The sequence below is a fragment of the Rattus norvegicus genome, chromosome 1, assembly GCF_021556685.1.
Source record: "Rattus norvegicus strain SHRSP/BbbUtx chromosome 1, alternate assembly SHRSP_T2T, whole genome shotgun sequence".
Lineage (NCBI taxonomy): Eukaryota > Metazoa > Chordata > Mammalia > Rodentia > Muridae > Rattus > Rattus norvegicus.
The window spans coordinates 120718900-121007257 of record NC_141534.1 but is presented as its reverse complement, the minus strand read 5'-3'; the positions used below and the strand labels follow the sequence as shown (position 1 = coordinate 121007257).

The window sequence follows — 288358 nt, the reverse complement described above, 5'->3', positions numbered from 1 at the left end:
TATACCCAGTCACATTGCTGAAGTTTTTTATCAGCTGTAGGAGTCCTCTGGTAGAAGTGTTGGGGTCACTTAGGTATACTGTCATATCATCTGCAAGTACTGATATTTTTACTTCTTCCTTTCCAATTTGTAACCCTTTGATCTCCTTTTGTTGTCAGATTGCTCTGGCTAGGACTTCAAGTACTATATTATATGTAGGGAAGAGTGGGCAACCCTGTCTTGTCCCTGATTTTAGAGGGATTGCTTCAAGTTAATCTCCATTTAGTTTGATGCTGGCTACTGATTTGCTGTTTATTCTTTTTACTATATTTAAGTATAGACCTTGAATTCCTAATATCTCAAGACTTTTACCATAAAAGGGTTTTAAATTTTATCAAATTCTTTCTCAGCATCTAATGAAATGATCATGTGGCTTCTTTCTTTGAGTTTGTTTTTATAGTGGATTATGTTGATGAATTTCTATTTATTGAACCATCTCTGCATCCCTGGGATGAAGCCTACTAGATCATGATGGATGATCATTTTGATTTGTTCTTTGATTCAGTTTTTGAGAATTTTATTGAGTATTTTTGTGTCAATATTCATAAGGGAAATTGGTCTGGAGTTCTCTTTCTTTGTTGGATCTTTGTGTGGCTTAGGTATAAGCGTAATTGTGGCTTCATAGAAGGTATTGGGTAGTGCTCCATCTGTTTCTATTTTGTGGAATAATTTGGACAGTATTGGTATGAGGTCTTCTATGAAGGTCTTATAGAATTCTGGACTAAACCCACCTGGTCCTGGGCTCTTTTTGGTTGGGAGACTTTTAATAACTGCTTCTATTTCTTTAGGAATTATGGGATTGTTTATATAGTTTATCTGATCCTGATTTGACATCAGTACCTGGTGTCTACCAAGAAAATTGTCCATTTCATTCAGATTTTCCAGTTTTGTTGAATGTAGGATTTTGTAGCAGGATTTGATAACTTTTTGAATTTCCTCAGATTCTGTTGTTATATCGCCCTTTTCATTTTTTATTTTCTTAGTTTACATCCACTCTCTTTGCCTTCTGGTTACTTTGGCTAAGGGTTATCTAGTGTGATGATTTTCTCAAAGAACCAGCTCCTGGTTTTGCTGATTCTTTGTATAGTCCTTTTTGTTTCTACTGGGTTCATTTCAGCCCTGAGTTTAATTATTTCCTGCCTTCTACTCCTCTTGGGTGTATTTGCTTCTTTTTGTTCTAGAGCTTTTAGGTGTGCTGTCAAGATTCTAGTGTATGCTCTCTCCAGTTTCTTTTTGGAGGCACTCAGAGCTATGAGTTTTCCTGTTAGTACTGCTTTCATTGTGTCTCGTAAGTTTTGGTATGTTGTACCTTCACTTTTATTAAATTCAAAACTCTTTGATTTTTCTATCTTTTCCTTGACCACATTATCATTGTTCAAGTTCCATTTGTATGTGGGCTTTCTGTCATTTTGGTTGTTATTGAAAAACAGCCATTGTCCATGGTCATTATTTGCATCTTCTTATATCCGTTAAGACCTATTTTGTGACTGATTATATGGTCAGTTTTAGAAAAGGTACCATGAGGTGCTGAGAAGAAGGTATATTCTTTTTTTATGGTGAAATGTTCTATAAATATGTTTTAAATCCACTTGGTTCATAACTTCTGTTAGTTTCTCTATGTCTGTGTTTAATTTCTGTTTCCATGATCTGCCCATTGATGCAAATGGGGTGTTGAAATCTCCCACTATTATTGTGTGAGGTTCAATTTGTACTTTGAACTTAATAAGCTTTCTTTTATGAATGTAGGTGTCCTTGCATTTGGAACATAGATAATCAGAATTGAGAGTTCATCTTGGTGGATTTTTCCTTTGATAAATATGGAGTGTCCTTCTTTTTCATTTTTGCTAACTTTTGGTTAAAGATGATTTTATTAGATATTAGAATTCCAACTCCAGCTTGTTTCTTTGGACCATTTGCTTGGAAAATTGTTTTCCAGTCTTTTACTCTAAGGTAGTGTCTGTCTTTGTCTCTAAGGTGTGTTTCCTGCATGCACCAAAATACTGGTTCTTCTTTACATATCCAGTCTGTTGGTCTCCATCTTTTTACTGTCGAATTGAGTCCACTGATGTTAAGAGATATTAAGGAATAGTGATTGTTGGTTCCTGTAATTTTTGTTGTTAGAGATGGTATTATGTTTGTGTGGCTCTCTTCTTTTAGTTTTGTTGCAAGGAGATTACTTTCTTGCTTTTTTTTAGGTTGTATCTTCCCTCCTTGTGTTGGAGTTTTCCATCTATTATCCTTTGTAGGGCTGGATTTAAGAAAGATATTGTGTACATTTTGTTTTGTCATGAAATATCTTTGTTTCTCCATTCATGTTAATTGAGAGTTTTGCTGGATATAGTAGCCTTGGCTGCATTTGTGTTCTCTTAGAGTCTGTGTGACATCTGCCCAGGATCTTCTGACTTTCATAATCTCTTTTCAGAAGTCTTGTGTAATTCTGATAGTCTGTCTTTATATGTTTGGTTTTTCAGTTCCTGCTTTTAATATTCTTTCTATGTTTTGTGCATTTGGTGTTTTGATCATTATGTGATCAGAAGAATTTCTTTTCTTTTGCCATCTATTTGGAGTTCTGTAGGCTTCTTGTATGTTTATGGGCATCACTTTCTTTAGGTTAGGGAAGTTTTCTTCTACAGTTTTGTTGAAGATATTTACTAGCCCTTTATGTTTGGAATCTTTGCTCTCTTCTATACCTATAATCTCAGGTTTGATCTCATTGCATCCTGGATTTCCTGGATGATGTGACTTAGGAGCTCTATGTGTTTTACATTTTCTTTGTTGCCTTTGTTATTTTCTGCCCTTGAGATTCTCTTATTCTGTTGGTGATGCTTGTACCTATGATTCATGATCTCTTTTCTAGGGTTTCTATCTCCAGACTTGTAGAACAATGTAGAAGTTCCTTTCTACATTGTTTCTATTTACATATGGTTTTATTCAATTCTTTCACCTGTTTGTTTGTGTTTTCCTGTAATTATTTAAGGAATTTTTGTGTTTCCCTCTTTACAGATTCTACTTGTTTACCTATGTTTTCCTGTATTTCTTTAAGGGAGTTATTTTCTGTTGCTTAGGTTCCTGCACTTGCCTCTTGCCATCAGGTTGTCTCTAGTGTTAGGTGGTTTTGTTGTCTCTGACAGTGGCTTCACCCTCCTCTAATACTCTCTGTCATCACTCTTGTTGACCTGTTTTCTTTTAACCAGATCTGGGAACAGAGAACTGCTCCTGGGTTTGTGTGTCCTGAAGCCACGAGGTGGTTTGCTTGGAGCAGAAGAGTTGGTTTTACCTCTAATCTGAGTTGCATCAATGATCCTGATGAGTAGCTTTCAGTTCTGGATGCAGGCAGAAACTGGAAGTGTTCTGCTACTGACTTCTCCTATGTTCCTGTATCCAGGTAGCACTAGGCTGGTTCCTGTTGGACCAAGAATATAAGCAGAAGTGGTGGTCTCCCCTGAGCTCTCAGCATTGTCCTCACTTCTGAGAGTCCAACTATCTCTCCCATGGGATTTGGATACAGAGAGCTATAGGAACAGTTCAGCTTCAGGAACAGGCAGAAACCAGAAGTCAACACATTTGTTAAAATTAGGCAGAATACATGTAATCTTTCAGTGTTGACTTTATATGTCTTGGGCTGATTTGACTAGGGGCTCAATCTTGTGAGCGCTCTCAGGTACTGTTGTGGCCCCACATTAGATGCCAGTATCTAAATAAAATGATTCCTCTTTTTTTTATATCTATTTATTTATTTACTAGATATTTCATGTGTTTACATTTCAAATGTTATCCCCTTTCCCCCCTCTCCCATAGCTCCTTCTCTTTCTCCTTGCTTCTATGAAGATGCTCCCACTCCCACTCACCCAATCCCACTTCAACAACCTAGCATTCCCCTACTCTGGGAAAATGAGCCTTCACAAGACCAAGGGAAAAATCCTCTTCTTATTAAAATATTTCTCTTCATGATGAATCTCTGAACTATCCCAAACCTATAACAACACATCCTTGTCAGCACTTTTCCTCACTCTTGAGAATCTTTCACTCTTTATGTCCCAACTCACTTGTTTCAGAACCTTTCCAACTTTCACACACCATTCATTTCTTTAGCACTGGAATTTTTGATGTTTCCATAAGGTAAGGCCAATGTTCTATAAGGTCATAGCAGCAGACATAGGGACATGATTAATAGCATTTTCTCCAGAAATATCCTTGTTTACTGCGTTTCATTTGATACTTTATCACTGGGAACGCTTAGTAAATCTCTTAGAAATTGTTTTCTAACATGATATTGTGTAACAGTTTCCTCTGAAATTGAAATACTTCACCCTTTAGGGAAATTCCTTAAACCAGAAGGTAATCAACTCAAAATAGCTCAAGAAATGGTCCTGAAATGGACCATATTCAATAAGATCCTCTCTCAATAGCAAGTGAGGACTGTTGAGTATTGCTACAAGCCAAGTTGCAAAGATTCTGAGAGTAGATCAGATGCCTGAAAGAAGCAGAGAGCAACCACACTATCTGGAAGATGTGAGGACTAATTGAGTCGCTTTTCAACCTCTTGAGCTGTCAGCAAATTGTGCAGTGTGCTTCATGTTTCAAGCTTTTGTGAAACATCACCAGAGGCAGGGCAAGCTTTGGTGATACAGCTGTTTTGAGGATCATTTCTGTTCTTGTAAGTAACTCCACACATATTGCTAAAATTAACGCCACAAAACTCATTGGTTCAAGAAGTTAAACTTTGTAGTGTCCATACTTTGATCATTAGTTCCCTCTCTGGGTGAGTAGGTATGTGTATTGCTTCTCAATACGAAAAATCTTGTCACACAACACATGATGAGAATCTCATGAGCTCCTGGGAGTATGAAGCAAAGTTCAAAGCTAGAGTACTCTGTTTATTTGATCAACTCAAGACATCCGTGCTCTCTAGTCTAATGTAAACTTGAAACAATCTACTGTTACCTGAAAGGAGGGAACCTCAATTAAGACAATACTTCCATAAGATCCAGATGTAAAGCAATTTCTTAATTAGTAATTGATGTGAAGGGCCCAAGCCATTGTGGCTAGTGCCATCCCTGGGCTGGTGATTCCAGGTTCTATAAAAAATCAGGCTGAATAAGCATAGGGAGCAAGGCAGTAAGCAACACCTCTCCAGGGTCTCTGCATCAGCTCCTGCCTCCAGGCTCCTGACCTCCTCAAATTCTTCTTCTGTATTCCTTTGATGATCAAGAATACAGAAAGATAAGCCAAATAAACTCTTTTGTCCCCAGTAAGGTTTTCGGTCGTGTTGTTTTGTTACAGCAATAGAAAACTTAAGACAACATCCACTAATGATTTGAACAAATCATGTGAAGTCTTTCAAGACTAAGAGATTTGTGTTTTGTGTATTACATGTTGACACAGTGACCAATTTACCCAATGTATAGTAAATCAGCTTGATGTGGCCAATAGTACTCTTGTCATTACAAACCTGCATTCACAAACTTGATTTGTGACTTGAAGTTGGCACAGTGGGATCACTCTTACCTAGAAAGTGACAAGAGCTACAAATCTGAGATGTTCTCTCAGAATGCTAATAGTTGGATACATGTCAGCTTACAACCAGTTTGCATAGTATATGGGAACTATAATCCATTTATCCATTTTCTTTAGTAATGATGTCTCTAAAGTGGTCAGGAATTTTGAAGAGGGCACATCATTAATGAGGATTACAAAACCACATGCCAAGAGCAGGAGATAAGGTCACTCTCCATGTGAACTCTGCCAACTTTATGATTATTGCTTCAAGATATAACTTACTTTTGACTAAGTAGTGTACCATCCTTTAGATAGATGAAGATTATTCTATTACTGAAGTAGATTTTTCTACAGTAAATGATATTTCAATAAAGATATAGTTGGATATATTACCAAAAGTATATTTCCATGGCAGGAATTATAAAGATTATCAAAAGTCTATATAACTCTTGTCAAATAGATTACCCAGAATGTTATAGACATGTAAACTCCTCTTATAGTCATCTCAAGTCACCAAAAACTCATAAAATACTTGGAATTAGAACAGAGGAAACATTTGCCAACCACCTTCAGCCCCTCTCTGCCTTCCAATTATGCTGGGAGAATTCTGAGAATCTGGCAATCTCTTTTCTCTCTGGCCTCTGTCTACTATCTTGTTTCTGTCATTCACTTACACAGATTTCTCTTCAATCTCTCTTCTGTAAATTGCCATCACTCTAATTTTAGGAGCTACCCCCAAACGTGTGAATTAGTAGATGCTAGTAATGAAAGTTGTTGGCCAAGGGGAACCCCAAAATATGCAGGCCATTTTCTCTTTCTTTTTAATTGATTGATTGATTTTTACACCACAGCTTCCCATCCCTCCTCTCCTCAAGCCCTTTTATTTCAATTCCCCTCCACCATTTCCCTCTCCCTTTCTCCTCAGAGAAGGGGAGGTCTCCCATGGATATCACCCCACCTTGCCCTATCAGTTTGCATTAGGACTAGGTGCATGTTCTCCTACGGAGGCTAGAGAAGGCAGCCCAGATAGGTGAAAAAGTATCCAAAGGTAAGCACCAGAGCTAGAGATAGACCCTGCTCCTGCTGGTATGGGTCCCATATGAAAACCAAGTTGAACATCTGTTACATATGTTTAGAGGACCAAGGTCTACCCCATGCAGGTACTCTGATTAGTGATTAAGATTCTTTGTGCCACTATGGGCCCAGGTTAGTTGATTCCTAGGTTTTATTCTAGTGTTCTTGAATTCTCTGACTCCTTCAATACTTCCCTCTCCTCTTCCAAAAGATTCCATGAGCAATGCCTAATAATATGCTGTGGGTCTCTTCATGTGTCTCTGTTAGCTGTGGAAGCCTCTCAGAAGATAATTTTGCTAGGGTCCTGTCTGCAAATATAACAGAATACCAGTAACAGTGCCAGGGGTAGGCTCTCTTGCATGGCCTGGGTCTCAAGTTGGGCCTGTTATTGGTTGGCCGTTCCCACAATTTTTGCTCCAATTTTATCCCTGCACATCTTATAGACAAGATAAAATGTTAGTCTAAAGTTTTGCAGTTGGCATTTCCCTCCCTCTATTAGAAGTCTTGTCTGGTTATAGGAGGGGGTCTTTTCAGGTTCCATATCCTCTATTGCTAGGAGTCATAGCTCATACATTCCTAGGAGTTTCCATTGTCCTAGGTTTCTAACTTTGCCCACAGATTCCAGTTCTCAGTCCCAGTTCTCCCTTGTGCTGAAGACAAAATTTGTATATCTCTTTGAACATGGAGAAACTGACTTGGTGCATACAAAGAATTTACACCTATCAACTAATGTTCCTCATGCTGGAAGGCACATCACACACCAATAGGGGGCAAAGATAATCACTAACCCAGTTGCTAAACTCTGGATCTACAATGATGACCTGTCTATAGTAATGCTGTGGCAATCGTGGCACAAATGTTGTAAGAGAAACCAATGGCTTTCTGGTTGAATTTAAGACTTACTTCATGAGATGGGATCCATCCTCATACTGCTCTTCTAAAGGCCAAGAACCTGAGGATAAATAGGCCAGGAACTTGGGAGATATGAAATATCATTATTCTGCTAAATGGATATAGCAATAAACTCCCAATGACATTCCACTATACTCACAGATCAGTAATTCACTCAGCAATCATCAAAGAAGGTTCCTCTTGCAGTCCATGGGAACTAACACAGAGACATATAACTACACCATGTGTAGAGAATAAGAGACTTTGGAACACTCAGAACAAAGTAAGATGCCTCAAACAAACCTCTACCTTCTGAGTTCAGGGAACAATGCAGAAAAGAAGGAAAACTTTTAAGAACAGAGCAGATCAATGACACTAAGGACACACTGTCTTTCAGACACAACTGGACTAATGCACTTATAAATTCACAGACTGTGGTTGCATGCACAAGACATTCACAGGTTCAAGTTAGACAGCGTCCTAATACTCAGGGTATGTAGACATGAGCTCCCACCCCCAACCGAGAAGCTCTCTCTGATTGGCAACTAACTTCAAAGAAAAAAAATCAGATCTCCAATGGACTTTAGCTGTGTATGTAAACTACAGTTAAGGATAGACCCTATGCCCAACAGGAGGTGGATTTTTTTTAGTATTGAACCATCCCTGCATCCCTGGGATGAAGCCTACTTGATCATGATGGATCTTCCTTTGGATGTGTTCTTGGATTCGGTTTGCAAGAATTTTATTGAGTATTTTTGTGTCAATATTCATAAGGGAAATTGGTCTGAAGTTCTCTTTCTTTGTTGGGTCTTTGTGTAGTTTAGGTATAAGCATAATTGTGGCTTCATAGAAGGAGTTTGGTAGTGCTCCCTCTGTTTCTATTTTCTGCAATAGTTTGGACAGTATTGGCATGAGTTCTTCTATGAAGGTCTGATAGAATACTGCACTAAACGCAACTGGTCCTGGGCTCTTTATGGTTGGGAGACTTTTAATAACTGCTTCTATTTCTTTAGAAGTTATGGACTTGTTTAGATGGTTTATATGTTCCTGATTTAACTTTGGAATCTTGTATTTGTCTATAAAATTGTCCATTTCCTCCAGATTTTCTAGTTTTGTTGAATATAGGCTTTTGCAGTTGGATCTGATGATTGTTTGAATTTTCTCAGATTCTGTTGTTATGTCTCCCTTTTAATTTCTGATTTTGTTAATTTGGATACACTTTCTGTGCCCCCAGGTTAGTCTGGCTAAGGGTTTATCTAACTTGTTGATTTTCTCAAAGAACCAGCTCCTGGTTTTGTTGATTCTTTCTGTAGTCTTTTTGGTTTATACTTGGTTGATTTCAGCCCTGAGTTTGATTAGTTCCTGCCTTCTATTCCTCTCAGGTATATCTGCTTCCTCTTGTTCTATACCTTTTAGATGTGCTATCAAGCTGCTGATGTATGTTCTCTCCTGTTTCTTTTTGCAGGCACTCAGAGCTATGAGTTTTCCTCTCAGCACTGCTTTCATTGTGTCCCATAAGTTTGGGTATGTTGTACCTTCATTTTCATTAAATTCTAAGAAGTCTTTAATTTCTTTCTTTATTTCTTCCTTGACCAAGTTATCATTGAGTAAAGTGTTATTCAACTTCTATGTATATGTGGGCGTTCTTTCCTTATTTTTGTTATTGTTAGTCGCTGGTGATCTGATAGGATGCTTGGGATTATTTCTATCTTCGTGTATGTTGAGGTCTGTTTTGTGACTAATTATATGGTCAATTTTGGAGAAGGTACCATGAGGTGCTAAGAAGAATGTATATCCTTTTGTTTTAGGATGGAATGTTCTATAAATATCTGTTAAATCCATTTGGTTCATAACTTCTGTTAGTTTCTCCATGTCTTTGTTCAACTTCTGTTTCCATGATCTGTCCATTAGTATTGGATGTTGAAATCTCCTAGTATTATTGTGTGAGGTGCAATGTGTGATTTGAGCTTTAATAAGGTTTCTTTTATGAAACTAGATGCCCTTGCATTTGGAGCATAGATATTTAGGACTGACAGTTCATCTTGGTGGATTTTTCCTTTGGTGAATATGAAGTGTCCCTTCTTATCTTTTTTGATGTTTTTTGTTTGAAAGTCGCTTTTATTCAATATTAGAATTGCTATTTCAGCTTGTTTCCTTGGACCATTTGCTTGCAAATTTGTTTTGCAGCCTTTTACTCTGAGGTAGTTTCTGTCTTTGTCTCTGAGGTGTGTTTTCTATATGTAGCAAAATGCTGGGTCCTCTTTACATATCCAGTCAGTTAGTCTATGTTTTTTTTTAAACTGGGGAATTGAGTCCATTGATGTGAGAGATATTAAGGAATAGTAATTGTTGCTTCCTGTTATTTTCATATTTAGAGGTGGAATTACGTTTGTGTGTCTCTCTTCTCAGAAGTTCTTAGCTGTTTATAATGTGTCATGGTTCTTCTGTATAGATTGTTGAGTTTTTGGTTATCTTGGCAGTTAATCTTGGTGTACTCACCCATGACAGACCAATGTACCTATACCACCAAGTCCTATTCTTCAAACCAACAAGTTTCACTCATATCACTAACAAGATTATGGGTGAGGGATTACTTACTGGAGCAGCAGTGACTCAAAGAGAGTTGTATTACCAAAGCATACCCCAGTAGAGATGTTTGTTCACAAAAGTTGGGATTCTAGAGCACATTGCACAAGCAGAAGGCAGCTTAGTAGATTGGCAAGTATTCTTTTCAATCAACTTACTTGGTCTAAACCTCTTCCAGGAAGTTTAAAGCTGGGCTATGGATCTTGTGACTTTGTTTATCTTCTCAAAGAACCAACTTTTGAATTTATTGATTCTTTATATTTTTGTTAATGTTTTCATTTCATCAATTTATAACCTGATTTTTATTATTTCTTGCTATTAACTGAGTTTATAATTGGATTGCTCCTGTTTTCCCAGATTTTTTAGTTAGATTACTAATTTCTTTTTGACCTTCCTGAGTTTTTGATTTAGGCAAGTAAAACTATAAATGTATCTTACAAAAACATTTTTACTGTGTCCCAGGGATTTTGTAGTGTTGTGTTTTTATTTTAACTTAATTACAAAAAACTTTTATTTCTTTTATGATTTCTTTTATGACCCATTCACCATTCAGAAATGAGACCTTGAATTTCCATGTTTGCTCACTTAATGAAAATTTTGTGCTGTACACTAAGTTTTATTGCACGTTAGTCACATAAAGTGAGTTGTTTGAATTTTTCAGAATTTAATATTTGTATCTTAGTAGGTGTTGTGTTTTACAGATGTTTTTATGTCCTTTTGAGTAGAATGTATACTCTTCGGTGCTTACAAAGAATATTCTGTAGATATGTGTCTTAGATTTTCCTAATGCTGTAAAGAGACACCACGACAAAAGCAACTCTTTTTTTTTTTTTATTTATCTTTATTAACTTGAGTATTTCTTATTTACATTTCGATTGTCATTCCCTTTCCCAGTTTCTGGGCCAACATCCCCCTAACTCCTCCCCCTTCCCTTCTGTATGGGTGTTCCCTTCCCCATCCTCCCCCCCCATTACCACCCACTCAACAATCGCATTCACTGGGGGTTCATCCTTGGCAGGACCAAGGGCTTGCCCTTCCACTGGTGCTCTTACTAGGCTATTCATTGTTACCTATGAGATTGGAGCACAGGGTCAGTCCACATATAGTCTTCAGGTAATGGCTTAGTCCCTGGAAGCTCTGGTTGCTTGGCATTGTTGTACATATGGGGTCTCGAGCCCCTTCAAGCTCTTCCAGTCCTTTCTCTGATTCCTTCAACGGGGGTCCCAATCTCAGTTCAGTGTTTTGCTGCTGGCATTCGCCTATGTATTTGCTGTATTCTGGCTGTGTCTCTCAGGAGAGATCTACATCCGGTTCCTGTCGGCCTGCACTTCTTTGCTTCATCCATCTTATCTAATTGGGTGGCTGTTTATGTATGGGCCACATGTGGGGCAGGCTCTGAATGGGTGTTCCTTCTGCCTCTGTTCTAAACTTTGCCTCCCTATTCCCTGCCAAGGGTATTCTTGTTCCCCTTTTAAAGAAGGAGTGAAGCATTCGCATTTTGGTCATCCCTCTTGAGTTTCATGTGTTCTGTGCATCTAGGGTAATTCAATCATTTGGGCTAACATCCACCTATCAATGAGTGCATACCATGTGTGTTTTTCTGTGATTGGGTTACATAACTCAGGATGATATTTTCTAGTTCCATCCATTTGCCTACAAATTTTATAAAGTCATTGTTTTTGATAGCTGAGTAATACTCCATTGTGTAGATGTACCACATTTTCTGTATCCATTCCTCTGTTGAAGGGCTTCTGGCTATTATAAATAAGGCTGCTATGAACATAGTGGAACATGTGTCTTTGTTATATGTTGGGTCATCTTTTGGGTATTTGTCCAAGAGAGGTATAGCTGGATCCTCAGGTAGTTCAATGTCCAATTTTCTGAGGAACCTCCAGACTGATTTCCAGAATGGTTTTACCAGTCTGCAATCCCACCAACAATGGAGGAGTGTTCCCTCCCTCCTTCCCTCCCTCTCTCTCTCTCGCTCTCTCTCTCTCTCTCTCTGTGTATGTGTGTGTGTGTGTGTGTGTGTCTGTGCATATGTTTGTATGTGTGTATGTGTGTCTGTGGGATATCTGGGTGTGGGTCTCGGTCTCTGCAATTGTTCCCATATGCTTTGGGGAGAAACTTCTCTAATAATGGCTGAATAAGGCACTGATCTATGAGTACAGGAGAATATTAGGAGTCATACTATCACTACTTATATACTTGTTATGCAAACATATAGTATTTGATTTGATTTTATGTCTCTGGGCTATCTAGTCTTGTGGTTTTGGTCACATAAGAAGTGTGAAGTATGACGTTCATCTTGTGAAATGAGCCTTAAATCTCCCACACACACATATATACTACAGCTTCTGAGTATGCAGAATAAATATCTTCCAACACCCCTGCCCTCGCCAATGGTACATGGCCACAAAAACCTTATCCGAGAGACCCTGGCCACCTCCCAAGGGGCATAAACACTTCTCACCACCACACACGATAAACGGAACTAGTCCTCCAAAGCTGTTTCTAGGTGTGTTCTTTGCCTGTGCACACATCATTATCCAAGATCCTGTTCTGCTTCCACCTATGTCCAGCTAAGCTTCCCTCATTCCAGTCCAGACTGGTGTACAACAAGCCTGGTTACTCTGGGATGAAGTAGACACAGAACAGCAGTTTTTCATTTACTTAATGGCTAACATAGCCATATAAGCATATTTCTCATTATGAGTTTGAGTTATCTCAATAGAGATGATTTTGTCCAGTTCCATTTGCTTGCACATTTCCCTGCACTTTATTTTTTAATGTTTTATCTCTTTTTTCCTTTTTTACTTTTTATTCTTCTCTCATATACTACATCTTGACCCACAGTTTCACTTCCCTACCACCATGGCCTCCCTCCTTCCTCTCCTCTTCCACTTTTCCACCTGTCCCTATTTTCCTTTAACAGTTGTGTAATACTCCACTGTATAAGTATACAGCATTTTCTAGTTTCATCCATTTGCCTATGAATTTCAGGAAGTCATATTTTTGACAGCTGAGTAGTACTCCATTGTATAAATGTACCATATTTTCTGTATCCATTGTTCTGTTGAGGGACATCTGGGTTCATTTCAACTTCTTACTATTATAAATAAGACTAAGAGGAACATATTGGAGCATGTGTTCTTGTTATATGTTGGAGCATCTTTTGGATATATGGCCAGGAGTGGTATACCTGGGTCCTCAGGTAGAGCAATGTCCAATTTTCTGAGGAATCTCCAGACTGATTTCCAGAGTGGTTGTACGAGCTTGCCATCTCACCAACAATGGAGGAGTGTTCCTCATTCTCCATTCTCCACATCCTCAGCAACATTTGTTGTTACCTGAGTTTTTCATTTTAGCCATTTTGACTGGTACGAGGTAGAATCTCAGCATTGTTTTGATTTGCATTTCCCTGATGATTAAAGAGGTTGAACATTTCTTTAGGTACTTCTCAGCCATTCAGTATTCCTCAGCTGAGAATTCTTTGTTTAGCTCTGTACCCCATTTTTAATAGGGTTATTTGGCTCTCTGGAGTCTAACTTCTTGAGTTCTTTGTATATTTTAAATATTAATACTCTATTGGATGTAGGATTGCTAAAGATATTTTCCCAATCCGTTGGTTGCAATTTTGTACTAATGACAGTGTTCTTTGTCTTACAAAAGCTACGCAATTTCAAGAAGTCTCATTTGTTAATTCTTGATCTTAGAGCATAACCATTGGTGTTCTGTTCAGGAAATTTTCCCCAGTGCCCATATGTTTCAGGCTCTTCCCGGATTTTTCTTCTGTTAGCTTGAGTGTACCTGATTTTGTGTGGTGGTCCTTGATCCATTTGTACTTGAGCTTTGTACAGGGTGATAAGAATGGATCGATTTGCATTCTTCTACTGTAGACCACCAGTTGAACCAGCACCATTTATTGAAAATGTTATCTTTCTTCCACTGGATGGTTTTAGCTCATTTGTCAAAGATCATGTGATCATAGGTGTGTGGGTTCATTTCTGGGTCTTCAATTTTACTCCCTTGATCTACCTGCCTGTCTCTGTACCAATACCATACAGTTTTTATAACTATTCCTCTTTTATGCAGCTTGACGTCAGGGATGGTGAGGTCCCCCAGACATTCTTTTATTGTTGAGGATTGTTTTTGCTCACCTGGGTTTCTTGTTATTCCAAATGAATTTGCAAATTGCTTTTTCTAACTCTATGAAGAATTGAGTTGGAATGTTGATGGGAATTGCATTAATCTGGAGATTGCTTTTGACAAGATGGCCATTTTACAATATTAATCCTGCCAAGCCAAGAGTATGGGAGGTCTTTTCATCATCTGATATCTTCTGCAATTTCTTTCTTCAGAGACCTGAAGTCCTTGTCATACAGATCTTTCACTTGCTTGGATAGAGTCATACAGAAGTATTTTATATTATTTCTGACTATTGTAAAGGGTGTTATTTCCCTAATTTCTTTCTCAGCCTGTTTATTCTTTGAGTAGAGGAAGTCTACTGATTTGTGTGAGTTAATTTTATATCCAGACACTTTGCAGAAGTTGTTTATCAGGCTTAATAGTTCTCTGCTGGAACTTGTTGGGTCACTTAGGTATACTATCATATCATCTGCAAATAATGCTAGTTTGACTTCTTCCTTTCCAATTTGTATCCCTTTGACCTCCTTTTGTTGTCTGATTGCTCTGGCTAAACTTCAAGTACTGTATTGAATAAGTAGGGAGAGAGTGGGCAGGCTTGACTGAGGTAATCCATTCACAAAACACACATGCACAAACACACACACACTGATATGCACTCACTGATAACTGGATATAAGTCCAAAAGCATAAATTATCTAACATACAATCCACGGACGACGTGAAGCTCAAGAAGTTTGAAGTGCAGATGATTCAGTACTTCTTAGAAGGGGGAACAAAAATATTTTTAGGAGGAAATACAGAAACAAAGTTTAGAGCAGAAACTGAAGGAAAGGCCATTCAGAGACTCCCCCACTTGGGCATCCATAACCAAATCAAACCCAGACAATATTACTGATGCCAAGAAATGCATGTTGAGAGCAGCCTGATATAGGTGTCTACTGAGAGGCTCTGCCAGAGCATGACAAATACCAAGGAAGATGCTTGCAGCCAACCATTGAACAGGGAATGGGGCCCACATTGGAGGAGTTAGTGAAAGGATTGAAGGAGCTGAAGGGGTGTGCAACCCCATAAGAACAACAATACCAACCAACCAGTACTTCAGGGTCTTAACCACGACACAATGTGTGCACATGGACAGACTCATGTGGCAGAAGATGGTCATGTTGGGCACCAAAAGCAGCAAAAGCCCTTGGCTCAACCTCCCACACCCCAGTGTAGAGAAATGTCAGGGCAGGGAGGCAGAAAGTGGTTGGTGGATGGGTGAGGGAACACTGTCATAGAAGAAGGGGTAAGGGATAGGATGGGGGGTTATGGCTGGGAAACTGAGGAAGAGGATAACATCGAAAATGTAAATAAAAATATCCAATAAAATATAAAGAAGTATGCAACATTTTAAAAACACCATTCTTTAGTTGAGGGACATCTAGGTTGTTTCCAACGTCTGGATATTATGAATAGAACAATCATGAATATGTTTGGGTAAATGTGCTTTGAGTTCACGCCCAAGAGCAATATAGCTGGGTTTTAAAATAGGTTGATTTCAATCGTCCTGAGGAACTACTTCACTGATTTCCATCGTGATTGTGCAAGTTCTACACTCCCACCAACAATGGAGGAGAGTTCCTAGTATTTCACATGTTTACTAGCATAGGTTTTTAATCTTCGCCATTCTGACAGGCAGAATATAGAATCTTCCTTTATTTTTTTAATCTTTATTAACTTGAGTATTTTTTATTTACATTTCGATTGTTATTCCCTTTCCCAGTTTCAGGGCCAACATTCCCAAACCCTTCCCCATCCCCTTCTATATTGGTGTCCCCTCCCCATCCTCCCCCCATTACCACACTCCCCCCAACAATCACATTCACTGGGGGTTCAGTCTTGGCAGGACCAAGGGCTTCCCTTTCCACTGGTGCTCTTACTAGGCTATTCATGGCTACCTATGAGGTTGGAGCCTAGGGTCAGTCCATGTAGTCTTTGGGTAGTTCCTTAGTCACTGTCAGCTCTGCTTGGTTGGCATTATTATTCATATGGGGTCTCAAGCCCCTTCATGCTCTTCCAGTCCTTTCTCTGATTCCTTCAACGGGGGTCCCATTCTCACTTCAGTGGTTTGCTGCTGGCATTCGCCTATGTATTTGCTGTATTCTGGCTGTGTCTCTCAGGAGAGATCTACATCCGGTTCCTGTCGGCCTATACTTCTTTGCTTTCTCCATATCATCTAATTGGGTGGCTATACAGGCATGGGCCAGATGTGGGGCAGGCTCTAAATGGGTGTTCCTTCTGCCTCTGTTTTAAATTTTGCCTCATTATTCCCTGCCCAGGGTATTCTTGTTCCCCTTTTAAAGAAGGAGTGAAGCATTCACATTTAGGTCATCCCTCTTGAGTTTCATGTGTTCTGTGCATCTAGGGTAATCAAAGCACCCATCTGGGATTGGGTTACCTCACTCAGGATGATATTTTCCAGTTCCAACCATTTGCCTACGAATTTCATAAAGTCGTTGTTTTTGATAACTGAGTAATATTCCATTTTGTAGATGTACCATTTTCTGTATCCATTCCTCGGGTGAAGGGCATCTGGGTTCTTACCACCTTCTGCCTAATATAAATAAGGATATTATGAACATAGTGGAGCATGTGTCTTTGTTATATGTTGGGGCATCTGTTGGGTATATGCCCAAGAGAGGTATAGCTGGGACCTTAGGTTGTTCAATGTTCAATTTTCTGAAGAAACTCCAGACTGATTTCCAGAATGGTTGTACCAGTCTGCAATCCCACCAACAATGGAAGAGTTTTCCTCTTTGTCCACATCTTTGCCAGCATTTGCTATCACCTGAGTTTTTGATCTTAACCATGCTCACTGATGTGAGGTGAAATCTCAGGGTTGTTTTGATTTCCGGTTCCCTTATGACCAAAAATGTTGAACATTTCTTTAGGTGTTTCTCAGCCATTAGGCATTCCTCAGCTGTGAATTCTTTCTTTAGCTATGAACTCCATTTTTAACAGGGTTAATTGTCTCCCTGGGATCTAACTTCTTGAGTTCTTTGTATATTTTAGATATAAGACCTCTATCTGTTGTAGGATTGGTAAAGATCTTTTCCCAATCTGTTGGTTGTAGTTGTGTCCTAACCACAGTGTCCTTTGCCTTACAGAAGCTTTGCAGTTTTATGAAATCCCATTTGTCGATTCTTTTTTTTTCTTTCCATTTTAATTTTTGTTTTTTTATTAACTTGAGTATTTCTTATATACATTTGAGTGTTATTCCCTTTCCTGGTTTCCGGGCAAACATCCTCCTCCCCCCCTTCCTTATGGGTGTTCCCCTCCCAACCCTCCCCCCATTGCCGTCCTCCCCCCAACAGTCTAGCTCACTGGGGGTTCAGTCTTAGCAGGACCCAGGACTTCCCCTTCCACTGGTGCTCTTACTAGGATATTCATTATTACCTATGAGGTCAGAGTCCAAGGTCAGTCCATATATAATCTTTAGGTAGTGGCTTAGTCCCAGGAAGCTCTGGTTGCTTGGCATTGTTGTACATATGGGGACTCGAGCCCCTTCAAGCTCTTCCAGTCCTTTCTGTGACTCCTTCAACGGGGGTCCTGTTCTCACTTCAGTGGTTTGCTGCTGGCATTCGCCTATGTATTTGCTGTATTCTGGCTGTGTCTCTCAGGAGAGATCTACATCCAGTTCCTGTCAGCCTGCACTTCTTTGCTTCATCCATCTTATCTAGTTTGGTGGCTGTATATGTATGGGCCACATGTGGGGCAGGCTCTGAATGGGTGTTCCTTCAGTCTCTGTTTTAATCTTTGCCTCTCTCTTCCCTGCCAAGGGTATTCTTGTTTCCCTTTTAAAGAAGGAGTGACAGCTATCAAAAACAACGGCTTTATGAAATTCGTAGGCAAATGGTTGGAACTGGAAAATATGATCCTGAGTGAGCTAACCCAATCACAGAAAGACACACATGGTATGCACTCACTGATAAGTGGCTATTAGCCCAAATGCTTGAATTACCCTAGATGCCTAGAACAAATGAAACTCAAGACGGATGATCAAAATGTGAATGCTTCACTCCTTCTCTAAAAGAGGAACAAGAATACCTTTGGCAGTGAAGAGAGAGGCAAAGATTAAAACAGAGACTGAAGGAACAGCCATTCAGAGCCTGCCCCACATGTGGCCCATACATATACAGCCACCCATATAGACAAGATGGATGAAGCAAAGAAGTGCAGACCGACAAGAGCTGGATGTAGATCGCTCCTGAGAGACACAGCCAGAATACTGCAAATACAGTGGCGAATGCCAGCAGCAAACCACTGAACTGAGAATAGGACCCCCGCTGAAGGGATCAGAGAAAGAACTGGAAGAGCTTGAAGGGGCTCGAGACCCCATATGTACAACAATGCCAAGCAACCAGAGATCCAGGGACAAAGCCACTACCTAAAGACTATACATGGACTGACCCTGGACTCTGACCTCATAGGAAGCAAAGAATATCCTAGTAAGAGCACCAGTGGAAGGGGAAGCCCTTGGTCCTGCTAAGACTGAACCCCCATTGAACTAGACTGTTGGGGGAGGGCGGCAATGGGGTGAGGGTTGGGAGGGGAACACCCATAAGGAAGGGGAGGGGGGGAAGTTTGCCCGGAAACCAAAGAATTATTATTGAGTATTAAATAAATTTAAAAAAAAATAAAGAAGGAGTGAAGCATTCACATTTTGATCATCCATCTTGAGTTTCATTTGTTCTAGGCATCTAGGGTAATTCAAGCATTTGGGCTAATAGCCACTTATCAATGAGTGCGCACCATGTATGTCTTCCTGTGATTGGGTTACCTCACTCAGGATATTTTCCAATTCCAACCATTTGCCTACGAATTTCATAAAGTCATTGTTTTTGATAGCTGAGTAATATTCCATTGTGTAGATGTACCACATTTTCTGTATCCATTCCTCTGTTGAAGGGCATCTGGGTTCTTTCCAGCTTCTGGCTATTATAAATAAGGCTGCGATGAACATAGGGGAGCACGTGTCTTTTTTATACGTTGGGGCATCTTTTGGGTATAGGCCCAAGAGAGGTATAGCTGGATCCTCAGGCAGCTCCATGTCCAATTTTCTGAGGAACCTCCAGACTGATTTCCAGAATGGTTGTACCAGTCTGCAACCCCACCAACAATTGGGGAGTGTTCCTCTTTCTCCCCATCCTCGCCAGCATTTGCGGTCACCTGAGTTTTTGAACTTAGCCATTCTCACTGGTGTGAGGAGAAATCTCAGGGTTGTTTTGATTTGCATTTCCCTTATGACTAAAGATGTTAAACATTTCTTTAGGTGTTTCTCAGCCATTCGGCATTCCTCAGCTGTGAATTGTTTGTTTAGCTCTGAACCCCATTTTTTAATAGGGTTATTTGTCTCCCTGCGGTCTAACTTCTTGAGTTCTTTGTATATTTAGGATATAAGGCCTCTATCTGTTGTAGGATTGGTAAAGATCTTTTCCCAATCTGTTGGTTGCCGTTTTGTCCTAACCACAGTGTCCTTTGCCTTACAGAAGCTTTGCAGTTTTATGAGATCCCATTTGTCGATTCTTGATCTTAGAGCATAAGCCATTGGTGTTTTGTTCAGGAAATTTTTTCAGGTGCCCAAGTGTTCCAGATGCTTTCCTAGTTTTTCTTTTATTAGTTTGAGTGTGTCTGGTTTGATGTGGAGGTCCTTGATCCACTTAGACTGAAGCTTTCTACAGGGTGATAAGCATGGATCAATCTGCATTCTTCTACATGTTGACCTCCAGTTGAACCAGCAACATTTGCTGAAAATGCTATCTTTTTTCCATTGGATGGTTTTGGCTCCTTTGTCAAAAATCAAGTGACCATAGGTGTGTGGGTTCATTTCTGCGTCTTCAATTCTATTCCATTGGTCTATCTGTCTGTCTCTGTACCAATACCATGCAGTTTTTATCACTATTGCTCTGTAATACTGCTTGAGTTCAGGGATAGTGATTCCCCCTGAAGTCCTTTCATTGTTGAGGATAGTTTTAGCTATCCTGGGTTTTTTGTTATTCCAGATGAATTTGCAAATTGTTCTGTCTAACTCTTTGAAGAATTGGATTGGTATTTTGATGGGGATTGCCTTGCATCTGTAGATCGCTTTTGGTAAAATGGCCATTTTTACTATATTAATCCTGCCAATCCATGAGCATGGGAGATCTTTCCATCTTCTGAGGTCTTATTCAATTTCTTTCTTCAGTGTCTTGAAGTTCTTATTGTACAAATCTTTTACTTGCTTGGTTAAAGTCACATCGAGGTACTTTATATTATTTGGGTCTATTACGAATGGTGTCGTTTCCCTAATTTCTTTCTCGGCTTGTTTCTCTTTTGTGTAGAGGAAGGCTACTGATTTATTTGAGTTAATTTTATACCCAGCCACTTTGCTGAAGTTATTTATCAGCTTTAGTAGTTCTCTGGTGGAACTTTTGGGATCACTTAAATATACTATCATATCATCTGCAAATAGTGATATTTTGACTTCTTCTTTTCCGATCTGTATCCCCTTGACCTCCTTTTGTTGTCTGATTGCTCTGGCTAGAACTTCAAGAACTATATTGGATAAGTAGGGAGAGAGTGGGCAGCCTTGTCTAGTCCCTGATTTTAGTGGGATTGCTTCAAGTTTCTCTCCATTTAGTTTAATGTTAGCAACTGGTTTGCTGTATATGGCTTTTACTATGTTTAGGTATGGGCCTTGAATTTCTATTCTTTCCAGGACTTTTATCATGAAGGGGTGTTGAATTTTGTCAAATGCTTTCTCAGCATCTAATGAAATGATCATGTGGTTTTGTTCTTTCAGTTTGTTTATATAATGGATCACGTTGATGGTTTTCCGTATATTGAACCATCCCTGCATGCCTGGGATGAAGCCTACTTGATCATGGTGGATGATTGTTTTGATGTGCTCTTGGATTCGGTTTGCCAGAATTTTATTGAGTATTTTTGCGTCGATATTCATAAGGGAAATTGGTCTGAAGTTCTCTTTCTTTGTTGGGTCTTTGTGTGGTTTAGGTATAAGAGTAATTGTGGCTTCATCGAAGGAATTCGGTAGTGATCCATCCGTTTCAATTTTGTGGAATAGTTTGGATAATATTGGTATGAGGTCTTTTATGAAGGTCTGATAGAATTCTGCACTAAACCTGTCTGGACCTGGGCTCTTTTTGGTTGGGAGACCTTTAATGACTGCTTCTATTTCCATAGGAGTTATGGGGTTGCTTAACAGGTTTATCTGTTCCTGATTTAACTTCGGTACCTGGTATCTGTCTAGGAAATTGTCCATTTCCTGTAGATTTTCAAGTTTTGTTGAATATGGGCTTTTATAGTAAGATCTGATGATTTTTTGAATTTCCTCTGAATCTGTAGTTATGTCTCCCTTTTCATTTCTGATTTTGTTAATTTGGACACACTCTCTGTGTCCTTTTGTTAGTCTGGCTAAGGGTTTATCTATCTTGTTGATTTTCTCAAAGAACCAACTTTTGGTTCTGTTGATTCTTTCTATGGTCCTTTTTGTTTCTACTTGGTTGATTTCAGCTCTGAGTTTGATTATTTCCTGCCTTCTACTCCTCCTGGGTGTATTTGCTTCTCTTTGTTCTAGAGCTTTTAGGTGTGCTGTCAAGCTGCTGACATATGCTCTTTCCTGTTTCTTTCTGCAGGCACTCAGCCCTATGAGTTTTCCTCTTAGCACAGCTTTCATTGTGTCCCATAAATTTGGGTATGTTGTACCTTCATTTTCATTAAATTCTAAAAAGTTTTTAATTTCTTTCTTTATTTCTTCCTTGACCAGGTTATCATTGAGTGAGCATTGTTCAATTTCCACGTATATGTGGGCATTCTTCCCTTATTGTTATTGAAGTCCAGTTTTAGGCCGTGGTGGTCCGATAGCACGCATGGAATTATTTCTATCTTTCTGTACCTGTTGAGGCCCGTTTTTTGACCAATTATATGGTCAATTTTGGAGAAAGTTCCATGAGGAGCTGAGAAGAAGGTATATCCTTTTGCTTTAGGATAGAATGTTCTATAAATATCTGTTAAGTCCTTTTGGCTCATGACTTCTCTTAGTCTGTTTACGTCTCTGTTTAATTTCTGTTTCCATGATCTGTCCATTGATAAGATTGGGGTGTTGAAATCTCCTACTATTATTGTGTGAGGTGCAATGTGTGTTTTGAGCTTATTAAGGTTTCTTTTACGTATGTAGGTGCCCTTGTATTTTGGGCATAAATATTTAGGATTGAGAGTTCATCTTGGTGGATTTTTCCTTTGATGAATGTGAAGTGTCCTTCCTTATCTTTTTTGATGACTTTTAGTTGAAAATTGATTTTACTTGATATTAGAATGGCTACTCCAGCTTGCTTCCTCCAACCATTTGCTTGGAAAGTTGTTTTCCAGACTTTCACTCTGAGGTAGTGTCTGTCTTTGTCTCTGAGGTGTGTTTCCTGTAGGCAGCAGAATGCAGGGTCCTCGTTGCGTATCCAGTTTGTTAATCTATGTCTTTTTATTGGGGAGTTGAGGCCATTGATGTTGAGAGATATTAAGGAATAGTGATTATTGCTTCCTGTTATATTCATATTTGGATGTGAGGTTATGTTTGTGTGCTTTTCTTCTCTTTGTTTTGTTGCCAAGACGATTAGTTTCTTGCTTCTTCTAGGGTATAGCTTGCCTCCTTATGTTGGGCTTTACCATTTATTATCCTTTGTAGTGCTGGATTTGTAGAAAGATATTGTGTAAATTTGGATTTGTCATGGAATATCTTGGTTTCTACATCTATGTTAATTGAGTTTTGCAGGATACAGTAACCTGGGCTGGCATTTGTGTTCTCTTAGGGTCTGTATGGCATCAGTCCAGGATCTTCTGGCCTTCATAGTTTCTGGCGAAAAGTCTGGTGTGCTTCTGATAGGTCTGCCTTTATATGTTACTTGACCTTTTCCCCTTACTGCTTTTAATATTCTTTCTTTATTTTGTGCGTTTGGTGTTTTGACTATTATGTGATGGGAGGTGTTTCTTTTCTGGTCCAATCTATTTGGAGTTCTGTAGGCTTCTTGTATGCCTATGGGTATCTCTTTTTTTAGGTTAGGGAAGTTTTCTTCTATGATTTTGTTTAAGATATTTACTGGTCCTTTGAGCTGGGAGTCTTCAATCTCTTCTCTGCCTATTATCCTTAGGTTTGATCTTCTCATTGAGTCCTGGATTTCCTGTATGTTTTAGACCAGTAGCTTTTTCCGCTTTACATTATCTTTGACAGTTGAGTCAATGATTTCTATGGAATCTTCTGCTCCTGAGATTCTCTCTTCCGTCTCTTGTATTCTGTTGGTGAAGCTCGTATCTACAGCTCCTTGTCTCTTCTTTTGGTTTTCTATATCCAGGGTTGTTTCCATGTGTTCTTTCTTGATTGTTTCTATTTCCATTTTTAATTCCTTCAGCTGTTTGATTGTGTTTTCCTGGAATTCTTTCAGGGATTTTTGTGACTCCTCTCTATGGGCTTCTACTTGTTGATTTATGATTTCCTGGAATTCTTTCAGGGATTTTTGTGACTCCTCTCTATGTGCTTCTACTTGTTTATTTATGATTTCCTGGAATTCTTTCAGGGATTTTTGCGATTCCTCTCTGTAGGCTTCTACTTGTTCTCTAAGGGAGTTCTTCACGTCTTTCTTGAAGTCCTCCAGCATCATGATCAAATATGATTTTGAAATTAGATCTTGATTTTCTGGTGTGTTTGGATATTCCATGTTTGTTTTGATGGGAGAATTGGGCTCCGATGGTGCCATGTAGTCTTGGTTCTGTTGCTTGGGTTCCTGTGCTTGCCTCTCGCCATCAGATTATCTCTAGTGTTACTTTGTTCTGCTATTTCTGACAGTGGCTAGACTCTCCTATAAGCCTGTGTGTCAGGAGTGCTGTAGACCTGTTTTCCTGTTTTCTTTCAGCCAGTTATGGGGACAGAGTGTTCTGCTTTCGGGCGTGTAGTTTTTCCTTTCTACAGGTCTTCAGCTGTTCCTGTGGGCCTGTGTCTTGAGTTCACCACACAGGTCACTTGCAGCAGAAAAGTTGGTCTTACCTGTGGTCCTGAGGCTCAAGTTCGCTCGCAGGGTGCTGCCCTCGAACTCTCTGCGGCAGCAGCAACCAGGAAGATCTGCACCGCCGTTTCCGGGAGCTTCAGTGCACCAGGGTTCCAGATGGCGTTTGGTGTTTTCCTCTGGCGTCAGAGATGTGTGCAGCGTGCAGTCTCTTCTAGTTTCCCAGGCGTATCTGCCTCTCTGAAGGTTAACTCTCCCTCCCACGGGATTTGGATGCAGAGAACTGTTTATCCGGTCTGTTCCTTTAGGTTCCGGAGGTGTCTCAGGCGCAGGGATCCTGCCACTCCTGGGCCCTCCCCCACGGGAACCCAGAGGCCTTACACAGTTTCCTCTTGACCAGGGATGTGGGCAGGGGTGGGCAGTGTTGGTGGTCTCTTCTGCTCTGCAGCCTCAGGAGTGCCCACCTGACCAGGCGGTGAGGTCTCTCTCCCACAGGGTCTGGGAGCAGAGAGCTGCTGCGGGCCAGGATGCGCGGGTGTGGGACTACCGGTAAACCCAGGAAGTGCCCGGTCCTAGAGGAATTCTGCCTCTGTGTGTCCCGAGTTCACCAGTCAGGTCTCTTGCAGCAGAAAAGTTGGCCCCTGTGGCCCCAAGGCTCAAGTTTGCTCGCGGGGTGCTGCCCATGAGCTCTCTGTGGCGGCAGCAACCAGGAAGATCTGCGCCGCCCTTTCCGGGAGCTGTCGATTCTTGATCTCAGAGCATAAGCCATTGGTGTTTTGTTCAGGGAATTTTCTCTAGTGCCCATGCGTTCAAGATGCTTCCCCACTTTTTCTTCTATTAGTTTGCGTGTATCTGGTTTAATGTGGAGGTCCTTGATCCACATGAACTTAAGCTTTGTACAGGGTGATAAGCATGGATTGATCTGCATTTTTCTACATGTTGACCTCCAGTTGAACCAGCACCTTTTGCTGAAAATGCTATCTTTTTTCCATTGGATGGTTTTGGCTCCTTTGAATTGGATTGGTATTTTGATGGGGATTGCATTGAATCTGTAGATCGCTTTTGGTAAAACTGCCATTTTTTCTATATTAATCCTGCCAATCCATGAGCATGGGAGATCTTTTCATCTTCTGAGGTCTTCTTCAATTTCTTTCTTCAGAGGCTTGAAGTTCTTATCATACAGATCTTTCATTTGCTTGGTTAACATCACACCAAGGTATTTTATATTATTTGGGACTATTATGAAGGGTGTCATTTCCCTAATTTCTTTCTTGGCTTGTTTCTCTTTTGTGTAGAGGAAGGCTACTGATTCATTTGAGTTAATTTTATACCCAGCCACTTTGCTGAAGGTGTTTATCAGGTTTAGAAGTTCTCTGGTGGGACTTTTGGGATCACTTAAATATACTATCATATCATATCTAGTTTGTTAATCTATGTATTTTTATTGGGGAGTTGAGACAATTGATGTTGAGAGATATTAAGGAATAGTGATTTTTGCTTCCTGTTATATTCGTATTTGAATGTGACATTACGTTTGAGTGCTTTTCTTCTCTTTGTTTTGTTGCCAAGATGATTATTTTCTTGCTTTTTCTAGGGTGTAGCTTGCCTCCTTATGTTGGGCTTTACCATTTATTATCCGTTGTAGTGCTGGATTTGTAGAAAGATATTGTGTAAATTTGGTTTGGTCATGGAATATCTTGGTTTCTCCATCTATGTAAATTGATAGTTTTACAGGGAACAGTAACCTGGGCTGGCATTCGTGTTCTCTTAGGTTCTGTATAACATCTGTCCAGGATCTTCTGGCTTTCATAGTCTCTGGTGAGAAGTCTGGTGTGATTCTGATAGGTCTGCCTTAATGTGTTACTTGACCTTTTTCCCTTACTGCTCTTAATATTCTTTCTTTATTTTGTGCACTTGGTGTTTTGACTATTATGTGACAGGAGGAGTTTCTTTTCTGGTCCAATCTATTTGGAGTTCTGTAGGCTTCTTGTATGTTTATGGGCATCTCTTTCTTTAGTTTAGGGAAGTTTTCTTCTATGATTTTGTTTAAGATATTTACTGGTCCTTTGAGCTGGGAGTCTTCACTCTCTTCTATACCTATTATCCTTAGATTTTAGCATATACACTTTCCTCTTGGGCCAGGGATGTGGGCAGAGGTGGGCTCTGCAGTCTCAGGAGTGCCCACCTGTCTGGGCGGTGAGCTCTCTCAGTACTTGAATTTTTAATATGCTGATCTTTCTCTCTGGAACCACATAGAATTGCTGCGAGAATGGAAAAACAAAACAAAACAAAAACAAACAAACAAACAAACAAACAAAAAACCTCATGAACTTGCTGGGCTCAGCAACTAGCATCCTAATCTATAACTCTTCTAAATTATAAATCCTCTGTTAGTGGGTTGCAGCGGATCTGCCATCTGAACCTGGGGCCTCTCCTAGCTTTCTTATATTTTGGCCTCCATTCTCATCTCAGTCCCAGAATCTTTCTTAATCATATATCAGCTATCCCCTGTAAATGGACCATGGGCGCAACAACAGTGCAACTTTGTAGGAAGGAGTTTGGAAACAGAAATGCATGTCACTGAGCCTTAACTGGATCATGCCCATGTTTTATGACTGAATATAAACCTAAACTCATGGAGCTTTGGCTATCTTGTTGGTAGAATTTTTAAACATTTAATATAAGCAGGTATTTGTGAGTTTTCTATATCCTCTCAACTTCAGTGTAAAGTTCAGAGTAGGAATTGAGTTGAAAGCACCTTAGGGGAGTGTGGTTTGCAATGCATATCTTTAATGATCACTCATGAAAGTGGAGTAACAAATCCTCTCCTGACCCATAGGTGATATGTCTCTGTACACATTGGACAATGGGTGTCACAGGTTCAGCTAGTGAAAGTGTGATTTACTATAGTAATGAATGTAGCTTCCTTAGATCGTACTAAGAAAATATCAGAGAACATTCACATTCTAAAAGAATATATATGGTTTTACTGTTGCCATGCTGCTTGAGGACTAGCAACTGATGAATTCTGATAACATGCACTGCTCGGTGGTGAGGCCTCAGAGACCACCTGAGAACCTGTCTTCAGCTGTCTGGGAACCAATGCTGATTATATGTTAGAGGAACTAGAAATTTAATGTAACTGTTAGGGTAGAGCAGTTACAACAAAGATCTAAAGGTGACCAAGGTTTGTGAAGAAATAATCGAGAGAGAACAAAATAAGACTTGCAAAATTGGAGAGAAGTGAGCCACAAGAGAAGTGGAGAGACCGAGGAAAGTGAAAATTATAGAAAGATGAGAAGCAAATAATTACTGGAAATAGTTTTGTACCATGACACGGAATAATTGACATACATTTTACATAGACTCACACAGAAGAGATGAGCATGCATCAGAGACATTGGCTAGTACAGTTACAAGGCACAATGAATTGTGGTCAAGCTCTAAGCACAATTTCTCTGAGTTCTTTGAAACATGGGAGTTATTAATCACAGGGAGCAGATGCCTGGGATGATGGTATCTCTTCACAAGTTGTGCACTGTGCAATTCCTTTTTTATACACACAGATGGTGCTTGAGGATGCCTCCAAGGACATAGTATTGCAAGATCCCGATAATTCATATTTGGTGTGAACTTTATTGAGAAGCAAAAGCCTTCTTGCAGACAATACCGAGTATAGAAAGAAAAGACAGAATGGCCCCTACAGAACGGGCAGAAATACCATTGTCAGTAGGTCTTAGCCAACTGGACGAGGGCTAAAAGAATATAGCACATGGCCTAGGGTCCATGTTCATATGGAGATCACAGAGTAAAAATACATCATTCAGTAATAGCCCCACAAAAATGACAGTTAGAGAGATTGTGGTATGTATAGAATGAGATGCTACAATCATTCTCTACTCAAGTCCAACTTGACTCAGGCTTACTAAGTCCCTTCTGGGGAATATAAAGTTATACACATGCATTATTATGACCATCCTGGTTTCAATTTTACCAGAAATCTGCATTCTTTTGCCTGTCCTGTCACTCGGGGTATGATGGTGGGTATTTGTGCCTTGTGGTTTGCAGAAATTCTGTGTAACTCCCTGGGATCAGCTGGGTCACTCCTACTGCCTCATGGTTGTAACTAATGCCAGGAAGGGATACTTTGTTTAAACTCATAGTAAGAGTTGCCTTTCTGTTTAGATAAATAAGCATCAGGGTAAAGCATCATAGAACACTGGTAGGTAGGATTAAAGGATTTGAAATGTTCTGATTTGCAATTACTCACTGTGAACTAATTGCCATCTTATTTCTTCCTTCTTTTCTTCCTTAGGCTTCATAGATGAAGCATTATACTGCTGCATCCTCAGGTGAAGCTTATTTCCAAAAGACACATTCTAAAGCAACAAAAATACCACACGGGCCCTGCTGCTCTATAGAATCAAGAACTCATTTCAAGCTCTAAGGAAAAAAGGAATGACAACAGAGAGTTACGGCATATACCAGAAACTCGTAGAATCTGTCCCAGATAGATTGGCTCATGGTTTTGGTGAGGTTCATTCTCATGTGGTCAATCCAATGGCCTATTCCAGAGCTTTCAGAAGAGGACACAAATCTGGAGTTCCCACTCTATTTCAGAATGAATAGCATTCTCTGTCTAGTTATTGTCAGTGTCAAAAATATAAAATTGGAGGGAGTAAGTAGCTAGACATTACCTATCAGTGCTATTGTGAATGGTAATCCTTCTTTGTCTTAGATATTAAAAATCAACAGAGGATAATTATAACAATTATAATGTAATATTAACAAATCACAAAAAAATACCTTGACCAACCTGCTGTACTCTTTCTGACTCATGGGAACAGAATCATTTTGAGTAAATGTTCGATTTCAATATCAAGTTGCTGACACTAATTTGACAGTTAACAATGTAAATTTCCCAATGACATCCCAATAAACATTAAACTTTTTTGTTTGCTTTTGTTGTTGTTTTGATTGGTTTGTGTGTTGTTTTTTGAGGCAAGGTTTATCTGAGCACTGGCTGTCCTGGACCTCATTCTGTAGACCAGGTTGGCCTCAAACTCAGAGATCTGCCTGCTTCTGCCTCCTGAGTACTGGGATTAAAGGTCTATGCCATCATACCTATCTCAATATAAAACATTGTTTTTAAATATTGTCTTAAATTTTTATTTAGCATTATGTGGTGTGTGTGTGTGTGTGTGTGTGTGTGTGTGTGTGTGTGTGTGTGTGTGTGTGTTTTGCTGGTATGTATGTAAATACACCATATGTCTGGTGCCCTCAGAGACCAGAATAGACAACCAGATGCCCTCGAGCTGGAACTACAGACAAATGTGGGTTGACATATAAGTGATGAGGACCAAACTCTACCTCTCTGGAAAAATAGCAATAGCTGAGCAGTCTCTTCTGTATTGTTATGTCTTATTTTTGTTGTTGTTTTCCTTTCATTAAAAACTTAATTAGTCCTCCTCTCTCCTTAACATATCTTTAGGTGCACCAACTTTGGGCTAAATTCCTAGTCAGGCAATGAAATAAACAAAACTAAAGTAACTTTATAAAAATCAATAGTGTATAATGTTTTGCCTAACTTAAAATGCCAGGTTTCTGACTAGAGTTACAAATAAAACTTAAATTATCTTCTTTTAATAAAGAAAGAATGCCTTTACCTTCATGGGTCTCAATAGAGTCCAAATGCCTCTTTGCGTCTTTCCATGTAGTAATTTAAATCCTAAGAGAGGTGACATTAATGGTGCTATGTAAATAAATAAATAAATAAATAAATAAATAAATAAATAAATAAATAAAATGTAATTTCCAGAACTAACTTAAACAAAGGAATCTTTCTGCAGTGGTCTTCAAGACATTGAATTTCTATAACACTAGGGTCACAAAAGGCCTGAGAGAGTCTCACTCAAGTTAGAAGCCATGTGTGTCTGCAAGATTCTGAGGCTGAACTCAGATGTCATGTATGCCTCTGAGATTCTAGCACTGAAATGAGAAACAGTGTGTGCGTCCTAGACTCTAATGCCAAAGTCAGAGACCATGTCAAAGATGTCTATTACCCATGTATTGTATAGCATATACTTTCAGGCAAGTGAGCCTATCATTTGTCATTTATAGTTGAGTAATAGGAAGGTTTAAACAAATGAGGATCAAGATGTCAGACAGACTGATTTTTGTCTAAGCCTCTCTCCATGACTTCCAAATGGCCCATTTTCACCCACATTTTCTCATCTACCTTCTCTCTGTTGGTCTGTGACTCCCATGGTATTCTTTTAATCCATAGTCAGAGGTTCTATATTTGTGTGAGGCACTGCCCCTCACGCGGTGATCTTTTTTATAAGAGAATATTGGATGAGGATACTTCTTACTTCATTGTAACCTCATCTTAACGAATTCTACCACAGTCCAGATGCTGCTGGAAGAGTACAGGTTTATAATAACAGATACCAACTAGACTAAACATTTCAAGAAGGATCTGATCCCCAAAACCAGAGAACAAAAAAGGGGTGCAAGGAATGATAAAAAGAGGGGATGACATATCACAAGTCTAAGAAATGCAGCTAACTGCCAAGGCAGATCGGGGAGACAAAATTTGAATAAATACTTTTGTCCCCCACTTCAACCCTGATTCTTGTAAAGTCTGCTGGCTAAAGATGAGATATGATGACAATCTGTTACGTTCTCAGATCACTGGCTCTCTAAATAAAGAACACCCTTATGAAACATGTCATGCAGGCTTGTCTGGCCTCAGTAGGAGAGGATGAAACTAACATTGCAGAGACTTGACGTGCCTGCGTTGGGGGATACCCATGCTTTCAGAGGAGACGGTGGGGGGGGATCTCTGTGAGGGACTGGGAAGAAGGGCACTGATTGGGATATAATAAATTTTAAAATACATACATACATACATACATACAAACATACATACATGCATACAACAAAATTAAAAATATATGCTCTTTCTCTCTTCATTGACCTTTGTGATAATAATCACCATGAGTATTCTGATTATATTCACAGTAGCCTCTTACACAAAACTTCAAGAGCCTGGAGCCATGGCTATGCCACCAAGCAAACAAACAAAAGATGTACACATGCTTTTCAACACATTCATTTTAGAAACTCTTCATTTACTAATTAATATATATATATATATATATTGTCAAAGAGCAATTTCTACATAGGCAAAAGTCCCACATTTTTATGAATAGTATTTCCCCCCCAAACCAGTCAACCCTCCTACCTACCCACCTTTTCTTTATATTAACTACTTTCTACTTTGAATATGCTTTTTCAGAAACCGAATTGATCAATATTACTATCACAAGTGGAAATTTAATTTCAACAGAAGACATGATATGATAACTAATTTGAGTTTACTTTGGGACTGCCTTCAAAGAGCCTGTAGTTCACAGTTGAGTATCCTGAGTTTAGAAAAAGGAGTTAAGCAAATATCTTACTCATTGTGTAGCCCTCAGTACACAATGAGAAAGATATTTTACACAGTCTTTTATCTGGTTTGAGGCTTTCCAGTCTATGAATTTCCCTTAAGAAATTCTACCAGTCTACTACACAGATACCAATTTTTAAATGGGGATATTGTTGTTATTGTTGTTGTTGTTATTAAATAAGAAAAGATATACAAAAATTTAATATATTTTTCTGTAAGACATCAGAAGGAACCCAGCATTCTGTAGAGGTGAAGGAAGGAAAAGGGAATAGGGGGAAGGAAGGAAAGGAAAGCAGAAATCAGTGATGAAGGCACCATGTTCAAGAACCCAGATCTTTCTGCAAGTAGCATCCATCTGACTCAGTTGTTGGTGGAAGCTAAGTATCAGCTCCCTTATGACCATCAGGCTAATAGCACTGACCAGAGAAGAATGAAAGAAGCAGAGTGTGAAAAGCAATATTCTGAAAAGAGCTCTTACTTTCTTTTTTTTTTTTATCTTGATTAACTTGAGTATTTCTTATTTACATTTCAATTGTTATTCCCCTTCCTGGTTTCAGGGCCAACATCTCCCTAACTCCTCCCCTTCTCTACGGGTGTTCCTCTCCCCATCCTCCCCCCCCCATTACCTCCCTTTCCCCAACAATCACATTCACTGGGGGTTCAGTCTTGGCAGGACCAAGGGCTTCCCCTTCCACTGGTGCTCTTACTAGGCTATTCATTGCTACCTATGCAGTTGGAGCCCAGGGTCAGTCCATGTATAGTCTTTGGGTAGTGGCTTAGTCCCTGGAAGCTCTGGTTGGTTGGCATTGTTTTTCTTATTTCTTATTAGTCAAGCCCCTTCAAGCTCTTTCAGTCCTTTCTAAGATTCCTTCAACAGGGGTCTCCTTCTCAGTTCAGTGGTTTAATGATGGCATTTGTCAATGTATTAGCTGTATTCTGGTTGTGTCTCTCAGGAGAGATCTACATCCAATTCCTGTCGGCCTGCACTTCTTTGCTTTATCCATCTTATCTAGTTTGGTGACTGTATATGTATGGGCCTCATGTGAGGCAGGCTCTGAATGGGTGTTCATTCTGCCTCTGTTCTAAACTTTGCCTCCCTATTCCCTCCCAAGGGTATTCTTGTTCCCCTTTTAAAGAAGGAGTGAAGCATTCGCATTTTGGTCATCCTTCTTGAGTTTCAAGTGTTCTGTGCATCTAGGGTAATTCAAGCATTTGAGCTAATATCCACTTATCAATGAGTGCATACCATGTGTGTTTTTCTGTGATTGGGTTACGTAACTCAGGATGATATTTTCCAGTTCTGTCCATTTCCCTATGAATTTCATAAAGTCATTGTTTTTGATAGCTGAGTAATACTCCATTGTGTAGATGTACCATATTTTCTGTATCCATTCCTCTGTTGAAGGGCATCTGGGTTCTCTCCAGCTTCTGGCTATTATAAATAAGGCTGCTATGAACATAGGGAGGCATGTGTTTTTGTTATATGTTGGGGCATCTTTTGGGTATATGCCCAAGAGAGGTATAGCTGGGTCCTCAGGTAGTTCAATGTCCAATTTTCTGAGGAACTTCCAGACTGATTTCCAGAATGGTTGTACCAGTTTGCAATCCCACCAACAATGGAGAAGTGTCCACATCCTCACCAGCATGTGCTGTCACCAGAGTTTTTGATCTTAGCCATTCTCACTGGTGTGAGGTGAAATCTCAGGGTTGTTTTGATTTGCATTTCCCTTATGACTAAAGATGTTGAACATTTCTTTAGGTGTTTCTCAGCCAGTCAGCATTCCTCAGCTGTGAATTCTTTGTTTAGCTCTGAACCCCATTTTTAATAGGGTTATTTGTCTCCCTGCAGTCTAACTTCTTGAGTTCTTTGTATATTTTGGATATAAGCCCTCTATCAGTTGTAGGATTGGCAACGATCTTTTCTCAATCTGTTGGTTGTCATTTTGTCCTAACAACAGTGTCCTTTGCCTTACAGAAGCTTTGCAGTTTTATGAGATCCCATTTGTCGATTCTTGATCTTAGAGCATAAGCCATTGGTGTTTTGTTCAGGAAATTTTCTCCAGTGCCCATGTGTTCGAGATGCTTCCCCACTTTTTCTTATTAGTTTGAGTGTATCTGGTTTGATGTGGAGACTTGAACTTTCTTGCTGAACCTCACAACCACTGTTAATAATACATCTTGAGGTCAATTGAGACTGAAGACTGTTATCATACTATGTTCAACCTGCTTTAAGAAACAATGTACAATCAACCTTACCTGCTTTGGATTTCTCATAAAATAAATGTTTACAGCCTAAGCTAATGCATAGCTGTAATCTTAAACTTTGCTCTCTCCCATGCTCCTGACCTAGATAATGTATGTCTATCATTTGCTGAAAGCTGCAAATACAGAAGTTGAAAGCAGCTTCCTAAAAATCTACCATAAAGATTGAAAGCATCTGTTTCTGGGTATTTGGTTGGTAAACAATGATCTGTGTTACCTGGGCCAGTTGAGCCAGTGAATAAATCCCTTGTTTGTTAAAGATGTCTGAAAAGTATCCCATTCTTTCCACATGTGATGCTCTCTATGCTGTTCAATAAAGACAACGCGAAGCCCACAGACACGGACAGATAGACGTGCTTACTCATGTGTGCGCGTGCGCACACACACACACACACACACACACACACACACACACACACACAATCTACATAGTATACACACAGGGATAGACATGCATAGACACAGGGATAAATGGATTCATAGTGCAGCCTTCAGGCAGGCACAAATTCAGGTGCACACAATAGAAAGACAGGGGATGGAAGACATAGAGAGTTTAAAGTGGAGAATTTAAATTTTGATTCACTCTTGCTTAAGAGACTCCAAGGGGGAAGATTTTTATGTCTTTACTTAATACTACGCCAATAAATTACTGGTAACTTGAATGTAATCACTAAAATTTTATAATCCAAACACCAGTGAAGGCAGGAGGGAGAATGAAGAGGGGAGAGTCCTGCTCATTAGAGCAGAGAGAGCGCGTGGGTAATAGGAGGCCATCTAACCTTCTTTCCTTGGAACAAAGGACAGCTTAGTGAGATGATGTCATCCTCCCTCTGTCTTCAGTTGCATTAAATTTTACACCACACAGCAAGGATGCATTCAGCTTGCCCATGCCTTTATTTCACAAAGCCCCCTCCTACAAAGGCACAGTATCCAGAACTAAGTAACGGCAGGTGAACATTTCTTATTATTATATAGGCTGGGACGAAAGATGGCTTTATAATAATAGAAGGAGACAAGCAAGCACAGGGGCCCTTATAAATAGATTATAAGGCTATGGTGGATTTATCTTAGCTTTCACAAAATGATTAAGCTTTTCTGGTCGAGAACAGTTGGAATGGAACAAGTTCTGAAACTTTATTGCCAAAACACCTTTCCATGCTTCACTTTTTTTTCATTTTGGTTCAAAATCCCAGAATAAATAAAATGTAAACATTCAGAATTTCCATATTAAGAGCAGAACTCATTTTGGAAAGATTCTAAACTGCAAAGAAAGTCCCTGATCAAAGTGGAAGCTTACTCTGTAAAGGCAGAGGATGGCAGTTTCCTAGCCTGATACAGTGAAAGGATTTGTGAGCTTATGTCTGACAATCAAGTGGAGGCACCAGTTGGTAAGTGGGCAGGGAATGGGCTGAATACAGCCCATTAAACAGCAGACAGGAATTCTTGCTAAGAAGTTCACCTGTGCCTTGTAATATTTTACAGGTTGTTCATTTGGGGTTAGAAAGCATAAATCAGAAGTTTTGCAACATCAGTCTCTCTCCAGCCATGTGTCCATTGGATAAAGACAGGTAGCAAGTGAGGTACTGAATTGGGTCAGGAACTCAAAGGCTCTTCTCTGCTCCCAAATACTGTTATTGATTGTTGTGACTTTGTCACTGGACCTCCATCATGACCTGAGGGAGAGGATCTGTACAGAGTATTGTATAGATAATTTTTTGATTGGTTTGGTTTGGGGTTTTTGTTTGTTTGTTTGTTTGTTTGTTTGTTTACTACCTGAGGTCCCAGCTATACCACTTGAGAGCATACACCCAAAAGATACCCCAACATATAACAAGGTCACATGCTCTACTATGTTCATGACAGCCTTATTTATAATAGCCAGAAGCTGGAAAGAACCCAGATGTTCTTCAACAGAGGAATGAATAGAGAAAATGTGTTATATTTATATAATGGGCTACTACACAGCTATTAAAAACAATTACATGAAATTCGTAGGCAAATGGATAGAACTAGAAAATATCATCCTAGTGAGTGAGGTAACCCAGTCTCAAAAGAACACACATGGAATGCACTTACAGATAAGTGGATATTAGCCCAAGAGCTTCAAGTAACTAAGAAAAAATTCACAGATTGTATGAAGCTCAGGAAAAAGGACGACAAAAATGTGGATGCTTCATTCCTGTTTAGAAGGGAGAACAAAATACTCACGAGGAAATACAGGGACAAAGAGTGGATCAGGGACTGAAGAAAAAGTCATCCAGAGACTGCCCCACCTGGGGATTCATCCCATATTAAGCCACCAAACTCAATCACTATTGTTGACGCCAAGAAGTACTTGCTAACAGGAGCCAGATGTGGGTATAGTCCTTTTTGTTTCTACTTGGTTGATTTCAGCTCTGAGTTTGATTATTTCCTGCCTTCTACTCCTCTTGGGTGTATTCTTTTTTTTTTGTTCTAGAGCTTTTAGGTGTGCTATCAAGCTGCTGATATATGCTCTCTCCTATTTCTTTCTGCAGGCATTCAGAGCTATGAGTTTTCCTCTTAGCACAGCTTTCATTGTATCCCATAAGTTTAGGTATGTTGTGTCTTCATTTTCATTAAATTCTAAAATGTCTTTAATTTCTTTCTTAATTTCTTTCCTGACCAAGTTGTCATTGAGTAGAGTGTTGTTCAGCTTCCATGTGTATGTGGACTTTCTGTTGCTTTTGTTGTTAGTGAAGACCAGCCTTAGTCCATGGTGATCTGACAGGATACATGGGATTATTTCAATCTCTTTGTATCCATTGAGGCCTGTTTCATGTCCAATTATATGGTCGATTTTGGAGAAGGTACCATGAGGTGCTGAGAAGAAGGTACATTCTTTTGTTTTAGGATGAAATGTTCTATAGATGTCTGTTAAATCTATTTGGTTCATAACTTCTGTTAATTTCACTGTGCCTCTATTTAGTTTCTGTTTCCATGATCTGTCCATTGACAAGAGTGGGGTGTTGAAGTCTCCTACTATTACTTGTGCAGTGCAAAGTATGCTTTCAGCATTAGTAAAATTTCTTTTATGAACGTTGGTGCCCTTGCATTTGGAGCATAGATATTTAGGATTGAGAATTCATCTGTTAGATTTTTCCTTTGATGAGTGTAAAGTGTCCTTTCATATAATTTTGATAACTTTGGTTGAAAGTCGATTTTATTGGATATTAGAATGACTGCATCAGCTTGTTTCTTGGGAAAAAATTCCCAGCCTTTTACTCTTAGGTAGTGTCTGTCTTTGTCCCTGAGGTTTGTTTCTTGTATGCAGCAAAATACTCTTTACGTATCCATTCTGTTAGTTTATGTCTTTTTATTGCAGAATTCAGTATGTTGATGTTGAGAGATATTAAGGAATAGTGATTGTAGCTTCCCATTATTTTCATTGTTAGAGGTGGAATTATGTTTGTGCGCTTCTCTTCTTTTGGTTTCATTGCAAGATTACATTCTTGCTTTTATATGGCATAGTTTCTTTCCTTGTGTTGGAGTTTTCCATCTATTATCCTCTTCAGGGCTGAATTTGTAGAAAGATATTGTGTAAATTTGGTTTTGTCATGGAATATCTTGGTTTCTCCATCTATGTTAATTGAGATTTTTGCTGGATATAGTGGCATGGGCTGGCATTTGTGTTCTCTTTGGGTCTGTATAACATCTGTCCAAGATGTCCTAGCTTTCATAGTCTCTGTTGAGAAGTCTCCTGTAATTCTGATAGGTCTGCCTTTATCTGTTACTTGACCATTCTTTCCTTACTGTTTGTAATATTCTTTCTTTGTTGCGTGTATTTGGTGTTTTGACTATTATGTGAGGAATTTCTTTTCTGGTCCAATCTGTTTGGAGTTTGTATGCTTCTTGCATGCTCATGGCCACCTCTTTCTTTAGGGAATTTTTCTTAAATAATTTTGTTGAAGATATTTCCTTGTCCTTTATTGGGAATCTCCATTCCCTTTATTCCTATTATTCTTAGATTTGGTCTTCTCACAGTGTCCTGGATTTCCTGGATATTTTGAGTTAGAAGCTTTTTGCTTTTTGCATTTTCTTTGACTATTGTGTCAATGTTTTCTATGGTATCTTCTTTCCCTGATATTCTATCTTTTATCTCTTGTATTCTGTTGGTGATGCTTCAGTTTATGATCTCTTTCTTAAGTATTCTATCTCCAGGATTTATTTATTCTGTATTTTACTTTTATCGTCATGTGTGAAAAATACCTGCCAAACATTTAAATCAGTGTGGAGGTTCTTCAAAACAGTCAGGACAATGTAGATCTACCCTATGACTTAGCGATACCACTCTTGGACTACATATTTTTCTCTACAGCAGTTGTTTTTCCATGTTCAGCACTGTTATATTCCCAGTATATAGAAATATCCTAGATGTTCATCAACTTATGAGTAGATAATGAAAATGTGGTATCTTTATACAATGAAACATTTTTCAGCTACAACTTCCTGCTAAACATCCCACGCTTTCTCTTATTTATGGATACTAGATTTAAGTCTTCAGATGTGTGTATATCATTTGGAATACCCATAGAGGTTATAAAATCACTAAGAGCTAGAAGGTGGGACTTTCAAAGCAGAAGAGATAAAATATGCTGTTATAAAGGACTAAAAGGATATAATGAAACAGAAACAATTTTTATTGGATATTTTTACTTACATTTCAAATGTTATTCCCTTTCCCAGTTTCCTGGACATAAGCCCCCTATCCCATCCCCCTCCCCTTCTTCTATAAGGGTGTTCCCCTCCCCATCCACCCCCTTCCTGCTCCCCTGATATTCCTCTACACTGGGGGTCCAACCTTGGCAGGACCAAGACCTTCTCCTTTCATTGGTGCCCAAAAAGCCCATCCTCTGCTACGTATGCAGCTGGAGCCATGGGTCAGTCCATGTATAGTGTTTGGGTAGTCCCTGGGAGCTCTGGTTGGTTGGCATTGTTGTTCTTATGGGGTTGCAAACCCTTTCAGCTCTTTTAATCCTTCTTCTAATTCTTCCAACGGGGATCCCATTCTCAGGAGACATCTATATCCAGTTCCCATCAGCATGAATTTCTAGCTTCATCAGTCTTATCTAGTTTTGGTGGAAATATATATATTGTATGCCACATATAGGGAAGGCTCTGAATGACCTTTCTTTCAGTCTGTGCTCCAAACTTTTCCTTCATATCCCCTCCTATGAAAATTTTTGTTTCCCCTTTTAAGAAGGACTGAAGCATCCATACTTTGGTCTTCCTTCTTGAACCTCATGTGGTCTGTGGATTGTGTCTTGGATAATTCGAGCTAATATTCACTTACCAGTGAGTGCATACCATGTTTGTTTTTTTCTGATTGGGTTACCTCACTCAGGAAGATATTTTCCAGTTCCATCCATCTGCCTATGAATTTCATAAAGTCATTGTTTTTGATAGCTGAGTAATATTCCATTGTGTAGATGTACCACATTTTCTGTATCCATTCTTTTGTTGAAGGGCTCTTTCCAGCTTCTTGCTATTATAAATAAGGCTGCTATGAACATAGTGGAGCATGTGTCTTTGTTGTATGTTGGAGCATCTTTTGGGTATATGCACAGGAGAGGTATAGCTGGGTCTTCAGGTAGTTCAATGTCCAATTTTCTGAGGCACCTCCAGACGGATTTTCAGAGTGGTTGTACCAGTTTGCAATCCCACCAACAATGGAGGAGTGTTCCTCTTTTTCCACAGCCTCGCCAGCATCTGCTGTCACCTGAGTTCTTGATCTTAACCATTGTGACTGGTGTGAGGTGAAATCTCAGGGTTGTTTTGATTTACATTTCCCTGATAACTAAGGATGTTGAACACTTCTTTGGGTACTTCTCAGTCATTAGATATTCCTCAGCTGAGAATTCTTTGTTTAATAGGGTTGTTTGTCTTCCTGGAGTCTAACTTCTTGAGTTTTTTGTATATTTTGGATATAAGCCCTCTACCAGACGTAGGATTGGTAAAGATCTTTTCCCAATCTGTTGATTGCCATTTTGTCTTAATGGCAGTATCTTCTGCCTTACAGAAGCTTTGCAGTTTTAAGAGGTCCCACTTGTTGTTTCTTGATCTTAGAGCATAAGCCATTGGTGTTTTGTTCAGGAAATTTTCCCCAGTGCCCATGTGATTGAGACTCTTCCCTGTTTTTTTTTTTTTCTGTTAGTTTGAGTGTATCTCTCCCATTCTCATAACCCCTCACCCAACCCCCAATCCAGCCATAAATTTTATTCCATTTCTTCTTTATAGGGAAATCCATGAATCCCCTGCCTTGAGCCCTCCTTTGAACAATAGGTTTTAAAGTGGGGTGAAAGAGGGGAGGCAGGGTAGAAGAGCAATGGGTAGGATAACTAATACCATAGGACTTTCAAAAAGTTATACAACTAGACAAGCCTCCTCATACACTTATGTATACATATGTGTTTACACATAGGTACACATATGTGTATGTATGTAGATAGAGATAGTTACACAGATGAGAGAGTTAAAATAGAGGTACTATACAACAATGCCCTTATTAATCACTAGAGGCTAACAAATAAAATCCCTAGTGCCAGAAATGAGCTATATTTTTTGAGTTCTTGGTCAGTGAGTTACGATAGTCATTCAACCACTACAGGCTATTGCCATTGATTTGGTTACCCTTCAGAACCGAACAGTAAGACCCTACTGCTGAAGATATCACATAATTGAGTAATGAAACATAGAGATATAAAACTGGTACTGAGTTGGAAGGTTCAACCCTGCTGGCTAGCTTTCTTAGTGATGGAAGGTGCTATATATGCTACCAAAGGAGAAAAGTAACCATCACTCTGACTCGGCTGCAAAAGGCAGGAGCTACAATAAAAAATGCCCTGGAGCAGTATGCCTACTAGTAAATGAGTGTTAAAAAAGTAATGGGAACACCAAACTACTTTCTGCTTGATCTATTCCATAGCATCAAATTTATACTAGGTACATTATCAAGCCAAGAACTTATGGCTAGGTAGGTTCCAGGTTCCAGAAAAGAACCTACTAGTATTGTAGCACAGCATGAATGTTGTATTATACTTATCCCTATTGACTTATCATTATATCCATAAACCAATTCTTCTCTCAATCCTTCCTCCTTGCATAAACGTCTATTTTTCGGTAGATAGTAATTAATAGAGAGCCAAAGCTGATCAATGTTTATATAATAAGCAACTGTGAAAGCTTCATTCTAAATGGAATGAACATATACCTCAATCTAAATGGAACATACCTCACTCCTTCTTCTTTGCTCAGGGGTGACTGTAGAAAAGGGAATAGAACTGATTCCAAGGAAGCATTGTTTTCTGGAACTAGTCTTACATATGAACATACAATAGTTGTGATAGCAAGGAGAAAACCTCTGCAAACTCATGCTTGACCAAATCCCAGCCATAGAGCTGTTGGCGGTTGTTAGCTGCTGGAAGAGGGAAAATTAGCTTTCTCCAAGAGTAAAGTCCAGATATAACCTCAACCAAGCTGCAGTGGAATACTACACAGTCACAAATTTTGGGCAACATAAATTGGTCTTGATAGGTTTCCAAAATGTTGAGGGGAAAGGCAAGGGTGTGTACACAACATCTGTGGGTAGAGAAGAGAGATTGGATTTGAGAAGAGTCAGAGGAGGAGCAACAGGTTGAAGAAAACTCTGAAGAATCAATTCATTTTTGTAAGGTAAGAGTATAACAAAAATCCAATGAACAAACTCAACCAATATTTTAGGAATTATTTATAGGTTTAAAGATATAACAGACAAAAGAGAAGAAATGTGGGATAATGATACATAAAGAGACACATATTCCAGAGAAAATTATCACAAAATAAAGGAGAAAAATTAATATAAGGGAGTGACCAAAAGGAAGGAAAGTGAATTTTCAGATTGAAATTTCAAATATTATTTTCAGAGAATAATTGAGAGGTGGACTGGGATTATTGTTTTGCTGTGAAATTATGACACTTAATAATATTTGAAGCTATACTCATTAAAGTCTAACCAACAGGATTATGCAAATGTGAGATGAACAAATGCAACATCAATGGGATTGACAAACCAGACAGGGAAAAGACTACAAAGTCTTGATTCTAAGCAAAGAAATATAGGGAATGGAGGAAAGCTGAGGTTGGGAGAGGTAGTCATCCCCAGAGAAGAGCACAGCAATTGATTATCCAACGCCAAATGGTCATCCCTTAAAATATACATGAAAGTAACATTATATAGACTGAACATGATATATTTAGGAGTATATATTTATTTCCATATACATATATGCATATAATAGTAATTAATGTAAAAGGAGAGCATGAACTTGAAAAGGACTAAAAGGGTATATGAGAGGGTTTGAAGGGAGGGAAAAGAAGAATATGTAATAAAATTATAACCTTTTTTAAAAAATACATAAAATTAATCATTTATTAATCAGTTTTTTAAAATAGGATCTCACCCAATCCCAACTGGCCTTGCTTACAACCATAGCTGTAATCCTAGTACATGAGAGTCAGGAAATCAAGATATCTCTCACATACTAGGATAACAGTCATATACCATATCATACATTTTAACCATTTTTAAAAAATCTATAGTTCAATAGTGTTAAGCATATTTACTGTCAACAGCACAAGTGTACATCTGATGCTCTCCATTTAACAAGATTAAAAGACCACCTTCCCATTCTTCACACCTCCCCATCTCCTGAGGACCATCATTCTACATGTCTATCTCTATGAATTTGACCCACAGGTACCTCATATGTTATGGTTTGAATATGCAATGTCCCCCATGGACTCATAATTTAAATGAGTGTTCCTTAGTTGGGAATGTTATTCTGACAGGTGCTGAGCATGAGGAAGTGGGTCCTTGGTGGTATAATGTTCTTGACCACTTCTTTTTTGACTCTGTTTTCTGGTGACCCACGGGAACAGCTGTCTTCCATTGCCAACAATTCTGCCCAAATATATGACACCAAGCAGCCATGGACTGAAATTATAAAACTGTAAACCAAATTACTTTTTCCCTGAAATATTTAAATTGTGCATGTGATACCATAAATTAACTAATATATTTTTCCACGTGGACCTCACTGTGCTGTTTTCTGAACCTTACCTCCCCCGGCCAAATGTTGAATGAACATTTCTCCCTAAGGCTAAGGCTGAAAATAACATGACAGTAATAAGCCCCACCAAGCAACTGTAGTTTGATATGACCTTTATTTCGTTCAGCCTCATATCTGCATGTGAACTGTGTTGTAGCATGTGTTGGAATCCCTCCCCTTCCTTCATCACTCCACTTTTTTAATAAGTAAGGCCTTACTCTGTAGTCTATGGTAGTTTCAGACCCAGTCAATCCATCTGCCTCAGGTTACCAGGTTCTAGGATTACAGATGTGGGCTGTTCTGTCTGACTTTAAGATTGCTTCTCAAAAGCAAAGCCATCAATTCTTCAGAGAAAAAAAAATGCCAGGAGATTTCTGTCTTGGTCTAAAGTGGGGAAGACAGGGTGAGTTGATACAGAAATTACCAAAAAACTGGAAGTCAATTCATATAACAGCACGATAAAGCCATTAGAATAAAGCCAAGTACAAATTGGAAGAATATACAGCTCATCACACTTGAAAAATTAATAGCTCTAACTTGTAAAATTTAGTGCACAAAGAACGCTAAGAAAAATCAAGGGACTGCTTAATATATTGAGTTAGTTGATAATTTTATACATTTAGGTTTAAAAATGCACATTCTAAATTTACATTCTATCAGAATGTCCAAATCTAGCATTTAAACACTATCTCTGGCAGTGAGGCCGCGGGTGAGCAAGCACAAGTATATATGGACTGAGCTAGTTCCTGTGCAGAGCAAAGTCCAAGTCAGCACCTCTCAAATCTCCAAGTGTGTGTGGCCTTTCACCTTTCAATACTTAGAAATGTACATAAACATATGTGATGTGATATGTGGACAAGATCTAGAAACAACTCAAATGCTCAAAAATGGTACCACTCAACTAAATACTGGCATAGCCATAGTAAGAATACCAAGCAACCAGTAAAGTGAAAAGGCTATCTGGCAATACACTGCCACTGAAAACTTAGGTGATAAAAAGCAGAGGGTGTGTAGTGATATTGCTTCAAGTAAAATGAAAGTGGATAGAGAAATAAGGTTTTACATTTATATTTGTTGGCATATTTTTTAAAAACGGGGGTATGGATGGAAATACAAAAGGCCGTGGGCAGAAGGCATGTGTGTGCACTATAGGAAGCTGGGAAGACATTGTATTTGTAGTATATATTGTGTTTTTTAATCATGTTAATGTACCACCTATTTGGAAACTTAAATAAAAGAAGCATTTTTTAAGCCTATGACTCAATAAAAATCATAGAATGTTGTTCAAAAAAAAAAAAAGAAAGAAAGAAAGAAAAGATTTTTTTCTCTTGACTGTAATCCACACTGGAAGCAGAGGCAAACAGATTTCTGTGAGATTGAGCTTGGCCTGATTTATGTAGTGAATTTAATGCTAGCCAATGCTACATAGTAAGACCGAGTCACCCCTGACACCAGTCATCATAATAAATAATAAATAAATAGATGAAAGAGATAGATAGATAGATGATAGATTGATAGATAGATAGATAGATAGATAGATAGATAGATAGATAGATAGATAGATAAAACACATTTCCATTTTAAAGGCAGAATAATATTCCCTTGGAAATAAAGACCACAATTTGTTCTTCATTTATCCACCCATAAACACTTGTCTCAGTTGTACTTTTTGAAGTGATTGAAAATGGTTGTTATGGACATGACATATCAATATATATATGAGAACCTATTTTTAATTCTTTTGGATAAATAACCAGAGGAACAATTATGTGCTGGGTCATACAACAATTCTATGGTTGTTGTTGGTGGTGGTGTTTTAGATAAAAAATGTATTTTCCACTTTAGCTTGTTTTGTTTTGTTTTTCATTTTCATTTTATTCTGTGGTGAATTTAATACTTTACATTTCCAGGAACAAAGAGGGTTTAAATTTCCCCACATCCCCATCAACAACAATAGCAACTGCTTTAAAGTAGCCATCTATGTGGTACGTGAATGATAGCTAGAAATTTGTTTTGTTTTATTTTGTTTTTGCATTGTCCTGGATTGAGCCTAGAGACATGCTTGGGGCAATCACTCTACTTCTGAGCTATAATCCTATCCCTGTTTGATTTATTTTGAAACAGGATTTTGCTGAGTTGTCCAAACCGGCCTCAAACTGAAGAATCTCCTCCCTTAGCCTTCATTACAGATGTATACCACCAGGCCTAAAGGTACTTAAAGATAGTAAATCTTGTCCTAATGCTAGCTGCCTTCCAGGGAAAATCTTCTGGGTGGCAACATTCTAAATGAATTAACTCTGAGGTACAAAGAAGACCCTGATTTGGTAAGAGCATGTGTATTTTAAGTATAAATTGTGTGCAGTTTTCATAGGTTCCCAACAAAGGGCATACTATTTCTTTCTTTTTTTTTTTTTTCACAGCTCATTACCTTGCTGACCTTCTACCTCTTAAACCCAAACTCCATGAGTGAACACCCGGAATTCATAGGATAATTTCCCTTGGTTTTGCTTTCCTTAAGTTAAAAACAACCACAACCACAACCACAAACACAACAACAAACTGTTGATCTTGTTTTATTGTTCCTTAAAAATCATTTTAGCACTTGGTGAGATGCCTTCACACTACATAACCTGACCTCTTCCACCTATGCCTCTCCTCCCACCGCCAAGCCTCACCCATTTCTGTCCATTTTTAACCCTTTACTTTCCTTATGAATAGACCAACCTAACAGTAACAACCACTCTTTCGCCAGACTTGTGACCAGATGACTCCAGGTACCCTCAGCAGGAGCTCAGTTGTCAGCAATGAGAGTGCCCTTGATCCTGCAATGGCTGATAGAGCAGGGGCATTGTGAACTGGAGAAATGCACTTAGTGGTGCTTTGTGCCTCTGGAGTGTTGGGCAGGAGCAAATTACCTTACACTCCGATGATAGGGTGTGTCCTGAAGCTACAGAGGACAGTGATAGACTAAGTGCTGGTGTTGAAGCATCTTATAGTACAGTGACTATGTGGGGCTGCTTGATCCTGATAGACAGTATCAACTACAGAACAGGGTTAAGTGTGGTGTCTCATGTAGGGATAAAAGAAAGAGGTCACATCAAATTATAAGTGTCTGATGGGGTTTTCCTGAACTTCCATTGTTTGTCAGCTTTATAGAAAATATTCATTCAACACTTTTGCTTTGTCGGTGAGGTACAGCGAACATACATATGGTGGTTCATTTCTGTTGTCAACTTGTCACAATATGAGTCCCCTCAGAAAACGTCTCCATGAGAAATTATCGAGTTCAAGTTGGCTTGTGGACATGTGTATGGGGGGTTGTCTTTATTTCATTCATTGAGGTTTTAAGCACTACCCACTCTGGTAGCACCATTTCCTGTACAAGAGTAAAGAAATTGAGTACAACAATATATGAATTAATCACACTTCTCTGCTCTTAACAGTGACCATAATGTGACTTCTACGGTTTTGTCTTTCTCATGAAGATGGATTTTTAAGCTAAAGGTAGGAGTCAAGTAAATCCTTTCTCCTTTAAGCTGCCTTTGTCGTGCTATTTGATTATAGCCACAGGAAGGAAAGCTAAAACCCTACTCTGTTCTGATATTTCACAGAACACCTTAGGCTGACATCTTGTCAATTTCCATTTTGCCCCAAAGATTCCACATATGCCTTTGAGAGAGCATGTAAGAGCAAAAGAAAGCAGAACTTGCTCAATATGTCACGCTTCCAGTCTGACAGTGACCTAACTCTGCAGTAGAGTGTACCATGATGCTTCAGACTCTGTTAATACATTCCTTAGCCATCTGCATACAGGGCTTTTTTTCCTATAGATCTGCAGATGACTCGATGTTCTCTGCACTGCCTGGTTGGTAGCTGTTCTGCTTGATAGCAGAGATATTTCTCTACATGTGCTGGAATGTCTCATTCCATCAGCAAGTCTTTGGTTATCCTCCATCAGTTTCAAGCCCTTGAAATGAATCTTGATCAAATAGGAAACTGACTGGTAGCTCATCTTCAGCAAATCCATTGCATTAGAAACTCTGGTTTCAGAAATGAGATCCTTTTACTTTCTGTAGTGCTGGGAGTCAAATCCAGACCCTTGCTCAGCAGGCACTCTGTCACTATATGCCCAGCCCAAATGACATCTTAATTAAAATATAGATCATTTATATGACAAAGGATTTCTGGCTTTACCAAACAATTAACTTGATCTGGCATTGGATAGATGCTGAGTCCCACACTTTTGAAACCATTTTCTAAGAAACCCTTCAGTCACTTCACAAAAGCTCATTTCCCTGGCAGCACTCCATCCAAGAGGGATACACAGAACCTAATTGTGGGGTTGAGATTCTTCCTATGAAAATGGGGGGCTATGTAGCTCTGGCTTGAAGGCTAATACTAACCCTAACTTTTCAACTTTTTCTATACAGTGACTTTCCAGAAAACTAGAGACTGTGTGTGCATGCGTGCTTGAGTGTGGTATGTATGCGTGTGTGTGTGTGTGTGTGTGTGTGTGTGTGTGTGTGTGTGTGAGAGAGAGAGAGAGAGAGAGAGAGAGAGAAAGAGAGAGAGAAAGAAAGAAGAGAGGAGAGAAGGAGAGAGCAGAGAGAGAGAGAAGAGAGAGAAGAGAGAGAGAGAGAGAGAGAGAGAGAGAGAGAGAGAGAGAGAGAGAGAGAGAGAGAAACAAGAGTGTATATGGTCTGAACAGTCACCTTGACCTTGGTGTCATTCTCTTCTTAGCTGCTCTTCTAATTTGGTAGTTAACCTATACCCTGAATCACTGTGGGTGAGTCTGGCTTGCCTTTTGTTTATTCACACATTCACTTCAAGGTTACTTGTGTCCTGGGTGAGCCAAGGAATGCTTTTGGTACAGGGGGTACTGAAATGACGGTACACAGATTCCCACCTTTCTATTACATGATAGAAACAAGAACCAATGAGCCTGTTTATAACTCAATTATAGAGTGTATTGATGGCTTTGATCACTGTAGGATAGGTGGAATGATGGATGAGTGTATAGGAGCTCCCATGAAGCACAAAAGGAAGAGCCCAAAGACTTGGGGGCCTTGCATCCAATAAAAGCACCTCCTAATAGAAATGGGCCTGCTGTCTGTGGAGGGTGAAGGAGAACTGTCATGCACCAGGAGAGCAGTCCTTAGATAAGCAATGAAGGAATTAGTCACAAGAAAAAGCAGTAGAATCTGGCCACATTTTAATACTGAGCCAGTAAGATTTCAGCCAGGGTTAGATGAAATCAGAGCCAGAGCCAGCAGGGGAGGAGAGGAGTTAAGTGTGATTCAGTTGAGTGTGGCACCTTTTTTCTTAGGATATTTAAATAAAATGGGAATGTGAGTCACATCAGCCATAGGCTGTGCATGTGGCTTCCTCCAGATATCCTACTCATTTTACATTCAATAGGGAGCTTGAATGCTTACTGATAGCTTGCTATGTTGTCATCCACATTCCTTCTGAAGTAAGCTCAGATGAATATTACATTACCTGAAGATATTCTTTTCATTGAGAGCTTAAAAAATGAAAAGAAAGTCTGGCCAGGAACTGCTGGAAAAGTAAAACATCTCCTAATTCAGACTTCTCCATCCCAGAGGCACTGAAACTTGAGGTCTCGTCCTGAATCATAGACTGCTTGTCTTCCAGATTAAGGGAGGATGTTATATGACACATTATGAAAAACTCTTTAGATTTTAGTAGGATTTTAAGAAGATCCATGAGAAAATAAATCTGTAATGCATATTTTATACATGGAAAGGAGTTTGAAACAGATTTTAGCAACCAGTCCATAATACTCTAGTGACTTCTACAGTCATGATACTGTCTTCCTTGTTCCCACTTGCTCTACTAAAATACCCAAAATATTCCTTCTAGAATTAACACTAGGAACGTATCCCTGTTTCTCAAGAAGCTTGCCATGGCTCTGAGGTTTCCAATTCACAAAATTAATTTCTCACTGTGATTTGCAAATGGCCTGTTTTATTTCTCTGGGTATGTTTACCCACACATGAGAAGCACAACCACAGCCAAGAATATAACTAGAGTGTGATTCTTGTTACTTTACTTGTCCATTCACCAACTACCAAACATTCATGTACAGGGAAATTTTTAGCAGTAATACTATGGTGAGCAGGAAGGACTAGTCTCAGTCTGTATGGGATTTATAAAGTAGCAGAGAGAAATCTAGCTTTGTAGAGTGTACTTGGTGGATCAAATGTAACAGAACCAGAGATGGCAGGGAAGAATTCTTTCTGTGACCGAGCACTAGGATGAGAAGATTGGACTAATCACACTGGTCAGGTGCCCAGTGGGTTTCAGCAGCCTAGAATACTTGCAAGTCCCAGCTGAGGTTTAGTAAGTAGGGCTATAGGGTTTCAAGCCCACGGAATGTCTTCTACAACTAAGAAAAGGTACCCTCTGATTTGAGAACCTTCATCAACACATATTGGTGTGCAGTAGTTTCTACCGACATGGAGAAGAGCTGCTTATTGACTTGAATAGATAGATAAATTTTTCCCCACAAGTTGCTAACAAATATTTAGTGTTTCTTTCAGTTACAGATGTGGTTATTAAGTGACTGCAGAATTAACAACAATTCAACTAGAGGTTACCTAGTTGAATTTTATGAAAATAAATAATGTTTTAATATAATCATGCCCCACATACAGTATTTGGAAAAAAATTGAAATTTAAATATAACTGATCATCCTATATTTTGTCAGGAACCTCAAATTTTGTCCTACTGGCAGCCAGCCATGTCCAATCATATCATGGCAATTATTATGAAACATTGCCTGTATAAAATTGCAACAGAAAATAAATCAAGAGTTAGATCATTTAGCTTTTTAATGAGATACACTTATTTCTGTACAGAAATTTTATTTGTCTTTTTGAAGGTATTTTACTATCATAACATAATTGGTGTCCACTGTCATATGATATATTTTATTTCATGACCTTAGAAACATGAATCTGAGGAATAGCAAGGTGATTCGGTGAGAAAAAGCACTAGTTGTACAAACCTGGAGACCTGAGTTCAATCCCCAGAAGCCATATAAAGGTGGGAGGAGAGAATGACTGCATAAAGTTGTCTTTAGACCTCCACATACATGCTGGGGCATGTGTACCTCACTCCTGAAACAGCATACACACAGAGAAACTAATGATAATACTAATAATAATTTTTAAAAAGAAGCATGAATCTAGGAAGGATGAACTCCAGCAGTACATCCAACCTCCAAGCACAGGCCTCATTGCTTCTCTCAAGTGACACCGAAGTTGGCTCTGGCATGTATTATGCCAGAGGCTGCAGGTTCCTCCTCTATCCCTGAGGAGTAGAACATGGGTTTCACAGGCCTGATTTCAGCAGTGAGGCAGTAGACCCTGTCAGCCTAATCAACAGAGGGCAAGCAGTCTTGGGACACCTGAAGCCTTTGCTCTCCTGAAGTCTTCTAGGCCCATCACTCGCAGAGCTAGGAGCTGCCTTAAAAGCTGTAGTGGGTACAAGGTAGAGTGGTATGGAATTGAGAACAAGGCTAGAGACTGAGTAGCCCTGAAGGAATGTTCACAAAGAACATTTGGAAAAAGGACAAAAAAACTCAGCTTGGTCCTTCTTCTATGTTGATAGAATAGATATGGAAGCATATTATAATTATTCTAGAAAAATTTCTAGAAATCATTCTATAAAAATTTGGTTATGTGTGGTGTACTTAACTGACATTAGGGAGTTTTCCCATAGTGTGGAGATCTGTATGTGTAATTTCTGGAGTCTCCACTGTTGCCCTGACCCTTCAAAGTGTCACACCCCTTCCTGTTTCTTTGTTTTGTTCAAACTAGGAATTTTCTCCCAATGTCATGTGTTCCCTCCCCTTATTCCCCATGCCCATACCGAATCCTTCCATCCTTTTTCCAGGGCAGCTCTTCCAAGTTACATAACATAGATACACACTAAGCTCACGGTATGTCCTACGTACCAATACCATTATAATTTGCCAAGACAGGTCTGAGCTGACTGACCATCTTGCCTGGAATGAAGAAATAAAATGAGTTAAATGGTTGGCACTATAGGATGATTGATTTAGATGTAATGTTTATTTGGAGAGCAGGATTTTGAAATAGTTTTTTTCCAGGGAAGGGCACAACAGTTGGTTATCCAACACTAGATGGGCAGACCAGAATATAGACAAGGAATATACAGACTGAGCAGGTTGTATTTAGGAACAAACACCACTGTCACCACCACCACCACCACCACCACCACCACCACCAAAAAAAAAAAAAAAAAAAAAGCCCTAATGCAAAAACAGGGGTAATGAATTTGAAAGAGAAAGGAGGGGAGTATGTGGGGGTTTGCAGGGAAGAGAGGAAAAAGGAATAATGCAATTGTTATTATATCAGAAAAAAGTTAAAAGTAAGTAACGTGAGTCCCACTAGAATTAGTTTATGTATTTTAAGGTTTTTTTCACATCTGAGAATGACACTTCATATGTCTATATTCACATAAAGTGAATATTTGCAACTCATGTGGTTATCCAGCACTGTGTGGTGGTAATGACTCAGAGTTCATACTATATAAGTTGCGGTGTGAGTTGAACACATTCACTACAGCTATTAAAGTTACCCACCCACAAGATAGGTGAAGTTTGCACATTCTCAACCAACTACTGTGAGGGACAAGCATAGTCCACAAGTACAATCATGTAGAGGGGTGAATGCTTTTGGAATCAATAACTAGAGCATAGGGAAAGTAGGATTAGGAGGTGGACAGGCATAATATCGTCACACATTATTCTCACCAAACTGCCTCAAAGACAAAACTTGTACCTCTGATTCAGGGGACTAAGTTACCATTTACTAAATATTTAATCATTTATTTAAAAGTATAAGTAGACGTCTTTGTGCATGTGTAGTGTGTGTGTGTGTGTGTGTGTGTGTATTGGGTTAATATACTGCATTTTTCTTGTTTCCGTATATCCAGAGCCAAAACTACCTGTCAAAGAGAAAGATCAGAAAAGACATGACAGGGTTCAAAGTAGCAGGAGAGTGTGGCTGGAACTCCTTTCAGCAGACTAGGAACTAGCTAGCGTTTGGACAAGAATCTGCTAGGACATAACTGGTAAGCACCGCCCTCCTCTTGTCAGCTGCTTCTACCTTGATTGCACCTCCTAAAAAGTCTCTGAGCTCTCCAAACAGTGCCACCCTCAGGAGATCAAGAGCTGAGACCCAAAAGCCTTGGCGGGACGTTTCCTTTTTTCTTTTTAAAAATTAACCATTCAATTCATTTATACCTCAAATATCTTACTTCCCGGTTACCCCTCCACCTCATTTCCCACATCTGCCCTCTTCTCCCTCCCCTTTGGCTCCTCCACCCACTCACCCTCTCCTATCACTAGGTGGTCTACTCCCTGGGAACACTGGGGGATCCAGCCAGCCAATGTTGTTCTTCCCATGGGGTTACAATCCCCCTTCAGTCCTGCCTACTCCCCCACCTGGGTCCCTGAGCTCAGTCTGATGATTGGCTCCAAACACCCACTTCTGCATTGGTCAGTTGCTGGCAAAACATCCCTAGGAACAGCCACACCAGATTCCTGTCAGCAAGTGCCTCTTGGGAACAGCAACAGATCCCCAGGTGGGGCAGTCCCAGGATGATCCTTCCTTCAGTCTCTGCTCCATTTTTTTTTGTCCCTGTTCTTCCTTTGGACAGGAACATTTCTGGGTTTAAAACTTTGAGGTGGGTAGGTGACCTCATCCCACGACAGTGGAGGTGGTCTCTACAGGGTCTGTCTCCCCTTCTTGCGCATTTCCCATTTCCTCTATAGTCATCCCACTGGGTCCTGGGAGCCTCTGGAGTTTCCCTGGTGTCTGGGACTCTGCACTGGCTAGCCACAGTTCCTTGTCCCTCACCGCTACATATTTTTATTTGATTTCTTGATCCTCTGTACCTCTCTCCCATCCCCTTCAGTACATGATATCCACCCCCCCAACACACACACACACACACACACACACACACACACACACACACACACACACACACAAGCCATAATGTGTAGAGGGTTGAGAAAAACTCTCTAAGGTCTGCTAAGCTGAGTGAACTAAAAATGAAAAAAAAAATGGCAATTTAAATAAATGTTAGGTATATGCATATGTATGTATATTCAGGAAAACCTGGGGAATAAGAAACGGTATTCTTATTCAAAGAGATCTCTCTGGAGCCTCTGGCTGGGGCCTTCTCCTCTGGTGAGAGAGAGGAAAGGGAGAGCACTGGAGGAGGGAGGGATGAATCAATACTGCTTCTGCCGCATACCAGCAGGAAAGCTGCAGACAGCAGCCCCACGTGACCAGCCCTCTGAGAAAATGAAGACAAAAATAGCTCAGAGCCTCACACTTCCTGGCTGGCAAAGGCACGATTTTTCATCCACTGTTGGGAGTGGTGTTCCAGGGCCTCTGAGCATAGCAATGAGAAAATCAAAGCGGCTCAGCAGCTTTGGCTTATTCTAATCTGTGCACTGGATAACAGCAAACGCTTGGGTGTTTTCTTAACTCCAACGCCGTCCACCAAATCTGTAACATGTTTGTTAGGATCATAAGATAGCCCTTGGCAACATTTATCAGGGGAAGGTTTTCAGGGGCAGGCTCCCAAAAACACAGGTCCCCCCAGCAGAGAGTACCAGAAAATACAAGATCCCCCGGACTACTGTACTTTTAGATATAGCCAAAACTTCATCCCCCTTTTTCATATAGAAGAATATTATATTGTAATAATAGATTTCTTTGAAAGCAACAAAGCAATTCATGTCATCTTAAGCAATAAATTGTCATGGTTTTCTTCCAAGGCATGATCCTAGAAAAAAGAAAAACCCATAGAGAGCTCGGAGCTTTGGATAATCTTACAAGTTCAAATAAAATTAGTTATAAATCATAAGAAACCTTTTATAAAAACTACTTCAAAATGCATAATTTAATAATGTATGCTTTAAAAAACCCAGTCCACAGATAAGCTGGTAGATTCTGTGCACTTATTTGTTTATTTATAAATAAATAGATCCCATGAAATATATTCGTTCCCTGATACGCAATGACACTATTACTTAATATCACAGATGAGAACAAGCTTTGACAATCATGAAGAACACCCTTAATTAACCATGAAGAATTCAGTTCCTTCTCTCTGGTGTTCTCAGAAAGACCCTTACTCACTCAGGGATAACAGGAAGATAATAACCAACTGAAAAATGAACAAGCAGGTGCCATGAGGAGGTAACTGCTATAGAAAACATAAAGCGTACACTGGAGTGCAAGGTCAGGTATGGGAGCATTTCTAGGGAGGCTAGTTGAGGGGCTGAGGGCAGCTCTGGAAGAATGTTTTCTCTGAGAGAAGGCAGGGGGCTAAAAATAGCAGGACTTTCCTCTATGAAGTTCAAGTCTGATGTGTTTCCCACTCTTGTGAGCCATCACACAGGTCAGAGATTTATGACCGCCTGGGCTCTAATGGGTTATTTTGAGCTTCCAAGTCAGGGCAGACACATTTGTTGCTGTGCTAATTTTATAGGGAGATAAATTCTCAGACCATCTGCCAGTGAAACGTGCTTTGTGTGAGTTAGCCATGGAATGAGAAGGGGAAGACCTGCAGGCTGATTTCCCAGCAGGCCCAGCTTTTCTACAGGCTCTAGGGAGGGTTAGGAGAGAGCTAGCTCTGCCCCAGAAATTTCTCTGTGTAAAAGTATAAACAAGAGCCAAGTTACCTAGGGCTACCTGGGTCTCTGCAGGGTGCAGCTCCCTGTTTTGTGAAACAGCCAATGAGATACAGTTAATGACAGCTTAGAAAGACTTCCTAGCAGAAGTGTCTTCATTGTGCACACCACACTCTCCTTACTTCTGAACAGCTCTGGTGTCTACCCAGATCTCAGTTCACACAATGGGGACTCAGAACAAGGAACTGGGCTCAGCAGCTGAAGGATACCTTCAGCCTCCTAAGTTAGGGTGAATGTAACTTCACAATGGACAGAGGTGCAAGGCTGCATTAGTGTTTTGAAGTGACTGCTTTGCCCTCTGTGACTACTTCCCATGACGAGTTTACATAATATTCCTTGCAGGCTTTGATAAGGCTGCTATAGTTAGAAATCTCACAAATATTAAAACACCAAGATGTCCTTTCTTTGTGTTTGAATAATGTGTGGATATTAATGCTTCCCTTTGGTGTGAAGTACATTTTTCACTGGGATGCTTGGTCCTTTCTCAGGCACTAGGCAGGGATGTCTTTCTACTTCGTGAGATTTAGCAGTCTTAAACTTATCTATACAGGAAAGTGCTGATGGAGATGGACCTGACTATGTTTTGCTTCAAGATTTTGCAGGAAAAGAGAAGAGGTTGCCTATTTCTTGGACAATCATTCTCCTTAGGCCTATGAAAGGTGGTGATGATGAGTATTGATAGCCATTCTCTGGCCTGAGATACTCTCGCTAAGCTATCAAGGTGGTGTACCTGGCCACGAGGCATCTAGTATCATGATATGATAGGTGTGCTGGGGGAAAGGAAGGCTCACATTATGTTTCCTCTGGGTTTCTGGATAATAGGTCAAACCTGTCCTACACCCCAAGGCCTTATACTCTAACTTAAGGCCAGAACTGACAAATCTTCCATAGTAGTAGCCACTGTGGCCACCTATACACCAGAAGATAGGAGCACTAGTTATTGATCCAGGTTTTAAGCTTGTGTACATTTTGACCCAGTAAGAGAAAGAACCCAGATGATTTGCCAGGAGGCCTCAGGTGTCTATCATATGATATGTTTATAATGAATAGCTGAGTTGTTCAAATTAGACAACTAATTTCGTTTTATTTATGGTATTCCTGGTAAGTCTTTTAAAAATCTGTAGTTCTATTTTACAGGAATTGATGGGCTCAGTCCTAGAAATTCCTGTGGTTATTAAAAACCCTCCCCAAACATGAATTTCTGGAGATGTTTGAGAACAAGGCCTTTCTAAAAATTGGAAGAATGAGCAAGTCTCTTTCCTTTTCCTTTTCCTAATCCAAAATATGTAGAGGAAGATGAGGACCAGAAAATACTTTAATTTCATGAACACTTGGAAAATTGTGTGCTGCTTTAACTAAGAACTAAATTAACTGAAATCCTAGTTGCAAAGCAAATCGAAGAGTAGACAAAAATTTGCTGTGGCTGGAAATACTAAACTCACAGGATCCACTGTGGTAGACATGAGCACACCGCTCAGGTAATCTGTTTTCTTTGGCAAAGCTGAAGGCATGCTGTGTTCTAGTAGGGACTTGGCTCTGGAAGGAGGGTTTTATCCATTCCATCTGGTGTCTGAGCCATGCCACAACTTTCCAGTGAGGACTTGAAGTTTGCTTCCATTAACGAAGGCCAGAGAGAAAAGTAACAGCAGTATAATTGTGCTGAAAACACTTGTCACTTTCATTTTCTCAAACACTGACCTTGAGTTAGGTATAAACCAAGTTTAAATTGCTCAAAAGAGTTTTCATGCCTTAAAGTGCAAGCACGAGAAGGGATTCATTTAGTGAAAAATATCAGGCTGACATGTTAGACCTAGGTAAGCTGACATGGTAAAGAAACTGTGGCAGGCAGAGCCACTGGGATGATCTAAATGTGTGCAATTAATGCCCATGTACCACATAGGTCAATATTGTGCAGGGCAGAGGGACCTCAACAGAGATCTCCATTCTGAAAAAGATCAAATGTTGACTTGGAAGAAGGCTAAAGGTTGAGATTGTTTTCATTACAGTCTACTCGCAGGGTCAAAGGCCATCAAGTAAAAAGTCCTGATCTACAAATGTATAGGCCCTTGTTTGTGGAATGTGTGCCCTAGGTGTGGCTTTACTGCAGTAGCTGGTTGAATGCTGAAGTAAAGTTTTTATGGGTTTGGATAAGGGTGCTTGTTCAGTAGAGATAAGAAAAGATAAGAAAAGCAGGCCAAATGTGAAACTGGGTAGAAGCAGGTACACCTTATAAACGGCTATGCAGACTGTAGGCCCAATAAACCTGTGGGTTTCTTCATGGAGTCATGGGTACAGGCCAGATTACCTACCAGCCAGTCAGAGCCAGAGTCTCCAGATCTCTGGGTTGCTCTTTTCTGGAGTTTCTCACTCTGCTCCTCTCTGCACACTTCCCACTCTACCTCTCCTGGTCTGGCCTTGGACCAGGTATTTTGTTTCCAAAGACTAGTAACTCTATTGTCGTTATGTCCATTTAACATCATACATACTTACAGTTGGCCCTGTGTTTTCCAGCATTCAGTGCAAAAGCAAGTTGTTCGTCCTCCAAATCCTACATTTACTTTCCCTTCTTTCCACCTATTTTGTGAATTTCTGAGGGAGGACGACTCTATTTGTGATTATATTTCTTTCCTCCATAAATTTTAGTTTCATATACTTTGGAGCTTTGTTATTAGGGATATGTCACTCAGGACTAATATTATGCACTCCTAAGACTGACCCTTTCATAATGTAAGCAACTTTTATGTTCTCAACTCTGCTTTGTCCAACACTAATATCACTCTGCCTGCACATATCATTTTCCAACACTCTATCTACTTGTATCTTTATTCTTCACTGGCCTGCAAGTTTATTTTTCATAAATTCATTTTGAAATCCTTTCTATTAAACCTTTTCATCCACCTAATTTCAAAGTAATTTTGACATAATTGCTTTAAGAAACTGTTTTGTTATTCCTTCCCTTCTTTTCTTTCCCCTCCTCTCATTTTGTTTTCTTTCCTTTCCAAGATACAGTCTCACCGTGTATCCAGGCTGTCCTTAAAGTCATGAACCTCTTGTCTCAGATCCCTAAGATCTAGTATTCTAGTCAAACCCCACCATGATTGGTCTGTTACTTCTTACTGTCTACCTGTCCTTGGTTCCTTGGCTGCTACCTTTTTAGTCAGTCTTTATTGGAAGACCTATATAAGTCAGTTGTTAGATTTTCAGTGTACATTTTTCTTTTTACAAAGCTGTCCTTCTTTGTACTGTGATTAATTTTAATTTTCAGTTTATTCTACACATACAATTTTCTCTATAAGTCTCAGTCCAAATATTGTACCACTTGGTGACTGCTAGAGCCTTTTTAGTTAAGAAAATGTAATTATGATACTACCAAGTTCAATATGAAATTAGAGACTACATAGAATACATATTTTTATAGAAGGGGATTTGTTAGACTGGATGACAGTCTTAAGGTTAAAAACTCACAAAGGTTGTCTATAGATGGTTCAATAAAAAATATGAGAAGCATGAGAATGAAAGGATCAGTGAGGTGACCTTAGTGTGGAAGTACATTCAAGGTATGCTAGGGAGCCTGCACCCTGATGTCTAGCTATTGTAGCAGAGACAGAAACTGTCTACAGTGGTAATGGTAGAAAAGTATACCTTCTTGCAAAAGTGCAAATGACAGCTAAATATCCCTTTCACTTCATTTTTAGTCGAAGATCAGAGGACCCATTGCTTGAGTGCCTGGTGAAGAAGCTGGATAGCTAAGGAGGTGAACACATGGCAGAGCTCATGTAATAAAACAGGAAGTAAAAATAGGACCTTAGCTCCTACAGTCCCCTTCTAGGGCATGTCCCAATGATTTAAGGACCTCCCATTAGATCCCACATCTCCCAAAGTACCCCCACCTCTGTACCTGCTTAAGAGACAATCAGAACGCAATCCATGCATGCTTTCACATACAGTACTGGGAAGACAAGACTGCACGATGAGAACTAGAGTATGCCCAAGTCAGGGGGAGAGAGGAATAGCATTGACAGCCTAGCTAATTTGAATTTGATTCTTAAGGCAATTTTAACATATCTTGGGAGAATTGCCAACTCTGAAGAATTCAGACTGAAAGAAGTACTAATGGTTTAGTACAAGGACACAGCTCAGCAGGAAAACCAGACTGCAGTGCACGGCATGAGGGGGAAGCAAGACAATGAGCAGAAGCAGACAAGAGGATAGAACTGAGATATTGGGGGTGGGGGAAAGCTTAAAGCCACAGATAGGTGTGATCTGTGACGATGGAGTGTTGTGGGCCTTGAAAACAGAGTTGGCCACTCTGGGGATCAATCACTTAAGTACTGTCTGCTCTCAAAAACTGTAAAAAAAAAAAAAAAAAAAAAAAAAAAAAGACACTCTGCCCACATTTCTGACTCCAGAGGAAAACACCTAACGCTATCTAGACCCCAGTGCACAGGGGCCCCCGGAAAAGGCGGTGCAGGCCCTTCTGGTTGCCGCCCTTACTGAGTGCTCAAAAGCAGCCCCCCAGGAGCAATCTCAGCCCCGGAACCAGGGGTAAGACCAACCTTTCTGCTCCAAGTGACCTGCTTGGTGGACTCAGGACACACAGAGGCAAAATTCCTCTGGGACTGGAAGTTTTTAGTTTTTAGCCCAAACCTCGCTGATCCTGGGCCACAGCTCCCTGCTCCCAAACCCCGTGGGAGAGACAGCTCACCACCCGGACAGGTGGGCACCCCTGAGACTGCAGAGCAGGAAAGACCACAAATACGGCCAACCCCTGCCAACATCCCTGGCCCAAGAGGAAACTGTATAGGGCCTCTGAGAACAGGAAGATAGGGTCACTCAAGCGGCAGGTCCCCTACGGTCCAGACACCGCCCAGATCTGAAGGGACCCAATCAACAGCTCCCTGCACCCAAATCCCGTGGGTGGGAGAAGCCAGAAGAGACTACACTCTGCGAACATTTCTGATGCCAGAGGAAAACAACTAATGCCATCTGTGACCACGGTGCACAGGGGCCTCGGGAAAACGTGGGGCAAGCCATTCTGGTTGCCACCGTCATGGAGAGCTCAAAAGCAGTCACCCAGGAGCAGCTTCAGCCCTATGACCAGAGGTAAGACCAAATTTTCTGCTCCAAGTGACCTGCCTGGTGGACTCAGGACACAGGCCCACAGGAACAGCTGAAAACCAGAGACAGGAAAGACTACACGCCCGAAAGCAGAACACTCTGTTCCCATAATTGCCTGAAAGAAAACAGGAAAACAGGTCTACAGCACTCCTGACACACAGGCCTATAGGACAGTCTAACCACTGTCAGAAATAGCAACAAGGTAACACCGGAGACAACCTAATGGTGAGAGGCAAGCTCAGGAACCCAAGCAACAGAAACCAAGACTACATGGCATCATCCTAGCCCAATTGTCCCACCAAAGCAAACACTGAATATCCAAACACACAAGAAAAGCAAGATCTGCATTTTAAATCACATTTGATCATGATGATGGAGGACTTCAAGAATGACATAAAGAACTCCCTTAGAGAAACACAGGAAAACATAAATTAACAAGTCGAAGCCTATAGAGAGGAATCACAAATATCCCTGAAAGAATTCGAGGAAAACACAATCAAACAGGTGAAGGAATTAAAAATGGAAATAGAAGCAATAAAGAAAGCACAAAGGGAGACAACCCTGGATATAGAAAACCAAAAGAAGAGAAAAGGAGCCGTTGAATCAAGCATCACCAAAAGATAGAAGAGAGAATCTTGGGAGCAAAATGATTCCATAGAAATCATCGACATAACTGTCAAAGATAATGTAAAACGGAAAAAGCTACTGGTCCAAAACATACAGGAAATCCAGGACTCAATGAGAAGATCAAACCTAAGGATAATAGGTACTGAAGAAAGTTAAGACTCCCAGCTCAAAGGACCAGTAAATATCTTCAACAAAATCATAGAAGAAAACTTCCCTAACCTAAAGAAAGAGATGCCCATAAACATAAAAGAGGCTTACAGAACTCCAAACAGATTGGACCAGAAAAGAAACTCCTCCTGTCACATAATAGTCAAAACACCAAATGCACAAAACTAAGAAAGAATATTAAGAGCAGTAAGGGAAAAAGGTCAAGTAACATGTAAAGGCAGACCTATCAGAATCACACCAGACTTCTCAACAGAGACTATGAAAGCCAGAAGATCCTGGACAAATGCCATACAGACCCTAAGAGAACACAAATGCCAAACAGGTTACTGTATCCAGCAAAACTCTCAAATAACATAGATGGAGAAACCAAGATATTCCATGACAAAACCAAATTTACACAATATCTTTCTGCAAACCCATCCCTACAAAGGATAATAAATGGTAAGGCCTAACATAAGGAGGCAAGCTACACCCTAGAAAAAGCAAGAAACTTATCATGTTGGCAACAAAATAAAGAGAAGAAAAGCACACAAACATAATCTCACATCCCTCAGAGTGAAAGGCTGGAAAACAACTTTCCAAGCAAATGGTCGGAAGAAGCAAGCTTGAGTAGCCATTCCAATATCAAATAAAATTGATTTCAACCAAAAGTCATCAAAAAGATAAGGAAGGACATTTCATATTCATCGAAGGAAAAATCCACCAAGATGAACTCTCAATCCTAAATATCTATGCTCCAAATACAAGGGCACCTACATACATAAAAGAAACCTTACTAAAGCTCAAAGCACACATTGCATCTCACACAATAATAGTAGGAGATTTCAACACCCCACTCTCATCAATGGACAGATCATGGAAACAGAAATTAAACAGAGACATAGACAGACTAAGTGAAGTCATGAACCAAATGGACTTAACAAATACTTATAGAACAAAAGAATATAACTTCTTCCACCACCTCATGGTACTTTCTCAAATTTGTCCAGGTAGTTGGTCATAAAACAGGCCTCAACAGATACAGAAAGATAGAAATAATCCCATGCATCCTATCAGACCACCATGGGCAAAAGCTGGTCTTCAATAACAATAAGGAAAGAACGCCCACATATACATGGAAATTGAACAGTGCTCTACTCAATGATAATTTGGTCAAGGAAGAAATAAAGAAAGAAGTTAAAGACTTCTTAGAATTTAATGAAAATGAAGGTACAACATACCCAAACTTATGGGACACAATGAAAGCTGTGCTAAGAGGAAAACTCCTAGCTCTGAGTGCCTGCAGAAAGAAACAGGAAAGAGCATATGTCAGCAGCTTGACAGCACACCTAAAAGCTCTAGAACAAAAAGAAGCAAATACACCCAGGAGTAGAAGGCAGGAAATAGTCAAACTCAGAGCTGAAATCAGTCAAGTAGAAACAAAAAGGACCATAGAAAGAATCAACAGAACCAAAAGTTGGTTCTTTGAGAAAAATCAACAAGATAGATAAACGCTTAGCCAGACTAATGAGAGGACAGAGAGAGTGTGTCCAAATTAACAAAATCAGAAATGAAAAGGGAGACATAACTACAGAATCAGAGGAAATTAAAAAAATCATCAGATCTTACTATAAAAGCCTATATTCAACAAAACATGAAAAACTGCATGAAATGGACAATTTCCTAGACAGATACCAGGTACCGAAGTTAAATCAGGAACAGATAAACCATTTAAACAATCCCATAACTCCTAAAGTAATAGAAGCAGTCATTAAATTCTCTCAAACGAAAACAGCCCAGGTCCAGATGGGTTCAGTGCAGAATTCTATCAGACCTGCATAGAAGACCTCATACCAATACTATCCAAACTATTCCACAAAATTGAAACAGTTTGAGCACTACTGAATTCCTTCTATGAAGCCACAATTACTATTATACCTAAACCACACAAAAACCCAACAAAGAAAGAGAACTTCACACCAATTTCCCTTATGAATATCGATGCAAAAATAATCAATAAAATTCTTGCAAACCAAATCCAAGAACACATAAAAACAATCGTCCATCATGATCAAGTAGGCTTCATCTCAGGTATGCAGGGATGGTTCAATATACGGAAAACCATCAACGTGATCCACTATATAAACAAACTGAAAGATAAAAAGCACATGATCATTTCATTAGATGCCGAGGAAGCATTTGAAAAAATTCAACACCCCTTCATGATAAAAGTCCTGGAAAGAATAGGATTCAAGGCCCATACCCAAACACAGTAAAAGCCATATAGACCAAACCAGTAGCTAATATTAAACTAGATGGAGAGAAACTTGAAGCAATCCCACTAAAATCAGGGACTAGACAAGGCTGCACACTCTCTCCCTACTTATTCAATATAGTTCTTGAAGTTCTAGCCAGAGTAATCAGACAATAAATGGAGATCAAAGGGATACAGATTGGAAGAGAAGAAGTCAAAATATCACTATTTGCAGATGATATGATTGTATATTTAAGTGATCCCAAAAGTTCCACCAGAGAACTTCTAAACCTGATAAACACCTTCAGCAAAGTGGCTGGGTATAAAATTAACTCAAATGAATCATTAGCCTTCCTCTACACAACAGAGAAACAAGCCGAGAAAGAAATTAGGGAAACGACACCCTTCATAATAGTCCCAAATAATATAAATACCTCGGTGTGATTTTAACCAAGCAAGTGAAAGATCTGTATGATAAGAACTTCAAGCCTCTGAAGAAAGAAATTGAAGATCTCAGAAGATGGAAAGATCTCCCATGCACCTGGATTGGCAGGATTAATATAGTAAAAATGGCCATTTTACCAAAAGCGATCTACAGATTCAATGCAATCCCCCATCAAAATACCACTCCAATTATTCAGAGAGTTAGACAGAACAATTTGCAAATTCATCTGGAATAACAGAAAACCTAGGATAGCTAAAACTATCCTCAACAATAAAAGGACTTCAGGGGAATCACTATCCCTGAACTCAACCAGTATTACAGAGCAATACTGATAAAAATTTCATTGTATTGGGAAAGAGACAGACAGATAGAACAGTGGAATAGAACTGAAGACCCAAAAATGAACACACACTTATGGTCACTTGATTTTTGACAAAGGAGCCAAAACCATCCAATGGAAAAAAGATAGCATTTTCAGCAAATGGTTCTGGTTCAACTGGAGGTCAGTATGTAGAAGAATGCAGATCGATACAAGCTTATCACCCTGCAAAAAGCTTAATTCCAAGTGGATCAAGGACCTCCACATCAAACCAGATACACTCAGACTAAAAGAAGAAAAAGTGAGGAAGCATCTCGAACACATGGGCACTGGAAAAAATTTCCTGAACAAAACACCAATGGCTTATGCTCTAAGATCAAGAATCGACAAATGGGATCTCATAAAGCTACAAAGCTTCTGTAAGGCAAAGGACACTGTTGTTAGGACAAAATGGCAACCAACAGATTGGGAAAAGATCTTTACCAATCCTACAACAGAGAGAGGGCTTATATCCAAAATATACAATGAACTCAAGAAGTTAGACCACAGGGAGACAAACAACCCTATTAAAAAATGGGGTTCAGAGCTAAACAAATAATTCACAGCTGAGAAATGGTGAATGGCTGAGAAACACCTAAAGAAATGTTCAACATCTTTAGTCATAAGGGAAATGCAAATCAAAACAACACTGAGATTTCACCTCACACCAGTGAGAATGCCTAAGATCAAAAACTCAGGTGACAATGCTGGCGAGGATGTGGAGAAAGAGGAATACTCCTCCATTGTTGGTGGGATTGCAGACTGGTACAACCATTCTGGAAATCAGTCTGGAGGTTCCTCAGAAAATTGGACATTGAACTACCTAAGGCCCCAGCTATACCTCTCTTGGGCATATACCCAAAAGATGCCCCAACATATAACAAAGACAAGTGCTCCACTGTGTTCACAGTAGCCTTATTTATAATAGCCAGAAGCTGGAAAGAACCCAGATGCCCTTCAACAGAGGAATGGATACAGAAAATGTGGTACATCTACACAATGGACTATCACTCAGCTATCAAAAACAATGACTTTATGAAATTCATAGGTAAATGGATGGAACTGGAGAATATCATCCTGAGTGAGTTAACCCAATCACAGAAAAACACATATGGTATGCACTCATTGATAAGTGGCTATTAGCCCAAATGCTTGAATTACCCTAGATGCACAGAACACATGAAACTCAAGAAGTATGACCAAAATGGGAATGCTTCACTCCTTTAAAAGGGGAACAAGAATACCCTTGGGAGGGAATAGGGAGGCAAAGTTTAGAACAGAGGCAGAAGGTACACACATTCAGAGCCTGCCCCACATGTGGCCCATATATATACAGCCACCCAATTAGACAAGATAGATGAAGCAAAGGCGTGCAGGCCGACAGGAACCGGATGTAGATCTCTCCTGAGAGACACACCCAGAATACAGCAAATACAGAGGCGAATGCCAGCAGCAAACCACTGAACTGAGAATGGGACCCCTGTCGAAGGAATCAGAGAAAGGACTGGAAGAGCTTGAAGGGGCTAGAGACCCCATATGAACAACTATGCCAACCAACCAGAGGTTCCAGGTACTAAGCCACTACCCAAAGACTATACATGGACTGACCCTGGGCTCCAACCTCATTGGTAGCAATGAATATCCTAGTAAGAGCACCAGTGGAAGGGAAGCCCTGGGTCCTGCTATGACTGAACCCCCCAGTGCATGTGATTGTTGGGGGGAGGGTGGTAATGGGGGGAGGATGGGAAGGGGAAGCCATAGAGAAGGGGAAGGGGAGGGGTTAGGGGGATGTTGGCCCAGAAACCGGGAAGGGGAATAACAATCGAAATGTAAATAAGAAATACTCAAGTTAATAAAGATAAAAGAAATGTAAATAAGAAATACCCAAGTTAATAAAGATGAAAAAGTTGTAAAAAAAAAAAGGTGGGTTTGCTTTTAAACATATATTCAAGATATCAGGGACTAAAATCAATATAAAACTAAACTGAGAGATCCTAAATAAGATGGATCAATGTGGCAGTTAGATTTTATTTTATTTTAAACATTCATTTTATGGTGCATATTTTGTCTCCATATATGCATGTGCCTCACTTGCATGTCTAGTGCCCATGGAGGTCAGAAGAAAGCATTGTATCCACTAGACATGGAGTTACAGACAGTTGTGAGCTATCATGTGAGTGCTGGGAATTAAACTCGAGTCCTCTGCAAGAGGAAATCTCTCTAGCTCCACAATAAGATTTACATTACATTTTCAGGTATGTGTTCTTACTTTATTTCCATCTAGACTTAAAGTTGTGGTCCTCCTGCCTCAGTCCCTGGGTACCAAAACTACAGATGTTCACCATTACACCTGGCTCAGCTATATTTCATATACATATTCTTATTATGTGTATAATGATGATTAATTATAAGGAGTGATACTTTGGCTTTTTCCCTGGGGAATTATTTCTTGATTCAGTTCCACATTAGATCAAGAACTGCAGGAAGTTTATAGAAACAGGTTCAGGTTCAGTAGACTTAACCTGGAAATAGCCTTGGAACAATTCGAGCATGAAAGCAGCAAGATTGGGTGGAGAAGCAAAGCGCAGCTCATCATCCTACCAGGTTCCTATGCTGTTCAGAATGGAGGCTGAGAGTAAGTCAATGGCATATCTATGTACCCCCAAATGGGGTAGAACCATGCCAAGAAAGCAACCTGAGCAGCCAGGGATAAATCTGGGTGACTCATTATATCATCTGTAATGGAATGCCAAATTCTACATAGAATGGTATTGGGATGGAACCCCAGCTCTCATGAATGACAGGAAAAATCCTCTACGATAGTACTCTTTCCATCCAGACCCTCAACTTTTTACCATTATCTTTATCTTTTTTTCTATATAGGATGATCCGTGTTAAATAATGAAGTAAAGTAACATTTTACATTGTGGACGTGGACTTATTTCAACTGGAACAAGTTCAAAAGATGAGTTGACAGTTTGGGGTTACCATTTTGGGTCACAAGCTGAGAACAGATCCAGTTTTGTGACACTCATATCTATTTGGTGGAAACATTATGCTGTTCTAAATGATGAGGCTCTAAAACTCAATGTTTCCAGAGATGCAAGTCTTATAGATCCAGTAAACTTGATGAGCAGGACCACAAACATGTCAATGTGTATTCATTCTTGTGCATTCTCAACCTTTTTTTCCTTTTATTCCCCATCCTTTTTCTGAGATGGCCTAAACTTAGAATCTTCCTGCCTCAGTGTCCTGCATAGCTGGGATCATAGACATGTAACACCCCATACCTAGATTTTTTTTAAATTAAATTTATTGTATTTATTCTTTGACATGACACATGTATCCAGTGCATTCTTTTTTTTTTTTTTCTTTTCTTTTTTTCGGAGCTGGGGACCGAACCCAGGGCCTTGCGCTTCCTAGGCAAGTGCTCTACCATTGAGCTAAATCCCCAACCCCCAGTGCATTCTTATTATCACAAGCCATGCTGTTTCCCTTTTACCTAGAACCCCTCTTCTCTGCTAGTTTCTTTCCCATATTCATCTTTCTTTTCCTACCTATTTGGTTTCATTAGGATTGTCTGTGTGACCCTGGGTTTGGAATAATACATACACCAAATTTTGATTGTTATATCTCCCAGCTCTAATGGCCTCATACCCTGGGTTTTAAGAGCCATATACCCACTGTTTCACAGCCTCACTCAAAGGTTTTAAGGGTCACACGTCCACTGCAGCAAAGCTCCAATGCACTGTCACTTGGTTCTTGCTTCAGAAAATGTTGTGCATAGCAAGCACCAGCTTTGTCCTTGGCATTAACTGCACAATACCTGGTCTTTAACATGCTGAAAGACCATTCATAGCATTTCTCTCAATAGATTCCATATTTTGGATCTGTGATACCTCTTGTATTTCCTTCCTTAAATGGTTCTTTCCTGATTTCCATGACATTCCAAAATGTTTACAAACTTGTAGCACTCTTACCAGGAATATCTTTTTTTTTTCAGAGCAATTCTCAACTTTATTTGTAATAACAAGAAACCCAGGATAGTTAAAAGAAAACAAAAGAATTTTTGGGTTAATCACCATCCCTGACTTCAAGTTGTATTATAGAGCCATAGTCATAAAAATGATATGGTATTGGTACAGACACAGACAGTCAGACCAGTAGAAGACAAGTGAAGTCTCAGAAAGTAATCCACACACTTATTGTCACTTGATGTTTGACAAAAGAGCCAAAACATACAGTGTTCAAAAGACAGCATTTTCAATGAAGGAAGCTGGTCCAACTGGTGATCCTCAAGTAGAAAAATGCAAATCGATCCATTTTAATCTCTATATTCAAAGCTAAAGTCCAATGAACCTCTACATAAAACCAGACACACTGAATCCAATAGAAGAGAAATTGGGAAAGAGCCTTGAGCACAACAGAAAATTATCTGAACATAACACCAATATTAGAATGGCTACCCAGCTGGCTTTTTGGGTCTGTTTGCTTGAAAATTTTTATGTCTTGCTTAGGAATTTTTTTTCCTTTTTTTTTTTATTAACTTGAGTATTTCTTATATACATTTCGAGTGTTATTCCCTTTCCCGGTTTCCGGGCAAACATCCCCCTCCCCCCTCCCCTTCCTTATGGGTGTTCCCCTCCCAAACCTCCCCCCATTGCCGCCCTCCCCCCACCATCTAGTTCACTGAGGGTTCAGGCTTAGCAGGACCCAGGGCTTCCCCTTCCACTGGTGCTGTTACTAGGATATTCATTGCTGCCTATGAGGTCAGAGTCCAGGGTCAGTCCATGTGTAGTCTTTAGGTAGTGGCTTAGATCTGGTTGCTTGGCATTGTTGTACATATGGGGTCTCGAGTCCCTTCAAGCTCTTCCAGTTCTTTCTCTGATTCCTTCAACGGGGATCCTATTAGTTCAGTGGTTTGCTGCTGGCATTCGCCTCTGTATTTGCTGTATTCTGGCTGTGTCTCTCAGGAGAGATCTACATCCAGCTCCTGTTGGTCTGCACTTCTTTGCTTCATCCATCTTGTCTAATTGGGTGGCTGTATATGTATGGGCCACATGTGGGGCAGGCTCTGAATGGGTGTTCCTTCAGTCTCTGTTTTAATCTTTGCCTCTCTCTTCCCTGCCAAGGGTATTCTTGTTCCCCTTTTAAAGATTTAAGGAGTGAAGCATTCACATTTTGATCATCCGTCTTGAGTTTCATTTGTTCTAGGCATCTAGGGTAATTCAAGCATTTGGGCTAATAGCCACTTATCAATGAGTGCATACCATGTATGTCTTTCTGTGATTGGGTTAGCTCACTCAGGATGATATTTTCCAGTTCCAACCATTTGCCTACGAATTTCATAAACTCGTTGTTTTTGATAGCTGAGTAATATTCCATTGGGTAGATGTACCACTTTTCTGTATCCATTCCTCTGTTGAAGGGCATCTGGGTTCTTTCCAGCTTCTGGCTATTATAAATAAGGCTGCGATGAACATAGTGGAGCACGTGTCTTTTTTATATGTTGGGGCATCTTTTGGGTATATGCCCAAGAGAGGTATAGCTGGATCCTCAGGCAGTTCAATGTCCAATTTTCTGAGGAACCTCCAGACTGATTTCCAGAATGGTTGTACCAGTCTGCAATCCCACCAACAATGGAGGAGTGTTCCTCTTTCTCCGCATCCTCGCCAGCATCTGCTGTCACCTGAGTTTTTGATCTTAGGCATTCTCACTGGTGTGAGGTGAAATCTCAGTGTTGTTTTGATTTGCATTTCCCTTATGACTAAAGATGTTGAACATTTCTTTAGGTGTTTCTCAGCCATTCGGCATTCCTCAGCTGTGAATTCTTTGTTTAGCTCTGAACCCCATTTTTAATAGGGTTATTTGTCTCCCTGCGGTCTAACTTCTTGAGTTCTTTGTATATTTTGGATATAAGGCCTCTATCTGTTGTAGGATTGGTAAAGATCTTTTCCCAATCTGTTGGTTGCCGTTTTGTCCTAACCACAGTGTCCTTTGCCTTACAGAAGCTTTGCAGTTTTATGAGATCCCATTTGTCGATTCTTGATCTTAGAGCATAAGCCATTGGTGTTTTGTTCAGGAAATTTTTTCAGGTGCCCATTTGTTCCAGATGCTTCCCTAGTTTTTCTTCTATTAGTTTGAGTGTGTCTGGTTTGATGTGGAGGTCCTTGATCCACTTGGACTTAAGCTTTGTACAGGGTGATAAGCATGGATCGATCAGCATTCTTCTACATGTGGACCTCCAGTTGAACCAGCACCATTTGCTGAAAATGCTATCTTTTTTCCATTGGATGGTTTTGGCTCCTTTGTCAAAAATCAAGTGACCATAGGTGTGTGGGTTCATTTCTGGGTCTTCAATTCTATTCCATTGGTCTATCTGTCTGTCTCTGTACCAATACCATGCAGTTTTTATCACTATTGCTCTGTAATACTGCTTGAGTTCAGGGATAGTGATTCCCCCTGAAGCCCTTTTATTGTTGAGGATAGTTTTAGCTATCCTGGGTTTTCTTTTATTCCAGATGAATTTGCAAATTGTTCTGTCTAACTCTTTGAAGAATTGGATTGGTATTTTTATGGGGATTGCATTGAATCTGTAGATCGCTTTTGGTAAAATGGCCATTTTTACTATATTAATCCTGCCAATCCATGAGCATGGGAGATCTTTCCATCTTCTGAGGTCTTCGTCAATTTCTTTCTTCAGTGTCTTGAAGTTCTTATTGTACAGATCTTTTACTTGCTTGGTGAAAGTCACACCGAGGTACTTTATATTATTTGGGTCTATTATGAAGGGTGTCGTTTCCCTAATTTCTTTCTCGGCTTGTTTCTCTTTTGTGTAGAGGAAGGCTAATGATTTATTTGAGTTAAGTTTATACCCAGCCACTTTGCTGAAGTTGTTTATCAGCTTTAGTAGTTCGCTGGTGGAACTTTTGGGATCACTTAAATATACAATCATATCATCTGCAAATAGTGATATTTTGACTTCTTCTTTTCCGATCTGTATCCCCTTGACCTCCTTTTGTTGTCTGATTGCTCTGGCTAGAACTTCAAGAACTATATTGAATAAGTAGGGAGAGAGTGGGCAGCCTTGTCTAGTCCCTGATTTTAGTGGGATTGCTTCAAGTTTCTCTCCATTTAGTTTAATGTTAGCAACTGGTTTGCTGTATATGGCTTTTACTATGTTCAGGTATGGGCCTTGAATTCCTATTCTTTCCAGGACTTTTATCATGAAGGGGTGTTGAATTTTGTCAAATGCTTTCTCAGAATCTAATGAAATGATCATGTGGTTTTGTTCTTTCAGTTTGTTTATATAATGGATCACGTTGATGGTTTTCCTTATATTAAACCATCCCTGCATGTCTGGGATAAAGCCTACTTGATCATGGTGGATGATTGTTTTGATGTGCTCTTGGATTCGGTTTGCCAGAATTTTATTGAGTATTTTTGCGTCGATATTCATAAGGGAAATTGGTCTGAAGTTCTCTTTCTTTGTTGTGTCTTTGTGTGGTTTAGGTATAAGAGTAATTGTGGCTTCATAGAAGGAATTCGGTAGTGATCCATCTGTTTCAATTTTGTGGAATAGTTTGGATAATATTGGTATGAGGTCTTTTATGAAGGTTTGATAGAATTCTGCACTAAACCCGTCTGGACCTGGGCTCTTTTTGGTTGGGAGACCTTTAATGACTGCTTCTATTTCCTCAGGAGTTTTCGTGTTGTTTAACTGGTTTATCTGTTCCTGATTTAACTTCGGTACCTGGTATCTGTCTAGAAAATTGTCCATTTCCTGTAGATTTTCAAGTTTTGTTGAATATAGGCTTTTATAGTAAGATCTGATGATTTTTTGAATTTCCTCTGAATCTGTAGTTATGTCTCCCTTTTCATTTCTGATTTTGTTAATTTGGACACACTCTCTCTGTCCTCTCATTAGTCTGGCTAAGGGTTTATCTATCTTGTTGATTTTCTCAAAGAACCAACTTTTGGTTCTGTTGATTCTTTCTATGGTCCTTTTTGTTTCTACTTGGTTGATTTCAGCTCTGAGTTTGATTATTTCCTGCCTTCTACTCCTCCTGGGTGTATTTGCTTCTTTTTGTTCTAGAGCTTTTAGGTGTGCTGTCAAGCTGCTGACATATGCTCTTTCCTGTTTCTTTCTGCAGGCACTCAGCGCTATGAGTTTTCCTCTTTGCACAGCTTTCATTGCGTCCCATAAGTTTGGGTATGTTGTACCTTCATTTTCATTAAATTCTAAAAAGTCTTTAACTTCTTTCTTTATTTCTTCCTTGACCAGGTTATCATCGAGTAGAGCATTGTTCAATTTCCACGTGTATGTGGGCATTCTTCCCCTATTGTTATTGAAGACCAGTTTTAGGCCGTGGTGGTCTGATAGCATGTATGGGATTATTTCTATCTTTCTGTACCTGTTGAGGCCCGTTTTTTGACCAATTATATGGTCAGTTTTTGAGAAAGTACCATGAGGAGCTGAGAAGAAGGTATATCCTTTTGCTTTAGGATAGAATGTTCTATAAGTATCCGTTAAGTCCATTTGGCTCAGACTTCTCTTAGTCTGTCTACATCTCTGTTTAATTTCTGTAGGAATATCTTAAATGAATATAACGAGATATTTTCTTCAAATTTAGTCCCAAAAGTTGGGTTGGGAGATAGCTTCTTAGGTAAAGAACACGTGGTGCAAGCACAAGAATGAGAGTTTTGATCCTCAGAATTCTCTTAAAATCTGTGTGGGTATGTAGGTGCTGACTAGACATATGGCATATGGAGATGGGATTGCCAGAGCAAGATGGCTAGCTAGATTAAAGGTTAGTCAAAGCGGGAGTTAAAGGTTCAGTCAGAGATTCTGCCTGAATACATAAGATAGAGAATAGTAAATGATAATCCATACTAAGCTTGAACATACACACATACTTTCACAACTGTGATGTATACCTGTATACACATGTGCCATACCTGTGTGAACATTCCTGCACATGCATGTACAACACATACATATGCAAAAATTAGTCCATCAAAGTTGGTTTACTGGGTCAAAGAGGAGTGGGCTTAAGCTTCTAAACAGGTAGGGTGTTCTCACTAAAATATGAGTATTCAACCAGTCCAGTCTTTGGGCAAATAATGATTTCTTATTTGTTATTCATGGTAGTCATTTGCATGATATACCTCTTTTACCATGAGATTAGACCTTTCAGTTTTAACTCTTACTTAATACCCAAATACTAAACTTTTTAAAGGCCAATGGCTTTCCTCTTTGAAGCTTTTACTTTCATTTTTCAGTTAATAACAAACTTTCTTATTAGATTTTTTCTCAGCAAATAAGCTGCCCAGGAATAGATTGATGATGACATTCTAGGACCAGGTCAGGGAAGTGTCCTCATCACAGTGTCTCTCACTTTATGGCAGTTTGGAATCACAAGTTTATTAGAGGCTTCTAATACTAGAGGCTTCTAAAAGTCCTAAGAAGTAGGAGTGAACAGGGCTAACAGAACCAGAAAAAGCAGATGAACCACTGAGGTTGAGCCAGGTGCATTGAAGGCCCAGTGTCCAGGGCCAAGGGAAGGAATTCAGGTTTAGGAACCAAAAGACAGCCAAAACCTCAGAAACTGCCACAAATGCCTAAGATGTCACCTTCAGAGTTCCACTACATATACTATGGCTTTTACTTTAAAATTTCAAGTTTATTTTTATACATATTATATTTATAATATATTATATATGTATATAAAATGAATATTTTCTATATCACATATGGTTATATGTGATATACATTTATTTTAAATATGAATTTATAGGTCTCACTTAATCTTTTTAATCATAAATTAAATTTACTATAAAATGGCATGTTTCTTCTGTTCATTTCTTTCCTGAAAGAATTGAACATTAAGTATCTGAATGTCATAAAGCATTTTTCTATCTGAACTGTCCATTATCCCTTAATGATCTTAATTGGGTTTACGTTCAATTCTAGGATTAACTAATACTTTACTGAGGAAAGCAGACATTTCCTGTTCATGACTTATTTGATGGAATTTTCTTTGGTATTTTTGCCCATATAGTGTCCTACATAAAATTTTGAACCACTTTGCTAATTTCAGAACTACCCAAACAAAGAAACTGAGAACTGAATATGGCTGACAGAAAATACGTATGGACTGAGACAGCTTCACATTTTCTAATTTAGAGAGAACGCCCTCTACACTCCCAAAGAGTGTTCTTCAGTATTTCAGTACTTTTTTTTTTTTTGTATTGTGGCAACTGAGACCTCTCCAGCCCTCACCAGTACATCTTTATGATTTCCACTGTTCTCTATAGAAACTGTTGCTACTTTTCGTTCAGTGAAGCTATTTACTTCTTCCTTTTATTAATTCCGAGGGCCATTTAACTTATTCATTTGGGATTTTCCAGGTATAAAATCATTTCCAGTATGGACAATGGTTATCTTAATTTCTGCCACTCTAGAAATTCATTTAAATTGAATATACTATGGCATCCGCCGGAAAATTGGGAAACTATTAAACAAATAATAAGTTATAGCAAGCAATTTTTATTATGATTTTAATAGGAATGTCTTTCATTTTTATTAATAGGTTGATTCTTCTACTTACCAATATTTGCTGAATGCATCTAAGATGTTAGATTCTGTGCAAAGTCAGACATACAAGGCAAAATGACACTGTATCTGCTGCCTGAAATGTTGGTTTTGATTTTGAAGCAAGTGTCCATGCTGTGCAGGGTTCATTAGCTGTCAGTGTTCAGTTGTTTTAGTGTTCAGTTACTTTGATGCTCAGACCTGGGTGAGGCCTCAAGAACAGCCATCCTCCAACATAGTGAGCTGATAGAATTCCTCCTTTGATAATTGAGAGCTGCCTATTATTCTTCTTTCCTCCTCCTCCTCCTCTCCCTCCTCCTCTTTCTTCTCCTCCTCCTCCTCCTCCCCCTCCTCCTCCTCTTCTTTTTTTTTTTGGATTGATCTATATTGTATGTACTTTATAAAAACGTGTGTCTATTATAACCCCACTACAGTGTCTTATTTATCTGTTTTTAGATATATTTCTTTATTTACATTTCAAATGTTATTCCCTTTCCTGGTTTCCTGTCCATAAGCCCCCATCCCAGCCTCCTCCCCATACAGGTGTTTCCCCCATCCATCCTCCCTTACTGCCACCTTCCTCAACATTCCCCTGCAATGGGGGTCCAACTTTGGCAGGACCAAGGGCTTCCCCTTCTACTGGTGCCCCAACAAGGCTATTCTCTGCTACATATGCAGTTGGAACCCTGAGTCAGTCCATGTATATTCTTTCGGTAGTGGTTTAGTCCCTGGAAACTCTGGTTGGTTAGTATTGTTGTTCTTATGGGGTTGCAAGCCCCTTCAGCTCTTTCAATCCTTCCTCTAATTTCCCTAAAGGAGATCCTGTTCTCAGTCCAGTGGTTTGCTGCTAGCATTCACCTCTGTATTTGACATGCTCTGGATGTGTCTCTCAGGAGAGATCCATATCCGGTCCCTTTCAGCATGCACTTTTTAGCTTCATCAATCTTATCTAGTTTTGGTGGTTGTATATATATGGGCCACATGGGGGCAGGCCCTGAATGGCCATTTCTTGTCTCTGCTCTAAACTTTGCCTCCATATCCCCTCCTATGGATATTTTCCCCCTTTTAAGAAGGAGTGGGAGCATCCGCATTTTGGTCATCCTTCTTTTTGAGCTTCCTGTGGTCTGTGGATTGCATCTTGGGTAATTGGAGCTTTTGGGCTGATATCCACTTATCGATGAGTGCATACCAAGTGTGTTTTTCTGTGATTGGGTTACCTCACTCAGGATGATATTTTCTAGTTCATTCCATTTGCCTATGAATTTCTAATTCATTTGAATTTCTAGGCATATTACCCAGTCATGTATGAATAATGTTGTTTGCCTTTCACTAATCGCTCTTTTTTAAATATTCAAATTTTCTATAGTTTTGTCAGGTTTTGGCAATGTATTTTGGGCAGCACATTTTAGAAGGGATCATGAACTTTCACCCCATACTATGCTATGTGGAGATGAACGTGGTTGACTGGAATGGACTACAGTAAATTGCATGAGTATTTCTCACCCCATAAACAGCCAATTGCCATCCATACCTTTTGAAATATGTATTTCTCCAACCTTGCTTTGCTATGAAAGTTTCTGAAGCTAATGCCCCGATCCTTTGCCAAGAAGCCCTATCCTCAGAGGGAAGATTTCTCCTGGAATGAAGCAAGGCTGTGAGTGCAGGATGTCTGGACACTGGGTCATTTTGAAGTCAGATACTAACACACACACACACACACACACACACACACACACACACACACACACACACACACACATGCTTGTTGTTCTTGTGGTCTTGAGATAAGAACCCAGCTTTGCACATTAAAACTTTTCAGATGTGTGGCTCCCAAGAACAGAAAAGGTGGCACTAGGCATGGTAGGGATTTACACAATCCTGGTTAGGAGAGCTGCTGCCTTTGATCATGCATTACTAGTGCAAAAATTGCCTCCTGCTAACTTCTGCCACCCACATCTTATAGTGCCCAGGTGTCCCTGCCAGAGCTATCCAGGAACCTACTGTGGGGAGCAGGGAAAGTCCCTAGTGGATGAAATTCTAGGTGAATGTGTACTGCTGATATGGGCACAGATGTGTCAAGGACCATGGCTTCAGACCCACGGGGAAATGCTAAAGATTTCCCTTCTGTTCCATCTGTGGATGTTGGCAGTGTATATCAAAAATGTATCCACAGTATCCTACTCACTGGATGTTTATAGGCCTCACACCACTCCCCTATAGAGACTCTCCCCCCTAATTTACCTAAGCCTGTCTCCTGGATCCAGCTGTATTCCAAAAACCCTGCCTCCTTGTTTATCTGGGTGCAATAGACCTGGCACTCTGTTCAACTCCATGTAATAAACATATTGTGCTTCTGGGTAACAATGCTTCTCCATTGGAGGCCCACTCCACCAAACTGCAGTTTCTCTCTCTCCCTTTCCCTTTTCCCCTCTCCCTCCCTCCCTCCCTCCTTTTCCTGTCCCTCCTCTATCTGTCTGTTTGTCAGTTATTTCTTCATTCATTTACCAAGCTTGTCAGGGCAAGTCACAGCATCATAGAAAGGATACACCCCCTCCCCATTTCCTCACAGCTTCCACTCTGAGAATGAGGGGCATTCTGCTTGACAAGGACCATATTTAGCAGGTAGTTCTTTCCAAAACCTTTATCCTCTGTTATTCTGCATTGCAGTCTAAGACAGCTACCCACTGGATAAGCCTGAGACACTCTGCTTACTTCCTATCCTGAGTATGGGACAGGATGGGCACTACATCAGGGATGAGTTAATATGTCATCGATATATTATAGTTTATCATCAGAGTTTTAATCATTTCCTTTCCCCCTTTCCTTTTTGAATGAAGAGAAATGATAGCTTACCAAACAAAAGCCTCACAGTAGCTACTCAAAATGTGTTGCCTATGGCCTTGTGCAAGGAGATTCAGATAACAGGTCACCCGTCAGCCCTGTTCTGTACACCATAGTACTGTTTTCTTTGGTATCTGAAAAGACTTGCATGAGGAAGTGTCCCCACAGTATTCAGAACACTCTCTCTTATGTCATCCACCAGGATCTTCACACAACAGTGGCACCAGACACTCTTGTTGCAAAGTGGGGGGTTGTTTATTGCCTGTGATGATTTTAGCAAGAAATACACACAACAATGGAGCTGTCAAACCTATGAGGTGAACCTAATGAAATGCCTGCCCAGAAGTTTGAGTGTTGGCAGGGATTTCACATGGGTTTTTCTCAAGGTTTCACTGTCCTGTTCACTGATGGTAACATTGGAAGCCAATGGAGGTATTTGCCTCAAAGGCCACACGCCCTTCTCTCTGTCCTCTTTCCTCCCTGCCCTGTCTCCACACCCGCCACTGCTACCCCAGGCTTTACGGGATTGGCCACATGGTTATGCCTTCCTGCAGAAAGCAAGGGTCATGTGTGTTGAAGAAACAATGCATATTGCTTTTCCTTACAAAATGAGATGAAAAAATAAATCTCGACACACCTTTTAAGTGTCACTCTTCTTTAAACTTTATATATAGATAGATAAAGATATGTGTTATTTTTCATAAGTATACTCTACTTAGAACTTTTAAAAAATAAACTTTCTTTTTTGGTACCTCTGGTTTCCTATATATGTCTTGGAAACATTTAAAAAATACATCTTTCTAGAACTCTTCTGTGCAAATAATAAACATAAATAACATTAACATTTGTTACATAAAATAAAAGGCCATTTCAAGGATTTCTTTGTCACCACAATTGGCTGTGGCCCTTTGGAGGTGATACTAGAAGTAGCCTGTAACTTGTCCCTGTAAGTTGTGCAGGTCCTGATCTGGTTGTGGTGGGTTGGACAGGAACTCACCATCCTGCTTGTCCATCTGTAAACTACTTCTGGACAATTGCAAGACACTTCCCAGACCACTGGCCAGTGATAGTGAGGAGATCCAGTTTAGTGAGCCAAAGCTGGGCAGATGGAAGAGTGACGACAAGGGGGCTGTTTGACTAGCACTGGTGGATTTCCTCTTGGAGTCCCCAGGACAGTCTTCTGAAATAGCCTCTCTGGGCATAGCAGACCCTGAGGCCTGAGAGCCAAGTCCTTCCAGCAAGGTGTTCTCTCTCAGTGGCATGTTTGTATCCACTGCACTGGGCTCCCCACTGGCCTCTGGGGAACAGGCCAGCTGCTGTGTGAACTGGGAAGCTTGAGAGGCACAGTCTCTAGGGAGAGACTCAAAAGGTCCCATGGCCTTCCTTTCTGATAGCTCAGGTTCTGTGTGTCCAGGTGGTTGTCCCTGAGCAAAAGTCTCTTTGGGAACGCTGAACTTGTTGAGGGATTTCTTGGCCAACTGGCGTCCTAGCTGGAGTTGGGTGGGGAAAAGGCTCCCCTGGAGGGCTTTGAAAAACAATCTAGAAAGAAGACACAAAAAACAGATTCTAAACTGGTCTATGATTGAGCTTCATGAGACTCACCCAGGTCCAAGCACAGCAAGGCCAAGGGATGTGTGTATGCTGCACTTACTTATCACTTGGTGGTACTAACTCAGATACTCACCTGGGCAGCAATGCAGCAACAGGTGCGATGAGACAAGTCAAGTAGAACAGAGGGTCTCCCAGTAATGTCGGCATGGTCCAGTAAGGGTTAGATGGAGGATAGCATGTGGCACAGGAAGTGTTGTAAATTAGAGCCACGGAGAAAAACAAAAAGGTACTGAAGCCACAGGCTAACCAGTTGAGCCAGGTCTAAAAAGAACCAGAGAGAAAGGGCTTTTACTTCACATTAATAGTGGCAACAGAGCAACATGAGTTTATCAGGGATGGTTAAGAGTGTGCTTTTCCAGGACTTAGCAAAGATTCTTGTCATTGGTGGCCAGTTGGCCTTAGTAAGGCAGCCTGGGACAGGAGCATAAGGGCAAAAGGAGAGGGCAAGGCAAAGACATAGCAATGAAGGAGACAAGAAAGCAAACAGATAAAGGGCTGCTCAGGAAAGTCAGTGATGGGTCACTCAAAGCTTTGAGTAGGTCTTATGTTTCTTTTTATCACAAAGGTAGGGCAGTTTTGTAGCCTACTAAATGTGCAAAACAACTTCTGAGAAGTATTTGACCCCTAATGTGAGTTCCTTTCGGAGTGTGACCTTGCTCATGGCTCTCACCCAGGTTTTGGTTTCAATACCCAGGTGCAGCAGGAAGGTGAACAATGCTATTGCTGTGACAGGGGTCCCCCAGGTAAATACATCCACATCGGAGTCATAGTAGGCCTGAAAGACAGAAAGCAAAATGGCTAAGTTCTGTATGACTATAGCTGCTTAGAGGCAGCTGAGGAGAAAACCTATTCTGGGTTTCTACTTACCAGATAGGGAATGAAAAAGCAGACCAGGCTTTGGAAGGCAGCATCCACCATGTTTAACCAGAATGCTCGTGGACTGTATTCCTGAGACACAAAAACAAAGAGAGATTACAGAGAAGGGCTTGTCTCCTCCAACAAATTTTTGAGCATGGGATACCCTAAATACTCCAAGTACTGGAAGAAAATGTTCTGTTTTAGGACCTGAGGCGAGCACAGATCCAACATGATGGATGAGAAAACAAATCAGGCAGAACCAGAGCTGCCGGTAGCCAGGTGACTGGGAACCTTTGAACCAAGAATATGAGTCCTGAATGTGAAAGGGAGTTGGCAGAGGGATAGGAGGAGTTGGAGGGGAGAAGAGGTAAGTCTAGAAATGATATCAGTACAGTCAGTGATCATGAAATTCTGAGAGAAAAAACAAAAACAAAAACAAAAACAAAGCAGACACTGCTCACTATGGGACTTATCATCAGGGAAGAATATCTAAAATATTGAGCCAGTCCCCCAATGTGCACCCCATCCTGATATGCCCCCCACCCCGGGTCTGTGCCCTCCTTCCACTTTGAAATGGTTTTATGATGAATCCATTGAAAGACTCTTAACAATTTGCCTTAAATCTTAAAGTTAAACAAAAAATGGATGTTTCTTAGTGATTTTTAGAATTGTCTATTCTTATTTTATGTTTATGAGTGTTTTCAGCTGTATGTGTGCAGGATATGTATTCACTGCCTGGAACAATAAGAATTCTTGACTACCAAGCCAACTCTCCAACCTCTCATGATGTTGGTGAAACTATTTGGGAACAATTGGAAGTTATGTCCTTGGAGGAGGTATGCTGGCTTGCCTGTTGCTATGCTCCCCACCATGTTGGCAGTGGACTCACCCTCTGAAAACTGAAGTCCCCAATAAAGACTTTTTAAAAGTTGCCTTGGTCATAGTGTTTTGTCACTGCAGTAGAGAAGTAACTAAAATACTGACATAGGTATTAAGTTATAACAATGCCAAGCACACTATGAGAACTCTATACCCATGACAAAATGGTCCTGATACAGTCAAATAGACTGTTCCAGTACCTGGATGACACAAAGCTGTATTTAAAGGAGCAACCAGGACCCCACCTCTCCTCAACAGCAGCCTAGTAAGTCCTTAAGTAGCTGCCTAAGGCTTTGATTGCCTGCAGGATACACACAGGAGTTGCATTTTCTACCACTTAAAGGAAATGCTGGTGACATTTTCATGAATTACCTCACTCCACATGACAAATTAACAGTGTGTTGTCTCATGATTGGCTGAGGACAGTAAGCCAGCTGGGATGAGAATCCTGTTCAAGACCAGGGGTACAGCATGGAAGCCCCTTTGTTTCCTATTAATTGCTTCCTAAACTGTGAAGCCTGTTCCTACAAGAACTCACTGTATGCAGAGGACCCAGTAGGAAGGTAATTTGAAGCAAATCCATTCTTACTCTGACGTACTGCAGAAGCAATAGGGTGTTTCATTATTTCTGCACACATCAAAACTAAACCGGCTAAAGAGAAGCATACATGGTTTACTTTAAGGCTGGCTGAGACAACTGGCCATCAGTTTATCAAATGTGCTGTGCTGATGTAAGCATATATTTACACCTGTCTGCTCAATGATTGGTTTCCATGTGAGTCTGTTGTTTAACTCACATTGAAAGTGACACTTTGTTTTTTCTTTAATTTTGCCTGCTTTAGAGAAATTGCTTAATACCTGAGACCAAGGTAAATTTGTCAAAGTTTTTTTCTGCCAAAAGCCGAGGTAGAGAATGGTTTTACATACTTGAATGTATTTGCTTTCAGGAATGCAAGCAATGGCCTTCATTTAGGATGTGTCCCTGTGTTCTTATATCTTGGTTCTTATAGTATCATTTGAGGAAGATGATGGAAGCTTCAGGAATAAAGCTCAGAGGGAGGTCCTTTGGTCATCGTGGCCATGCTGCTGAATGGCTGACAAGGTCCTGGTTGCTTTCTCTTTGCTTCTTTGTTCCTGACATGAACAGTTTGCCCTAGTATGTGTTTTTTACCATTGCCTTGATGATCAGGCATCATCACTAGAAGCCCAACTGGGATTGCCTGATCAAAGATTGCAACTGCCAGAACCTGTGTGCAAACAATCTTCTTCTCTTGTAAGTCAATCATTTCAGGTGTTTTGTTATAGCAACACAAAGCTAACACATGCATTACAGAGTCCAGAAAACAGTATCCACTCTACAATTTCAATTTTTTCCAGGAGTGTTTATTAGTAAGGATTTGGGGGGGAATTTTACTTTCTGGAAGGTTGAAAAGGAGAATGGAGGGCCAGGAGATGAAGGCAGAGACACAGGAAGCTTACCTCCATGTTTTGGCCACTCTTGTAAAGCTGTGGCTTTCTCAGCAACATGTCAGCTGGAACATCTTTATCCAGCACCCCAGTTACCAGCTGAGGAAGCGATGAGAAGAGCAGATTGAAGAAAATCAGATACCACTGATCAATCATGGCAGATGCAGAAAAGCCACAGTAAAACTGGAACCAAAACAAGAGACCCACAAACATCTGCAAGAGAGAACAGAGGCATTAAGAACGGTTTTTGTCTATTTGCTTTGTTTTGTTTTTCTGTTCCTACAGAGACTCATCAGAAGAACCCAAGATCCTTGTACAGATTTTCAGTAGGTAACTGGCTAGACAGTGATTTCTTCTCAAAGGACAGCCCTATTCTCCAGCCTTGTTGTTAGCCTGCTTCATGATCTCTTCTACCACAACCTCCTGTCTTCAAGAGACTCCCAACAGGAATTTGAAATGCCTAGAAACATTTCAGGGAGAGATGAGATTTTGTGCCAAAAGACTTGGAGATGATCAATGTTAAACAATCAAGGTGAGACTGGGGCTTATAATGGCTCACTTTTCAAGAGGGCCTGTGGCTTGTTCCGTTGGTCCTTCGTTTTTCTACTTCCTATGTACCCTAGGATATATCTCTAAGCCCATGTCCTCTTTTACCCTCATTTTCTTTCTGTTTTCTTTTTTCTTCTCTTTTTTTTTTCAGAGGGGTTAACTGTGTAGCCCAGTTAGCCTTGAATTCATGATCCTCCCATCTGTGTTTTCTTTTTGAAAATGAACAGTGGAAAATCATCAATAGCTCCCATAAGAGGAAGGCACACACAAATGCAAGGCCAAGGCAAGGATGTTAAGAAACAGAGAGCCTGAATAATCTGCTCAGCAGTGCTGGGTGTTAGGTAGGTTTTTCCACTTTCACTGGGTCAGAGTGTCAGTGGATGGGCTGCATTTCAATTGGGAGCATGTGGTCTGGGGACAGACATAAAATATCGTGGTCCAAATCTTAAGTGTCTCACAGAGGCCCCTGAGTTTAAGCTAGTTTCCCAGATCATTGAGATATTTGGTGGTGGTGGAAGTAAAAAGAGTTGAGTCTAGTGAAAGGAAGTCAATGAGGGCATGTCCTTAAACTGAATACTGAAAACTCAATTCCCTCGGCCTGTCTGAGAACCATGGGGTAAGCATCTTTGTTTCTATCATGAAGTGCTACCTCACCATAAACCCAAAGGAAACAGGTTTCTATGGGCAGACACCTCTGACACCATCAACCAAAATAAAAACTATTTCCTTTATAACTTATTTACTTCAGTTATTATAGAATAGTGATACAACCCAACACATAATGTATTTTCAGACCCACTGTGTAATCTAGAATAGATCATATCACTCTCTCTAATTCAGTTTCCTTGTCCATGACATGGCTATACCAAACCTACATGGGGCTGAGGCTGGGGTTGGGGCTTGTTGAGAATTAAAGGATCCGATACCTTTAAGGAACTCATTAGATCTCTTGAATACTGTGGCTCTTGTCAGAAGCATACTCTTCCTAGTTTACTGTCCTCATTTCCTTCTTTGAGGCTCAAACTCAAAGTCCTCTTAACATTTACAGAAAACTAATGTTTGAGATATGAAAACACTTGATCAGACATAGTTGAGTAACATATCCAACTTGTTCAAACACAGATGGACCTTGGCTTACGGTGCAGGGGGCAAGTCTGCAAAAGAGATGTGGTAGAGTGGATGGATGCTCCACTGGGCACAGTCAGGACAGGGTTCTGGTGCTGGAGATGCAGCTCTCCGTGGCTCTTGAAAGAGTTGCTTTATGTCTCTAGCTCTTGGCACAGCTACTTTATCTCTCTCTGGGCTTTAGTTCCTTGCCTTGAAATTGACTTCTGAAGATCATAAGAAATGCTAGTCCATGTGGGTGGAAGCTATGACTAAATTCCCCATGTACTGTTTTAATCTATGACTTAAGTTTCCTAATATGCAACCTTCCCCCCTTCACACCAACCACTGACAGTCTTGGGCTTTTCATTGATTTTCTCCCCTGCCTTCCGCCCACAGCTCACTCTTGCTCACCCACGGTGGGCTCAGCCTTATGAGTCATAGTAGAGCAAATGGAGTCAAAGGGAACAGGAAGAAAAATACTTAGATAATTAAGAGCCTCCTCTCATAGTACCAAAGAGCTTTATTCCTAAGCCTCTGTTACTATGGAAACTGTTCTTCTCTGCTTTTTATTGGAAAGGCCAATTTATTCTTAAAATTAATGACTCTCTCCTGTGAGGACTGATTACCCTTAAACTCCTCACGTGGATAATGTTCTTAACAAAGCCCTGCATCTTACATGAAGGAAAACAGGCTAATTTTCCTCCCTGTGTTCTCCAACAAAGGCAGGCTTAACATGGAGCGCAGACGGAAAGCGTACACACCTTAGGCTGCCACTTTGCCCTCTATTTTCCTCTAAAACATTGGAAAGCTTGAAATAAGCTATTCTCACTACCTTCCCAATTTGGCAAACTTGAATTGGGGATTACAGAGATCAGCTAGCTGAATTCCTAGTTGTGTTTTGGGAAGATTAAAAGAAATTATAACCCATAGAAGTCAAACAGATATGGTCCACAACTTATGATGCCTCAATTTGGATTTTTTTCATGTTTTTGATGCAGGAGTGAAAGCAATATGTATTCCCTCAAGTTTTGAATTTTAAGTTGGTTCTTTGCCTGGGCTTTATTCTCTCATGAAATGATGGATAGTGGTTTTGAATCAAAGCTCCCAGCTGTCCACAAGGTTAACAATGTTTCAGTGTATCATGCCACTATGCTATGATAGTAGATGATCTAAGTGGACTAAATGTGTTTTTTTGTTTGTGATATTTTCAACTTGTGATGGGTTGTTATCAAGACAACAAAACCCTACTATCAATTGAAGAGCAACTATGCTTAAGATGCCACTATAAGGACCTAATGGAATGGGGCTACATTCCATTCTAGCCTACTCCACAGGGGTCATTCACTTCTGCAGATAAGTGAGGAGCCTCTAGGCTCTGAGTATCTGAGGCCTCACCATGCTGGCAATTCAATACTGGCCTACAATGAAAGGAGAAATGAACTCACAAGGGCAGAAACAGCACAACTTTTTTTTTTTTTTTGGATGTGGTCCCAGGCAGAGCTTAATCTGATTTAATTTCCAAATCTACTCAATTAGCCATGTCTTGATTGGTTCCAAGCATATTGTATTCATTTGTTAGAAGACATTTTGGAAATCAGGCGAGTGGGTGGGTGGGGAAGGTTAGGAAAGGAAAATGTGTCAGCCTCCAGAGTGAACTGTTAAGAACACAAAAGAGCTGTACTGACATCAGCTTAGCGTTAGCATGAAGGTTTTCATAAAGAATTAAAAAAAAAAACCTTTTAGCTTATTTTACTCTTTTCAAAAAAGCACAAGATATTCTTGACACTGGAGTTCTGGTGACGGACAGACAGGAGACTCTGATAGTTTATGAAGGCAGCAATCCTACAAATTGTAAAACTCTATAGAGCCATGTCAATACGTACTGTATTTTTGTAGAAGAAATACAGCACCATGTTGGCCAGTCTGGAGTAGCACCAGTGTCCATGAACGATTAGAAGTCTCTCCAGGTATCGGAATCTTGGCACTGCAAAGTCACTTGCCATCACAGCCTTGAAAAAGAAAGTAATTCTCATCACTGCTGATGCCCAACTTGGCATGGAAGAACAAAAGCAAAGCAAAGCAAACAGGACAGGATTAAAACTCCAGCCTAACACAGTGCTAAGTGTGGCTTTGTCCTATCAACTCATTCACTTAAAAGGAAAATCATTCAGTAATCCTTGCTGCCCATGAATGGCACTCTCTAGAACTATTTAAGATCTCAAATACTAGATATATGAATAATGAGTTTATACAGGCTTTAAATTTTCTAATGTTGTTTCTTAAGAAAACACAAAACAGAGATGTGTGGAATTTCCCTCACCCCACATATCTCTAACACCAGTGGTACATTTTTCTATATTATACCCACATTTCAAACATTAGCTAAGCTGACCCACCAATGGGTATCAGACAGACAGACAGAATCAAGACATCCTGAGAGTTGCATTTTGGACACCTCTTCCAGGAGAATAAACAGTCTTTATGGAATGACAAGAAAAAAAAAGATCTCTACATGTTTGGCACTCACGCATTTTGCTTCAAAATATCATTCTCTCAGGTGCTGAGATACATAGATGGAGAGCGTATGGGTATGAAGGGCAGGGGTTGTGTAGGCCTACTCTCAGCCCTCTCCTTCCTCTCCTACTGTCTTCAGCATTGTTCACTCATGAAATGGAAAGAGTCCATATTTGATTTTCTTTTGTCTCCTCACAATGCCCCACACAACAACTCAAAAAAATATTTGTTAAATGAACAAAAGGAAAAATTCATGAAGGATTTTTCAAGGTTGCTGGTTTTCTTTATTTCCCCTAAGATAAGACTAAGGAGGAAAATACATGCCAAATCCATATGCAAAGAAAGCCAAAAAGGAAACCTTTTATATGATAGACCTTGATGGTGAGTACCTAGTGAGAAGACTAGGCTGTTACCACTGTTCCTAGGATTGAGGCAAATCCATAATTCCTCAGCCATAAGACTTGTCACTTGAATCTTATGAGCAGTGTTGGAAACAGCAGGGCCCAGAGGCTAGGTAGCTTTGAGTAAGCACATTTCTAGGTAGGATATGGCTAAATACTTCTGTATGTACTTCTAGTTACATGTAATGAAGGATGGCCACACCTCTTCTGTTGACCCTGTTGCTAGTGTGTTATTTCAGTAAGTGAGAGACCACTATCCTGAGCTCTTCTTGTTGTGTATGGGTGTGAAAAATCTAGATTGAGTCCCTATAAAGTCAGGCTAGGTCACCAGCCCAGCCACTGTGGGATAGTCATCTTGGGCCAGGAGCTGGAAGGAACTCCAGGTGAACAGAGCTTCTGTACCTGAGACACTCAGTCTCTGTGGACCCCTCTGGTCCACTATATTGTGGAACACACTCATGTCAAGCTCCAACAGAGGCAGACACAAAGTCAACACAGCTTCTACCACCCCAATTCTAGCAAGACAGCTGGGAAACCTAATAACATTGGTATAGGCTATTTCTATATAGGAACAGGAATTGTGTCTTGGCTGAATTTGTGGTGGGTAGGAAAGGGAGAAGGCTAGAGAGAGAAATGAGCTTCTTCAGGAATTCTCAGCCTTTGAAGGTATTTCCAAAGATATTCCCAAAGTCTATCCCGTGGCCTATTAATCTATTTGCTGTTTAGCACTTGAGATCCAACCTGGAGTCGCTGTGTGCTAGGTAAATACCACAACTCCAGAGCTGTGTCCTCCTCTTTTTTTCAATGACAGTCCCCTTCTTTATGAGTTTCTAAACTAACTCCATGAAGGACACTGACTATGTCTGACGGTATCTGTTTCTAAGTATGTGCCAGACAATAGTGGAGATTCATTGATTTTTGAAACAATGAATAATGGGGTAAATGATTGAAGAATCACAGAGCATAGTGAGCATTTGGTTCAGAAATGGATATTCCATTAGGCAAACAAGTCAGCCTTTTGTATTTGTGGAACAGAATCTGCAAGCTCAAACAAGTGTAGATGTAAAATATTCAGTAAAAATGTATTGAAAATGTAGAAACGTTCTCTCTAAACAACACAACATAACTACTATTTACATAGTGTTTCATTGCATTGAGTACAAGAAATCACTAGTGATGATTCAAAGTGTATAGATGGGTGTGTGCAGAGTTTCTGCAAATGTAACAGTTTAAGTGGGAGACTAATGCATCTTTGCATTTTGATGTTGAAGCAGCTCCCTGGATAGTGAGAGCCAACTCTTCTTCCAGGCCTGCCATCTGACCGCTGTTTAATACAAAAGCCAGAAAATCAATGTTCTCTGCACAACTTTATATATAGTGAGTTTTCCATAAATCATTTCTGATTGAATAAGTGATCTAACTTGTATATAAATGGTGGTAAAGATTATGATTTAAAAAACCCACTGAATAACTTGTTCTCTAAAATCTTTACCAAGCATATATATATATATATATATATATATATATATATATATATATATATATATATATTAAAAAATGAGGCTCAAACTTGCTCAAATGTTAGAAGTTGATATAATGCTATATCCAGGAGCAGCACATTTTAAGTTAACTAATGCGTTCAAATTTTGGAACATTCAGAACTGAAACAGAGACAAATGAAAAGCACAGATGGAACTTCCACGGGAGTCAGGATGACTACATTTCATCTTCAGAGGAATTTTGGGTCCTAACAGTGTCATGAAGCAGAAGGAGCTTTGACAGAGTATAGATACTGTTGAGCAATAGTAAACATAAATGCCTCCAGGGATGAACCAGGGGAGGCTATGACTCACCTTTTCTCTTGGAGTCAGAGTTTCCCAAAATATACTTGGGTTGATACAGGCAAAGATGTTTACCACACATGGCTTCATTAACAGAATGACAATATATCTCAGTTTCTACTAGCTTAGCAGAAGGTGAGCCCAGGATCATACCGAAGTCAAATACTTCAGTTTTATCAGAGGACAGACATAGGCAGGGAAAACCTGTGCTATAGTGGGAAAATAGGGTCATTTTGTTCTATAGGACAGCCCAAATGGTCTTTTACCTGCATGCCTTCCTGGCCTGAGATCCCCACGCCTACATCTGCCACCTGGATCATGCTGACATCATTGGCCCCATCACCTAAAAACAACACAGACAGGAAGAAGCATTGATTTTGAGATGCATAGAAGCACACGAACATGTTGAGCTTCTTGGGTCCCTGCTGGGCTGAGGTCTGTGAGAAAGATCGGGGAAAGGGCAGAAGAGCAATTTCCTGGGAATCAGAATTAGACGCAATATAACATGGAATTCCCAATCACATCAAGCTGCCCCAGTAATCAGCTAGCACTTAGCCACCATCTTATTCAGCGGGTTCTATCCTGTCAGGATTCACACAGAAAAGCTCCTTAACGTGATCTCTGGCACAATAAGGAAAGCCAACATAATCATCAATTCTGTTGCAGTGACTCAACTGTGGGCATCAGGAGCGCTCCAACTCATAGTTGCCTTAGCAATTTTCTTATTACATCAAGCAGGTTGAATTCTGTTCACCATTTTATGTGTACTGATTACCCCTGTGAATTAACTAATATCTGCTTTTCGGTTCTTTGTGGCATAGCAAAGGGAACTTCCATTTGTTCCAACAAGCTGTTGATTGATGAATGTTAAAACGAGAAGTCAGAAACCTTACATCTTTTGGAAATCAGACACAGACATAGCGATTAGAATTGACACTATAGTGGCCATTCTAAGGACTAGACTCAGAGGAACCCAAGGCAAAACACATATGCCAAGCTGTGAAAATAAGACCAAGAAACACAAATGTCAGAGCAACTCATGATGTGGCTATAGTTGGTCCTTTTACTTCTGCCTTTCCTCCAGTATTGGAAATCAAACATAGGGTTTTCACAAGTATTATATGCCACTGACCTATATCCCAAGTCCTCTCTTCACTTTTGATTTTGAGACAGGGTCTGATTGAGTTTGTCATAATGGCCTTGAACTTACTATACACTCTTAAGGCTACCCTTAAATGTAATCCTTTTGTCTTAACCTTTTCCATAGTTGAATTACCCAAGTGTGACACAGGTCAGGATTAGGGTGTCTCTTCCTTGTAGATTTACTGTTCTTTATTGGCTAAGCTCAACATGGGTGATCAGTTACTATTTGTTGAATTAAAATTTTGTGAACAATGAGAATCCCTTTAGCTTCCTATAAAGCCGTAATAACATAAAGCCTCATTCAAAATGAACTACGATGCCCAATAGGGCTCTCTAAATCTTAACAGCTGGGTTCTTCAGACTGAGACACATGGTCCAAAAAAAGATGTGTTATTCTAACGGGAGATTAGCTTCTCTTTCCCTGGAGGAGATGCTACCTTCCCTCATCCTGGGCCAGGGAAGCCATGATGAACACTCTGGTCATGTCTCCTGAGCACACACCCTTTTGTCCATCTGTGCATATTCCTTAGTGGATACTATTGATCTCTATAACTCATAAGAGTGTTCAGACTATGGCTTCCAAGGTCTCACACTCAATGTTGGATTCTTCCTAGTAGACAAAGTACCCAAGGTGATAGAGGGAAATACCACATACTTTCTGCAAATTATACTATAAATACTCATATCTAGTTGGTAAAGATATCTTTATCACTTATCCTACTAGTTCCCAGGAGTGGATCATATTTATAATGGTGTTATGATAGTTACTGCCTTTCTGGCCCTCACCAGGAAGTGGCTAAGCCTGTGCAGGAGACTATAGCCAATTTAGAAATGGGAAGGAGCTCTTCCTAAGAGGGTGCTAAGTGACCTCTACCCTGTCATTGAAGTTGAAGGTTCCACAGCCAAGAGTACCTGCAGAGAAAAATAATTTAAGATACAAATTTGTATGATACAAAATTGTGCTGTCTTGAAATGGATGTGTGCTCTGTCTTGGATGTATTTAATGAGATGCTTGTCTCAGAACACTCACTGAGAACATTCAGCTGAGAAGAATAACTGGGGCTTCTGGTTGGTTCAGTCTGGCTCCTTAGAACATCATAAAGCCTTGACGCCAAGATGTATATAACATCCATCAAAAGGGCCTCCACCAAATCAAAATACGCTAACACAAGACATCACTGTGGCTGGACTGTGTAGAATATGTAGTTATCTAAAGTCCCGTCTTTGAAGAATCGGTTTACACTTCACCTTGTCTTCTTAAATTAGCAAATGTTGATCTTATAATACTACATCTATCTGCTACCACATCTTGTGCTGCTTGATGTATGCGTTATCTCTGGAATGCACCACTTTATCACACTGGTCATAATATTGTAAAGGGAACAAGTAAATAGGCTTTCCTTAATTCATAGTAATAGGTGGAAGAGGATCAGAAATTTGGGTCACATTGAGAGGGAGTGGCTAAGTAAGAGACAGCTGCAGGGACAGCTTAAGTACTTGCCTATGGCCAGGGTCATGGCCTTGAGCTTGTTTCTGACAAGCTTCACCACCATGCTTTTCTGCAAAGGCGTCGATCGGCAGCAGAGGACGGAGCGACACTGCTTGGCAAGGAAAAGAAATTTGTCCTCCAGGCTTTTCTCAAGGGCATAGGCCAGACTTCTCCCATCAATCACAAGGCTTGGGCTGGGGCTCGAGTCAGTGGATGTGGAGGCTGGGTTGAAAGAGAACCCCACACTGAAGCTGCTTTCAGAGTTCTGAGGGACGCTTCTAGAGTTTCTGGATTGCACATAACAGAGGCATTGGTCCAGCAGGGCTGCACATGCTTCCTGAAATTGACAAACAACAAATTTCAGTAAGGTCATGCCACTGATTCTGATTATCTGCCTCAATACCCCCTTCTAATTCACTTGGCTCATGGCTCTTTAGACCTCCAGAAAAGGAAGTACAGCTAGAGAGAATGACTTCTTGCAGAGGAGAAAAAGAACTCAGCTTCCACTGGATTATACTTTATTGACTATGCTGGCGTGCTGAAGTTGAAATGGAGCACGTTCACCTTCATAGGCATGGCTGTATTCCTGCTATACTTTACATGATTAGGCTGAAGGTTCAACCTGTATGCCTTTAAGTTCTCTAGGGCTTCTATCTAAACATTCCTGCCTTATGCTAAGCCATCAACAGTGTTACACAGAGCTATTTCAAAGCCCATGCTATCTGTCTGTCTCTGTCTCTCTGTCTCTCAATGTCTCTCTCTCTGTCTCTCTCTCCCTCCCTACCTATATATTATATTTTTTCTCTCCATTTCAAGAAAGAAAGAAAAAAAGAAGTCCAATTACTGTGTTTTTAAATTATCCATGTCCTTCCCAAACTGGAGCTGAGTTCTAACTAGAAGACCTAAATAGTAATATCCTTTGAGGATACGAACCAGGGACCAAAGAGGGTGCTCATTTCCAGGAACAAACACACCATGGAAAGTCTGAAAGGCTCCTGTCTTCCTGCAGCCAGAACTGGCCTAGAGCCTAGTTCCTTACAGCACACTGTGAACATCAAGCTGTGGCCAATCAATACTTATTGAAGACTGTTACATGAGGAAACTAATAAATCTGAAAAGAGATGGCCAGTGCCCTTAGGAAGACTTGGAGGAGAAGACAGGCCCCTGGACATGACCACTGCCAGTTACAGATGAGGAACACACAGACTTGTGACTGAAGATAGAATTCTCTGCTGGAGGAGGACATTCTGGTAACCGGGGCGGGAGTAGGAAGCACTTAAGAAGAATGTGGATATAGACAGTTATGAGGTTCCTGAACTTACTGCAAAGCACCAACATAGCTAGTTCTCTGTGAGATGAAGCAGGCTCACCCCATTCAGTTTCTACCCTCATCCAGATAGATGTTGGACCTGGCCAGGAGCATGAAGAAGCTACTCACGAACTCTGAAAGAACAGTAGCATTTGAGTATGGAAAGGAGATTATCATAAGGACACCAAAGGGTCAGAGCTCGGGAAGAAACCCCTGAAAGCTCAGCTCAGACATGATGCTTTTTTTTTTCTTGTTCTGTTTATTCCTAATCCTCATTATATGGGTTTTACTATACTGGCAGCAAACAGCGCCATCTAGGAATGAAAACTCAGAGGGAGTGGAACCTGACTCTTCTCTCAAGTGGTGTCAAGACAGTAGTATAATGATTGCCTCTATCTATTTCCTACCATTACATGTAGGTGGTGTTGGGGAGGAAAATAGGAATTAGAAAGAGGTAAAAATACACCCTGGCTTTCTCACCACAGGACATTAAAGCGGACTCTGGGTAAAATAGAAAGTACTGGAAAGATGGTAAAGGGAAACACTTTAGCTGGCCCTAAAATGCTATTTATGAATTCACGGGTTCCTTATATGCTGTGCACACATGGGCATAATCCTGAAGGGACAATAACACTCAGAGAATGACACTCTGGTAGTCCCTACCCCTGCTCCAAACTGACATAAAAAGAGAAAAAAATATGTACATTCAAAGATAGGCATTGGAACCAGACAAAGGCTGAGCAAATGACCCATCCAGAGTCTGAGCAGAGCCTGAAGCACAAATCCAATAGGCTAACTCATCTGTTTCCAAAACTGCATGCTCCAGAGGAATAAAAAAAAGGGGGGTGAGAGTTATAACATGATTGACATAAGTCACATGATGAAAGTCCAATGTCACAAGAATCAGGAAATTCCAGCTCCTGTGGAAAAGCACAATGAACAGGTGACCCTGACACTAGAATAATGTAAAAGGGACATTAAAGCAGCCATCACAGAAAAGCTCCAAGCAAGCATTAGCATTTTGAAAATCAGTAGCAAAAGAGTTTGGGGAGAAACATTGTGAGCAATACACAGAAAAACCATATAGAAATGTGAATGTAATCCTAAATAATTTATGTAGAATGTCTGCCCTCAAGGAGGTAGACTGCAGCACCACACTCCTTAAGTGTGAATTCACACGGACTTATTTAGAGAGAGTTCAGTATAGAAAAGAGTGGGAGGGAAAGCTCCATTCCTTGCAAAACAGATACAAGTGTCAAATACTAGGTCATCATGAACATGATGGCATGATTATACAATGTGATTAAATAAAGATACCTCATGCCCTTCGCTCGAAATTCACAGCTTCATTGTAGTCACAATAAAACCATCACGTAAATCTAACAACCAAAATAGTCTATAAACAATTTTATCAGCCCTCTTCAACGTGCCGAGGACATGAAAGACAAGATAGCTTTAAAAACTGTCACAGCTAGGGACATTCAAGAGAGTTTTGACAAACAGAGGTGATGTAAGTCCTAAAACAGGATGGGAGGTACCAGGTAAGACAATCTAATGTAGCAGGAGCTTTAGTTAGAGCATGTATTAATATTCATTTGTGCGTGTAACAAATGAGCTATACTACTGTGAGATGCTAATGGGAGAAATTGGATGGGATATGGAAATGTTCCATAGGCTTTTCCAAACATTTTTATAAATCTAAAACCATCCTATATATGGAATTTATTTTCTAAAATCCTCACGATATAGGCTTTGTAGTAAAGAGGCAATGGTATAGACAAAGAGTCAGTGAGCTTGAAACACAAACACACCATGCTCAAACTGCTTAGAACAAGAAGCAGAGAAATAAATTGCAACAGTAGCCACTCAGAAACATTGATTATTACACAGCAAGGGTTCAAGGCCTGTGCTGATTTCATTTGAAACCATGTGTCTGGAAGCGAGTGGAAATAATTGCCATTTTAGTCTTCAGTACACAGGGAAGATACGGTTCCAGAAGGAAGGTGTAGTTAAGCTCTTTCCTGAGGAAAGCAACAATATTTGTTGTCAGTGTGTGTGTCCTCTAGAAATTGCTTCAGACACAAGGGAAGTAGTGAGCCAAGGAAACTCGGGAAGTCCTGTCTCTGGACCCATAAGACACAAGAACTGAACCATTCTATTTGTCAACTGAATAGCTCTGACTTTGGTGAAGAGAGCACCCAAGTCTACACAGTGGAAACTAATACAGACTATTCCTTTGGTTATCGAAAAGCTAATAAAGTTAAATGAACTGAAATATTATTTAATCAGGTTGAACTCAAACTAGGAGTCAGTAACAGAAAGTTGAAAAAAACATCTTAAAATCTTAGAAATGAAACAAAACACTCTACAACAATCCACAGACCTAAAAGGAAACAGAAAATATTTATAAAGGACATCTATGTACCTGAAAATACACTTCAAAATTATGAGGTGAGGACAAATAGTACTGAGTGAAACAGTTGTAATGTATATCTTGCATTAGAAAAGAAAAAAGTGTTTGAGCACAGGAAATAAAAGCAAAGAAGCATAAGAAGAAGATGAGGAGGAGGAGGAGGACAACAGAGAAGAAATAGAAAAAGGAGAGGGAGAGGGAGAGAGAGAGGGAGAAGAAAAAGGCTCAGATTGCTACCAATAAAACTTAAAATGAAACAAACCAATAGAAAAAAATCAAGGCGATGCAAACCTTGTTCTTGAGGAGTCGGTATAATTGATAGACTGGCATAAAAAGTAACAAAGAACAAACACCAATGTCATAAGCAAGAGAGAAAGTGTCACTAAAGACCCACAAACATCAAGATAGCAAGGAAAGACTGTCGACGAGTGGCTCTCAGGTACAGGGTCCTGAGGACTATACAGCTGATGATCTCAATGTAGAACTTAGAAGGAATCTGTGAATCTCTGTACAGGCTATCATGGCCTTGATCTTGGGTAATGAAGACAGAAGAGGAACTTTGCATGGAGGGAGGCTCAGGCTTCTGCAAGAAGCTTGTGGATATCCTGTAGAGATTTCAAGTGAAGACATCAGCTTCTAGATCAGGGAGGGGCTGTGAGTTGACCACCCTGCATACTTGAGGATTTAAGGAAATAAATGTGACTAGACCAGAGAAGTGCCTAGAAGCAGTGGATGAAATCGGAGCAGTTTATACTAAATGGATCACTGCCTGGTCTCTGTATTGTAGACATGTAGGGCCTCATTTAAAAAACTCCAGTGGCATGAAAAAGTAGTTGAACCTTGCATTAATAAACCTCATATGCACACTCTCTCCTTATTAAGAAATCTTAGATCCAACTTCTTCACCCAGGAGACATCCTTCTCCAGGACTTCCTGATAAGTGGTAGTCCTTATCCTTCCTCAAGGAAGCTTCTCTTTGCAACAGCTAGAGACAATTAAAAAAGAAAAACAAAAAAACAAAAAACAAACAAACAAAAAAACTACAGCCAATCAAAATGCAGAGTTCTGAAACCCAGTACCAATGGATACATTTATAATGCAATTATTAGGCAAGTAAAATCTAAGGCTCGAGGATCATTGGAGAAAAGGGGTAGAATGATCATAAGAACCAGAGGAACATAGAGTTTGCTGTGATATTGTTTCTTCTAGAAATATCAGAAGCTACAACCATGAAGTCTTATCAACAGGGCTGCCCAAACATGACCTGAACAAGGACAACAAAAGACAAGCTAACATGGATGGGGGGAAGTCCAAGAGTCTTCACCCTACAAAAAGAACTACAGGTAGCCAAGGAATGCTGAGAGTGGGAGAAATATGTATGGCATAACAATTAACTTTTGTCAAAACTGTAAGTTTGAAAGAGAATAAGAGGTATATAAGAGGGTCTGGAGGGAAGGAAGGGAAGAAAGAAATGATGTAAGTATAATATCAAAATATAAAATTAAAAATAAAATCCCAGAGAAGTCCACATCTTCCAAGATAATAAGACTGTCTCAAGACTCAGAAATAGTACGAATAGTAAGAGGGATGCAATGGATAAGCATTCTCATGGTGACAACTAAAAGTGGAAGTCTTGGTGGCTTTCTAACATAACTCTGTCTTTGGAGCCTACAGAATATAAGCCCCCACCCCCACCCCCATATCAGGTCCAGCCTCTCTGGAAGCTACGTACCCTAGAATCAGCATTCAGTGTGATGACCTCTTCACCATGGTCCAGCAATTTGCAGGCATATGCAATGTTAATGGCTGTTTCTTGTTTGTCACCTGTGAGAACCCAAATCTGCAGGCCAGCTTGTCGTAATTTGGCAATGGTTTCAGGTACTCCATCCTGAAGGCGGTCTTCTATCCCAGTGGCACCTATTTAAATGTATGATAGTTCCAGTGAGTCCTTAATCACAATTCATGATGGGGTACAAATACCATGTACCCAATATACTAAAGACAGATGTGTCACTACTAACTGCCTAAGACTTTCTTGGGAATCACCTGCCAGATGACACTAAATAGCAAAAGGTCCCCCTGGAAGCAAGGTAAAATGATTTGCCAATTCAGGACTATGCTAGACACTTACCATAGCTGTTAACATGACTCAGTCAAGGATATGTAGATGTACAAGGACAAGTCAACAAATATAATTATACACAATCATAAAGAGTACCATCAAATCTTTCTGACTAACAAGCAACTAACTTTACATATATAATCTGACAACAGGGACCATGTTAAGAGGAAATTAACATATGCCCAAAGGATTAAATGAAAAGTTGTAGTAGTTACCCATCCCCTATCCTCCTTTGGAAAGCTTTCAACTATAAGATTCAATGTTTGTGCTCAACCATGTTAACCATTTGTTATCCAAATGGATGATGCAGAAAGATTCAATAGTTTTTTAAAGAATACCATCATGAATGCTTTTTCCACAAACATAAAGAATTTAAGAAGGAAGATCCCCTTACTGACTTCATTATGCTTGGAAAAGTATGTGATGGGTTGAGAAAGATGAAATCTGAAAAGCTCCAGAATCCCAGACTTGTAGATCTGACACGATCTCATATGAAATATTACAGTCAAAACACAAGGGTCTAAAGTGTCTGAATTTGCCTTCCGGATATGCTAATGTATAAAGCATACAAAAGGTAAGGTCATACTCTCTTGTATATATAAAAGAAAGCACAAACACTCAAAACGAAAACACTTTTTTTCCTAAGAATTTTGGGTGAAGAATACTCAAGCTGTATCCAGTGCCCAAGTCTGCCTCCATTTCTCTTCTATTAAGATGGTTTCTGCATTCCTACTCTAGAAGTGAGCTGCATCCCATGATTCCTGGGCTTCAGCTCTGACCCATGGCTTCTTGCCATTCCTACTTCAAGCTCCCTGTACTGGAACACTGCTATGACCTGCACGTCTGTGTCCCCAGCTGCCAACAATGCTTTGAGATTCACAGAAGTAAGTCCTGACTCTCAATGTGACAGTGTTAGGAGGCACAGCCTTGCATAGGTGATTATGTTTAGATGAGGTTATGATGGGTAGATCCTGAATCCCATGATGCACAGAAGCACTAGGTCAGTTCTGACACGCAAAGAGAGGAAGTGGTAGATGTCCAATTGCCAGAGAGAATTTATAGGAAAAAAAAAGCCCCTCTATGTAGCCCAGGCTGGTCTCAGATTTTATCCTACACACTATACCATCCAGGACTTAAAGGTCCCACATTAACTGCCTGCTGTTTGCTTTCTGAAGACAGCGGTCTCACTATGAGAGCAATCACAATTCAGTAATCAACACAGTGGCGTAAAACAGACAGACACTTTTGAAGGCCTTCATTTAATTTACTAGAGATAGTATTCACTGTGTGTCTGGGTTCCAAGCTCTGTAGCTTTCAGAGTAGGTTATGGTCTGTCAAACAATATATGTGGTGGTATTTTGTCTACAGCACATTATGCTATTAAATATTAACAGTGACTATTATAAGAGACATGTATATAGAGAAGTATAGATTTCTTTGCCCAGAAAATGAGAACAAGGGAGTACATACTTTGTTAGATAAGAAAAATGAATTCTCTGGAGCTGTATGCAAGCCCAGCAGAACCTGAGTAACACTTCACAAAAGAAAGAGTACATTATTGTCACAGCCAGTACCAGTGTGAACATACATCACATATACAACTGTGCGACACTCAGCTGAACTTATTCACTATTTTAATATAAAATGTTAAACCATTGAAAAATTAAATATTAAAATAGGTACCAAAGTAATAAATACCTTAATGTCTTCCTAATAATTATATTTTATTAGAATTAAATAGGCATAAAGGTGGAAATAAGAGCCATTTTCTTTTCATCCAAAATTAATCTGAAATATTTATGAAATGCAAAACTCAGCATTTCTATGAATGTTCACATAGATTACCAGGGGGAATGAAATCTTTCCAACTATCTATTGTCAAAAGCTTTGCTCCTCATAGCCATTTTGTTGGAAAGTAGAGCTTAAATGAGTTAAGGAGAGCGCAAACCTAGAGTGTCTGGCACATGTGCGGCCCATGGAACAAGTCTACAGAATATGTTCCTTCCAACCCGGGAACAAGTTAACTTCAGGCCAAGTGGTTCCTCAGATAAGCTCAGCACAGGCCAGAGTAAGAGGAGCAGCCGTGTCACTAGTCACTCGAAAACCCCTGCAACCAGCACTGCTCAATACAACAGGCACCTGGAAAGCTCATTACCCAGCAGGTGCAAGTTCGTCTCCAGGCGAACAGCAGACTGGAAGAGGAGCTCCTCACGGCTCTCCACAGATGTCTCAGCTTCTATGTGGCTCTGCAACCAGCAGGCATATTCTTCTTTGCTCAGAACCTATGGAGACACATTGTTGAATGCTGCACTGGGTGCTGTGCATGGGAGGTTTCGGGGGGCGGGGGCAGTTGCCAATGTGTGTCCTCATGAAGGTGTTCCTCACTCACCCTCTTGGCAATGCACAGGGTGCGCAGGCCTTCTACTGCATAAAGGTTGAGGTAATTTTGTGTTTTACTCCTGATCTTTTTCTGATGCCTTCCTCTGGCGTCATCTAGGTCAGAGAAGAAGCAGAATCAGTAAGAGTACCCTAGCTGAGTGCCCCCATGAGGGTCTGGTGCCTGTCATATTACACATGGTGATTACAAACGGTGTACAAATGTCATAGAGCTCAAAGTCAGCCAGCTGTTACTTTTACAAAGGAATCTCACCAAAACACAAGTTTAGGGTTGCTTATAAAACCATTTGAGAAGCTCAGGAGAACAAAACTTTATCAAAGGTGGCTTGACATGTTTTTGTAAATTCTACTAGAAGTGTATACTAACTTACTTATGAAAAGAATTTCAGACAAATTCTCATTTTATCCCCACAACATTCCCCAACAGTGAGAAAAAAAGATGTCCAAGTGTTGTATATGTCAACCTTTGACTACACACACACACACACACACACACACACACACACACACACACACACACCGAATTTGAATTTTAAGTAGAACTGAATATTCTATAGATTGTATTTTCTAGCTCTGGCAATTCTGAACCATGAGACCTCTGGATCCAGCCAGGAAAGCTTGTCTACTATTTAAGTTCACCTCAAGACAAGCTGGGCCTGGCCAGAAGTTCCAGAGAATGACAAAGGATTCAAGAGGCTGACAAATGAGGCACAAAAAAAAAAAAAAAAAAAAAAACCAACAACAACAAAAACAAAAAACAAAGAACCCACCACCACCACCACCACCAACAACAACAACAACCAACAAAAAACCAACTCATTCTCTTGTATGAATCAGAACATGAAGAAATAGAATTCTGAAGGTGAGAAAATGTCTTGGCAGGCCAATTCCTTAAAGCTGGCCTCTTATAGTCAGTGATGAACATGAAGTGTTGTCCTGGATGATTTAACTTTCAGATTTAAATTTGCTGAAAGACAACTTCAAAGATATCCTCAGATTGACTGCCTTATAGTGTTTTCTCACCACTCCTGCATGCTTCCTGAGTCTCTGCTCACTGTTTTACTTTGAAATTAAAATGCAAACCACCAAGCTTTTCATTGGTCTCTGGAGAGGTGGGGGTGGATGGCTCAGGAGAGGAGGCAAGTAGGGCAGTGACTCTGATCAACCAGAGTTATTGAAAAAACAAAACAAGTACTTGAATTAAAGTAGGCTAAGTCATTCAAGACTTGAAATAGATGGCAATAGGGATGGCCATAGGCATCCATTTCTAGGGTAGGTGGAAACTGAGGTGTAGAACTATCTGCATAGGGTCTGATGTAAAGGTGCACCTGCACTGCTCTGCAAAAACTGCAAAAACTGCCCTGCACTCAGCCCAGACAGAAGGACACAAACAAGACTCTACCACTTTGGGAGAAATCTTTTTCCATCAGGCAGCTTCCTGTAAGAGATTCCGATAGCACCAAGGCAGGGTAGCCAGAGGAAAGGCATTGTGCTGGGGCTTGAAGGACCTGTTTCTGTGCTGGGATTCATATGTGATCTGGTGGCGGATATAGAAGGCTAGGAAGAACTCAAGCTCCACGTGAGAATCACTTAAGAACTTGAGAGTCCAAGAAGATTGCACTCTGGAGCAAGGGTATGCATCACCCATTCGTCTACTCATATCTTGGACTGGAGCCAGAGTCTGCTGATTCAAGCTAAAGTTATAATATTCTCAATGCATGTGATGTCACAATTGTGCAAAAGCCTCCTCCCCCATCTCCCTTGATATTCTACAGCGATCCATGTGGCTTTTACCTACCTACTAATAAGAGGAAATTCTGTGCCAGGTGTTCGGTGCCCTAGATAATGGAATACTAGTACACTCAGAAGTGGACTAAAGACTGCCAGTGCCTTCACTGCTTGAGGAGGGATCCATGCAGAAGGCTGCTGAGACTGAACCAGGGAGGGGCAGACAAGTGCCAGAGTGACAGCTCCTACCACACTCTAGAAAGATGGCCTGCATGTTCACCAACTTTCAAATGCAGCAGGACTAAGACAGCAACAACTGGCCGGACACTGGGAGACGCTGCTGCTGCTGCTGCTGCTGCTGCTGCTGCTGCTAACAACCTGTGAGGCTCCCAAAAGGGAAACCAGTTTCTCTTCTTGATGTTAATGTATGTGTTTATAGAGGGCTAAGTCCTATTTCTTTTATACTTTGGAAATTATATTTTTTCAATAAGAAATTTTATTTCATTAAGATAGAAAAACAGGGCAAAGGTGATTCTTCGATTTTTCATGAGAGAGAAGAGAGAATAAAAAGATTTACTAATGTAGTAGGTAGCAGCATGTGAGACCCTGCTGGGCAGAGGGCTACAGTGAACATGCACTCTGTCCTTGCTCTCAGAGAAAGGAGGGCAGAGCAGACTGGCAAGGGAATCTTGAGGAGAGTCAGCAGAGGAGTAGAAGTCCCTGTCATACTAGAAATTGAGCCAGTGTGTACAGGGCTTCCTGTGAAGCAGGCATTGACACACGGAAAGTGTATGACTCACCCAGGGTTGGAGGAGAACCAGGAAGTCCAGACCTGGTATTTGAACAGAGGTCTGTGGTAAGTTGGGTGGGATTGTGTTTTGTACCTAATGCCACGTCACTTCCCACCATGACAGGCAAGACAAAGATCTGGCTATATTCTGATAATGCCACATAACGGCTCCTATCCTGTCACATTCACTTCTGGTAAAGCACTGTGACCTCTTTAAACAAAGTGTGTGACTTACATCCAGCTAAGAGACCTGGGTACTATCATTATCTATACATAAGTGGGGTGGCCTCTTCCTTCTTGGCTATCTTTAACCAGTCTGTTCTTCTCCACACTTGTCTCATCTTCTCAAACTAAAAACTAAACAACGTGTGTACACGGCCATGTGTCCAAGTGGGTGAGTCCACAGTAATCCCAGTGCTATGCCACAGCTGCTCTCCCTGCTATCTACTGTTCCCATCCTAATATGTCCAGAGTACTTATACATCCTACCTATCCAAAGCAAGGGCAACATTCTCAGAGAAAGGTGGAAATCCACACAAACAAATGATTTTTATTTACCCTACTTGCCACATGCAGTTGAGAAGGTAAGATAGCACTGTCATCACCTACCCTTCCAGTATGTAAGGGATTTGAGCTTCGCTCTTCTCATCTGCAGCTAACTGCAGGTGGCAGGCTTCTGCCTGAGGATCACCATAGGTGACAGGAAGGAAGAGGGCACATGGGTGCGCAGTAACCCTGTGTTGTGGCAGCATGATGAAGTGGAAGGCTCTGCAAAGCTCTGCAAACCAGAGTGTGGGCTCCCAACCTTGACTTTAAAGTTGCTTCTGTTTATGTTTTATAATGGATAAGTATTTTCCTTTGCAGAGGCTGCACAAGAGCAAAGCCTTAGGCACACTTAGCAGCCACCGTCTCTGGTACTCTGCTATGCTTCCTCCTCACCCATTAATGAGTGTCCTGCCAGTGCCCCAGATAATGCTCCTTCCCCTGTGGCCTAGTAGGAGAAAATGAGGCATAAAATCGCAAGCAGCCCATACTATTATATTTATTTTATTTAATGTCATCTATTTCTGAGATAGCCTTAGCCTTCGTTGATTTTAGAATGTCTTTTACACTACAAGAAGACTTACGGAATCAACTAACCTGGGCCCTTGGGGGCTCACAAAGAATGAAACACCAACCAAGGAGCATGCAGGGGCTGGACCTAGGTCCCCTACACATTTGTACACTTTTGTCTTCTTGTGGGTCTCTAAGCAATTGGAATGGGGTTGTCTCTGACTCTGTTGCCTACCATGGGATCTCTTTCCCTGAGCTGGGCTGCCTTGTCTGGCCTCAGTGAGAGAGGATGTACCTCCTGCTCTAACTTGATGCACCAGGGCTGGTGGTACCGCAGGGGGGTTTTCCCTTCTCTGAGGGAAAAAGGAAGGGGTAGTGGGGGAGGGGCTGTGATGGTGGCATAGGAGGAGAGGAGGGCTGCAACTGGATGTAAAGTGAATAAATAAACTAATGAATGAAAAAATAAAGTGTCTTTTAAAAGTGAACCAGTGGTGACATAATTTGAATCCTTCAAAGCCTGTGTATTAAAGATTTGGTCCCACTATTTTGGAGCAGGGTGAATGATATCCACAACCTGAAGATTGGAATTTCATTAAATCACCATGGATATGCTTTCGAAGAGGTAAATCGTACTTGAACTGCATCCCCTTCAACTTTTGCTTCCTAGCCATGAGATAAGGAGTTTGTTCCAGGAGGTGCGCCTACGACACCCTGCCTCATCACAATACTGAGAGTGATGGGGTCACACAACTGTGTACTGAAATCTCTTAACTGTGAGCCCAAATAATCCTCTCTATAGGCTGATATTTTCAGGTATTTTGTTGTAGTGATAAAAAGTTGACTAAAGGATGATGTAATTACAAGATTTAATAATAATAGTTTCTTTATGGTTTGTCTACAGTTGTGATGTTCTTAAACCTCTTAAAATATGCACTGGCACAGAGTATACATGTGGCCTGGCTTTGACCTCCTTCACAAAGTCTGTTTCCTTGCCTATCTATGTAGGGCTTACTGCCCCCTACAGCTAGGATGGGATCGGTTTTTCAGCTGCTCTCTTCCCTACCTGCATGCCAGTGACTTCACTTTTTCACAAGTTCATGCATGCACACACCACATCCTGATTACTGTCCCCCTAGCTCTCTAATCTCCCTCCCACTCCCAACACATGCCTTCCTCCACATAGTCCTTTTTCTACAGTGCTCTTCCTTCTGACATGTCCCTTTACTTGTGTTAGAGGCTGAAGTCTTTATCAACTATCATCCTGCCTTTAAGGTACTGCCAGTAGAAGGACATTGCTCAGATAGCTACCTTCTCTGGGCTATGTAGATGTAAGTAAAAGTCAAGAAAAAAATGAAGGTTATCTTGGAAGGGAAAATCAACCCATTAATAGGACTCTGCCTCTCTGCTGTCATGAGCATCAGGAACTCCACAGTCTCCCTACAGGTGGTACCCAGTGTGATTCCAGGATGTGGAAGACAGGAAGATAGCAGGGGTCAAGCAGCAAAGCCCTGGGCTGGACCCCTCTGGGCCTCCCTCAGCTTTTGGCCTCCACATTCCTTCTTACTCCTTGGTTCTCACAACAGTGTTGTCAGAGGATAAACCCAGTTTACTTTACAAGGTGGCCTTTGCTTTCCTCCTGAAGGTCAGGAGGATTTCTAGCTGGACAGAGTTATAACCTTTTGGATGATTAACTGCACTGTGCTTTCAAAACCACCATTTACCCAAAAGAAATGGAGAGAGGCTGCTTGCCCCATTGAGAGCAGAATGAAGATGCTGGCAGGCCCGCTTCCTGTGACCCCAGTCTACTCTTATACAGCCCAACAAACGGGCTAAAGATTGTGGCCTAGAACCCAAAGCTGCCCCCGCAAGTCAACAGCAGAAAGAAAACTTCCAGATCTAACTTTTGACCTAAAGTCTCCCCATTCTCCATTGCTTATAATTTAAGCGGGATGCTTTCCAAGAAATCTCTAATTCCACTATGCTCACAGGGCAGAAGAAGGTGAGGTCAAGGTGCAAATGCCCCCTAAATTCATACCACTGAGCACTAGGAATGCTGGAACTGTGCTACCGGCAGGATTAATGAAAAAGAGCTTTACACAGCTGGGTAGGATTTCTCAAAATGGCCTGCCTGGCTCTAGGGTGCAACGTAAGAGGAGGTTAGTTACCTGAGGAACAGGGCAGCAGAAGGTCCATGACCACTGAATCAGCCCCCTTGGTGTACACATTGATCTCGTCAGTCAGTGGGTGTCGGATCACCACTGACATCCTCTTGCGGATGGAGTCGAAGCCAAGTGTGTGCAGCAGCTCAAAGGTGAGCCTGCCTAGGTGGGGCAACTCCACAGACACCTGGTCGTGAAGCCGGTCCACCAGTGCACAGTTATAGGCTTTGGCTGCATACACCAGCGCAGCCTCATCTGGGCTCTCAGCCTCATATCGAAGCTCCCCCTCTTGCTGCTCCCTCTGGTCCCCTGGACACTTCTGCTCTGAGGTGCACTCTGAGGTCCAGCTTTCCGCCTGGCTTGCCTGGCTGGCATAGCCATTGCTGGCAATGACTGGCGCTGTTTGACCTAGCCTCTCCTCCAGCCTGAGAAGCATGTTGTCCTGAGACAGGCTGGGCAGAAAAGTTGATCCAGATTTGTTGCTGGATTTATTGTTGGTGAGGTTCCCGATACTGCTGCAGCCAGAAGCCAGGCGGCTGGGTGTGAACTTCCGAAGGAAATCTTCTATGGTCTTCACTGGGGACTTCAGCTCAAACCTCACTCTTACCTGTAAGGGAAGCAGTCCAAAGGCAGATGAGAAAAATCCCACATATCCCTCACTCTTCATAAGCGCCTCAGAGGAGCGAGTGTTTCACTGATGTTTGGCACAAAACTGAGCCTGTTTGCTCCACTTACACCCCAATGATAAAGCTACTTAAAGAACTAGAATAGTGGATCAAACCTGCACTCTCAGTACTCAGGAGGCTGAGGATCACAAATTCCAATCCAGTCCTAGCTACTTAAGAGACTAGTTTATATATTCTTTTGACTTGCGTCAGAAAAAATGCTTATATACCTGACACATGTCTAAACCCAAAGAAATCTTTCCCAGTGAATTAATAAGACTGATTTGTGATCAAATCACTAAAAAAGTTTTAAACAAGCATCTAAAAAGAAAAGGGAGGCATACTCAGAATATTGTTAGAGGTTCAAAAGATTAACAAGAGAGCAATGAAGCCACACTTTACTTGATGAGAAAATATTGAAACAGGAATCTGAAATACAAGGGTGAGCTCCAGTCAGACCAAATTACAACATGGAAGGGACAGAGCATGAAATCCCACCTGTAGCTAAGTAGCTATGAGCAACTGATAGCTTCCTAAGACTCGAGGGAGCTCAGATTTAAAGGTGTTGCCCACGCTAAGTTGATCAGGCTCCAGTGATGGCTATACCTCCATAAGTATATGGACAGCACAAATTATATTTGAGCAAATTAAAAAATGGAGTTGGGGAAAGAAAAACAAAATTTGAGTGGCTTAGGAAGTAGAGTGTATCTAAGAGCTTGGAAAAGGGATGAATATGATAAAAACACACTATAAGGAATAATAATAATAATAATAATAATAATAATAATAATAATAATGACAAAAAGATGGGGAAAAAAGCAAATGTTGACACAATGCAAATCTGAAATGTATAGAGTATTAAAATTTTAAACATGATCCTTTGGGACCAAAGTTGTGGATTGCCACAGTAGTTTCCTGCTATAAGCCAGGCATTAGGAGAAGTGAGACACAGGCCAAACTTCTGAGAAAAGCATTTTTCCTTTGGACCCATAGTGCCTATCTTTTTATTTGATTCTTTTGGTTCTGAAAACTGAGTCCTGGACCTCATGCATGCTAAGCCTACCTTCTGTCACAGAGCCATATGTCCTTGTGCACTACAATGACTAAATATGCTATATATTTAGCATAAGTGGGGAAAGGTACCACTCTGCAGCACTCATGCCTCCAATGCTCCTGAAGATGATATTTACCCAGATACAGGAACAGAAATGCATCCAGAAACATACTCATTGGGCAGTACTAGGGTGGGTGAGTAAATATTGTTTCCTCTGTAGAATAATAGCATATGCAACCATCAGAACACACCTTATGTAACCTAGGAAACACTCAGTGCTCCAGGGATATACAGGCCGGAGGGCTTTAATGCTTTGTGACAAAAGTTCCCACAGCCAGGTAAGGGATGCTAAAGCAGCCTGCATCACGGTAGGAATCCGCTTCTCCTTGGAGCTGGCGATACAAACTTTTCATCTGAGTGTATGTTTTAGGATCTTTCTGCCCAGTTTTAGGATCTCTCAGGCCTCTTAGGGCCTTGCTAAGTTGAAGTAGTGAGAATTAAGAACATAGCTAAGTGGCAAATGTTTTCTGATACACTGCCAAAGTAAAGACTGTTGGTCCACCTTCCTCACTCCAAATAATCCACCAGGGCTTCCATTAGTGGAGGCTGCTGGAAGAGCTGAGCCAGGAGGTGGGAAGGTGGCAGGTCTGGGACATACACTCAGCCCTGAACACCATTTCCATTCACAGCTTACTTGATATAGACAACTAGGCTCACAGGCATCCATTATGCCATCTGATTCATGAGCACAATTCTCTGAGGAACACGGGCTACACAGGAGTTCTTTTCACATGAACCTTTCTTCTCTCCAAAAAGACTTTTAATGGTACACCAAAGCAAACTCAACTTTGTTACTGCTATTTACAAAGTGCCAAACAACGTCTGACTGAATCTTTCTCATTCACTTCAGCCTGAGGGATGATGATAGCTGTATTTATTACCATCACCTCATATCTTCTGTATACCGAAACCTGACTCTGAGACATTCCTTTAAAACCTCCCCACAGCTCTATGGCCCAGATGACACAGTGATTAGAATAGCCTGTATAAAAGGCTTCCAGTCAGGATTGAGGTTTGCACTTCTTCTCCCAGAATCTGTTCACCAGTCTATCTTTATCATCCCTCTTGTGTGTTGCTGGAAGCACAAGGCTATGGATAAAATTACTTTGGGTAGCCATGCTTCCAACTCTGCCCAAGGCCACAAAGCCCAGGAAGTCCCAGGGTAAGTGTAGTTTCTTTGAAGTCATGTGTTAGCCTTGAGGCCTAGTTTTCACTGGCCTCTATGTGGACCCCTCCCGTCAGGGGCTCGAGAGGTATCTAAACAATCTGTCCTCTCACCTCCGACAGCGTGACGCCCTCTTTCCTCCCATATAAAGCACCCTGCTGCATCCCCGTACACTAATCACGAGCAGCTTCCTGCAGGAAGCTCACTACAGTAAGCTCACTACCTTCCTCCAGGTGTCACAATGCAGGCCTCAGGGTGTCAAGAGCACTTTGGGGTCTCACACTATTGCAGAACTTGCCTTTTGTCGTGGCTGGTCTGGAGAGGTGACAACTACTGTATTGCAGATGGTGAGTGCGATGAAGAAATCAAAAACATCAGACAGCTCTGGTGAAAGATGGGCCAGAGGGTGCTCCTGGTGCCTTGCAATGGAGAGGAACCGGTCACACTCGCTCACCTTCTCCAGCAGCTTGGGGTCAGGGGTAATGTCTTTCTCCTGGGGAGGAAAGAGAGCTGCATGATGTATCTGACTCATTAACTTGTCAAGTGGTGTGGTCCTTAACTATTTAGGTAGATTTAAATTTATTTATTTATTTATGAATAGAATTCAATCCCATTACAGACCTAACATTTTATAATTCTACATTGTATAAAACAGACAATATACTATCAGTATAGAAAAACTCAACAGGTCTACATCTCATGAACCTACAAAATATCTACTTTTTGAAAGCCATGATATACATTTCCTTGAGATCTCATCTCTTTACATTTAGATAATTAAAATAGTTTACATAATCAATATATGTTATATAAAAATTGACAGTTTTCTCTCAAAGCATATCATAGAAACTTTTGCATGGCTTAAAATTATGAGAACACATTTTAAAAACCATCCTGCAAGTGGACAGAGACAGCATGATTATCAGCTATCCTGTCTCACTAGATACTTAACTTCTCTTTAACCGTTGTGACTTTATTTTTTTTACTTACTTTTTTAATTAGTTATTTTATTTATTTACATTTCAAATGTTGCCCCCCTTCACGATATCCCCTCCACAACTTCTCTCTCTCCCCTGGTCTCTAAGAGGGTGCTCACCCTTCCACCTACCCACTCCCTCCTTACCTCTCTAGCATCCCCTTCACTGGGGCAACAAGCTTCCATAAAACCAAGGCCTCCCCTCCCACTGATGCCAGATAAGACAGTCCTCTGCTACATATGTAGTAGGAGTTATGGACCAACTCATGCATACTTTGTTTGGTACTTTAGTTTCTGGGAGCTCTGAGGGGTACAGTTAGTTGATACTCTTCTTCCTATGGGGTTGCAATCCCCTTCAACTCCTTCAGTCCTTCCCCTCACCCTTTCATTGGGGTCCCCAGGCTCAGTCCAATGGTTAGCTGTGATTATCTGCATTTGTCTTAGTCTGATGCTGGGATACCAGGCTCCTGTGTGCAAACAGTTCTTGGCATCAACAATAGTGTTGGGGTTTGGTGTCTGCGAATGGGATGGGTCCCAAGGTAGGTGGGGGTGACTCAGAATGGTCTTTCCTTTAGTCTCTGCTCCATTTTTTTTTGTTCCTGCATTTCCTTTAGACAGGAGCAATACTGTTAAAGATTCTGAGATGGGTGGATGGTCCTATCCCTCAATAGGAGGCCATGTCTATCTAATAGAGGTGGGCTCTTCAAGTTCTATCTCCCCACTGTTGGGTATTTTGGCTAAAGTTATACCCATTGGGTCCTGGGAGCCTCTCCTATCTGTCTGGGACTTTCTTGTGGTTCCCTGCCTCCCTCTCCATTCCTCACCTTTCACTATTACCTATTTTTATTCATTCTCCTGGCCCTCTGGACTTCTCTCCTGTCTCTTCCCACACATGATCCTGCCCCCTGTTCTTTCCCTTCCTCTCTCTCCCATCCAGGTCCCTCCCTTCCTCTGCCTCATATGATTATTTTGCTCCCCCTTCTAAATGGGTTTGAAGCATCCACACTTTGCCCTTCCTACTTATTAAGCTTGATAAGGTCTGTGAGTTGTATTATGGGTATTCTGAGCTTTGGGGCTAATATCCACTTATCAGTGAGTACATAACATGTCTGAGTTACCTCACTCAGGATGATATTTTCTAGCTCCATCCTCTTCCCTGCAAATCTTTGAAGTCATTGTTCTTAATAGCTGAATAGTGTTCCATTGTGTAAATGTAGCACATTTTCTGTATCTATTCTTCCTTTGAAGGACATCTGGGTTTGTTCTTAATAGCTGAATAGTATTCCATTGTGTAAATGTAGCACATTTTCTGTATCTATTCTTCCTTTGAGGGACATCTGGGTTGTATCCAGCTTCTGGTTATTATAAATAAGGCTGCTACAAACATAGTGGAGCATGTGTCTTTGATATATGTTGGAACATCTTTTGGATATATGCTCCGTAGTGATATAGCTGGTTCTTTAGGTAGAACTATTTCCAATTTTCTGTGGAAGCCCCATACTGATTTCCAAAGTTGTTATACCAGCTTGTAATCCCACCAGCAATGGAGGAGTGTTCCTGTTTCTCCATATCCTTGCCACCATCTGCTCTTGCCTGAGTTTTTGGTGTTAGCCATTCTGATTGGTGTAAGGTGGAATTTTAGGGTTATTTTGATTTGCATTTTCCTGATGACTAAGGATGCTAAATATTTATTTAGGTGTTTCTCAGCCATTTGAGATTCCTCAGTTAAGAATTCTTTGTTTAGCTGTGTACTCCACTTTGAAATTGGCTTATTTGGTCTTCTGGAGTTTAACTTCTTGGGTTCTTTGTATATTTTGGATATTAGCCCACTATTGGATGTAGGATTGATAAAGATCTTTTCCCAATCTGTAGGTTGCCATTTTGTCCTCTTGACAATGTTCTTTGCCTTACAGAAGGTTTTCAGTTTCACTGAAAATGAGGTCCCATTTATCAATTGTTGATCTTCCTCACTAGATATTTAACCTTCACCATTCTGCTGGTATAAATAATATATCGGTAATTGTTGACCAAGTGACTAAATTGCTGGATTAGATTATTTCAATACTTCATGTAGTCTTGATATACATTGTAAAATGCTAGAAGGGAAATAGTATCTCTTGCATCCCAGAGCCTTCCTTCCCACATGACAGATGTGGATCCAAAGATTAGCATCCACAATTCTAGATACCTATACATAAATGGTAGCATCTACACAGGCCTAGAAAGTCTTAAAAGAATAAGACCATTCGAAGTGAGCATGATTAATTTCCCTCTGTTCTTAAAATCATAGTAAAAGGACCCTTTCAAGAATCTGTTACTCACTTTGAGAAATTCCCCTGCCAAGTGACAGCAGTCCATAAACACACTGGCCATAGAGAAGACAAGAGAGAAACAGTTTTATCTGCTGTGTGCTCATCTAATTAAAACTTTATGGGGCAGGTAATTGGCTCTGCCTGTTCACACATGTCATCTTGTTCTGGCGTTTTGTTCATTTCATTTGGCTAGGCTTCCTCCTCTTTGTCACCCTCTTTAGATGGCTCACTTAGCAACCACGCAGCATCAGATACCATGGTAAGGAGGCTGAATAAGTGTTTCAGGGAATAGAAAGTGGTAAAGAGTGGTGTTGCTAGATAGCTCTGCTCATGGAGCACAGCCAAGCCTGAGCTTACTTATGTGATTAAAAAGAGATAATTTTGATTATCAGAGACAAAGGACAGTGGAAAGAAAGCAAAGTGATGGGCTATCATCCCTCTAGAGGGGCCACATACTGCCTGCACTCACCATGGGGCTGCTGAAGGCAGTGTGCTTAGACAGCATGCTGGCTCTCTTGGCCTCAGCCCGACTGCCTGTACGCCGGTGGGACTTGATACTCTGGGTCTTATGAGTCATCCAGATGCTCTGATGGCTCCCAGTGCTGCCACGGTGGGATATTGGGCCCACCTTGGACACCATTTCCTCCTCTTCTGAGTCCGCCTCTTGATACTTGGCCAGTCGCTGGGCTATGGACACAGGGACAAAATGCTAAACATCAATGGGGGCAGACTGAATTAATTCAGCATGTTGTAGGTCCCATGTGCCTGTGTCCTAGAGGATACCCAATACTCACTCTTCAATGGTTAGGCTATATTTAGCAGTTCAAGGGGATTTAAAACATTCCTACAACTTTCCCACTTGCATTCTCCATGAACTGAGTTGAGCTAATAGTGAGGGAGCTGTCTACATGCACCGCTAGACTATGAAGTGATATAGAAGAGCAAGGTTCACTTTCTTGAGTTTGCATAACCTAATTGTATGTGGCCAGCTCTGAGCCCAGCCAGTAAGGCTCTATCCAAAAAGGACTTGACTACCGTTATGAGCTTGAGCCTTGGGGATTCACTAGCCAGTAAGGTTCCCACATTCACATGAGTGCCTGAAAAATGGCATGAAAAGGAGTTCATGCCACTGTTTTTGGCCAGTGGCTTTGAACAAATCTTCTCAGGATTGCCAGGTGAGGATGGCTCTCTAAGACATGGGTGAGCAATAAGCAACCTACTCAGAATTACTTCTTCAAACTTCTTTAATCAGAAGTTCAAGTGCAGGCACAGCACTTGGTGGAAACATTAGGGCAGCCTAACATCAGGGGACTTCTGGGAGATGCCCAGAGAAAGGGGTGCTCATGGCATCAATCAACCATTCTTTTCTATTTATCACCAGTCCCTCCTTCAGAGATAAGAAGAACAGGGATAAAATAGGAGTCACCTGCCCACTGTCATCAGACTACATACTTCTCCGTGCCAGGATGCCAAACATCCCATGTGTTCTCTGGTGACATACATCCTAGTGTGGTAGCTGGATTTCAAGGAGGAAAAGAAGCCTGGGTATGTAGCTGTTGTACCTACTTTCTGGCGGTTGTACATTGAATTAGCTTCAGTTTGGAGAAGAGCAGCCTATAATTCTCAGGCCTCTTCCTTCCCCCTGAAGCTGTGAAGCCAGGAAGGAGCCACTTCTGTTGTACTGTGGACTGAGGCCTGTTTCTAACCCTAGAGGCCTCAGACAAGCCTACGCATAGGCATGCAGCCAGCTAGCTGGAGATTATTAGGTGATGAGATGAGAAAAGAATATGCCCATAGACTCTGTGGCTAGCTTTTGTATATGGGCTCTGGTCCATTGCACAGATCTGTAGTCATTTACTATTGAGTGTCAAACCATGGACTGAACCAACTGGACATATCTGTTTTAGGGCTGGCACTTCTGCATATCATGTCACGGAGATGCATAAAGACTTTTATTCCTCAGATACTTAACTGTTTCCTCTGGAAGTGACAGAACCTGTTAGCCTTATCTTTGCACTTCTGTCAAATCTATAATTCTATCCCATGAAGTTTCAGATGACAACTTTATATTTTATTTGTGCTATTAACATTATCTTTTATTGACAACTCATAACAACATATTTAGAGGGTGCATATGTTTTGTTTTGACATAGCATAAAATGTGCTATATATACACATGAAACTATTAATATATCCATCTCCTCACCAAGAGGATACATCAGCATTGATTGAAGGCACTGCTGTGCTACAGATCTCAAACCTGCTCTTGCCCGTCTGAAACTGAGTCCCAGCTCTACAAGGCTGCTACAAACACAATGCCTACGGCTATACTCCAGTGCACAGAGCTGAGTGGGTGGGAAGGGGAAGGAGAGGCAAGAGGATTAATGGTAGGGACAGGGAAATGAGGGTAGGAAGGTAGACAGGGTAAATAGGTAAAGGCATGGAAAATGCCACTAGCAGTTTACCTGGTGTGCACACGAAATGTTAAACACTAGGTAGGTCCCTATGCCTTCTGTAGTGTACACAGAGGAAGACAGTGGCCATCAAGATAATTCTTAGGTGCTGGAAAGATAGCTCAGTAGTTACAGATGTGGCCATTCACTGCTTCACCATTTAAAGCTCCATTCTCTTGGCAGTCTGTACTGTTTTGTTGTTCTTATTGGAAAGAAGGGAATTGTGCGGGATTGGGGAGGGGGGCTCATTCAAAATGGCTACTACTCCAGAAATATGACTGCAGTGCAGGTCATATTTCATCCCTGTATCTTCTCCTGGCAAGGGGCTTAGAAATCTTGGTGGTTTTGCCTGAGCCTTTCTTTCTTCAGCAAGAAGGGAGGCAGCAAAGGATAAGGAAAGGAGACAGACGGCAGGGCTGCCTGAGTAACCAAAGGCATAGACACTCATTTCTCTCAGGCTTGAAGGGACATTGTGTTCCAAGGCTAAGAATGCTGCATAAAGTACACAGTGCCTGTCTGAGAATTTTCAGCTGATACCTGAAAGATAAATGAGTGACAACAGAAAATCTCTCTGTCCCTCTGTGGGACAAAGCGAAGCCACTGCAGAAACTAGCACTTGAAGGGTGCTCTGTCTGGCTGCTGTGCTTGCCTGGCAGAAAATGAGCCAAAACAGATGCATATCATTCCAGACCCGGCAGTGAGCACGGCAATGTCAGCTCATTCTATAAATAGTTCTGGGCTCCCAAGTGATCGCCAAGGATTCATCCTCCCTTGAAAAGCAGCAAGCCCTGAAGCTTGTGGACTGTTTCTCCTGTCTCCTGCTCATGCAGATCTGGAGAGAGCAGTTTTCTAATCCAGCCCAGACTTGAGGCCTCTTGTCCTCACACTCACCATTAGCATCATGAGAATATTCTATGCCGGACACAGTGCATCTTCGAAAGACCATCTTGTTCTCAGTTAATGTGCCAGTTTTGTCTGAGAAGATGTATTTTATCTGCCCTAAGTCTTCTGTTATGTTCAGAGCTCGGCACTGCAGCTGTGAATCTGTCTCTTCATCGTACAGCTCTATATCTTGGTTAATGAAGTATACTTGACACACTTTAACAATTTCAATGGAAACATATAAGGAAATTGGAATCAAAACCTGGAAGACAAAGGCACACAGGATGAATGACGAGCACCAGGGAGCAGTTTTCAGTTAATACAATCGCATCAAATGACAAATGACCAAGTAAGCAGGAACTGTACTGTACCTTTAAGGGCTTAAATAGCTTGGCTTAAAGTCACTATTGGAAAAGGATTTACAGTACTGGCAAAGAGTTTAAACTAGAATAGCCTAGGCTGGTGCAATTGTAGAGCGGAAATCCACTCCTATGTCTGGAAGGATAACGATGGCCTGGAGACTAAGTTGTGCTTGAGAGGGGCTAGGAAAGGAAAGAGAGAAGAGAAGAAAACAGGCACAGTCAGAGTCCTCATGAGCAAAGTCACCTCTAACTACAACAGCACTCTCCCTCATGTTTCCCCTGAGCCCCAGTGACAGGAGCTGTCTATTACCCAAGGATGTACTTCATAGTCCAGAGGGCAGCCATGGGATGGAAACAGTTGTTTCAGAGGCTGGTTTTATGTTGCAGTTCAATTTTTCTGATCTTGTGCAATAGAGAGCAAAGGGAAGATGGCTTGAGGAAAACAATTCAGTTATGGTTTGATCATTCAAGACCAACTTTCCGGAAATGAATGCTTATTTATAGAGCCACAACACTGAACTAATATTTATGAGCCCAGAATATCATCTTCTGACTAATTCAGTTCTCTTGGTAAATTAATTATGTTAATAAGGCACCAACTATTTTCCTAACTCAAGGCTAGAACAAAATTTACATTTACAAAAAAAAAAAAACCCTACAAAAACCAAAACCCAAAACCTAATTTGCAATGTTAAATGAGACTATTTTCCCACGTAGGAAGGAACCACTTGTGATAATGTGAGGCTAGACACAGCCTCGGGTCGCTCTGTCCTCACGGAGGTTAGTGGTGATCCTCACTGCCCCTTAGAGCTCTGGGGATGTTTTCACTCTAACAGACTGGTGCTGCCTTTCAGTTATAGATGGAGAGGCATGTGAATGTATACTACTGCTACTGAATACTAATGCTGATAAATGCAACTGCAGCAGGATGAATCCTGGGAGAGGAGGCTCATCTGCAGAGATGCTGTGAATGAAATAGCTTGGGGTTTTGCTTACAGCAAAATATTCAGGTTGGTTTCCTCGATTTCATGGAGAAGTATATCAATAGAACACACGTCAGGGAACTGGGTGAGGATATTCTCTTAGTGTCTGAAAATTTCTGTAGATCTAACTATTGTTCCCAGATTAAATTTATTTTTTAAAACAGTACTGATGATGTATCTCAATGGTTAGAGCACTTGCCTAGCATGTTTGAGGATAATAATAATAAATTAATAATAACTAATTAATAGGAAAGGGGAAAACAGAGAAACAATGGGAAAACTCAATCCCCAAAGCTTTCATCATTTAAAGAAAAGCAAAGAAGAGCATCAACTGGAAAGTCACCAAAGAACCTTCAAACAGAATAAAAGGCAACATCCATTTGTGATTCTTCAAGATGCAGGATTTATAGAAAACTCTTAGCAAGATTTTTGAGTTCTCTAGAGAAAAGTATAGTAATTACCACATAATATTTATTACTGTTACCTGCAGAACAATTATCATTGTCAAAAACGAGTAAACTGCAGCAGTGGCTGGGGATAAAGAGCTGCCATCAGACTCGGGAACATCAAACAGTGCTTTTTTCTCTTGATAGCGCCGAACCCACAATCCATGTCCTGTGCATGTTTAAAGAGAGGCATCATTCATCTGACAGGAAAGAAAGAATGCTGCTTGGGAAAATTAAGACATTCGTTTAAGATTGTTACTGGACATGACATATTCTATCATCTTTCTCTGCCATAAAAGCAAGAATGGTACATAACATTCTTGGACCCACTGGCAGGCAGCTGGAAAGAGCACACACTTTGTGTTCTGCTCACATCAAGGGTGTATGGTACAACACTTGGGAGGCTAAGGTAGGAGGATCAAACATTCTTGCCCATCCTGGACAATATAACAAGAGCCCCACAACTGCACCCAAGGGTTTCCTGTTGATGGTGCTGAATGGTACCACTGGTCAAGATATAAAAACTGCCTGTGTGCTGGGAGAATGACTTCATCATCCAGGTGCCTCAAAACAGTCATAAGGGCCTGGGTAAACACGCATTAGGACCTTAGTACTACCCATATGGTTCCTTCTTGAAGATTTGACTTTAACATGTTATAGTTTCTAAGAAGTCAAGGGTCAAGCATGTTTCTTCCTAAACTAAGTCCCACACCTATCTGGTTATAGAAACCTTTTGGTGTTCTATGTGGCGGTTCTGCTTTAATCACCTGAGACCATTCTTCAAGACCATGTTATATCTGTCTAGTCCAAGCTCACAAGGTAGGGACAAGGTGTAAATCAAGTGCTAGTCTCAAAACATGTTACTGCAGAGGTTATGAAACCTTTTGGTACCCTTGTAAGATCCAAACTGTTGTTTTCTCTTTTTTTAAACAACCTCATTGCTATATGTTCCTCTCCTGTTGCTAGCTTGGTTCATCACATTGCTGAATCCTCTTTCACTGGACTCATTACTAAGGCTATGATGGATTCATCCTCCCATCCACATAGTCTTCAACTCCAAAAGGAACATTACTCTGCGAGCTCATTCACTTCAGTGTAGCCATACTGATGCTGATGCAGTCACTCCTGGAACCCAAGTAGTGAAAATGGTGTTTTGACCTTTAACGTGCTGAGTCTAGCGGAGTCTGGATAGCCCCCAAGCTTGCCTGTAGGCTGTGCTGCAGTCTACCTCACTGAGGACTCATCTTAGGTGACTTACCAACTGCTGAAAATAGAGATATACAAACGAGGAGAAGGACACACCAGAGGACATCACAGTTCATCTGCCTTTCAAGCTGGCTGCGCTTGTAGCGGGGCCCACTATTGTTCAGGAGGGCTTTGGTTTCATGTCCTGCAGAGGAGGACGGAGGGATATGGAATACCAGTAAAGACAAGGAACTGGGGACTGGATCCACAGAGCAATTATTCTGGATTACAGTTCTCTAAGAACCTTGGTCAAAATAGAATTCAGAATGAATTATATAAAAACTACAAAATGAACAGAAAGAAATATACTAAAGAAAAAGAAAGAACTATATTGATTGGGTTGTTATTAGAACAAACTTGCTTTTTGATACTTTTCTGTTTTCCTAAATTTTGATTTTCTAATTTTCTACAATGGGTATACACAACCCTTATTATGAGATAGAGATTAGAAAGAAATGCTGGAAAGCACGCAGCACAGTGTGGCAGTAGATGGATGGCCTAAGGTTTAGCCTGTGCCTACCTGCATAGATGACAATCCCAGCCACTGCTTCTGTGTTTCTGATGGTGCACCCTCGAAGCAGCAAGTTTTCCTTATGCAGCCCAGCCTTCTCCCCATTGCTGTGGATTCTGTGGAGGAACATGGAGCAGAACATGTCACATGACTGCATGATCACTTCTGTAAATACCTAGGAAAACACTGGGGCACCTGGGTGCTGGACAGGGAAGCAGAAAAAAGTCTCCATCATGGCTGTCTGGTTGTGTCTCCATAGCAACTCTGAGGGAGCTGCTGCAAATTATCATAGAAGCCCCAGAGCTGCTATTTAGGTACTTTGAATGGGATTAACTGGGAACTGACTAGAGAAAGTGCCAATTCTGCAGTTGCAGGGCAGACCTGGGAAGCTGACAAGGACAGTCTTGCTGGATGACTGCTGGCACATCTATCTACTCTACCAGAAACGCTAGTGCCATTCAGTCCCCTGGGTTGTCACAAAATACACACAGCCCTCGAGAAGGAATGGTATGAATTTTGACAACAGTGTGTGTGTGTGTGTGTGTGTGTGTGTGTGTGTGTGTGTTTGTGTGTGTGTGTGTGTGTGTGTGTGTGTGTGTGAAGCTGTCTGTCTATGGTATATGTGTATATGTGAACATGTGTATATAGGTACCAACATGGAGGCCAGAGTCTGTTACCCTGCTCTATCAATTTTGATTTATTTTCTTGAGACAGGGTCAAGCTCTGAACCCAGAGCTTATCATTTTTTCAGCCAAACTGTCTGGCTAGCAAATGCAGCTGCCTTTCTGTCTCTGCTCTCAGCTTCTGCCTCCAGTGCTAGTGCCATAGGTATGTATGGCAACATATGATCTTCACGTGGATGCTGGGGATTTGTACTCAGGTTCTCATGTTTACAAGTTCTCTTATTCACTGAGCCCTTTCCTCAAATCCAATTTTGTCATCATTTTATATTTACTGATCATAAAGTTATGAAGATATTAATCTGGCATGTATGCAAACCACGAGCATTACAAATTGTGTCAGTGCTGTACAGACTCAAAAGTACTGTTTAAGTCATTGACTTTAAAACTTGTCCTCTTCATGCAAAGACCAGTGCTGTCCAACAGGGCCTACCCTATCACTACACTGGAACAGACCCAGGAGCCCAATATACAGGCCACCTTTCCATATCCACCCTTAGTTAAAATGTCTCCTTTTGGCAACCCAGACCTCTCTGAAAGTCTTTCCTTCCTGACGTCTCCTAAAGTGATGCACATTAGCTCCAGAAATAAATACATTTTCTATTGAAGAGAAACTATATAAAATCAAGACTAAGATGCTCACTGTATTTAAATTTATTGTAGTTAATTTAACATAACTCACTGCAGTGCCAGTTCTTCTGCAGAATATGTAGAAAGGGACACTCAACGGGAAATTAAATCAGTCCCGTACCAATGGCTCACAGCAGCAAACCCAAGACAAAGGTTCAAAGGTTCAAGATTGAAGCCAAACACCAAGAGATTGGGCAGATGCACACAAAGACAGATACATACAAAGCCCTGCCCCATTACTGTCCCATTACCATGGAAAGAACTTCCATGCTCATGTATCTCTCATGTATTTCTCTAGGGACAACTGGACATGAAAAAACTTCTCTGGGCATCAGTGAAAGACAATAACCTCAGTTTTCTAGAAACAAGATGAACTCAGCAAAAATAAAAACAGCAGTTCAGATTCAACCTTCTTTGATATGATGTGTAACTATAGCCAGCCCTCTGTATCTCTGAGCATTGCATCTGCAGATTTAACTAGCTACAGGTGGATGGCAAGGCGGGTGTGGGGATGTGAGGAATCTCTGTTGTTAACAGGTTGATGTTTTTTGTTATTTCTTGTAAAATATAGTATATAACTATTTACGGTGTATAGTTTTTATGTCATATTATTTAGAGATTACAGGAAGATATGTATAGTTTATATGCAAACATTATGCCATTTTATATGTGACTTGAATGTCTGAGTTTTGGTACTCACAGTGAAGAGTTCTGTGAATAACCTCCAAGGTATTGAGGATTTAACGATTGTCTTTCACTCTCTCTGTCTCTCTGTCTCTGTCTATCTCTCTCTCTCTCGTGTGTGTGTGTGTGTGTGTGTGTGTGTGTGTGTGTGTGTGTGTGTGTGTGTGTGTGTGTTGTACTAGGGATTAAACTGAAGTCTTCCAAAATGCTAGGCAACTGGAACTTGAAACTGATCAACACTCCTGCGTCCAACACTAGGCCTTCTAATCAAATCAACTAAGGAGGAAACACATCACCAGAAGTTGAACCAATCTAAATAAGGACCATAGCTGCAGGAACAGTCAGCAGATGCAGGGGGCACAAACATACTCCTATGAGAAGAGTGCCCATATTTGAAGTAGAAAGAAGACTAGATAAAGGAATAACGCAGTGGTCCCAGCACTCAGTAACTGGTCTACTCCCCTAAACTTCTGATGCAGGGTGTTGCCATCAACAGTAGAACAGACCCAGACATGTAACTTAGTTCCAAAGATGCTCAAGAGAAGTAGAGCCCACTAATCTGCCATCAGCACCTGCTTCTTGGTTATAGACCTTACTACATTGTCCCTAGAAACCATGTGTTGAAATCTCAATTCCTACAGCTCCCAGGATATGGCAGTGTCTGTAAGAAAGTAATTAGTTTAAATGAGGGCATTGGGTTGTCTCCAACCCAATCCGGCTGACCTTCTAAGAAGAGATTAGGACACAGACATGCAGAGAGATGCCAATGGAAAAAGACATGGGGACAAATTGGCCAGCCACGAGCCAAACACAGAAAGATTGAGAGAAATCAACCCACTGATACCTTGGCCTTGGCCTTTCAGGCTCTAGAAAGAAGAAATAAACCTCTGTTTTCAATTCTACCCAAGTGTGGTACTCTGTCCATGGCAACAAGCACATCCTTCAACATTTAGTCTAGCCTAGTTGGAAGTACTCACCCAGTTCAAGTCCTTAGGCTTCTTGACTCATCTAACCATGTTCTTCTAAATGAAAACTCTCTGGAAGCAAACCTTTCTAAAGAACTGGTAAAGTCTAGTGATGCTGGGAAATGGCAGTGCTCAAGCAGATAAATGTCTTCTCTCTCAAGAAGCATTGCATCTCTCTAACTCACATGCTGTTGGGAACAGCTCTCTCTGAGTGTAGTGTATGAGGGAGGACATGTGAGTACTGGCTACCACATACATGACAAAGGATAGGTATAGGGGTGAAAAATCATCCAGTTCCATGGACACAGGGACAAGGCTTTGATGCTCAGGTAATGCCTATAAAGCCCCCAGGGCCAAGGAGCAGCAATTTGCAAATGCTACAAGTCAACTCCTTTCCCGGGATAGCCAATCTGTACCACTCAGTCACCAGGACCTTCAATCCGTTCTGTTCTGATGTAGTTCTCTATCAACGTGGCCTTGAGCTGCACTAATGTGTGATACAGACTCCTGTTTTGCTTTTATATCACCACAGTCATCAGACTTCAACATTATACTCCTAAATATTGAAATCCATGGCTTTTATTTTGCACCATGTCTGAAGCACTGCTCCAATTTAGGTTTTACAAACTTCTCTGAAGGGGCCTGCAGCCCAGTCTTCCTGGCTTTGTCATTCTGCATCTTAAGACATGCATGCAACCTTCTGTGCATGTCTATGAACACTGTGCTTCTTTCTCTGGGAGAAGACGTTTTAGGCTGTGCACTTCCTTAGCTTCTCATGCAGACTGTCTGCTCTGTAGTGCCTTAGCTCTTTGTAGTCTTTCTGTTCTGGGCAGCCACCCACAGAAATGTCCTTCCCTCCTTGTGCTGTCTTCAGTTTCAGAGGAGATCCCTCTTACAGTGTGGGCTCAGTTTTACATCCTTCGTGTATATCCATCTCTGTTAAACTCCTAGATCCCCAGGCATTATCTTCCAGTCTTACTACATTACACACCCTGTTGTTCTCCTCGGTAGTTGGTAAAATGCTGACTGCTGCCCTGACCTTGGCTTTAGGTTGGATCTATTGGATGAAATGTTGGGAAGGATGGTTAAGGAGGAGATAGGAGCAACAGAGGTTAGAGAGTAAATCTCATGTTCCTTCTTGGTCAGAGAGCACTAACTTGCGTCTCTTCACCACACAGACCTTTACCTAGTGCCCACTCCTGCCCTTGAATCCATGGACCTTGTGGTGGTAACAACACACCTGCTTTTGATTCAGTATCCTAAAATGACTTACACATTCCAAGGCTCCCTCCGTTCCTATGCAGATAACTGAACTCTTACTTCCATGAATTTGAGAGCACATCTGCCCCTATGAGCACACTGATTGACATAGGCAGGAGGGACAAAATGATAGCAGTTTGGAACTGATAAACCACAGGTAGACTTTCCTTTGATATAATAATACATTGTTCAGGATTTTAATCATCTAATTCAAATACATGTGGAAATGACCAAACTGCTTTGTGCTGATGTCCCATTTTCTCAAGGGGTAATTATGTCTATGAAGGTGAATGAAAACACTCAAACATTGATGAGTCTGGCTGATATGATTACAGTTCACCTTAAAGCCTGCTCACTGCCACTGATGCTTGGATACATTTCACACCAATCTCCCTCTCAACACTGGCTGGGAGAAGTTAAGGAACTGAAACAATTCAATTGTCAGTAATGATCCTGCTGCTATACCTCAGGGGATATGGTGGTTTAAATAAGAATAGCTGCCCTCCAGCTCTTATATTTGAATACTTAGTACCTACTTGCTATTCTGTTTAAGAGAGCTTAGAAGATGTGACCTGGTTGGAGGAGGTGTGTCACTGGGTGTAGGCTTAGCCCACACCAGGCCAAATTTTACTATCTTTCTGCCTCTTGCTTGAGGATCAGGATGTGAGCGCCTGGTCCAGTGCCTGCCTGCATCCCTGCAGCCACACTCCTCACCATGATGAAAAAGTATTTACCTTCTGAGACTGTAAGCAAGTCCCTTACTAAATGCTTTCTCTTAGAAGTGCCTTAGTAATAATGCTTCTTCCAGCAATAGAACAGTAACTAAGACACAAAGTGACAACAGTCCCTGCACTGATCACCAGGGTGAGTAGGCTACATTCCAAGGGCATCCAGCTGTCACCCTGGTGCTGTGGTACTGTACCCAGGTCTATGACATGCAGGCAGGAAATCTCTGTAAATGCTTACAAAGAGGACAAAAATGGTAACTGAGAGAGCAGAGTAACTGGCTATACTTGCATAGGAAAAATAAGCTTGAGATTAAAAACTTCCTGAAAGACAAAAACAATACCCTCTATGATATTTTTTTAAAAAATAATCAACTCAACAGAAAGATATAGCAATTATAAATGAACCCAACATCAAAGCAGTAAAATACAGGAGCAAATACAGGGAGATCTGAATAGAGGATCAGGCAACTGGCTTTATGGTGTGAAATGAATTTTATATTATACAAACAACTAGACATCCTACATCTTCATCTTTTAGGCAAAAGTGCAACTATTCCTCTGGATCATGGTCTCAAAGATCATCACATAAGGGGCTGAGGAGGTGGCTCCGTAGTTAAGCTTGCTTACCCCTCTGTTAGAGGACCTGACTTTGCTTCCCAGTACACATGTCCTGCTCAAAACTGCCTGTAATTCCAGCTCCATGGGCTCTGACATTTTCTGGGCTCTGTGGATACCCACCCACACATACTCATGAATAATAATAAAAAAATCATCACATGCTGTGAAGTTGACTGAACGTAATAGAACAGAGGCTACCTGAGAAAGTTTTCTCTTTGTTCACAGGGAAAGGCAAGGCTTAGACCTATGCTAATGAGAGAACTTTGCAAATAGCTGAAAGTGGTGGAGAATGCTGGTATTTTCAGGTACTGAGGATCTCATAAGGGCTTAACTATAGAAACTAATTTAAAGAACACAGAATACTTAAGTGTACTTGAATTATGAAGCCCCTGACATTTATCTCTTCCTAATAACCCAATGTATTTCTTATATCACAATATCAACTCATTTAAAACATAAAGCTCATGTTTATACATTCAGAGCTGTAAAATCACCAGGAAATAATTCAAGAATGTTTTCCCTAGCCATAAAGAAACCTTATACCATGGCCAGTCCTTCTCCTTCTTAGGCTATATTGTTTTCCCCAAGCCCTGGTTACCTCTGATTCCTATTCTCTTTCCTCAGACAGTCTTACATACATTTCCTATCAATGGAACCACACACTGGGGCAAATACCACCCTCTCTCTACAATGGCTTCTATATTGCAAGGTATTTTACATGGTTACTTCACTTGCTTCTCAGATTAACCTGAGGCTGAAAGAGCAATGATACTACCTACAGAATTAGACCAGAGTTCAGAAATGCAAGATAATTCCTAGAACCACCAACTCTGGCAAGGGGGAGAGGTAGGCTAAAATCCTGAGTTCCATTTTCTAAGTAACAATGACTATAGACCCAAGTTTGGGTTAGCTGGTCCATAAGAGATCACAATCTTCAGGCATGCCTAGCAGTGAGAGTAGAGGCTTACCATGGAGCCCTGGCAAGTAGCTTCTCTCTCCTGGAGACTGACACAAGATAACAGGAGTGGGATCACCTGAGTCCCTGACCAAGGACAGATCCTGTAGCTGAGGCTGTGAGTTAGTCTCTGATACAAGTATCAGGATGAGGTAGGCTGAGGCTTCCTTCTCAGGGACAGATAAGAAACTCAGCAAATCAGGCCTGCTCCTGGGGAAAGTACACTCCTCAATACAGATCCCATCCTGATATCTGCTCTCCTGCATCCACACCCTCCCTCTGTACTATTCCCAAGAAGACAACATTAGTCTGGAGAGTGGAGGCAGAGCTTCTAACTCTGTAGTGTCTCGGAGTTGAAGGAAAATTTCTAGTATGCTGCTACCAACAGCTCACCTCCAGAGACCCACTGAACATAAGCACAGGAGGAGGTGCCCATTTTCCCCAAGTCAATTCTATAGCCTATTTAAACTACTATGCCAAAAAGAGATGGAAAATCAGTGAGATGGGGATAAGGATACAGTGGTCTAAGCAGGTGGCACTTAGACCACTTATGTCTCCATATTATTCCTCAACCAGAGCTTTGTGGACACCAAGTAGAAGTAAGAAGTGACTAATTGGAAAGCCAGGTATAAACTCCGTCATACTGTCATGGGTGTTTCACTCTGGAAATGTGCCATCAGGACATTTATGTTGTCATCATCAGAAAAGCTCTTGTTAGAAGAATGAAGTCCACAGATGAGGTGTCTTCCACAGCTTCCAGAAGAGAAGGCAGAACTAGGGTGCTGAGACATTAAGAGTTAGGTGCTGTGGGTGAGCAAAAGGTCGCAAGCCACTCTGCAGCACTCAAGACTCACCCGTCATATATTAATGCCTTCATATCCCCTTTGCATATAACTAAACACATTACTAGTCCTAGTCTAATCTTACTTTGTCTCCTTCTGACAACTGTCTATTGATCCCAGGCCTTCATCCCTTGACCATTTACCAGACATACTTCTTGAATCTGAGCAATGTGCTTCTCCATCTTCTGGACACAAGCCTTTCCATCTCATTTTTCATGGCGGTCATCACCTTTGTTGGACTCCAAAATAACCCTTCCAATGTCTCTACTATGTCTTCTCCCCTTGGACACTGCCTCATGGTGGCATTTCTGTCACATCAAAGGTGATGTTCCTAGTTTTTAGGGCTATTTTGTCTGTGTTCCTTTTATTTCTCCTCCTATGTTCTTCTCCTCATGGCCTGCCCTCTTCACTGACTAAATACATCTAGGCAAAGTGTCTTCAAATCTTTACCTCTAGTTCCCACCCTCACCTCAGTCCCTGATGCTGTTTAATGTTGACATGGTTGTTTTCCAAGGACACAAGTGTTAGACACTTGATTTTGTGTGTCAGTGTTGAGAGGTACTGGCCTTCCCTAAGCTCTGCCTTCCTCTATAGAGTTCCTACTCACTTATAATCGCACTACAATGCCATCTACCATGGAGACACACGGCTGGGGTTCCTTGTCACAGTGTGAACCAATTTGTACGTTCAGACTTTGAAACTGTTACATAAACATCTTTACCCAGATTTTACTATCAAATCAGTCATTCTGTTTATGAATTTGCCATCATCTCAAACTAAGCAAACCCCAAATTCACCTTCCTATCTCATATAGTTCTTTCTAGTATCCATAAAAGACAGAAAGTCCTCCTAGACACCTAATGAAATAACCTTCCTAAGGGCTATCCTCTATCTCCTGGCTCTTCTCAGTTGGCACTACATGTTCCCAGTAGCGGTGAAGTTAACAGTGGCTGCCAGAATGACAGTGCTCAGTGTTTAGAAGGCACTTACCATTATGAAAACTTTCTATGTATTAAATGAGCTTTCAACAATGACCTGAGGGGCACACTAAATTATGCCCACTACCCCAAGCCTCAAGGTTATCCAGAAAGTATTGTCTCTGGAACCTGCTACCTCAGTTTGAGTGCTGGTTTGAGTGCTCAAACTCCCTTCTAACAAAAATACGTAATTCCCTGAAGGTCCTCAGGGGAAGGATGGAAAGTGTCTGATGAAGAATTCCATCTTCTTTATTATGAACCTAACCCTATGACAGATGATGAATCCATGAACAGTTATCTGTGCATGTGAATGCTGCAGTGTCAGAAACCTCCTTCAGGACTCACAGGAGGAAATGGGTACGGAGTCCAAGGGCTAGGTCAAAAGCCATTGGAAATGGATCTACCCTCTATTTTTCATTGAGTTGGCAACAAATTGCCTTCACCTCCTTTAGCAGTTATTTAATGTCAAGACTTCTTTAAGACCTAGTATCTCCTCTGTGCAATTAAGTTGGCCTCAGGATTCACAGAGGTCCTGAAACTGGTGTTCTATGTGCAAACTCCTAGAAGCTAGTTAAGCAGGCCAGAAGAAGGCAGGCTAGAAGTCAACAAGGACCAGAAAATGCACAGCAGACTGGCTGTGCAGTACCACATTAACACTTTCCTTTGGGAGTTTAGCCTCCTTTGGTTTCTTAAAGGGGTCATCTAATGACTTCCAAGTTTTGAACTCCAGGGCAAGTCCAGTGACTGGCTGGTTCATCTCCAGGTCACAAGTTCACGTTATCTTCTTCTGTGAAGCTTCTATCTACTACCAAATCCCACTGTTCCTGTGTCTGGATTGGGCAGAGGCTGCAGTGCTGGGTACTATCAGCAAATCACGGACTCACACAGAGAGAGTTCTTCAATATGAGGCCCATTTTCAGGAGTCCATTTATAAGGCTGCTCTGCTCTGGACAGTGGTATCACAAGGATGCTGAGGGATCTAAGTCTATGGGCTCTTACAGAAAGGGTCCAGTGGCATGCCATGGTATCCTCAGATCTTTATCAGCTGCTTCATTCTCCATGAAACAGTTCATGCAGCTCCACCTTGCAGTTCCATATACAACTCCATATACACTGTTTTCCCTACACTACCATTATTGCTATTAGGAAATTTTCCAAACAAACATTAAGAGCAGACTGAATTATATAGTGAGTGACCTCTTGAGTGCCACATACCCAAGTATTCACCAAGAATCACTACACTAGCCACTCCTGGGCCATTTGTTCACCTCTGATCTTTCTACTTAGGAACAAATAAGGAGGCTGACTTACTGCACATACAAATCTCCTTTATCTTAATTAAGTAACATTAAGGCAGTAACTACTACTGCTGTATAATCAGTGCATGGCTAGGACCAATAAACAGCAAATACTCAATAATGTGTTGTTCAGTGATCAAGAAGGAAAGCATTTCCACCCAGGCTCTTCCTGCCTGGCCTATGGCCTTTGACTTCCATTTTTGAGACCATATATAACACTCATAAGCTTCCTGTCCCTTTTCATGTTCCTCTATCTCTCAGAGGGAAAATCAGTCATTCCTCAATAACACAGTGCCTTTGACAAGTTCCCACTGCTGACAGGATCTTACAAATTACTTTCAAGATCAACCAAAACAATGATATATGTGGCAAAGACTATTGAAGAACATGTTATGAAAGCTGTGTATCTGTTTGTGTATATGGTTTAACAAAAGAAAAATAAGAAAGCTTGCAAAGGTGCTGATACTCACATGCAGCCACGAAACCTACTCAGGTCATTGTTTGGCTTCTCACATTCGATTACGCTGGTGAACGTTAAGGGATTGAATTCAGAGACCTGAAATAATAGCACACACACATTAGAGAGACCTAGGCTCTGGCCACTCTGCTCTAAATGGTTCTTGTTCATCTGTTTCACACCCATGGTAGAATCATCATGGACTCTGGCTAGAGTCTCTGCAGAATGCCACACATCCAGTGCTTAATGCATGATTTCTCATTTTAATAATAGGCAATAACTAATTGTTTTAACTATAAACAGCAACTAACAGACTTGCAGTTAGTGAGATGAAATGATTAGTTCTAATGCAAAATTAGAGACTGAGATAACAGCAAAGGAGGCACCAGCGAGGAAAAGGGTTGGGTGTGGTTTCCTGAGACACACACGGTCTTTTCTAATTCTTCATAGCAATATAAAGAAGCAATTCCTACGTGAAAAATAGGAATTTCTGCTAACATCTGATTTCCTTGGTGTTCTTTAAAGATTCTTCTTTGAGGGCTGGGGATTTAGCTCAGTGGTAGAGCGCTTACCTAGGAAGAGCAAGGCCCTGGGTTCGGTCCCCAGCTCCGAAAAAAAAAAAAAAAAGAACCAAAAAAAAAAAAAAAAGATTCTTCTTTGACCTTTGCCAGAAAGAATTTAAATAGCCAAGTATGAGCCACGAGCTCGGCGACTTCATTATGGTTGTGCTGTAAAAGAAATGGCAATTCACTGTAAAGGGAATGTTTAGATCTTTTCATTGATGGATATGATACCTTCTCCAAAGAAGTCAGAAGGAGAGGAGGGAGACAGATAATAAAGGAGAAAAATGGAGTCAACAACCCTAATGAGCCCAGTGAAACCTTCTCTCTCTTGTCAGGTTCATTGGATTTTCTGTCAAGTGTCACAAAACAATAAACCACTGAGCTATCTTTGCTTATATATATCATTGGGAAACCAGGCTGAAATGTCACAAAAGGGTACAACAACTGCCTGCATCAGTCCAGGTGAATTATATTCCATCACAACAATGTATCTTCTTGTACACAATATAGCCATAGATGGGATTACTCAAAAGTCACACTTTAATGTTTCCCATCATGTCCTGTGTACCTTAAGGAGGAATTATCTGGCAATACTGGCTCCAGTGCAATAGCTGATTTTGAAAACATTTAAGTTTCTACTTATTTTGAAGTGTTGGGGTTTGAACCTCTGGCATCAGAAGGGTGTTCTACCACTGAGCTCCACTTTCGGGTCATGGAATGCCATTTACAAAGGCTTTTCTTAAAGTCTCTTAGTCATTGTAAGTCTCTGTCCTTTACTGAAATAGCCTTGCACTCCATTTGCAGAGTCCGGCTCTGCTTCAGCTTCTAGTGTTTATTTAAAGCTGTATGAATTATGTTGAAACTAGTTGACTGCTTTTTCACAGCAGACAGTGGCAGCTACAGCATACAAGATGGTCATGAAGAAAGTAGCCTCTGAAGAATCCCAGGATGGTTTCTGGCATACAAAGAAGGTATGACTTCAAATATTCCATTTCTGTTTATTATTCATTCTCACTAAGAAAAATAGCAATATGCACAGCTTGGAAACAGTAGGACATTCTGTCCCCAGGGTTCCATCACAGCATTTGTAATGTTCTATCCCAACCACGTGCCTTGGGAAGTATACATGCCCAGGGCACAGAAGTCTGGCTTCATCTGGAACTGGGGAGGATTTCAGAACTAGAGGAATCTTCAGGGTCCATTAAAAACTGAACTGTATTCCTCTCATGCACAGAATACATATGTTGGGGTTATAACCTCCAAGATTACAGAATGTGCTTCTGTTTAGAGACAGGCCCTTTGGAGAACTACTTAAAACTAAATGAGGTTGTGATGATAGGCCCAATCCAATAGCACTGGTACCCTTATAATCAGCAGCAGATATGACACAGGCACAGGGGTGAGAGTAAGGAGGCAAAGATGAGTCTATATGGAGAAGATGTTCATGGGAGAAGACTCCGGAGATGGCAAACTGCTGATACTTTCAACTCAGATTTTCAGTTTCTAGAACCATGAACGTGTCTGTTGGTTCAACCCTCAGTCTGTGGCAATCCCAACAACCATACCAAGAACACTCCTGTTTCTCATTTAAAACATTTCTCACCCTGGAGATGGAACTCAGTGGAAGAACACCTGTCTAGTCTCTCAAAGTCCATAATATCTGTCCAGTCTATGTGAGACCATAGGAGTCTGTCTAACTGTATAATCAGTGCAGATCATATGTACAGCTTGTGAGACCCTGGAACACTTGTGCAGCCTATGTGAGATCGTAGCACATTTGTCCAGAATGTATGAGAACCTATGTGCTCAGTCAGCCTATGTAAGACCATAGTTGTCTGCCTATCATATGTAAGACCATATGTACAGCCTCCGTGAGACCCTAGCACACCTGTGGAGCCTATGTGAGATCCTAGCACATTTGTCCAGAATATATGAGACCTTTGGTGCCTATCCAACCTAGAGGAGACCCTAGGTGGCTGCATAGCCTCTGTGGGACCCTAGCACATCTGTCCACCCTCTGAGAGAACTTACCACATACGTCCAACCTATGAGACCCCAGGTACCTTGTCCACCCTATGAGAAACCCTAGGCCCCTGTCCAGCCTCTGTGAGACCCTAGGTCCCTGTTTAGCATATGTAACACACTAGGCGTCTGACTATGTGGGTATTTTTGCCTGAATCTACCTCTTCTGTTTTTATTTTTTTAACTAGTTTTGTTAACTTTTAGTTTTTTTCCTAGGGACTGGGTGAGCCAAAAGCTTTGATTATACTAAGTACATGCACTGCCACAAGCCACAGCCATTGCCAATATAAACAAATTTTGAAAGTCCCATTGACTCATATCAGGGTTAGCATGGTCAACCTAGGAAGAAATATTTAATAATACACAAATGTCAGGGGTTGTGCTGTTAGCAGTGTTCTTTCAGAACTCTGCTGGGGGCAGTTTTTTAAAGTATATTTTAGTTTTAGTTATGTGTCTCTGTGTGGAATGTACTCATGAGTGCAGATGCTCTCCTATGCCAGAAAAACGTTTCAGATCCCCTGAAGTTAGATGTGGGTGCTGGGTATTGAACTTGGGTCTTCTACAGGAGCAGGGCATGCTCTAAACTCCTGAGCCATTTCTCCAGCCTCCTCAGTTTTTCCACTATTGAGAATTTGGAATCCTTAAGCGTTTGACCAAGGTCAGAGAGGCCTTGCAATAACTAAAGCTGCCTTGGCCCCTGAGACACCCAGTTTCACCAGAGATGGACAGTTGATGCTGTCTTAACATGAGACCATGCCACATGTAATACACCAGAAGTTATGCAGTAGATTCTATAAAATTTCTCTAAAAGAAGGATGGTGATCGTGATGGTGGCTCAGTGTTACAGAAACAGTAATAGCTACAAGAGTGATGTTCACATGCACAGACCAGGCTTGAGCTGAAGCTGCATCCTTGACAGACACCGCCGGACCCTGAAGGAAACAGACCTGATAAACAGTTCTCTGCACCCAAATCCCGTGGGAGGGAGAGCTAAACCTTCAGAGAGGCAGACAGGCCTGGGAAACCAGAAGAGACTGCTCCCTGCACACACATCTCGGACGCCAGAGGAAAAAGCCAAAGATCATCTGGAACCCTGGTGCACTGAAGCTCCCGGAAGTGGCGGCACAGGTCTTCCTGGTTGCTGCCGCTGCAGAGAGCCCCTGGGCAGCACCCCACGAGCGAACTTGAGCCTCGGGACCACAGGTAAGACCAAATTTTCTGCTGCAAGAAAGCTGCCTGGTGAGCTTGGGACACACGGAAGCAGAATTTCTCTAGAACCGGGCACGTTCTGTGTTTACCGGAAGTCCCACACCCGCGGATCCCGGCCCGCAGCAGCTCTCTGCTCCCAGACCCAGTGAGAGAGAGACCCAACCGCCTGGTCAGGTGGGCACTCCTGAGGCTGCAGAGCGGAAGAGACCACCAACACTGCTCACCCCTGCCCACATCCCTGGCCCAAGAGGAAACTGTATAAGGCCTCTGGGCTCCCGTGGGGGAGGGCCCAGGAGCGGCAGGACCCCTTCCGAAGACACCACCGGACCCTGAAGGAAACAGACCCGATAAACAGTTCTCTGCACCCAAATCCCGTGGGAGGGAGAGCTAAACCTTCAGAGAGGCAGACAGGCCTGGGAAACCAGAAGAGACTGCTCCCTGCACACACATCTCGGACGCCAGAGGAAAAAGCCAAAGACCATCTGGAACCCTGGTGCACTGAAGCTCCCGGAAGGGGCTGCACAGGTCTTCCTGGTTGCTGCTGCTGCAGAGAGCCCCTGGGCAGCACCCCACGAGCGAACCTGAGCCTCGGGACCACAGGTAAGACCAAATTTTCTGCTGCAAGAAAGCTGCCTGGTGAACTCAAGACACAGGCCCACAGGAACAGCTGAAGACCTGTAGAGAGGAAAAACTACACGCCCGAAAGCAGAACACTCTGTCCCCATAACTGACTGAAAGAGAGGAAAACAGGTCTACAGCACTCCTGACACACAGGCTTATAGGACAGTCTAGCCACTGTCAGAAATAGCAGAACAAAGTAACACTAGAGATAATCTGATGGTGAGAGGCAAGCGCAGGAACCCAAGCAACAGAAACCAAGACTACATGCCATCATCGGAGCCCAATTCTCCCACCAAAACAAACATGGAATATCCAAACACACCAGAAAAGCAAGATCTAGTTTCAAAATCATATTTGATCATGATGCTGGAGGACTTCAGGAAAGACCTGAACACACTTAGGGAAGCACAGGAAAACATTAATAAACAAGTAAAAGCCTACAGAGAGGAATCGCAAAAATCCCTGAAAGAATTCCAGGAAAACACAATCAAACAGTTGAAGGAATTAAAAATGGAAATAGAAGCAATCAAGAAAGAACACATGGAAACAACCCTGGATATAGAAAACCAAAAGAAGAGACAAGGAGCTGTAGATACAAGCTTCACCAACAGAATACAAGAGATGGAAGAGAGAATCTCAGGAGCAGAAGATTCCATAGAAATCATTGACTCAACTGTCAAAGATAATGTAAAGCAGAAAAAGCTACTGGTCCAAAACATACAGGAAATCCAGGACTCAATGAGAAGATCAAACCTAAGGATAATAGGTATAGAAGAGAGTGAAGACTCCCAGCTCAAAGGACCAGTAAATATCTTCAACAAAATCATAGAAGAAAACTTCCCTAACCTAAAAAAAGAGATACCCATAGACATACAGGAAGCCTACAGAACTCCAAATAGATTGGACCAGAAAAGAAACACCTCCCGTCACATAATTGTCAAAACACCAAACGCACAAAATAAAGAAAGAATATTAAAAGCAGTAAGGGAAAAAGGTCAAGTAACATATAAAGGGAGACCTATCAGAATCACACCAGACTTCTCGCCAGAAACTATGAAGGCCAGAAGATCCTGGACTGATGTTATACAGACCCTAAGAGAACACAAATGCCAGCCCAGATTACTGTATCCAGCAAAACTCTCAATTAACATTGATGGAGAAACCAAGATATTCCATGACAAAACCAAATTTACACAATATCTTTCTACAAATCCAGCACTACAAAGGATAATAAATGGTAAAGCCCAACATAAGGAGGCAAGCTATACCCTAGAAGAAGCAAGAAACTAATCGTCTTGGCAACAAAACAAAGAGAATGAAAGCACACAAACATAACCTCACATCAAATATAAATATAACGGGAAGCAATAATCACTATTCCTTAATATCTCTCAATATCAATGGCCTCAACTCCCCAATAAAAAGACATACATTAACAAACTGGATACGCAACGAGGACCCTGCATTCTGCTGCCTACAGGAAACACACCTCAGAGACAAAGACAGACACTACCTCAGAGTGAAAGGCTGGAAAACAACTTTCCAAGCAAATGGTCAGAAGAAGCAAGCTGGAGTAGCCATTCTAATATCAAATAAAATCAATTTCCAACTAAAAGTCATCAAAAAAGATAAGGAAGGACACTTCATATTCGTCAAAGGAAAAATCAACCAAGATGAACTCTCAATCCTAAATATCTATGCCCCAAATACAAGGGCACCTACATATGTAAAAGAAACCTTACTAAAGCTCAAAACACACATTGCACCTCACACAATAATAGTGGGAGATTTCAACACCCCACTCTCATCAATGGACAGATCATGGAAACAGAAATTAAACAGTGATGTAGACAGACTAAGAGAAGTCATGAGCCAAATGGACTTAACGGATATTTATAGAACATTCTATCCTAAAGCAAAAGGATATACCTTCTTCTCAGCTCCTCATGGTACTTTCTCCAAAATTGACCATATAATTGGTCAAAAAACGGGCCTCAACAGGTACAGAAAGATAGAAATAATCCCATGCGTGCTATCGGACCACCACGGCCTAAAACTGGTCTTCAATAACAATAAGGGAAGAATGCCCACATATACGTGGAAATTGAACAATGCTCTACTCAATGATAACCTGGTCAAGGAAGAAATAAAGAAAGAAATTAAAAACTTTTTAGAATTTAATGAAAATGAAGATACAACATACTCAAACTTATGGGACACAATGAAAGCTGTGCTAAGAGGAAAACTCATAGCGCTGAGTGCCTGCAGAAAGAAACAGGAAAGAGCATATGTCAGCAGCTTGACAGCACACCTAAAAGCTCTAGAACAAAAAGAAGCAAATACACCCAGGAGGAGTAGAAGGCAGGAAATAATCAAACTCAGAGCTGAAATCAACCAAGTAGAAACAAAAAGGACCATAGAAAGAATCAACAGAACCAAAAGTTGGTTCTTTGAGAAAATCAACAAGATAGATAAACCCTTAGCCAGACTAACGAGAGGACACAGAGAGTGTGTCCAAATTAACAAAATCAGAAATGAAAAGGGAGACATAACTACAGATTCGGAGGAAATTCAAAAAATCATCAGATCTTACTATAAAAACCTATATTCAACAAAATTTGAAAATCTTCAGGAAATGGACAATTTCCTAGACAGATACCAGGTATCGAAGTTAAATCAGGAACAGATAAACCAGTTAAACAACCCCATAACTCCTAAGGAAATAGAAGCAGTCATTAAAGGTCTCCCAACCAAAAAGAGCCCAGGTCCAGACGGGTTTAGTGCAGAATTCTATCAAACCTTCATAGAAGACCTCATACCAATATTATCCAAACTATTCCACAAAATTGAAACAGATGGAGCCCTACCGAATTCCTTCTATGAAGCCACAATTACTCTTATACCTAAACCACACAAAGACACAACAAAGAAAGAGAACTTCAGACCAATTTCCCTTATGAATATCGACGCAAAAATACTCAATAAAATTCTGGCAAACCGAATTCAAGAGCACATCAAAACAATCATCCACCATGATCAAGTAGGCTTCATCCCAGGCATGCAGGGATGGTTTAATATACGGAAAACCATCAACGTGATCCATTATATAAACAAACTGAAAGAACAGAACCACATGATCATTTCATTAGATGCTGAGAAAGCATTTGACAAAATTCAACACCCCTTCATGATAAAAGTTCTGGAAAGAATAGGAATTCAAGGCCCATACCTAAACATAGTAAAAGCCATATACAGCAAACCAGTTGCTAACATTAAACTAAATGGAGAGAAACTTGAAGCAATCCCACTAAAATCAGGGACTAGACAAGGCTGCCCACTCTCTCCCTACTTATTCAATATAGTTCTTGAAGTTCTAGCCAGAGCAATCAGACAACAAAAGGAGATCAAAGGGATACAGATCGGAAAAGAAGAGGTCAAAATATCACTATTTGCAGATGACAGGATAGTATATTTAAGTGATCCCAAAAGTTCCACCAGAGAACTACTAAAGCTGATAAACAACTTCAGCAAAGTGGCTGGGTATAAAATTAACTCAAATAAATCAGTTGCCTTCCTCTATACAAAAGAGAAACAAGCCGAGAAAGAAATTAGGGAAACGACACCCTTCATAATAGACCCAAATAATATAAAGTACCTCGGTGTGACTTTAACCAAGCAAGTAAAAGATCTGTACAATAAGAACTTCAAGACACTGAGGAAAGAAATTGAAGAAGACCTCAGAAGATGGAAAGATCTCCCATGCTCATGGATTGGCAGGGTTAATATGGTAAAAATGGCCATCTTACCAAAAGCAATCTACAGATTCAATGCAATCCCCATCAAAATACCAATCCAATTCTTCAAAGAGTTAGACAGAACAATTTGCAAATTCATCTGGAATAACAAAAAACCCAGGATAGCTAAAGCTATCCTCAACAATAAAAGGACTTCAGGGGGAATCACTATCCCTGAACTCAAGCAGTATTACAGAGCAATAGTGATAAAAACTGCATGGTATTGGTACAGAGACAGACAGATAGACCAATGGAATAGAATTGAAGACCCAGAAATGAACCCACACACCTATGGTCACTTGATTTTTGACAAAGGAGCCAAAACCATCCAATGGAAAAAAGATAGTATTTTCAGCAAATGGTGCTGGTTCAACTGGAGGGCAACATGTAGAAGAATGCAGATCGATCCATCCTTATCACCCTGTACAAAGCTTAAGTCCAAGTGGATCAAGGACCTCCACATCAAACCAGACACACTCAAACTAATAGAAGAAAAACTAGGGAAGCATCTGGAACACATGGGCACTGGAAAAAATTTCCTGAACAAAACACCAATGGCTTATGCTCTAAGATCAAGAATCGACAAATGGGATCTCATAAAACTGCAAAGCTTCTGTAAGGCAAAGGACACTGTGGTTAGGACAAAACGGCAACCAACAGATTGGGAAAAGATCTTTACCAATCCTACAACAGATAGTGGCCTTATATCCAAAATATACAAAGAACTCAAGAAGTTAGACCGCAGGGAAACAAATAACCCTATTAAAAAATGGGGTTCAGAGCTAAACAAAGAATTCACAGCTGAGGAATGCCGAATGGCTGAGAAACACCTAAAGAAATGTTCAACATCTTTAGTCATAAGGGAAATGCAAATCAAAACAACCCTGAGATTTCACCTCACACCAGTGCGATTGGCTAAGATCAAAAACTCAGGTGACAGCAGATGCTGGCGAGGATGTGGAGAAAGAGGAACACTCCTCCATTGTTGGTGGGATTGCAGACTGGTAAAACCATTCTGGAAATCAGTCTGGAGGTTCCTCAGAAAATTGGACATTGAACTGCCTGATGATCCAGCTATACCTCTCTTGGGCATATACCCAAAAGATGCCTCAACATATAAAAGAGACACGTGCTCCACTATGTTCATCGCAGCCTTATTTATAATAGCCAGAAGCTGGAAAGAACCCAGATGCCCTTCAACAGAGGAATGGATACAGAAAATGTGGTACATCTACACAATGGAATATTACTCAGCTATCAAAAACAACGAGTTTATGAAATTCGTAGGCAAATGGTTGGAACTGGAAAATATCATCCTGAGTGAGCTAACCCAATCACAGAAAGACATACATGGTATGCACTCATTGATAAGTGGCTATTAGCCCAAATGCTTGAATTACCCTAGATCCCTAGAACAAACGAAACTCAAGACGGATGATCAAAATGTGAATGCTTCACTCCTTCTTTAAATGAGGAAAAAGAATACCCTTGGCAGGGAAGGGAGAGGCAAAGATTAAAACAGAGACTGAAGGAACACCCATTCAGAGCCTGCCCCACATGTGGCCCATACATATACAGCCACCCAGTTAGACAAGATGGATGAAGCAAAGAAGTGCAGACCGACAGGAGCCGGATGTAGATCGCTCCTGAGAGACACAGCCAGAATACAGCAAATATAGAGGCGAATGCCAGCAGCAAACCACTGAACTGAGAATAGGTCCCCTATTGAAGGAATCAGAGAAAGAACTGGAAGAGCTTGAAGGGGCTCGAGACCCCAAAAGTACAACAATGCCAAGCAACCAGAGCTTCCAGGGACTAAGCCACTACCTAAAGACTATACATGGACTGACCCTGGACTCTGACCCCATAGGTAGCAATGAATATCCTAGTAAGAGCACCAGTGGAAGGGGAAGCCCTGGGTCCTGCTAAGACTGAACCCACAGTGAACTAGTCTATGGGGGGAGGGCGGCAATGGGGGGAGGGTTGGGAGGGGAACACCCATAAGGAAGGGGAGGGGGGAGGGGGATGTTTGCCCGGAAACCGGGAAAGGGAATAACACTCGAAATGTATATAAGAAATACTCAAGTTAATAAAAAAAAAAAAAAAAAAAAAAAAAAGCTGCATCCTTCGACAGTCTAGCCACAAGCTGCCAATATTCTTGGGTTCAGTGCAACTGCCTATGGGGAAGGCTCCCCCACTGCATAGCAGTTGCTATGTAGATCACTGGCTGTGTAATGCTCTAAGTGACTGTTCTTCAGACAGCTCTGAAGTTTCAGTACATGAGATAACATAGGTGGCCCTTATTAGTTAAAAAGAAAGAAGTGGCATGGTGATTCAGCTGAGAGCCCTCCTCGCCTTTCCTTACACTTGTATTCTGCTAGAAACTGCATCAGTGTAGGAAGCAAAGTCACCAAAGTAGGTGATGGTTCTCTCTTTCAGGGACACCCAAAGCCTCAAAAGCAGGGTGTCTGCCTAATGCTCCATTAACTTCTTTAAATCAGATGACTTCGAGTATTCAGGAAGATCAAAACATGTACTATGGAAATATTTCTCACAAGGGACATGAGCACCTGCCGATTTTTATATCCTCAGGTCTTTTTGAACCAATCCCCAAAAGATATCAAAGTAAAATGTCATTTCACACTTGCATTAATTAAATCACTCATAATTATTCAGTGAAAGCAAAGCAGATTTCCTGCATCTTACTACATGAGCAGTGGCAACCAAAAGGATATTTCCAGTTCATAGAAGTGGAATAGGCCAAACTTTAAGCTTAGCGGATGAGTTAAGTGGACTGCATGAGTGCACACTGGGAATCCTGCATAACTACCATGTAGAACTGAGAGTGAGACCTCCTGACACTGACCCTGGTCGGAGGGCATACTGTGTGCAGCAGCACCTCCCAGCTAGTCAGAACCACTCTACCTCTTCAATAAACACATGGAAAACACTTCCATTTGTTGCATCTGGACCCTATCCTGAAAATATCCTTAGTGTCACTTGTCAGAATACTCCTAGGTCAAAAGAAACTCCAGGTACTTCCTTTTTCTCCAGTCCATATGCCACCTCTGGACATCAGCCCCTAAATGTTTGCTGCCTGGAACAATGTCTCTGCCTGTTGTCCTGCATTATTAGGTCTTACCGCTTGCCATAGGCTTAGACCAGGCCAGCCTAGGCACAGAAGTATTTCTCTGCTATTTCATAGAAACCAAAACACATCCCAAGCCAGAGACGAGGCTCTGTCAGGGTAACTATTCTGACCACCTTCCCTGCCCTCATTCCTACCCTAGGGATAGGGATAGCTCTCCTTGTGTCCACGCTCTACTAAAATGGATAGCTGCCCTGTACTTAATCTGCTGTCTTCCCAGGAACTTTTGATAGCATTCTAAAGACAGCAGGCAAGTGCCACTGTTTGGAGCTTGCATAATGCCCTTCATCCACACCATACACACACACACACACACACACACACACACACACACACACACACACACACACACACAGAGGGTGGGGGGAAAGAGGGAGGAGGGAAGTAGAGAAAGAGAAAGGAGTAGCCTCCTGATTCACTTGGAAAGGCCGAGAGACCTCTATCTCCTTCATTGGACCACAGATCCCCTGAGAACAGGAACTCTGTACCCCATGCGCCAGCACAGAGCTTGATGCTTAGAGATGGTCCAGAGTTAATGTCGGTTTATTCTAAAAAGAGCTCATGTACTACACGCTTCTTCATTATCACAAATCTCTGTGCTGGGCTCATGGGGGTGAAGGGGTAGAAAGCTTATTGACTGCTGTTTGTAAACAGCAAACAGGCTTCAACTGGCACTGGGGAAGGTGTAACTGCTATGAGAGCTTCCCCATAGCTCTAAGCATCATAGTCTTTTCTTTTACAAGGTCTAGCATGTTTCATCTCAAAAAAATGTAAGATGATTTCTCCACAGCCTGTAATCTTGTTCTGTATCTCTTGACAGTGTGTGAAAAATACTGATCTAATTTAGGCAAGCATTTTAACCCAAATTGATGAAGTAATTACCCCTTTCTACTTCTGCACTTGGAAAGCAATCAGTGCTGCACACAAGCCTGGCTGTATTGCAGGGATTCCCAGGAGGCTACTGGGCCAATACTATACTAAACGAGTGGGTGACCCAATGAGTGAGTGAACTTCTTTGCCAGTAAGAGTTGGACTACTCAAAATCTTCAACTTGTTAAGGAAGTAATGGGTCCAGTCCACTATGGCTCCTCTGAAATGTAGGAGGGAATTCAAGACCATTTGTTAAATAATTAAGTGTTCAGATGGCATTACCACCTCCACCCCCACCCCCAGGGTAGACTACTTTGAACATATAAGGGAAAAAGTCAGTGACCATATTCCAATTAGCTTCACAGATGAACTGTTTACACTAACAGTTTATGCCCAGATGCAAATATTACACAGGACCCATTTAATTTAATCTAATGTATGACAATTGCTGCGATGGTGCTATTTAAGATACTTCAATTATACTCATTCATACAAATAACAGTATATGACAAGTCGATGTGTGTCTCACCATTTTCTGACATCTTCATTTTCAAATGCAAAGCGAGGCCCTGAGAAGAGCATCAGGACATCATGGTCCTTTTTCAGGAACAACTTCACACATGTCCATACCATAGGTGGCCTTCAGGAAGCCCAACACTTCTGATAGGTGTTGAGGATGGGAGTTTGGGGTTTTGCACATTTCCCTTCTAACTGCAAATTTTCTTGTCATAAACCCAAGCATTAGAGACTAAAGTGATATTTCTTTGAGAGTAGAAAGCCAGCTTTTCCCTCTCTAGTTCTTTTCTGAGTGTGTAGGAGCCTTTCCCTCCCCTCTCTCCCTGCCTTTTCATCCTTTGTTCTCTTGCCTCCTGGCTGGTTCACAGCCCAGAACCCTAGAAGCTTCATTTAGATGGTAGCGAAAATCAAAAGGCTCGGAGTGCCGTGCTTGAGCCTGAATTCTGAAAATCAAAGCCTTTCTTTTCCTCTTGGCCACAAATACTTCATGCTGCTTTAGTGGGCCAGTTGTCAGCAGAACCCCACATTACCTTTTATCAAATGTGTTTAAGTGCATCAAAGACTGATTGTGCATTTAGATAGCAAGTAATGAATGCTGTTTCACCCAGCACTGAAATGAGGGCTGTTCTTTAAGATATCTGGCTTGAAAGAGTCTGTACTTATTCCAACACGGTGACACCACAGGAAGCATGCTGCAGTGGCGCTGCTGAGCTAATCTGCACAGCCAGGGCACAAGTCCAGGCTCTACTCTGCTGTCTGAATCACAGCCACTAACGACTTTGTGCTTCTTCCATCACTAACAGTGGCAGAGATGACGTTGGCAAAGATGGGCTGAGGGCTGTGACCTATATGTCTTAGATACCACTGAGCACGTAGCTTGGTGAGAGAAAAGACTATCCTGCTGGGACAGATCTGGTAAACACCTGTGTTTTGGGGGTGATTTGTTTGTTTTGTTTTGTTTTTTAAATGAGGCCATAAAAAACTGCACCCCAGAGAATAAGTGAATTCAAAGGAAGATTTCTAGCACACAAAAAACAGAGTGACAGGTACCTAGAGGTCTCAGGGTTACTTATAAGAACGTAGTAGTACATTTCTCGTACATGAATTTTGAGAAAAATTAGGATGAGGGATACAAAAAGATGGTCAGGTAAAGCATTCTTATTCCAACTTGGAGAATGACTGCAAGACTGGCAGCTGGGATGTGACAGTCTAAAGCACAACCAGATTAGCTTCTCTATCAGCTTCAAGAGACATATCAGCACTGCAGGCCTTGGCAATGTAGACCAGAGTTCCAGCTCCACACGAGGACATGCTGGGACAGAAGGCTAAAATCACCTATCTCAAATACCAACTTTAGCAAAAGATGAAGAGGCATCAAGCCAGGATTCACATAAGCCAGAAACTCAAGAGAGCTGAGGTCAGGTCTTGCCAGGGCCCCTTTAACTTAGAGGCTTCCTCACTCTGAAAGAGAAGGACAAACCCCTGAATAAAGCCTAGTGGAATAAATTCTATAGCCTGGGGCGTTCATATTCACTTTATTGTCAATGCAACAAATAACCACAGATTGAACTCAGAAAGCAACACAAGTCTGGTACCTAGCTGCTCTCTGGACTGAAGTCTAGCTACAGGCTCTGAGGCAAAGGAGGCTCCAGCAGAGAATTCACTGTGATCCCTGGCTTTGGGTTCCATTCATTTTCAAAATCAGCACTGAGAAGACTGATCATTTCTCATGTGGAATCACTTTGATAACTTGCCTTCTTTCTCTTGTCTGGTTACACTAAATTCACAGGGATAATCTGGGACCATCTCTGCATCTTGGAGGAAGCTGACTAATCATTTAATCTCATTTTCAACCTCAGTTTACCCTGTCATGGCTATCTGATGAACAGTCATGTTTTTTTATGAGTTCATAGAGAACTGCACTCCAGAGGATGAGGGAACTGAAAGGAAGGTTCTCAGCATGGAGATGGCATGGCAAGTACCTTGTAACATTGAGTTAAAATAGCTACTCAGCTGGGAGGCCAGAAAATCTCAGTTCAAAAATACAGTTCATAGTGATTCCACACAGTTAGAGAATCCCAAGAGAGGAGTGTCTCCTCTCTGTGTAGACGAATAAACATGTACACATATGTACATATACAAATACACATATATGACCTAAGTCCTCAATTCATTTGTAGGAATCAAACTTCCAAGTACAATTCAGATATATCATCAAAGACAGGACCACAGAAAATTAGATAAGTCTCTCTCTCTCTCTCTCTCTCTCTCTCTCTCTCTCTCACACACACACACACACACACACACACACACACACCACATACACACACACAAACACACCACATACACACACACATACATCTCAAAAAAACAAAAGAGAAGCCTCATTAAGCAAAAACGTGTGTGTGTGTGTATGTGTGTGTGTGTGTGTGTGTGAGAGAGAGAGAGAGAGAGAGAGAGAGAGAGAGAGAACCACACAAGGTAATTGTGTAGAGACACAAGTAGGCAGATTACCAGGGGTTAGAAGATGGAGAAATGGACAGTTCCTGCCTAGTATTTTTATGAGTTTCTGTTTGAAATATGATAGGTTTTGTGGGGGAGGGATGTGTTAACACTATACAATACCTGAAAGAAATTTTTACCATTAAACTGTACATTGAAAGTTATAATGTGGCAAATCATACATTATCTATGCCACCACAGTTCAAGCATGCACACTGGGTGACCGCTCCTCAATGCTAAGTGCCTGGAAAAATAAGGAAGAACTGGAAGACTCATGCCCTGCTGGTGGTGGGTTGCAAAATGGCTTAGCCTTTTTAGAAAATTCTCCAACCGACACCCGCGGATCCCGGCCCGCAGCAGCTCTCTGCTCCCAGAACCCGTGGGAGAGAGACCTCACCGCCTGGTCAGGTGGGCACTCCTGAGGCTGCAGAGCAGAAGAGACCACCAACACTGCCCACCCCTGCCCACATCCCTGGCCCAAGAGGAAACTGTATAAGGCCTCTGAGTTCCCGTAGGGGAGGGCCCAGGAGCGACAGGACCCCTGCGCCTGAGACACAGCAGGAACCTGAAGGAAACAGACCGGATAAACAGTTCTCTGCACCCAAATCCCGTGGGAGGGAGAGCTAAAACGACAGAGAGGCAGATACACTTGTGAAACCAGAAGAGACTACACTCTGCACACACATTTCGGACACCAGAGGAAAACACCAAACGCCATCTGGAACCCTGGTGCACGGAAGCTCCAGGAAAGGGCGGCGCATATCTTCCTGGTTGCTGCCGCCACAGAGAGCTCGTGGGCAGCGTCCCACGAGCAAACTTGAGCCTCGGGACCACAGGTAAGACCAACTTTTCTGCTGCGAGTGACCTGCCTGGTGAACCCAGGACACAGGCCCACAGGAACAGCTGAAGACCTGTAGAGAGGAAAAACTACACGCCCAAAAGCAGAACACTCTGTCCCCATAACTGGCTGAAAGAAAACAGGAAAACAGGTCTACAGCACTCCTGACACACAGGCTTATAGGACAGTCTAGCCACTGTCAGAAATAGCAGAACAAAGTAACACTAGAGATAATCTGATGGCGAGAGGCAAGCGCAGGAACCCAAGCAACAGAAACCAAGACTACATGGCATCATTGGAGCCCAATTCTCCCACCAAAATAAACATGGAATATCCAAACACAACAGAAAAGCAAGATCTAGTTTCAAAATCATATTTGATCATGATGCTGGAGGACTTCAAGAAAGACATGAAGAACTCCCTTAGAGAACAAGTAGAAGCCTACAGGGAGGAATCGCAAAAATGCCTGAAAGAATTCCAGGAAAACATAAATAAAAAAGTAGAAACCCATAGAGAGGAGACACAAAAATCCCTGAAAGAATTCCAGGAAAACACAATCAAACAGTTGAAGGAATTAAAAATGGAAATAGAAGCAATCAAGAAAGAACACATGGAAACAACCCTGGATATAGAAAACCAAAAGAAGAGACAAGGAGCTGTAGATACAAGCTTCACCAACAGAATACAAGAGATGGAAGAGAGAATCTCGGGAGCAGAAGATTCCATAGAAATCATTGACTCAACTGTTAAAGATAATGTAAAGCAGAAAAAGCTACTGGTCCAAAACATACAGGAAATCCAGGACTCAATGAGAAGATCAAACCTAAGGATAATAGGTATAGAAGAGAGTGAAGACTCCCAGCTCAAAGGACCAGTAAATATCTTCAACAAAATCATAGAAGAAAACTTCCCTAACCTAAAAAAAGAGATACCCATAGGCATACAAGAACCCTACAGAACTCCAAATAGATTGAACCAGAAAAGAAACATCTCCCGTCACATAATAGTCAAAACACCAACCACACAAAATAAAGAAAGAATATTAAAAGCAGTAAGGGAAAAAGGTCAAGTAACATATAAAGGCAGACCTATCAGAATCACACCAGACTTTTCGCCAGAAACTATGAAGGCCAGAAGATCCTGGACAGATGTCATACAGACCCTAAGAGAACACAAGTGCCAGCCCAGGTTACTGTATCCTGCAAAACTCTCAATTAACATAGATGGAGAAACCAAGATATTCCATGACAAAACCAAATTTACACAATATCTTTCTACAAATCCAGCACTACAAAGGATAATAAAGGGTAAAGCCCAACATAAGGAGGCAAGCTATACCCTAGAAGAAGCAAGAAACTAATCATCTTGGCAACAAAACAAAGAGAAGAAAAGCACACAAACATAACCTCACATCCAAATATGAATATAACAGGAAGCAATAATCACTATTCCTTAATATCTCTCAACATCAATGGCCTCAACTCCCCAATAAAAAGACATACATTAACAAACTGGATACGCAACGAGGACCCTGCATTCTGCTGCCTACAGGAAGCACACCTTAGAGACAAAGACAGACACTACCTCAGAGTGAAAGGCAGGAAAACAACTTTCCAAGCAAATGGTCAGAAGAAGCAAGCTGGAGTAGCCATTCTAATATCAAATAAAATCAATTTTCAATTAAAGGTCGTCAAAAAAGATAAGGAAGGACACTTCATATTCATCAAAGGAAAAATCCACCAAGATGAACTCTCAATCCTAAATATCTATGCCCCAAATACAAGGGCACCTACATACGTAAAAGAAACCTTACTAAAGCTCAAAACACACATTGCACCTCACACAATAATAGTGGGAGATTTCAACACCGACTCTCATCAATGGACAGATCATGGAAACAGAAATTACACAGAGACGTAGACAGACTAAGAGAAGTCATGAGCCAAATGGACTTAACAGATATTTATAGAACATTCTATCCTAAAGCAAAAGGATATACCTTCTTCTCAGCTCCTCATGGTACTTTCTCCAAAATTGACCATATAGTTGGTCAAAAAACGGGCCTCAACAGGTACAGAAAGATAGAAATAATCCCATGCGTGCTATCAGACCACCACGGCCTAAAACTGGTCTTCAATAACAATAAGGGAAGAATGCCCACATACACGTGGAAATTGAACAATGCTCTACTCAATGATAACCTAGTCAAGGAAGAAATAAAGAAAGAAATTAAAAACTCTTTAGAATTTAATGAAAATGAAGGTACACCATACCCAAACTTATGGGACACAATGAAAGCTGTGCTAAGAGGAAAACTCATAGCGCTGTGTGCCTGCAGAAAGAAACAGGAAAGAGCATATGTCACCAGCTTGACAGCACACCTAAAAGCTCTAGAGCAAAAGGAAGCAAATACACCCAGGAGGAGTAGAAGGCAGGAAATAATCAAACTCAGAGCTGAAATCAACCAAGTAGAAACAAAAAGGACCATAGAAAGAATCAACAGAACCAAAAGTTGGTTCTTGAGAAAATCAACAAGATAGATAAACCCTTAGCCAGACTAACGAGAGGACCCAGAGAGTGTGTCCAAATTAACCAAATCAGAAATGAAAAGGGAGACATAACTACAGATTCAGAGGAAATTCAAAAAATCATCAGATCTTACTATAAAAGCCTATATTCAACAAAACTTGAAAATCTACAGGAAATGGACAATTTCCTAGACAAATATCAGGTACCGAAGTTAAATCAGGAACAGATAAACCAGTTAAACAACCCCATAACTCCTAAGGAAATAGAAGCAGTCATCAAAGGTCTCCCAACCAAAAAGAGCCCACGTCCAGACGGGTTTAGTGCAGAATTCTATCAAACCTTCATAGAAGACCTCATACCAATATTATCCAAACTATTCCACAAAATTGAAACAGATGGAGCCCTACCGAATTCCTTCTATGAAGCCACAATTACACTTATACCTAAACCACACAAAGACACAAGAAAGAGAACTTCAGACCAATTTCCCTTATGAATATCGACGCAAAAATACTCAATAAAATTCTGGCAAACCGAATCCAATAGCACATCAAAACAATCATCCACCATGATCAAGTAGGCTTCATCCCAGGCATGCAGGGATGGTTTAATGTACGGAAAACCATCAACGTGATCCATTATATAAACAAACTGGAAGAACAGAACCACATGATTATTTCATTAGATGCTGAGAAAGCATTTGACAAAATTCAACACCCCTTCATGATAAAAGTCCTGGAAAGAATAGGAATTCAAGGCCCATACCTAAACATAGTAAAAGCCATATAGAGCAAACCAGTTGCTAACATTAAACTAAATGGAGAGAAAGGTGAAGCAATCCCACTAAAATCAGGGACTAGACAAGGCTGCCCACTCTCTCCCTACTTATTCAATATAGTTCTTGAAGTTCTAGCCAGAGCAATCAGACAACAAAAGGAGGTCAAGGGGATACAGATCGGAAAAGAAGAGGTCAAAATATCACTATTTGCACACGACATGATAGTATATTTAAGTGATCCCAAAAGTTCCACCAGAGAACTACTAAAGCTGATAAACAACTTCAGCAAAGTGGCTGGGTATAAAATTAACTCAAATAAATCAGTTGCCTTCCTCTATACAAAAGAGAAACAAGCCGAGAAAGAAATTAGGGAAACGACACCCTTCATAATAGACCCAAATAATATAAAGTACCTCGGTGTAACTTTAACCAAGCAAGTAAAAGATCTGTACAATAAGAACTTCAAGACACTGAGGAAAGAAATTGAAGAAGACCTCAGAAGATGGAAAGATCTCCCATGCTCATGGATTGGCAGGATTAATATAGTAAAAATGGCCATTTTACCAAAAGCAATCTACAGATTCAATGCAATCCCCATCAAAATACCAATCCAATTCTTCAAAGAGTTAGACAGAACAATTTGCAAATTCATCTGGAATAACAAAAAACCCAGGATAGCTAAAGCTATCCTCAACAATAAAAGGACTTCAGGGGGAATCACTATCCCTGAACTCAAGCAGTATTACAGAGCAATAGTGATAAAAACTGCATGGTATTGGTACAGAGACAGACAGACAGACCAATGGAATAGAATTGAAGACCCAGAAATGAACCCACACACCTATGGTCACTTGATTTTTGACAAAGGAGCCAAAACCATCCAATGGAAAAAAGATAGCATTTTCAGCAAATGGTGCTGGTTCAACTGGAGGTCAACATGTAGAAAAATGCAGATCGATCCATCCTTATCACCCTGTACAAAACTTAAGTCCAAGTGGATCAAGGACCTCCACATCAAACCTGATACACTCAAACTAATAGAAGAAAAACTAGGGAAGCATCTGGAACACATGGGCACTGGAAAAAATTTCCTGAACAAAACACCAATGGCTTATGCTCTAAGATCAAGAATCGACAAATGGGATCTCATAAAACTGCAAAGCTTCTGTAAGGCAAAGGACACTGTGGTTAGGACCAAACGGCAACCAACAGATTGGGAAAAGATCTTTACCAATCCTACAACAGATAGAGGCCTTATATCCAAAATATACAAAGAACTCAAGAAGTTAGACCGCAGGGAGACAAATAACCCTATTAAAAAATGGGGTTCAGAGCTAAACAAAGAATTCACAGCTGAGGAATGCTGAATGGCTGAGAAACACCTAAAGAAATGTTCAACATCTTTAGTCATAAGGGAAATGCAAATCAAAACAACCCTGAGATTTCACCTCACACCAGTGAGAATGGCTAAGATCAAAAACTCAGGTGTCAGCAGATGCTGGTGAGGATGCAGAGAAAGAGGAACACTCCTCCATTGTTGGTGGGATTGCAGACTGGTAAAACCATTCTGGAAATCAGTCTGGAGGTTCCTCAGAAAATTGGACATTGAACTGCCTGAGGATCCAGCTATACCTCTCTTGGGCATATACCCAAAAGATGCCCCAACATATAAAAAAGACACGTCCTCCACTATGTTCATTGCAGCCTTATTTATAATAGCCAGAAGCTGGAAAGAACCCAGATGCCCTTCAACAGAGGAATGGATACAGAAAATGTGGTACATCTACACAATGGAATATTACTCAGCTATCAAAAACAACGGCTTTATGAAATTCGTAGGCAAATGGTTGGAACTGGAAAATATCATCCTGAGTGAGCTAACCCAATCACAGAAAGACATACATGGTATGCACTCACTGATAAGAGGCTATTAGCCCAAATACTTGAATTACCCTAGATGCCTAGAACAAATGAAACTCAAGATGGATGATCAAAATGTGAATGCTTCACTCCTTCTCTAAAAGGGGAACAAGAATACCCTTGGCAGGGAAGAGAGAGGCAAAGATTAAAACAGAGACTGAAGGAACTCCCATTCAGAGCCTGCCCCACATGTGGCCTATACATATACAGCCACCCAATTAGACAAGATGGATGAAGCAAAGAAGTGCAGACCGACAGGAGCTGGATGTAGATCTCTCCTGAGAGACACAGCCAGAATACAGCAAATACAGAGGCGAATGCCAGCAGCAAACCACTGAACTGAGAATAGGACCCCCGTTGAAGGAATCAGAGAAAGAACTGGAAGAGCTTGAAGGGGCTCGAGACCCCATATGTACAACAATGCCAAGCAACCAGAGCTTCCAGGGACTAAGCCACTACCTAAAGACTATACATGGACTGACCCTGGACTCTGACCTCATAGGTAGCAATGAGTATCCTAGTAAGAGCACCAGTGGAAGGTGAAGCCCTGGGTCCTGCTAAGACTGAACCCCCAGTGAACTAGACTTTTGGGGGGAGGGCGGCAATGGGGGGAGGGTTGGGAGGGGAACACCCATAAGGAAGGGGAGGGGGGAGGGGGATGTTTGCCCGGAAACCAAAGAATTATTATTAAGTATTAAATAAATTTAAAAAAAAAATACATCTTGCTATCATAAAACAAAAAAAAAAAAAAAAAGAAAATTCTCCAACCGATCAAGTCAGTCCATATCTGATTTTCTTTTTTGTTAAACTCGTACTGTAATTACCTCAAATATTAACTACTGAATAAGGCAACATAATACATTTAGACAACTGAACACTACCAGTTATAAAAAAGGAACAAACTATTCATCCACACAATGTAGCTCAACTTCTAAACATACATACTGAGTGAAAAAGAAGCCAGGCCCCAAATTTACAAAGTGCATTTACATAACTTTCTAGAAAACCCCAGTCTTAAGTGATGTAAAGATCAATAGTTTGGGGACTCAGCAAGAAGGGCAGAAAGCTCCTCTCAACTTGACGGTGACAGTTGCCTGACTGTTGTGGGGTTTCTCACTTTTGCCAGGGCTCCTTCATGCACGTACACACTTTCACTATGCACAGTTGGCTATGTGTCAACCTCATCTCGATAAAACAAGTATAAAGACAAGAAGTTAAAATTGGTAACATGTATGCATGTGTGCGCTGGTGCATGTGTGTTTTGCCTTGGTGGCACACTAGTTTTCTCTTTATTTTTTGAGAAATTCTTAAGAGGAAGCTAAAAGAGCTGGCTGAGAGGAGCAGCACTGTCATCTGACCAATGGATGCTAGCTTCCTCTTACAGAGATTGTGTTTTTAATAACATAATTATTTTCCACCTCTACACACTTACAAAATGAGCAAAATTACCTGCTCAGCGTCCCGATTTAATCTTCTGAAATCTAAAATACATGTGTATATATTTTGTATTGTTGTTCTGACCTGTTTTCAAATCAGAGTTTCTCTCTGTAGCCCTGGTTGTCTTGAAAGTCACTCTGTAGAGTAGGCTTGGCTCAAACTCAGGGGCTCACCTTCTTCTGCCTCTCAAGGGCTTGGATCAAAAGCATGCACCACCACTGCCTGGCTGTGTATGTAATTTTTTAACTAAATGATTGTCAGTGGAACTGGGTTTCTTTTTTCATTCTAACTCATAAATAAAACATCTGTTTATTAACTTCAGAGTATCAGCCACTGGCGAAGCTGACTAATTCCAGATGACAGCAAGGTTCCAGTTGGCGGCAACTCCCTTCACTTCATTTCAGGACCCACTTTTAGAACATTCAAACTTTCCTTGTTCCTAACCACACTGGGTGTGGTGGTTTGAATAGGTTTGGCCCTCATAGACACATGTGTTTGAATGCTTGGCCCATAGGGAGTGGCACTATTAGGAGGTGTTAGAGTATGTGTATCCTTGTTGGAATAAATGTGTCACAGTGAGGGTGGGCTGTGAGGTCTTCTACGCTCAATCTCTGCCAAGTGTGGAACACAATCTTCAATCTCCTCCTGACTGTCTTTGGATTAAGATGTAGAACTTTCTGCTCCTCTAGCTCATGTCTGCCTGCAGGTTGCCATCCTTCCTACTATGATAATAATGGACTAAACTTCTGACACTGTAAGTCAGCCCCAGTAAAATGGTCGGCTTTATAAGAGTAGCTCCAATCTGCCTTTCATTGACTCAAACCCTCCCCAACCCAAGTCATGTCAACTCATCTTCCGGCTTTCCTATGCTTGTTTCCCACTCTGACCTTAGAAACATCCAGAATATGCAGCATTTAGCTGACAACTAACTATTCACAACCATACTACTTTTATCCTGAACAAAAGTTATGTTCCTTTCGATTGCTACAGCAAAACATGAGGCATTGGGTAAGAAACTGGAAAGTCCAACAACATAGAACCCATATCTAGTGAGAACCGCTTTGCTACTTCATAATATTCTGGAGGCATTATGTTCCAAGACAATCTTCCTCTTATAAAGTCACAAGGCCCCACCTCCAAATATGATCAACATATAAAATTGGGCAGGTTTTCAGCAGAACTTTCAGGAGAGATATTCAGCTATAGCAAACTGTACCTTAATCTGTCTCTGATCTTGAGGACAGCATAGGCAGTAATGTTTAATTGATGTTGTACATTCAAGACAACGGGGCCACAGAGACCACATAAATAGCCCCACTTTGGGACAAGCAAGTAGGCTCTAGTAATGTGTGATGAGTGTAAACCATTACCTGCACATCTATCCAAGGGCCTACAAAGGGTACATACACCCAGCTAGTGGCAAACTAAGCATTTAGGGGTAGGCCTTCTGCTGATGCTTATTTTAAAACTTATCCTTAAATTTTTCTCCTTTTAACCTTTATAATGGATGTAAAATATGGCAAATTATATGTGTTTGGGGTCAGAGGGTTTTTGGTTGGGATTTCTTTTTATATTGGGATATTTACATACACATTATGATATATCTTGAGGGTAGGCCCAAATCTAAACACAAAATTCATTATATTTCATACATAAGTTATACTCTCAATGCACTTTTATAATTTTTTAAAAAATAATTTTGCTCATGGAACAAAATTTAATAAAATATTATTTTCCACTCATGGGTCAGTGATGTCACCAAAAAAAGTTTTCGGTTCTGGAGAATTTTGGATTTTTGGATTTTTAGGAATTCTCATGCTGAGTACTAGTATTCTGACGTACAAAATAGTAATGGAGGTTGGGTGTGCAAGTACCTGGTAGAGAACTTGTCTCCCACGTACAAGGACCTGGGTTAGATCCCAAGAATAACAAAATTGAAGAGTGGTTTAACCCAACATGCGTAATCTAATTTATAAGGAAATAAACACTCAAGCAGTTTTCAGATTGGGGTACATGACAGGAAAGTCTGGAAACCACTGATTAACTGTGAGGGCAAAGGACAAAAAGGCCAGACAAACCCAACTGGAAAATCAGGTCTCTCATGCGCTGTTCCCCTAACAGTTCCAACAACCTTCCTTGGCTCTCTTAAGTTTCTTTTGCCAGACTCTTTCATTGTAGAAGTAGGAAAAAATTCTGATCATCACCCTAGCCTTCCTACAGAAGGATAGGATACAGTCATTATATTGCAATAACAAACTAGGGTTCAACTCAAATCGTCACCCTTTAGAGTCTGAGTCTCTTCTTTCCCAAGGAAACTGGAATTGTGAATGTAGTGTGAAGAAAGGAGCACTGTGTCTCTCTCAAAAGTGAACCTTATATTCTTGTGTGTTGTTTGCATTTGTAAAATAGAGCCAGTCAGAGCCTCACACCTGCCAGCTGCTAAGGGCAAATTTAGAGTCAGATGGTAAGAGGTCACAGAGTTCAGAAGGTTGTGATAACTGGGGCACAGGTGCACACTCATTCTGTTTGTTCCTATCTGACACCATCCATTACAAGGTCTGCATTTTTTTCATAAAATGTATTATATAATGGAAGAGGGCAGAGGGGGACTCAAGAGACCTTGTGGTCCTACCATGTCCACTCATGCCAAATATCATGGATCTGGGTGAGAACTGACTTGACTGAAACCCTGGCTTCACTCAGTTCCACTTACTGCCCAGCTCCATTCCTCCTAGGCAGTGTGTACCACCCTCTTCTTTTTCACTCCTTGTTCCATTTAGGGTCAGAGTGGGAGGGTAATCAAGATGATGATGGACCTCTAAAGGCATCTCTGGCAGAATGGTTCTTCTGCCAGAACCCTCAGGTGGAGTTTCAGAACCCCTCTTCCCCTCTTTCATACTGTTGCCAAGAAAAATACCACTGGACACCAATGACACTCATGTGAGGGTGGACTGCATGAGTGAGTTAGAGTGGGTGTCTAAGTCAAACACTTTTTGCTGTGTGTGTCTGTCATCCCTAAGGAAACTGGATGGAACACTGGCTGCAGGTTTGTGACCAGGACACAGCAACAGAACAAGAACTGGTTCTGCAGCATCAGCTCTATGATGGTTCACCCCAGCAAACAGGCTCCTCTTGCTTCATAGAATACTGTTGCATAGCAGTGAGTTCTTCCCACGTGTATGAATTAATAGTCAACCTGAACAAAGCATATCTAAAGACAATTGTATAGAAAGCTTTTAAAACTTTCTTGAAACAAAGCTTTTCAAAAGCACTTTCTTTGTAAAGAAACTCTCTCTCTCTCTCTCTCTCTCTCACACACACACACACATACACACACACACACACACAAACGTGTGTTTTAAAGACGTGTCTTAGTGAATTATGGAAGGAATAGGAAGGTAAGAAGAGCAGGGTGTCTATTTCACAAGTGTCTAGAAAATAGGACAATAAACAAGGAACCCACCTCTGTCAACATGACCCTCACTGCAAACACTCTGTCCTGCCCTGTGCACAGAACGAAAGACACTTGTGGATTCCTAAGCAAGGGAGTGAGCAGTGTGATTCAACCATCTCCTCCTCAAAAGTCCTACTGAGCAAGAATCCACAGCTCTGGCAAGGTATTACCCAATACCTAGACTTGCAGGACTCTGCTTTTGCTTCTTGGGCTGAGGAGTCCCTTTGTCACAAGCAGCACAACCTGCCTGTACAGATGGTGATGTCCACTAATAGGGTAGATCCTTCTTTACTTCTCTATGTTACTTTACCTGCAAGTTCAAATTTGCTGTCTTTGGGGCAGCCAGTGGACAGCTCCTTTGTAAAATGGTGTTTCCCTGATAAGGATACTTAATATAGACTAATACTGTGTTCAGGATGATCGACACAAACATGAGAGCCTCATTTTGCACATATTAAAACAGAGACTAAATCACTTCTCTAGATCAAAACACAGCCAGTGCAGAAGACAGATCTCACAGCTTACACGGACTTTTATACCAGCTCACATAACTTCAAGTGCCATCCAGCTAGGATCTTATCAACACCTTCTTTCCCATACTCTTCCAGTGAGCCAACAGGAAGAGGCAGAAAGGCAGGCAGCCACAAGTCACAGAAGGTGTGGCCATACATGCACAATATAAGGGCCAGGGCTGCAGCAGCAGGTATCTAGTCTACTGGCCCAGCTCCTCTGCCCTGAGAACCACAGGCTTTCTTTTGACAGCTGTAACGGAGAGAATTAGGTGTCCAGTGCTAAGCACTTAAGATACAGACATTCTTTAAAACAAAACAAAACAAAACCACCACCACCACCACCACCACCAACAACAACAACAATGAAAACCCCTCTGTGTTTAAGTGTAGGCCAGGAGCTCAAGGCCTCTCGTTTCTTGATGTCTGGTCTCAGCAGCTTAAGAAAGCTTTAGTCTGATTCAGTTCTGCCCACCAACTCAGGTTTCTTACTTCAAGCAAAAAGAGTTTGGCCTTTGAAATTTTGTTTGTTTGTTTCTACTACAGGACCTGACATTCTAAAGTGCTCTAAGAATCTGAGAGAGGGAAGAAACCTTTTAGAGCTATGTGTAGACACTGGCCATCTGCTTCTAGAAGCTCTTACCCCACCCATCCCATTCTGCTCTGTGCACTCCTCAGGTGAGCTAGAGATGAAACGGGGGAATAAAATGCACAGTAAGGGCCATCTCATTCTCCACACCACAGCCACATCACCATAAAGTCCAAAGAGCCCCAATGCATTCCACTGCTCAGTGTGGGCTCTGATACACTGTAGGTCTTTGTGGATCAGCTACCTCCCATCTGAGTCTGCCCAACTGAGAGCCACTTCTACCTTTCCTGAATATGTAATGTGCTTAAACAGACCACATGGAGCACCTCGACCATTCAATCCCCTTCAACCTCAACAGATCTCCTTATGGCTCCTGCCCTATTCATGTTAGGAAGGATAGAGGCCCAGTTCCCACATCTGTAAGGAAAGCAGACTCCTTAAGCCCAGGCCCCACTATTCTGCAATCCTGGATTTCACTGTGTGTGCTTAATGGCAAAGGGTCACAATGCCTCTGCCAAAACACTGGGAGAACAGCTAAGTTGGGGATCGGAGCTGTCAAGTAGTGAGGTATCAACCATAGGAAAGTATTTCAGAAACAATCTAGTGAGGGTTTTGTCAATATTCTAAATTAGTGCAGACTGCTTTTCAAACCCATGACCCCTAAAAGTGAGCCCCATAGTGTTGCCCCTAATGTTGCATTGTGTGTAAAGATATCTATATGCATAGACATTTTGTTCTTCCTGGCTTCTTGGCATGCACAGCTTCCCCTAAGACAGCATATTGCAGTCAGCTTTGTGCATGGTGATCAAATAACCTGCCACTTGCTCTGGTCTAGGGATTCATTCCTCTACGTCACCAGAGAGCTCAATGTGCCTCTTTTTAGTGAAATTCTTGAGCCAGAGTTCCAAGGTCAGAGCTATTATTTAGGCATGACATCCTGGCAGCAGCTGCTGCAAAGAATAGGCTGACTGCAGAGACTGATGACACAGCATGATGGAGCACTCTTGGGAAGGCAACTGAGGGAGCCAAGCTATTGTGCTCAAAGTACATAAGAGACAAGACTCAGCATACATACATACCTACATGCATGCATACATACATACATACATACATACATACATACACATGAAATGACACAGGTAGGAAGCAGAAGGCTCATTGGGATAGTCTTTGGAGCCTCAATGCTGGGTGTGATATGCAACTAAAAAGTGTGACCTCTCTAAACCTAGCCCCTTGCTTGTTAAGACAAGGACGCCACCACACAGTGCTTCAAGCATAGACACCCCTTAGAACCCAGAGATACCTCAGGATATGACCTACCTCACAATAGTGCATCAAAAGGTCTATTCCTGTTTGCTACATATAGTCAAGGAGCCTGCTGGGTACTCCTGGGGATCAGGTTCTGATCCCACTAGCAGAAGCCCGTGTGTATGGGTAAATGGTAATCACCATTACAGGCAAAGTGTTCCTGAACACAAGAGGTCAGTGAGACTCCGGGTGCAGAACTGAGTTTGGCCAGGAAGTGACCAGGCCACTAATAAAATGCTGTCAGTCAAGACACAACCCAGTAAAGTGGAATGAGGTCGGAATGAAACCTTTTTCAGTGCTCGTGACACAGTTAACTGAGGACACTGGGTGGACACTATAATCAGAGAAAAATTGTTCCGTTTGCTTAAAACAGTGCTCTTGCTTTCTGATGTTCATATTTCACAGATGCAGCCTTAGAAATACACGTTTATAATGGGGCAGTGGGGCAGGGGTCCAAGCCATAGATGTGCCCCACTCCTCCAGCCCACGGCACCCTGCCTACCTTCACCACCAAGTCAGGATTCTAAACTGACTCTCAGCAGATCTTTGCTTGCTATTTTTCATTAACAACTGTGGGAATAAAGCAACCCAAGGACTGGCTCTTTTTATAATGTAAAACAAACACCAACTAGGAAAACACAAGGTATCTCTTCCTGTGGAAATTAGTCTTCCTTTAAGGAAACTCTACAAGCAAAAGTAGATTTTAGCCAGGGGTTGAAAGGTGTTCTTTCACTATATCTACAGAAAAAACATGGTAAAAAAGATTTTCTGTTTTGGCAACTGATTTCTTGACATTTGACACATCTCTAAAATCAATCAATCAATCAATCAATCAACAAACCCCTTTAGTACAAGTTCTGAAAATTGTTACACCATAGATTCTGATTCCTTCTGATGCCCTGTCATTCATAGATTTTAGGAATTTGCAAAATAATGCACCGACAGCTTTCTGGAAGATTGTGGTTCCTTCTGATGCCCTGTCATTTGCAGATTTTAGTAATTAGCACAATAATACACTGACAGCTTTCTGGAAGAATGTAGCCATATATTACTGAGTCAAGGTTCTCCTCCACTATTGCTGACATTTCCAGCCAGAAATTCATCAAGAATTCTAGAAGCAGAGTGAAATGGAATAAGCACTGAGCGTTCATGGAGATGACCCGTGTGATCAGAGTAAACTTTCCTCTGTAAACACACTCTGATGGTTGAATTATTCCCTTTTCAAAGTCCCATGTAGAACTACCAAACATGACTGTATACATGGAATAAGCCCTTGAAGATGTGAGTTAAAACGGAGTATTAGAGAGAGCCCTGACTCATTGTGACTGACAAGAAAGAAGATGAGGTCACAGAGGAAAGACCCTGTGACGACAATGAAGAAGGGGCTACCCACAAGCTGAAGAGAGAAGCTCAGAAGGAGCCAACCCTACCAAGTCCTGGATCTTGACCCCTAATTTCCAGACTCCAGAACTGTGAAAAATAAATTCAAGTTTAAGTTTCAGAATGTGTAATTCTTGGCTTTAGTAGTCTAAAACATGTATGTTAGAACCCTCAACCACTCCGCTCATGACTACAGCTGTAACAGCTCTTAGAGCTGGCAGCTGACACATAACAGCGGGTGTCTCTACTCCTGGACTCCTCCACACTGAAACTGAAAATGACCAGCGATGACTGAGTAGTGCTAGGCCCTGAGGTCTGGAAGTCAGAACATGAATTGAGAATATCATCCACACCATCACATGAGGTATCACTCTCTTGGCAAGACACTGCTGCTTTTCTCCTATTTCTGTGAAGACTTAAGGGATGAGTTTCTATGTTCTTAGCCTGTGATGGATGAGCTGACACCACTCAGGTTCCATAACTGTGGAGAGCCTGGTAGACCTGGGCAGCACAGGGCACTTCTTCCTGTTTCCATCAGAGTAGCACTCCAGGAAAACTCTGTCCTCACAGGATGAGAAGACAAATCCTTTCTTAGAGTGGTTGAGAACTGCTGGGGGTGTTACCATCTCTGACCTCAAACTATAATAAAGAACTATACTAATAGCAACAGCATGGTATTGGGGAAAAAATAGACCCATTGATCAGTGAAGTTGAATTGAAGACCCAGAAATCTGCATTCCTATGTACACCTTTTTGATAAAGACCCCAGAAATACACACTGAAAAGAAAACAGCATTTTTAACAAATGGTGCTGGTCAAACTGGATGTATGTAAAAAAAAGAATCTAAATAGACCCATACTTTTTACAAAAACTCAACACCAGATAAATCAAAGACCTCAACATATGGCCAAACACAGTGAATTTGAAAGAAGATAAAGTATATGTAGAATAGTCTTGAACTCATTGGCACAAGAAAAGACTTCCTGAACAAAATTCCATTAGCATATGTACTCAGATCAACAATTACTGTGTTCATAAAACTAAAAAGCTTCTGCACACCAAAGGACAACATCATTCAGACAAAGATGCAGGCTACAAATTTTTGCCAACTACACCTCCAACAGAGGACCAATATCTGAAATATATAAAAAACTGAACATCAAGAAAGCAACCAAAATTTAAAATAGTGTATAGATCTAAACAGAAATCTCAAAAGAAGAAACTCAAATTCCCAAAAACACTTGAAGAAATGGTCAACATCCTTGGTCATTAGGGAAGCAAAAACATCTTTGAGATTTCATCTTACCGTAGTCAGAATGGTCAAGATCAATAAAACAAATAGTAAGTCATGTGGGCAGCAATGTGGACTAAGGGGGGTATTCATCTATTCCTGGTGGGAATATAAACTTGTAAAACAACTAGAAAAATCTGTCTGGGGGTTTCTCAGGAAGCTGGGAATGGATCCACCTCAAGATCCAGCCATACTACTCTTGGGTATATACTCAAAGGAACCTTCATTCTATTATTAGACACTTGCTCAGCATGTTCTTTTGTTTTGTTTTGTGGCTCTCTTCATAATAGCTAGAAACTAGACGTCTATCAATAGATGAATGGCTAAAGAAAATGAGGTACATTTACAAAAGGGACTATTTCACTCAGGTATTAAAAAGTGAAATCATGAAACTCATGAGTAAATGCATGTTACTAGAAAAATCATACTGAGTGATGTAACCCAGAACCAGAAAAACAAATATGGTATGCATTCTCTTATATATGTGGATGTTAGTTGTTGAGACATTGATAAACAAGCTACAAACCATATAATCACCAAGGTGAGTATAGAGTAAGGAAGTAGAGGGGAGGGATGAATCTTCCTAGGAAGTAGAATAAATAGTTAAGGATGGACTTGTAGATGTGGGGGGATGGAAAGATCGAATAGGAAAGATGAGGAAAGAGGGAACAAGGGAACAAATACAAAGAGGGATACTGGGCTGAAGAGATGGCTCAGTGATTAAGAGCACTGACTGCTCTCCCAGAGGTCCTGAGTTCAAATCCCAGCAACCACATGGTGGCTTACAACAATCTGCAATGAGATCTGATACCCTCTTCTGGTGTGTCTGAAGACAGCTATAGTGTATTTATTTATATTAATAAGTAAATAAATACTTTAAAAAAAGAGGGATGCTAAAACTAAGGGCCATGTGAGGAGTCATAGAGAAACCTAATAGAGTAGAAGCTTCCTCCTAGAGTATATACCTATATAAAGGAGATTTAAATGATAGGGGAGACTGAGCCCAGCTGGACATGTCTCATTACCAAAAGAAGTTTCCAGTCTGGACTCATGAACATCTAATTGAGTTGTTGGCTAGTGGAGTCCCATGGGAATCCCCAGAAAATCCAGGCTATTTCCAAGACTATTTGTGGCCCTCCACAAATGACAGTAGGCCTTATTGATGAAGACACAATCCACTGAATATGGGGAAGTCATGCTGATGTCTATCTAGAGTCTTCACCTCATGGACTAGTGTTCAGTGTTCAAAGTATTGGAAGGTACTTTGTGCACTACAAAAGGAAAAACATAAGCACAACCCAGGTACAAACCCATCAGTCTAAAATTGTGTTCTGCAGCAAGATACACTGGGCAATAGTAATGCAAAGTTGTGGGACTAGAGAACAAATGGACTGAAGGCCCATTCCATAAAACCCATATCCATTGCTTCTTTGGTAGCCAAAAACTGAGAATAACTAGGTCACGGATCCAGGGGAAAGCCAAAGGAGCAATTTACGGCAATAAAAGGACTCCCAATGGCAGTATGCTATACTCATACATGAGTGTCTTGCTCAGCCATCATCAGAGAAGCTTTCTGCTTTAGCAAACGGGAACAAATACAGAAACTCACAGCCAGAAAATATGCAGAGAATGAGAGACCTTGAAACACTCCACACTAAATGGGGTGTCTCCAACAAAGCCTTTCCCTGAAGGCTCGGGGGATTCTGTAGAAGAGGTGGTGGAAAGTGTGTGAGCTAGAGTGGATGGAGAACAAGGAACCATGGCCTTCTAGAAACAGCACAAGGGATGCACATTAAAAACTCAGAGACTGTGGCGGCAAGCACAGGGCCTGCATGGGTCTGCACCAGATGGGCTCCTAGAACTGTAAAAAGAAGTGCACACATTACTGACCCTAAAGTTATCTCCAACTATTTGCAAATGAAAGTAGATTTTCTCAAAGGGAGTCTCACTGAAGAAACTCTTAAGGGCAGGATCCATGCCCAGAAGTACATGGCCAACACAAAATGAATTCAGTATCATCTTTGGAGGGTCTCTGCCTCATAATGTTGAGTCAGGGCATTTTTTTTAACCTATGCATGTTTAAGTTTTGGCTTCCCATGTTGTGTTTTCATGGGATTCTTGTGTATGTAAATATGTGTCTCTGCATTCTCTTATACTTTTTCTTCGTGTCTTTTCCCCCATTTGTTTTAATGCTATCCTGACTTGTGTTGTCTTCGCTTATTGTATTTTATTGTTTTATATACCTGTTTGTTTTCTACCAAGAGACAGAAAGGGTATGGGTCTAGATGGGAGGGAAGATGGGGAGGAACTGGCAGGTGGAGGAGAAGAAAAACTATAATCTGGATATATTGTATGAAAGTATTTTCCATATTAAAAAAACCCTAAAATGTCAGTGCATACTTGAGAAAGGGTGCACCACACAGTGGGTGAAGGGAGTATAGTTGGCACTGCTAGAGAGTGAGGGTATCTTGCCACTTTACCAAAAGATATTCCAGTGCAAACTGTAAGTATCCCCTAAATTTTACAGCAGTCTCCTGTGTGATGCCATCGGAACCTGAAAGAATTGCTAAAACACTGGGTCAGTCAGAAGAAGTCACTAGGGAACAATGAGACCACTGGCCCCTTCCTTTCCCTCTTCTCTGTCTGGCCATAAGTGAGTGAGTTTGTTCAGTTTGTGTTCCCACTGCAGCTACTAAACCAACAGGCTATGGACTGATCCCTCCCAAACAATGAATCAAAAAAGTCTGTGTGTCTCGTCAGTTAGTTTTCCCAAGCAAGTGTTTCAGTGAAAGACACAGAGCCCAGGATAGCCTCAAATTCACTATGGTGCTGAGGATAAGAGTGAATTCCAGATTCTCTTTCCCACTCCCCACTCCTAAAAGTAAGGGACCTTTGATTTTTGATGCTAGAATAGTCTGATTTTAGCCTTAGAATCTGACCCTGCACAATCCCTTCCACCCTTTCTAAGTGAAATGACAACAGCCCACAGTACATAGGGTCTCCTGAGCCAAGGCAAAAGCACAGGCTTCAGAGTCTACTCTGGAGAATTTCCTGCCTGGTGGTCAAGGCTCCTCATACTTGATAAAGGCCGGATGAGAAAACCAACCAACTATTTGATGTTTTGTCCAAAACAAACGTAGATCTGTAAGCCTTTGAAGTTGACCTAAGTTAGCCTCTTTTTACCACACAATGAAAAGCTTACTTTCAGCCCATGTCAGGTGCCAGTGATGAAAGTCAGTAACTCCAGGTAAACAAGAACTATTTGTTCTTTTAACTCAAAGACAAAGTTTAAATTCAACATTTTTACTTAGCTGAATCTTTGGAGTGGGAAGCAAATTGAATATCTGGCTGTTGATCTCAGGGCTTCATACACCCTAAGTGTCCACAGTGAAAGACGTGGGCATGGGGGTGGGGTGTAAACAGGCAGACACAAAAAGAGACAGAGACACAGAAAGACAGAGAGATAGGCAGAGATAGCCAGAGACAAAGAGAAAGACAAAGACAGAGAATATCTTTAAAGGGTTCTAGGCAAATTCCTGGCCTATAGATCTGTTCCCTGATGTCCCCAAGTAACTGATTTTGGAGCTTAGGGGAGAACATTTCTCATCATAGTCAGTGACACCCACATTTCTTGACCTTTAGTAGGTAAGGAACAGTGGGAAGTAAGGCATTCTGACACGCGCACTTTAGTATGAGTGACTAAAAAATGCTTTACTGAATCTGACAGGCTAGAGAAGTTTGGTTTTGTCCCAGTCTCAGATTAGTTAAGATTCTCAAGGGGCCCTTAAGTCACTCTTCAGCACATGAGTCATTCATTAGCATAAATAAAGTGGAAGGCTCTGAATTCATCTCACTATTGAATCCCAGTTTGATCTTGTCAGATGCCACGATTCCATCCACACCTGCGTAGGTAACAACGTGTTCTGAAGTCAGTTTCATGCCTTATAAGGTCTGCTTTACATCCTGATCTCGGCTTCCATTTTCTCTACCTGTGGATAGGTGACACTCCAAGAGGCACTCTCACCACAACGAGAATGGAAACATAGCTTTTTCTCTTGGCGGTCACATGCAACCTAAACAAACGACGTGATGAAATGTACAGGTACACTTTTATACCTCAGAAACAATGGCTGTAACTAAAAGGCAGCAAGCTTGTCCCTGCTGTGTTCCGTGGACATGGAGAAGTTTCTGCCTACAGGGCACTCTGCTCCCAAAACAACTGGGAATAAATGGCACCAGGAAGGGCCCCTTCAACGAAAAGCAGAGTGTTCTTTAGTCCACTCTGTAGTGGATGGACAATCTGGGCACACTGACCTAAGTCCTGCATTCACAGACATGTCAATGACAAGACTTGTTCCTCAAAACAGTATCTGAGAGACCCACTGTTTCTAGAACACAGTGTTATCAGTGCAGAGAAGATTACTTATCATTCTGTAAATTTAAAAGTAATACAAGTCAGATGTGCTGGCACATGCTTGTCATTTCAGCACTAAATAAAGATAAAGCAGGAAGATCACAAGCTTGAAGTCAACCTGAGCTACGTAACCAGTTCTTGTCAGTAATAACAAAATACAAAAGTACTGAGCAATATTTGTACATACTTATGCATTTACATTCCTGTGTCCAAGAATACATAAAACATAAAACCACTTATAAACAGAAACTTAGTTTCAACTGGGACAACAGATCCACTCAAGAAAAACCACCAGAATACATACCTTCAGTAAATCAACTGACAAAGAAACCTCTCATAGAGGACTCTTTGCCAACAGTAGCAGCCTCTGGACTACCCTGCCCTCCTCTTCCCACCATTATCTGAAACTCCAACCCCACCCCGACCCCAGTGTTCCATGACACTACTTCTGTTTTGTTATTTCCACCTACCACTTACCATTCCAACCTTCCACCCTATTCACTTACTTACATAGCTGACATGAACATCAGTAGAAGAAAATGCTCCTAGTTTTGATTAATGCAGCTTTGATGCCTAATGGACCCTCAACAGATATTTGTTGAAGTGAATCAAAATTTACAAAGTTGTATATGACTTGAGTTGCAGAGAAAATACCTGATTGTTCAGAGCAATGCATGCAACTATTACAGGTGAGCGAGAACTTCTTTGGGCTCTGGTGGAGGTAGCACAGCCTCACGCCAGGTCTGCAGTCTATGTGAATGGTTGGTGAAACCCAGAGAAAACCTGAATGCTTCTGACCCCTCCCTGAGCTTTAAGACAGTCCCTGCTTGCTCCAACTCCACTCAGACCAGCAGTCTGAAAGACGGTAGGCAGAATATCTTCATTTGCCTTATCTATTTCACTCTGGTAACACCATGGGATGATCATTATTTCACAGGATTCATTTTTTAGAATGTAAATTTTAAAAATGCTTACTGAACCTCAATTGCAAAGGCATTATAAGAGAACATAACATATGTGATGCACAAAAAGAGTGTAATTTTTAGCAATGGGATTCCTTTCTGAGTTCTTGGATGCTATTATTAAACTCCAAGCTTTAAACCAAACATTTCTCTTTAAGTCAAAAACTTCAAGTTTCCTTTGACAAAGCTTGATGATGGAGCCATCTGCCCAGTTGGAACCCTTATCCTTATATTAGTTCTGGGTGAGGCATGACCACCACCTCCTACCCATCCTATAGCCCCTCAACTATGTTCAGTTTTATTCAATCATCTTCATTAAACAAACACATTTCCCCTTAAGGCTGTTTGTAGGTCTGTGTGACTGCAACAGAGAGCTGGTATCTTAACTTTTTTCTAACCTTCAGATTACATTCAAGCTCCTCTCTCTAGAAACGTCCCTTGATCGCTGAATATAAGCACTTTCTACAGTTTTAGGCCCTAACAGAAGCATCAGCTGGTGGATCTCTTTTTTACAGTCTCTCAACAGATGAACACTTCATCCACCTTGTATGTGTAGGAGAGGTGCTAAATTCTACTTTGTCAGTAGAGGGCGCTGGTAGAAGGTGGAGGAGTAAATGAGTAAATCCAGGTGAGAGGGAGGAGGGAGGGGAGAGAGAAAGAGAGGGGGTGGGGGACACTGTTCTGCCCACTTCAAGTCACTTAGCTACACTTTCTCCATGATTTATTACACAGTAACAAAACATAAAAACTTCTGTGGCTAGGCTCAAAGGCTAGGGCTTCTTGGTGTGACTGTCTAGAAAGCATCTGCCTGTCTTGATTATGGCCCACTGAAACTGCCAAGGCTGTCCAACTCAGGAACACACAGAGTGTGTTCCCCAGTGGCCAATGATTAGAGGGTCCCATGGTATTAAGCAAATTTCCAAGCTTGGCAGCTCTCTAAGATCTTCTGTGGTAGACTTCCAGTAAGTTCCAAAAGTATAGTTCCTCACTAGCCCTCCCAACTGCCACAGGCTACGGAAGTCCCCTGAGTAGAAGCCCGTGTCTTATCTTAGACCTTCTGATTGCAACAGCCACTTCTCTACCATCACTCATAGCTGCTTATGTCACACATTACGTTGGCTTCCTATGTGCTCTGGAGTTTTTGCTCCACGGCAGAATACCTGACCAGTGAGACAGGCATCCTGTGCTCCATTACTAGCACCACAAGAACACATGAAAATCCTTAATAGGCTTTCTCTGATGCAATCATGTATGACTTGTCTCCTGACTGGACTCTGATGACACAACTCATCTCAGGTGGAAACAGTCAGGTTGTTGATTATTAAAGAAATACAAACATAAAAACCTCTTCTGATTTAAGTTTTCCTGCACTCCACACCTTCCAATTTACTATCTATCAAATGGGTAAAATATTTGATTCTTGTATCAATCAAGATCTGGACCATTCTTCATCTTTCTATGACATAAGAACAAAACAAACAAGCAAGCAAGCAAAAGCACCTAATTACAGAGAACTTGCACTGTAATACTGCTATGAGAGGCTTGTCTTGTCAGTTGTTAGGCATTTCAAAGCTTTTACTTTCTGTAAAGAAAATAAATACATAAATTTCAGAACGAACAGTGTGAAAATAGTAATTATGGAAATGAAAAAATGCATCAATATGAAAACCCAAATGTGTATACATCTTCAAGAATTTTGCTGCTGTCCAAGAAACCATTACTAAAAAGTCAGAGTTCTCCAATTTGACTAGATTATGACTCAGTCCTATTTGCTTCCCCAAGTCTCCCTAGAGGGTGATAGAGAACAACCTCCTGTATTAGCTACTTTTCCTGCTCTGACAAGCACATGACAGACAGCAGCTTGAGGGTTTATTTCTGCACTTTCACAGACATAGTCTACCATGGCAGTCATGGCTATCATGACGGCAGACATGTGAAGCCGCTTAGTCACACACGACATCCGGAGTCAGGAAGTGGAACATGAAGGATGCCTGTGCTTAGCTTGCCTTCTCCTTTCTATTCAGTCCAGAATCCCAGGCCGGGGGATGGTGTTTCCCACAGTTAAGGTGGATCTCTCACTTCAGTGAACCACATAATCAATCCCTCACAGACAAGTACATGATGTGTGGGGAACTAACACTTTGTAGCAAAGGACACAAGACCCCTTCCCAGTTGTCAGTGTCTCACCAGGAGGAAGGAAGAGGCAGGATGGGGTACAAAGAGCAGCACAGAAGTACTGCAGTGCCTAGAGGATGAGGCAGACCTAAGTGAACAGGAGTGAGTGTCTGAGGTACAAGGTTTGTTTCCATGGAGATTCTCTATCCCATCAAATTAAAAAGATTCACCAACATAACAACTTTGAATCTTAAGCTTCCAACTTACACCTGACATTTTTATACAAAGCATGATGGCCCTACAAACTGTTGCAGTTGCTGCTTGAGAAATGAGAGGGGTTTAGGTGAGTTCAGAAGTTGGAAAATAAAAGACATGAGATGAATAAATTCTTTAGAGTTAGCTAAGGAGTCAGTCCTGTGACCATCCCTGCTACCATGTTAAACAGGAACACTACACTCTTGGTTCTGCATATCATCATCTTTCCCTCAACAACCAACAGGCTTGGTGATTTCCTGTCCTTGGATGAAAGAAGTGCTCCACTTAAACAGATGAATGTGTATGTTTGACTGGTTGTGTGTGTGTGTGTGTGTGTGTGTGTGTGTGTGTGTATGTATGTGTGTGTGTGTGTGTGTGGATGCATATGTAGTGCTCTAAATGTATATGTAAAAACATATATGTATATATGTTTAATGTATAAAGTTTTTCATGATTATTTTGTTTTTAATATTGACTTCTTACATAGCTTTCCATCTCCTGCCTCAGTTTCCATCAGCCCTGATTATAAACATGTACCATTATAATACAGTAATTTTAAAATTTTAAGTCTATGGTTTCATAAAATATATTTGGTAGAAATCAGAGAGGGTTTTTTTGTTTGTTGTTTGTTTGTTTGTTTGTTTTTGTTTCATAGTCAAATATAAATGAGGAATTGTGATTGAAACAAGAAAGAGCAGGACACTAGGCAAGGGCTTATAATGAAGTCACATCCATGGAGACAGCTGGCTCAAAAATTCCTGCCACAGGTCTGAGCATTAATCTCCCTTTGAGGCCTTCTCAGAGTGTGAAGTGGCATCTCTGCCAGCGATGGCAAGTGAAGTAAACTGCAAGACATTGCAAGAATGGGAGGCAGGGCTCCTAGACCCTCAGCAATCCTGATCAGAGAATCACTTCATCCACAATGCCTGCAGTGTCTTCCTTCAGATCTATAAACTATTAAACAAAGCCAGTCACTAAAACCAGCCCCGAGGACTCTGTTTCTAAGCCCTATCTACTGGAGAAATAGAATGACGCCATGTGACAGAAGAAATCTCCAATGACATCTCCTTTAAATGCAGGACTCACTTCCTTTGACTACTTTTCAAAGCATCCTCAGCATACGCAATGACCAGACCTGAAGGTGTGACTCAGACAAGCACTGTGGGATAGCGTAGATATGGTCAGGAGCAGGCTTTCTCACTTCCTTTTAGACACTTCCGATGTCTGGGGACTTGTGTGGCATTATTTCACCTGGTGTTTAGCAGTGGATGTCCCTGCACAGACTTAGAAATGGCAACCCTTTCTTAAGAACACCTGTGGGAAAACCCCTTGAGGATTCTGTATTTCTTAGCTTGTTTGTAGGTAAAACCTCCCTTCCTACTCCCCACTCAACCCCACTCTTAGCTGTTGGTTAACACATCTGAGGGAGAGCTCAACTTTGGAAGCCCTGAGGCTGAACTGAACAAGTCCTTTGAGGAGATAATGTTCCCAACCTACACAGGAACAGGCCGTGATTCTACTATACTGCCATTTGGTGACCTAGCACAATGACTCAGTAAACGTTGACTGTTTCAGAGTGTTCACTCACAATTCTTCAAAGAATAAATATCATTCTGAGAAATCCATTAAAGCATACACTGGAAATCACAGTCAGAAAAAGCCCTACCTCACAGGAACAGGTTAAGCATGGGCTTAGGCAGGAAAAAGGGCTATCAGACTCTCCATTACTAGGAAAATTGGTCCAGCCAAACAATAAAGGCTTTCAGGACAGACTGATGCCTGTGGTGCTCTTGAGAATGCAGACCACTTACAAGCTCCGAGAAGCCACGGACCACTTGCCGCCGCTTCAGGTTGGTCTCTCCATCCAGGTTAGCAGTCTCGATGTGGCACAACCCATCAGGGTCACTGGATGACAGCAGCAAAATGTCCGCAGGTATGATTTCATTGCAGCAAAGACGGACAAAGTCGCCCACTCGGATTTCTTTCCAGTATCGATTCACATACTTCTTTTCTTCCCTAGTGAGAGACTTTGATTAACATGGTTGACAAGATCCAACTGTGCTGAATTTGGCCGATGAGTAACTTGAGAATCATTTAAAAACTATTTCTATGTTTTCACTATAAAACATTATTTAAAGAAAAACAAAAACAAGATTAAGGCTATGAATGCATATCACTCTATTTGAAATGGTCAGAATAGACAGAACTAGAGGGACGGATAATAGAAAGCTATTGTGCTTGGATGGTAAGGGTGATGGAGACTGACTGCTTATGGAGCAAGGAGGGTGCTTTCGGGCTGACAAAATGGTCAGGAGCTGGACAATGATATGGGAGCTCAATACTGTGGAGACCATAAATGCCATGGGCTTCTTTCCTTGAAAATAGTCAAAATGACTACTCCCAGACCCCAAAGTACAGAAAGCAAGGATTCATACAGATCATCAATGTTCATATGACAACAACCACAATGTCAAATCAACCCCTTCCTCCCACTGATGGACAGGCAGACAAATACAGTACACATACAGTGGATATTACCCATTACTTAAGAAAGAAACCTAGAATGCAGGTGAACCTTGAAGATGCTATGCTAAGTGAAGTGAGGATTCTCAAAAGGCCTATCTCATGGCTCCGCTCATGCGGGACCTAAAACTATACAGAGGAAGAAAGAGGTTAGAGTTATCAAAGGCTGCGGGAGGAGAAAAAATATTTCTTCATGAATATAGTTGCTACCTGATGATGGTAAAGTTATGGAAATACTGGTGATGTTTTAACTGCACAGCATCATTAATTATACACTTACACACTTAAAATAGTTACAATGGCCACTTTTTTTGTAATTTCAGAAATATAACTTAATTGTAATGGCAATCTTTATGTTATGTTTATAACTTTAAAGCCTGTGAAACTAGAATAATATGGCATAAGTTTAACAAGACATTGGGTGGTTTAGAGCTCTTGCAGGACTGGGGAGGACCTCTGATCAATGCCACAACTCAGTGTCTGGTCTGCAAAATGAACATTAGACCAGATCCATCCTCCGCACTGACCCAAGAAGAATCCCATGATGCCAGCTACAGTCACCAACCTCTGTACCCTTCAGAATGCCCTCACTAGGTCATTCATATGAATTTCTAATCCAATACAAGTGTCACTTTTAACAGTTTCCTGGATGTTAGATATAGAGGGTAGAGAGCTGGCTGTGAATATTTTCAATTGTCTTAAATTCCACACTGGATTTGAGGATATCTCCACAAACTTCAAGGGCTTCCTGCTCTAGGTGCCACTTTTGGCTTCTCCCGTGAGTCCCTTCCCTGTCTCTCTCGTCTTATCTCTCTCTGTCTCGATCACTCTCTTCATACAGAGGTTGTGTTGCCCAAGCTGGTCTCAAACTTCTGGACTCAAATGACCCTACCCCAGAAATTCAAGTAGCAGTTACACACCACACCCTTGACTATTCTTCCATCTTCAGCCTCTATTTTCCTATGTTTTATTACTTCAAGATCCACCAAACCAACTATGCGCAAAGTACACACTGACCATTATAAAATAAGATTTAAATGTAGCTCCTATCCTAGAATATAAACACAAAGACAGACACAACTATTAGAGAGCACCCTGTGTGCTGTAACAATCAAGTCCATATAGTTGACCAAACACCCCATACAACAAAACATGCTTCCTTCTGTGTCCACTGTAATGGTCATATAGACTTACTATGTTTAGCCAGGGAACTATATGGCCCACTGATCACACTAAGATTCCCGTTGCCCTTCTCCACCCCACCCAGAGATTTGTAGCTCTAACAGAGCACGTAGAAATAACACTCCATCACACGTACTGCTTGCTGATTACTAGTCTGGTTGTTTCCAAACTTAGAAAAATATGAACATGATGTCAAATATATTAGACGTTAGGCATACTTATAATTCCATTTCCAAAGGTCAAAGGCCAAACCCTGAGTTTATATCATTAGAAGCATTTGCCTCTAATTTCTCTCTCTAACTTTCTAAAAAAAAAAAAAAGAGTGCATAGTAATTTAAAGATCCAGTCCTTTTGGAAAACATTTTTCATTACAAAGAATGGCAATAGATGTCCTCAAGTTCATGGATAAAGCTTTGGTCCAATGGAACCCCCGTATGGATGTCATAGAGCTTCTGTAGTACAGCGATGACAGGAAACAGGAATGCTTAGCACCCCATCCCTGGTAAGTCTGTACACAGAATCAAAACTTAGAAAGCTTAGCTTGCCTCCCCAGTTAGAGCTCACTTTTAGAACAGTACTTGAGAGGAGCATGTACATCCTGAAGGTGATTCCCTAACATAGCTAACCAACAGCGGCATTATGCAAAAATCCCAAGGCGAGTCTTCAATGAGTCACAGGACAGGCTGTAACCGAGAGCAGCATCCCTTCTGTAGGATACCTGAAAAAATAAGATTCTGAGGAAAGGTCCAGGTGCAGGTGGAGGAGTTCCTATCTTGGACAGATGCTGTGAAACCAGAAGTTGGGAATTATTTGTAAAATAAGAGTACATATTGCCACAACAGGTCAAGGATTCCTCAAGTTGTATTCTTTTCATGATAAATGTCTGCGCACGTATGCTTATATGCAATACATACAAGTCCCACTTATGGGAACAATAATAGAGGCTGCCCACTTCTCTTCAGTCTTTCTTTTTAATCATGGGCTGAATTGTGTTCCACCAAATTTTTATGTTCAAGTCCTAACTCCTACTACCTAAGACAGTATTTGGAGACAGGGTCTTTCTAGAAAAGTAAATCTCAACTTGTAGGTTGCAACTCTTTTGGCAGACTTCTATCTACATCACAATTTGTAACAGTAGCAAAATTACAGTTATGAAATAGCAACGAAAATAATTTTCTGGTTGAGCCACCACAACACAAGGAACTGTATTAACAGGTCACAGGATTAGAAGGTTGAGAACCACTGCTCTAGGGAAAATTGAATGAAAGCGGTGTCCTAACTATTCTAGTCTGAGTTGTGCCCTTATGACAACGGAAGAGATATCCGAGATGTCCACACAAAACGAATGTAAGAACACCTGTTAGATGGCCATTTACAGACTAAGGACACATGAGTCCTAAGGATCTAGAACAGAATATTGGCCATGGCAGCCCACATAGGTTAATACAGCACATAACTATTTCAACAAGGTCTGCTTAGTGCCAGACCTCTGCAACAGTGAGCTACAAGGTTATCATCACATAATGACAAGAAAGCTGTGTAGCACCGTAGTGTCACACATGACTTTATGTCTGCAGTGATCCTGGTACAAACAAAGCTGCTGTACTGCAAGCTGTATTTAGCACAGCAGAGACAACCATGTACAAGATATGAAGTTAGATGATGAGTGATGATGTCACTGGCTTGTATGTTTACTCCACTATATATTTTATGTTTTCCTTTTTTCCCCCTAGTGCTGGGGAACCAAGCTGCTCTACTACAGAGCTAAACCTCTTATGATAATTTTAACGCACACGTCCACTTATAAATAATGTTTACTGTAAAGCAGTGAGCTGCTTCCTCTGGGAGGAGATTCGTGCACCCATGGTTACCTGTGTCTCTTGATTGAATCAAGAGACCACACGGAGTGACCAGCATATAAGACTTTGTAACTGTGTGAACTGCTCTGAATGTTCCCACAAAACAAGATGGCCTGATGATGCCTGTGTGAGAAAGCATCCCCACTGCTAGGCACTGTATGACTACTACCTCTCTTGGGACTGTGAATCTTATGTATCTAGCTAGGAATAGTTCACAGGCTGAATTACCAGAAAGGGTGAGTAGAGGAAGGAGGTTGGGTGAGCGCAACACACTGTGATTTATCCATGTTTGTGCTCTACGAACCAGGGCACAGGCCTGTAGAATAGGCAGAAGTAAATTCACCCGACACACAGTGAGGCTTTGGCCAGGTGATCTACTTGGGATTACCTCCACTCTTCTCAGGCTTCTGTATTCAGTGCTCAAGTGGCTACACATTTAACTATTATTCTACAGGGGGAGCATCCCAGGAGTCATACTCCATTCTCTGCAGATATCTTCAGTCTAGCCCAACCAAAAAAAGCTACTCTTTTCCAGGATACCTTCGGTCACCTCAGATACATGGTTGCACTTTCTACAGCAACAGAACTGTGTTGGTGCTGTAGATCAGTGGTAAAGAATATGTCAAGCCTGTATTAGTTCCTGGGTTTGATCCTAACCCACATAGAAAGATAGATGGATGGATGGATGGATGGACGGACGGACGGACGGATGGACGGATGGATGGATGGATGGGCGGATGGATGCATACAGACATACATGAATACAGAAAGTAATAAAACAAGCAAGCAGCAACCAAGAAAGAAAGCAACCAAGAAAGAAATTAAGAAAAAAAGAAAGGAAGAAAGGAAGAAAGGAAAGGAAGAAAGGAAGGAAGAAAGAAAGAAAGAAAGAAAGAGAGAAAGAAAGAAAGAAAAAGAAAGAAAGAAGAGAAATAAATAGGGTTTACAGCAATCTAGTCCTCAATACAGCAGATGACCTTATAACAATTATAGAAGTGACACTTTTTAAAAATACCACCATATTGAATTATCTTTTAGGACAGATACTACTGCTATGTGCAGGAGATTCCAAGATGACTCAAAGACTCATAACACTGATAAACAGGATCCTCCATGGCTTCTGTGAGTGAGATGGAGTCAGTCATGGAACCCAGATGACCAATCATTGTGTTATAAGCTGACACATGGGGCAACTTCAAGAGTGTCATGATTCATGCGTCTGATGTCAGAGACGAGGATGTGTACAAGAGCAAAGAAGGGGTCCCATGGCCAGAATTTGAGTGTGCAGCCCTCACCTATTACCCAGAAAAACTAAGACTGTCTTACTTACTATTTTGTTGCTATAAGTGAATACCAGAGACTGGACAATATACAAATCAAATGGCCACAGTTATGAAAAGTAGGAGGTTCAAAGCCAACAGGCAATGTTGGTGAGTGATGTCTTTGCAGGTAGGAAACTTGCAGACATACAAGGCAGCACAAGTTATGTGAAAGGGCTACAGGGATTGGAGCCAAACTGGTTTTTGTGACAGAGACAGTCTTGAAATAACCCAGCACTTCCTTATTCAGTGGAAGAATTAATAGATCAGTGTCCCATCTCTTAGTCACTTACAATGAGGATTAAATTTTCTTATAAGTTTTTATGGGGTCATTCTAATTATAGCCCAGACCTACCCAATGGAAAGAGGTGGACAAGACTACCTTCTCCTAAATACAGAAGACTTGGAACCTTCTATTGAGGACAGCTGATAACTTTGCCTAGCAAGACTCAAAGCAGACAATCCCGCTAATCCCTGCTGGCCATAGAAAGTGTGATGTTTGATTGATTGCTGTTTAGCAGCTTCTATGTGTGATTTTTATTACACAGCCATAAAACCAACACATGTCATCTCTAACTCCTACACTAAGACCAGGGCCCTCCATCACCCCCACCACCACCTCCCTTCCTCTCTGCTCTCTCTTCCTCCTACTCCATTTTCTCCCTTCTTTTCTCCTCTTCTCTCTCCCAGGCAGCCCCACAGTCTATATAAACCAGGCAGTAAAAAAGAAATATGCCCAGCACTTAGTTTTACAATGTCCATGCCAAAGAAAGAACTACCTCATGAAAAGGAAGTGTTGTTCACCAGAGGGTGAAATGACATATAAACAAAGGAACTTGACAGTGTACATACAGCCTTGAAGCATGAGCTGGGATGTGGTCACACATCATAAATCAAAGTCACTCAAGAGGAATAACAACCAACTTTTCTATTAGCTGGGTTCACCACTCAAGATTCAAGAGGAGACGAACCTAAAACTGTCAGTCCAAGAAGAGTTCAGAGAGCAATTATAAGAGAGAATAGGCGTGTGGTTCTTGAGACTTACCAACTACCAGTGGCTGGAGAGGTCATAGACCCTAGAAAAGTGATTCTCAACCTTTCTAATGCTGTAACCCTTTAATAACCTCATATTCTGGTGAGCCCCAAGCAAAAGATTACTTTCATGAATACTTCATAACTGTAATTTTGCTACTGTAATGAAATATAATATAAATATGTTTTCTGATGGTCTTAAATAATGACCTCTGTTAAAGGGTCTTTCAATTAACTTCTCCTTCAATGAGTTTGTGACCCACAGGTTGAGAACCACTGCACTAGAGGATAACTTTCTGTCCCCTTTCTAAACCAATTTCCTTTCTAACTATTCTAAATACTTACTGTTCTACCTACAGATAAGTGTAGCTCTCAGCCCTCATCAAATACTCCTCTTTTTAAAACAAATGGAGACCATTACAGAAAACAAATAGAGACCATTACAGAATGAGTCTCACCAGACTGTGCAGAATAAGTAGCTGTGGTATGTTCAGCACCAACTGATATATTTACTATGCAATCTTTACATATAAGTCTCAAGGCTTATTGGAAATGAGGTGTAAATATCGTAAGTCAGAGGACCGAGATACCTGCAGCAAAACAGTGGTATCTGAATAGGATAAGGAAATTGGCATCCATTACATCTTAATAACATGGATGTCTAAGGGAGACCTGCATAATGACAGCACCAGAAGGAATGCTGAAGTTGGGAGAGATCTCACAGGAGCTACAAGCAGTGACAGCTGAAAAGCTGAAAGACAAATTCAATTTTCTCCAGTGGTGAGCTCCCTGATAGGTTATTAGCCAATCCCAAGTAATCATCCCTAAACACATGTATATAGGAGCAAAGCTAAATGGGGTCAGTGATTGGTTGGTTTTGGGTGGGTGGGTGTGTGTGTGTGTGTGTGTGTGTGTGTGCATGTATGTAACAATAATGAGATCATGAATCTGAGGGATAACAAGAGGAGTCGGTGTAATAGGAGGAGTGAAAATTAAATAAATATAGTACTCATGTATAAAATTCTAAAACAAATTAAATAAGAAGTATAGTACTAAAAATAAGAAACAAAGAAGAAAATAGTAAAAGAATGTCTTATGCTTATAAGCATAAGCAAGTTCTGTCACCCTCAGAATGGGACAGAAATGTGGCCTGGTCAGCCACAGATCACCTGTGTCCCTGCGACATCACCATTCAGCCTCTGTTTGCTCAGCTAGAAAGTGAAGGTGCTCAACAGAAATGAGGGAATCTGAGGTTTCTGCAGTTTTGTTCAGGAGAAAAGTTATTAACCCTTTACAACCCAGCACATGTTGCTTTCTGTTGTCATCTGAACTTTGTCTATCATAGATACTCCAAAGGTGAAGGAATCTGGTATAAGAATTAGAATGACCAAGTTCACTTCATGCTCTCCTAACTCATTATTTTGATAAAAGTTTAAGCTTGACTAAAACTGCTTTATTTACGAAAATCATAGTTTGAAAACTATTAAAAGTAATGTAGAATTTAAAGGAATTGCTCTATCTAGCTAAAAATCACTTTTTTTAGGCCAGGAAACTGATATTACTCCTTTGTAGTTCTTCATAACTTGAAGATTTAAGCATTGATTAAAAACATATATATCATGATTTCCACTTAGTATATAATTCTCCTGGCTCTCCAGTGTCTCCATGGTGAGAGAGATGGTCTCTATTGTGCATCTAAAGTAGAGAAGATCTACTTCTAGAATGGAGCATGGAGGAAACTCTAGGAAAAAGTGAGTGATGGTTCATCTTCATTGTCATTATAACTGGGTTTCGAAATACCCAGGAGACACACCTCTGTGTCAATGGATGTTTAACTGATGTGGGAAGACTGGCACCATTCCGTGGACTGTAGTGACAGACCAAATAAACTGAAAACTTCAGAAGGCAGAACCACCAATCATGCCTCTGTACTTGCTGTCTGTGGACACAACATGACCAGCTGCCTCATGCCTCTGCTGCTACAATAGACTATACCCTCAAATGGTGAGCTACAATCAGCTCTTTCTTCTTTTCACTGCTCTTAACTGGTGTTTATTACAGAAATGAGAGAAGTAACTAATACGGAAAATAAAGTCTACTCTTCTATTTAAGTGCATTGCTCTCAAGAGGATTTACATTTAGGCTATTTGCCCTCAGAAGTAAAAGAATAAAGGGTTTGTTTTGTTTTGCTTTGCTTTGATTTGCTTTGCTTTGCTTTGTTAGGAGAAGACAGAATCTGGTGTTTCTCACAACCAGCTAATACCTTGGTGGCCTATTGCTGTTCCATGTCCACAAATAGTCATTGTAATTATTCAAATTGTCATTACTCTTGTGCCCAGCATGGCCTCTGAATTTGTAAATGTAATGGTTTCATCTGTAAGTTTTTCTACGCTTCACAAGAAGCTGTGGAAATAAAAAGCACAATCACGTCTGACTTGGCAGTCAGTCTTCTTCACAGCAATCATGCTGCTGTAAGCACAAAGTGCCGTGAGCTTTAGCAATGCCATGCTGTCCATGCTTCTGAGAATGCCCATAAATATTACATGGTACTACACATGCCCGTGCATGTCTCTTCCAAGATCCTCAAAAAGATTCTGGGGAGGGGCAGGGACAGGCAGAGGTGAGGCTTGATCCCAGAGTTAGGGAATGTTGAGAGGACAGACAGCAGCAGAGAAAAATGAAAGGCCAAAGGCTGGTTCACTGGGAGGCTTAGACTGTGGGCAGCTGGAAGGTCATACACCATCAAATGAAGCCAGATGGATGAAGAATATGCCCATATTTGGAAGGTGAGCATAGGGGTCCATGGCACCTACCCATGTCCTGTGGGCACTGAAAGCAAGAGACTAGAATGCTGTGTGTTCTGCATAAAAATCCTGCCTTATCCTTCCATGCTGAGAGAATACAGCTGCAAAACAGTCCTGGAATGTGTGCATGGAGTTGCCACATCCTCTAGTGTTTGGAAACTGTAGCTCCCAGTGACTCACCCATGAACACACAGGGTCATCTTTGCAAACATCTGGCATGCATTCATCTTCCCAGAGACTTACGCAGCACTCAAATACATCAGACTGCTTAGACACAACTGCTCTTCAGAAACAGCCTTCTGGACAAGGGACATGGATACTACAGCGTGACCAGTGCTTTTATTTGGTGTCTACGGCAAACACCAGCTGGTCTAGATGTTTTACATCGTAGCTTCTCTCAGCACTTTGACTCCATCATCTTAGTACTAGTAGGATTTACAACAAAAAAATGATCACTGCAACCTCCACACCACACCAGATGAAGTCACCACACAGCGCACTCTCCAGCCTGCATCTTAGGAAACCCTCTTTTGTTCCTAACAATGATTTTAAAGAGACTGAGCAGTCCATTGTAGAAACGCATGATACTCTGGGATTCAAGACGTGGAAGGAGGTTTGACCTTAAAAGCACATCTGATCTGGTGGCCTAAAGAAGGGATGTCTCACATAGACTTTGGAAAATGCTGAATAAGAAATCTACCTTCCCTGCCCATTTGAAATTGTGTAGCCAGAGACAGGTCTGTAGGCTGAGAATGCATATTCTAATGCATGCTAAAGAAATGAAGGCAGCTGGAGCAAACATCGAAGGGCTTGAGAGGCACAGAACAGCAACTCTAGTTCACTTTGTCAAAATGCCTACACATTTGTAAACAGAGGGACCTCATCCAACATCAAAAGACAAAATTAGAGTTTGTGTTACAAATTGGCACATGCACCCTAAATAGGCCTGAGCAGACTGAGAGAAAAGCCATTATTCCTAGGACCATATGTGTCCAGAACCATCTGAGCTGTGGTTATAGAAGGACAGTCTTCCACTGTGGCCTCCTATCTGGGCACTTCCCTCTGGGGTTCTCTCTGACATGCAAGCTGTTTTGTTTTGTTTTGTTTTTTCTCCTGAGTGACATCTCTGAGCACTGCTCCCTCCTTAGACAAATCAAACCTCATTGCAGAAGAAGCCACAGACCTAAGGTTTGTGTCCCGTGTGGTACAAAGTCACTCTACATATCCTAACAAGATACTTCCGCAAAGCCACTGACTTTGGCGTGATCAACTGTTGCTAATGATGCCTCTCATCTGGCCAGTGCTTTCATTTAAGGTCACACAGCCAGGTGCACGCACATTCTCTTCTGAGATGTGACTCATCCCCAGAACCAGGCTTTCGTTTCTGAATGCCTCAGCTTCCTGATCTATAAAAGAGGAGTCTAAGCTAGTTCGGTCTCCCAGCGAGCCTGCCCCTTCACACAAGGCTTCCCATAACTCTTTACCCCTGCTATACGCACTTTACCCTCTCTTGGCACCTGACAGCTGGACCTTGCAGGCTACTTTGTGTGTGACTTTTCCCCAGTGTTGCCTTTGAAGCAAGTGTTTTCATTTTAACTAATAAGGTCAGGTGAGCCAGGAGTTACTTCTTACAGTTAATTGTGGTATGAAATGAAAACAAAGACTGGCCCATTTTTAACGAGAAAGACACTGCAATTGTTCACAAGATTTCAATGAAATAAAACACAGAGGCACAACTTCAACATAATCATATAAACCTGACTACATTGTTAGGGTCTTCTCTTTCTCCAATTTAATTACAATCCCTATAACAGCAGAGGTCTTTTATAGACAACACGTTGGCTTCTGGTCTCTGTCAGCTTATATTTCCTGCTAAGACATACTGCTAAGACACAGTGAGCACATTACCATTAAAGTGGTTAATTTGTAAAACCAAAAGAAATGCAGTTGGCCAAGCATGCCTGGATGTGTCCATGTGTCCTGTTTTAAAAGCAGTCAGGGGCTGGAGAGATGGCTCAGCGATTAAGAGCACCTGACTGCTCTTCCAAAGGTCATGAGTTCAATTCCCAGCAACCACATGGTGGCTCACAACCATCTGTAAAGAGATCTGGTGTATCTGAAGACAGCTACAGTGTACTTATATATAATAAATCTTAAAAAAAAAAAAAGAAAACGTTAAAAGCAGTCAGACGTGTTTTATGTACTCTAAAGTTCATCACGGTCCAGTAAATGTAAAGGTAAATCAACTAGTGAGGTCCACAGAAGATTCATCTAAGAAAATGAGAAGCACACAGAACTGAGCCCACCACTCAAATCAACTCCTCTGATCCCAAGCACCCTGAAACTGACTGGTACTTTGGCTTACAGAGAGAAGTCTTTTTGCAAGAAATATAAAAATTTTTTAAAAAGCCAATGACTGCAGAATGTGAGGAAAGGAAATAAATGCTTACGAAAAAGCCACAGGTGGGGTCATAGAGATTTACTCCAGGAGACAGACTGCCAGTAGACATTTCAGAACCTAACAATCCATTACAGGATGTGAAAACTGCTGCAGAGTTCAATTCACCCTGGATGTTGAGGTTTTAGAGACCCACAGAATATACAAGTACAATCACCTCCTCCTCATCAGGCTTCACCTGCTGACCCTGATGAAAAAGTATACCCACTATCTCCCAATTTGGAATCTTAGTCTGCTCCCACATAAAACTGTCTTTGCTCTATTTCAAGTCTGTCCGTGATCTTTTGGTTTACAGAGTCTCCTAAAATAAGTAGTGAGACGGCATCCTATGATTGGAATAGGGAATCCTCTCGTGGGACTTGTTTTTCAGGTGATGGAGAGACAGACAAGTATATGTATACATGCATGTGTACCTGTGTTTAAAAGAAGAAAATAGAGAAGCAAGAAAGCAGAGATAGATGGAGTCTGAAAGAAACAGAAATTTACACTTTTAAAATTATCTAAATGTTATATACCCTGTTTACTCAACAAACAGGGAAACAGAAAGCCCAGAATAAGAGATAAGAGCTTTAAAGGGTTTCACAGTCTCAACACCACTGACATTCTGAGCTGGGCAGGTTTCCTTCACTTTCCACTCCCCCAGTATTGGATATTGAGCTCAGGACTCACACACACTAAACAGGTACTCTACTACTGAGAGATAGCCTTGCTTTCTACTTCTTTTTTCTTAGTTTTGTGACAGGGTCTCAGTAAGTTGCCCAGGCTATCTTTGAACTTGCCAAATTACTTCCTGGGCCTCCCCAGGAGCTGGAAGCCAAGAAGTAGTTGACTATAGAAAGGTGTCTTCATATCACAGGACACCGAATAGTACTCAAATAGCATTCAAAAGATACCAGCACCCTTCCTCCTGACTAGAGAAGTCAGCTGTAGAAATTGTCAAAAAGCTTCCTGGGCATCAGAATCAGCCCTGCTTGAGAGGCGTTGCACTGGTGCACCCACGAAAATATTCTAGAAAATGAATTATTAAGTAAACATTTCGTGGTGCAACATATTTTAAAAATCACTTAGGTGCGAACTCATCACTGAAACAGAATGGGCAAAATCCAAAGCAGAATCCTGAGCCAAATGTGTTATGTAACACCCAGGATGGCTGTTCCTTCTACCACAGCTCAAACATCTGCTCTTTCAGCACCATGTGCTAACTGATTCAGAAGCTGACATGAAGTCAGAGGCAGCGAAAGATGACGCTGGGGGTGGCTCTTCTGAACCGAGCCTTCCTAAACTACTAAAAATACCATCGGCTAAATTATCAGCATGAAGTGTACTTTCTGATCTCACAGAAAAGTTGATCTCACAAAAGTAGAGAAGGGGGAAAAAACAAAACAAAACACAAAAACCAGACAACACCAGATGAAGAAAGGAGGGGAGCTCAGCGAGGCAGAGAAGAAAGCAGAGGACACAAGTCAGTTAGGAGGTTGGAGGAGGAGGAGTTTGGTAGATATGTGCTAAGTTACAGTCAGACCAGAGAAGTGAACTCTGTCTTGTACTACATAGCTGCATGACTCTGGATAACAATGGCATACACTTCAAGACAACCAGGAGAATAGACTGAACTTTTCACCACAAAGTTTCATTCATATGCTCCTTCTGACTGGACATTACATAATACATTCATTGTCAAAACATCAGATGGTACCCTGTAAATAGGTACAACTTTGGCATGCCAATTAAAGATAACTAAGTAAAAACAAAGACAAAAAATACTTCCTAAATTTTCTATTACATGTGTCCTAAACGCAACACATCAAGATGAATGGAATAGCTGAGCATGGAACCACACACATCTACTGTCGAGCGATGGGGAACTAAGCACACACATCTACTGTCGAGCGATGGGGAACTAAGCACACACATCTACTGTCGAGCGATGGGGAACTAAGCACACACATCTACTGTCGAGCAATGGGGAACTAAGCACACACATCTACTGTTGAGCAATGGGGAACTAAGCCACGAGGCTATTGAGTCTGAGCTCAGCTTAGGCTACTGGACAAGACCAAGCTCAATAAATAAATAAATAAATAAATAAATAAATAAAATAATGGGAAATACTGGCTACTCCAAGGTAAAGTCAGAAAGCTCTGTGCAATGTCCTAGCAGAGATCAAGCAGACATGAAGCCCCTTGGCTTCTTTGGTAGCCTATAATAGGCCAAGTTTCACAGTCCAAGAAGAGGACAGACTGAACTATTTAAAGAGAACAATTATGCATGCTAATATGACACTGAATCCTCATGATAAATAACTTTTTCCCAGCCCAGAAGAGCAAAATGATACCTGAATCAAGATTGGAATACAAACTCTGTGAGTATTAGAACACTTTTGGACGGTTGTTTCTAAGGTGGTCATTCTTTTGATAGTAAGGAATTTTCAAAAGCACACTAGGTCCTTGGCATCCACAGGGACGTAGCCAGGACTTCACTTGGATATTCAAATCCATATGAACTGAATTCACCTGCACAGCTCCTCTTTTCTTATGTTTTGCTTTGTTCCTTTCTTGACCACCTGACCTGTGGGAGCATTTACATGTAAACTAGAAATCTTTCTCTGTCTTTTCCCTTGTGGAAATTTTCCCATCAAACTATGATATGGTTCCTATTTCTCTCCCTCCCCTCCCCCAACACTTCTCTTGCGCTTTGTGCCTGTGGTATGACGCATGGCTTTACATTTGTAGATCATTAAATACACCTGATACCTCCAGGAGACCTCTAGAAGCATCTGGTGATGGGGGTGTTTCCTTGTTTACTTTATTGTGAGGTGAGTAGAGTATTTTCCTTAAACAGTTTAAATGTTCAAATCATCTGATACTCGTTTTCTATACTATAACTTGAGTGAGGGTCTATATTACTTTTCTTATTATGACCAAATATCTGAGAAGCAGCAGCTAAAGGAAGAAAGGATTTTTTTTTAATCCATGAAAAGGATACAGCCATCATGGTGGGGAAACGACCTAAAGGGTAAAATGTGTGAGGTAGCAGGCTACATCATGTCCACAGTCTGGGTGCAGAGGGAGGGAAAACAGAAAGTGGGACTGAACTATATAATCATCCCAGGCCTGCCCCACAGTAGCCTACTTTCTCCAGTGAGGTTCCACCTAGTAAAGGTTCCAAAAGAGGACCATCAGCTGATGACCAGGTCTTCAAAAATGCAAACCTCTTGAGCACATTTCACATTCAAACCACACCCTCTGCTCTGTGTAGAATGGTTGGGCTTGACTACTGTATTCTAGCAATCTCTCTGTTTTCTCATGTCAACACCACACTTGTCTGACCGGAATAGGGAAGAACTTTCCTGCAAACTTACCAAGGTATCCTCTCCCTCTGGGTAAGAGAAGCTTCAAGGCTGTGCCCGTGAGACTCAGAGCATGTGATGGGTGAGCTCCTACATTGTTTGCTTTGGAATACTTGTGAGTCACAATGTCTGATGCAAAAATTGTTTCTTGTCTTTTAAACATCTTGGTAATACAACTCTCTCGGTGGAACCAGACAGAATATATACAGGCTTGCTGCTATTCTTCCACAAAAGCATTCCTTCCAATTGACCCCATCCAACACCACTCTCAGTCCTACCTTCTCCCCGCAATCAAGAACTAGATATCATAAAAGCAAACTCTTTTCCACGACAACAAAAAGCTTTCTAAAAATGTCACCAGAGCAACTTTTCCCAGTAACATACTCATTGCAAATGTCCTAAATCATGACAAGCTGTATGTACACTTCTCATCACTCAAGGTCTATAACGAAGCACTGTCATGTCTTGATGGATGCAGACACTTGAATAGAAGGGCTGTCACATATGAATTGAAATGTGCTGCTAATATACAATTCCTTCTGCTCCCACTTGTGGAGTGACAAGACATCTCTGTAAATTCCCATGTAGGGCCAAGGAAAATGATATATGGTCTTACTCTTGTTCACTCCTTAAAATATACTCTGTAGTTTATTGGGGATGAGGCTGAAGATAGTTGGGACTGGGGATGTAATTTACTCAGAGGACACAGCATTCTAAATTTTTGGGGGGGCTGGAGTTTTTTTGTTGTTATCATTTGTTTTTGTTTGTTTGTTTGTTTCTTAATAGAAGTCTTCTGGGTCCTTGTATAGCTTCCAGGGACTTGGAACGGACTAGGACAATGAGGGAGTAGAGAGACGGAGACAGAGAGAGAAGCTTATCTATGTTCCCCACTGAACAAACAACAGCATCCTGAAAGCTCAGTGTGTTTATTATATAGAGTTGAACAAGGTAGGCAGGACTATTGCACACAGCAGAATGAGAAGGTAGAGAAACAAAGAAACAGAGAAACCAGGTTAGTATATACAGAAGAGTCAAGGAGGCTGGGTTATTACATAAAGGTAGATCAAGAAGGCAGGGTTATTATGCGCAGAAAAGCAAGGAGGCATAGTTGTTATACACAGCTGGATCAGCAAGGTAGGTTTAGTTAGTCTCAGTAGGAGCAGTCTCTGTGAAGGAGCAGTTTGTATTCCATTAACATACCAGAGGGGAAAAGCTACGGAGTACGTATTCTGCATGGGCTACAATATCCACACATGGACAAGAAGGGAAGGCATTGCTGTTGTCCTCTGAGTTTCACCCCCAGAGAGAAAGTTTTGCCATGTCCTCCATGGGTCTGATCCTGGATATGGCTGTGCTGACTCGGGACTGCACTCAGGCTTCTTCCTCTCCTTACGTAGGTCCAGCAATGTAACTGTTGCACTTACCCCTCATACTGATTTTAGTCCTTTCTATCAGAAGTGCTTTCACCATTTCCCCTTCTAAGTGCTCACTGCTCTCTGCATTTTTGTAAATATTCCTAGGAGGCTTGTCTTCTCTAGGTGTGAGTTCTATTGTCTGACTCTATACTCTTCTGAAGTAGCCAGATGCCTTATGTCAAAAATTACTGTTCTTACTTATCAGATTCAGGCTCTGTTTGCTTTCTAACATGATGCCAGGTTCTTTCCCAAGGCAAAGTGAAGTGGTGTCCCAAGAATAGGCAATTAGAGCTTCCTGTAGGTCTTTTGGCAGACTTTGCCATGAAAGCAAAGAGAATCAGCCCAGGGTTGGCTACCTTCCTTGTACCTTTCACAGTGGTGGTCCCCTAACCTCCGCAGGCTCTGCTTCTCAGGACTGAAGTCAGGGCTCCTCTGTGTGTTTGTCCTGAGTCTCTACAATCAAGAAATGTGACTAGTGCTGTCCACAGGCCTGTATGAAGTCAAGGTCTATCCCCGAACCCTGGACAGATGGCACCCAGGGTGTGAAATAGAAGAACAGTTAGTCCAAACCACCATTTCCGCAATGCCCCTATGTCTTTCAAATCAGAACTATGTTAAAGGATATGTTAAAGCACTTGATAACAAGAGCCCTCCCTCCCTTTCGCCTTATGAGAAGACTGACAGCCAGAAAGGCAAATGGGCTTTCTTATACACAAAGAGGAGCAGCTTGCACCCATGATGGAGGTGCTTGCTGAGGCTTGGTGCAGTCCCTCACTGAAAGCACCCCCTTCCAACCCACCCCAATCACGCCTTTCTAGGTGCTACCTTCTCTTCACAGTGCAAAATTAGACATCATAAAAAGCAACCACTTTTAGACCAAAAAAAAAAGGGGGGGGCTTTCTAAAAATGCCACCAGAGCAATATCTCCTGATAATATATTTACAGCAAATGTCCTAAATCATGGCAGGATACACAATTATGATCACTCTGGGATCGTAAATAAACACTGCGTTCTTAGTGGATGCAGACACTGGAGTAGACAGTTGTTACATATGAAATTTAAAAGTGCTACAAGGACGCAGTTCCTTCAGATACCACTTGTGGGGTGACAAGACACCTCTGTGATTTAAGCTTGGAGTTCACCTCCCAGCTTTCTTCAGTAAAGTAAGAGAGGTGGCAGCACCTAGAGGAATTGCCCTCATCAATTATATGCAGAGAATAAGCAATGGTATTAGAATTCACAGAAAACCTTGTTTCCCTCTCTACTGGTGGCCATCCTTTAAAACTGGAAGCCATGAGCTGGAACCCCAAGATGACTATGTTGTTCTTATTATGTTCCTGTGAGCAGTAATATCCTCCTTCTGCAATTGGAGATATTGAAAAGCAAAGGTTAAGACAACGCCCAGCTGGGAGTCACTGAAAGCCCCCAAATAAATTAACTCCCATATTCTAATTTTAGGTTGTCTGACGGAAAGCATGTTGAAAAATGCATGATGCTAAACTGCTGCTCTTGCCTTTAACTTTGAAAAACTACATTTCCTTCTCCTTAGAGGAAGTAGCTACTTTAAAAGCGGTTATGTATCAGTGTCTTATGTCACCACTCTGGCACGCAAATGCAAGCCAGGTGTGATGGTAGCCACCTGCTATTGTAACTCTCAAGAAATTGAGGCTGAAGGATGAATTCAAAGCCATTCATCAAAGACGGTACATCATAGATCTAGCTGTGACCATGTGTGCATCCTATCTATGACTGGAATCCAGAGGGCTCCACAAGTGGGCTATGATGGTTTTATACATACATAAATGCCTTGAAGATGAGTCACCAGGGATGACTGTTGTCCTCCATGGACATTGTAGGACATAGCCTGTACTAATGGATCAATCTATAGGTGACTCTCACAATTAGAAGAGCACGGGCAGGTAGCTACAGCCACAAACATCCTGGACAGGTGTGCACTAACCGAATGCTGTCTATTTCCTCTGGGACTGGCTGGCCAGGCAGAGGGATAATTTATGGAGAAGGCAGTGGCAGCAGGAATTTTTGCTCCTACTGGACAGATTTCCTTCTTCCTGCATTTTGAGAAAGATTCATTGTTTTATGTTTTAGATTTGAAATGATCAATAACTGTCAATATACATGTATGGGTACAATGTGACAATTTGACACATGTGCACAGTGCAATGAGCAAGGCAAGCTATTGAACATACCAACCATCACATGTCATTTGTGTGTTTATAGACACACAAATGTGGGGACAGCAATCTTCAAATAGACATTAAGTGTAATCACCAACCATGCTGTGCTACAGATAACTTATCTGTGCAATGTCTTAAACCTTGGATACTTTGAAAAACAGCTAGCTATTGTCTAATTTTTAATCACACTTATTTAATGTGTGTGTAATCTCTAATTTTTAATCACACTTATTTAGTGAGTGTGAGAAAGAACGTGTGTGTGTGTGTGTGTGTGTATGAGAGAGAAAGAGAGAGAGAGAGAGAGAGAGAGAGAGAGAGAGAGAGAGAGAGAAATTGCAAATGTCAGCTCACTCTACAATGTGTTTTTCCTGGAATTGAACTACAGTCCTCAGTCCTGCAGGCAAGCACCCATACCCTCTGGATCATCTTGGCAGCACCAAGGCTAGCTGTTCTGCCTCCTACCTCCAGTCCCTGGCCAGCTATTTTACCTACTTCTGTGCAGGTTGGTGTGTGTGTGTGTTTGTGTACACACTCATACTAAGTACCTTCAATAGAACATGGAAAAGTTTTCGTGTGTCCCCAAAATTCTACAAGAATTTTTTTTAAATCATGTTTCATGTGAAATGTTACAGTAAAAGCAAAAGTATGCGGAGAGCATTGTATGAAATTTCCTTTATGCTATGTACATGGGGCATGCAAAATATATAAACAGCAATGACATTCATGCTTAGACTTATGTCCTAGCCCAAGACAATTCATTGTGTATATACAAACATCCAAGTCTGAAAAAATATCTGCAAAATGTTGGTCCTACAAATTTCAGAGAAGAGATCATCAGCCAGTCTAGATAATCAATGTTTGTTTATAGTTAGATTATCTCATACATCTCTTCTAGATTTTTCTGCAGTACAGCACACTGTAGTTTTTTTTTCCAGAAAAAGTTTTACAAAATATAAGTCTCTGGACTCCTTGTGCCACTGGCTAGGTTTGGAGAAGCCCTTACTAGCCCTGTGGGGGTTGTAGCCTCTAGATCTCCACACATCTTTCAAGGATTCTGTTCACCTCAGCTCAAGTTCCTCTTTCCCTTCTCTCCCACTTCTAAAGTTTGTACTGTTTTTTTTTTTATTTTAAATTACTATTTAAAGACTCTCTCACAGGGTTGAGATATCTTCAGTCTGGTCTAGCACCTGACTCTTCAGCACTGGACAACTGGAAATGGGATCTCAGGCTCTACCAAGGTACAGTGCCAAGGGCAGATAACCCCAAGAGAGTTCCTTTACATGAGTACTTGGCACCCATAACAAGTAGCAACTGTCTTCTAGTGGGAAATAGGAACCTAAAGATACCCCTTCTAAAATGCACAACACAGCGAAGCATCACTTCCCCCCTGAGCATTGGTTCTATGTCTCGGTCACACTCTACAATGACATCCGCCAAAACAAAAGTGTGTTGCCCAGAAAGATCACCCTCTGCTACTTCAGGTTTCTATGAAGAATGAAATGACACTTTGCTGTGGAGCACTTGACCTTTGTAAAAAATGGGACATCTACAAAATCTGTTGGGCTACAAATTTGGGAAGCTAGACTCTTAACAGGGAAGTCTCCTCACAGGCTGTCTTCCTCTTGTTATTGGTTACAAATCACCTGTTGGCAAAGCTTGTCTACACCACCCACAGTGGGTATGCTTGGCCACAAAAATCCTGCCTGGTGGGAAAAAGGAACCCTAAAGCCAACAAAAAATCCTGGTCTCCCTGAGGTAAAATGTACACTGGAAGCACCTGGAACAATGTGTTCCTCCTGTTTCAAGGCCTGAGTCCCTGGAAGGGCCATACCCAGATCAATCCCATTCCCTGCTGTGTAGAAAGGGGCAGCACATACTGTCAGCACTCTTCTACCTCTGGTCAGAAGTCTGGAGGGTCTCCCAAGACTCTTAAAAATAGCTGTATAGATCATTTGCTATAGAAAAAAAGGCCCATATGAATGACATATCACCGGAAGACACTAGTATCAAAAGGTTTGGGAGAGTCAGGGTATCAGATGGCCTTCCACAGCCGGTCTGGACAGTTGACAGAATGGCCGGGACACACCAGAACAAAGGGGAGCTTCAAATCACCAACAGAAAAAGAGGCCCTTTTTTCTGCCTGTGAAGTACTAGATTGTAATCTGGTACAATGGCTTCCAGGTTCCTATGGCGGAGAACACAACAGACTGGGGACACAGCCCAGCCCCCGGGACATTCTGACAGCTTGCCAAATCCCCTCTCTTAGATCTCTCTGACAAGGCCCTCAGATCCACAAGCCAGAAAGAATAATCCCACCTGAAGGCCCCATGTGGACCAGCAGGTTCTCCTCTTCACCAGAAGTGTCTCCCTCCTTTACAGAAGGAGGGCTGAGGAAGTCTTAGGTAGCCAGCAACTTGGGATGAACCACAAAAGTGTTTTTTTAAAAAAAAACCTTTTGTTTAAAACAAGAACCAAACAAAACATTCAACTAAGTGACTTCAACTCACTCTGTAAGGAAATAAAAGTAAAAATCCAGAGAAGACGTGGCCCAGGAACAGCAGTGTGAGCGGGTGTGACCCAGATCAACTGGAAGGGTGGATTCATAAACAAACTCTAGACCATAGCACCTTCTGGCCCTCTCCCAACATGTAAGTCAAGCACAGGAAGATCAGCAACAGTGCTTCATGTTCAGGGCTCGATGCTCAGCCATGCTGCTCAAAATCCATCCAGCTTTACGTGTTTAATCTCACAAGGTACTTTGTCCATTTATAGATGTTTAATGCACTGTTTCCATAAACATTTGCACTGAAAAATCTTTAAATCAGAACACTTAATCAATACATGACCTCCAATAGTTTTTAGAGTTTTTGTTTGTTTTTGTTTTTTTTATTCATTTTTCTTAAAAAGCTTATCAGTAAGACTCTCACCTGAGCTCCATGGGGCCTGGGTAGAGCAGATGTGAACACTGTCACAGTCAAAAAAAAAAAAAAAAAAGCAGAGGGCAATAAAGGTACAACAATTACATTACTGCGTAAAATTTTTTAATAGAAAAGTATTTAAATGTATGCAAAATAACACTGACAAAGAAAACACTGAAAGAACAAGAACATTATTGTAGTTTCAGTGGGGTCCTGGGCTTCTATAAACTTCTCAGGCTTTTGAATCCCTGGACACATGAGCTCTTTCTCTGTTTACTCAAACATCTGACAACTTCATACCCAGACAACTCTTCCTCCCTTTAGGGCCTCAGTCTCAGTCTCAGTCTCTGTCTCTGTCTCTGTCTCTGTCTCTCTCTGTCTCTCTGTTTCTCTCTCTCTCTCTCTCTCTCTCTCTCTCTCATTCTCTTCTCCTCCTCTCTCTCTCTCTCCACTTCTCCAACTTATTATATTAATTATGGAGTGTGCTATGATATGATATATGTGTGCCAGGTGGAATGAAAGGATCGAGCTAATTATTTAATTAGCATATCCATCACCTTAACAGTGATAATGGTTTCTTTCTAACCATTTTATCCATCATCTCCAAGTTCCTCAGCCCTCAGCTTCTGTTAACCTTCCTAAAACTTCCTGCTGCTATGAGCTCCACTGTTTTAGATTCCACATGTACATGAGATGATACAAGTAGGAAGTTGTATTTCTGCATCTGAGTTATTTTCCTTAGCACGTTCTCCTCTGTTGCTGCAAAAACACAGGATCTTTTTAAGTGAAATAACATTACATCATGGATATCTGACACATATTCTTCATCCACTCAGGTGCTGATGACTGACTTCATACCTCAATTCTTGTCAATGATGCCGTAATAATAACAACGTGCTGCAGATATCTCTTCCACACACAGACTTCATGGTTTGAACATACAGTCCAAAGTGGGATGACTGGGTCATATAATTCTATTTTATCTTATTTATTCTTTTAAACTGAAAGGAGACTAATATTTGTGCATCCTTAATAGACACGTCTTCCTCTTACTTAGACCATTTTACTCTTTCCAGAATTATCCCAATGTTAGAACATGTGATAACCAGAGAGAGCAACACTGTAAGCCTTTGAAGAATGGCCATGGTGTTCTTTAGAACTAATTTGCATTACCACCAACAGTGTGTGCAAATCCTACACACACATACCCTGTGTGGCAGTGGGACCTAAGGTCACAGAAATTGTGCTTACAAATGAGTGCATTCCTGAAATCACTTGAATAAGTATTGGGAAAATGAGTTATTGGTGCTACCCCACTGGGTGTACATAGTGACCTCGGACTTGGTGAGTCTGCTCTGGGTGAAAGGAAATGAAAGGAAACTTGTCCTAATTGAAATAACTAACCTTAAAAGAGAGAAGTGTTAGGTGCCTCCAGGGAGACAGGAGTTCATGCAGAGACTTCATAAAAGTATGCATTAATCCACATCATGCCCTGTACATTATGGAATTTAATGCATCCCTCTAATGAGCAGGCCATTTAGCCAACAGCAACCTATGCTCCAGGTGAGCCGACTGCAAAGCAGGAACCAGAGTCACAGTACACAGAGGTTATTTCTCTACTTAAACCCTGGCATGAGAAGTCATGCGCTGCATAGCCCACTGGGTCTTGGAATCAGCATCCTCAATTTCAAAACAGGTAATGAGGATAGTGTGTCTGCATCACAGGTAATACAGCTGGGTATATATCATGTGACATATAGAAGTTTGTGAGTCTCCAAGACACACAAAACCACTCTGCACAGGCCCATTTCTGTTCAACTCCCAGGAAGCAATATTAACATCTGAGTTCTTATTTATCAGACCTAAATTTACCCATGGTGTTCCTGGTCCAATCTGGTGGGGAAGAACTGCTTCTTCAGAAAACACACCTTTCAGTTCTCTGCAGCTCCTTGAGATCACTATACCTACTCTGGCCTGTTCTCCCTGCATTCCACACAATACGGTAGCAGTGGTATCATAGCTCACCAGGTAAAAGCCCCCCAATACTTACTTCTGAGACCAATTTTGTCGACTAATGGGATGGCACAAAATCAACACAGGTTATTAAGTAGTTGCTTGCCAGGACAGAAGGCTGGACACTTCCTGGTACTCCAAAGCCAAGGGTCTCATCAGCACTCTTATGAACAAAGAAGACATGTGTTCCACATGACCGGGTTCAACAAGGTTCAACACCAAACACAAAACTGCCGTTGTTCATCTGGTGGGCTTGGTAAGACTATTTTCCTGTATTAAGTTAGCAAGATGTTGCTTAAGCCAGAATTCCTTGGGACCTCTCCATCTGGATACTCTCCTTCTTGGAGAACAGTACAGAAACTGCAAAATGCACTGTGGAAATGGCATAGCCCGTCATCCAGGGTTCTCGGGGCTACTTCATGCTACAGGGAGTGTACTGCTGGGTTGTGCTTGAATCCCTGGAGGAGCTTTTCTGTATCTGCCACTGGCCTTTCTTGCTGCTATACCAGATATGGACAAATTTAGTAGCTAATTCATTCAAATGTATGAATGTACTGAAACAGTTTCCCTGATCTACTTATCCTAACTGTAACAAGAATCCCCTGTTACAAACAGCATGTAGAAGACACTGCCGCATGGTGGAAGATTATTGATTTTTTTTAAAGGAAAAGAATGTGTAGAGTTAAGTATATCATATCAACTGTCACATAGGCCAAATACATCAGTGGCCTGAGAAGATGTTCCTTCTGATTGAACTTTGTCCCCATGCACAATAAGCACAGTTCTTAAACCTGCAAATGACAGTAACCCGAAGACTTCATGCATATCAAAAGTGTTAGCCACTCCTGTGACTCATTTTCATTGGGGCATTCGCTTATGTCACTGTGGCAGACAGCTTAAAGGACTGCTCATCACAACCCACAGCTGTCCTCCAATTGAGCTCAGTTCCGGGGTAGGAAGACAGTCCACATAAGGGACCACTTCCTGTTATTACATCGCTGCTCTCACCTACAAGGTTACCAGCTGGAATCTTTGCTCCAATTACATTGTGCCACTTTTGGGGAAATTTGCAGAACTTTCCTGAATGTAGAAGGTTGAGTTTCACCTCAGTACTCAAGTCACAACAGACCTTCCCAGGCTTAGAAAGGGTCCCCAAAAATAACTGTGAGGACCTGAAAGTCTTCAGTGGACAGTAAAACACTACTAGAAAAATAAGACACCACAGGCCCTAGTTAAGCAAGCAAGGGAAGAGGACACTGAATGACTACAGTGCGCTCTGTGTTCTGCAGAGGCTTCCAGGCTGCATGTTGGATGGTGGTGACAGAGAGGAATACGAAAGAGTCAACCAAGTGTAGGGAGGGAAAGGGTCCAGAAGATACCGGATGGAGGAGAACCAGAGAGATGAGCCTGGGAAAGAGCTTGTGCCTAGGAGGTGAAGCTTCAGAGAGACTTGGTGTGGGCGGGGGGAGGGCAAATGTGCTTTTTGTTCTTATTTTCCTCAGGAATGCATTTCCTTTTAAAAACCAAAGGGAAAAAAACTCACATGACGTGTCAAAGATTAACTGAAGAAATACATGCACTTAATCAGAAAGTTGCTGTGAGCTTTTAAGAATGAACATGTAGGACATTAATACAAGATTTTTTTTTTCTTTTTTGTCTATGCAATAAAGCCCATTTAAAGTAATACATAAACTATATTTGTGTCTTAAATGCTTCGTTTTTATTTCATTTTCATCTTCTTCTGGGGAAAACTCCAAAGTCCTTCACATTCCATATGTGAAGCTTGTGCCTGTGAATGGGCTTCCCAGCAAGGAAAGCTGGCCAGGAGGGGCCTCCACACCACATTCCTTCTGTAATCAGAGGAATGATACCATGTAACTGAAGGAGGCCGCCTGCCAAAAGTCCCCAAATACAGGGCCAATGAGATACAGAAAGAAAAGAGAAAAAAGAAAAGAAAGAAGAAAAAAGGAAAAAAAAACAGATGGCCCCCCCCGTTCCCTATGGCTCTTCTCAGTTTCACCTCTGCTTTACAGCCACCCAGGTGGTACTACCCTGATCATCCAAAGGGGAAACTGAGCTCCTCCACCAAGGCAAGCTGTGAACTGCCCACGCCGGGGAATACAAACACTTCAGCCAGGACATGCCTGACAAACTGTCTGAGCAGAAGAAATTAATCCCAAGGTTGTTTACTCTTTTTTTTATAACACCAAAAAGAGTGGCATTTATTTTGGAGACTTGCCTTAAATGCCAGCATTACCCACAGGGACTGTAACGAAATGGCAGAACTGGAGTGCTTAGCATCCGCCAGACCCTCAAGTTCAATTCCCAGGACACACAAATCGAAAACCCTGGTCATCAGATGAGGGAAGAGCGCCAAGTGCTCCCTTAACACCCTGTACCTCACAGCCATGTGAGGGAGGAGATGGTAGCAGAGACGGAAAAGAATCCGAAAAGATCTTCCACACCCCAAAACTTTCTGTATGATCTGCTGCCAGATAACCAAAGAATCTGGATCCTAGTCACTGTTATCCACAGTACAGCTGTTACAAGAAACAATGGATTTGCTGAGGGTAGGTTCCACAGGAGAAATCCCCAAGTTCAGAGAATCATCCTATCTCCAAAGGAACTTGAGGTGTCTGCAATGCTCAGCATGTACATTGCACTCAGTCTGGGGACAGGCATGGCCTGATGCTTATTCCTGTCTCTTATGTCGTTTCTTTATATCTGAGACTTCCAAGAAATGATTCTTGTGTACTTGTTTTCAAAAGAGTGATGCCTATCGGGGTCTGGATACATTGATTGTTCTGAAAATGCTAAGAGTACGCATTGATGGAGGTTGACAGAAGCAAACGGTAGCCAAACAAAGCTCATATCGTGGGTCCAATAAGGTTTGCCCCATCACTGCCTTTAATAGCCACAAAATCAATGGGATGTGTGTGTGCCAAATGGTACACACAGAGTAAGCAGTTCTGACTACAGGAGCAGACAAGGGATGGCCTGATCTCTGGAAGTCCAACGGTAAGCATCAAAGTCTAGGGGATGAGAGCGTGTGAAAACACAGTAAACCATGAGAGCTAAATGGAAGTCACCCTGCATCCTCCCTGCTACCTACAGGTTCACTATCTAGATGGTGCAATGCTGATCTGAGTCCCAATCTAACCTAGTCATAACTGAGCTGCACGTGTTTACTTATTTACTCACAGCAGGCAGTGCTGGGGTGCTACCCAGACCTCTGTCACTTGAACCACACTCACAAGCCCACTAAGCTGTGCTTTTAAAACTGTTTTTATTACGCTTTTACTTATTGATATGGGGAGAGGGACAAGGATGTGCCACTATGTGCATGTGAAGGTCAGAGTACAAATTGTGGGTGTAAACACTCTCCTTCCAGAGTGTCCCAAGGATTGCATTCTGATCATCAGGTGTGGTGACAAGTACCTTTACACACTGAGCCACAAGCTGTACTTGTTAAAAGGGTCTGGAATTGTATCATCAGGCAGAGCTCACAACCTTCCATCTTGTCTAGAGGATGCCTTGGCAAGAATTTGTGCCATGGTATTTATTAAAGTCCATAAATACTTGTAAGTTCTCTTTACAACAATAGGAGCATGCCAAACGTAACTCATTGAGAGATAGACCCTGTCCAAATCCAGAAGACTCTCCTAGGTAGAAGGGGGATATTCTAGAGTATCATGACCTGGAAAACATACAGGGACCTCTGAGACAGAAGCAATCTTTTCTTACAGACTTGGACTTGCCACTAAGAATAAAGAATTCCTCAGAGCAAAACACACAGCTGGAAGAAAAAAGATAGAACTAAGAAAGAAATCTGAGGTAAAGACCAAGGAAAGACCTAAAAGAGCATCATGAGGCATGCTGAGAAAGCTCTCCTACCTGCCAGTATGGAGACTCCACACTTCAGTGACTCCTCTGGCTTTTCATTGGCTCCCTCTGACCCAGCAAAAAAAAAATAAGCATCCCTTAGAGATGGTGCATATGCTACTATTTTTACTTATTTCTTTATTTAGAGCCAGTCTCGCTATGTAGCCCTTGCTGGCCTGGACTTCTGCTATTTTTAAAGTGTTTGTGGCAGGACTATAGGCAGAAAGTAATGTGAAAACTCACAAGAAAGGAGATTTTAAAAGTGCTTATGAGAACGGAAAGACACCATCAGCGCTTTTAAAAGATGCTTGACCTGACATCCCAATATGCCCAGAACACCCTAAACCACCTAGCCTCCCAGGACTTCCATGGTCCCATCTGTCATGCCAGGACTGAACCTTCCCTGCTTTCCTTAATGTAAGTTCTGAGACAGCACAGAATGCTCTTCTGCCAGAGGAAACTTTGACGTGCTACTAGAAGTTGTAGGCAGGCTGAGTGCCATAGCCCTAGTGGATACATAGCCTCAAATGACTACAGACTCATTCAACACTTGCTCTAATAGCCTAATTCAACACTTACCCCCTCTGAAATGGATCAAAACATAGTTAGGAAGGTACATTGCTCACTGTGGGGAAGAAAAATCACTCGCAGTCTTACCTAGTTATGAACTCTGTGAACTCTAACAGCATGGCAAGCTATGTCTATGGGTATAAGAGTGAAAGGAAGGTTGGGGTGAAAATCCTCTTCCTTATTAAATTTAAAGCCCACTCTACAAGAGGGAACACATACCTGGTACTATAAATCTGACCAATAATACATGCTTTGGAGCTCATAGGTTCAGGGATGAACCTACTACTATTATTTAACTAAATGGAACTATATTAAACTTTTCCCTAAGTCATATCCCTCCATCCACACATTAAAGCATCTCTCAGACTTCATTAGCGAAGTTTGTTGATGCGGTCAATAGTGGTGAACACAGAAACTTAGGAGTGAAAAGAATGTCAGTGGAGAGCTCAGACACAAATGGTGCCTCTCAATCACACCTTCATCTCTAAGACTTAAAGACCATCATGAAAGAGGGGGTAGAAAGAGTGTAAAAGCCAGGGGACCAGAATGAGAAAGTGTCTTCTGGATAAGACCATTACACTCATTAATTCACAGCATCTGTGGGTGCCTGCATAAGACCTCTATATGATCAAGTCAGTCAACATTTTAGCTTGAAATGAAAATGGGTTTGTGAGTTCCCACACCTATCTGGGGAGCTAAGGATATCTAATGGTTTTATTCCATTCCATAAATAGTTTTATTTATCAATCTCAAAGAATGGTCTTGCAGGCAGGTGCACACACACACACACACACACACACACACACACACACACACACACTTCAAATCAATGGAATGTTAATTTATTTAAAGAGGAGCCCAAGTTGAAGGGGTTAGCATAAAGAGGTTTGGTGAATTAGGAAGAAGAAATGGGTAGGAGTTGGGATGAATCCGATCAAAATACATCCTATGAAATAATCAAATATTTAATTAAAATGTTTTAAATATATTATATAAAATATAATATAATAATATTAAATATATAATATATATTTAAAACACACACATACACCAGAGGCAGAGTGAATGTTTCCTAAGGGAAAAACTGGAAACTGTGGAGAGCTGAAAGCTAGGAGTTAAAACCAAAATCATTTTTTTATGTTAGTGTCTTTTGTTTTTTAAAACTGCTTTCTTTAGCTTCTGAGTATTCACTGGCAAAGCCCATGCTATCAATCACACTCAAAACAACAAAGCAGGAAACAGGAACCAACACGAAGCTTCTCGCCTGTCACAGAGAACTTCTGTAGCTTGATACTATCCCCTGTACTCTGGACAAAACTGTTTGTTTCTGCTTTGTAGCGTGCAATGCTGTGTTCTACTGCTACACGATCACTCTAAGGAACTATCACTATAAAAATAAATATGTTTCTTTTCTTATTCAAAGTGAAGGAAAATAGCCAGGGCGCCCCGAGCACGCCCACAGCCTTTCCCTAGAACACTTTACATTTGTTTCTAAGTCTGTAAGAATGTTTTGCTGATGGTATCTAAGTCTTAAGTTATCTGCAATCAACCTGATTCAAGTACAGAGGAAAAAAATACTCATTTTGTTCCACTTTAAATTACAGCAGGATTTATTTGTTTTGGGTTTTTTATCATTATTATTTTGGAGGCTGTCTTTATTGTTCTTTCAACTCAGAGGAACACACTATTTAGTATTATTTTCTCTTGGCAGCCAAATACATTATTAATCTCTGAACTGGACTTTTTAAGGAAAAAAAAACAAAGCATAATTCTTTGACAGGATCTACTCTAATTCGTTCCTAGGGGAGGATGACCTTGACCCTGCCACTTCCACTTTAGAGTGCTGGCATTACTGGTATGTGCTACCAATGTCCTGGTTTTATGCGATGCTGGGGACAGAAGCTAGGGGTTCTGTGCATGTGGCAAGCACTCTGAAAAGTGAGTGAGAACCCCAACTCCACATAAATTATTTTTCAACAATGACCAGAGCTCCACTTCTGACAAAGATGCCATTACAGTCCAGGATCTACCCACCTTCATCAAATAAGTGATACATTTTTAACTTGTGCTTTATACACTGAACTAAAGAAACATAGATAATGATGCTCCTTTAAGGCCAAAAGCATGACCTTTCCATGTCGGCCCATTTCATTTCCTGCAGTCTCCAGGAACAAGACAAGGCGCCTGGCAGTACCCTGGTCTCAAATTTGAAAGCTGTAGAGCTTGGGGTATAGAAAGAGCAAGGGAATAAGAAGTTGCAGAGTAGAACCCTAGAAAGTACCCTCTGGGGGTCTTCAAAGGGTCCCACTGGAGCTTTGACCAAGTCTTGATGAGGAAAGAGAAGAACAGGAGTCACAGAGACTACTGCCTGATTTGAGCATCTCAGGAACAGTTCTAGGTCTCACCAGTCAGGAGAGAAAACCCCACAGTTCAGAGGCCAATAGGCCTCTGGATATTATCTCAGTGGTTGGGGAAAGAGCAGCTTGGATCCCAACTGGGCAAAGTGCAAAAGAGGCCTCCAGAGAACCAAATGGAGTAAGTTAACTGATCCTAAAACCACTTGGGAGTCTGCAGCCATACCACCCTGAATACAGCCCATCTCATCTAAAACCACTCAGGAACCTGTCCATACAGGAGCAGAAATGCCTCAATTCTGTAAGACACAGTGCACCTTAGGAGTCTCTAACAAAAAAGACAGCAGGCATGCAAAAAGGCAGGAAAATGCACATACTACAAAGAGAGAGAGTAAGAATCACAAGAGAGAAAAATACAGAAATAACACATGGGGAAAATGAATTGACAGGGGTGTCAGAGCAGCTGATATGTCCGCGTGTCCAAAATGTCAGAAGGAAGACTCAGCATATAGAGACATACATAGAATGGATTTTAAAAATACTTGTAAAGACGTGAACTAACTCTGTAGATTTAAAATCTGTAAAGATAGATGAGATTAACAGACTATATGAACTGTGTGAGAGAGCAATTCTGAACCTGAAAACACAACATGAGAACCCATATGAACCAGTCAAAAAGAGCAAGATCAGTACGCTGAGGCAGCTGTAGACAGAAACCAGGCTGTGGCTAAAGAAATGATTCCCAAAAATTCCCAAATATGATGTAAAACTACAGCCACAAATTCAAAATGTTCAATGAATCCCAAGGGGGATCTGGGGGGATCTGAATCCAGGCTCACAAAACTACTGAAAGCTAACAATTAAATTGTAAACACATAGGTAAATAATGATGTTCAAGGAGGTAGAGATAAAGACAATGACCAAACCCCATGGGAAACAATGAAGCAAAAGGACAGACTGAAAAAGATTAATGAAAAGACAATTGATAAACCCTATAATGTTCTACCTTCAAAAAATGTGTTTTCAAAACAAGGAAGATCTAAAGACATTTCTAAACTTATAAAAATGAACATAACATACTAAGGGCAGACCAGCAAGATGGAAAATTAAAGTTAGTCCTTTCCAGCAGGATTAAACAGTCTGGGAGAATCTGCAAGGGTGCCAGAGAACAGAGGCTTCCAGACTAGAGATGGTGCCACCTACCTAGTTTCCCTGACAATGGCTGATGATCTACACTGAGAGACATGGATCCAAACCCATTTGTCTTCCAACATCACTGTCTGAGGTAAGTGGGACTCCGTGAAGTATCTATTTCCTGGGGATGTCGAGTTGTAAAACTGGCTTGACAGGAGCCAGCTTCTTCAAACAGGCTATTGCACACTGCCTTTGGCACTGTATTCTTTCTAGTTTGGAAACTCATTTTGTGTCTACGATAAGGTGAAAAGAACTACTTTGCATTTCCCAGCTGAGAGCAAGAAGACAATGAAGATGGAGCCTGCTATATCACATGGTACTATGAAGTCTGTCAGAGTCTGGGATCCATGTTGAAGATAGAAGACTACATGCACAAATATTTGGGGGTATTTTTTGCTTTTGTTTTGTATGTACACAATGTGCCTTAGAAACCAGAAATATCCATCTGGTTTATGAACAGTGAGTTTGCAAGAAAGTTCTCTCCAGGGACCAGAATGTCCCTTTAAAGAAAATGATGGTACAACTGAGTTCCAGATGGTTAGTCTGCATAACTGAACAGAATACCCCCCAATCCCTATACTCTCCAGTAAACTTACTCAAGCCACAAAGCATAGAGGTTTAACTTGATAAAACCCAATTATCCAGCACCAACATCAAGACCAGAGATAGACTAACCAGCACATAGTAATGGTTAGTTTTAGGGTACTGAGTAGGGGAGATTATTGGTGTCCTTAGCAAGGAACTGTGTACAAGGGCTTTGACCCACACAGGGCATTCACATTTCCCAGACCGGATTCTCTTTGTATACATACAGAATCTTCTCATTCCACACAAGAGTCAAGGTAGCACTAGCTAGTCAAAAGTTCTGAGTCTAGCACTCCCGAGACCCTGTAGAAATTCTATTCTATGGGGCATTGGGCTGCTATGATAAGCTGTCAACAAGTGGCAAAGTCCTCTAAAAATGGCTATCAAAAAGATACCTGTAAAAAATCTCCATGTCTAATTTGTTGGGAAACTCAGCCAATACTGCAATTACACAGGCCCACATCCCAGCAAACTGACTTTTGCAAACACACAGTGCCTCCACCGAGGAGCCAAGGCCCCTGTTCTACTAGCTAGACTATCAACCAACACTCTCTCTCTCTCTCTCTCTCTCTCTCTCTCTCTCTCTCTCTCTCACACACACACACACACACACACACACACACACACACACACACACACACACACACACCTGTCCTGGATCCTCACATCGCTTAGAACCTCCCACCAGTTCAAAACTTTCCTGTGACAAGAGTGACCAGTTAGTAAGAGGAAACATTTTGGACTGAGGTTGTGGCTCTGTAGTAAAGTACTTGTCTGGCATGCCCCAAGAATGGGGATTTAAATATATCAGCTTCATCAAAGGCAAAACAAATGCCCAAAACATTGAATTCCTTCTACTGGTTATTATAGGGAACAAATGCTAAGGGCAAACCTGAATGTATTTTTGGAAATAAAAATGTTTAAAATGACTGCATGTATAAAAAATGTCTGATTTAATGGAGAGAGAATTTCAGACATGTTACACAGCAGACTACTTTCATTTGCTAGCTGTTTAGGGAAGATAGCAACTGGCAGGCTCCCTTTGGCTACATTTTTGTTTTAAATGGAGCAGTACCGTTTTACTTTAATTGACTCATATTAGTTCTAGCTTTTGTGAGCATATGGAAACTTCACCTTTCCAATTCCAGTTGGAGAATCCAAGACTTATTTTAGAATCATGTATTATGGAAAAGTTTTAAGAGAAAAATGATATCATAAAAATATGTTCATAGCAGAGAAACTAAACAGCTTTAAAAATTAAATTATAGGACAACCAGAAAAATTAACTCAAGTGATACCTATTTGTTTCTTTATTAGCAAGATATTTAAATTTGGGATTTTAAATATTCATAGTTGCTGAGAATTTGCTGACTAATAAAAATTATGAATGAAATAAAACTCATTCTCCTCTAACTTTGCTTTTTAAAAAAAAGATGAAAAATGTGGAAACCTACATAAAGTCAAAGTCTTTGACTTACCCTTCCAATATTGCCTAAAGAATAAACTGGGCTACATAGAAAGCAAAAATTTTTTTAAAAAAAAGCGCAAATATTCACATTTCTGTCAATGATTCATGGCAGAACAAAAAAAAAATAAAAACCAGAATTTAAAACTTGTGTGTAGGGGTTGAGGATTTAGCTCAGTGGTAGAGCGCTTGCCTACCAACCACAAGGCCCTGGGTTTGGTCCTCAGCTCCGTAAAAAAAAAAAAAAAAACTTGTGTGTAGTTTTTATTTTTTATTCAACATTTTCAAAATCCTGCAAATCCATTAGTAGTTCTGTTGAAAAGTAAAGAATAGCCTTAGTCACAGAAGCTTTTCTTTTTCCTTAATATCAACAGTCAGGTCACAGATGTGAAACAGTACACAGGGTCTTACAAGAAATTAAGGAGAGGAAAAAATAATGACTGTCTTGCCTTTTAAAACTACATTGTTTTATTTATTTTTGGCAGTGTTGGGAATGGAACCCAAAACCTCCTATGAACTTGTTAGGTCCATAGCATTGTACAGAGGTGCCATTGAGCTACAACCCAGAATCCTTGCTCATTTCTGAGCTGTGGCTTATACACAAAACCAACATATCTTGAAGCCTTCACCTCACCGGGGAAAACTGAACCTCAAAAGCTCAGTTTGGGAATAGGAGTTGAATTCTTCCTGCTGTTCATGTTGCAGACTACTGAAAGTATGTGCCGCTGGATTAGAATTTGTTAACAGAATTTGATAAAAAAATAAAGTAAAAAATAAAAATGTTTCTGCTTGATATTTATAACTTACTTCACCTATGAAATCCTATGCACCTATAATCAAATGTTCCTCTATTCTTTTCTAACTATGCAAATCTGTATGCAACTGGAAAGTAAGTCAACATTACTCAATATAGACATGTAATGAGGGATGACATTATACTACATGTGTAGGTAGACCAATCAACAATGAATTTAAGTGCCAGGCATAGTAGCATATACCTATAGTCCCCACACTTGGGAAGCGAGGGCACAAGGGTCAAGAATTCAATGTCATCATTAGCTATATAGTAAGTTAGAGGACAGCCTGTGTTATATGAGTGCCTGTCTCATAAATTAATTAATAACTAATTAAAATAAACTGGAAAAATCAAATTCCAGTTACAGGAAGATTGTTCAAAGAATATGCTAGCATTTTGAATGAAGCATACACACACACACACACACACACACACACGCATGCACACACACACAAACATACCACAACCTATGTCTGGAAATAAAATTTCACTTAGTTTACTTTGTATTACAAGAGTGTCTAAAAACTGATTACAGTAATTTACATGTGAGAACAGACAACAGCTGTCCAGATGTACACAAGCTACTTGTACTTCCTGTCCATGACCTGCCTGCCCACCCCCTTCATGGCCACAGTATACCAACCACCACTAGACTTAAGAAGACACTGAAGTTCATAACCAGCTCAACCCTTAACAGATGCACACTCATCTCTAGACAGTTTTTTACCTTTCCTGTGCTCAGACCTTTTGTATATAAAATTGAATGTGCCCACAAATCATAAGGATTACTTGTACTATGGTGAGGATTATGGATCAACGTCTACTTGTACAATACATTTCCACAGATAGCACACACACATACTTGCACTCATTCTTCTTTTCCACTAGAAATTCTAATGTTCTATTTAACTGAATTCTATTGAAATATCTGGGCAACACATGCTCCTGAACACATATGTGCATGTACACACATGCAACACACACACTACACACTATGTACTATATACATTGTACTATTTACTGCTGTGTTATTGTGAGCAAAAAAATAAACGTATTAAAGAAAGAACGGCTTATTTTGGCCCTTGGTTTCCGGGAGACTTCAGTGTGTCATGGTGGGAAGTTATATATTGCAGGAGCACATGACATAAATTCCTCATGTCACTGAGCCACCAGGAAGCCAGAGGTGGGACTATTACTCTCAATGTTCTGCCCCTGGTGGCTTATTTCTACCAGTCAGGCCTCACCTCCTAGAGTCTCCAAGCTTCTCAAAACACTGGGGAACAAGCTTCCAAAACAAGAACCACTAGACCCCCAAACCTAACAGCTACCTTGAAGAACAAATAACACATTACACCACCAACTCAATCTTAAATCCCATAAAAATCATCTTTGAGTGAACAATACAAGGGAACTGAATGTTTCTTTGAGACAAAGCCACATGTACCCTAGGTTGAAAATGAAGTCTGCATGGCCCATGATAATTCTGAATTCCTGATTCTTCTACCTCTACTTTCCATGTGTTGATAATAGAAGCACATGCTATCACTCCTGTTTATGGGGATCTGGGCCCTACTCCCTGACACTCTTCAAACTAGGCAAGCATTTTACCAAATGGGCTACATCCCCAGGGTCTATAGGGATAGTTCTAAATGCCAGTCTTAACCTTAAAAAATAAATTGAAAATGTACAAAAAATAGACCACTTTAAACTGGAAAAATATATTATTGGTCCTCAATATGAGAAAAATCATAAGAAAAAGCAGTAAATTAATGTTAAACATTTTAAAATAGAAGGCAGTTAAAGAATAAACCAAATTATAGAGGCAAAAATTTTAAACTATAGTTGGTAGGATTATGATCATAGTTAAAATTTTAAATGGAACAGCCTGAGTCTCAGGACTAGCTTCTTATGCACCAGTAACAGGTAGCTCAGAACTTCAGGAGAGGGGTCAGAGGGGTTCAGGGACAGGGATCCATTCACAGCAGCTGTGATGATTTGCATAAGCGTGGCCCAGGGAGTGGCACTATTAGAAGGTGTGACCTTGTTGGAGGAAGTGTGGCAATATGGGGGTGGGCTTGGAGACCCTCCTCCTAGCTGCCTGTGGATGTGCTGTCTGTTCCTGGCTTCCTGAAGATATAGAAAGCAGCTCCTACTGCACCATGCCTGCCTGGATGCTGCCATGCTGTCGTGCTCCTGCCTTGTTGACAATGGACTGAACCTCTGAACCTGTACAGCAGACCCAATTAAATGTTGTCCTTTATAAAACTTACATTAGGCATGGTGTCTGGTCACAGCAATGACCCTAACTAAGACAGGAGCTTAAAATGACAAAAAGCAAAGAAATAAAACTTATGTGTAGCATTCACACTGAGAAAATAACAATGGCCTGTGCTTCAAGATCCTGTTGCAAATTAAAAAAAAATGTGTTCACCTAGCATGCTTTTTGAACCAGAAAGTGTGAGAAAAAAATAACAAAGTATAATCATAAGATACAAGAGGAAAGTGCATTGTGAATGGCTTAAAGGGGTTGGAGAATGCAAAAACAAATGGCCTGAGTGGAAACACACAGACCAGGTGGGAAACTTGGCAGTAGATATTTCATGTGGGAAAAAAAACAATAGATAAAAATAGATAAAGACCCAATCTCCGTGATAGAAAATTTCACCAGTGTGTACTACAAAGTTTATAGATGTATATTCAGGTTGTGTGTGATAACATCAGTGGCTAGAGTAAAAAAAAATGTTTATGAATTCGCATGCAATTTCCATACCAGTAAAGACAATAAAGGTAACAATTTTTAGCTGACGCAGAAGAAAGAATTCAATAATGCTTCCTGGGACAATTCATTATATGAAAGGGGAAATATAACTTTAAAGGGTATGAGATGAAACCCAGGCCACTGCTCCTGTCTGCAATCAAGAGGCTGAAGCATGAGGCTCAGAGAGATCCAGGCTAACCTAGGTCTACTCAGTGAAGTTAAAAGTTAGTCTAGACTACAGATCCTATTTCAGAATAGAAGAAGGGGTACGGCCCTTGCTTAGCATGTTCACAGCCCTATGTTCAATCACACACACTATCAAAGAAAGGTGACAAATTGAGATATGAAAATAATGAGACAAGAAAACTGGGTAGACCTAGCAATGAATGAGTGCACATGCGGATCTGCATCCAACTTCCAGGAAGAGCCAGTGGGACCACGTAGGATCTCTCCTAGTCGGTGTCCGTCAGCATGACGCAGCATATGCTTGTCAACGTTATCTCAGAGTGTGTTAGTCTGGGAACTGTCTGGATAGTACTGGCCCATGGGCAATCTGTGAAGTAGTTTCCTGACTTCTAATTGATGCAGGAGGAGGACTGCACACCACAGACAGTACTGTCCCTAGGCAGTAGTGGGCCAGATAAACCCTTTCCTCTCCTAAGTTATCTTTGGCCAGAGTGTTTTTATCACAACAACAGGAGACAAACTGTAAGAAGACAGAGTTTCAAAGAATACTTAGGTTTTTGTTTTTCTAAGTATAGAAAACAAAAAAGTATAAGCTTGAGGATAACCAAGGTTTCACATTTACATGTCAAAAATACAGTTACTGGTGCTAACGATAACATGGGAAACTTGTGTGCATTGTGTCTATACATTTACTCCACTTACACATTAAGAAAAAAAGGATTGTCAGGTTTTACAAACCCAGAACTGTAGGTGTAGCTTGGTGGATGAACACAGCATGCCAAGGCTCTGGATTTGATTATTAAAACCTTCCAAAATTCATAATTTTTTAAGGGAATGAAAAAAATCAGTTTTTTTAAGAAAAAATAAAATGTGTCTAATGATTTTAAATAAATGGTGTTCACTCTCCCTGGAGACACAGCCAGATAGACATAAGCCAGTAAGTTGTATGTCTTGGAGACAAAGACTTGATTTAGGGGCTAGGGAAAGATCCTGAGGTGAAGAAGGTATTTTAAGAAGAGACACTGAATATCGAAGAGAGGAAGCTTTGCTTGGGCTAAACAAGGCACCCAAGCCTGACAACCAAGGAACCCACGTAGAAGGAGTGCTGCAATCTCAGCACTCCTATGGGGATAGTCAAGGACAGACGATCAGATTTAGAAGCTTGCAGAATGCAAGGCAGTAGCAGAAACAAGCCCTACCTCAGCAAGGTGGAAGAGGACTAACTTCTAAAGTTGTCCTCTGACTTGTGCCATAAGCCTCCACATGTGCCATAACACACCTGTGTACATGCACACATGCATGCACCTACACACGAACACACGAACATGCCCATAGGGAAACACACATACATGCACACAGAGCCATATACACACAGGCACATACATGCATATGCATACACAATAACACAATACACACATATGCATGTACGCACACTCACACAAATTTGTCTGTGAATAGATATGGCCACCATTACTACACTCAGCCAGCACTGAAGTAATGATAACAATCTTGTAAACACAAACATTGTAGTCTTTAAAAATCACATTTCTAGTTGGGTGTTGTAGTACACCTCTTTAATCTTAGCACTAGGAAGGCAGAGGCAGGCAGATCTCTGAGTTTGAGGTCGGCCTGGTCTACAAAGCAACATCTAGGACAGTCAGAGTTATATAAAGAATCCTTGTCTCATTGAAAGAAAAAAACACATTTTTCCACCAGAATATTTTATGACAAAATAAATGTAATCATAGTGAACTAACGGGGATAAAAAGCTAAAAATATATACACCAAAACAGGGATGGACTAAGTGGCAGGGAATTATCCTATAGAACAATGATGTAATCTGATTCATATTGTGGAATCCTAAGTCTCCACCTGGGAACTGTTGCCAAAACATGTCCCCATCAATAATAACTTGTATTTATTTCAGTAATACATTAAAATTTTAACCTGGATGTATAACTGTGCGAGACTGCATTTTATGTGATCCATGTTCTGTCCTGTCCCTAGTGACCAAAGGATCAGAGTGCCAAGATCATACTACTATGGTCTATCACACAACAAGGCTATGAGAGGTACAAAGTATTCCAACTTCTAGAGAAACAAAGGGTATGTATAAGTTTCATACACAACTGCCAAAAAAAAAAAAGATCACCTTAGCACCAGGGAAACAAACCCTAGGCCTGCCTCCCAACACATGCAAACCACAGAGCTCTAACACTCTTCTTCCTATGAGCTATTTCTCTTGCTCTTGCCTTGTGTCTCACATACTCTTTAACCTTATACGGTGCATTATCAGTTCACGGCTGAACACACACTTCATTCATTCTGTTAATTTTGACCTTCTCCCTCCCTCCTCCCCTCTCTCCTTCACTCCCCCCCCCCACTCTACAGACTGAGTGTATATTTGACTGTGGTAAGTTAAAGCTAATCAAACCGAATTGCATCTTCACCCTAAAATAAACGCAAATTAATTTCTTATGAAATCATCCTCCTCCACTTAACTTTTCATCTACAGACACACACTACACATCCATGAAGTTATGAACCTATGAGCCTACAGGAGAATTCCCAATGTTTCTGCAATGTGTGAACTTAAAGACCTTAACCAACTATTGATAATATTTTTTTAACATAGTAGAGCACAATTTTTAGAGACCTCAAAATTTGGTCCTCAGTTTAGAAACCTTGAATTGATTTTTAGTTAAGAGTACTCATTAATACATATTTAATGAAAGTTTGGTTTCAAAGACCTAAATGCAAAATGTAAAGCTCTAAAAACAAACAAACAAACACTCAGGTGAAACAAACAAGTTGATGCAGGCTCCCATTTTCTGGGTAGGATCCCAGAGCACAGGAAAGAACAGTGGGAAAACTGGCAAATGACATTCCATCAGCCTGAAATGCTCCTCCACAGCCAATGGGAGGGGCAGCTGAAAAGATGAGCGAAGGACAGGTAGGTATGACCAACTCCCATTTGACAAAGGGTTAATATCCAGAATGCTTAAGAAGCCTGAAGAACTTAACAAGATATGGAAAAATGTTCGATGTCATTAGCCATCTAGCAAATGTAATCAAATCACAAAGTGATGCCAGCTTATTTCAGTGAAAACAGATATTATCAAAATAAATACGTTAATAAAAATAAAATTCCATTTATAATAAAAGTACCATAAAATATTTGTTTACAATAACAAATTATTTTATATTCTAAATAAAATCTATAATAAATGTTATTTACATTAAATGAATATAAAATATGAAGAGATGGCTCAGTAATTAAGAGCACCAGCTACTCTTCCAGAGGTTCTGAGTTCAGTTCCCAGGAATCGCATGGTTGTGCCAGCATGCTATTATACTGCTATTAAGAACACAACAATGTAGTCACATGGAGAACAGCATGGATGACCCCACACACACACAGACACCAAGAAAATAACACTGAAAATGGGTGTGCCATGTGATCCCACAATCCCACTTTTGGACATAGATCCAAAAGAAATAAAATCTTATATCAAATAGACCCATATCTCCCTATGCTCACTCGATACTATTTATAAGTGGCAAGACACAGAAGCTGACTGTAAGCAGATGAAAGGGTAAAGAGCGTGTAGAGTATAGACAGACAGTGAAATTTCACTCAGCCGTAAGGAAGGAAAGCCTGACCCGCAGCACAGCACACAGGACTGACCAACATTACTCTCAATGCAATAAGCCAGACACAAAGCAACAGGCAGCACTCATTCTCTCTCCTATGTGGAGACTAAAAGAAAGATGAAGAGTAAGTTGCTATAGATTGGAAGAGGTTGATAAATGTGTTTTTAAAAGGCAAAATAGTATAGGCACTGGCAACAGATGAAAATTCCTTTGCATCTTCTTTATATGCATAGCAATATTATTAGTAATAATAGTAAAAAGGGTAGCTTTCAAGCTCTTACAGTTTGAACGATAATCACACGTATGACCTCATTTGATTCACTCATATTAAAATATTAAGATTCATTTATTTATGTGTATGTATGTGTCTGTGGGTACTTGTGTATGCGTGCAGTTACTCTGAGAGACCAGAAGAGGACATGTGATTCCCTGAGGCTGGAGTTACAGCCAGCAGAGCACCACTTGACATGGGTACATACATAGGTGCTAGGAGCCAAATGTCCATCTTCTGAGAGAGTAGCAGGTGCTTTTAATGAGTGAGCCATCTTCCCTGGGCCATGTATTCTATTTTTTCATGAGAGCTGTATTATACCAATCTAACAAAAAAAGGAAGGTCAGAAGTAGACTCCCCAGCACAAGTTAACACAGTTGATGACAGAAAGCTTGAGCCTCTACACTCCCCTCCAATCTGGCACCTTTCTGTGGGAGTGAGGCCCTAACCAAGCAATCCTCCTGTTTTGAGACTCGAATCTACCATATTGTAGTTCAAATGTTAAAATTCATGTTGCTAAACCAACTTGTTTCCACACACAAGCTTTCAAAAAACATAATATATGCAGAGCATAGAAAACATTACTCAAATTAATTCAGCTTCTGTTGGTCTTAATTTCCATAAGGAAAACAAAACATTTCCATATCAAAAATGTTCTGATGAATTCATTCTTCTTGAATGTAACAATATGCAAACTAAGTTAACATATTTCCCATTCACAACTATACAGAACAAATAGTGGGAGTGATGGTACACATCTGTAATCTCCACTCTCAGAGGCAGGGAAGGGGAGGAGGTAGGGCAAATTCAAGGAATGTACAGAGGTTCTGAAGCCAGCCTGGGCTACACAATAAGACCCTCTGATGGGGGGTGGGAGGAATCCACATGAACCAAAGTAATGTGAAGCACTAACTTACTTCTTTCTGTTTGAAGGCTTAACAGACTTTGTTCTGTAAGACTCTTAAGCCTCTCTCTCTATTGCCCCTGCTCACCTCTAGTCCTGAAAGGAGGAGGAGGCAATGATGCATTCCAAAGTTTGTTGACTGACACCTACCTACCAATAACCAAAGCCTTGGAGCAAAGCAAAGTGGTTTGCATATAGCACATGCTCCAAAGCCAGCACTTCCTGCTTTCAAAAGGAAAGGCTCACCAAACCAAGTAGCTGAAACCCCCCTTTCTTACAGCTTCATGCTTTTTTTCTTTGTTTTTAGGTCAGTTTCTTTGTGACCACTGTGCTAACCAAGAAGTCTTCCGTTCCTGTGCAACAAGAGAGAACACAGAGGCCTTGCAGTTTGTTCAGAAGTCAACAGGCAGACAAAAAAGCAACAAGAAATCCCAAAGAAAGAAAAAGAATTCAATTTCCAGATTCTGTTCTTTGTTTTACTTAAATATGGTTTGCTGTTTTCTTGTTTTGTCTTGTTTTGTTCAGAAAGAGAGGTGCTTACGCTGAAGCACTGGCTAGCCTGGAATTTACTGTATACACTAGTTGGCCTCAAATTCACAGAGATCCACGTGCCTCTGCTTTGAGTATGCTAGCATTAAAAGTACACACCACTCCGACTGGCTCCAAATATCATTTCCAACAAAGAAAAGTCATGCAGCCAGGTACTGTGGTCTACTGTTGTAATTCCCACAATTCCACAGGCTGTGAAAAGGAAGAGAAAACACTAATAAGACATGAAAATGAACAAGAAGGTATAACTCATATAGGAAACACAGCCCATGGGCAAGCACAGTGCTGAATTTACTAGGCCAAACAATTATATTTAAAGAACTAAAAGTCTAAAGAGCTAACAAGAAGTATGATGACCACATCTCTGGAAATAGAGTACATCAGTGAAGAAAACATGTAAGGAGAGAACAAAACAAAGTGAAGCTCTGGAGTTGAAAAGCACTGAAATGAGAGACTGAGGAACTTGGAGCAGATTCCTGGTGGGGAAGAGTCAGTGCACAATCTCACCCATCAGCTGAGGCTGCAATAAGACAGAGTCGTCCACAGAACCCTGGAAATACATGCAATACCATCGTGCATACAAATGTATGAGCAGTTAGAGGAACACAGATCTCAATAACTGAAAACGTGATAAAATTGTCACAGAAGCTTAGTGGACAACTTAGGAGACGGTTAAAAAAAATTAAACATCTAAATTGATGTACATCACAGCCCGATGGGGCATAGACTCAGTGCCCTGTTCTTTCAGTAACAGAATTTAAAGAGCATGAGCTTTCTGTCTTGCTGTGCAAGGGGCACCAATAAGCTTAACAACAGATTTCTGATCAGAAATAATGGAAGACAATAGGGAACCGAGTGACATTTTCAAAGAAAAACTATTGGGCACTAAGTCTATATCCATATACAACTAGTGAAGGATAAAGAGAGGAAAACTGAGAATTTGCTACTAAGAGACCTTTGTTTCAAGCAGTAGGGAAAGGGGTCCTCTGAATAAAATGAAAGCCAACAGAGGACCGGAACTTGAGCATAAAGGGCTACTAACCACCAGGAACTGTTTGCCTCATAAACAGAAGACTAGAGCTGTAACTCTTAACAACAGCATGAAGCAATACTTAGAAGTCTATGCTAACAGATTTAGAGGTGTTAAGATGTGGTGTGCATCACAGCACAGGCAAATGGGGAGCTGGCATGGGGAGCTTCCAGGAACAAAGCCTTCAACAGAGCTGCAACCCAAACAGTGCTGATCTGAAATGAAATTAAGATGTTAGTTATTCCCAACGTCATCACTAAGAAAATGACTCAAAAGATAGGGAAAATGGGGGTTAAAATGGTATTCTAGGAAACAAATGTTTAGCAAAATAAGGCAAGAAAAGGGAAATAAAGGAACGAAAGTATATGACACAATGAAAGCAAGAGGACACTCTTAAACTCCACATTCTTGGTACACACAGTTAGTGTAAATGGGTCAAACTCATAAGAAACAAGAATAAGTTGTTTAAAGCATCAAACATTTTCAGTATAAAAGACAGATAACATTCAAAAACAAGTAAGTTGAAGGAAATGGTTGAAAAATGTATACAGCATCCACAACATTATCTAGACTGGCTATTTGAAAGTGAGCACTGAGAGTGAAGACAGAGGATACTCTGTAATGATAAAGGAGCCACTCTATCAGGAGGTCACAGTAATTACACACCAGATGCACCAAACAGATTTGGAAATGCCAGAAACAAATGGCAAAACCAACAGGGCAGGAATTCAACAATAACTGAAGTTTTCATGCCTCCGCTTTCAACAAATAATAATCATCATCATTATCATCATTATCTGGCATGAACTTAAACAGAATGAACAAAACTGTAAACCAATCAGCCTGATACAGCTGTAGAATACTCTGCCCAACAGCAGTAAACTCGGATTTCTCTCAAGTGCACATGCAACACTCTGCAGCCCACAAGGCATGGTGAGCAGTAAAGCAGCTCAATTGTTACAAGAGGCAAATTCCACAGCATGTACCATCTTTCTTGAATTAAATTTATAAAAGGTGGCAACAGCAACCGAAACTTTGAGGAAAGCATAAATATATAGGCATTGCTAAAAAGTCAATAAATCAAAGAGAAACCGACAAAATAAATTTGGATACTTTGAGATGAATGCAAAACGCAGCACACCAAACTTGACAGGAAGCAGCCAAAGTGGTGCCTAGAGAACTTAATATCCTGTGCTTAATATCCCTTGTATTATCATACCCAATCTTGAGCAGCTCCTTGTAATTAAAAAGTAGTTAAATCTAATTTAATGATGAGACAACATCCCAAAAAAGGAATACATCATAGCATCTGGTTTTGCCGCTTTAAAAATGGGTCATTTGAGCACTTTAAATATTTAATTTCATTAAAGGTTCTTTTTGCAAAGATAAACTAGTAATAGAGTTCTAGTAAGGTAGGGACTTCTTGAATATGGTGATATGACCATGATCCCAGTACTTAAAAGATTGAGGCAGGAAGACTGTGAACTCAGGGCCAACTTCAGCTACATATCTAGACTCTGTCTCAAAACACGAACGAGAGTAGATCTTGATATGGCTGGTTATAGCAAGCAACCTTGACAGCACAGCTAAGACCAGACACACAGTTCCTGCGATCCCTTTAAATGGGGATGGAGCAGTGAGTACTACAGCTCCAACCTATCTTCAGAAGCAGGAATAGGAACAGGGGAGTTGAAGTCTACTGTGTCCTTCCTTGCCTTTCCAGTTTTGCTTTCTGTACCACGATAGAATATAGTAAAATGTGCCTTTACACAGAAGAAGAAATAAAAAACTACACAACTTAATCAAATCTGTTGATGGAAAGGAGAGTTGTTGGTTCACAGGTTCTCATGGCAACAGAGTAAGACGATGATACCTCTGCCTCTGTGCATAGACCAATCAGTGACTAGCAGGACTTTGCACTCACTACCCTGAACTTACGTTAGGCATGTAGCATCAGCTAGAACTTTAAAGATGAACCAAAATGGGAAAGCCAGCAAAAAATAAATTTGGAGCCCTCAAGATGGTCCAGGGCATATAAGCACTTGGAGCTCAGACGAATGAGCTGAGTTGGATCCCTAGGACCCAAATGGTTAAATGGGAGCACTAACTCCTTAAAGTTGTTCTCTGCTTCCCACACAGGAGCTGCAGCGCACACACACACACACACACACACACACACACACACACCTGCCCCTGTGTACAGACACACAAATCTTTTTTTAAAATCTTAAATATAGGAAGGAATAAATACTCAGTATTACTATTATTAGTTTTTCACACAGAGAGAGAGAGAGGGGGGGAGGGAGAGGGAGAGGGAGAGGGAGAGAGAGAGAGAGAGAGAGAGAGAGAGAGAGAGAGAGAGAGAGAATCTTTTATGTGGCAGGTGTTTTCTACTATAGCAACCAGGCATGCAGCCACACACAAAACAAAGTTCTTGCTCCTGTGAGTTTACATTCTTACACTGAGAGAGGTTTGGGAGCCAGCCAGTGCACAAATCTGTAAAAGGGCAGGGAAGTGGTATGCGCTATAGAAATAAATAAAACCCAGTAAGGCAGAAATTGTGTAAGAAAGGAAGGTCCCTCTGGGAACATGACATCGGGATGTATGAAAGTGAAGTGAGATTCAAGTAAGAGCTGGGAGAAGGTTCCAGTAAGAATGACCACACAGGGCTCTGAAGTGGAGCTGACCTCGGAGTAGCATGCACAATAAAGAGGACATGGTGTGGCGTAATGAGAAGTAAGGAATGAGGCACCAGACAGAGTCCTGTAGAACTAACAAAGCTTGGGTCTTATTCCATGGGGCCCTGACAGCTTTCCAGGCCTCACTCTAGCTGAAAGGTAGTGTGTGTTGGGCTCCAGGGTAGAGCAAAGGGTAGTGACAATCAGAGGACAACGAAGGGACTTATCATATTTAGGAACAAGACAATGGTCGCAAAGTACAGGAAAACAGAATGGGCAAGGCTCCTTGGGCAAGACTAGGAGAAGCCAGAAGTACAGCGGGGTCAGCAGAGTGATGAGGTAGAGAGAGACAGGGGACCTCAGCAAGAGTGTGTATAACCCAAGCCCCTCCTGTCCTTTCCTGCACCTCACAGAAGGCACACCTGGCTATCTGCCAGGATACTCATGAAAGTTCTGGCTGTCACTTTAGTATGCCCTAGAAATTGGGCAAACCCTCCAAAATTACATGGTTTGCTGGAGAACGTGCAATCTTAAAAATACCTACTGCTACACCGTTTCCAGTGTCAGAATCTTAGGTAATAAGTATTTATAATTCCAAAGAAAATCATGTTGAGTTGGACTTTTTAGAGATTCTAGAACTGGCCCTCAGAATCCCTCCAAGAAGTGCCATGTAGGACCCCTCCAGTCTATATAAAAATAACTCTTACCTCAAAGGGGGAGAGAGTTTATTCTGAAGCTAAGTAAGAGTGACCATGGCCAGGGAACACACATTTAAATCACTCAAAATTCCATGTTCCAGCATGAAAGCAGCTTAATGACATTTCCATAGTAAAAGAATAAAGATAGCCATAAATCAAGACAGTTTTTAAACACTTCAGTGGTTTCAGTGGGTATATTAGATAGTTGGGTTATAGCATAGACAGAAAACTCATATACTTTCTGACAGCATTATTTTTCCCCTTTGATTGTAAGAAACTAGGGATCTGTCTATGCATTGCAAAGAATTTGTATCTGTTAATCACAGGTAAGTTCCAACATGGAGGTAAGTATAGAACGGTTTTGGGAAGGGGGCTAAGAATAGTCCACATTAAGCTGTCATTTGTGGTTGGACCTGCAACATTCCAACCTCCCTACATCACTGCAAGTCTCATCAATCAGCTGCTGCACACACAGCTTCTTTCCAGGAATTCTTGTTCTTACTTCTTTGTTTCTCTTACTGTGACATCATCTCTAAGAAGCAGCCTGCAGAATCCTTCCATTCCTCTCTCACGTGTCATCTCTATAAAGCACCCTTCAGCACCCCATCCCTCCTTCGCTCATTTGTTTCTGTAATCTTTCATCCAAGCTCTAACCTTACAACCATTTCCCTACCTCAGCACTGCCCCATGGAGGAATGGAACCTTAGCATGGTCAACTCCTTTTCATTTTTACTACCACGCCCTTTCAAAACACACACATAGCTTTAAATAAGTCTGCTACCTTATGAGACCTCCAGAATGTAACTGTCATGGGAACCAATACCTCAAACATAAGAATTCAGTTCCCAGGGTTGGGGATTTAGCTCAGTGGTAGAGCGCTTGCCTAGGAAGCGCAAGGCCCTGGGTTCGGTCCCCAGCCCTGGAAAAAAAAAAAGAATTCAGTTCCCAGAATGAAGTGAAGCCAGAGAAGCAGTTAGCTGAGTGAACAATGCTCTGAGGAAGCTCTCAGTACTTTCTAGAATGCAGCCTAAAGTTGAGCCAGACTGTACTTCATCTACATTATCCAAAACCAAAATTATATTTGGGGTGAGGAAGGAATATGCAATGAAATGCACGAAAACACTTCCCACCCACCCACCCACCTTCCCCATCACACATTCAGCAGACAGGTCATACACTGGTCTGGTGAAGCAGCCCCGACACTGTATCTGACCATCTGGATCATCTGCACACACCCTCTCTCATTCCAAAGCTGTGTGTGGTTTGGGGCATTCAAGGTTTTGGGGGACTCCTCCCTTACAAGGTCCTCCACACTGCATTGCACATTGTTTGACAATTACTATAACTGTAATGGGTTCTGCGTGTTTATCCTTGCCCAGAAAAATGCAAACTTTATCCATGCACAGTTAATCTACTTGATAAAAATGTTCAGAGAAATGGAATTTCTAATGGGGTGGGGACACATCAGCACAATCCAAAACATGCTGTGGGAAGATATGAAAGGTTTTTATCAAATTTAAACGACTCGTGCATGCTGTAGAATATCCTCAAAATATCATACTCAAAATATATACTCTACTGACTGAATGTACCATTTCTGAGTTTCTGAAACTCACAGGATGTGCCAGGGGTTGTTTGAGCTGGTCTGAATACACAAGTCCCTGTATATTTCTAGAAAATAGCAACACCATATATTTTTAAAGAACCACACAATCACCTGCAGTTAATAATTCATTATCTGGTACAAAAGGGAAACACTGAATGAAATGAAGAAAGAAAAAGAGAAACAAAGACAGACACAGAGAAAGACGGACAGACAGATGATCAGAAAGGAAAAGAAAAGACCCATTGTGGAGATTTGTAAGTGTCGATTACAATCTGTGGTGATTGTGCTACGCTGTGTTTCATCCCTCAATACCAGCTGTCCATCTGGAACCTCAGAATGTGACCTTATTAGGAAACAAGGCCTCTGCCAATGCGAGTTGTTAAGATGAGGTCACAATGGATTAAGGTCAGCCCTAATCTACCGAGAAGATAACATACACACAGGGATTCACTCAGAAAACAAGCAGCCATGTGTGAGACATCCGTAAGCCAAGGAATACCATTAGACAGGGAAGTCTTCTAGGAGCCTCTGGGAGCATGGTCCTGCCAACCATGGCTTGCAGACCTGCAGGTTCCAGAACTGAGACACAATTCCTGTTGCTGTAAGGCATCCCTAGGACTCCCATCTGGCAGGATGTTAAAGTTTGTGTCCTGCTCTCCCTGATCCACGCCATAGGTCTCACTACAGCAGAAGCTCTGGAGCACACCTTGCTGAGACACAGCTACAAAGATTAAAACTGCAGATACTTCGCAAGCGACATTACCCATGTTCCTAAGGGAGAAGAGCAAATGAACAAAAGATTATAACATGTAGGACTTGTTCTCTGAAGGACCTCACCGAGATGCTGCAGGGCTGTTACTTAGCAACCAGCCAGAGAAGCACAGTATTAGACGCTGACTGGACAGAAGCAGTCATTTGATGGCAGATCACATTTGCCAAATATTCCTCTTCCCTTGAAGCTAAGAAAATATACACCGGTTGTTGACTGGCTAAATCAAGGCTTTTTGGGGTGGAACAAATTACTAATTAAATTAGTAATTTTAATGTATATGTCCCCATTTACTAATCTACAATGTACACCTACTTCAAAATGCCAAGCTACATGTCATCTTCATTTACTGAAAAATTGATAAAAATATTTTAATATTATACATTCTCTGCCAGGTGTGATGGCATGGGTCTGTAATCCCAGCACTTAGGAGGCTGAAGCTGGGGTAGCCTAGTCTACAAAGTTCATAAGACTCCTTCAAGAAAGCCAAAAATAAAAAAGTTCATGTAATATGAAAATATTTTTTTCTTTTTTTGAGACTCATCCGTAGTCTTAACATCCTAAGCTGACTTTGAAATGCTGTGTAGCCAAGGAGGACCTCGACCTTTTGGGCCTCCTCACTCTATTACAAGCCTTTGCCACTGTGCCTTGTTTATCCAGGGCTGGAGATTAAGCCCAGGCTAGCTGCATGCAAGGATAGCACTCTACCAACTGAGCTACACCCTTAGTCCAGGAAAGTATTTTCAAGTTGTATCTAAAGTACAGTGATTATCTAAAAATAAAATTACTTACATCTAAAAGAAAATTACAACTAGGTAATCCAATTTAAAAAGGACAACAAATCGGTATTCTTCCAAAATTGACAAATGTCATTGGTCACTCAACATATGAGGAGCTCAACATCATCAACGATGAAGAAGTGTGGAAAAAAATCAAACCATAATAATCAATTCATATCTCAGAATAGCTATAGTCAAGAGGTTAGGCAAGGATACACAGAAATTAAAACCTTATTTGCCTATGTCTCTAATTGAAGGCTTTACTTTGGAAATTTCTATTAGCCATCAACTATAGCCCAAAAATATCATTAAAATTTATAGGAATGGTTCCCAAATTTCAAATTATATGCCATTCTGAGTACAATCATCAGATCTAACAACTGTTCCACTCCAAATAACTAATCAATTGAGATGACTGGCCATTTGGGCTCAGTCATCAGTTTATATGCTTGTGACATCACAATGCTTATGTCCTCTTGAAAATCTTACTCTGATAACAGTCCTGAAACATGAGACCATGCTGACAATTTGGACATGCAAAGAGAAACATGTTCCATTTTGTGAAATGGTGAAAGCTTATTACAGCTATATGTGTACACAAGAAACACAGTACACACAGGGCTATGGGATACCTATACTATATGCACTAGCCATGAAACTCAAAACATGTGCCCGCAATAAGAGAGTGCTGCTGTACTCCACTGGAACATCATCTCCTATTTCCTGCATATCCTTCCCAGGTAGATCTCCTTGTGGCCCTTTCTTTTTGTGAATTCTCTTCCCTTCGAATTTCCTTTCGATAGGTTGTTTGGACTACTTTCTATGTAATGGGTTTCAGTTGGCAAACTCTAAGCTCCTGACCATAGAAGTAACAATACCAACATCAAAATATGGCATATTTAAAGCACACAATGTCAGTAATACAGAAGTTAGGCTACCACATGTGGTTGTTGTATAACTATGACCCGCCTATTCAAGCACTGAGATTGCTCTGAGACCCACCATGAACTCAACCTTTTCCAGGACATCTTTCTCAGCCAAGTAGCCAAAATGACGGTAGCCAGTTCTCACAGACAGTCTTCTCTATGCCTATCTTCTGAGCAGATATGGGGGTAATATCATTTCAGTGACAGGACTGTCCTAGCACTTTCCAAGCACTGTCTCATGAGTGTTATCCCTGCCACCACCATCCCGCAACCCTGGGACAGCAGCTGCACCCTTAAAACCATAGGATCCACCTATCTAGTAAAGCCATCAGTACATACATCCATAACACTTTCAGTCCCTAAGATTCTCAAAGACCAAGGCCAGTGATTTGCCTTTCTGCTCATGTAGCAAGTGACATGGAGATTTCTTTTACTTCTTAAATAGTATTATATACCAGGTACAGTGGTAGAGGCCTGAAAGTCCAGGTACTCAGCAGACTCTAGCGGAAAGATTGTAAATTCAAAGCCACCCTGGGCAATTCAGTGAAACTATCTGAAAGTAAAGTAAAAAAGGGAATGCATGGAGATGTATCTCCATGACAGAGAACATGCCTAGCATGTGTGAGGCCCAGGGTTCAGTCACCAGCACTTCAACAAATATATCTAAACTATACGTCATAGTGCTTTGTTTGGCAACTACACAGAAAGATGATTTTAACATATCCATCATTTCTATTTTGTTGTTGGTTAGTTTTCATCCCCAAATCTGCTTTTAACAAATGACCAGTATACAACACAATATAAGTGCTTAGGTTTATACATTCTTCTCTCCTCATTTCACTGCAACAGCATTCACAGTAGCCAAAATTCCAAATCACCCTCGGTGCTCAATGATGAGTAAATCGTGTAGCTTTTAGGCACAGTGAACTACTACTTGGCATTTAAAAAGATGGAAAATGTGGCAAGACATCACATGGTATCTTAGAGATAATGTATCCATTACCAACAAAAAAGGAAGGAAACCCTGATATTTATAACAAAGTAGATGAGCCTATGAATTTAGGCCAGACAGACAAAGACAAAAGCCACATAATTTCACTCATAAGTAGAATTTAAAAATCAAACCAAACTCAAATATACAGAAATAGTAGAAAGGTGGCTCAGGAAAGTGTGAAAAAGTACTAAGAACCTGCAAAAAGTAGCTACAGAAAAAGTAAGCCAAGGAGAGGGTGTCAAAGGCCATGGTGATGGGCATCACTATGATTTGTACATGAAAGAGTATAGGCCTACTTTCTCCTCATCTAGCGTTCCCAGTAATCCACCTCACTTGGCAGAAGAAGCTAGCCAACCACATAGAAGAGCACTTTATATATGTACTCAACCAGGCACACAGGTTTTCCTGAGGTAACATGGGCATTCCTTGGATCAAATTCAAACATAACAGAAGCCGGTATGGTAGAGTATTCCTTCTACAAGATGCTGGAATCAACAGTGGTTCACAGTTAACTGTTTCTCATTTGGGAATGTTTATGTGTATGTAGCCACTGTACTATAGTGCTGTGTCTTGGGAATGCCACCTATCCTAGTTTGCTTTCTGTTGCTGTGATAAACACTCGGAGCAAAAGCAACTTGGGGAAGTAAGGGTTCATTTGGCTTACACACCCATGTCACAGACTGTCACTGAGGGAAGTCAGGACAGGAGCTGAAGCAGAAACCAGGAAAGGAGCTGCCTCCTGGATCGCTTACTGGCTCATTCTCAGCTAGATTTTTTATACAAGGATAGTGTCACTGACAGAGGACCAGGCCCTCCCACATCAGACTCCCATACACATGGCAAGAGACCAATCAGGTTGAGTCATACCTCAACTTTGAGGTAATTCTGGCTTATGTCAAATTGACAATAAAAACTAGCCAGCACAGCACCCAAGTGTGAACTCTGAAAGTATTTATAATTCCCCTAAAACACACAGCATGAAGATAATTTTAGTGCACCTTCTCTTTGACCACAGTCTATCACATGTGGTGAATTTTAACACTTTTCTGCTTCTGGCATCGAAAAGTTTCCAACAACTGGATCCACAGCCCACACTTGCAATCACAGCACTAGTGTGGCTGCGCAGAAAAGCACTTGAGCTCAGGAATGATACTTAGCCTCCTGGGTCATCAGCAGCTCAAGAGAAAAGGGGCTTTGGGTTATGCTCTGAGATGTTTGGACTAAGGATATTCAACCATAGTTGTACTCTTTCAATGCAAAACTAAAACACCCCAAAATCAAAGCATGCATTACTCTGAAAAAGAATCCAAGAGGCTTAAGGATGTATGGCTTACACTGGGTTACCTGCCTACAAACACAGGAAGAAGACACTAGAACATTAATCATCTGCCTAGCCATCCATTTCCTTCAGCCAATGGTGTACGGGTGCCAGATTGTCAGATGGAAAAGGGCCCACCGTATATCCAGCTAAGTAATGGTAACACAGTCCTACCCCCATAAAAGCCACTCATGTGTGACCTGGTAGCCACATATTAGTGTGCAAGTCCAGGAGGTCTCTCCCCAACAGGCTGTACAGTATTATAATTATAACCTCAGGGCTTGGCTCAGTTCCCCCAGCTATTCCTTTCATCTCCAGCCTAGAATAGATTTCTTTTTTAAATTTGATTGAACAACTAAGTGTTATCACTCAACTTCAGATAAAGTTTTGAATTCCTGTCATTCAAATACTTATCAGGCCTGACCCTGCTTAGCTTCCAAGATCTTGCGAGTTCACAGGGTTGTGGCTGTAAATTTGATGCCCTGCATCTTGAGAGTCACTATGCAGTAAAGTCTCTTGGGGGTTCTAGGAAGAGGCACCCCTCTAAGAACTGTGGCTCCTGATAATAGAACTGTCTATGATATGTCCTTAAACTGTTTCCCTGAGCAAGCAAGAGAAAGATGGGGAATAGTACAGAGCACTATTGCCCTAGCTAAAGCAGCCTTCCTGACCATTAGTGATCAGCATGGTTTCAGAAACATTCCTACTGAGAACCTCTGTGTTGAAAAAGTAGGTACCAATCTACCCATAAGCTTTGCATTTCCTGAACAACTCATAACACAATACAACAGTGTTTCTCTATGAATGCTGTGTCTTCTAGTAAGTGTGTTAACATGTTTACCCAGTGCCAACAGTGGTTCATATTGCTCTCCCCTCATAACCAGTTAAAATGCCAACATCAAAAGTAAAGGGCTGGGACATTCCTAAATTAGCACAGGGATAATGAGCAGTACTGAATATGTGCATTAGCACATCTCTTTAGACCATAGCTATTTGACTGTACATACAGGTAACATACTGGATGGAACCTGTGAGGTGGCTCAGAGGATAATGGAGCTGCCCAGAAGTCTGACAACCTGAGTCTAAGACCTGGAACCCACAAGAACCAACAAGCTGTTGTTTGTCCTCTGTAGAGTATACAGGAGCACACACACTCATGGATACACAAACACACACACACACATACACACACACAGACACATACAAATGTAATTTAAAAAATTTAAAGCAGTGAGATATAAGATGATAACAACTACTCAAAATTCAACATTAACAAAACAAAGAACACAATTTGAAAACAAGCAAAACGTGAGAAAATTCCCTGAAAAGGACAAGGCTAGAACGAGAAAGCAAAAGGGGTCATTCTGCCAACTGGTACACTAGCTGTGGGCCTGGCATGAAGTACTCTGGATCCAGAGGGCCTCTACGGGATCCTTTTATAAGCTGTACTGTGAAAGCTTTTGTCTACACAGACAAGTAGTTTGGATTCTGACCTCCTGTGCCTAGTTGAATGAACCTGGAGTTAGAACAGAAGCCCAGACAGTTGTCCTCTGATCCTACAGGTCCCCTGATATTATCCCTTGACTTTTTATTGTAGCCTGTTGAACTACTTCGAAGGTCAAGTTGTATTTACAGGGAGGAGCAGGTTAAAGTGAATTGATACCATCTTGTTCTAGCACCAAAAGTCTCTGTTTTCACATTTTTCTATGGTGAACTGACAACAATAATAGGCCCAGCCCTCAGCCCTCTACTTCAGTCTGGGCTGGATCAGTTGCATTCCAAGTTTCACCATGCCAGCCCCCACTGGGGTGTGCTGAAGCGTCCAAGGACTGCAGCTTCACAGATGTTAAGATTCAGAGACTGGTGGAACCTCTTCAGTTCAAAATGTGCAACTTAATCCAGGCAGACAAATGGGCTGGAGATATGGATCAGTTCTTGCTACAGTTGCCCAACACCCAAGTAACAGTGGCTGACAGTATGTATCTGTCACCTCAGCATATTGGCACAGGATACTGCTTGTCTTAGTTATTCTTCTGCTGGTGTGATCAATCACGATGACGAAGGCAACTTACAGTAGAAAGAGTTTATATGAGGCTTATATAAGTTTAGAGGATTGGAGTCCATGACAATCAGAATGAAGAACACTGCAGCAGGCAGAAGCCAAGAGATTGCATCTTGAGACAAGCACAGGGCTGGGAGAGCTAATTGGGAATGGCACGGGTTTTTGAAACCCCAAACTCTTCTTTCAGTAACACAGCTTCTAGTCTTTCCCAAACACCTTCATCAACTGAGGGCCAAATAACAAACATTTGATTCTCTAGGGGAAGATTCTTATTCAAACCACCAAACTGGTGGATCCTTAGAGGGATTACTGGTCAGAAATTCTGGCCTAATTAGTAAACTCCAGATTTAATGACCAATTCTGTCTCAAAAAGTAAGACAGAGAGTGAGAGAAGACAATAAAATCCACCTTGGGTCCAAGGGTGGCTCCCAATCACCTGTAATTCCAGCTCCGGGAATATCATAAACTTCTAGCCTCTGTGGGCACCGGCACTAATATGCACACATCCGCACACAGACACAAACACATAATTAGAATTAAAAACAAAAGAAATATTGTTTTTTAAATGAGGAAGGGTACACAGTAACCAGTAAGAGCCTGGCTGAGCATTTGCTCCCTATAGACAGATAGAGGTTCTGGGGCATCAGGTGGGTGAGCCTCTCTGCACTGATCTACCATGTATATCCTGTGTCACAGCAAAAGCACATTTGTAAACCCTGTGATTGTAAAGGCAAACTTCTAGTTATACAGCTGCCATTTGGCATTCCTCCAAAAGCCTTCATCCCATAAATCCCCAGCTCCTCAACTTGTCCAAAGCACAGAATAGAATAGAATAAAGTTTGGGAAGTATCCCGGAGAATCTCCTCCCCACAAAAAAATTAAAATAAAATAAACTCACAGCCATAAATATGAAACCCCTAACATTTGAGCACTCTGCTTCTCTGCCAGGCTCACAGGTGCCAAAGCTATTTCTAGAGGAGCTCTTTCCAGTTAAAGCAAGAAACTCTTAAGTTCCAAAACAAGAGCATACTGGTATAAAGGGCAGGCCTGTTCTTTTTACCTGTTTCCTCCACTTCGTCTTGAGACACAATTTTGGAGGATTTTCCTAAGATCACAATATTTTATTTCTGGATGTGATTCAGTGATAGAGACCTTGTCTGGTGTGCCCCAGGCTCAGGGTTTGATTCTCAACACTACCAAAGTACATATTTGTAGTGAAAATACAGAAATACTTAATTCGTCTCCAAGATGAGAGAAGTGCTTTCATTTACTGTCACACACAGACACACACACACACACACACACACACACACACACACCCATAACATGAGGAAGCCAGATACCACAAATGGCACAGAAATACTTAATTCGTCTCCAAGATGAGAGAAGTGCTTTCATTTACTGTCACACACAGACACACACACACACACACACACACACACACACACACACACACACCCATAACATGAGGAAGCCAGATACCACAAATGGCACAAGGACACAAAGCACCTAAGAAGCACTAAACATCACCAGGGTGACTGATCATATACTTATTCCTTGCTACTGTTGGTGGCACACCATTGCAATCTGGTGAAGACTGACCATTCAGTAGAAAGGACATGGAGATATGAAGGCCATATCTGTAATCCCAGCACCTGGGAGGTGGAGGCAGAAGTTGATCTTGAGTTCAAGGTTCATGTGGTGGGCTATTAAATCAGAGTGGAAAGTATCATACAAAAGAAATCAGTGAAAAAGACTGAAAACCCAGCTATCAAGGCTGCCATGTAACACAGCATGGTGTTGGGGGGCGCTGTGTTATGCAAGTGGGAACAGGGGCCCTTAAACCTTTGACCTTTCTCCAGCTCAGGCCCACTTCTACCTTCAGAAGTACCCTTCTCAGGCCCTACAGGGAAAGGGAACTTATTGAATCCACCTCCAGCCGAAAGACAGGGCACCAAGTGAGAGATGGGGTTGCTATCCCACAGCCAAAGCTCTCACCCATAACTACTCTTATCTGAAAAAAAAAATGCAGGGATGGAAATGGAGAAGAGCTTGAGGAAAAGAAGATCCAGCGACAGGCCCAAAGTGGGTTCCAGCTCAAGGGGGAGGCTGAAGCTCTCACACTATTACTGAAGCTATGGGCATTCACCAAAAGGGACCTACCATCACTGCTCTCCAAGATTCAACAAGCAGTTGAGTCAGATGCAGATAATGTGCACCCAACCAACAAAGAGAAGTTCCTGACCCCTCTGGTTGAATTAGGGAAAAACCGGAGGAAGCTAAGGAGGAGGGCAACCCTGTAGAAAGACCAGCAATCTCAATTAACCTGGACCCCTGAGATCTCTTAGAGACTGGATCACCAAACCAGGCAGCATACACAAGCTGAGCTGAGGCCTCCAACACATACACAGCAGAGGACTCCTGGGTCTGGGTTCAGTCAGAGAAGATGCACCTAACCCTCAAGAGGCTGGAGGCCTCAGGAAGTTTAGAGGTCTGGTGGGGTGGAGACATCCTTGCGGAGACGGGGGAGGAGGAGGAGGAGGAATGGGATGTGGAACCTTTGGGGGTGGACCAGGAGGGCAATAAAATCTAAAGTGTAAAAACAAACAAGCAAGAAGTACCTTCCTCCACAATAAAACTTTGAACAGGTAGAACTCATACAAAAGAAAGGGTTCATAAGCTGTGACGCTCAGCATTGTTGTTCCATTTGAGCATGATCATCCCTCCTATGGAGCAGAGTACCATGGCCTGGTACTAAAGAGTAGTAAGGTAGTCCTGTCAAGAATAAGCAGCAAACCCAAAGGCAGAGACAAAATGGAGCTTGTGTGTAATGTTGTAAACATTCATCCAGAGAGATTGTTACTTTTCTATCCATGGCCACTGAGCCCCAGAATCTATGAAGAAATGACAGGAAGCAACAACTTCTCACTACCAGACCAGAACCACAGCATGAGCAAAGCAACAGGCTCCAAGCTTTAATGAAAGATGGAGGAGAAACACTTGACCCTTAAGTTTCTACTAATATACAATTTCCAATTTGTTCTCATCCTAATCAGTTAGTCCCGATTTTCTTTTCAGCATGAAAGTCATGTGCCCCAGTTTGGCCTGAATCAAGGTCTCTATAAAGTTTAGAAGATACTTCAGATCAATGAGTGTGGCAGTGTAGAGCTATGTCTTTTTCCTTGCTCATGCTGTCCTAAATACAACTCCCAAAAAGAGCATTGAAACTAAATCTTAAAAAAATGGTCTACATGCACGGAAAGCACCAATACTCAAGGAGACAGACGCTGGTGTACCCATGTGCACAGCAGCGCTGACAACAGCAGCCAAAACTGGTACCAATTTTGTTCAGACAAGTAGATAAACAGAATATGGTATGTCCATAAAATAAAACATTATTTGACCTTAAGGAGGCAAATTCTTGCACATGTAAAACATAGACATTATGCTGAATGAAATAAGCCAATATCAAAAACATAGATAATATATGATTTCACCTACATGAAGTATTTCAACATCTACTAAAGTGGAAATGGAACTTTTAGTTCTTTGGAAAGTTATCTATGCCAAATGTTTTGCTGGGGCACACAGGTGAAAGGATGTCTTGCTAAAGCACACACAGGAAAGACTGTTTTCCTGAGGCAAACACAGGTGAAAGGAGTTTGGATATAGCAAACATGTGAAAGGACACTTGATGAAGGAGTATAAATACGACCCCACAGACAGTGGGAGATGAGCACTGAGCATTGGTTTGGTTTGCTCTGCTTCGCTATTCTTCGCTAAAGACAGACATGTATTAGTTTGTTTTACATAGCATTGTTGAGCTCAACTGGTGATAATGGAAGGGAGAAACTCACCCAACAAATGCTCATGAGGCAGTCTGGCCTCAGGCCAGTTGGTGAGCCTGGAGGTTTCTACAGGATTGAACTACTGCCGTCTGGTGTCTGCCGAAAGGACTGAACTGTAGCTGCTGGATCATGTCTGATGTCTGCCTGCCTACAAGACAGGTCTGCAGCTGCTTAATCATATTTGGTGTTTGCTACTGCACTGAACTGATGCCAAAGATCAAGCTCGCCACTAAAGAACTATTGTTGAACAGGTCCACTTCACCCAGATCCTAATTCTCCTCTCCTGCCTCTGCTGGGTGATGGGCTACAGGAGAGGATGAACCCTTATTAAAAGTAGGTTGCAAAAAATGTATGCCTACAATCTACACAGACATAAAGTAGAAGGTAGTTCACAGAGGCCAGGGGAGGTAGAATTGAGCTGCCGGTGTTTAATGGTATGAAACTTGACTTGGAAAATATTTTGGAGATGGATAGTGCTGATGGTCACAGAGCGATGTGAATATACTTTGTTCCACTAAAATTAACAGAATGATAAGTGCTGTGTTTCTGTATTTCCTGTAATGAGTTAACTTAAAGAAAAGCACAAAAGTACTCAAGGGGCTCAGACTCTTGGTAACAAGGACAAATCCTGTGTATGCAAATTATCCTTTATAAGAGAAAATTTGACACTTAATCTTGGCTATCAATTTGACTGGATCTGGGAACAATTACTGGACAGATCACTAGACAAAAGGGTCTGAGAGGGGATCCCCTGGAGGGATTTATTAAGGAGGAAGACCCTCCCCCAGTGTTAGCATTTTTTTCTTCAGACTTCTTTATAGCTGAGCTGCCTACTCCAGGGAAGGCTCTTCCTCTACTGATCTCCACAGATGCACCACAGCACAGTGGATGCCTGAGTGTGCGCGCGCACACACACACACACACACACACACACACACACACACGTAAAACTTTAATATATATACATATATACATATATGTATGGATGTATGAATATATATGAAGTTTTCAGCTTGCTCCTGAAAACTCCTGTGCCCACCTGCCCCTGCCTCCGCTGCCCCTGCACCCTAATATTACGGGCATCTGTCTTTACTTGAGTTCTAAGGATCTGTTCTCCATGTCCTCATGCTTGCTGGGCAAATACGTCATTTGTTGAGCCATCTCTACAACCTAGAATAATTTTTAATACATTCTGTCTTTTAATTTTCAAGGATGGTGAATCCAAAGAATAGGGGGAAACTGCAACTGAGACTACAAGCAGGGATCTCAATATAATCCAGAGGAAAACAGTTACCTAACCTGAGAGAGCCTCTGGATTTGATTTCCAGTGCTATAAAATGAATGAATGGATAAATGAATGAATGCGTGTACCATGTGGTTAGGTAGCTTTTTTTTTTCTTTTTTTTTTTTTTTTCCGGAGCTGGGGACCGAACCCAGGGCCTTGTGCTTACTAGGCAAGCGCTCTACCACTGAGCTAAATCCCCAACCCGGGTTAGGTAGTTTTTAACTCAGAGCAACTCTCAAGAGGAGGAGGCTCACTGTTCATGCCATGGAGGTGCCAGAGAGAAGGCACCATTGCCAATTCCCTGTAACCAACCAGACAAGAAAAGACAGCGCAAATGGGTTTAGGCCTGGTGTGTGTGTGTGTGTGTGTGTGTGTGTGTGTGTGTGTGTGTGTGTGTGTGTGTCTGTGTGTGTCTGTGTGTCTGTGTGTCTGTGTCTGTGTCTGTGTGTGTCTATGTGTCAGCAGGCCCCAGGCATATGGCCCATATCTAGTTTTATAGAGCCTGACCTGAAGTAATGAAGGGAGCCTAATGAGGTGACCAGGGATGAACTCAGATCCTGTCTGCATTCCTAAAGCATGCTTTCAAAAGAGCTATTTGCTCTCTAGGAACTATTGAGCCCTGAAAGAGGCCAGCAATGTCCCAGATGCCACAGAATCAGTAGTAAACTGAAATTAAAGGACTATTGCAGGACTAGTACAGAAGAGCTGATTTAAGATGTTACTGCAAGCAGGAGTTGGGAATGGAGCTGGGTGTTACATACGTGTGCTTGCACTCAGATTCCCCGTCTGCAAGTCCCTCGGTGCATTAAGAAGCATTTGCTATTGTGCACTACCAGATACTTCACTGAGAAATCAGTGGAAAAGGAAACTGAAAGGGGAAAATAGAAAATAAGGAGATTGATTATGGGAGTGGTGAGTGCAAACACAGGCTGTGTTCTCTCCTCCATGGGGAAGGAAACCCTCCTGCACACACCACCAACTCTACTTTGTATAAGAATGACTTGCTAGCCCTAAGCACAAACCTTCAACTGCAGACAGGAGAGGGCATACATGCTGGCCTTCATACATGCTGGCCTTGAGAACATACAACTAACTACATATAGCCTATACAAGAGGAACCTTCTGCTCATAGTCCGTACACACACACACACACACACACACACACACACACACACACAGCAATTACAAACTAAAATCGTCAGATCTCAATCATAAATCAGAATTTTGTATAACAAAGCAATGGTTGAGAAGGGACGGAAAAAAGCAAGGAAGAGAGAAAAAAAGAGAAGAGAAGGGAAGGGAAAGGAAGGGAAGGGAGGGAGGAAGGGAGTGAGGAAGGGAGGGAGGAAGGGACGGAGGAAGGGAGTGAGGGAGAAAGGAAGGGAAGGAAGGAAGGACAGGGATAGACTACAGGGCTGGGCAGTGTTTACCTAACACATTTTTGAGACCCTAAGTTCAAGCCTCAGTATACAACAAATTATAAATAAAAATTGTTCAGAGAGAGTAATTATGAGAAATAGAAGCCAAGAAAAATCTCACTTATCGCTCATAGAAAAAGGAATAAATAAAATAATGACAGCAATAACCATTATAAAATGTTATTACTTACTTTTCTACAAAAGAGATCTGAGGGGCAGGACGTATGCAATAAAATCACAGAGCTTAATAAAAGCACTATTGTTTACTAAATAAATGGCACGTATATAATCTTAAAGACTGTTTAGGAGAGAACGATTATGCAATGGTTTCCTCCTATTCTGTGTAGGGTCTTTTTACTCTGTTGACTATTTTGTTGTGTGGAAGCTTTTGCATTTAATACAGCCCTATTCGTTTTTTACTTTTGTTGCCTTGTTTTGGGAGTTATTACCAAAAGATCCTTGCCCAAACCCACATCCTGAGCTGTTTCCTCTGTGTATTATCTACATAAGACATTCAGAGAAAAGTTCCCTTCTGTGTAAAATAACAAGTTTGTTCAGGGTACATCCCATGGCAGCCCCTGGGAGTAACTGCCTCCTCTGGGTAGCTCACTCTCTTCCTGCACTAGCTTAAGCAAATTGCTCTGAATTCCCTCTAGTTAGCATATTTTCTGAGCCACTGTGTGCTGGAGATGACTAAAGTAAAAGTTCAGTATTCTGTCACTGAAGTGACATTGGGGTGTTTTGTTTGTTTGTTTGTTTTCGTTTTGTTGTTTTTGGATTTTGTGGGGTTTTTTGGGGGGAGGGGGGTTCCAATAGGAAAAGACCCTAGGAGTGTGTGTTGCAATCTGCACAATCTCCAACTGAAACTTGGAGAGAAAGGCTCAGAGAAGGATACGGCCACACCCTCTGGCTTGGCAATTGTCAGAAGTCTCCAAACTGCCCTCCATGTGCTTGGGAGTCTGGCAAACCAGACTACAGAACAAGAGTGGTGTCTGGTTGAAGCAGACCAGAGAACTCATGTCCTCCTCCCTCCTGAGTCACTCTGGCGAACCAGGCCAGCAGGCCAGCTTGCCTAATGCGGGAAGTCATAGGAGAGGCATGTGGAAGTAGAGACCAGAGACAATCTTCAAGTTCACCTCTCAGCTTCACCTGAGGTAAATCAATGTCATTTCAGTGACAGAATACCAGATTTAATACCATAGTTATCTCCAACACACAGTGGCTCGGAAAATCTGCTAATTTGGGGAACTCAAAACAATTCGAGTGAGATAGTGCAGATGATTGATTACCAAGGTCCCTAAGGATCATAATATGACAAAGGCTCTTACCAGGAACCAAACCATAACTTCTGAGTGTGTGTTCCTAATCATTATTAGAAGGACAAACACAAAAAGCCTAACAATAGTGAAATCAGGCGGGCATGTAGCTCAGCTGTTATGTATGTACCAGGGTTTGGTCCCCTGCACATCAAGGAATAAAACAAACAGTAATCGCTGGACCCAGTTACCTACATCTGTAACTGCAGCTCTCAGAAGTGGAGAAAAAGAACCAAGAGGCCAGCTAGTGTAACACAGTAAGGCCTGGTTTCAAACAAGCAAACAAGCAAGTGGCCTGAGAATTCCCGAATACCCATAGTGAGACCTCGTCTCAAAAAAAAAAAAAAAAAAAAAAAAAAAAGAAAGAAAACAAAGAAAGAAAAAAGGCAGAACAAAAGAATCAAACAAAGCAAAGTGTTTTGTTTAAAACCATACAAATGACTCCACTCAAATATGACATGTTGGGATTCCTGCCATTTCATTAACTCCTATAGTGTGGAATTCCTTAGAGGCTGTAATTTCTCCCTGAGGAATACTGGTTAGGGAAGAAAAGCACCCTTGCAAAGCTGTTCGTACACCAAGGACCTTCTAGGAAAGCCCTACAGTTCCCACAAGCCTGATGCTGAAGTACAAATAAGGCCTGTCCTCTGAGAGCTTGCGTCTCCTTACTATGGAAAAGGTCTCAGCTCCCCAGAGTACCAATGTATTCCATGGGGCTTCCCACAGCATCTTCGTAAGGAAGCTCCCTCCCTGCAAGGCTGGTCCTGATTTATATTCCTTTAAGAAACTAGAGACTTATTTTTGAGTTTTTTATAATTATTCAGACAGAAGATGATTATTTTTCAAAGCCAGAAGAAATAAAAGAAAACCAACAGGCAAGCTGTCCTCTGACCTATACACACCACTCTCTCTCTCTCTTTCTCTCTCTCTCTCTCTCTCTCTCTCTCTCTCTCTCTCTCACACACACACACACACACACAAACACACACACACACACACACACATTCACATACACACATTTAAAAAGGCCATTTCAAAGGCACCATTAAACGCGTCAGTGAATTACAACCACTTTATCCTTTTAAGATAAAATCAGTTAAGCTGAGACAGACAGATTACAGCTTGGACTACATGGTAAATTCTAAATCCTCCAAGGCTAAATAAGTGAGAGAAACACTTTCTTAAAACAAACAAACAAACATAAACCAAGGTATATTTACAAAATAAGTCATCATATACATAACACTATTGAACTGCTAATTCAAATAGCTTTTACTTTTTCAAAAGATTTGATCCTAGTCACCACTGTTATAACCTGGGATTGTGTACAGCCCCCAGCGTCTTCCTGACATTATGTGTTGTCCATACTCTACTGTGCTCCATGATAAAGCTACATGAGCTAAGGATAGCCTTGTCTTGGCTGGAAGATCATTTAGATCACATTGAAGACTGGTCACACTGTGATGTCAAGGTCTTAGTAAAACGAAAATTGCAGTACGGCCAGGAAGAGCTGCACTGACCATAAGTACGCCTGCCTGTCAGATGATCTCTACCCTTTCTGTGTTCAGGTCCTTATTCCTCACAGAACATGGAGGGGCTTCTATCTGCTTGGAGAGTATACTCCTCAGGTTTAAATGAGGAGAGTGGATATAAAAAGCAGCAACTTTCCAGCACCTACCTGCTGGCAAGGGTTCTGCTTCACAGAGATTTTAATTATCTCTGACTAATTTAAGGTAAATAAAATAATTCCTTATAACCATGTAAAACCAACTTGGTCTGCAAAGTATTCCAAAATATAGTATCTCCAGTGGAAGAAAGGCCAGAGAATTTGTATGGGACAATGTACACAAATTCTACTTCAGCAAATGCAAACCAACTAAGCTTAGAAGGCTAAGGATATTCTAAAAATGTAGAAATCAAAATAGCATCTGCGATTTTTCCTGTAAGTTATTTCACTCTGCTATATATAGCAAGGAGGTCTTGAACAAATAAGCCTGCTGGGTTCCCCTGTTCCAGGAACCCAGCAGGAAGAAGCTGGCCACCACAAACTCCGAAGGGCAAAGAGCCTGCAGGTCCCACCATCTCAATCTCCCATAGCCCAGAAATACAGATGTGTGGCTAAGCTCTGCCTCCAGAACGTTCTTCCCCAAATGCTTTGTAATAATGATGTTCAGAAGTGGGACTGTCTCAAACAGAACAAGAACATCATATTCCGCAGTTGTGGCTCACGAGCATCAAGTCCCAGGAAGTATGGAAGTCACTGTGACAACTAAATATTTGGTCACACACCTGAGAGTGTCACCCCTCTAGAGTAAGACTACCTGAACACTCTCCTCAGGAAAGACAGAACCTGCAGAGGTTGGTAGTCACCATAATAAATGATGGGCCCAAGCTAGACCATGGGAGCTTCATCTATAAGAATTACATTAGAAAGAGCAACACCATCTATGAATCCAGTCATTAAGTAGAAAATATGTAAGATAAGCCTGAAATAAAGACCAAAGGAAATGATGGGGGGTTATAGCAGAAAGCTTTTGAAGTCAAGCCAAATGTTTCCCGTTAACTGAAGAGTATCAGTTACAAAAATATCTTCGGAGAAGGAAAGGCATATAGCTAGGTAGCATGTTGCTTGCCTACCATGTACAAAGGCCTGGGTTTAACTTGAAACACAGATAGGTAGGTAGATAGACAGACAGACAGATAATTGATCCATCTTTACTTAACTCAAACCTATTACTTATTTTAAGTCTCTAAATTCATAATAATAAAGGTTTAAATGAAATAATCCCTAGAAAAGAAAGTAGCTGACTGCAAACTGGAGCAAGCGTTGTTGGTGGGAGTGCAACAGTAAGTATGGAAATCAGTCTGAAGTTTTCTGAAAGCTAGAAGTAAGTCTACCATATGAGTCAGCTATGTACCTAAAGGATTCTATATTCTCTCTATTCATATTCATTCTTCTCTATTCACAATAGCCAGAAAATGGAAACAGTCTAGATGTTCATCAATGGATAAATAGATAATTAAAGTGCTGCACATAGTCACAATTTAATACTATTTAGAGGTTAAGAATAACGACGTTATGAAGTTCTAGAGATGAATGGATGCAGCTGGAAATAGTGATTTAGAGTGAAGTAACCCTGACCCTGAAAGACTAACATCGTATATTCTCTATCATATGTGGTAGGTGCTAGCTCTGAACCTTTCGATATGTGTTTAAATTAAGAGCACACATAGAACCCAGGAAACCAGTAAGAAACAGGAGGTAGGTACCTTGTAAGGACTGGTAGATGGTAGCTGGCATGAAAGGGGAATGGGGATTAATAAAGTAAGAAGGGATAAGTAGGATGGCGGATGGAAGGGCAGGCTAAAAAGAAGATGGCGCCAGATAACTAACACTGAAGACTCTTGAAAAACCCAAATAGAAACATCCTACACAAAAACCACACACACACACACACACACACACACACACACACAAACACACACAAACACACACACACAAACACACACACACGCAAACACACACACACAAACACACACACGCGCGCACACACACACACAAACACACACACACACGCAAACACACACACACACACATGAACACACACACACAAACACACACACAAACACACACACAAACACACACACACAAACACACACACACAAACACACACACACACGCAAACACACAAACACACAAACACACACATACCCAGAGTTTTAGTGAATTTACTCTATATTTTGGGGGTGATGTTAATTCTCCTAGATACCATGGGCTTGCAAATAAGAAGCCAAATGTTAGGAATGCATTACTTCTTTTCATTTTGTTGGTCAGTAACATCCAATAGACCCCAAACTACAGGCTATTGCCATTGTTCGTGATTATCCTACAGAACTTAATGGTGAGACCCTACTGTGAAAATCCCACACATTCATGGCAGAGAATGTGGAGAAATCAGGCTGGTACTGAACTGGAAACTTCATGCCTACTGGCTAGCTTTCACAGTATTGAAATGCTCACTTACCTATCTGCAAGCTGTAAAAGCGACCAGCCTGGCAAAGCATGCCATCTAGTGCAAAAGTGGCATGAATATTATGGGGCCAACCAACAACTTTATAATTAGATTTAAGGCCCACTTCACAAGGTCAACTTATGCCAGCTGTTACTAATAGGGCCAAGAATCTGAGGCCAGGAATGTCATAGACCTTAGGAAAGAGCCTACTGCTATTACTCTGCTAAACAGACATAGTATTAAATAGACTCCTAATGACTTGTTAGGGCAATAGATTAGTGCATCTCTCAACCCTCATCAGAGAAGCTTCTTTTTGCAGTAGATGGTGCTTCACACCAAGGCCCAGAACTCGTCAACATGCAAAGAATACGAGACTGTAGAGTGCTCACCAGTCCACAAGACACGTGCGTCACACACTCCTCCTCTCAAGGCTCAGTGATCCTCTCATTGAGGTGGGTAGAATGACTGTGACTGCCGTGGATGGCTACATGGAAACAGTGCTTTCCAGTCCCAACAGAGCAGCTGAACATATTAATTGTGACAATGGCTGTGAGAGCGCACATGCTATGAAAGCCAGGTAAACTCCCTGCATGGAAAGAGGCAGAGGCTACGCATGGCACGCTCAGATGAGGAGCTGTAGAGGGATAGCAGTTGGGAAAGGCAGTCAGTTTTCTTCAGGAAAGTGTCTCCTGAAGATGCTACCAATGCGCTAGCGAATGTTCTTACACGAATTCACATACTGGTAGCAGTAAGTGGATCCTGGGGGAGGAGTGGGAAGAGTGGTAAACAAGAGCTGGAGGAGAGGGAATGGAAGATGGATTTTATTTAAACACATTATATACTTGTATGGAATTCTCATTCAATAGAGTGAAGCCAAAACACAATGTAAAATGTACCTTGGTCTTGCATGCTAGGGAAGTATGGCCTTGCTGGAAGGAAGTATGTCACAGGAGGTAACGTCTGAGTTTATAGTCTCACTCCACTTCTAGTTTGCTCTCTGTACTTCATTCTTACAGTTAAAGATGTGATCTCCCAGCTTTCTTTTCCTGCCACCACACCTGCCTCTACCCTGCCATGACAGTCTCTTACTGCTCTAGAACCATAAGTCAAAATAAACATTCTCTTAAGTTGCTTTTGAGCATGGTGCTTTACCATAGCAACAGGGGAAAAAAAGCTACATATAAAGAATTCCAAAAACTAAATACTAATACTCCCTCCTCCCACAAATAATCCAGTCTGGAAATCGATAATAAACTGAATAGCCATATCACAAAGAAGAAATATAAGGGCTGGAGAAATGGCTCAGTGGTTAAGAGCACTGACTGCTCTTCCAGAGGTCCTGAGTTCAAATCTCAGCAACCACATGGTGGCTGAGGGCCATGTGTAATAAGATCTGACACCTTCTTCTGGTGTGTCTGAAGACGGCTACAGTGTACTAGTAGTATAGTAAATAAATAAATCTTTTTTAAAAAAGAAATAAATATATATAAACGATCAATAAATATTTGAAAGGCACACCACGTCTTTAGGAATCAGGGAGACACAAAATTATAGTTGCTTTGGGAGTCCAACTTCTCCATGGTCAGAATGGCTGTCATCAACAAAAAGAATGACATCAAATGCTGCTTAGCATTTGGAATAAAAGAAACTTTATAGACTGCTGGGTGGAGGTGGTAGCAGTAATAATTAGTGCTGCTACTGTGGACAGCAACACGCAGGTTCCACAACAGGCTGTGCTATCCCCGGCTACTCACTCTTAGAGGTATATCTAAAGGATCCTAAGCCAGCACAGAGATACCTGCACATCCATGTTTATTCACAAAACTAAAACATGGGAGCCTAGATGTTCCCCAGCAGATGAATGGATAAAGAAAATGTGGTGCATAATACTTAACTGTAAAGGAGAATGATATTGGATCCCTGGAACGGCTTGATCTTCCGGGGCTAAGTGGTGAAAGAACAAGACATGTCATGTTCTATGGAATACATGTCGCAGGAAAGCAAGGACTAGTTAGGGAGAGGAGAGAGGCCAGCAAAAGAAAGGGGGAGAGAGGATATGAAATCAGGATCAAAAAGAGAACGAAGAATAACCAGGCGGAGTGGCTCATGCCTTTATCCCTATACTCAGGAGACAGAGGCAGGCAGAGTTCCAGGCGAGCCTGAACTAAAGTGCCAGGAAAGCCAGGGCTAAACACATGAAGGGGGGGGGAGGGATAAACAAAAAACATTATAATCTAATTAATGTTTTGAAGCTGGAAATAAGGGCTTTCCGGTGGAGTGCCCAGCATCAGGAAAAAAAGTATTAAATTCATGGCTTTATTCAGACACCAGTTTCCATTTTGAGTCTTTGTAGTAAAACTGGAGGAATGAGGAAATGGTAACATTAGCTCAAAGTGAAGAAAAAGCTCAGTGATAGAGTAAGCCCTGGTTTCAATACTCAGCATCACACAGGGGGACTAGGATGGTAGAAAATGAACTGGATACAGCACGTCTGCACTGCATTTATAACTTGCCTGTGAGTCTAAAGTTATTTCAGCACAAAGTTAGTAAACTTAGCAAGCTAATTGTTTCTCATAGGAAGACAAAAGAGATAACAACGCCAAGTACTTCTGGTGTTTTGGGGTGTTTTGTTTTGTTCTGTTTTGTTTCTACTTGAGCTGTACAAAGTAACAACTCCCTGTAAGTAAGAACCATCCACACATTCCAGCAACTCAGGAGGTGCAGGGAAGGTCCCCAAGCATTGCCCTGTCACACAGCATCAAGGGAACAGCATGTGTCTCTAAGTGAAGATACCACCTATGAACATAGTTTTGGCCAAAGCAAATTTAAACATGAGCCTGATGACGCTCTAAGGTAATATCCAGAAACACGGTAAGAAAACTACAGGTGTCCCCAGCAAGCCACAGGCCCTACAGCACAAACAGCCCCATTGCTGAAAATAAACTCTAAAGTCAAACCAAGAGAAATGGGCGGGAGAGGGCTTATAATAGCAATTTACATACTGAAAGGTTTAGCAGCTAATTGCAACCAACAGCCTTTATGTGGATCTGATTCAAACATACAAATTGAAAACAATCCACTTAAGATCTGTGGATATTCAAACTGGGCTAGTTAATAATTTAAAGAACCTAAGAATTTTAGGAATGATAATGGTATTTGTAGGTTCATTTACTACAACCGTTTGTTTTGTTTTGTTTTGTTTTAAATCATCTACAGATGAAATGTTACGATGACTGAGAGTTCTTCCAAAATAAGTGGATGGTGATACAGAGGATTATGTTTATGGGACCACGCTGTACTACGTAGGGAGATCTTGTCTCCGAAAGCTGAGAAAGTGGGAGCATAAACAAAACAACTCTGGCCATATTACAGTAGCTTCAGAGGCTACAGAGGCATGGGCTCACATCCTTCTTTTCTGGCTAACACTATTTCCCTGAGTAACACTAGAGGTGTAAACAGCTTTGCCACTCCTTAGGAGTTCAATTACCATATGAAAGGTGAAAGAATCTGGGCTTTCCAGAGGCCCATTAAAACAAAGCTGCCTCCCCCCAGTCAAAAGAATACAATCCCAGTTCTACCTCTAGGCCCCAAAACAACACACTACTTTCCCCTTTTTAAAAAAGTAAAATCAGGGAGGCATGCTTGTGGGAGAGACCTCTATCAGGGACTCAAAGCTCTGAAGAGGAAGAAACAAGCTCACCAGAAAAGAGAAAGGGATGCAGGCACATGGAGGTAGAAGGGCAGTAGGAAATCAGGATACTGAGCATGGCATTGTAGAAGGAATGAAAAACAATAGGAGAGTATTCTGTTCTTGGCTCTACTGAAACAACAGCCACAAAGATCAGTGAATGCAGGTTAGAAGTAACCCTGGCTCCCTGAGCAACTGAGAATACAGGAAATGAAACAGGACAATTCCGATAGGTAAGTGGGTAGGTGGGTAGGTAGGTAGGTAGGTAGGTAGGTAGGTAGACAGACAGACAGATGGATGGGCAGATGGATGGACAGACAGGCAGACAGACATGATTTAGGTCACACAGCAGACTGAAGACAAAGTCAAACATAGAAGTGTATCTCAGTTGTAGAACACTTAGAATGTGTAAGACTAGGTTTAGTCCCCTGTAGCAGGAAATTAAAAAAAAAACATAACTCAGATAAGATGTAGGGAAGTAATAACTTAGATAGGGTTTGAATAAGGGAGAGATGGTGATCAAGCGCCAAGGTCCCATGCACAGTGGAGTTCATCGATGATATACTTTACTGCTGCCCCCAGGTTAGCCTATTGATCTCTGCTGCCTACAGCTGAAACGATGGTTGATTTAAAAAGACAGCTATAGAAAGTCAAAAGTGGGAGAGAGAGGCTTGGCCTGACCTTAGGGAGGACCATGTTTATTCATGCTGAAGGGGCATCTTATCACCCACAAGCACAGGTAACCAAAACACATACAGGGGAAGGTGGAAGACCGCACCTTATATGGGGCAGGAAAGACTTCTGTAGTCCACAAGGGATACAGAGAAGGGAAGTCCTTCAGAAGAAAAGTATCATTCCCTAACTCTGACAGAACAGACAAGCGTGGAGAGAAAGAGAGAGAGAGACACTAATTTTTATGGCTGTCATATAACCTTATGTTATCTCCCATCCTATAGTATTCTGTGTATGTTGTCAAAGTTACACCTAAAAAGAGTAAATCAAAACAAGTAAAGTTTATTTAATGTGTAATAATATTCAAAACCAGATATATGTTTAAAATTGGTTATAAAAGATTGAATGCTTGAGTAAATTGGTTTAAATTTAAAACACTTGCATAGCAGGAAAGTCCCAGGCTCAGGCAGTTCTCTTGGGTGGAGAATTATCCCTCCAGAGTACACTGAATGATAGCTCCATTATAGGACAAAGAGACATGGGAAAAAGATCTGCCAGGAGTCTGCTGCTTTTGCTTCAGGATGCTTAGGCCTGGCCACCTTTGGCTATGCAGGTCTGACCAGCTACGGTCATATAGGCCAAAGCAGGGGAGAAGAAAACAAAAAATAAAACCTTATCTAAAGACAAATTACACCCCATGTCTCACATGACAAAGGGTTGGATTCTCTAGCTCAGTGGAGGATCTCAGGCTCTGCACCCACAACTTAAATGTCTCAAGCAACAGAGAGGCAAAAAACAATTCCTCTGCCCTCAGTGTTTCCCAAACTGACATAAGGAGATGCTGTGAACAGGGAAACCTTGTACCTAAGCCTATCACCTAATTAGTATGAAACCACATGACAATTCAACGTGTCATGTCCTTTACCCTGGCATTCAATTCTTCCTCTTAAAAAAAGATAATTTGAGGGACTCTATACTAACCATCCACGTTCCCTCGTTAAAGGTCATCTATTTTTAAGTAGAATGGTGTTATGAAATATGCTTACTGTTATCAGTACATGGAGACCTAAAGATTTGCCCATGGGCAAAATGAGTAAAGAATTGGCTCTAGCCTTCCTTGTTAATTCAATCTATAATGTAAATTATTTATTACAGATGTGATATGGCTGATTGCTTTCCTCTGTTGGCTAAGTGTACAGAATGGGAATGTCGATTTTTATAAAGGTTCTCTTGGTGGGGTTAATTCTGAAAAACTCTGTAAATCATTTACTCTTGACATGGCACTTACTTGGGTAGTGACTCAGGATGCTCTAGGACAGTGGTTAAAAACCTGTGGGTTTCGACCCCTTGGGAGTAGAATGATCCTTTCTTAGGGGTCATATCAGATTTTCTCCACATCAAATGTTTACATTACAATTGGTAAAAGTAGCAAACTTACAATTATGAAGCAGCAATGAAATAATTTTATGGTTGGGAGTCCCCATAATATGAGGTGTATTAAGGGTCACAGCACTAGAAGAGTTGAGAACCACTGTTCTAGATTGTTCTAGATAAGTAACTATTGAGGAAAAAGCAAGACAGTCACTGTCTCTGGGAGTAAACTTTTAAAATTAAAATTGAAAATAATTCTTTTGGGGAGAATACAACTTAAAATTAAATCATCTCTTTTTTTTTTCCTTTTCTTTTTTTCAGAGCTGGGAACCGAACCCAGGGCCTTGCACTTGCTAAACAAGCACTCTACCACTTAGCTAAATCCCCAACCAATCATCTCTTTTCATAGCTTGACATATAAAATGTGTTTACAATACAGCCTTGGGTATAACAATTTGATGTCATGTTTTTCAAATACCAGATATGGTCATTTAAGGTGACAGTAAGATATTTAGCTTATCAAATTGTGTCTGGTTTGTTCATTAAATAACAGCTATATTGTTAATATTTAATAATATTTAAGACAAATACGCAAAGTTCATCATATGTGAAAGCAAAAGATGTCACTTAAACATTATTGTGGTTTGAATAGATATGGTCCCCAGACTCATGTTTAAGTACTTGGCCCATAGGTAGTGTTGCTATTAAGGCGGAGGCTTGTTGGAGTAGGTGTGTTCCTATTAGAGGAAGTGTGTCACTGTGGGGGCAGGCTTTGAGGTCTCCTATGTTCAAGCTAGACCTAGCGTGGCACAGTTTCCTTCAGCTACCTATGAACCAAGACGTAGAACTCTCTGCTCCTCCGGTATCATATCAGTCTGAATGCTGTGGGAATGCGAACACTATGACTAAACCTCTGAAACTATAAGTCACCCCCAATTAAATGTTTTCCTTTGTAAGAGTCGCCGTGGTCATGGTGTTTCTTCACAGCACTGAAACCCTAATAAGCCAGGCACTTACTGTTCAGATTCATTCCTTGGATGCAGACTCTATTTACAAAGCTTCCAAAGTACTCGTTTCTTGTTCCTTCCTTACAGGAGTCTGATGTTAACAAACACCTAATAATAGAACTTCTACAGAAGTCTGGTATATGGTCAATTGTACAACTGAGTTTAACTCATGTTAATCTCAATGTGAAAGTTTTCCTCATATATCCTTATCTCTTAATATTCCCCGCAAAGTTGTACAGTTATAATCTCTTGGCTTATGTTCTATATCTCTGTCAACTATTAGGTTTTTATCATAACCCCTTGGATGGGACCTCCTCTTAATTGCTCCTCCCCTTATCACCCTACTATCAGCCATGAAGCAGTCACCAAGAGATAAAAATAGTTCGGAGACCACTAAAAAGGTACTAATGAGACACGGTCCATCCAACTCATCGATGTTCTTGCCACTCTGGACATTGATTTAGGGACTCAGGATGCAAACAGCTGGACAGAAGCCTTCTTTGCATCAATTAACCTTTCTGTCTCACTAGCTCACATCAGCCTAACAGCCTTCAGGACCATCTTGACTCCTTGATGGATACAGTACTCCAAAAGTACAAAGCATTCCATCTATTGCTAAGGACAGGATGTATGTCCTCCTCAAGCAATGCTGCTTTAATAATATTTAGTATTATTAAACCAGGCAAGAATTCCTCTGTTACCCTCCCACTCTGGCTCCTTATTATTCTCATACCTATGGTTTTACCCTGCCTTTAAAATGTTTTACTTATTGAATTTTACTCTCTACCCAAAGAAAATGTACCATATAGGCTCTCCCAATAGCTCTCTTCCTACAAAAGCTCCATATATTCCTAATATGTCTACAAAAAAGGACCTTTAAAATGCTGTGGCAAAACTCTGGCTAAAAGGAACCCTTTTTACTGTAAAGCCCTTTACACTGTAAATTCTTTATATTGTCCCTCTATTTTCTCCTCTGAGGCTTTAAAGCTCCCTGCTACTTCTATTAGCTCATTGTGGTGCAACAATCCTGCCCATGGGAGCAGTCACAGTCACCCCAAATCAACTCTATGCCCACTTTCTCCCACCTCTGTTCCACCCTATCCCTCAGACTTCCCAGGAAATCTGTTTGACTCTGTAAGCAAACCATCTGCTTGGAGCCTTGTCATAACTATTTCCTGAGTCTCTTTAGGAATGTAGGATGGCAATCATCTGATCCATCATAGCCCATCGAGTTAAGACTCTCCCCCAGCTACATGACCAGAAGACCCTGAGGCACCCACTCTGACTCTCCTCATCAGAAAGCAGCGATAATAACACCTGTCCTGCATTTCTTTATATCCTTTCATAGTTATGAATGACAGTTTCCTGTTCAAGGTCTATACACCTAGCTTCTCTTGCAGACTACAGAAGTCACTTCTGCCCCATATGAGGCCACCTCCCATCTTCCCTTGGAGACATCTTGGCCATCTCATACATGAGTGACATGATCCCATCTCTGTGCATAAACATGGTCCTACCTAGGGTCAGACAAAGCCTCTCTTTGTTTCTGACTGGTCTATCTACAACTGTGTCTCCTTGATAAGCTAACAACTGAGCAGCTTCCAGACATTAAGTAAAAGGGTGGGTCTTTCTGTTCCTTTACCACATCTCACAGTGGCATAGCCAACCTTCCTTACCTGCAGGTTACACATCTAAGCCCCAACCAACCTTGAACTAAATTTAAACAATACAAAATAGCAATGCATTACACAGTATTTTCAATGAATTAAGTATTAAGTCATCTAGAGTCAATTTAAAGTAGCCAGAAGGATGTGTGAAGGTTTGATGCAAAGAACTACACACTTCACACAAGGGACTGAAGCATACTGGGTAATTGGTACCCACATAATCCCTGCTGCACACTTTCCCTGTGGACTGCTATTAGCTATACATTGCAAGAACTCTTACCGTGGACTCCTATCAGGACATACTCTAACAGTGGGCTGTCCAGCTCAGGCTGTCTCTCTCAACCCCTGCCCTAGAAACAGATATTTCTCAAGCCCACAAAGTGTGGCTCAGGGGATCTCCCTAAATAGTCTTCAATTCACTAGAGGATAAAATGTGTTCAGAACATAGACAATGACTGCTTAACATGCACTGCCTAGAAAGCTGCACTCCTGATAAGCACTATAAAGGATTCTCAGAGCAAGGAGATCTAGAGTCCTGGCACTGGGAAGTAGATACACGAAATGCCATATAAAGAACGACACGTCACTAATTCACCTTCAAGGACCAGGTCCTGGGTAAGGGCTCTCATGCTTTGAGCTCAAAGTACAGTTCAAGCTACTTGATCACTGAGGCAGATGGGTTCCTTAAGCTCTGGAGTCAGGGGCCAGCCTAGGCACCAGACTGAGATTACACATCTCAAACGGAGAGGGGGGAATGCTCTGATTGAATAAATACCTCATTTTGCACTGTAACTGAAGCATGGCACCTGGAATAGGCACAGGAAGACAGACTTCCACATTTTATAGTAGCCTGTGACTTCCTGTGCTTACAAAGATACTAGTCAGACCGACCTAACAGGTCACTACCTGAGCTCACCGAGTGCAGTGACCCATGAGTCAAAGTTCATGTCCATCCTCCCTCCATATGCCTTATAACTCATTCTTGGTCTCTGGATGCCCCGGCCACATGTGCTACCCCATTTACCCCATCTCTAGTGTGAAGCACGCCTAATCCCTGCATGTCTCTGGCCATAATCCCACTGGTTCTTACATGGCAATGCCAATCCTTACCTATCTTCTCTGAGAGTTGTCTCCCAGTAATAACCCAGCATCTCAGCATCAAGAGCCCAGCCCAGGGCCTAGCTCACGGCCCTAACAACAGCCCTTCATGAAACCCAGTTTCCTCTTCCTTCTACCCAAATGTCCTGATAACATCAACCCCAGACTCCTCAGAATGGAAGAAGTTGACCTGTCTTCCCATAACAAGGAAGAAAAGTGGGGCATAAGCCTAACTGCTCTTCCCACAGTTGGGAAGTGATTAAAAGGGGGAGGGGGCAACTTCTGCACTGGAATGATGACAAGGTCAAAGATGGAGGTGAGATACCTGAGGTGAGGCTCCACACACAGCCACCATCTCTCTCAAGCCCATTAAGTACCCAGTGCCTGACCTGGCAGAGAAGGGAAACTTCCAAGGGTGACTAGTACCCTTGTAAGCACAGGAAGTTATTTAAGAATATAACTTAGAGGCAGGGGAGTACAGGGAATATCATAGGCCTCCCTGGAGGCTGTACTAAATGCTCAGGAACCAACTGGGAACCTTAACTTCAGTAGATGTGGTTTTTCTAAGTCAGTTCTCTGCCTTAGTTTTCTCATCCACAAAGCAGGGTTGTTATCAAGAGACGAATGACAAATGGGCAGCACTTCATCAACTGAAAATAAACTATTTCCTAAAGCTCTGAAAAGGAAGCAACTGGAATGACAGGCTGGTTGGAAGTGGGAAGTTCATATTCACAGATGCAGAGACTTGTTAGAGCCCCCACCTTGACGTGTGCAAAGGACAGACACACAGCTGCCTGGCGTTGGAGACACTGAGAGCTTTGTATGAAGGATTCCACACTGGCTTGCTGAGGCTTCTGGTGAACAGGATTCAGGAAATTCCATAGCCCTTCCCATCCACGTCATCAGGTCTGGTGACTAGCCAATGCGCACCTCTCCAGAGCAAGCAATGGGCCTTACCCAAATGTGGGCCATCACATAAGAATCACATCTTTGCTATTTCCTACTCATTCCTGGGCCTATTCCCAGACCTACTAAGTCTAACACACTGAAGAGCTGATACTTTAAAAAAAAAGTGCCAGCAGTTCTTACAAAAAGTTTGAAAACCACAAGCATAGGAATGTGAGAAACCTGTTTGAGGCCCAGACCACTCTGCAGTAGCTGCGAGTCACTTAGCCTCTCAGAGCCTTAACACTGCTCAGGCAGTCAAAACAATCAAGTTGGCCTAGGAGCAAAGCATGGACCTGTATCAAAAACAAAACCCTGACTAGAGAAAGGGATTCCCAGTCTTCTAACTTATCCCAAGGGACAGGTTCATCAACATCACACATATGTGCAAGGCTCAATCTCCTACTGAAAAGCAGAGCTTCTTAGGGTGCTTTCAGGCCTGGTGGAAACTGAACATGAGGAACGTCATCCACCTAGAAGGCCATGTCCAACAAGGTAAGCCAAAGGCAAACAATGAACTGAACTGTAAATGATGGCCAAGACATTGGTTTCTTCAGGGGTGTCCCAGCTGATGGACAGAGAGCTCCAAGATGATCCACCTCCATGTAGATATCCACGTGGGGAATAAAGGGAGAAAGTTTACCAAGAAACCTTGGCTCACATCTGAGCCTTAGGGTTCTGAGAGTAGGAGACTTCCAATGGAAGAAAGTAACTCTGAAGGTCACCAACCTGGGAAGCAGCCCCTCAAGGCCTCTTTTAAACTGGAAACAAGTTTTGGCCAGAGCGGGATAGTGGGAGCCCACATCTTTAACCCCAGCACTCAGGAGGCAGAGGGAAGCAGATCTCTGACTTAGAGGCCAGCCTGGTCTACCTAGTGAGTTGTGGGACAGCCAGGCCTAAACAACAAAATTGTCTCAGAAAACAAAACAAACAAACAAAAAAACAGAAAAGGAAGGAAGGAAGAGAAAGAACTAATGAAAGAGAGGAAAAGAAGAAAGGGAGGAAAAAGGAAGGGGGGAGCCGTCCCAATGTGGTGGCTCATGGCTATACTCCCAGCACGGGGGAGACTGAGGAAGGAAGATCATCAGCAGTTCAATAACAGCCTGGGCTATATTGAGATCCTATCTCAAAAGCATTGCGGAAAGCCGAGGAAGAAGCTTAAGGAAAGGAGAGGCAGAGGAGGAGTGAAGAAGGGAGAGGGACAGGGAGAGGGACAGGGAGAAGGAGCAAGGAGACTAAAAAATGGTACCCAGTCTGAGGCCGGATCACAGTTATAAGTGGATGCCCCGTTGTTTTTGCCTGACCTTCAATCTGGTCTATGCCAGATAAATCAGAACTTTTTGTCCCAAGACAGCAGTTATCTAAGAGTGAGCTATAAACTCCTGTGTGTTGAATGCCATGTAGATTTGCCCAAGGATTGAGGCCAGGACTTCAGGTGATCACATCCTAGGCATAAGCCCAGGGGCAATGTGGATGAGACTGACCACGTGCAACCAGATGCCAACCATGAGTTTGTTCTGGTTTAGAAGTTGAGTGCTAGTCTGGAACGGGGGACCAATGCACACCTCTGCATCAAGGACGCTGTTGCATCTTTGAGGATGAATGACCTCACCTGGCCCAGGCTACTCCCCGGGCTACCCTGGTCTCGTGCAAGTCACACCCAATACTCTTTTTCTGGATGCTCAGTTTGGCTCACCTGCTGAAGACAAGGCAGCCCAGGTGGTTGATTTCGTGGTCCGAACGGTGGCGGCTGTAGTCCTCCCACAGGTCCTTGATGGCAGTGACCGCCAGAATAAAGAGCACAGGCGCCAGTGCCAGGACCGGCTGGAAAGCGTTCACTGCCGGCACAAAGTTGAGTAGCGCGATGAAGACGAAGTACACATTGGCTAGGCGGTGGAACTGTTCGAAGAGATTCTTGGGCAAGAAGGACAGCAGAGTGTACTTGGTGGTCTTGAGGCGGTTGTCGGCCAGGTGCTGGATGCAGCCGCGCATCAGCAGCCGTTCGCCCTTGGAGGCTCCGGCAGTGGAGTCTTCGGTGCCCAGGGACGGCAGCAGGTTGGAGCGCACCGTGCGCGTCCGGCCCTCCCAGCGCCTTCGTCGAGGACGCCGCCGCCCCGGGGATGCGGGCTCTTCGGCCGCCGCGGACTCCCGCTCCATGGCCGCGTGTCGCCGCGCCCGGCTCCTCTGCCGCTCGCGCCAGCCTCCTAGGTGATCATTGCCCGCCACCCGGGCGCGGCAGCACGGGTTCCCCTCCTGCGGGACGCACAGAGACCACGGTCAGCGTGCCGCGCCCCGCCCAGTCCGCCCAGCCCGCCCAGCCCGTCTAGCCTTCTAGGTCTACTAGTCCCCGCCGGGCGGGAGGTCGCGGGCGGGCCCTGCGCTCTGCCCCTCGCAGTCCCCTCCCGCCACCCAGGCGGCCTGGGCGGTTTCCGCCGAGGTGGCTCCTCTGCCCCGCCCTCACTCAGATTCAGATTGGGCGGATAGCGGGAAACAAAAAGAGCCGGCGCTGGAAACTTTAGAGAGCTTTACTTTCGTTTCTCTGAGGCATCCAGTTTAGTCCCAGAGACTTTGCAAACTCACTGAGCCGCAAATAAAAGACGAAGACTTCAGGGTTGAGAATCAGGACGCCCCATCCCTCCTAGCCCGCGTGCTCTCACTAAAGCAGACAGACTTGATCCTGGACCAGGAAATGGTGTCTGGAGATCAGAATTAGGACCTCCTCAAGGCTGGGTCACTTGGAGTTAAAACTCCAGAATCCCTGGTATACCAATTTTCCACTTTTCAAATTATGTTTTGGAGACCGCATTGCCACCTAAGAACTCTCCATAAAGTCACTATTTCTGTCCTTCTACAAAGAAAACATTACCCTACTGTCCAGCCTGCACTTACTTTGAGTTTTGTTTTGTTTTTTTTTTTTTGTTTTTTTTTTTTTTTTTTTTTTTGGTGAACCAGAAATATTCTTTTTTTCTAGCATTATCATCAACTTTCTTTGTTCCCCAAGTAGGATTTTCTTCTTATTTCTTCATAAAAGAGAAGATTATAATATACATCCAAAGTGACATTTGAGTTACTGTTTCTCTGCCCGGTGAAGGACTGAGATTCCCTAAGCAGCTCTGATCTGGGGATCTAGAAATAGACCATACAGAGAGGGAGGCTGATGGGCAGCTGAGGGAATATGAGGAAAGGGTTTCTTTCCTGTAGATGGGAGCGAGGAGTTTATATACATTGAATACTGGGAGACTGAAGTTGACTTTGGAAGGAGCTGGGAAGCACCCTACAGGTGAAGTAAGGTCCCACAGCTTCCACTCTGTGTGCCTCCCTTAACAGATACAGAGATGAGAAATGGGGATATTTTTAGTCTGGGAGGGCATGACTGGGGGAACTAAATGAGAAATAGCTAGTATTCTGTGTCCAGATTTGAGGTCCTTCAACTCTTCCTTTAACAGGCTAGCCCCTCCTTTCTCGCCTTATCTCAGCAACATTTGCTAGCCCTGGGTATTTCCTCTAAGGGTCCTGATCTGGCTTTACTCAAATCTCTTGTCTTCTCCTATCCCTCTTTTTGGGTGGTCCAAACTTTGTGCTCCTTGGTTTACATGTTACCCAGCTATAGGAGGTCTCATCATTGACCAAGCCCGCAGAATACACTAGAATCCAGCATTAGAAGAGTAAAGTAATAGTTACAAAAGAAAGGAAGGAGATGAAGGGAGGGGAGGAGGGAGGGAGGGAGGGGAAGAGAGGAGAGGAGAGGAGAGGAGAAGAGGAGAAGAAAAGAGGAGAAGAGAAGAGAAGAGAAGAGAAGAGAAGAGAAGAAAAGAGAAGAGAAGAAAAGAGAAGAGAAGAGAAGAGTTCCCTTAAATTCCTACTCCCAGTAAGAGGTTCAAATTAGAAGGGTGAAAGTCAGATCAGAAAAACACTGGGCTAAATTGTCTGCATTTTCCCAAGAGAATTTTATCTCAGAGTAGACAAGAAGCATCCTAAACAGGATTAGGAGCAAATCTAGTCCTTAACACCTATGACTTTGCTTTCAATTCCATCACCTAACCCAGTGGAGTTCCAGGTCTGCCAGTTCCTCTGTTCTTTGGCTGTCTCTTGTCTTTACAGGTATTCCAGCACTGCCCGAAATCCTTCAAGTCAGTCTACCACCTTTTAAGATCTGTGCTTCAATTCAGTCCCCACTGTCAGAGTAGTTACATGAGCACTTCATTTCATTTCCTTACCCGGAGCTCCTAGGACTCCCCCGTTGCTTTCAAAGTCAAATGTTGACTCCTCAGGCAAAGGTCCCTTAAGGCCCTAGGGGAACTGGCACCAGCTGGTTTAACTCTGCCCCTTCTAGTCCCTGCCAACCCCAGGGTGAGAGGTCTCCTTACCCTTCTCAGAATAGACCGTGTCCCTCCTGTCTACATTCCATGCTAAGATTCCAAGATTCTGTGAGTCACACTACCCCACCAGTCTGGAATCTTCCCCCACATGCTCTTAACCAATCCAAATTCAGTATCTCCAATTGGGCTTAACTCATCTAGTCTCCCAAAAGTTCCACATACATGCATGCATGCATGCATGCACCCACATGCATTGTAGGACTTTTGAGCATAGACATTGTCCACCAGAATAATTCATAGACCCAAGGTTGACCAGACAAGAACAAGGCTGTGATGTAGCCTGATCAGTGCTTGTCACCCAAATCTCTGTACTTTATATGACACCAGGCTGCTGGGTTCTGGGCAGATCACTGAAACCATCTTGTTCAGTAAGCCTTTTTCAACATTGGCATAGTACCTTGGCATTTTGTGGGCAGCAGGAATGAGAAGGAAAACTGTCAAGGTCAAGAAGCTTACTTATGGCACTGACATCCCAACAGGAAGAGAATGCAACCAACAATAAATCTTTTTTTTTTTTAGGATTTATTTATTTTATTTATATCAGTACATTGCAGCTATCTTCAGACACACCAGAAGAGGACATCAGATCCCATTACGGATGGTTGTGAGACACCATGTGGTTCCCAGGAATTGAACTCAGGATCTCTGGAAGAGCAGTCAGTGCTCTTAACTGCTGAGTCATCTCTCCAGCCCCCAAAAATAAATCTTGAGAACCACCCAAGAGTCATAGGTGGGACCCTGTAGAGGTGCAGGAGACATAAGTGAGAGGGAGTCAACAAGGCATGAAACCTGGGTGAGGCAAGATTTGTAGTAGAGCCAGGCAGAGGAGATTATTCTCCACAAAGACCTCAGAGACAGACAGCTCTAGAACTGAATTTAAACAGTCTGTCATTCATTTGGAAACAACCCCCCCCACACACACACGCATACAAGCCTGTGCGGGAGTCTGTGAGAATATTCCATGAACACCACCGTATCCAAGTGTGGTAATCCCTAGAAAGAAGACATAAACATGCTGGAGCACAGAGCACAGGACAGGTAAGCATGCAGCTGCTGCCTCTGTGGAAAGAAGTCCGGAGACTTTCCAACAGCCCTGAGGCTAGGAGCGATGCAGATGTCAAGTATAGGTAGTTATAGCAGCCTAGGTTCAGCAGGAAGAGCTGTGTCTGGAGCTAAGTGAGGGAGCAGAAACAGGATGTTCATAGACATGTGAATCCTGGTGAGAAGTTTGTCATTGGATCCAGGTTTGCAACTCAAGGACTGGAGTAGAAGCAAAGCGGGCAGCATAGTAAGAAGTCACTGCAGGGCAGATAGGGGACAGTGGCTCAGGTAGGTGGTTATGTGGAGGGGGAAGGGGGCTGCTTAGAGCTTAAGGATTTAATATTAGTTAGAATATAAAGGAAAGAACTGCATATGGCCAAGCGGCTGAAATTGAAACTGCCATCTACTGATGTGTCAAGTTGGTGCTGTTATAGCTTTCAAATCTACTGGGAAAGACCAAAGACTTAGATTCAACTCAAATTTAGATTGAGTGAATTTATTCTTACTTCTAGCAGGATGGCAGCCTTAGAGCCAATCAGCATGCCATGCTGAAAGTGGTCGAAAGGAAGGGTTTATAAGGGTAAGTATCAAAGATGTACATTACAGTCATCTATGGAATCCACACCTGGACAAGAAAATGGTTTTATTCCCCTCAGGTGTTTCTCTTTCTTGCTATATAGCAATAAAACGTTCACTTCTTCCCAGTCCCGCAGCAATAAGTGAGTGTACAAAAGCAAAAGGCGAGTTGTTAAATACCTCATAGCAGGAACACCATTATCCCATTCTCATTCTCATCTCACTTGCAGGCTGCTAGGATCTCACAGGCATTCCAGGGCAATGGTCAACAGCTCTTAAGGGATGACTGGTACCGTATTAAGTTTCTTTAGCCATTACAGGGAGTTATGTGCAAATGATTACACAAGTCTGAGCACTCTTGGGGGGGGGAGCATCTCTAATAAATGGGATAGAACAGATTATTTCTGGGCAGGCAATAACACAGTATTATCAGGATAGAGGCGACTGTCACATCCCCATAGGGCAAAGCCACAGGAACAGAGTTGGACAGGAAGGCCAAGGTCTAAGAGGAGGGTTTGCCAGTCAATATACAAGAAGTTGAGAGCGGAGTTGTCAGCATGCAGGGATTCACTACCTTTGTGAGGGACAGGGTTTGAATCTGTATTTGCTGCAGTTGCACAGAAGCATGGATCTCCAAGACAAAAGCGTGGGAGAAGAGGACTGATTTGTACTTTTAATAGATAGAGCATGAGTGCTAAACACAGCAGGATCCAATAGGGCAATAAATTAGGAGGTGGTTTGGAAGTATATCAGCCTGTCCCTGTCAACAGATTTTATATTCAAAGATCCAACCTATCACAGCTACAAAATATTTTGGGGAAAGTGGATTTGCACTGAACATGTACAGATCTATGTCTTTGCTATTATTCTCTGAACAATATAGTCTAACTCTTTCCATAGCATTTCAACAATTTTGGGTATTAGAAAAATCTATGGATGGTTTAAAATACGGGAGTGTGCATAGGTTTTAATAACTATTAGGCAATTTTGAATATAAGAGATTTGAGAATCTGGGGCTTTGGTATCTGCATAGAGGAGGAAGACTGGGGAGCAGATCCTAAAACTAGCATCCTGCATATGTGGAAAGATAACTATGTATTATAGAATTAAGTTAGCAATGACATTTTTATATGTATAAAAAAGGTGATTTCCCCACCCCACAACCCCACACTGCCCCAAGAGGTCCCTTGAGAAAGCTCAAAATCTAAGAAAGTAGGCCTGTGCTATTTTGGAGCAGTTGGGAAAATAATGAGGCCACTGAGTTACAGCATCCTGAACAGGTATGACCTGTATCCAAGCTGGAGATTTACAGGTAGTTTCTCTCCAAACTAGCTTCATATTAATGTCATCAAATGATCTTCTGTTGTTGCCAGATTACATTTAAAACTGCTAGAATGGTTAATCACAGTGACGTGCAGGTTCTAGCACCATGTTTGCTAAAGACTTCTTGGCTGATTATGAGTAGCCAGGTTTAGTCACATCTGTTCTACATCTGTAATGAGCATGAGCCTGCATTCCAGTCAAGTCACTGGGGTTTTCAAGAACACCTGACAGTATAAAAGAAACTCATACAAGTGGGATTTTCCTCTTTATTAGTAAAGCTGCCAAGAAAAGGAGCAAACAAGGAATAGTAGAAATGTTTGCAAGTGTCAGCATGGCTAAATACCCTGGCCCTGATAAGTAGGTGGTATCAGTGTAGATAATATTTCTGTCTCTTCAAGCAGTTGATGCTATGATGAATTAGCAATGCTTATTGTTTTGTTGATAGTTGAGCCCTTTAGCATCTTCACCTCTGATAGATTAGGACATATATGTAAAAATTCCCAAAACAGTTAGAAGCTCGACTTTCAACTTTCATTCCTCAAGAACCATTAATGCAAAGAACAAAGGTTATATAACCATAATCTCTGCCCATGAGAGGTAAAGGCAAGAGGATTTCAAATTGGAGGGAAGGACAAGGCATGGTGGCATGTATTTGTAACCTCTTCCCTAAGTAGACACAGAAGAGTCAGGAGTTCTAGGCCAGCCAGGGCTTTGTAGCAAGCTTAAGACTTACGCTGTGCTAGACCCCATCTTTAAAAGCCTAAAAAAATATTTATGGTTGATAATGAGGATGATCTACATAGAGTCCCGAACAAATAATATGAAATAACTTCCAAAATCCTCAGAGAAGCAAAACCAGAAGAAGCCGTCTGTATATGAGAAGGGACAGAATGGAATAAGAATGTGTCTTGCAGGCCGAGATGGTGATGGTTCATCCTCAAAGAAGGAAAACAGAGAAGCAAAGCTCTGCAGACAAAGAACAAATAAGGACAAATGAGCATCATTTATCTAGAAATAGGAATGTAACAGTATAGTGCAGTGACAAAAGCTAAGATCCCAATTGATACTGACTGGTTTAAAGAATGTGGATTAAAAAAACACAAAAGTACAGCTGGTTGGGCATGTGAATTGTGAACCCACCATGCTAGTGTTTGATATAGCTCATTCAAAAATTAAATCCTCAAAGCTCAATATCCTCATTCCTAAGAAAATGTACAAAGGACTTTTCCACATAAATAACACATTCATAAATGGTACAATTTGGTCATAAAATAAAACGATGTGGTTGTTGTATTCACAAAATAAAATAAACTTGCAAAATGAAAGTTAACTAGAGCCACAGTCAACAAAACTTAATTAAACACAACACTGGATAAAAGCATAATTCTCAAGAACCTACATGCAGGGCATTACTATATTTTGATATCACAGATATTACTTACAATACTAAGAAGAATATTATTAATCATATGTGATAACTTCTCATAAAGTAATGTGTATTTATGTTATGATAGAACCACTGCACTATAGGGCACTAACCCTAGATAAATTAAAATTTATATGCACATAACATAATAAATCTATTTATGGTTGTCAAGATTAGAAATAGACCAAATATCTCCAGCAGGCTAATGGATGCAGGCACATCATGGAATTAACTAGTCATCAACAAAAGCAAACTATTGAAGCACACAACTTGAATGGGTCTCAAGAGAATGATACTGAGTGAAGAAAACTCGTCTCTACAGGCTACATGTTATATAACCTCACTAATACAGCACTTTTAAAACAGCAACTAATAAAGATGAGAGTAGCATGCTGAGTATGAATAAGGGAGGGATAGAACAGTTGGTGGTTATAAAAGGAAACTTACTCCAGAGTATTCTGGTGTTAGAGTTGTTCTGTATTTAATTGAGGTGGTTACAGGAATCTATATATGACAGATTCACAGAACACATATACATGCATGTATGATGACATCTCGGTAAAGCTGATGGATTTCATTAGTTATCACTTAAATATATACTTACATTTTATAAACATAGTAAAGTTACATTTAACTAATATTTATATTTAAGTTATATAAATATATGAGCAGTATATTCAAGAGTAAGAATAAACCTCATATCTCATTAGTCATTAAACTTACTAAGTTTAACTAATTTTAAGAATATAATATATAATATAATCTTCTGACTATCATATATATGTAGTTGTTATACTTCATAACTAGTGATACCTAATATATACTGTTCACATAATAGTATATTCAGAAGATAAACTACAAAAAATAGAGACAAATTTCACTACTAAAATAAAATAATACTTCCTACCCCACAGCTCTGCCTGCCTCCTGGGAGGCCAGCCCCAACCTGGGGGATACTCAGATTAGATACCCACACCCCAATCTCCCCACCTGCTGTGTCCCCAGCAAGCCCAGCAGCTGTGAGCTCTGCCCCACCCTATCAGACCTCCATCTTCCTTCTTGTTCATACCCCCACTTACAATTGAAAATCAGCACCCCACTCTTAACCTCACAGCTTCTCTTCCTTCCCAGGAGGCCTGGACCAACCCAGAACACCCAGGGACTACCAAGCCAGCGAACCACAGACAGACAGACGATAAAAGACAAAGACAAGAACATAATCAACAGAAGCCAGTGCATTATGGCAGCATCAGAGCCCAACTCTCCTACTACAGCAAGACCTGAAGAGAAAGACTGTGACATTAAATCTCATCTGATGAAGATGATAGGGACCTTTAAAGAGGATATAAAAGTATCCTTAAAAGAAATGCAGGAAAATGCAATTAAACAGGTAGAAGTCCTTAAAGATAAAACAAATAAATTCCTTAAAGATATACAGGAAATTACAAACAGGTGAAAGAAGTGAATAGAATTCATCAAGACCTAAAAATGAAAATAGAAGTAAGAAGGAAAAAACACATGAAAGCTACCCTGGAGAGGGAAAACCTAGGAAAGAGAACAGCAACTACAGACACAAGCATAACCAATAGAATAAAATAGGTAAAAGAGAGAATCTTAAATGTAGAGAGTAATGAAAAAAATGACACACTAGTACAAGAAAGTGCCAAATGTAAAAAGTTTCTAATTTAAAACATCCAGGAAATTTTGGACACTATGAAAAGACCAAACCTAAGGATAATAAGAATAGAAGAGAGTGAAGATTCCCTGTTCAAGGGGCCATCTTCAACAAAATCATAGGAGAAATATTCCCAAACCTATAAGCAGCATACAAGAAGCATACAGAACACCAAATAGATTGGACCAGAAAGGAAAAATCCTTCCACCATATAATAATTGAAACACCAAATGTACAGAACAAAAAAAGAATATTAAAAGCTGTAAGGAAAAGATACCAAATAACATATAAAGGCAGATCTAACACCCAACTTCTCAACAGAGACTCTAAAAACCAGAAGATCCTGAACAGATGCCTTGCAGATTCTAAGGGACCACAGAAGCCACAGATTTCTATATCCAGCAAAACTTTGAATCACCACATATGGAGAAACCAAGATATTCCATGACAAAACCTAATTTATTCAATGTATTTCTACTAATCCAGCCCTACAAAGGATAGAAGAAGGAAAACTCCAACATTAAGAGGGTAACTACACCCAAAAAACATAAGGAATCAATCATATCAAAGCAAAACCAAAAACAGAATCATACACACAGAGTATCACCACCAACATACAAATGACATGAACTAGCAATAATTGTTTATTAATATCTCTCAACATCAGTGAACTCGATTTACCAATAAAAAGATACAGGCTAAGAGACTGGATACTAAATAGGATCCATTATTCCACTGCAAACAAGAAATACACCTCAGCAACAAAAAAATACACTACCTCAGAGTAAAGGGCTAGGAAAACGTTTTCTAAACAGTCCCAAGAAAAAAAGCTGGAGGAGCTATTTTAATATCCAATAAAATAGACTTTAAAAAAATAATCAGAAGAGATGGTGAAGGACACTTCATAGTCATCAAAGAAAGAAGCAGAGACTGAAGGAATAATAAATCAATCACCAGACCAACTTGAGACCCATCCAGTGGGTTAGCACCAATCCCTGACACTATTAATGATACTCTGCTCTGCTTGCAGACAGGAGCCTAGAATAATTTCTCTGAGTGGTCCTATGCAGCTGCTGTCTGAAACAGATGCAGATACCAGCACCCAAACATTGGACAGAAGTTGGGGACTCTTACAAAAGAGTCGCAGAAGGATTGAAAGCCCTGAACAGGATAGGAACTCTACAGAAAGACCAGCAGAGTAAACTAACCTGTATCCCTGGATTGTCAGAGACTGCACAACCAACCAACAAGCATACACTGGATGGACAGAGGCCCCCAGGCCATATGTAGCAGACATGCACCTTGATCTCCTCATAGGTCCCCTAACAATTGCAATGGGGGCTGTCCCTAAAAGTATAGCTTGACTGTGAAATCCATTCCCCAACAGCGATGCCCTGTCTGGTTGTAGTGGGAGAGGATGAGCCTAATCCTGAAGAGACTTGATGTGCCAGGGTGGGGGTGTATGGAAACGGGGGAGACCCCCTCTCAGAGAAGAGGAGGGAAATGAGGGAGGAACTCTGTCAAGGGATGACTGGAAGATGGCAGAGTTTGGGATGTAAATAAATAAATAAAACAAAACCGCCAAAATATGATGATGCAACAGATATATCCTAGCATATATTTTATAATAAAAGTATTATTTTTGGTGTTCTTTAAACAGAATTATATGCTGGAATAAAATAACTCAGAAACACATTTTTCTATATATTGGAAATTCAATTTGTGATGAATTCTCTGCTTTTATATATATATATATATATATATATATATATTGCTTTTCTGAGATTGGTGTGGTTCTTTTAACATAATGATCACCAGCTCTACCCATTTTCCTGCTAAAGACATAATTTCCTTCTTTATAGCTGAAAGTGTCATTTATAAACCAATTTTTCTTTATCCATTTCTCTATTGTTTGATTTTATAACTCAGTTTTTGTGAATAGTAGTAAATACTGATGTATACATAATCTTTCTGACCTTGACTTAAAACTTTTGAGAAAGTTCCCAGGAGTGGTATAGCTTCATTGTAGGTTAGATCTATCTTTAGTTTGTTGAAAAGCCCCCATAATGGTTTCCATGGTGACTAGGCTACTTTACATTCCCCCAAGTGAATAAGTGCTCTGTTTTGTCCACATCCTTGTCTGTATTAGTTACATTATTTTCTTAATGGCTGTCATTCTGGCTTGGGTAAAAAGAAATTTTGATATAGTCTTGATTTGTACTTCTCTAATGGCTACTTGAGCTGAAAATTATTCATATGTTTATAGGAAATTTATATTTCATCTTTTGAGAAATTTCTTCTCTTTTCATTAACTCATTCATTTATTGGGTTGTTTAATATCTTATTTAGTTTTTAAAATTAAAGAAGGCACAGTTCACAGAAAACATTGGAGGGACAAAGCTTGTTAAACACGAAGGCCTATTTTCTTCAGAGGAAGGAAATGACTGAAGCCTGGTCACCTGGAAGGCTAGAGTAGATGTTGTCTAATAACCCAGTAGTCTTTTGCTATATTATATGGAGACAGTCTCCTGAATCCTCCAAAAGTGTGAGCCTTGTTTAGGCTCTAATCCTTAGCTTAGTCTCTCATCCTTATGAAAGAGGTCCCAGGTCCTTGCATCTTCCATCAATAGAGTCTGTCTGAATGCTTATTATTAATTCTTCCTTGTTAGGCCTTCCCCCGAGTGCTGTTTATCAGCTAATAGTATTCATTCCTTTTGTTTTGTTTTGTTTTTATAACTTTTGACTGTTCTAGGAAATGACATTTTTATGTATTATTTGAAAGTTTTATACATTTATACAATGTATTTGGTGATATCTGTCTACCTTCCTACAAACTCCCTCTAATGTCCCCTCACTGTCTGTCTCAGAGCTTATCTTTTTTTTCTTGTTCTTTCAAATTCCTTGAGTCTTATTAGTGCTGCCCATATGTAAATGGGGATGTGGTTGATTTTAAAAGTCACATCATTTTCAAATGTCAGTTTTCACAAATCTCCTCACCATTTGCTTGCTGTTACATTCTACTCACCATATTGACATGGTGTTCTCCTAAGCCTTGGATGGGAGAAGATTGCTAAGATAACCCATCGAAGACTGAACAATGAAGTACAATGCATGCTTGCCACCTTGAGCAGCCCTCAGTTTTCCTGTTAACCATGGCCCACTGGAAAAAGAAATATATCTGAACAAAGTTAAGTACAGCACAAATCTATGGGTACAAACAAACTTTTGGAATGCAATTTGACAATAGGACCATTTTTTTCTGGCCATTATTGACAGTTCTCTAATGATTTGTAGGTAACTGTGTCCCCACTTTCATTATGATTTAATTAGTTTGAGTCTGATTTAATTTTATATCTAGCTAAATATTTACTGGTTTTGTAAAACATTTTCAACTTTGGTTTTCAATAAATATCTACATCATTTTCTTATGTATATTAGAACAGCAATATTTATCATGAGTATAATTGCAATTATTAATAGAGTCTAAACCATTTTATAACTATGTATTTTTCTTATTTTTTCTTTTTAATTTTTGATTGGATATTTTATTTATTTACATTTTAAATGTTACCCTCTTTCCCAGTTTCTGCCAAAAAACCCCTGTTCCATTACCCCTTCCTCTGCTTCTATGAGAGTGTTCCTCCACTCACTCCTACCTGGACATCCTAGCATTCTCCTACACTGGGACATCAAGCCTTCACAGACCAAGGGCCTCCCCTCCCATTAATGCTGGATAAGGCCATGCTCAGCTACATATGCAGCTGGAGCCGTGGGTCTCTTTATCTGTATTCTTTGGTTAGTGATTTAGTCCCTGGAGCTCTGGGGGACATGGTTGGTTGATATTGTTGTTCTTCCTATGGGGTTGCAAACAGTCAGCTCCTTAAGTCCTTCCCCTAACACCTCCTTTGGCGACCCAGTGATCAGTCCAATGGCTATCTGCGAGCATCTGCCTCTGTAGTGGTCAAGCTCTGGCAGAACCTCTCATGAGACAGCTATATCAGGCTTCTGTCAGCAAGCACTTCTTGGCATCCACAATCGTATCTGGGTTTGGTGTCTGTATATGGGATGAATCCCCAGCTGGGACAGTCTCTGGATGACCTTTCCTTCAGTCTCTGCTCTGCTCTTTGTCCCTGCATTTCCTTTAGACAGGAGCAATTCAGGAGATGGGTGGGGGTAGCCCCATCCCTCAATTGGGAGCCGTGCCTAACTTCTGGATGTGATCTTAAAGATTCTCTCTCCCTTTTGTTGGGTATTTCAGCTAATGTCATCTCTGTTAGGTCCTGGGACCTCTTGCTTTCCTGGCTTCTGGGACTTTCTGGTGACTATCCATAGTTCCTGATCCCGTATTGCTACACACCTCTGTTCAATTTCCTGACTCCATGTATTTCTCTCCCCACCCCTGTCTTCTCCTATACCTGATCCTGCTCTCCCTTTTCCCCCTCCATCTCTTTTCTTCCTCCCAAGTCCCTCTCACTGTCTACTTCCCCTGATTATTTTGTTCCCCCTCGCAATGGTTTGTATAAGCTTGTTAAACATGAAGGCCTATAAGCTTGACCCAGGGAGTGGCACTGTTAGAAGGTGAGGCCTTGTTGGAGGAGGGGTATCACTGTGGGGGTGGGCTTGGAGACCCTCCTCCTAGCTGCCTGAGGAAGCTCAGGCTGTTCCTGGCTTCCTTCTGGTGAAAATGTAGAACTCAGTTCCTCCTGCACTGTGTCTTCCTGGATGCTGCCATGCTCCCACCTTGATGATAATAGACTGAACCTCTTAACCTGTAAGCCAATCCCAATTAAATGTGATCCTTTATAAAACTTGCATTGATCATAGTGTCTGTTCATAGCAATAAAACCCTAGCTAAGATACTCCTTAAATGGGACTAGAACATCCACACTTGGGTCTTCCTTCTTCTTCATCTTCATTTGATCTGTGAATTGAATTGTGGGTATTCCAAGCTTTTGCACTAATATTCACTTATCAGTGAGTGCATAACATGTGCATTCTTTTCGGACTGGGTTACCTCACTTTGGATATTTTCTAGTTCCATCTATTTGTCTGCAAATTCATGAAATCATTGTTTTTAATAGCTGAGTAGTACTCCATTGTGTAAATGTACCATATTTTCTGTATCCATTCCTCTACTGAAGGACATCTGGGTTTTTTTCAGCTTCTGGCTATCATAAACAAGGCTGCTATGAACATAGTGGAGCATGTGTCCTTGCTATATGTTGGAGCATTTTTGCATATATGCCTAAGAGTGGTATAACTGGGTCCTCAGGTAGGACTATGTCCAATTTTCTGAAGAACTGCCAGACTGATTTCCAGAGTAGTTGTACCAGCTTGCCATCTAACCAGCAATGGAGGAGTGTTCCGGTTGCACCACATCCTTGCCAGCATCTGCTGTCACCTGAGTTTTTGATCTTAGCCATTCTGACTGGTGTGAGGTGGAATCTCAGGATCATTTTAATTTGCATTTTCCTGATTACTAAAGCTGTTGAACATTTCTTTAGGTGCTTCTCGGCCATTCAAGTTTCCTCAGTTGAGAAGTTTTTGTTTAGCTCTGTACCCTATTTTTAGCAGGGTTATTTGATTCTCTGATGTCTTCTTGAGTTCTCTCTATATATAGGATATTAGCCCTCTATTGGACGTAGGATGGTTAAAGATCTTTTCCCAGTCTGTTAGTTGCCGTTTTGTCCTATTGATGTTGTCCTTTGCCTTACAGAAGCTTTTCAATTTTATGAGGTCCCATTTGTCAATTGTTGATCTTTCTATGGGATGGTGATTCCCACAGAAGTTCTTTTCCAGAACTCATTCTTTTTGTAAAGTTCATGGATGCTTTGCCACTTTGCTAGGGAGTTTCTATATAGTTATGCCTAAAGGTCTGTTGTGATAATTGCCATTGGGAAACCTTTTTCAAAAATTTTCCTGTGCTTAAATGTGCCAGAAGAATAAACATTAAGGTCAGACTCTGGAAGTCTTGATACTGAGCCTGCACAATTGGTGCTGACTTAAGTTTCCTTCTTCACTTTGTGCAGATCTTTTCCCTGTTGTAGAGATGCTTGCCCAGTCCCCTCCCCAATAACAAATGATTTGTACAATCTAGACATTAATCCATTTTCAGATGTACAATTAGCACTTTTTCCATTTTGAACACTGATTCTTCACTTGAGTAACTGTTTTTCAATTCAAAGGCTTTTTAATTCATGAGGCACAACTTGCCCATCACTGGCCTTTTTTCTTAAATGCTGGGAGAATTATTTAGAAAGTGCTTGTGTGTGCTTATCTTTTTAAGGGCTTTCCCTGCTGTTTCCTCTATCAGTCTTAGTTTCTGATCTTTCATTAAGGTCTTTGATCCATTCCAAGTTGAGTTTTTAAACTTTTTTCATTAGCATCTCTTAATTATATATAGTAGTGTGCTTCATTATGACAGTTTAGTACCAGACTTGAGTTTTCTCTGTGTAGCAAGCATCACATCCAATCAGAAAATAGCTAGTTTGCTTCCATAACAGACTTACCATTATTGTACCTAGAGGGTTCGTCTTGCTTGGCATCCTAAAGTTGTTGTTGCTGCTGTTGTTGTTATTGTTGCTGTTGTTGTTGTTTTAAACATGCTGACATACAGATCTAGTTCTATCCTTCTACATGTGAATATCTAATTTTTGTTGCACCACGTACTGAGTGTTAGGTAGCTGTAGCTTTATGAATTTCTATTCAGGTCCTCTATTCTGTCACCTTGATATATTTGTCTCCTTTTGTGCCAGTTGAATGTTAATTTTCTTAGTATTACTCTGTAGAATAACTCGAAATCAGATATGATGATCTCTCTAGCATTATTCTTTCTACTCAGGATTTCATCAATATGCAGACTGTTTTTTTGTTTTTGTTTCTTGTTTGTTTGTTTGTTTTTGTCAACTTGACACAAACTAGGGTAAGCTGGGAAGACACACCTTCAATTGAGAGAATGCTCCCACTAAATTGACCTGTGGGTAAGCCTGTGGGGCATCTTCTTGATTAATGATATATGTAGGGGAACCATCCTAGTGGGTCATGCCATCCCTGGGTAGGTGGTCCTGAGTTGTATAAGAAAGCAGGCTAAGAAAGCCATGAGGAACAAACTGGTCAGCATCACTCCTCCAAGGCCTCTGCCTAATCTTATCTTACCTTGAGTTCCTGCCCTGACTTCCCTCAATGATGGACCTGCAAGCTGGAATAAACCCCTTCCTCCTGAAGTTGTTTTTGGTAATAGTGTTTTATAACAACAATAGTAACCCAAACTCATTTTCAAGATACCTACTTCTAAATAAAGTCACATTCTGAGGTACTGTGAGTGAGAACTTCAATTTATAATCTCCAGGGACACAAACATAGCTAATAAGAAGCAACACAGGTTAATTAAATAGTTTGTTGAGTGTTCTGACTGTAAAACAATAAGAGGGGGCAGAAGAAGGAAAGGTTGGGCTAAGGGTATAGTTCAATGGTAGAGGATGTGCTTTCTTTGGCCAAGAACCTGGGCTTGGCCCTTAGCAACCCCTCCGATCAATCCAATTTTATCCTGTAGAGTAACTGAATGTATGTTTGGATAAATAATGAGGTGTTTGATATGCATCCCAGATAAAGAATGTGCTATTCAGTGATGACTGAATTAGGGGAGGAAAACCTTTATAATGAGGAAAGAGAAAGCCTTCTCTCCAGACAAGCCAGCCTTATTATGGATAATTGTGAACAAGGGTAAGATACGCAGGAATTGTTTTCAGACACTGGACAAAGGAGCGATGAATGGAACAAGAACAGATTGCTCTAGTTTGCTACCCGGTGTCTGTTCAAAGTGTAGTTGAAGGTACTGAAGGCAGGCCATCCAGAACATAATTGCTTCTAAGGGAGACTTTGTTTGAAGTTCAGGGTCACTTAAGCAGGTATATTCTGGAACAATCTGAAAATAGGGAACTTGCAGAAAAGACGCTTCAGAATTCTGCATAGCACCAGCCTAAGGCCTTGACCACAAAGTAAGCAAACACACGTACATGGACACTGCACAAGACCAGGTGCTGTGCAGCTGCTGTGTAAGACACAAACTCCAGGCACTGTGCAATGTTCTGTGTGTCACAGCTGCAATACCTCCTACCCACCCATTTCAGCTTTCAAACCACAAGGATGAGTGTCCTGAATAATCTAGTGGGATCCCAGGAAGGTCATGGCCTAAGAGCAAAGCTGCCTCAGTCAGAGGAAAGGATACTCTAGTTCCACAATACTGTAGTCCAGGCAATCTGAAACCAGTAAATTCCAAAAGATGATTCTGCATAGAAATGTCAAGTCAAAGTATGAGATGGTACTACAAAGCCTGGTAGGTAGCCCTTAAGACAGAACCAAACAAGATAAACTATAGAAACCTACCTCTCTAGTTAGGTGTGGTAGCAGAGAGGGGAGGAAAGGAAGAGAGAGAAAGAAGGAGGAAGAAGAGGAGAAGGAATAGGAGGAAGAGGAGACATAGGATGAGGAAATTGTCAACCTATTTAACTCAAGTTTGAAATGAGAGAACAGGAGACTTTAAGTAACTACTATAAGCATATTCAAATATATGGCAATCAAATATATAGGGTATATCTGCAAGAATATAAAAACTATGAAAAATTCAAATGGAGGTGTTAAAGTTGAAGAATACTATATAATAAATAAAAATGTGTAGGCTGAACAGTAGATTAAAAATATCAATAAATAAGGAGATGGATATCAATTATCTGGGTGGGGTACATAACTGAGTGGGGGAGCACTTGTCTGGGCTTTGTGGAGGCCCTACATGGTATTCCCATCAGCAAAAATCTAGCAAGCCAGAATGTATATATATACATATATGCTTGTATATGTGTTTGTTTGTTTGTTTGTGTGTGTGTGTGTGTGTGTGTGTGTATGAATTATTCAACCTGAACAACAGAGAGAAAAATATTTGCAAGATAGTATTTTGAATGTTAGTGTATGTGGGGTTTGGGGGGGTAGAGAGAACAGGAGCATACAACACTTGCCTTAGAAGGAAAGGAAAAGTATGTGGTTAAAAGCATAAGCTCCTGTCAATTCCCAAGAAGCTCTGAATACTCTGGGAAAGATGGATAAAGGAAAGCACAAATATACTCAGTTCAGTCCAACTACTGAAAATCATAAATAAGAAAAACAAACAAACAAACAAACTTGAAAGCAGACAGAGAGAAAACAGAGCCGCTGAATGGAGAGGCCAGGAATGCAGCTACTTTTTGTTGAAAAAAAAATGGATTCTAGAAGACAAAGGAGTGATGTATGTCAAATGATGATAGAAATATCACCCCACAAAAGTAGTGTCAATAATTCTGTAGCCAGTGAAAAGTACCTGTCAAAAATGAAGACAAGTCAGTGGTGGCACACACTTTTAATCTGAGCTCTTGGAAGGTGAAGGCAGAAATGTCAAGAGTTCAAGGTCATCTTCAGCTACATTGTTCAAGGCCAGCCTGAGCTACAGAAGACTGTCATTGTTGTCATCATTGTCATCCTCATCATAAGAATAATATCATACATACATCAATATAAATTTTAATGCAAAAACAAAGATGCTTTTAAGGTACATGAAAGTTAGTCAGGCATGGTGACCTAAAATCTCAGAACTTGAAGAACTGAGGCAGCAGTTTCCAGAGTGTTCCAGTCTGGGCTTCCGGGAAAGTTGTGTCTCAAGGAAGTCTAGAGATAAAGTGATAACCACCCCCAGCTACCTGAATTGAAAAAGAAGTTGAAATGCTCCAGGATGAAGGAAACTGAGCGCAGATCGAAACCCATATCACAAGGCAGTGAAGAACACTGGCTTTCACAGGAAAATACTCCAGAAGATTCTAACAATTTATTTACTAAAATCAAGTGATGGAATAAGCAAATGTATGCCAATTTACCATATAGCTTAGAATATATGGGGAAGACACAAAGAGTGGAATTACATTGTCAACAGAGATGTAAATAGTACTAAGGAAATGTAGGTGTGACTATAAGCAAACATATGTAGCAAACTAGACAAACGGAAAAGTTACACACAAAGCAGCTTACTGAGCAAGCTTGTTTTGTTTACCTTTCGAGATAGAGTCTTATTCTAGTCCAGGCTTGCCTGGAGTTTACAATGAGAAAAACTACAGCACAAGAGCACTACAGGGTCCAAATGGCTTCATTAATAAAACATATTAATTATATTTATTAACAAAGATAGTATGCCCCTACAATGCTCCAACAGGTTTTAAACTTCTGAACTCAAGTCACATTCCAATCTCAGCTTTTCAAGTAAGGGTAAATTCAAAATAAAATCAAGGTTTAGGTACACATTCCCAAATACAAGAATGTCTACAGGAAGGCATGATGCTAAGTGCTGATGAGTGTAGGGGAGGGACGGTGTGGAGAACATAGAAGTGAAAATAGTAGTTTTCAGCTTTTACATTGAATTTTACAGATCTTTCCCATTATTGGTAATTCTAGCCTTACGCATTAATTGTGGAGAAATGAAAATGCACATACATGAAAGGCTTGTTGCTAAGCATCGTGGCTCATGCCTGTAAACTCAGCACTGAGGACATTGAGAGAGGGTCATGAGTTTGAGGCTAATGAATTCCAGGCAAGCCTGGGCTATAGAGTAGGATTCCATCTCAAAAAGCAAAACAGACAAAGGATTGTTTATTGCAGCTTTTAACAACATGCCTGGAAGTCAGAAACCAGGGCACTTCCTCAATGAGTGAATGTATAGACAAACGTGTTGGGGAAGTCAGTGTCTGTTTTTCCATTCGTTTTACACTACAGACAACACAGAATGCATGTGTGTATGTCTCTATACATGTTTATATGTATACACTATTTAGCAATTTTATAGAAATACTGTGACAAGTATGGAAAAAAGCACAGGGTGTTATATTGAGTGAAACTCAGAAAAAAGAATTCAGGGTGTTTGATTCTGTTTCATTTCAAAGTCAGGAAAAGAACAGCGGCCGTCTATAGAGTGGAGGTGGTGCTGATTTTGTGGGAGCTTGAAATACTCTCACTGGACAGATTTTGTGCTATATAGTATTTCTCATTGCAGCATGCTAACCTCTCAAAGAGGGCATGAGTGGATGGATGTAAAGTGTTTGTGGGCATGGTAATGTTCTGTTTCTGGACGTGCAAGCTTTTAGTTTGGGGATCATCTTTAACTGTCTGTTTTTATGTGATTACTGTATAAAAGTTCTTAAGTGTCCTGCACTTTAGAAATGAGTTGGATGTTGTGATTCTGAGATGGAACGATAGGGAGCAGAGACCTAATATGAGGATCACACCCCTGGATGCAGTTAAACTGTTGGGACTCTTCATGTTGACACCATTCACGCATTCTTAAAAAAGATTTATTCATATATAAGTACACTGTAGCTGTCTTCAGACACACCAGAAGGAGGCATCAGATCTCATTACAGATGGTTGTGAGCCACCGTGCAGTTGCTGGGATTCGAACTCAGGACCTCTGGAAGAGCAGTCAGTGCTGTTAACCACTGAGCCATGTCTCCAGCCCCATCATTCATGCATTCTGTCATGAAGATGTTTCGTCCCCTAAGATGGAATCCTAAGTACTGACTGGGCTCTCTCGGCCCTGCCGCTTGTTCTTCATTTTACTTTCTACCAAGGATGCGTTTGTCATGGTTGAAGAGCCACGTGGAGTGGAAGTAAAGGTGAAATTCTGGTTTGAAGGTTTTCTTCACAGGTTTCACACCTTCTACAACCACATAAGCTTTCCAGGAGGAGCTGGCCTAATTAGCTTAATAAAGTAAACCCTTTACACAGTTCTTTTGAAATAATATGCTATTGTTTCTGTTAATTACAGAGTTCATGGAAATGGCTGACTTGCTCCAGGTTCACTAAATGAACACCTTGAGAAACCAAGCAACACAAGGAAAGCACACTTGCTCTTACTTACTCCACTCTCTGCCCTTTTTCTGCCTTCTTTGAACCTCACTGGTCCAAATTGCCTCTGCTCTTCTTGCATCACACATGCCTTTCTGACTACCTGGGCCATCTCCGTAAATCAGTGCATCTGACACAGAGAGACTGGGCGGCAAGCCTCTCCATGGGTTACACTGGCCTGTGATGCTGTTGCAATGGTCGCACACTGGCTGATTCTCCCTTCTAAAGATCTGTAAGCATTATCACTCAACAGCTTGTGAGTCTTCTCAATAACTAATGTCACTGTCAGCACCCTGACTAAATCTACTTTTCACGGGTTTTAAAAAACTCCCCTTATTTAAATGCTGTCTTATTTCTTTTCCTTTGCTGGTCTGTAGAACACGAGACTACGTCCTCATTTTTTTTTTAAAGATTTATTCATTTATTATATGTAAGTACACTGTAGCTGTCTTCAGATATACCAGAAGAGGGCATCAGATCTCTACAGATGGCTGTGAGCCACCATGTGGTTGCTGGGAATTGAGCTCAGGACCTCTGGAAGAGTAGTCGGGTGCTCTTAACCACTGAGCCATCTCTCCAGCCCAACGTCCTCATCTTCTAGTAGTGGCTAGTTTTAACATCTTACTGTTGCCCACAGTCGTCTCCCTGCACAGAGTGTATTCACTGTTACCTAGTCTGTGGTAATTGGTAATGTTGTTCCAGTTGTCCAATTACTGCCAGTGGGTGTGTCTCTTCAAATTGCCTTCTGGGATTTGTTTTGATACAGGTTCTATGTAACTTAGGCTGGCCTTGAACATGGATGGATGAATGCCATGCCGGTAAAGAATCAGCTACTGTATACTTCCTAAAGATGCTACTATAATACCTTTTTAAAAGCTACATGCTAAAAGGAAACTGTTTTCATGTGAAGTGAAACACTGCGAAGCAATATGGCTGCTGGCCATTCAGCATAAGAATCCTAGGGACATCAGCCAACTCCATTTCTTGCAAATTCTGAATATGTTTAAAGTCCTTTAACACTAAGAAGACATAAATCCTCTTTGATAAGTTGAATAAATACATAAAAATTAGTTCAAATCCTCACTGCAATCTGTTAACCTAAAAACAACAACAAAAAAAAAAAAAAAAAAGGAAAAGGCAGAGAAGAAAAAAAAACTAGAAATGGAATGGAGACAAGTTCTCAGACACAGGAAGACTAGCTATGGGCCTCCTCTCTCAGCCTACACCAGGACTCAGGCTCCTGAAACACTGCCTTCTCCCCAGCCCGCACAGCCACTGTCTTCCCTCTAAACTATGTGTTTTTATTTAGACAAGATAGCCACAATCTGGCTTGGAACTCATTATGCGATTCAGACTTGCCTTGAACACCTGGCCATCCTCTCATCTCGACCTCTGAATACTAGAGTTGTAGATACGTTTCACCATGCCTGGCTTTTCCTAAGACTATATAACAGTGCTCCTATTGCTGCTTTCAGTGCCTCCCCCCCTACCCCCCCCACTGTGTTCTATTTTGAACACAGTAGCAAGGGTGAATTATTACTTATGACATTTTATTTCAATTTTTTCTGTTGCGGCAGAATTCAAACCTGCTAGGAGAATACTCTCCCACAAAGCTATGTCCTCAGCCCAGATGGTGATCTTTCTGAATATGACCATCAGACAGGGTTTCTCTTCTGTTCAGAGTCTTCTGTGAACTCTCAGAAACCTTTTCTGGGGTCTGTAGAACCACACATGATTTCACAAGCTAGTGTCTCCCCGAATTCACATGCTGCCTCTTCTCTTGCTTACTCTTGTGCAAGGAACCCACTGCACAACTCTCCACGTCTTTGCAACTCTCTTTCAGTTCCTAGAAGAACCACTCTTCCTCTGTCCATTCTCTTTGGGCAAACTCCAGGAGCTCTTCATCTTTCAAAGGACCTAATGTCACTTGACATTATTGTATATGGCATGTTTCTGTTTCTTGTATCCTGTTTGAATGTTAAGTCTTTTTGAGCAAGATAAATGCTGTTTGTTCTCTTTGCCGGAGTGTCTGATCATGAACACTGGGGGTAGAAGTGAGACTGGAATGGAGAACGGGAAACTGAAAGCATGTGTGTATAGACTTAGAAAAAAATTACTGAGGATGTGGGAAGACAGCATGTAGCAGTGAAAGTGCTGGATTAAACAGATTCAAGAGAAGACTGAATCAAGGGGGAGAATCCAGGAAGCAACCTGTTATATCCCATTTCTTGGGAGAAAAAGGCAGAAACAGGAAAATGGCTTGAACCCAGAAATATATGGCCAGCCTGGGCAAGATCGAGATAACCTCAACCTCTGTCTCCTCTCCTCTTCCTATTCCTCCTACACACACACACACACACACACACACACACACACACACACACACACACACACACACGCTATACATATATATCTATATATATGCATCTATATATGCATATACATCTACATATATATTACTCTGATTTTTTTAAAGTAGGGTTTTGGTAATCCAAGCTGACCCCAAACTTTCTATGTAGCTTAGGCTGACTTCAAATTAACTTTAATTAATTAATTAATTAGTTAATTAATTATACATCCATCCCAATCTCAGGCAGCTTCCCCTTATCCTCTCCTCCTAGTCCTTCCCTGACACCCCTCCCCTATCCACACCTTCTCCTTTACTCTTCAGAAAAGGCGAGGCCTCCCATGCATATCAGCTAGGCTTGGCATATCAAGTTGTGGTAAGGCTAGATGCATCTTCTATTGAGGCAAGACTAGGCAGCAGTTGTGGTTTGAATATGCTTGGTCCACGAATTGGCACTATTAGGAGGTATGGCCTTGTTGGAGGAGGTGTGGCCTTATTGAGGAAGTGTGGCCTTGTTGGAGGAAGTGTTTTATTGTGGGGGTGGGCTCTAAGACCCTCTTCCTAGCTGCCTGAGGACAATCTGCTCTTGGCTTCTTTTGGATGAAATGTAGAACTCTCAGCTCCTCCAATGCCATGCCTGTCTAGACACTCCCATGCTCCCACCTTGATGATAATGGACTGAACCTCTGAACCAGTAAGCCAGTCCCAATTAAATATTGTCCTTTATAAGAGTTGCCTTGGTCATGGTGTCTGTTCACAGCAATAAAACGTAAACCAAGACAGAAGTTGGTACCAGGTACTGGGATTGCTGTGATAGCTGACTTTGCTTTTGTTTGGAAGAATATGGATTTAGGGACTTGGGATTTGGAACGTAGTGGAGTACTTTAAAATGGGGTTTAATGTACTGTCCTAGTAGGAATATGTAAGACATTGCTGAGGTTGATTTGAACTGTGGAAACCTGGCTCTAGAGGTTTCAGAGGAGAATTTTAATATGTACAGATATTTTGGTGAAGAATGTGGCTGCTTTTAGCCCTTGTCTGAAGAGTCTATCTGAGGCTAAGGTAAAGAGATTTTATATTGATTGCTTTGACAAAGGAAGTCTCAAGAAATCCCAACACAGACTTTGTTGTCTGGTTAAGTTTCATGAAGAGTGTTTTAAACACGCATAGCAAGCAGAGAAAGGAAAAATGTAAAAAACGTATGGTTCAAGTAAGAAAGGGGCACCAGCAAGCAACCAGAGCTTCCAGGGACTAAGCCACTACCTAAAGACTATACATGGACTGACCCTGGACTCTGACCCCATAGGTAGCAATGAATATCCTAGTAAGAGCACCAGTGGAAGGGGAAGCCCTGGGTCCTGCTAAGACTGAACCCCCAGTGAACTAGTCTATGGGGGGAGGGCGGCAATGGGGGGAGGGTTGGGAAGGGAACACCCATAAGGAAGGGGAGGGGGGAGGGGGATGTTTGCCCGGAAACCGGGAAAGGGAATAACACTCGAAATGTATATAAGAAATACTCAAGTTAATAAAAAAAATAAATAAATAAATAAATAAAAAAAAAAGAAAGGGGCACCAGGAAATGAAATGGAGCTGGATCCTAGTTCAAGGAGATAAACAGATTAAAGGAGTGGTGACTTTGTGGCAAGACTCCTCCCAGCTAAGGCTATTGTTTATGTGTTTGCCATTGAACAAGGACTAGTTTATCATATTAGGCATTACTATTACTTGGTCACTGTTTTCACTTGAACTTTTTAATCTGAAACAAACAACAATCTGTAAATGAAAGTCACAGGCTTTTGAACTATACCTTGAGGCATAGTGGCCATGAAAAGTTTAGGTCCAGGCATGACGTTACACACCTTTAATCCTAGGAGAGAAAGTCAAGTAGATCAGGTGAAGAGCAAGTTCTAGGGGAAGAAAAGTTTAAGTGCAGGCATGGTGGTAGATGATGTTAATACCAGCAACCAGGAGACAGAGCTGTGCAGATCTCTGATTTCACTCTATATAGTGAGTTCCAGGACAGCCAATCTTAGGCAGTGAGGGAGTTGGAAAACAGAAAGCTGGTGATAATGTAATAGGTAAGTGGTGTCATGTACCAGCCTCAGTAAGCAGCAGCTTTGGTCATGTGGCTCTGGATTTATAGTCAATAACAGAAGGGACTACTGGAACAATTGAAACTAGTTAGAAATTAGCAGTGATTAAGAAGAGACCAGTATCACTGAGGTGAAATCTTCTGGGAAGTGTTTTGTGAGAGAACAATGAAGCTGTGTTCTAGGGTGCCAAGGTTGTACCTCGTGCTGTAGTTGGATTTGGTAATGTGTAAGAATCACCCAGGTGGTACTGGCTTTGAAGCTATGAAGGGGTCATGGAGAGCAACTGAGGCTTGGCACTGTGAGAGGTCATGGAAGGCCATTGGTGAAGGTGCAGCCTCAGTTGTAGTTGATGGTCCAGTACTGAAGAGGTCATGAAAAGAAGTTGAGGTTGGCCACATGAAGAGAGCCTATGAGAGACTATTGGTAAAGCCTAGTTGCAGTGGAAGACCCCAGTGTTGGAGATACCAGTACCATAGAATGATCTCCAAGAATAGCAGCAGCAGTGGAGTAGAGTCAACCAGACCCTAAAGTGCTACAGAGAGCAGAGCTGGAGATGTGACCCAAGCTCTTTGGAGGAGCCTGTAAGATCATGTGTGGATCCCAGACTTTGGAACAAGAAGCTGTAATGTTGAAGTTGCCTTGGAAACCCCAAGATGTTCAAGATGCCAGAGCTGTGGGATACCTGCTGAGGAAAGCTGTTAACAGGGAGTGGAACCAGCCCAGGAGAAACAAGTTTGTTGCAGTCAACAAAGATGAGCTGAAGATCGCCTTGACAACAGACATGGAGAAGCAGAGTTTGCATTTTACCTAGCTGGTTTCCTGTTTTGATTTGGGGACTATCATGTCATGTGATTGATTGAATTTCCAAAGAGACTTTGAACTTTGGACTTTTAACATTGTTGAGACTGCTATAGATTATAGGGACTTTTGAAGTTGGACTATATATATTTTGTATTATGCTATGTTTAGGTATGGCCCACATAGACTCATATGCTTAAATAAGACTGTGAGGGCTAGGAAGTAGAATGTGATGGTTTGAATATGCTTGACTTGAGAAAAGGCTCTATTAGGAGGCCTTGTTTGTGGAAGTGTTTCAATGTGGGAGTGGTATTCAGGACCCATCTCCTAACTGCCTGAGGACAGTCTGCTCCTGGCTTTTGGATGAAATGTAGAACTCTCAGTTTCTCCAGTGCTATGCCTCCCTGGACACTGTCATACTCCCACCTTGAGGATAATGGATTGAACCTCTGAACCTATAAGCCAGACCCCATTAAATGTTGTCCTTTATAAAAGTTGCCTTGGTCACGGAGTCTGTTCACAAACTAAGACAGCAGTCCAGTTAGGAGAAGGTTCCAAAGGCAGGCAACACAGTCAGACATAGCCCCTCCTATCATTGTTAGGAGTCTCACATGAACACCAAGCTGCACATGTTACACATATGCAGAACCATGTCGGTTCAGTCTCTGTGATCCTCTATGGGCCCAGGTTGGTTAATTCTGTAGGTTTTCTAGTGATGTCTTTGACCTCTCTGTCACTTTCAATCCTTCCTTTTCCTCTCCCACAGGATTCCCCAAGTTCTACTGTGGGTCTTTGTATCTGTTTCCATCAGTTCCTAGGTGAAACCTCTCAGATGACTGTTATGCTAGGCTTCTGTCTGCAAGAATAGCAGAATATCATTAATAAAGTAAGGGGTGGGCTCTCTCACATGGCAGGGGTGTCAAGATGGACCAGTTATTGGTTGGTCTTTTGCTCAGTTTCCTTTACCTCTGCACATCTTGCAGGCAGAACAAACTGTAGGTGAAAAGTTTTTTGGCCAGGTTGGTGTCTCAGTCCCTCTGTTGTAAGTCTTTCATGGTTACAGATGACCAGTTTAGTCTCCACCTTCCCCATTGCTAGGAGTTTTACCTAGGGTCACCCTCATGAAGGGTATTTCCATTGCTCTAGGCCAAGAAAGACAAACATGGTATGTACTCACTTATAAGTAGATATTACAAGGCATAAAGTAATGGATAGTCATGTTATAATCCATAGACCCAAAGAAACTAAGTAACAAGGAGGGCTCAAAGGGAGACACTTGAATTTTACTGAGAAGGAGAAATAGAATAGACATTGTGGGTGGAGTAAGTAACTGGATGGGGAAGGAGCTTGTAATAGTAGGGATGAGGTGGGGGGATCTCTGGGGAATGGGTGGCATTTCTGGGATGAGCTAGAAACCTAGGACAATGGCCTTTAATTCTTGATCTTCCTGTTTTTATCTTCCAAATGTTGGTATTACAGGTGTATACCATCATACCTGGCTTGAGACATTCTGACCTCTATAAAGGAAAAAAATGAAGGTAATAGAATGTATGTAGGAAGAAGAGGAGCAGCCAAGCAGACACTGTGTGATAAGGAAAGCATAAGGCAGTGGCTCTATCCTTCCGTCATTGGTTAGCCTCCCAGTGCCTCTCAGTGTCTAGCACTGCAGTTTTCTTCCTCCTTGGTCCTATATTCCTGTCATTTGGCATTTCGTCTAACCTTCAATAGAGTGGGAGAATCGCTTTTCATAATAAAATTTCCAGAAGTCTAGGTCATCTGGCTTTCTCTGCCATGAGGTTTCAAACGTTAGTTTTGAGGCATGGACCACACCATAGCTTGCAATCATATTTATCAGGAGAAAATGAATGGTCTTTCGAGATTTGAAGACCCTAGCTCTATTTCAGTGCTCTTGAGCTTGTAAATCAGAACTTGCCAGGCAGCTGTAGAATAAGAGAAGGGCCAGCGGAAGCTAGATGTGATAGATGATTCCATTGACAGCAATAAATTATTTCACTATACCAGTGCCTGCTAGGAAAAAAAATCAGAGGGTATAGAAGAGACATAGAAAACATAGAGGGACACAGGACATGGAGGGAAACAGGGAATAGAATAAATACAGAGGTTATGGGGGATACACAGGGCATGGCGAGGACTCAGAAAGCATGAAGGGGCACACAAAGGTACAGAGGGATGCACAAAGGAAAGTAGAAAGGGAGAGCTAAAGGATTTGTATTGAAGAAAAATTCCACACCCTTATGGGGAAAGTTCATTGTCACCAGCCTAGTTCTCCATTCTCCCTTCTCTGGGTGTGGCCTCTTCTTCCTTCACAGGCTTGCCCAATATCAAGATTGTCCTCCAGGCCTGGCTTGTAGACATTTCTGTTGTATAGAGAAAGGGGAACTAGGGTATTGTGGGAAGCCTCCTAAACCAGGGATCAGATCATAATAATTTCTTAGATATAATACTATACCTTGTTAGTTTACCTTGTGATTTGTATTACTGTGGACATTTTCCCCAGATGACTGTTCCCCTTCTCCTTCTCAGAAGGAGAACCCAGGCCATCCCGAATGATAGATTGGTGATGATACTTTACATCAGCTCTGCCACTATGAGCTTCTAGGAAACACCTTTTTAGATGCTCTATGATAAACTTTAGACACTTTTGGCTTTTCATTTCGAGGCAAAGTCTCAGTATGTTTCCCAGGGAGGACTCTTAACTTCTAGGCTCAAGGATCTTCATGAGGAACTGGATGGTAGGCTCACGCTACCTTAATTAAGTTAGGAACATCTTAAGAAACCATTAGCCAGATTCTCTTTCTAATTTCTTCTAATCTATCTTTGCAGCTTCCTAATGTAACTATTCTAATTTCCTAGGTAGCCGCTGTGGTAGTGTACTATTGCTGCCACTTTACAATTTTAAACTTTGGTTCATTTTTTTTTAAAAAGAGCATTTTTTCTTTTCTTCTCCTTTTCTTTTTTCCTTCCTTCCTCAGTGTATAACCTTTACTCTCTCTCTTGTTGAGGATTAACACCTGGGCTCTGAGCATTCTAGGGAGCTTAGAATTCACCACTGAGCTGTATTCCCAGAATTTTGAGGCAGTATCATTAAAATGTGCAGGCTGCCTATGAAATTCCAATCCTCTTGCTTCAGCCTTCTGAGCAGTGAGATTAGTCATAATACGTCAATAAGTTTAGATACCCAAACAGTCATGACAATTTTCATATTGAGCAACAAATAATTTAAAGTGTCTTTGTATCATAAATAATGTGACCACAAACATTATACATACGCATTTGTATCTAGGATTATGGAATTATACACTAAAAATTACTAAAATTGTTTTCTCAATCTGTCAAAGGAAATAAGTATGTAGCTTAAAGATATAAAAGTTCATTCAAAATGTACTATAATACATTGGATTTGCCACAACAACTGTGTTGAGTGTGTTTGTGAAGTGCATGGAGTCCATGGGCTGTGTCTGAATCACTGTGTGGGGAGTGTAGTGTACCTATCTCTGTGGATAGTGTGTGTCAGGAGAGTCATGGAGTATGACTCTATCAATATTTACAGTGTCTGAAGAGGTGCATAGGGTGTGGAGTTTGTACAATGCCTGGGATGTATCTGTATTAGTGCACGGAATATATGAGTCACTGACTGGGGTGTGTAAATATCAAGATATAGAGTAAGCTGTTCTCCCCATATTCAAACATCTAATTTTTTTTTAAAGATTTATTTACTTACTTATTTTATATATAAGTACACTGTAGCTGTCTTCAGGCACACCAGAAGAGGGCATCGGATCTCATTACAGATGGTTGTAAACCACCATGTGGTTGCTGGGATTTGAACTCAGGACCTCTGGAAGAGCAGTCAGTGCTCTTAACCACTGAGCCATCTCTCCAGCCCCTAATTTTTTATTTTATAGTAAATTTTTACTGTAACCATGTTTACTATCCACCCATCTAACTTTAGTAATGGTATGCAACCAAGAGCAATGGCAATACCTTGTATAATTTTGGAGACCTCTGTAGCATTCCTGACAGCAATTCATAGAGCCTGGCACTGAGATTTTCATTTAATCATATTCACCATTGTCCATTGTCCAACCATGCAGGGCACTTCACTTAAACTACTTCATATATGATCCAGTTATATATATATGTAAATTTGTCTGTATAGCTTCTTTATAACCCTTTAATTTGGTTAACCTCCCTCCTTTATTTCCTTAATTTCCATTCTCCTTACTTTAAACCTTTCTACCCCTAGTATTCCTCCTCTACTTTCTTTTTCTACAATAGTTCCTTAATGTATACTCCCCAGTGGCCTCTCTCTAGCTTCCTGGTTAAAAGAAATACAAAAGCAAAAAACCCAAAGTTTCACAACTAAGATGCACATTTGAAAGAGAGCATGTGGCATTTATTTGAGAACCTAAGCTAAATGATTAATTTTTCCAGTTTCATCCATTGACCTGCAAATTTCCTGATTTCATTTTTCTTCCCAGCTGAACAATCTCTATTGTGCATAGGTGCCCCGTTTTCTTATCTATCAGTTAATGGACATCGTAGTTGATTTCATTTCTTGGCTTTTGTGAATTAAGCATTAGTGATTATGAATCTGCGAGTATGTGTGTGGTAGGCTATGACACCTGGGTATGTGCCTAGTCCACTGCATATGTGCCAAGGAGTGCTCTAGCAGGGTCTTATGGCAGTTGTCTGTCTAGACTTGTTTGGTTGCTTTGTAAACTCTACAGACTGATTTCTACAGTGACTTCAATGGTTTGCATTTCCACCTACGGTATATAATGGTTCCCCTTCTGTCATATCTATTCCAAAATGTGTTGTCATTTATATCCTGGTTGATGGCCATGTTGATGGGGGTGAGAGGAAATCTTTAAAATAGTTTTGATTTACATTTTCCTTGAAGGCTAAAGATAGTGAATGTGTGTGTGTGTGTGTGTGTGTGTGTGTGTGTGTGTGTGTGTGTGTGGTGTGTGTGTGTGTGTGTGTGTGTGTGTGTGTGTGTGTGTGTGTGTGTTTCCTACCTATTTGTATTTCTCTGAGAATTTTCTATTCAATTCCTGTATCTCCTATATCGGCTAAATGTTGTTTGTGTTGTTGCTGTCGTTTTGCCAACCTGACACAGCAAGAGTCCTTTGGGAAGAAGGAATCCCAGGTGAGGGATTACCTCTATCAGACTGCCTGTGGGTAAGATTATTTGGACTTTGTCTTGATTAATGATTGATGTGGGAAGGCCCAGCCCATTGTGGGTGGTATTATTCCTGGCAGGTGGTCTTGGGTTGTATAAAAAAGAAAGCCATGATCACTTTTCGGCCTTTTGACTAAGATCAAGTGTAAAAACGAAAGCCATGAAGAACAAATGAGTAAACTGAGATTCTGTTGCTCTGTCCTCTCTGTTTTAGTTTCTGTTTTCACATTCTTGCCTTGAAGTCCTCTTGATAATAAATTTTAGCCTGTGAGCTCAAATGAACCCTTTCTTCCCCGAGTTGCTTTTGGCAGCCATGTTTATCATGGTAAACAATACAAACTATATCCACAGTGCATTTTAAAATTGGGTTGTTTTCTTAATTTTTCACGGTTTTAGTTCTTTGCAGATTTTAAACACCAATCTCCTCTATTAGATAGATAACTGGCAAAGATTTTTGTTTTCTCATTCTTTAGGCTGCCTCTTCATATGATTGATGATTTCCTCTGCTGTGCAGAAGCATTTTGGTTTAATGAAACCATACTTATCAGTTGTTAGCTTTATTTCCTGTACTACCAAAGTCTTATTCAGAAAGAGCTTATATTGTCAAGAATACTTCTCCGTTTTCTCCAGAAGTTTCAGGGCATGAGGTCTTCTCTGGAAGTACTTGATCCAATTAGGGCTGAGCTTTGTGTGGGTTGAAATATGAAGATCTAGTTTCATTTTTCTAAGTGATGAAACCCAGGTTTCCCAGAATTACTTTCTGTAACCTTTATTTTCAACATAGTCAAATATAAGGTGCATGTAAGAGTGTGGACTGCATCTATTATGTTCCATTGATTTATGTGTGTGTGTGTTTGTGCCACAAAACTTTTATTAGTGTTTCTATAGCGCAATTTGAAATCAGATATAATGATACCTCCCACAGTATTCATTTTGTTAAGGATTGCTTTGGCAGTCTTTGGACTTTTTCACCTCCATGTACATTTTGAGATGATCCTTTTCTATGCCACTGAACAATTTTCCTAAAATTTTGATTGGGGTTGCATTGAATTTTTACATTAATTCTTCTGATCCATGAATATGGAGGTCTTTCCATCTTTTAGTGTCTTTCTCCAGTGCCTTAAAGTTTTCACTGTAGAGATCTTTCATTTCCTTGGGTAAGTTTATTCACAGGTACTTCATTTCTTTGTGTGGCTACTGTAGATTGATTTGTTTCCTTAATTTTTCAGTATGTTTGTCATAGGTATATAGGAAAGCTACTGATTTTTGTGCGTTCACTTTGTTCTCTGTATTTTGCTGAAGTTATTTATCACCTTTAAGGACTATCTTTTGGAGTCCTTAATGTCTTTTCTAGATAGACTTTAAAATCTGGGGGTACTTTATAAATAGGACTTTATAAATAGGGACACTATTTTAAATTATTTTCCTATTTGTATATATGCCTTTTATTTTCTTCTCTTGTTAAATCACTCAGGATAAGACTTCGTGAACTTTGTTAAATATCAGTTGAGAGAGCAGACATCTTTCTCTCTTTTTTAAAAGATTTATTTATTTATTATGCATGCAGTGTTCTGCCTGCATATATGCCTGCAGGCCAGAGAAGGGTACCAGATCTCATTATAAATGATAATGAGTTTCTGGGAATTGAACTCAGGACCTCTGGAAGAACAGCCTTAACCTCTGAGCCATGTCTCCAGCTCTCTTATTCTTTATTTTATTTTTAAGTTTGTCTTCTATCATGATATTGGCTATATGTTTGTCTTCTATAACTTTATTATGTTGAGGTATGTTTCCTCTGTCCCAGGTGTCTCTGCAACTTTTATCATGAGGGAATGTGAAAATGTTCCCAAAGGCTTCCTGTGTATCTATTTAGACAATGGTGGAGTTTATGTTTTTGTGTTCACTTATGAGATGAATTACGTACACTGAACCATCTCTGAATTCTTTAATGAAGCTGACTTGGTCTTGTTGAGTGATCTCTTTGATGTGATCTTGAGCTTGGTTTACATTATATTGAAACATTTTGTGTGTGTGTGTTCATCTGGCAGATCAGTCTGTAATTTTTTTTATTTGCTGTGCCTTTTTCTGGTTTTGGTATCAGAGTAATACTGAATCCATGAACGGAGTTTGAAAGCCTTCCTCTTTTCTATTATGTGGAATTTTTTTTTGAATAATTCTGGTATTAGTGCTTCATTGAAATGCTAGTACAATTCTGCAGGGAATCCATTGGTCCTGGGCTTTTATTGTTGGGAGACTTTTTAACTACTGCTTTAATCTTGTTGTTGGTTATGAATATGTTTAACATTTTTTATTAATCTTGGCTTAATTTTCTCATGTTATATTCATTTAGAGAAATTCATTTGTTTCTTCTAGAGTTTCCAAGTTAACGGAGTATAAGTGTTTGAGGTTTAGAGGATGGTGCATGAAGAAAACCTGAGGCTTGATCTCTTGAAGCAGCCAACCACTAGGAAATTTGAATCAATGAAAAAGACAGAAAAGTGGTCAAGAAGAAAGCCGGATGCCCAAGTTCTATAGATTTGAGTGTGGTGAGTGCTGCCCTCAGGTAAAAAGAAAGCAGGTCTTTTTTTTTTTTTTTTTTTTGGTTCTTTTTTTCGGAGCTGGGGACCGAACCCAGCGCCTTGCGCTTCCTAGGTAAGCGCTCTACCACTGAGCTAAATCCCCAGCCCCGAAAGCAGGTCTTATTATGTTGCACAAGTCTGTTTTTATATCTTTAATGTATAGAAGTATAGATGCAGTCAGACAGTGCCAGTTTTATTTCTGAGTAGAGCGGAAATTCCTGCAACATGCTCTAAGTGCTGAGGCATTTTGCTTCTCTTGAGTTCGAGAAGGAAACTAGGCTTTAGCAAGCATAAAATGAAGCCTCAAGACATAGTCAGTGGTAGATCACTTAGCTGCCTATGAAAGACTCTGAGTTTTATTCCTAGGACTTGGGTGTGGTCAGGGAGGGTGTGTGAGAGGAAGGGAGTGCAATGGAAGCACGATCTGAAATATTCATTATTAGCTGTGATGGACTAGGCTATGAGCCAAGGCACTTTTTGTAGGAACTGGCAATTATGAGGTGATAAAATTGCATTCGTTTTTTATGTAACTTAACCTCCTGTTTATTAATAATACCTTGCCGTTTCTCCAGTACTGTTTATCGGAGCAAACTATTTTAACAAACACATTGTAAAGCCGTTTTACATTTGTAATAAAATTGAAAGGACGGTCCAATATCCCTGTGTACCCTTTGCCACTGTGTGCATTGCCCTACCCTAACCAAAGTTAATTGTCATAGCCAATCATTTGATTTTGTCACATTATCATTTCAAGTCTCCGTGCTTAGGTTTCATTCTGTGGATTTGAACTAACGTATAATGGGAAGTCCTTATCCTTACAGTGTCAAACAGTCTTTCTCTGCCTACAACCTTGTGATCCTTCCCATGAACCCACGGCAATCTTGAGCTTTTTCTCTCCCTCCTTTCCCTCCCTCCCTCCTTGTCCTGCTTTCTTCTTTTTCTCTCTCCTTATTTTTTCTAATGCTAGGAATACAGTCCAGCATCTCAGATGATAGTGGATAAATACCCAATAACTAAGTCACATCCCAGCCCCTGAGGTTTTCTTGTCTCCATGGCTTTATGTTTCCCAGAAGGCAACATTCTTCAAATTATTTTACTCACTGACATACATTTGCATTTCTCCCATATCTTTTCATGTCTCACTGCTTTTAAGAACTGATTAATATTCCATTCTATGAATATACCACAGTTTATATACCCGCTTACATGAATAAAGCCATGAATACATGCTTTCATTAAATTTTTTGGAGGTGTGCATGTGTGGTGATTATCATTACTTTCTAGGGCTGGGGAATGGAGCTACATTTGAGATGAATGAAGAAACCTAACAGCTTTTGGAATGCCTCAACTCCCCCCATCACCTCCCACCCCCACCCTATGATGCTAGCCTTCAGCCCAGGACAGGGGGAAACAAACAAACAACAAACAAACAAACAAACAAACAAACAAACAAACAAACAAACGACCTTGGGGTTTTACAATCCTAAAAAGAAAGAGATAAATCGGAGGCATTTCTCTGCAGTTGATGCAGGCAGCCAGGGACCGCAGAAGCTCTGGTGGATACAGCCAAGTCAAATCTGAAGGGCAGCCAGAATCAGACATTTGAAAAGTGGGAACGCATTGCGATGGTAACAAAATATTTCTCTGTAAAGTGGCCAGGCAGAAGTCTTACCGCAATGACTTTTAGACTTAGAAACCCTCAGAGCTTTCTCAATAGAGGGCTGTCCCAAGCTGGTGAGAGAGGCTCACGCCACTCTTCAGATCTTTGTGTCAATGAATAAGAACCTAACTTTTTCTCTAAGGTTGATCTCCCAGGGGAGAGCGGGTATGCAGCACTTAGTATTTTATTACAACAGTTTTAAAATAAATACAGTCAGGAGAATAACAACCACTCCCAGATTCCCTTCGGCTCTTACCGTTTCAGAGTGCCCATGGTACGTTCCACCGGTTTCCTGTAAGTTTACGTGTGAGTTATTTTTGGTCTTTTGCTGCAGTGAATAAACACCCCCACCTACATATTTTCATAGTTTTACAAGTAGATCTGTAAGCTAGATTCTTGGAAGTGTGATTTTTAGGGTTATGAGTAAACAGTGTGAATTTTGCTTGTTCTTGTCTAATTGTTCTCAGTGGCAGCACCGCCAGGATCTGCTCCTTTGGTTCAGTGTGGCTTCTCATCAATAATTTTGTTTGTTCGTTTGTTTGTTTTTTGTTTTTTCACTTTTGTCATCCTAGCAGATGTGAAATGCTGTCTCAATAGTGTATTGGTTTGTGTTTCTCCTATTTATATGGGACGGATCATCTTTTCCTGAGATTAAGATTTATGTGTATTTTTTTCCTGTAAGGTGATATACATACATTCATCTAATCAAAAATCAATTTCTTTTCCTTTAATGGTTCTAAATTTCAAAATTTGAGTCAAACTTAGAATTTCACTCGAACTTAAAGGTATTTTCTTATGCCGGAGGATAAAGAGATTTAGTTATTTTCTCTTAAAAGTGAGTTACTTTCAATCTTCTACGTTTAAACTCCCATTATTATCATAATAAACAGCTCTCTTTATCTGTCAGTTTTGTCTTTGAAGATCCAATCGACCCTCTCTACTGCTCCTCAACACCCCCAACCCTCTCTTGGCAATTTTCTCATTTTTCTTTCCTGGTTTCTGTAGTTACTAGAGGCTATGTACTCCAGAGTTACTACAGGCAATGTGCTTCCTCCTGAAGAGTTGGATCTAGGAGCCTCTAATAAAAGAGAATACGCAGTGTTTGCTTTTCTGGTCTGCTTACCTAAGTCAATATGATCCTTTTTGTTCTACCCATTTACCTGCACTTTTGTTTACACCTAAACACTATTCCACAGTGCATATATACTACATTTGTGTATATGTGTGTGTGTGTGTGTGGGTTCTTTGTGTATTTTACATTGTTTAGTTTGGGGACAAGGGAGTGAAGTGCATATTTTACATACCAAAGCAGACCTAGCCTCCAGGTTCTTCCAAGTTCCCTCAGTACCTATTTGTCACACCCTGGCCCCAACTCTTAATTTTGCAATCCAGGGGCTGGGCTGCCCTTCCCTAGAGACTCCTCCTGACAATCCTGACATTTTGTGATCTCTCTTCCTCTTTCTCTTCCTCTTCTTCATTTTCTTCTCCTCTTCTCTTTCTGTGCTCACACCCATTCTCTCCTCCCCTTTCCCTATGACAACTTTCCTGGCCTTGGTCCTAGGGGCCGGTGAACTCACAATAAACCTGCCTTTATTAATCTATATCTGGTTTGAATTGGCTCATTGGTGGTGATGGAGAAATAACCTATCAAACATGTATTGTTTTGTCTGTGTCTCTCTCTCTATAAATATATAAATGTATATATGTATGCATATATATATGTATATATATATGCCAATACTATATACAATTACTATGGCTCTGTAAGGTATCCTATGAAAGGTAATCCTTCCAGCACTATTCTTTTTGCTCAGGATTGTTTAGCTATCCAGGGTATTTTGTAGTTCCATGTAGAATTTAGATAAAGTTTGTTCATTCATTTGTTTGTTTCTATTTCTATTCCTACAAAGAATGTGGTGGGGATTTGCATTGGGCTTGCACTGAATCTGTAAATAGCTCTTGGTAGAATGGTCATTTTACAATATTCATCCATCTAGTGTCTTTATCTTTCTTCACAGGTTTGAAGTTTTCACTGCAGAGATTCTTTAGTATCTTTGTTAGGTCGAGTCTTATAATTTAAAAAATATATATATGGATGGATCAATGGCTCCAACTACATGTGTAGCAGAGGCCTGCCTTATCTGGCATCAATGGGAGGGTAAGCCCTTGGTCCTGTGGAGGCTTGATGCCCCAGTGTAGGGTGAAACTGGAGTGGTGAGGCAGGAGTGGGTAGGCAGGTGGAAGACCACCGTCATAGAGGCAAAGGGGATGGGGGATGGGATGGGAGGTTTGCAGAAGGGAAACCAGGAAATGAATAAAATGACTAATAGAAAAATAAATAAAAAAGGCATGTTGAATTTTGTCAATGGATTTTCCTGCATCTGTTGAGAGGGCCATGTGATTTTTATCTGTAAGTCCATCTATGTTGTTTATTACATTAATGACTTACATATACTGAACTTTATTCCTGCATTTTAGTGATAAAGCAAATTTGGTCATAGTGTATAATCTTTTGCAGATGTAGGTCTGCATATTATTTGCAAGTTTTTATTTTTATTTTTGTTTGTTTGTTTGTTTTGTTTTTTGAGTATTTTTAAGTCTATAACCGTGAGGGATATTGGCCTGTAGTTTTCCTTTTGTTGTCATCTTTTCCTGATTTGGGTAATAGAGTGGTATTGACTTCGTATAAGAAGTTTGGAAGTGCTCCTTCTGTTTCTATTGTCTTGAATAATACACAAAAGATTGGCCGTAGGTCTTTTGTGAACTTGTGGTAGACTGCTGCGTTAAAGCAATCTGGTCCTGGACAGTTGTCTTTTTCTCTTCTTTTTTCTTTTTTTTTCTTTTTTTTTTTCCCAGAGCTGGGGACCGAACCCAGGGCCTTGCACTTGCTAGGCAAGCGCTCTACCACTGAGCTAAATCCCCAACCCCTTTTTCTCTTTAGCTGGAAACTTTGTATTACTATCTCAACATCCTCAGTTGTCTTGATTATGTTTAGGTTGTTGATTTCTTCTTGGTTCAATTTTGATAGTTTTATTGAATCTACAATATCATCCAGTTCTTTTAGTTTTTCTATTTTAACGGAGTTCAGGTTTTAAAAAATATTCCCAAATAATATTCTGATTTTTGAAATCTGTTGTAGTAGTTCCCTGTTCACTTCTGACTATGTTCATTTAGTTTCTTTCTTACTTTAGGTTAGTTGTAGATCTGTCAATTTTGTTTATTTCCTCAAAGACCCAGCTCTTAGATGTGTTGATCTTTGTCTTGCTTCCTTTGTCTCTATTTCATTGATTTTTGGTATTATTTTTAGTATTTCTTAACATCATCTGGATTTGGATTTGGGATGTTCTTGTTTTCAGACAGTTGAGTTGCATTATTAAGCCATTTGTACTTTTTCTGATTTTTTTAAATGTAGGTACCTGAAGCTATAACTTTTCCTCATAGGACTGTTTGCAATGTGTCCTATGGGGTTTGTTATGTTTTCATTTTCACTTAGTTTCAGAGAGATTTTTACTTCTTTCTTTATGATTTCTTCTTTCAAACATTCACCATTTTTTTTTCTTTTTCATTTTTTTGGAGCTGGGGACCGAACCCAGGGCCTTGCGCTTGCTAGGCAAGCGCTCTACACTGAGCTAAATCCCCAACCCCATTCACCATTTTGTAATGAATTGTTTAATTTCCATGATGGTGGCTTTTTTTTTTTTTTTTGCCAGTTTTCAGTTTGATGGCATTGTGGTCAGATAGGATGCAATCGGTGATTTCAATCTTTTTGAACTTGTAAAGATTTATTTTGTATTCAAGGGTGAAACTAATATTAATGGATTGGTGTTAATCTGTGTCTTTGTGTCTTTAAATCCAGTAGCAGATTTTTTTTAAATGAAATTGGTCACCCCAGTGTTTGATGCATATATGTTTATGATAATATGTCTTTTTGGTTAAATGTTCCCTTGGTTAAAATGAAATGTCCTTTTGAATCTCTTCTAATTAATGTTAGTTTAAATTCTATTTTTTTTTTTGTGAAATTTTAGAATAGTGATGCCTGCTTGCTTCCTCGATTCCTGATCCCAATTGATTGGAATACTTTTATCCATCCTTTTCCTCTCAGGTGCTGCTTATTTTTAAAACTAAGATGAGTTTCTTATAGGCAACAAAAAAGATGGACTTTGTTATTTTTACTTTCCTAGTCTATTGTTTTTTTTTTTTTTCCATTTCCATCTTCACTTCAGCTTGAGTCCTCATTTTCTAGCTACTAACTGAGTTCCTTTCTCAAGTTTTGGATTGTCTTCATTTCCATCAGGCTTATCTTTGTAAACAGGCTTATCTTGGGCATCTCCCTGATTTATTCTCATTTAGCTTTTTCTCCTTGAATTCACTGAGCTCTTTGTGTGTGTGTGTGTGTGTGTGTGTGTGTGTGTGTGTGTGTGTATGTGTCTTCCTTAAACTCATTGAATTTCTTGATCAAGTTTATGATTGTTCTTCTATATTCTGTGTCCTGGGATTCATCTAGGAGCTTCTTGTTGTTGAATCATATAGGATCAGAAATCAGGGAAGCAAGCAGGCACTACTATTCTAACATTTGACAAAAGTAGACTTTAAACTTACATTTTGACATTGGTTTGCT

The 288358-nt window shown here is 41.1% G+C and overlaps 1 protein-coding gene across 4 annotated transcripts; it reads right to left on the bottom strand.

The window, feature by feature from the left end:
- Positions 1-77467: 77467 nt before the first annotated feature.
- Atp10a (ATPase phospholipid transporting 10A (putative)) lies at positions 77468-251129 on the bottom strand. Of its 4 annotated transcripts, none has more exon segments than NM_001439845.1 (22): positions 77468-78773; positions 78919-79106; positions 79516-79620; positions 79713-79793; positions 82062-82262; positions 85589-85714; positions 88728-88804; positions 91106-91430; positions 96548-96732; positions 99093-99219; positions 99327-99430; positions 105071-105671; positions 108307-108501; positions 111766-111983; positions 114641-114893; positions 116461-116591; positions 117681-117812; positions 118188-118294; positions 128286-128371; positions 169109-169313; positions 248418-248974; positions 251089-251129. In NM_001439845.1, coding segments are annotated over 21 exon segments (4527 nt in total). In that variant the 5' UTR covers positions 248879-248974; positions 251089-251129; the 3' UTR covers positions 77468-78154.
- Positions 251130-288358: the final 37229 nt, after the last annotated feature.

Excerpts from the sequence above, each read along its gene's own strand:
- Atp10a (NM_001439846.1), bottom strand. The coding sequence starts at position 248,878 with ATGGAGCGGGAGTCCGCGGCGGCCGAAGAGCCCGCATCCCCGGGGCGG. Across the intron at positions 114,894-116,460 it reads CAATGATAATTGTTCTGCAG|GTTTTGATTCCAATTTCCTT; the intron begins GTAACAGTAATA and ends TTTGTCTTCCAG. Across the intron at positions 79,794-82,061 it reads AGAGTGGCCAAAACATGGAG|GAATACAGTCCACGAGCATT; the intron begins GTAAGCTTCCTG and ends TTTGTGTCTCAG.